This window comes from Rhinichthys klamathensis, unplaced genomic scaffold (assembly GCF_029890125.1).
Source record: "Rhinichthys klamathensis goyatoka isolate OS25496 unplaced genomic scaffold, OSU_Roscu_1.1 h1tg000477l_1, whole genome shotgun sequence".
NCBI classification, from domain to species: Eukaryota; Metazoa; Chordata; class Actinopteri; order Cypriniformes; family Leuciscidae; genus Rhinichthys; species Rhinichthys klamathensis.
The window spans coordinates 120332-406644 of NW_026606965.1; the positions used below are offsets into that span (position 1 = coordinate 120332).

At 37.8% G+C, this 286313-nt stretch overlaps 31 protein-coding genes and 1 pseudogene across 35 annotated transcripts; 13 read left to right on the top strand and 19 right to left on the bottom strand.

The window, feature by feature from the left end:
* Positions 1–672: 672 nt before the first annotated feature.
* On the bottom strand, positions 673–29329 carry st14b (ST14 transmembrane serine protease matriptase b). The gene is made up of 19 exons (XM_056237089.1): positions 28980–29329; positions 27858–28014; positions 27623–27753; positions 26480–26550; positions 15776–15960; positions 15582–15617; positions 15265–15499; positions 14989–15131; positions 14211–14308; positions 13998–14104; positions 13161–13294; positions 12963–13067; positions 12734–12841; positions 12529–12645; positions 11686–11808; positions 9737–9920; positions 9391–9662; positions 1467–1603; positions 673–1369 (listed from the first exon to the last, which is right to left on the bottom strand). The coding sequence occupies exons 1-19, from the start codon at positions 29073–29075 to the stop codon at positions 1208–1210; spliced, it is 2601 nt and encodes an 866-aa protein (XP_056093064.1). The 5' UTR covers positions 29076–29329; the 3' UTR covers positions 673–1207.
* A 6515-nt stretch (positions 29330–35844) lies between these two features.
* LOC130072142 (odorant receptor 131-2-like) lies at positions 35845–37026 on the top strand. Its single transcript, XM_056237097.1, has 2 exons — positions 35845–35880; positions 36019–37026. Exon 2 carries the CDS (start codon positions 36022–36024, stop codon positions 36991–36993), a length of 972 nt encoding a protein of 323 aa, XP_056093072.1. The 5' UTR covers positions 35845–35880; positions 36019–36021; the 3' UTR covers positions 36994–37026.
* A 5823-nt stretch (positions 37027–42849) lies between these two features.
* LOC130072148 (odorant receptor 131-2-like) lies at positions 42850–43877 on the top strand. The gene has a single exon (XM_056237105.1). It carries the CDS (start codon positions 42850–42852, stop codon positions 43816–43818), a length of 969 nt encoding a protein of 322 aa, XP_056093080.1. The 3' UTR covers positions 43819–43877.
* Positions 43878–44633: 756 nt separating this feature from the next.
* Positions 44634–51896, bottom strand: ppme1 (protein phosphatase methylesterase 1). 2 transcript variants are annotated; one of them, XM_056237101.1, is made up of 14 exons: positions 51626–51896; positions 49588–49682; positions 49379–49470; positions 48948–49005; positions 48725–48776; positions 48135–48289; positions 47786–47876; positions 47130–47195; positions 46726–46852; positions 45900–46029; positions 45443–45487; positions 45292–45356; positions 45125–45192; positions 44634–45023 (listed from the first exon to the last, which is right to left on the bottom strand). In XM_056237101.1, coding segments are annotated over exons 1-14 (1128 nt in total). In that variant the 5' UTR covers positions 51709–51896; the 3' UTR covers positions 44634–45022. The 2 variants fall into 2 exon arrangements, with proteins under 2 accessions (XP_056093076.1, XP_056093075.1); XM_056237100.1 differs by having other exon boundaries at positions 46726–46870.
* Positions 51897–52725: 829 nt separating this feature from the next.
* sms (spermine synthase) lies at positions 52726–65248 on the bottom strand. Its single transcript, XM_056237098.1, has 11 exons — positions 65088–65248; positions 63198–63318; positions 59688–59775; positions 57299–57363; positions 56991–57166; positions 56729–56885; positions 56535–56622; positions 55008–55122; positions 54842–54921; positions 54644–54759; positions 52726–53656 (listed from the first exon to the last, which is right to left on the bottom strand). The coding sequence occupies exons 1-11, from the start codon at positions 65131–65133 to the stop codon at positions 53626–53628; spliced, it is 1083 nt and encodes a 360-aa protein (XP_056093073.1). The 5' UTR covers positions 65134–65248; the 3' UTR covers positions 52726–53625.
* A 3000-nt stretch (positions 65249–68248) lies between these two features.
* cnksr2b (connector enhancer of kinase suppressor of Ras 2b) lies at positions 68249–109317 on the bottom strand. 2 transcript variants are annotated; one of them, XM_056237087.1, is made up of 22 exons: positions 108804–109317; positions 96810–96973; positions 93744–93946; positions 89921–90008; positions 86820–86861; positions 86098–86217; positions 84870–84929; positions 84664–84732; positions 83574–83720; positions 81331–81464; positions 80739–80929; positions 80340–80429; positions 79538–79728; positions 79393–79444; positions 78496–78671; positions 78311–78384; positions 77966–78037; positions 77673–77740; positions 75470–75573; positions 72571–73087; positions 70256–70455; positions 68249–69201 (listed from the first exon to the last, which is right to left on the bottom strand). In XM_056237087.1, the coding sequence occupies exons 1-22, from the start codon at positions 108865–108867 to the stop codon at positions 69151–69153; spliced, it is 2877 nt and encodes a 958-aa protein (XP_056093062.1). In that variant the 5' UTR covers positions 108868–109317; the 3' UTR covers positions 68249–69150. The 2 variants fall into 2 exon arrangements, with proteins under 2 accessions (XP_056093062.1, XP_056093061.1); XM_056237086.1 differs by having other exon boundaries at positions 89921–90026.
* A 2420-nt stretch (positions 109318–111737) lies between these two features.
* On the top strand, positions 111738–117103 carry nlrc3l1 (NLR family, CARD domain containing 3-like 1). 2 transcript variants are annotated; one of them, XM_056237084.1, is made up of 7 exons: positions 111738–111892; positions 112531–112740; positions 112994–113095; positions 113487–113579; positions 114555–114684; positions 114789–115029; positions 115118–117103. In XM_056237084.1, exons 2-7 carry the CDS (start codon positions 112589–112591, stop codon positions 116701–116703), a joined length of 2304 nt encoding a protein of 767 aa, XP_056093059.1. In that variant the 5' UTR covers positions 111738–111892; positions 112531–112588; the 3' UTR covers positions 116704–117103. The 2 variants fall into 2 exon arrangements, with proteins under 2 accessions (XP_056093059.1, XP_056093060.1); XM_056237085.1 differs by lacking the exon at positions 111738–111892 and having other exon boundaries at positions 112410–112740.
* Positions 117104–118928: 1825 nt separating this feature from the next.
* si:dkey-17e16.9 (hydroperoxide isomerase ALOXE3) lies at positions 118929–125371 on the bottom strand. Its single transcript, XM_056237061.1, is given in 12 exon segments — positions 118929–119105; positions 119616–119783; positions 119863–119963; positions 120042–120163; positions 120270–120439; positions 120514–120600; positions 120914–121120; positions 122073–122216; positions 122310–122482; positions 122595–122663; positions 124769–124973; positions 125099–125371. Coding segments are annotated over 12 exon segments (1773 nt in total). The 5' UTR covers positions 125249–125371.
* A 2045-nt stretch (positions 125372–127416) lies between these two features.
* On the bottom strand, positions 127417–128318 carry mrps12 (mitochondrial ribosomal protein S12). Its single transcript, XM_056237077.1, has 3 exons — positions 128160–128318; positions 127982–128053; positions 127417–127871 (listed from the first exon to the last, which is right to left on the bottom strand). The coding sequence occupies exons 2-3, from the start codon at positions 128028–128030 to the stop codon at positions 127489–127491; spliced, it is 432 nt and encodes a 143-aa protein (XP_056093052.1). The 5' UTR covers positions 128031–128053; positions 128160–128318; the 3' UTR covers positions 127417–127488.
* A 3365-nt stretch (positions 128319–131683) lies between these two features.
* Positions 131684–135887, bottom strand: npas4b (neuronal PAS domain protein 4b). The gene is made up of 8 exons (XM_056237116.1): positions 135665–135887; positions 135109–135263; positions 134914–135016; positions 134512–134803; positions 134313–134422; positions 134072–134207; positions 132244–133649; positions 131684–132152 (listed from the first exon to the last, which is right to left on the bottom strand). The coding sequence occupies exons 1-8, from the start codon at positions 135837–135839 to the stop codon at positions 132127–132129; spliced, it is 2403 nt and encodes an 800-aa protein (XP_056093091.1). The 5' UTR covers positions 135840–135887; the 3' UTR covers positions 131684–132126.
* An 8287-nt stretch (positions 135888–144174) lies between these two features.
* fibpb (fibroblast growth factor (acidic) intracellular binding protein b) lies at positions 144175–153093 on the bottom strand. Its single transcript, XM_056237115.1, has 11 exons — positions 152985–153093; positions 150972–151249; positions 150701–150749; positions 149351–149563; positions 149106–149228; positions 148789–148905; positions 147530–147649; positions 147326–147445; positions 145603–145729; positions 145133–145328; positions 144175–144375 (listed from the first exon to the last, which is right to left on the bottom strand). The coding sequence occupies exons 2-11, from the start codon at positions 151059–151061 to the stop codon at positions 144214–144216; spliced, it is 1317 nt and encodes a 438-aa protein (XP_056093090.1). The 5' UTR covers positions 151062–151249; positions 152985–153093; the 3' UTR covers positions 144175–144213.
* A 40-nt stretch (positions 153094–153133) lies between these two features.
* LOC130072113 (acidic fibroblast growth factor intracellular-binding protein B-like) lies at positions 153134–158330 on the bottom strand. Its single transcript, XM_056237062.1, is given in 8 exon segments — positions 153134–153250; positions 153379–153434; positions 156295–156371; positions 156373–156423; positions 156851–156931; positions 157703–157844; positions 157954–158142; positions 158222–158330. Coding segments are annotated over 8 exon segments (810 nt in total). The 5' UTR covers positions 158319–158330.
* A 1367-nt stretch (positions 158331–159697) lies between these two features.
* On the bottom strand, positions 159698–162352 carry fosl1b (FOS like 1, AP-1 transcription factor subunit b). Its single transcript, XM_056237094.1, has 4 exons — positions 161677–162352; positions 161263–161499; positions 160043–160150; positions 159698–159959 (listed from the first exon to the last, which is right to left on the bottom strand). Exons 1-4 carry the CDS (start codon positions 161779–161781, stop codon positions 159822–159824), a joined length of 588 nt encoding a protein of 195 aa, XP_056093069.1. The 5' UTR covers positions 161782–162352; the 3' UTR covers positions 159698–159821.
* A 1604-nt stretch (positions 162353–163956) lies between these two features.
* Positions 163957–165089, bottom strand: tmem223 (transmembrane protein 223). The gene is made up of 2 exons (XM_056237072.1): positions 164488–165089; positions 163957–164407 (listed from the first exon to the last, which is right to left on the bottom strand). Exons 1-2 carry the CDS (start codon positions 164948–164950, stop codon positions 164109–164111), a joined length of 762 nt encoding a protein of 253 aa, XP_056093047.1. The 5' UTR covers positions 164951–165089; the 3' UTR covers positions 163957–164108.
* A 987-nt stretch (positions 165090–166076) lies between these two features.
* ovol1b (ovo-like zinc finger 1b) lies at positions 166077–167968 on the top strand. The gene is given in 5 exon segments (XM_056237095.1): positions 166077–166380; positions 166826–167016; positions 167129–167197; positions 167200–167374; positions 167466–167968. Coding segments are annotated over 5 exon segments (840 nt in total). The 5' UTR covers positions 166077–166271; the 3' UTR covers positions 167762–167968.
* Positions 167969–168884: 916 nt separating this feature from the next.
* LOC130072141 (transmembrane protein 151B) lies at positions 168885–181925 on the top strand. Its single transcript, XM_056237096.1, has 2 exons — positions 168885–169502; positions 178608–181925. The coding sequence occupies exons 1-2, from the start codon at positions 169443–169445 to the stop codon at positions 180237–180239; spliced, it is 1692 nt and encodes a 563-aa protein (XP_056093071.1). The 5' UTR covers positions 168885–169442; the 3' UTR covers positions 180240–181925.
* Positions 181926–185409: 3484 nt separating this feature from the next.
* tmem179bb (transmembrane protein 179Bb) lies at positions 185410–187931 on the bottom strand. The gene is made up of 5 exons (XM_056237090.1): positions 187533–187931; positions 186700–186896; positions 186402–186539; positions 186139–186217; positions 185410–185790 (listed from the first exon to the last, which is right to left on the bottom strand). The coding sequence occupies exons 1-5, from the start codon at positions 187635–187637 to the stop codon at positions 185635–185637; spliced, it is 675 nt and encodes a 224-aa protein (XP_056093065.1). The 5' UTR covers positions 187638–187931; the 3' UTR covers positions 185410–185634.
* Positions 187932–188277: 346 nt separating this feature from the next.
* sumf2 (sulfatase modifying factor 2) lies at positions 188278–192161 on the top strand. 2 transcript variants are annotated; one of them, XM_056237079.1, is made up of 9 exons: positions 188278–188480; positions 189143–189290; positions 189475–189589; positions 189719–189763; positions 190688–190838; positions 190951–191006; positions 191122–191206; positions 191657–191798; positions 191948–192161. In XM_056237079.1, exons 1-9 carry the CDS (start codon positions 188420–188422, stop codon positions 192036–192038), a joined length of 894 nt encoding a protein of 297 aa, XP_056093054.1. In that variant the 5' UTR covers positions 188278–188419; the 3' UTR covers positions 192039–192161. The 2 variants fall into 2 exon arrangements, with proteins under 2 accessions (XP_056093054.1, XP_056093055.1); XM_056237080.1 differs by having other exon boundaries at positions 189146–189290.
* A 52-nt stretch (positions 192162–192213) lies between these two features.
* On the bottom strand, positions 192214–196026 carry phkg1b (phosphorylase kinase, gamma 1b (muscle)). Its single transcript, XM_056237078.1, has 9 exons — positions 195907–196026; positions 195597–195775; positions 195320–195374; positions 194672–194737; positions 193816–193979; positions 193637–193727; positions 193067–193220; positions 192823–192948; positions 192214–192743 (listed from the first exon to the last, which is right to left on the bottom strand). The coding sequence occupies exons 1-9, from the start codon at positions 195987–195989 to the stop codon at positions 192477–192479; spliced, it is 1185 nt and encodes a 394-aa protein (XP_056093053.1). The 5' UTR covers positions 195990–196026; the 3' UTR covers positions 192214–192476.
* A 1341-nt stretch (positions 196027–197367) lies between these two features.
* On the top strand, positions 197368–202567 carry bicdl2l (bicaudal-D-related protein 2-like). The gene is made up of 6 exons (XM_056237110.1): positions 197368–197898; positions 199247–199369; positions 199589–199747; positions 200421–200494; positions 201044–201164; positions 201780–202567. Exons 1-6 carry the CDS (start codon positions 197530–197532, stop codon positions 202068–202070), a joined length of 1137 nt encoding a protein of 378 aa, XP_056093085.1. The 5' UTR covers positions 197368–197529; the 3' UTR covers positions 202071–202567.
* Positions 202568–204975: 2408 nt separating this feature from the next.
* Positions 204976–209563, bottom strand: abhd11 (abhydrolase domain containing 11). The gene is made up of 6 exons (XM_056237109.1): positions 209307–209563; positions 208227–208362; positions 207962–208135; positions 206752–206922; positions 206470–206651; positions 204976–206020 (listed from the first exon to the last, which is right to left on the bottom strand). Exons 1-6 carry the CDS (start codon positions 209459–209461, stop codon positions 205885–205887), a joined length of 954 nt encoding a protein of 317 aa, XP_056093084.1. The 5' UTR covers positions 209462–209563; the 3' UTR covers positions 204976–205884.
* A 15132-nt stretch (positions 209564–224695) lies between these two features.
* LOC130072147 (claudin-3-like) lies at positions 224696–225657 on the bottom strand. Its single transcript, XM_056237104.1, has one exon. It carries the CDS (start codon positions 225605–225607, stop codon positions 224963–224965), a length of 645 nt encoding a protein of 214 aa, XP_056093079.1. The 5' UTR covers positions 225608–225657; the 3' UTR covers positions 224696–224962.
* A 2849-nt stretch (positions 225658–228506) lies between these two features.
* On the bottom strand, positions 228507–229301 carry LOC130072114 (claudin-4-like). The gene is made up of 2 exons (XM_056237063.1): positions 228613–229301; positions 228507–228531 (listed from the first exon to the last, which is right to left on the bottom strand). The coding sequence occupies exons 1-2, from the start codon at positions 229254–229256 to the stop codon at positions 228507–228509; spliced, it is 669 nt and encodes a 222-aa protein (XP_056093038.1). The 5' UTR covers positions 229257–229301.
* Positions 229302–232530: 3229 nt separating this feature from the next.
* Positions 232531–233743, bottom strand: cldn3d (claudin 3d). The gene has a single exon (XM_056237082.1). It carries the CDS (start codon positions 233400–233402, stop codon positions 232746–232748), a length of 657 nt encoding a protein of 218 aa, XP_056093057.1. The 5' UTR covers positions 233403–233743; the 3' UTR covers positions 232531–232745.
* A 4291-nt stretch (positions 233744–238034) lies between these two features.
* On the top strand, positions 238035–238898 carry cldnb (claudin b). Its single transcript, XM_056237074.1, has one exon. It carries the CDS (start codon positions 238097–238099, stop codon positions 238742–238744), a length of 648 nt encoding a protein of 215 aa, XP_056093049.1. The 5' UTR covers positions 238035–238096; the 3' UTR covers positions 238745–238898.
* Positions 238899–240814: 1916 nt separating this feature from the next.
* LOC130072123 (claudin-4) lies at positions 240815–241695 on the top strand. Its single transcript, XM_056237073.1, has one exon. The coding sequence runs from the start codon at positions 240884–240886 to the stop codon at positions 241538–241540; it is 657 nt and encodes a 218-aa protein (XP_056093048.1). The 5' UTR covers positions 240815–240883; the 3' UTR covers positions 241541–241695.
* Positions 241696–245269: 3574 nt separating this feature from the next.
* LOC130072116 (claudin-like protein ZF-A89) lies at positions 245270–246962 on the bottom strand (annotated as a pseudogene).
* A 1411-nt stretch (positions 246963–248373) lies between these two features.
* LOC130072125 (claudin-like protein ZF-A89) lies at positions 248374–249182 on the top strand. The gene has a single exon (XM_056237076.1). The coding sequence runs from the start codon at positions 248446–248448 to the stop codon at positions 249070–249072; it is 627 nt and encodes a 208-aa protein (XP_056093051.1). The 5' UTR covers positions 248374–248445; the 3' UTR covers positions 249073–249182.
* Positions 249183–251315: 2133 nt separating this feature from the next.
* LOC130072117 (uncharacterized) lies at positions 251316–262132 on the top strand. The gene is made up of 4 exons (XM_056237064.1): positions 251316–251807; positions 253851–254361; positions 256186–256220; positions 260754–262132. The coding sequence occupies exons 1-4, from the start codon at positions 251337–251339 to the stop codon at positions 261390–261392; spliced, it is 1656 nt and encodes a 551-aa protein (XP_056093039.1). The 5' UTR covers positions 251316–251336; the 3' UTR covers positions 261393–262132.
* A 1036-nt stretch (positions 262133–263168) lies between these two features.
* On the top strand, positions 263169–264592 carry cldn30 (claudin 30). Its single transcript, XM_056237108.1, has one exon. The coding sequence runs from the start codon at positions 263510–263512 to the stop codon at positions 264374–264376; it is 867 nt and encodes a 288-aa protein (XP_056093083.1). The 5' UTR covers positions 263169–263509; the 3' UTR covers positions 264377–264592.
* Positions 264593–266139: 1547 nt separating this feature from the next.
* On the bottom strand, positions 266140–270903 carry mettl27 (methyltransferase like 27). Its single transcript, XM_056237071.1, has 6 exons — positions 270841–270903; positions 269659–269780; positions 269448–269576; positions 269199–269334; positions 268685–268777; positions 266140–266389 (listed from the first exon to the last, which is right to left on the bottom strand). Exons 1-6 carry the CDS (start codon positions 270893–270895, stop codon positions 266184–266186), a joined length of 741 nt encoding a protein of 246 aa, XP_056093046.1. The 5' UTR covers positions 270896–270903; the 3' UTR covers positions 266140–266183.
* Positions 270241–281651, top strand: nf2b (NF2, moesin-ezrin-radixin like (MERLIN) tumor suppressor b). Its single transcript, XM_056237070.1, has 17 exons — positions 270241–270495; positions 271681–271787; positions 271886–272011; positions 272119–272241; positions 272383–272466; positions 272555–272623; positions 272714–272796; positions 272878–272953; positions 275080–275217; positions 275297–275371; positions 275443–275556; positions 276274–276396; positions 276654–276871; positions 277485–277587; positions 277672–277811; positions 277899–278049; positions 279852–281651. Exons 2-17 carry the CDS (start codon positions 271698–271700, stop codon positions 279897–279899), a joined length of 1761 nt encoding a protein of 586 aa, XP_056093045.1. The 5' UTR covers positions 270241–270495; positions 271681–271697; the 3' UTR covers positions 279900–281651.
* The last annotated feature ends 4662 nt before the right edge of the window (positions 281652–286313 follow it).

The following is a 286313-nucleotide window of genomic DNA, read 5'->3' on the forward strand; positions in this document are numbered from 1 at the left end:
ATATCCTTATTTTTTTCTTTATGTTGCACTGCACCTAGCGGCAAAGATGCAGCATCATGTAGGCTACTAGCACACATTTTCAGCCAAATTTCTTCCCATTTAAAATTTTATATATATAATAGATCTATAATATATTGGGTAAACAAGTGGACAAAGCTCAGCTTTTGACAGCTGTCTGAAGAAGATTAAACAAAAATTAAATGAAAAAACGTCATAGATTAAGCACTTGTTCAACCATCCACATTATTTGCATATGATTCATTCAGCTTTACATATAATTTCACAACATTTAACCGAAAAAATAAGATAAGGTATTCACTGATCATTATAACCTCTTCTTCTGTCTTTATTTTTTGTTAACCTTGTTACATTTGCTATATTTAAAACGTATTTGATGCAATTGTAATATTTTTCTAAACGTCTTTCTTTAAATGTAACACCAAGTCCTGAATTCACAACATGAAAAATAAGCAGATTAGAATTTCACTTTTAATTTTTATCAAAGAACCTACTAAAGCATCAAGGCACATTATGGGAACGCCAATCCCCCAAGGGGGGGCATTAACAAAAATAAAAATATGACATTATAACAAAATATTACAGATACACACAACAGTAAAACAAAGGTCATTATGTAAATAAAACTGCAAAAAAAAAAATGTAAAAAGAATAAATGAATACTCTAAAATTGTTTCCTATTATTTAGCCATAAAAAACATTTGGGCACAGATCTGATTATCAAGATTCTTTGGTATGAAAGGAGATTATAAAGCTATAATGTAATACAAACAAAAACAAAGCACAGCCCATTGACATGTTACGCCATCAATTACACAAAAATCCCTGAGAAGCACTCAAGTTTTAATGACTTAGCAAGGCAGCAAGAATACTTTTCCTCCACAGAAAGAGAAACGCAGTTCATTTGAGCTAAAAAACAGCATAGTCCATATAGACAAAACTCATTTAAGAGTGTAAACACATTCAGATACACAAAGATAGATTTGTGACTATGAGAGCTCCTTATTATGAAAAAACGAAACAAATCTTCATCAAAGAAAACTTTCCTGTGCACATCATGTGGGCTGATTATAAGAATCTTTATGGCTCCGGAAACATGACTTGACGAATATGAATGCCTTCAATTTTCCTCAATAACTTTCAATACAGGTTGTTAGGCTTTAGTCCATTTCGTGTCACCGTTGTGACACTAAACCCCTGTCATCTGCTTGATCCAGCTGCGGTATTCTGTGACCCGTGTATAGACACCAGGCCTGTTCTTGCGACCGCAGCCATCTCCCCAACTCACCACTCCAGCAAGGAACATGCGCCCATTGCTCTCAGTGGAAGTCATTGGCCCACCTGAGTCACCCTGGCAGGGAAAAGAGAAATATTTTGTACAATATTGAGAAACAAGTTTATGACATGCATCTGAATGTGAAAAAAACAATCAAAAATGTTAATTTTACCTGACAGGCATCTACACCTCCACTCAATACACCTGCACAGATCATGCGTGGTGTTGTCCCTTCATCCATCAGCTTGCTGCACACAGTGCTGTTAATAATGCGCACCTCTGCCTTCTGCAACACTGATGCAACATCATCTAGAGCAGGGAGAAGACATTTTCTTAGCTTACTAACTCATTTTTACATCATAATAACTCTTATTACATCATAATTTGTACTCAATGACATTCAGTATGTAAGTACGTTCTCTCATTATGTGGTTTGGACAAATACATAGCAACACTACCAGTTTGACCAGTTTTGTTTTAGAGTTTAGACACACTTGACTAAATTTGTGTTAGGCAATAGATAAATGTGCAAAAACAACAACAACAAAACGTCCAGTCTGGCAGTCGTGTCAGACTAATGATTTTGGTTCAAATGCACTTCTAAGATTCAGCTATGATTCACTTATTTGCTCTGTAAAATAAAACCATTTTATATGTTGATTTATTTATTGTTATTTTCAGACAACTGATATGACTGGATTTTCAGTTCCTAACAAGTGTATGATTTTTTTTTTTTTTTTGCCATTAATTTTTTAATAGAACTTCAATGAAAAAATTTTTTTTTAATGCTTGAAAATAATTCTGTAGTATAAAGTATTAAGTATAAATCTGTGTCTATATCTTTTTTTTGTAGTATAAAAATACTGTGAGGGATCTAAAATAAGAGATATAAGAAATAAGTGGGATCTAATACTCCCACACATCCATTTGTGTCATTCCATAGTTCTTTAGTTTAAAAATGGCATTCAAAAAGTTAATTTTAGAATAAAGCAGGACAGAATTAAGCATGACATTACTGTACCTGTCCTGGAAAAATGAATACTTTAAAATTGTTTCCGGTCACACTTTAGAATAATAGTTCGTCATAAATAGATAACTAAGTGCGAAGTAATGCAGGACAAATGAGTTGTACTACATTAACACCATCATGGAAGATTAACTAATCAGTAAGTAATAGCAAATTTAGGACTGAGAAAGTTTTAGATAATCAATAATTACTGAAGGAGTTTAGCTTCATTAAGAACCATTAACTATGACAGATTATAAAGAATTTCCAATTAATTACCAATCACAACATTAACATCTGAGTCCTTCAACTGTGATGCATCAATAATAACTCAAGTGTTCCATAGTCACTCTGCAGGAACTACTAGTGATAACATGTTTAATAATAGTCCAAATCACAAGTAGTTGTACAAGTAGCTACAATGTAATACAAATAACTATTAGACTAATAGTTTTCCATATTTCTGATGCCCTATTATTATTAAATTTAGCAAATATTAATAATAAACAACAGTCTAAACTTTTGGTTATGAACACTACCGTTTAAACGTTTGGTGTTGAAAGATTTTTTTTCTTCAATCAATACTTTTATTGATCGAGGAAGCATTAAACTAATCAAAAGTGTTGTTACAAAGGTTTCAATTCAAAGTAAATACTGTCCTTTTTTAACTTTCTATTCATAAAAGAATCCTGAAAAAAATCACTTTATCACAGTTTCCACAAAAATATTAAATATTAGTGTTTTCAACATTGATAATAATAAGATATGTTTGTTGAGCAACAAATCAGCATATTAGAATAATTTCTGAAGGATCATGTGACACTAAATCAAGCTTTGCCTTTACAGAAATATATATAAATAGAAAACGTCTTGGTTACATATGTAACCCTCGTTCCCTGAGTAGGGAACAGAGACGTTACGTCGAATGACGACGAAATGGGGGTTTCGCTTAGAAGCCTATCACCTTCGAGTATTAAAAATGAGCCAATGGCAAACAAATGCCATGGGTCTGCGGAATTTGCATAGCGTAGCTCCGCCTCACCTCGTGAGTATATAAGGAAGAACGCTGGCAGAATGCAGACATGTTTCCCTGCCGAGGAGCCAAGACTGAACTCGACGTTTCAGCGGAACAGCGAAGGTGGCAGGAAGACATAACGTCTCCGATCCCTACTCAGGGAACGAGGGTTACATACGTAACCGAGACGTTTCCTTTCGTAGTCACTTCGAGTTACGTCGAATGGCGACGAAATGGGGGTACCACCTCTCGGCTGTCTTCCAGTGCCCTGCGTAAGTGTGAGCTCCCTGTCGTGAGACTGGCACGGACTAAGGACTCCAACTTAACAAAGGAATACCAAGGTACACTGGGAAGCAAATCTCAGTAGAGATAAGCAACCATGCCCGCCCGAAGGGAGGTCTTAGGAATACACGTATGACCCGAGAGGGGGTAGCATACGGAAGAACACTGGAGTGTCCAGCCCGTAGGGTGGAATCTTTCAACTCCAGGAGTGGCAAGGTGGCTTGCCGAGGGAAAGACACATGCTCAAGGAGGCTTACAGTGGAAATACACGTGGGGGTCACCCAGCGGGGGAACCATGCACATGGAGGCACCTAGCCAACTGCGAAAGCTGCCGGGGGCATAACCTTGGCGTTGACGTCAACAGTGCGGGAGGAACTCAGGGCTTCTCTGGGAAACTCACCTGAGGAGAATATTACACGTATCCAGTCCGTGGAGTGGAATGGCGAGCAAGCAAAGACACCTGAGCGGATCCTAGTTACTGACTAGTTGAAGTGAGTACACGAAAGGACACTGGCTCCACTCAGAGATTATAGAATCTCGTGAATGTGTTAGGTGTCGCCCAGCCTGTAGCTCTGCAGATGTCTGTTAGCGATGCGCCATGCGCTAAAGCCCAAGAGGAAGCCACACTCCGGGTGGTCGCCCTTGCTGCTGATATGCCAAAGCAATGGTGTCCACTATCCAGTGAGACAACCTCTACTTGGTGAGAGCCTTCCGTCAGCTTCCCACCATGACAGACAAAGAGCTGGTCTGAGGATCTGAAACACTGCGTCCTGTCTACGTAGGCACGGAGAGCGCGTACTGGACAGAGCAGTGCCAAGGCTGGGTCTGGCTCCTCCGAGGGCAGCGCTTGCAGGTTCACCACCTGGTCCCGAAAGGAAGTGGTAGGAACCTTGGGCACATATCCAGCCCGGGGTCTCAGCATCAAGTGAGAGTTAGCCGGCCCGAATTCCAGGCACGCTTTGTCAAAGGAAAATGCCTGCAGGTCCCCTACTCTCTTGATGGAGGCCAATGCAACCAGGAGCGCTGACTTCATTGACAGGAACTTAAGCTCCACTGATTGCAAGGGCTCAAAGGGAACACTCCGCAAGGCAGTTAAAACCACTGAGAGGTCCCAAGAGGGTACGAGAGGAGGACGAGGAGGATTCAGTCTCCTCGCTCCTCTCAGGAACCTGATGACCAGGTCATGCTTCCCAATGGACTTACCCTCAACTGCAACATGAGGTGCGGCGATAGTGACTACAGAAACTTTCAGGGTGGAGGGAGACAGCCTTCGCTCCAACCCCTCTTGCAGGAAGGAAAGCACGACACTGATCGGGCATATCGTGGGGTCTTCTCGGTGAGAAGAGCACCAGTTGACGAAGAGGTTTCACTTCAACGCATAGGCATGTCTCGTGGACGATGCTCTAGTGGAAGTTATGGTAGCTACCATCGCTGGTGGTAGGGAAGTCAAACCTACCTCGTCCCATCCAGGAGCCACACGTGGACGTTCCAAAGATCAGGATGAGGGTGGTAAGCTCGTAAGCTGCGCGGACATGGCGACCGAGTTGATTTCCATACCGAGAAAAGAGATCCTCTGCACGGGGCAAAGTTTGCTCTTCTCCCAGTTGACCCCAAGGCCCAGACGAGCTAGCTGCAAGAGCACTAGGTCCCTGTGTTCGCAAACCTGGTCTCGAGAGTGAGCTAGGATTAGCCAGTCGTCAAGATGGTTCAGGACGCGAACCCCGTGTCGCCGAAGCGGCACAAGGGCTGCCTCGACGACCTTCGTGAAGACACAAGGAGACAGGGCTAGCCCGAAGGGGAGAACCACGTACTGATATGCCTTTCCCTCGAAAGCAAACCGAAGAAACGGTCTGTGTCGAGCAAGAATAGAGACATGAAAGTAGGCGTCCTTCAGGCTGTAAACCAATCCTGTAGCTGAACACATTCGAAAATGCGTTTGGCCGTGAGCATTTTGAACGGAAGCCTGTGAAGGGATCGGTTCAAAACACGCAGGTCCAGGATTGGCCGTAACCCACCGGATTTCTTCGGTACAATGAAGTAGGGGCTGTAGAACCTGAACTTCATTTCGGCTGGAGGGACAATCTCGACCGCACCTTTCGCCAACAAGGTTGCGACTTCCGCACGCATGACAGGGGCATTGCCACCGACCATAGTGTAGCGGACTCCCCGAAAGCGGGGAGGAGATCGTGCGAACTGAATCGCATGGCCGAGCCTGATGGTCCTGGCGACCCAGCGGGACAGGTTGGGAAGCTGAAGCCAGGTTCCCAAAAACTAGGGATGGCCCGATACCGATACTGGCATCGGGGATCGGGCCGATACTGTCCTAATATACTCGTACTCGTACTCATAAAAATTCGCCGATACCACGCACCGATACCACGTACATTTTGCAAAACGAAACTGGCCGCCGCGAGTGCTTTGTCGAGGTGAACTGAGGCATAGGAAAGTATAATGTCGGCGGTTTGGGCTCATTTCAAGATAAGGGATGATGACAACAGCAAGGCAGACTGTGAGTTATGTTCAGCTAAGGTGTCGAGAGGAGGGAAAGAAAGTACATCGTTTAACACCAGCAATCTAATTAAACATCTGAAGACGCATCATAGATCTGATGGCCGAGCGCACGCGCGGGCGGTAATGCACTCACTCTGTGTGTGCGGGTTACGGGAGAATAAAATGATTCGCGGGACTCCCGCAAACTAGAAATATCTATGAATAAAACATAAAAACTAAAAGATTTTTATTCATCTCTTGCAGAAAAGCAACAAGAACAACTACAACAAAATAGAAACGATTTACAGGACAGAGTTTCTATTCATAACATGGTTACAGCGTTGAGCGATGTAGCCAATCACAGAAATATGTGTTGATTTCTGGAACGCAATGGCCAATCAGAAGCATTTAAGATAGACTCCCCTCACCGCTCAAAACGGACTTTTTTGTTCAGTGCTGAATTCTGTATGCTGGCAAATCCTCTAATTATAACAAACAAAGTGTGGATATTATGAAAGATTGATTGTGCAGTCAGCTTCATTGATAATAACAGAGATGTGTGAGATCGCGATGAACTGTCAGCTTTTAGGATTTATTAAGGGATTTATATTCAGTCATGCCAGACCATGCACGCATAGCCTGCTTGCTTTTATGTTAAATTAACAGTGGTTTGTGTGTTAATACATTTATTATTTTACTAATTTTTATTTATTTTTAGACTTGTTAAAACAAGCAGAGAAGAAAATAAAAACAGTCTTCTAACCTGTGTTCTAAAATAGTCGTCTTCTTTTCTGGGAGCCTATTACTTTTGCGGTAGAAATATCGGTATCGGTACTCGGTATCGGCAAGTACACAAATGTAAATACTCGTACTCGTATCGGTTTGAAAAAAAATGGTATCGGGCCATCCCTACCAAAAACTGTACCAGCGGGGTCATGGGGACCACAAACGTACCCTCGGTGAGACAGCGAGGCGGTATGACTGGCTCAGACTGGGGAGGCATAGCGTCCCGGTGTGGGAGCACAGTCATAGACCGCGTCCTGACAGAGGAGACCAGGGAAGGACGTGCGTTCCACTGGGGTCTCATCTGACAGGGGTCTGGCGATAGAGGGGGACGCGAGTGGAGAGGCTTATAAGCGCTGTCATCAGAGAACTCTGTGATCAAGGGGAACGAGAGTGGTGAGGCCCGTAAGCGGCACACACTGTCATCCGCGCACTCTGGGGGCTCAGAGATGGGAGTGTTAGTTCTGTCCTTAGCCACATAGGGGTGCCGCTGACTGGCCGGCCAGCGGCAAGAACAAGAGTTTCTCCCTTCTCCCCCGGCCCTCCACCAGGGGAAGGAGTGGCCATGCTACCACCTCCTTGGCAGAACTGTAGGCTATCTCTGAGCTGTCCGCGTCAGGAAGGGGACTGGGGTGCCTTCCTGCGACCACCTCACCGGCGAGGCCCGGTAAAGGCTACTTCTGGGGCCGAACGGGAGGGATGGAAGTCGCAGGGGGGCGCCCTCGAACAGACTGAGTGAACTGTGCTGGCGGCTGGGTGGAGGCAGCAGCTGGCCGCCGGGACAGTATATGCTTAATAACCTCAGTCTGTCTCTGGGCAGCCAAAAACTTTTGGGGCGAAGTCCTCGACCGTGCCGTCGAAAAGGCCTGCCTGGGAAATAGGGGAGTCGAGGAAACGTGTCCGCTCAGCATCCCGCATATCGGCCAGGTTAAGCCACAGGTGTCTTTCCTGGACCGCAGCTGTGGACATCACCTGACCAAGGGAGCGTGCAGTCACCTTCGTCGCTCGGAGAGCAAGGTCGGTGGCGGCGCGCAGCTCATCAAAGAGCTCTTGGTCAGCTCTCCCCTCGTGCATGTCCTTGAGCATCCTGGCCTGGTAGACCTGGAGGATGGCCAAGGCATGCAGTGAGGCGGCGGCCTGCCCCACAGCTCTGTAGGAACTCGCCACCAAGGTAGACGAAAACCTACCGACTTTGGAGGGTACTTTGGGTCACCACGCCACATCGAAGCACTCTGTGGACACAGTTGCATTGCAACAGAGCGTTCGACAGGGGGAACCCCAGTGTACCCTTTCACCGCGGCCTCATCAAGGGCAGAGAAGGCGGAGGAGGTTGTGACCTCCTCATGCACTTCCGGGAAGAAAGGAACTGGGGGGTGCGCCGACGAGAGTCCCCCAAGAACCAATCATCCAACCGCGAGTGTTCAGGAGAGGGTGGAGAGTACCACGCAAACCCGACACTCGCAGCGGCCCGGGAAAGCATAGCTGCTAGTTCCGGGTCGGACTTGGACAATGCCGCGACCCCGGGGAGGCGGCAGCACATCCGAATCCTTATCCACAGAAAATACCAGCTCGCCTTGTGATGCGGCGATCGACATCGATTCATCATCTAGAGCACCAAATGAGACACAAGGCACATCCGAAGACGGCCCTGTGGCTGCACTCGAGGTGCTCGCGGGTTGCTGCACTGGTGAGGGGGGTGTGGCCCGAGGATGCATCGTCGGGGCAGTGTTCCACACCATAACCCTCAGATCACCTTGACCAACAGCCAAAGTGTCGCCTCTCGTGGAGGGGACAGATCGGGGTGTGGCAGAGGGGACTCTACCTTTAATAAGGTCACGGAGTCTCGATCTTAGCGCAGCGATGGTCATGTTACCGCAGTGAGAACATGACTCATCCATGAAAGCTGCCTTTGCGTGTTCTGAGCCCAAACACACAAGACAACAAAAAGGACGCTCAGTAGCCTGTGCTGAAGCGGCCAGGGAGAAACACACCCGCTGGATGCAGACCACTGCACAGATCAGCAGGCAGGAATGTGAAACTTGCTGGAAATCGCCTTTGGACCAACACAGACTGGAGAGCTGCTACTCTCAAAGGATACTCGATGACACTCAGAGAGAATTCAGACTGTAGGAGTGAAGAGGACCTCTTGGCTCCGAAGCAAAAACATGTCTGCATTCTGCCAGCGTTCTTCCGTATATACCCACGAGGTGGGGCGGAGCTACGCTATGCAATTTCCGCAGACCCATGGCATTTCTTTGCCATTGGCTCGTTTGTAATACTAGAAGGTGATAGACTTCTAAGCGAAACCCCCATTTCGTCGTCATTCGACATAACTCGAAGTGACTACGAAAGGGAACTGTTATTTTAAACTATAATAATATTAAATTGTAATACTGTATATTTGATCAAATAAGTCCAGCCTTGGTGAGCATAAGAGACTTCTTTCAAAAACATAAAAAAAATATGAATCAAATATGAACTCAAACTTTTGAACAGATTATAGGTTGTTACACGACTTACCAACTTCTTCTCTTGTCTTGCCCCAGCCAGTGATCCATACAGATTTGCCTGCTGGGAAGTCATGTGTGGCTTCAGGTAAGCAGACAGGCCAGATGTTCTGGCTTAGAGTCACAGGGCTGTCCAACTCCATTAGAGCGATGTCATTGTCGTAGCTCAGGGGATCATACTGAGGGTGAGAAATTATGCGCTTCAAACTTTTTAGGGTTGACTTATTAGTCTCACCCTGGTTAAGTAGGCCTAGATAGACTTCCCACTGGTCAGGCTGCGAATACCTAGCAAAAGAACAAACAATCAGTCAGGATCAGTGCAGGAGAGATGGAGAGGACCAAACAAGATTAGAACTCACTTGAACTTTTCACTGTCCTGCACGCAGTGAGCAGCAGTGACAAGCCAGCGGTTACTGATAACAGACGCCCCGCACACATGACCTTGTCTCTTCATGTGGAGGCTGACCTGCCAGGGCCATTCTCCATCATTCGAGTCCTTTCCACCCACAATACGACTGGACTTGTAGGGCTTTGTCCCGCATTCTACAGTGAATCAGCAAATTGAACAGATATAAATGCACATAATATTAATGGCAAGGTTATTTTTGTTGTAGGGAATATTAAAGGAGCATTTCACCCGTGGGAACATTCATCTTTATTGAAAGTGGATCATATATGTAGACGAAATATAATAACATTTTCGAATTTGGTGCCTTCTTGACCGAGTAAAGACAGAAAGTAACTTTAGGGCGCATTTGTACTGAAAACCACAACTCCCACAATGCACCACATTGCACAGCTCCGCAAGCCACTCCCACTAATCCAGAACAATGCTGAGGAGGTATCCGCCTATCAGATTCAGAGAAAGCACTCTACTGTCTACCGTCATCATTATTGAATTACTCCTCGTTTCTATTTATGTTGAATGTTCAGTCCGAACATTGTAATGCAATTTGGATTTGCAAAATAAGAATAAAAATATGTAGGCATGACCATTATTTTGTTATCTATTATCATGTAAGGTAACAGTAGGTTAGTAACATTAATTCCACTGATCGAATGTTGGTCGTCCAAATTTATCTAACATACACGTGGAATAAAACACTAATAAGGAAAACAACGTAAATGTGAACCATTTATTTCAATAATGATATCAACAAAAATAATTATGATAACAATAAAAGTTCAACAATACAATAGTATCAACAATAGTTCCTCCTGAGCTTCCTCAACTTACTGGTGCCCGCAGTAATGTTACTGGCAATCTGGAGCTGGATATTTCAGTCGGATTGCCGACACGAGCGGGTAGAACGCGAGACCGTGACCTGCCTGTCACGGACGAGGAGCCCGCACTGGCTCGAGTTGAGGCGGACTGGTCATGTCGTTCTACCCGCTCGCGTCGGCAATCCGACACTTCGCTGTATTGCGGCTCGTAAAGATAGCCACGAACATCGGATTTGAGCAGAAGACTTTTAAAATCATCTTTTCTTGCATATCATGTTTATTTCCTTCCATCATTGTCGTAACTTCCTATCTGGCTCCACAGCGCTTGTTAGCTTAGCTTCCAAACAAGATGGTGGATATTGCTATTAGGTTCGGCAAGTAAAGTCCCACCCACTGATCTGTAATAGGTCTGTAGCGTGAGTGGGCCCCTCCCCCTGAATAAATGATGAGCTACTGTTTGTAGTCTCTACACTTTTCAATGAAATGTGACTTCCTGCTTATTATGACGCAAAATTACGATTTTTACGTCATAATAAGCAGGAAGTAAAACACTTAAATCCTTATTTCTCCCATCTCAGGGAAAAATAAAGGAACAATCCACGAATATTATAATTTATGACTTGGTTTCTAACAATACAAAGCTTAATGCAAATGGGTGAAGTGTCCCTTTAAGAACTATTAACATTGTTACTATTATTATTCAAAACAATTATCTATCATAAATTTACCATCGCATGAAAAATGGTGGTGATGGTTTTAAACATACAGTATCAGAAATACATAAAAGAGGTCTTAACCTTCCAACAATTAAAATAGTCAATTTTGATATACTATAATCTTTTGAATTGATATTCAATTCATTTTATACAAAATATAGAAAATAATAAATATAATAAACATGTCAGAGTTGAAAACTGTTGTGCTGCTTCATACAGTATTTTTGTGGAAACGGAGATACTTTTTTTCAGGATTCTTTGATGAACAGAAATCTTTTGTAACATTATAAAAGTCTTCAATGTCACTTTTGTGAACAACAAATCCCTCATGATTTCTCAGAGGAAAGAAAGAATAATTTTGAACTTACTACACTCTGCTTCATCCGAACCGTCCGTACAGTCAGTTTCTCCATCACACATAGGGTTCAGCTTGCTAATGCATTGGTTATTCTTGCACTTATAAGAGTGATCAGAGCAGCGAATAGCTATGGCTAGATATAAAAGAGAAGTAATTAAATCCAATAGTGTGACTGCTTATGTTGACAGCATGTAGAGTCAACCTCCAAGGTAAATTGTGCTGCTAATAAGAAACTAATTGTGAAATCATACGTAAGCAATAGAGGTATACATACATAATAATATCATTAATATATGCACTTTTTAATATAGAAATAAACAGGTCAAATTGAGGCCAAAAACAGAAAAGATGACAGGGCAAGTGTGCCACAAACATCCTGAAAACTGAAGCCAAAGCATTTTAATCGCCCCCTAATGGCTGTCTGCAGTCTAGGTCATAAACCCCACCCTCTCCATGTAATCGAAAAAATCTTTTACAATTACATTTCAAATTTGTTTTTTCCCAAAGATGGTTTCTGTCATTTTAAGTAGTTCTTATCACGCTGAGGTATGCTCAAGTGTTCGCTTTACAAAAAAAAATTGGTTTTAGTTATAAAGTTATAATATTTTAGTTATAAGTCTAACGTCATGATTGACAGCTGTGCTGGGGCAGGACTATGGGCGGGACCTTGATACCTAGGTACTGCGCAGACTGACGAATGACATAATCAGCGCAACATGTCAACGACTATTTCTTCAACTACAGTGGCTTCATTTTTCTACAGTGCAAGGAAGTGGAGACACGTCATCCATCTTTTTTACAGTCTATGCGACAACAGGCAAAGACATTGGCATTATTGAATGAATGTTCTTACATTTCTCACACTGAGATTCATCTGAGCCATCTCCACAGTCGTTGTAGCCATTACACTCCTTATGAGTTGAAATGCAGAGGCCATTTCGACATCTGAACTCTTGAGCTTTACAATTCCCTGCAGATAAAATCGAAAAACAACCTGAAATCATCTCCATTACTCTTGCTCCGTAGTTCATGACTTTGAGAGCTGGTTTCATCCTTACCACAGTTTTCCTCATCAGTGTTATCTCCGCAATCATTCACCCCATCACAGAGCCAGAAACTGGGTTTGCAGAAGCCGTTCTTGCATTTGATTTGAGTCACATTACAGTCTGCATGCATGGGTAAAGAAAGTAGTGTAAAATCCCAAATGACACATTATTATAGTATTTCAAGAGCTTCTCTTTGTGAAAACAACTATAGAAAGACTGAGTACAAGTGGAATAAACTTACTGCAGCCCCTCTCATCACTCATATCTCCACAGTCATTGTAGCCATCACACTGTAGGTTAGTAGACACACACAGATCATTGTCACACTGGAACCTCCCAGGACAGGCTGTGGAAAGGTGATTGAGATATTTTTGTCATGATGGACTGGCTTAGAACATTGCGCTTTAAAATCAGCAGAAAACAATATGATTCTACTCACGATTAGTGGGTTCAAAGGCCTCAAACTCTGCAGAAAAGCCCTCGCTCACGTAGGACATGTCAGAATGAAATTTGACTGTTGCTTGGTTTGATTTGATAGTGTACACTGTTTTAGGTGGCTTCTCTCCACATATTCTTAAAAACAAAATGGAAAATAATAAAGTGTGCATTAACATTTAAAATTTTGGGGTCGGTAAGATTTGTTATTATTTTTGAAAGAAGGCTCTTATTATACCCAGCAAGACTTCATTTATTTGATCAAAAATACAGTAAAAACGTAATGTTGTGGAGTATCATTACAATTTAAAATAATTAAATATATTTTAAAATGTAATTCATTCCTGTGATGATAACGCTGAATTTTCAGCATCATTACTCTAGTCTTCAGTGTCACATGATCCTTCAGAAATCATTCTAATATGCTGATTTGCTGCTCAAGAAACATTTCTTATTATTAATGTTGAAAACAGTTGTGCTGCTTAGTAAATTTATGAAAACCATGATACTTTTTTTCAGAATTATTTGATGAATAAAAAAGTTCGAAATAACTGCATTTATATTATAGAAATATAATATAATATAATAGAAATAGAAATCTTCTGTTACATTATACATGTCCTTACTGTCACCTTGATCAATTTAATGTATCCTTGCTGAATGAAAGTATTCATTTATTTAAAAAGAAATTGTACTGAGCCCAAACTTTTGAGTAGTAGTGCATAAATGATCTACTTCTATATATGTTATAGTTAGTAACATCTAATCAGGTAAATGATGATTATTTTGAAGCAACAGATCTGTGTAAATAATGCCTTTACAATGAAGACTTTTGTCTTACCTGTAATTTAACTCCAAGTAGTCTGTGCGACAGCTGATGGTGTCCTTTTCAGTGCTATGTATAGATAACTTGTCAAACTTTATCTTGATATGCTTTCCTGGTGGAACCTGTGAGACAGAAGATCATTTAAGAACAATATTGTGAGGCACTAATGTAAGAAACAGACCAATGATGAAGGAAAATGTAAGTGACATTGAGAACAATCTATTTTACCTCAATGTTCCAGACACAGTCAATCTGAGGTGGGTAATGGGAGGGATAGCCAGGTGATGTGAAGGTACCCCGAAGCCCTGTTAGTCTCCCTCCGCAGTCTAAAGAATGTGACAAGTCATTTATTTCACACAAATATTGGCCTTAGATTTGCTTGATTTAACACACAAGCACAGGATCTGGGGATAATGCTGTCATTTACTCACCATCATGTCGTTCCAAACCTGTATGACTTTCTTTCTTCTGTGGAACACAAAAGAAGATATTTTGTGTGTGTGTGTTTTTTTTCTCACAGAAGTCATACAGGTTTGGAATGGCATGAGGGTGAGTAAATGATGACTAAATTTTCATTTTTGGGTGAACTATTCCTTTAACATTTTCCAAAACATCTGGCTTTGGCAGGCCACTCGCAAGCAGGGGAGCATTAACGCACAATAATGACTGGACAACTTTATATAACGTCATACAGGCCGAATTTAGTTTGAACAATAGTGTATGTAATGTTCCTCACATTAAACCACCAAAACTAATATATTAGGAACAAAATCAAAATCTGTTTACATTTTTGCGACAGAGTTTTACTGACAGCGCATATGGATGATGTTGCAAGTGACAATGATCTGAATTATACTATTCTCATAATGAAAAATGTATTTTTTTAAATAATGCAGTTTCATGGCAGACAAGAAATATTTATATCCAGTAAATTTGCCATTGGCAAATGTGTCAAAAAAGGGAATTCTGGACCCTACACAGGAGTTTATATATCATTAAACTCTACCTTGAATTTTGGCTGGAATCTGAGAGTAAAATGCCCTGAAACCTGGGAAGTTTTTCTCTTCATTTGTAACCAGTGTAACCAGCATGACATTCCCAGAGGAGATGAAAATGAGCTTCTCATTTGGTAAGCGATATCCACATTTCCTGCATGAACACGGTTGTTAGATTCCACATATCACAAAGACAATGAAAACAAACAGGCATGTGTTACGTGACACTGTTCACACATGCGGTACTGTGTCATGGAGAGAATGACTGAAAACTTACGAACACTTACTCCGTTATGACTTGCTTCTCTGATGGTGCTAATGAGTCATACACTTTGACGAAATCATTACGACAGTCTTTCTCCAGGTCTAGGACGTCAAACTCTAGTCTGATCCTGTGCTCTGGGTCGGCCCGAATCTGCCACTCGCTGTAAAGGTTGGGAGAGTAGGAGGAATCAGGAAAACCTGGAGACCGGATAATGTCTGTCTGGTTCTCATGGGCATGATGAGACCTCTTAGTGGACCCTGAAAGACAGGACAAGTTCAATACCAGTCTGAGATATGAACACATAAATAGATAAATGTAAGGAACGTATCTTTTACTCACGTTTGAGGTTTTTGCCAGCTAACCGAGCATCCACAGCTGTAATACACACCAAAATATATATGAATTTTGACTGTAAACAATTAAGACCCAATAGTGCTAGACTAAAATGAGACCCATATTTCTCTAAAGTGTCTGTAGAGAGGAGACAGACTGAAACTATGTGGGTAATATGATACCTCTTCCAGTAGATTTACCTCCTGATGTCATGCCATCAATGGTGAGGCTATTGTCAGTCCTGCGACCAAAACCACTCCGGCTTTTCCGTACATTTTCCACTCCATCCATGGATGCAATGGCCTCGTCCACAGCAGATAATTTGGACGCCCGCACATTAAACTCAGACAGGTAATATGCGATGATACCGTTATTACTGCCCTCACTATAGGGGAAGAAAAATGTATGAAACTTATGTAGTGGCAATTTTAATGATATTCATTGATCTTTAGTAAAATATAGATGATTCAAAGAATGTCACATGTGTGTCTCTCACTTGTAGTGAGAGAAGATTCTGTTTATGTACCTAGGGAGGCAGAAGGGGGAGACACTCCAGAGAACAGACGAACAAGGACCTCTGACCTAGATGTCAGAAGGCCATTTAGTGCAGGGGAGCTTAGTGGGCCAACTAGTGACGTCTATGGAAAACTACTGGGAGGAAGGCTCTTGGGGGGAAGAAAGCCTTGAAACTAAGATAAAAGCTAGTTCAGTCTGTCTGGGGGTGTGTCACTCTTCTGCACAGGGTAACAACTGTGTATTAGACTGCTCCTATTCTTGCAAGAATAAATACTTCTATTTTATATAATTTGACTATGAGTGTCTCTTACGCAGTGATGTTTGTTTGAGATGAATTTTTGCCACAACAGTTTTGGTGTCAGAAGTGATATTCCTTGGACGTGCCTCCTGGACCTGAGATCGGACAGTGTTTGGCCACCTGGACTAAGTAAGTTCCAGCTCTACCTCGTAAACTTGAGAGAGAGGGGCCGACCGATATCAGGGCCTGGAGAATCGACCACTGGAATCTAAAGAACCCTCAAGTGGCATGAAACAACGTCTCTGGTAAGGGTCATTTAAATTCGGTTTAATTGGGAGAAGAGTGAAATTGAACCATATTGGCTGAAGGCTGTTTCTGTGGTACGTAATCTGAGATTAATTGAGATCTATATAGATCAAGAAATTTCAAACAGATACGAGGGAAAAATCTGAGATTAATTGAGGTCTGTAACAGAACAAGAAATTTCAAGCAGATAAATAATCTGGGATTAAGTGAGAACTGTAACAGATCAAGAGATTTCAAACAGATAGGTACCCTGAAAATTAGTTGTTCCACGACGGAGCAAATTGTTTTTAGGTACTGAGGCTAATTAGGGGGAACCAGAATTTTTTTGGTAAACCATAATTAGGAGGGCACTAATAGTGCAACCCGACCGATTTGGGTTAAAAGAAAAGAGTCGGATTTGTTAGGGACGCCTAACAGATTAAAGAAAACGCGCGTTGAAGAGAAATCCACAGGGAACAGAAAACAGCCAGTATGGGAAAATCTCAGAGTAAGCATGCCAAATTTGATACACCGGTTTTCTGTAGAACTAGGAAAGTATGGGGGGAAATGTATGTTTTAGATATTGAAAAAACTGAGAAAATACCATGATTTTCCCAGGGAGGGAACACTGACCACAAATAGACTAAGAGTGTGCGAGAATCAGTGGAACAGGGCAGCGGGACAAAAGGTTGTTGTGGCTGCGTTCAACATGTGTGTAAAAAATGTGAACAGATAATGGATTATTGGCTTGAAGATAAAAATGTCGAACTGCCAGGAGAAATAATGTTTTTACTTCTTCATCCAGTAAATGGATGCATGACATTAGATGTCTATAGAACTTAAATTTATATGACAAGGATTGAAGTAGCAAGAAGCAATAAGGCTGTCTGTGTGAAATAGAGGGAACTGTAAGTGAGACTTGGTGGAAGAGGGAAGTGAAAAAAAAACAAAAGGTTGTTGTGGCTGCGTTCAACATGTGTGTGTGGGGATTGTGCAAATAATCATGTACTGGTTAGATAATGAAGGAACTGGCATGTTTAAGAAAAAAAATGAGAGGATAATGAAGGAACTGGCATGTAGGGAAAAGAAAGGAGAATATAGTAGAAAACTATATGTGATGAAAATAGACATGGTCTGACAGAATTTATGGAAGTCAAATTAACTGTTTAAATGATATGAAAAGTTTTAGAATAAAATAAGGCATTGTATGATTGACAGGGATTAACATGATATGAAGAATGTTTTAAGCAGAATGGGGAACAATTCTAGATTTTGATAAAATAATGATTGAAATGATGATATATCTGCTTTATTTTATTAATGTTAAGAAAATAAGGGTATTGAAGCAAGTAGCTATAATGGTTGTCTGTGTAATTTACGGACTGAGTAATATAATCTGTTTTGGAGAAACAGTAGAGATAAGACTGAGACAATAATGATAATATTAAGTTGAATCTGCAGACTAACCATGTGATGGAAGAAAAAAGGCTTCAAACCAGTTGTAATGAAAATGATGATGTACAAATTGTTACACTTTATGAAGAGTAACGGAACAGTCCGGGAAAATAAATAAATAAATAAATAGTGAGACAGAAGAGAGCAAATGCTGTAAACAGCTCTGCTCTGAAGATCTCACTTTGAAGAGATTTGCAGATGATGTTTTGTAAAAGATAAGCTGGGATAACAGCAACAGTGCTTGCTTATTCGCCCGGTTTCCGGATGTTAGACATGTACTTGTAATTAGTGTTGTTGATGATAATACCAAATTAGTAAGGTAAAGACAGAAAACAAATTCGAATATTTTGAGCATTTTCTGTGCTGCTCATGAAATTATGTTCTGCCAATAATAATGATGAAGAGTATGATTTGGCTATTGTGATTGAATCCGCCATTGGTGGATGGTCAAAGGAATACAGAGAACTGCTTATCAGTGGGTCTGTTTACATTCCTGAATGGGACACACACTGCTTCAAGGGTGTGCAGTTAGTTGGAGCCGTTTGGAAGCTCACAGTGATCAAACTGCAAGGTGTCTGATGCTGTAGTTGAGGCTGACACACGAACCAACCAGATGACAGAGAGTGTCTTGATTGTGGTCAGCAGGACCATTTAACACGTGACACATTTCTGATAATAATGTGGGTTTTGAAAGTAGATCAGTGTTTAAATGACGACATTAACATTTTTCGTCTGAGAAATAAGAGATAAAAACAAGGTCAAAAGATTGGAGTCTTAAAGTGAATCCTTTTGAAGAAAAAATCTATAATAGTAATTTTTATAAGTGAATTGAATACAGGTTGATGCAAAATGAATGACTGCAACAAATGTGAGTTGCAAAATACAGTAAAGGTAACTAGAAGGATGATTGTGTTTTAATTAAACATTTTTAAAAGGGTTCAGGTAATATAGAGAGACAGATCTCAAAGATGATTTACCATAACTGCAAAGGATGGAGACTGATAAACTCCTAGAAAAAAAACTTTTGAAGTCAGATATTAAGTTATGGTAATTGAGAACTTGACAATTAAAATTGAGATTGAGAAATGTGAAACGTTATTGAGAACTAGAATAATTATTTTTATGTAAGAACAAATAAGCAGAAGCAGTAGGCTACTGAATTAACAGTTGCTAAATGTAAAATGTGTTGAAAGGCATCTGATTTAACAAACAGCTTGAAAAGTTGACCATGAAAGAACTAGAAGCTGATGTTTTGCTTCCAAAAGATAAGTTTGTTATGGGCTGTAATGAAACAGTTCGCTTATCTAAAATCTGATGTGTGCTGTGCCTGAAACTGCCAGTGCGACAGAGACTCAATCTGAGAGGAAATTTGTAATGTCTAAATTCCCTGAGGTGGGCAAAAGACAAATATAAATAATATGTTTATTTGAAACCGTATGTAATTTCTGGCAAAGATGCCTTAAGCTGGGATAGAGTTAAAAGATGATAGATAAAAGTTTGATGTTAGAAGTATATGAGAGAGCAGTGTACCATCCAATAGAGTCTCAGAGTCTCTCTCATTCAATGAGTCAGCTAAAAGCTGGTATCTGTGATAATAAGTAAAGCACAGTGTTTCAGTTGAAGGATCAAAGACACAGAGATATTTTAAAAATAAAACTGAATGACTTTAAAGAAGTATTTAAAATAATAATACAGATAGAGATGACATTTTGATTAGCTTATTTTAGGACCAGTAACTTCTTTGTCTCATTTAGTCTCCACCATTCAGGACCGATGGCTCCGGCTACAGATGAAGTACACTGAATGTACGGTTGTGATCTAAATTCACTGAGTATAATCTAAGCAGCTAGGTTTCTGCTTTTAAGATGGTTAATGGATTTAAGTGATTAAATACTGTTGTTATTGACCTGTCTCCCTGTGTGAACACTCTTAGGCAGTCGGAATGGCTCTGGTTACTCTTGAACGTGCTTTTCCTAAGCTCCAGAAAACAGCTGAGTTCTGTTGAAGAGAACTGATTGTGTGATGGGAAAGAGCGGTCACCAGTGTGTACAGTGGCTACTCAATGACGGGATGATCTTCCTGGCCAGGGGACAGCCTAACGCAGGGGGTCACGAACATTGGGCACCTCCGGATGGAGGTGTTATATGTAAGAAAGGTATGAGAGTTGAGCGCTGATTACTGGAGGCCACCGGGGTCAGCAGAGCATTGAGAGGTGAGATGCGCTGTGAGGAACAGTTACGGCAGTCTAACCCAGAAAATGTGAGTTCCTCCATACCACTCGCCAGAAGAAACCGCATTCATTGTATGGCTTGTTTTTTATTGTGACAAGCGTCTGCAAATATGCCAGGGGAAAACACCCTGATGGAGATTATAGATAAAGGGCTAACAGGAGTGGGCGAGCAGGAGCCAGCTGAGGCCATTGAGTGATTCCCATTAGTTGTTGTGGAGACAGTAGCAAAACTTTTTTATGTACTGGTTGCCTTATGGGCAAGGAAAATCATAGTGTTGATTTTGAACTAATAGGTCTATGACATAGTTTTAACTCTTGAAGGTCGTTAGACATGGTGGTGGCTAAAGATGAAGACAGCTTTTGATTTAAGGAAAGTCTGGATGACAAAGGTGAATGGTCAAAGGTTATTGTAATGAATACAAATTTTGTCTAAGTTACAGCCTTAGGAGGCTGGTGGAAAATTATTTGTTTATAGTGAGAGAGACTGCTTGAGCGGAGGAAGGGATGGTAACTGTGTCTGTCTTTCTGTTATCGGCCTGCTAGAGCAAGCTGAAGAAAATAATGATAGGGAACCAAAACAACCCAGCTGACCTCGTTAAATTCTAATGAATAATGAACAGGCATGCTTTGAAACTGGTTAAGAGACCATGTAAAATTAGGTAGAAGCTACAGGAAAATGGGAAGTTTAAAATCTTATTTAAAATTTAAATCTTTAAGCAATAATATAAAGAAAAGTGAACATTGAGAATGAGCAGTTAACATATGTGTGTCTAGTATGAGTGTGTGTGATGGTGACAGCACTTTATGTCTTGTATGTATTAGTTTGGGGCACTAATATTCCGCCTGAATGGTGTGTATATTGCGTCATTAACCTCTGGAATGAGTTTATCATTACAGATGGGTTAAGGCAAATGACAAACTTTTAAAGAAGCTGATAATTGTGATGAAAAGACAATACAGAACATGGGACAAGCTTTAAGTTGATTGGCCATCAAGCTCTGTCTGGTAGTAATACTTTTGTCATACATAATGTAGATTTGAAGTTTAAGTAAATTGGAATTGTGTAGTTGTAGATCACCATCTGGCATGGGCTGAGATAAATGAAAATGTTGTAGATTTGAGGGAAACAACAAAGTGACATATTGGCTAAGTCAACATGAAATTATCAAGAGAGCCTCTCACATTTATGATTATTGTGAACAAAGGGGGAGAAATGATTGACTGACATTGACCAAGTCTGCACAGCACGACCTGACCTGATAGGGAAAATTGATGACTTTGGAAATGTTTGTAGATGACTGACTTGAGAGACCAAACAACAGGCCTGAAAAGCAAGATTCGCTGTGAGACTGAGGGCCGTTGCCTTTCAAATACTTCGAGAAGAAGATGAGATTGTGGCTTTAAGTGAAGAATGTAATATTTTTGTTTCAGAGGCAGAGAAATTTGTCTGAAGGACAACGTTTGGGTTAGTGTTGATGGCAAACTTTATAAAAACACTATGTTAAATGTTATGTTAAATTGATGCTCGAGGTGTGTCGTGCATCAAGAGGGAGATGGTATAACAATTGCCAAATATGGTTTATTAAGGGGTTCACATTTGCTGAATAAATGTTGGGAGAACACTAGGGGTAATTTGATAAAAGCCCTGAAAGAAGCCATTTTTTCTGCCTAACAAAATTGATGTCTGTGAGTGTGCCACACACACCAATAACAAAGATTGTTTCAACAGGAAACGCCAGGGCATCGAAGGCCACGGGAGAACAGTAGACAAAAGAAACTACGTACTTTACTATCTGACAATAACCTCGAAATTTGTTTCTCTTTACAGAGAGCATGCAGGATTGGGAGACAGGGCAAAATGTGCCCAATAAAATAATGGTTATGGATGAATTTGGCTAACTGTCCTGGCCTGGGTTATTAGTGTGGCAGAAAGGTGCTACACCTGCGCAGCGCATAACTTAAAATTTTCCTTTTACAGAATGTCAGGATGGATTGGATCAAACAGAACTAATTCTGTTCCAAATGTATAAATATTGTGCGGACATGAGCAAAGTGGGTTGAGTGTTTTTCAGGGTAAAAGGACCCCGAGTGCTATTAAGTGAGCAAAAAATTATCCGGTGATAATATGTTTCAGGTTGTTGATTCCACAGGTCACACCAAAGGGGACGAGCGGCTGTCAAGCGGTCACTAACAAAATACTTAAGGTCTCCATTCACAGGTGACAGTTCACTCCAGTGGGGGTGCGGTCGTGATATAAGGGAAAACCTTATAAGGATCAGAAAATGGTTGGAGAGTGTGACACCTGGGTCCAAGCCTCTCACCTACACCAACAGGCCACAACCATCCCATAGTCCATGGGGCGAACGAGATGATCAACACGCCTGGAGGAGGATGTGAACCAACTAATGGTTTAAGAATGTGGTTTTGTGATTATTTTGAGGATTTTATTTGATTAAATCAAAATAGGGCTTAGTATTGATATACAGTAGATCAAAAGATTTGATTGGTTACTTATTCATTAGCAGTGTTGGGCAGTAACGCGTTACTAGTAACGCGTTACTGTAACGCAGTTACTTTTGACAGTAACTAATACTGTAACGCATTACTTTTTAAATAAATTAACTCCGTTACCGTTACCATATGGCGCGTTGTCCGTTACTTTTTTAAATTAATTAGTTGCTGGAGGGGCTGAGAAGTGTGCGCTGTCATTACACAGTACGAGAGCACTGAAGAGACTGCTAGCATTATACAGAGCGAGAGGACACCTGAGGACACATAACAAACTCACTGGCTGAGTTGTTTACTACACGTGAGGCAGCGCGAGGCGCGAGCACGGAGATTACAAGCTGCACGGAGAGCGCTGAGCACTTGATGCGCATTTAAAACACAGACAGCGAAACGGTATGAATACAGAACACTTAAGTACACATTGCCATATCATTATAAAATAATACATTTTTTGACTAGATGCTGCATCAGCAGAGAAAGAACAGAAGCTTGCCGTCGAGTCTGAGAGGAATAACATTAGTAACGGCTAACTTACCTCAAGCGATTAAAGCAATGTGACAAAAACACACGCAGACCTGACCCACATGTTTTATGTCGCAATTGTTACCATCTATTTGCATTAGTTTATGTCCAGCTGGTCACTTTTATGTATTCATTAGCCGGCGAAGTTGTATTTTTAAAACTAGTGACGTGATTGATTGCTTACATTGATGTGTTCATGCAGCCGACATCAAGTCTAATCAAGTGTTCTAAAATTTAAGCAAATAAAGTGAAAGACTGTACATGTAATATAGGTCTACATTTATGTAATTTTAATGCTCTGGCCTTTGCAGATATTTAAATATGGCCATCTTCTTTAAGCTTGAATCATATAAATGGCAACACTTTACAATAAGATAACAATTTTAGCATTAAATATGGTTAATAAATGTTGCAGAAGTATCATTCATTGTTAGATGTATTTGTATCTCCTTAGTTAATGTAGGCCTACTATGAACTAACAAGAATGATCAAGGTACAATTGTATTGCTCAAATATTAATTCATGCAGTAAAAACCACAGTGGTAAAAACGTATACTGTCAGCTGCATGAACATATCAATGTTGAGAAAGCAAACAAGTCACTAGCTTTAAAAATGCTTGTTTTGTTATTTATTTCAGAAATCCTTGATATATTCAGTTTGTGCTGGTCTGACTTAAATAAAATAGTGTTTAAAAATTACTTTCTGTTTAAGTCAGTTTTGTGTTTGTATAGACCATAACGCATTAAAGGGCATTAAATGGGAACATTTAAGAACTTTCTTTAAAAAAGTAACTAAAAAGTTACTTTTAACAGTAACGCATTACTTTTTGGTGTAAGTAATCAACAAAGTAATTGAGTTACTTTTTGAACGAAGTAACTAGAAACTGTAACTAGTTACTATTTCTTAGTAACTAGCACAACACTGTTCATTAGGAAATATTTAAGGAAAATGTTTTTGGGAAGAGAAGATCTATTAATTAATGTAAATTGTAGGGATAATTGTTGAAGCTTATTTAGTAGAACCACAGCATGTTTGAATTAAAAGTTAAAGGTAAAAGAACACGGAACGTCCGTGGGGCGAACGAGATGATCAACACAACTGATGGTTTAAGTTTAACAGAAGAATCTGTTTTTGTGATGATTTTGTTTGATTGAATCAAACTAGGTATTGATTTGATTGTAAATGTAGAAAATATCTTGATTGTGTCTGTAATGGAAATATTAGAGTTAATATTGAACAACTGCATTGGTTAGAAGAATGGATAAAATTATAAGACTTCTCTGGTTAGATTTTGTTAAATATGGCATTAAATAGAGCTTACTAAATTGAATTAGAAGTGAACAAAATATGGTTAGGAAAACCGAGGTGAAATATGGAGATGGGCGTAGATTAATGGAAAAGGCTTAATGATAGGAGTTAGGATTGTTATTCTAATAATTTTGTTATTCATGGGTGAATATGATTACAGTGACAGGTGAAACATGCTGTCTGTTCAATTGGTGAAAATGACAGTCTATCCCAAGGATGAACAAAATTATGTGACGATACAGGTAGCGGGAGCTACAGTGAGATATGTGTTAAATGTATGTTCTGTTTGTTTTTCTTCTATTTGTTTATTTTCTGAGAAAGATTAAGGGCAAAAGATTTAAAGAAGGTTACAAGCAGCGGTCATCCGTGTTACGAGATGGCGTACAAGGACAGGGGTTGAAACTGAGGGATTTTTTATTATACTTTTATCTGTTTGTTTCCTTACTATGTTATAACTTTTTCCTTACTGGTGTGACTGAGGGTCTGTTTACAGGAGCGCAGGAACAGTGATTTCTCGCTTAGCCCGGCACCGTAAACATGTTTACTTGCTTGCTAAAATATTACGGGGCCTTTCCCCCACAAAAACAGCCTTATGCTTCTTCATTCTAAACTTTTCTTCACAGGTTCAAGGAGAGTGATCATTTATGGAAAAATCAGAGATGAAAAGTATAAGTGTGATGATATGACTTAAAATGTGTCTTATTGTTTATTATTGTGATTATGGGTAATCAGAATGATAAAAAGTGAGGAGTTGTAGTGGCAATTTTAATGATATTCATTGATCTTTAGTAAAATATAGATGATTCAAAGAATGTCACATGTGTGTCTCTCACTTGTAGTGAGAGAAGATTCTGTTTATGTACCTGGGGAGGCAGAAGGGGGAGACACTCCAGAGAACAGACGAACAAGGACCTCTGACCTAGATGTCAGAAGGCCATTTAGTGCAGGGGAGCTTAGTGGGCCAACTAGTGACGTCTATGGAAAACGAGGAAGGCTCTGGGGGGGAAGAAGGCCTTGAAACTAAGATAAAAGCTAGTTCAGTCTGTCTGGGGGTGTGTCACTCTTCTGCACAGGGTAACAACTGTGTATTAGACTGCTCCTATTCTTGCAAGAATAAATACTTCTATTTTATATAATTTGACTATGAGTGTCTCTTACGCAGTGATGTTTGTTTGAGATTAATTTTTGCCACAACACTTACAATACAAATCAATGCAAATAAACATGAATGAGATTCATAGTATGAAATGAGTCTGGCATATTCTGTGATACCCTAATACATTTATAGCTTTGTTTCAAAAGAGATTTTGGGGTGGACTATTCAAGGTTGGCTGACAAATAACTTCGTTCATTAACTTGTCCATTGTCAATTAGCTTGACTTGATTTTGAATATAAGGGGTGCTGTAAATAGTCCTGCAGTGTGACAAACTCATTAAGGCCAATTCACACCGCACAGACAAACACTAACAAATACGTTTGTGGGTTTTGTTGGATCAGTGTTACCCCTGTCGGCGTCTGTTGGCATTGGACAGGGTTTGTTTTCACCCGACTGAACGTTTTGAATCAGCGTTTGTCGTGTCTTTTGGGGCAGTGTGAATATGACAGTTATTTTTCATAAAATTCTAAATCCAATGGCAGACTTGTTTGTTGGTGTTTGTGTGTGCTGTGTGAGTTGGCCTTTAAAGAACAAATATTCCATGCTGTCTGTCAGTTAATATGAGGTCATATAATGTCATCTGCAAATATAATAACTATAGAAAAATGGAGTGAACTTTCTGATTGACCTTTCATGTCAACTACCCATCATTTTCTATCATGAGTGGAAGAATTATTTAATTACCTGAAACCTTGCACACTGGATACCACATGGTACCTGGACAGCAACTGTACTTGACCGTATATAGTTTTGAGCTGAAAGACAAGGTAGAATTATGCAAAGTATTAAGATGTTAAAATTACCCTTATGAACTCAATATACCACCTCCTGGAAATAGCCATTAAAGGTGCATTGCGCAAGTCTCTGAGTTTTTGCAGAACTATGCCCCCTCTGGCGACAAGCGAAACTGCAACCAGAGGTGTGCACGCTCATGGACCACACGCATACGCACGCTTGCACGAGCACGAGCTGTTCATAACCAAAGGAGCATCAGCCGCACAAATCTTTTGTTTGCAGTCATAATGTCTTCAGAGGTAATAAAGTTATAAATCTGCAAGTCATTTTAAATATATGAAAGGAAAGGCATTTGAGTAAATTACACACTTATGTGTGAGTGGAAAACGGGGGTAGTAGAAAACTTTTTGTTTCCATCTATCTCCATGTTGAACTGTTTTATGTGTTTACTGTATCCACTTATGATTGTATTATTATGGAAACACGTTCATGAACAATATAAGTTATTACTTTGTAAAAGCCAACTGAGGATCCCGTTTGAGCCCTAGAGCAGACCGGAGATCTCTCCATTTGTTTAAAGCCTTCCCGATGTTGACTCTCGTCTTATTCCGACGCCTGTCTGACTCCAATTTGGCCCTTTTGGTGGCACTAGACAAAAGTTTTCTTTTCTTTGTCTTACGTGGAGTTTGCGTTGGGGTTTGGAATGAACTACAAGCCGGTCTCTTAGAATCCATCTTCAACTTTTGTCGAAAGTTGACTAAAGTTTTGTCGCTCGAGTTGTCTTCGCTGATACGGAGAATGGCGGCGAATACACAAACCTGCCAGACATAGCCAGGTGAGCGTGAACGCGCATGACGTCACGCCCAGTCTCAAATTCCGTCCCGAATCCCTCTTATTTATTTTACTGTACAGGATTATAGAGGCAATCGCAGTGATCAGAGAAGGGCTCATTCAGCCCATCAGGCAATTGTTTAAGCATGTATGGGTTAGAAAAACGGGTATTTTTAACATGAAATGTTGCGCAATGCACATTTAATGAAGTAGGCAAATAAAAACATGAAAAAAGCTTCCAAAGAAACACGACCACCTCACCTGATTTGAGACCTTTGAAGCGAGTTCTTTATATTCAGTGCTGTTAGAGTTTTCATAAGCATCTGAGAACGTCTGACTGGAGATGGTCAAATAACCACTGAACAACTTCTTCACCTTTCCAATTGGCCTGACTATAACAATGAACATGCTGGAGTTATTGTTTTATCAAAATCATTCAGATTTGCTGTTTATGGTGATACTAGCAGTGTGTTACTTTACAGGTTAAATAACTCACAATGGAAATGCCACACTAGCAGTCCAGTTACTAATGCAATGATGGCGAATGCTGTGAGACCTATTGCCACAATCACCCTGCCCGATATCCTGTTCTTCTGTAACTTCTTTGTATCCGATGCAGGTAGAAACTCATCTGTCTGGTCCAAGCCACTGTCCTACAGAGAAATGTAAAATACAAGTAAAATACGCGTGTGCTTTTTGAGTTGGTTATGTGACTGTTACGTATAGAATGAGTTACTCTCTGTGACTACCCTGAGGACACAGACACACTGTACTGTACATGACTAAAATGCAATTTTGAACCACCCATGTGAAAACAGGCTATTCCTCTTAAGCAGTCCAATCTCACTGGTATGAGTAGGCACGTGGAATAATGTGGTTGCAACTGTTTTCTAAATCTTGAACCAACACCTTTCTCATCAGCGTCAACAATCCACCCCAACCAAGTATGCGTTGACACGAGTGTGTGTGTGTGTCACATGACTGAAGTGGCAGCTTTTCTTAATTGAGGAAAAACAGGTTCTTTAAATGGCAGTCTTTTGGTTAAACATCTTTAAATACATATTTACAGTAGATACTTATTTTTAAAATATTGGTGGAGGATACTAAAGATTTATTTGAAAAGTTCAAGCACAATGTAGCCTAAACTTGAGACTGAAACTGCAATGTCAATATATAACCATTGGTTTAAGCAATATAAAACAGTGAAGCAAATCAAATTAGACAGGCATATACATTGAATATATAATACAATTACAGCTATAATATAATTAATAATTATTTCAATTATTTTATCAAATATAACCATATATATAAGCTATATATATATATATATATATAGCTTATATATATATATATATATATATATATATATATATATATATATATATATATATATAACATAGTTATAGTATATGTATAGCCTATAGTTAATATACAAACTAAAATTGCCTATATCTTAATATAAATACCGAACAAATGAGGCTGTTAATTATGTAAATTGCCAAACACAAACAGCACTGTCCAAAGAGTCTCAGCAGTTGTTTCAGGCAAATAACGCCTGAAACAACTGACAACAAGAAAAACAAATAGTAATAAAGATACTCAGTTTAAAACATACCGGAAATTTTTTCCCAGATTTGAGCGGGTCCATGTCATTCGACGTATTTGTCAAATTGGCCGCTGTAGGTCCACTGTGTTGCCGTTCATGTGTCATGCAGGCGGCCCTTTGTCGTCACCTATAGCGAAACCCGCTGACACGCGCGCGCAGGTGTCTGCTCGATTAACCACAAGAAACTAGCCCTCCATCCAGCCCTTTTTTGCATGATCTTTTAGAATCGAGACGGAATAACCCTGTTGATTTTATTAATAATGTAGGTTTTGAATCTGAAAAACAAACATATTTATTGTAAATCGTAAAGTGTCACTTCCCACGCAGTTTCGAGCTGCAGGTAAGTCTCTCGCAACCACCCTGTACTTCCTGTAGACACGATAACATGTGTGACGTGGGAAAACCAGGATATAAATAAAGCAGTAAACATGATAAAAAACAAATCATTTGTGTCTTATTTGCTATCAATCTACTAACACATGTATTATAAACTCTTAAAAAATAAAGACGTTTTTTGGCAGGTCATTGAAGGTGTTTAACCTTCAGAAAATGTTATTAATTTTAGTAATACAATTAAATAAAATTAAAAAAATATGCCATAATGAATGTCAGGGTTGAAAATTTAGCCTGAATTATTATTATTATTATTATTATTAATACTACTATATTCATATTTTGTCTAATTTCGTGCAACAGTTGGTCTCCCATACATTTAAGTAGGCTATTTGTTTGTTCATCTTTATCTCATATTTATTTGGGTACTAGGGCTAACAAATGCAGTCAACACAACAATTGGTTTAAAAAGACAAAAATGGAATGAGATTTTCAAGTTCAATTGATACGTTTCAAGTTCAATAGATAGCCTACGACTGAAAAGTTAATCATCACAGTGACATGGTGATGGTGATGATGATGGACAGACTTTATACTTTATAAACATAGAAGTAAAGAGACACAAGACAGCAGCAAGAACACCCCAAAGATCAACATTAAAACCTTCTCATCAAAGCTAATTAATTATTTAAATCTTTGCCAGTCCTCAGACACTTGTCATCATTAAGGGGAAAAACAAGGATTCTCTTTCGGTCATGTCAGGAATCCCTTGATAATCAGTGTTAGATAAGTTGAGGATAAACTGGAACACTGAACAATGAACAATTGTATTTTTATGAACTAACGTGAACAAAGATGAATAAATATTGTTACAAGTCATATTTCTCATTATGCGTTGATGTTAAATGATGGGATCGTACTTTGCACTCTCTAAAAGTCTCATAATAAGGAACCTCTTTGTACCTTACCCCTGAAGGGTCCATATGAGGAATACATATAAAGTGCATTTTACCTAAATGGTATATGTTAGTATCTTTTGAAAGGGTAGTCCCTTACGGAACAAAAATATGTGGGAATATACTGCAAAATATAATGCAATATATTACATAATGCATTTCCAAATGGGAAACTAGTGCTTATATTTTTCAATATAGGCCTACTGCAATATGCATTGACCATGTATGGCTATAGGCCTATACATATAAAATATTTATAAATGAAGACAAAAATAGCATTACATGTAATATTCGCAAAGTTTGATCCTTTATTGTGTGCATATATTGCACATACATGTTCCCATATAAATGTGTACGCACCCACATTCACAGAATCAGTTACAACGGATTTCTAGTTCCCAGCATGCTTTGCTTCTGACTGTTAAAGGCAAATGTTAAAGTTAAGTGTTATTCAATGTTTTTTTGTTGTTTTTTTTGCTCAATATTAATATAGGGGGATATCTGTTAGTGTTTAATGTTCTATTATTTTGGAATTTAAAATGTTTTCTGTTATGTCTGAGTTTTTGGGGTTACCGTAGTGCTGAAGAGTAGAGCTTGTGGTTAGTTTGACAATTGGCATTAATACATTGGATTTAATATATTATAAAAGTGATGATTGTGCAATTCTCATCAGTTTCTCGACTAAATATATTAACACATGTAGGTGTGCTTGTGCCTTTAATAACTAGTTTGAAAAAAGTTTAATTTATAATATAAGGTAATGATTAATATATATATATATAAAATTACATATTTCTCTTTAAATGTGTTTATGCTGCATGAGTAAATATTATATATTTGTAATATATTACACATGCAGTACCATATCTGATCACATATTAATCTATCTATTATGAAGTGTATTACTAAATATAAAATTACATAGGCCCTACATTATGATCTATTAGTAAATATATTGTCACATATTTTTAAATATGTGAAAACCGGCAATTACTTATTATTCAATATATTAACACAATATATTATTCTGTATATTTTCAAGTATACTGTTAAACCATTTAATATATTGATCATTCATATATAGGGAAATATGTTTTCTTTTCATAAGAGGTCTACTGCCCCAGTGACGGATTTTGTAGTTTTTATTTTTCTGAGAGTGTAAAGTCTTGCCAAATATATTAAGTAAAACTGAAAGTATAAAAATTATATGAAATGTATACAGGTCTATATTTCAACAATGATTTTTAAAATGTAATATTCAATGTAAGAATCAGGGGAACATATTCCATCTCTCTATCATCCAGGGTTTCTTGGCCTGAAAAAGGTTGAAGACCCCTGAGCAACAGATTATGGGTAAATGTGTACAAACCACTGGCGACTGGTTGTTTATACATGGTTAATCTTTATTTGGTATGTCTTTGTTTTGATGCTCTCACACTCGAAGACTGTTCTTCCCCAAGGAAGCCATGTTTTCACAAATACAACACACTTGATAGACAGAAGAATCATAAATTATTAATACATGTCATAATGAGGAGTTCAGGGAGCAATTTAGGGCAGACTGGATTAACTGTGCCCATGCTGTTTTCTGTGCTTCTATCTTTATATATAAGTATATAATGTTATACTGTTATATAAATATACTATTTAGTATAGCTGCTGTAAAAGCAAAACAATGTTCCCCCTATTACTTTACCAAAAGCCCAGCCAATGTTCTCAATCATGCCATTTATTAATACAAAAAGATGTAGCATTTATTTTATATTTATTTATTTATAAATCCAAATATCAGTCTCCTAATATTAATATGGCAGCATTTATTCTCTGGAGCTCTAGTGTGTTGGACAACCTTCTAAATTAGATAATACTATTTTTAACTTTTCATTAAATGTATAAATAATAAATTGGCCTGCAACATGTGCTTTAAATTCTTAATTTCTTTTCTTATGGTTTTGTAAGGGGATTTACAGAACCAGATATGATGAATGAAGACCCGAGTCAGAATTATAATAAATTAAAGAAAGGTTTTACTGAAGATAGTTTGCAGTTTCATCAGCAAAGTCAGCTTCAAGACTCCCAGTCCCAAGGAATTTGTAGGCCGCCCCGCTTACAGTTACAAAAATTACAGCAGTTATAATGCCCTTCACCTAGGTCTAAGCTACATCCTCAGGTTGAATGATTCTGATTGGCTAAGAAAATAGACAAACATAGCAATCTTCCACACATAAAAAGATAGACTGGAGCATATCTCCATCGATTATGCAGCCGACACTTGGACCCTGAAGTTAGGCACGTCGTGACCTTCCAGGTCGCAGATTTGGGTTGCTGTTCGCCAGTCTGTCCAGAACAACAACTCAGAGTCAATCTCCAATAATGCCAGTGGTTCCTTAACCTGTAACCAAGCTGACTAACACAACTACGGTATATCAACGTTATTGGTTTCATAGACTTAACTTAAAATTTACAGTAATAAACCGTATTTCATTATCTGATATAAAGTTAATTTACCAACCTGTTGAAGTACTAATATTTGTTTTGTACCATTGTAATATCCTGACAATCACCAATCATCACAGCAGTGATGAGAGTCACATGATAAATGAAGGCTCATCACAAGTAGTCTTCCACAAGAGAGTTAATACTGTTATATAGAAGCTGCACAGTGATTCGCACAAACATTAAACACCATCATGGTAACACACATGAAATTTTAAAAATGCAATAAACATTAATTTAACAACATTAAAATGTAACACAAAACCCTAATGTACATAACTGATTAGAAAAGAACTAAGAAAACTAAGAAGAAACAGTTATTTCAACAAAAATAAATCAAATGTGAAGTGTCACGTAGGGAATTGTGGGAATGTCCATTTACAGTTTTTCACTGTAAATTATACAATGAGTTGTTCTTTTTCACTTTCAAAAACTGTAAATTTAATGGTTAAAATATACCGTTAGATCTATCACAGTTATTTACCGTAGGCCTATATAGTAAGGAAACTTTCTGTTAAAGGGACATTGTGTAGGAATTACTCCCATCTAGCGGTGAAATTGTATTTTGCATTCAAACGAATTGTGCTCTCCAGCGCCTCGCTTTTTCAAATGTGTATTGCATCTACGGTAGCCGTTATGTACCAAAAAGCTATTGACAGGACGTCTTCTAATAGCACTTCGTCGAGTTTTCCTTTGGGTGAACAGGTTTGTTATTTCAAACAAACTGCAACTTTACAGTATGAATTACTGACTGTGAAAAACATGAACCATTGTAATTAGTATTTATGCTTATTTATTCGTTATATTTTCTTAAGTACGTGCATTGTTAGATTAGATATCATCATCATCATCATCATCATCAGATGATTCAACAGTAGAGGGAGAGGACAGAGAGGCAGTGGATCAGAAGAACGTTTCCACTGTCAGGCCAGAAGCTCCGCGGTGCTTCAATAAAACACGCCCGTGTTATCAGAAAACTAATCAGAAAGAAATGGAAACAGCATTGCAAAACAAATATGATAAAAGCGACCGTTTGCTGGCATTTTTGTTGTTTACTTGACTATTTAAAACCCAAGCATCGATGTTTTACCAGGTCTACAATAAAAGGCGATACATTGATCATGAATTAATGTATGTCAAAATTGCACATTAGTCACACAGAAATAAATTACCGTTAGGTTTCACAAAAGAAATAGGACACACTTACTTCAATCGCGTCTGTTTCTGTTTATTTGGTAGTAACAGGACATATATCACATTTAAAAAGAATGATAATTTCTACAAATATATGCCACCAATAATACGACCTGAGGAGCTTTAGCACTCTCTCGACTCCCAGTAGGCTAACGTTACAGATATTTTCAGTCAGAGAAACAGAGGAAGCTCCCGGGAAAAAAAATGTGCTTTATTTTATGATAGTCCGGTATAAAGAGACGAGACGTAGGCTATCTGACAGATAAAATAAAAACATTATTGTGATAACCTTTATGATTGGTCTGATTTCTTCAAACGTTCACTATGTTTTTTTTACTATGCGTATCTTCAAGCGTTTATTTTGTTTACTATGGTAACGTTAATGGTTAGCGTGCAATATAGTCTTTTACTCGCGTATAAATATTTCTACCTTATATGGTGATCAGAATCCACATCGGATCACAAACAAAAGGCATTCAAACGTGAGTTACATTATTTTAAAAGTAGCCTATTTACTGCTGACAGAATCACCCGGCGCTGTCGTCTAGTAGAGGTGGACGACGAGGAAGAGGAGGAGAGCGAGAGTCAATACCACGACGACAAAGATGCCCGCGGCAGCTACAAGAGACGATCTTGATAGAATTGAAAGTTTCCAAGGCAGAGAAGAGAAGCAATGCAGCCTTTTAAACTTGCCGGGGCAGTGACCAGCGCCTCTCAGCTCTGCTCCTCCGGTTCTGCTGCTTTCAGTTACATGACGCTGGCTCTGAACGAAAACGCGTTGTGGAAACGCGTTTGGTTGGTACTTTTTGACCCTCTCTGCTATTATAGTTTTTCAAGATGGCGGAACGACATGGAAGCCTCCGTGAACCTACCCGTCCCATGTACATAAAGATAATAAATTCTTAATTTACGAGGATAAGTCAGATAATTTGCAGAGGTATTTGTACACCATTGAGGACATATTTAAGAATAAAAATATTGATTTCAGATAATAAAATACCTAAAAACCTACACAGTGTCCCTTTAACCAATTAACAGTTTTGCACTGTAGCATTTTTACCGTTAAAATCACGATCATTTTTTACAGTGTATAATTTTACAGTGATCCTAAAATAGTTCAGCATTAATTTGTTGAATATTTAATTTTCTGTCTGTAGAGTTGAGCTTGCTCACAATATATTCTCCAAACAAACCTGTATAATGTCCATTAGTTGCTCTTTTAATGTATTTTATTTCATCTAAGAGGGATGACAACATTATAGCAGCAGAGAGGGTCTTAAATTTATGTTGCATATGTTTGGTGGTTAGGGACTGTGAACATTGTATAGTAACAGACCCTGGATTCTTCAAATAGGCCCAGCTAGCCCACTCAATTAAATCTGAATGCATCAGAGATTTTCATCATTTCAACTACAAATAAGTCTATTAAATTTTTACCGCTTATTGCAAGAAAGCTAAGACAAGAAAGTGGCGCTCACATTTACATGGACTATGCTGGCCACGCAGTGCGGGCCTTTCTCCTCATCTCCTGTTACTTTAGTAATCCCATTCCCACCACACACACGTGCACTCTTTTAAAATGTGCAAGAATGTCGCTTAGCATTTAGCTGCATGATCACATGAAGCACTTTCTCAGATAAAAAAAAAAAGTGACCAGAAAAACAGGGTTTTGTAAAATGGAATAAGCCGGGTTCTATTTTTTTTCTATTAAACTTTTCACTCATTTTATTGGTTATACAAAATGACTAATTTAGTATTGAATAAAAATAGGGCCTCCCTCCCACCCAAGGCCATGTGGTTCTGTCTGCCTCTGTTTAACATCTATATAAGTTCAGGAGCAGTGTTTGTGTTTGTGGACTCTGCAGCTGGAGCAGATGGAAGGTTGATGTCTGTCTTATTCACAGTAGAAAGACAACACGTTTGTGTAAGAGGTCTGTTGTGTCCTATGCAAACTTTTGAAAATATTCATTTTTAATTCACATAATCAACAGATGGAAAAAGATTGCATCAAACTGCATTGATCATATATTGTTCAAATAAGTCTAGTTTGGCTGTTTCTTGTATTTCAGCTTATGGCGGGGTCCAATGGCACAGCTGGGGATGTGTCTTTCACTTATCAGCAAATCTTTAATCAAGACATGGATGCTGGGCTCAGTACTAAAACTGCAGTGGCTGTGTTAACATCTCTGTTCTTTGTTTTTGTAAACTGTGTGATGCTCTTTGCTCTAGGAAGCAAGCGCGTATTCCATGAGACGCCACGCTACATTCTTTTTGGCCACATGCTTGTGAATGACTCTGTGCTTTTGCTGGTCTCAATCTTAATGTATGCAGTGGCTCAGTGTTTCCTTCCAATCCCCAAATCCATATGCACTCTGTTAGTTTTTATCTCCTACTGCTCTTTCCGTAACGCTCCTCTGACTCTCGCACTGATGTCGCTGGAGCGGTATGTGGCAATCTGCTTCCCTCTGAGACACTGCAACATCGCCACACCAAAAAGGACTGGAATCGCCATAGGAATCATCTGGTTCCTTAGTTCTATAAATATTATAATAGACATTATTTTTGTTCTAACTGTCAACCCCAATTATTTAGCCGGTATTATATTTTGCACATTAGAAAAATTGTTTCTATACAAATGGCAGCTGGATAAATATCAAGCGTTTGATGTTCTTTATTTTGTGTCGGTTGCAGTGATCATCATTTTCACATACATTAGCATTATGATCACTGCTCGGTCTGTTTCCTCTGATAAAGAATCAGCTAAAAAAGCCCTCAGAACGGTGCTGTTGCACTTGATTCAGCTGGGACTGTGTCTCACCTCTTTCCTGTATACTACAATAGAAAGAACACTGTACATAATGACTGGAACCAACTCTTCTCTCTTCATAAATCTCAGATATCTAAATTTTATTATTATTCTCATTCTACCTCGTTGCCTGAGTTCTCTGATCTATGGTATGAGAGATGAAGCCGTGTGGCCATTGTTCAAATATTTTTTCTGCTATCGTTCAGGAAAAGTAAAGCCCTGTATTAATGTACATTAATTCTATGGTTTTTTGACAAATGGTTATATCCAAAAAGATATTGTGGCTCACAAGTTGCAAAAACCTTAGACATAATATAATAATAATTGCAATATTTAAACTTGTTCATCAAACTCTCAGATGAAATTATCTGCCAAAATATTTGGGTGAGTGATATATCTGTGCATATTTTAACATAATATTTATTCATTTATATATATGCATATGTATTCTTTTCATTTTTAATGCTTTCATTTTATTTATATTATAATATAGAAGCTATTATTTACAAGTTTCTACATGGGTGCTGAAATTACACTTGTATAAAAACAACTGATATTAAAAAATAAAAATAATTTTGGGAAAATAATAATGTCTCCTAACCAGGGACAAAAGTATAAACATAAAATAAAAACTGTTAACACCTCACCAAGAATTCTATGTACATTTCCAAATTATTATAATTAAATATCCAGACAGCCTGTTTTATGCATTTGTACACTTTTGGACTGTTAAAGAAAGTCTTTTCAAGGCTTTTTGCATCTACAAACAACATTTATGTATAGCTCATCATGCACGTAAATAAACCACCCTTACTGTATATGAGCTTGTGTAATAAATAGTTACAGATGCAGTGATCATAGAAATAGTTCAGCATTAATTTGTTTGCTTGCTCACAATATACTCTATGAACAAACCTGTATAATGTCCATTTGTTGCTCTTTATAATGTATTTTTTTTCTATTATATCTCACATTTATAATCTAATTATATGTACATACGACTAAGAGACAGATTGCTCCTACCGGACAAGAAGGGATGACGGCATTATCGCAGCAGAGAAGGTCTTGCATTGCTTTTGCATATGTTTGGTTGTAGGGACTGTCAACCTTGTACAGTGATGGACCCTGCATCCTTCAATGTAGCCTCACTCATTTTAAATCTGAATGCAGCTGAGATTTTCATGTAATTCTGGCATAATTGGGTGTTTAAATAAATAAAAACATTTTATAATGGTATAATAGCCTACATAGTAAGTACAATTTTTAAAGATACTTATAGATAAATAACTTTTTAGTACAACATTTTGTGCAATCATGGCCTCAAAATTAAAGTGAAAGGCTTCAGTGAGCTTTATTTCTATTTTTAAACGGGGAACGAAGTTCTGCTTCTTGATGTTGTTGCTATGGGAGACGCCAGCGTGACTGGTGTCTGGAGCATGTGTAAACACACAAGTGTACAAAACCTTACTCCGTCTCTGCGGGACAGGCCTCAGCCTAGAGCGCTAAGAGCAGAGGGGGATACACAACATAGAATGCTTGAGTAGAGGGATGCTTGCGGACTGTTTAGTGCTTACCATAATTTTGTTTACCCTCCATCAACCTTAAGGAAGTACCTGTCTAGAGGGAAGCATTTAGCCCTACTTAAAGGGATTGTTCACCCAAAAATAAAAATTACCCCATGATTTACTCACCCTCAAGCCATCCTATGTGTATGACATTCTTCTTTCAGACGAATACAATTGGAGTAATATTAAAACATGTCCTGGCTCTTCATAGCTTTATAATGGCAGTGAATGGCCATTTTATATTTTGAAGAGGTTAATAAAGGCCTTCTGAAGCGAAGAGATGAGTTAGTGTAAAAAAATATATCCATATTTAAAACTTTATCGACTAAAATAACTAGCTTCCAGCAGACGGCCGTAAGCATCAATTTAAGGCCAAAGATGGAAATACTGAGCCAGCCGGCGTTCTGACGTAGAGGCTATTTACAAAACATGCCTAGGAGAATGACATGGAAGAGAAGAGATTGTTGAATAAAGTCGTTATTTTTGTTTGTTTTTTGTGCACAAAAAAAGTATTCTTGTCGCTTCATGACATTAAGGTTGAACCACTGTAGTCACATGGACAATTTTAACGATGTCTTTAGTACCTTTCTGGACCTTGAAAGTAGCAATGACTTTGCAGCCTCTGTCTGGTTCAGAAACCACTCGGATTTCATTAAAAATATATTAATTTCTGACTGTTCTGAAGAAGAACGAAGGTCTTGCGGGTTTGGAATGTACTTACATATTTTTTCATTTTTGGGTGAACTAACACTTTAATTGGTTGAATATTTTATTTTTGGGTTTAGCTTACTACATGTTCAAAATATATACACTGTACCAACTTGTATAATGTTCATTTGTTGTTCGTTTTGATGTATTTGTCCTCGTGTTGTAAATCACAGTGGATGGCGTGGACAGACAGCAGCTCTCCTTTTATGAACTTTTTTCATGTTGCCTCACTGTTTCATGTTTAACTTTAAAAGTTGAAGCAGTAGTAGCCTACAGGTAAAATTACACTTTGTCTTTAGTGATTAAAGTCCTGTGAAAAACACTGAGTGGCAAGTGCAACCACAAATTGTATTACTGAAATAAGCAGAACATATGATATAGTGATGATGAATTATTACAAATATATACTGATATTCTCTATGGCTAATTTTCACATAGAGGCCTACATCACTAATCTCTTAATCATTTGTCACCTCACATTTGTCACCTCACATGAATAGCATAACCCACTCTAAAACAATAGGAAGTGCTTTATTGTTTACTTTTTTGCTGACCTATTTATCAAAAGAAATATGACACAATGGTCTATGAGTTTTATAAATAAAATGTAATGTGTTAGTGCCTTTTTTAATGTAATATAAATTTGAATTATGCCAGTTCTCTTCATTTGACTGGTACCATGAAACTCATTAAAGGATTAGTTCACTTTCAAACAATTTTTTGCTGATAATTTACTCACTCAGGAATGTTTTCCTCAAAAACCTTCATTTCTTTTTGACCGAAGAAAAAAAGACATGGATGTCTTGGATGACATGGGGGTCAGTAAATAATTAGCAAAAAAAAATTTGAAAGTGAACTAATCCTTTAACATATTCTCTTTACTTGTTATTGATCACATCATGTGCTTTCATTGTTGTCATCTGCTATCCGTTAGGAACAGATTAAAAAAAGGTCTATAAATTAAGTTTCATTATTGTAACGTGTCATTGTTGTTAGGCCATACTGCCACACCAAATTGATGCAATTAAAGTTAGCCAAATCAAAAACTTTGCAGGATAACCAATATCCTGATAGCTGCTCAAGGAAGTAACACTATTATATAAAGAGGAGATGTGAAAATTTCACAATGAAGGGTAATTGTGTGTTAAATTGGGCTTACTATAAAAAGGTAATACAACTGTGACATTTATTTTTATTTTTATTTTATAACATGACTGGACAATAGATAAGAAAAATGTATACATAGCAAAACAAGTAACTGTTCTTCATTAGCATGTAACTTATTCTATAGTTTGTTCTTCCTTCCTTAGATTGAATGTTCAGAATGTGGACTGTGTGGTCAGACCTTCACAGTTGGCAAATACAGCTGTCCTGCATGCATGCGCATTTGCCTATTTTTCTTCTTCTTTTGTTATTGTTACTTTCATACCTGTTAGCTAATGAATTTGTTTGGTGAACATTCCCCTATATAAATCCTGTGGGTAAATCACCGGATCCATAAGCTATGGCTTATCAATTTTCACCACTCTTTATGAACATTTATGGAGTGTACTGTATGCGTTATGCTTTAACTCATTCCTCAGCAACATTAAAATAAACAAATAATAAATAAATAAATGCTTGACATGTCCCTTTAACCACAGCAGTATTGCTACACAAATTGGCATCATAACAGTATTTTGTTCCAATCACCTGGATTTGCTAATTAGCAGATAATTAGCTAATTATTTTTCAGCCATGAGATATAACTAATTAGTGAAATCAGCTGGCTGAGTTCATGCATAAACATATGGCAGGACTTTTACTTTTTGACCTCTGGACTTTACACCTCTGCCTTTTGCCAAGATAGACTGGGGTTCTTGTTTTTAGAAATATCGTTGTTCTTGGTTCATCGTTGACTACGTTTACAAGCTGTCAATATTCGGGTTATGGTCGGGTTAAGGTCACTATTCGGGTTTCTGAAACATTCGGAATAACCCGTTTACATGCGTGAGCAGAGGAATATACATGTATACATGGAATTTGTAATCAATTGGCAATATCCTGATGTAAATGGCGACGCCGTAAACGGGTTATTCCGAATGTTTCAGAAACCCGAATAGTGACCTTAACCCGACCATAACCCCAATATTGACAGCTTGACTACGTTTACAAGCAGCCAATAACCCGTTCAAAACCGGAATTTAGCAACAACCCGGTCGCGCACGGCCATGTAAACACCGGCAAAACCCCGAATATGCTCATATTCCGGTTTTTAAAAACCCGAATATGATCCCTTTTCTAACCCGAATATTTGGTCATGTAAACGCGTATCGGCATATGCCCATCAAAAGGAACATTGATTTGTATTCTGCGCATGTTCTATTCCCAAGGAATCTTGGTCTTTTGAGTAGAGGAACTTCTTGTATGAAGTTCTTGTTTACTTCTTGTAAAAACCTGCGTGCAGTATACCGGAAGTAAACAAGAAGTAGAGGTAAACATGGCGAGACGCAGCACAGCACCATACTTTTGGAGCGAGGAGGAAACCAATTTCTTTATTAGTGTGGTGAAAACCATGAATGTTGCTGCTGCTGCTGCTGTTGTTGTCTTTGGATACAGGAAGAAGAATCGAATATGACGCATATTGCATCTTAAGGTTGTCCGTACGTCCAGACGCTAACCGTGCGTCGCCGTTTACATCGGGATATTGCCAATTGATTACAAATTCCATGTATACAGGAGTAACTCTCTCTGCTCACGCATGTAAAGGGGTTATTCCGAATGTTTCAGAAACCCGAATAGTGACCTTAACCCGACCATAACCCGAATATTGACAGCTTGTGAACACCCCATTGAAGTGAGGTGGACGGGAGGCAAGCAGAAACACCCCCTGAGGGCAACGCGGGAAGCCTGGTACACAATGTTGTGGTGTACCCCTCCACGAGACCTGGTTCCTGGTTCACACATCTCCTATGTTGAGTTCCTGTCATTACAGACTAACTCTTATTCCTAAATTCACAAACACACACTTTATAATTGTGTCCACATACACTCAACAGAGATGCGGCTCCTGAAGACAAAGAAGCCGATGACGTGCTTTTCAGTTGTCTGTTTATGGTCTCGGTGAACCACATACATTGAGTTAGTATGTTAAAACCTCGCCATGATTTTAACAACATAATAATATGTGACTTTTATACAGTCAATCAATTATGTAGGCTAAAATAAGCCAACATAATACATTTCGTCTAGACATTCCAATCATAGTTACTGCTCAAATACTACAAATAAAATAAATAATAAGTGTCTACTGTAAAATCATGAATCAAGAATTGTTCTATCATATTATTTATTTTTGTGTGTGTGTGGTAAATATAAAACCCCAATGTTAACTATACTTTTCACTCATATTCTTTCGATATTATAAAATTAGAAAGAGTTTGAAAAATTTTCAATAGTGGTCTCTGATTCTTGGGCCCCACTTTTAATTCTTAAAATGACACCCGCATGTCTTTCTATCTCTCTTTTGCTCTCCCTCCCTCCCCTCTCAAACACCCAGTGGCATGGACGGCATACCCATGTGGTTCAATCTGCGAAACTTCAACATCTATAAAATGAGGAGCAGAATTGTTTGTGGAATCTGCAGCTTTAGCAGATGAAAGGATGATGCCTCACTGAAAGGCAACACGTCTGTGTCTAAGGTAGCCTATATTGCAAACTTGTTAAAATTTCATTTTTAAAGATGCCACTTAAAATAAATAGCTATCAGTACAATTGCATGATTTACACTGTTGCTCTAATTAATCTAATTGTTCTTTTTTTTTTTTGTTGTCTTTCAGCTTATGGCGGCGTCCAATGGCACAACTGGGGATGTTTCATTCATTTATCAGCAAATCTTCAAGGTAGACATGGATGCTGGGCCCAGGACTAAAATTTCAGTGATTCTGTTAATATCCCTGTTCTTCTTTTTGGTAAACTGTGTGATGCTCTTTGCTCTAGGAAGCAAGCGCGTATTCCATGAGACGCCGCGCTACATTCTTTTTGGCCACATGCTTGTGAATGACTCTGTGCTTTTGCTGCTCACAACTACCATGTACACAATGGGAACATTTTACATTCAAGTAACCAGAACCGTCTGCACTCTGTTAGTTTTTATCTCCTACTGCTCTTTCCGTAACGCTCCTCTGACTCTCGCACTGATGTCGCTGGAGCGGTATGTGGCAATCTGCTTCCCTCTGAGACACTGCAACATCGCCACACCAAAAAGGACTGGAATCGCCATAGGAATCATCTGGTTCCTTAGTTCTATAAATATTATAATAGACATTATTTTTGTTTTAATTGTCAACCCCAGTTTGTTTGTAGATGTTTTATTTTGCACACAAGAGAAATTGTTTTTATTCAAATGGCAGCTGGATAAAACTCAAGGGTTTGATGTTCTTTATTTTGTGTCGGTTGCAGTGATCATCATTTTCACATACATTAGCATTATGATCACTGCTCGGTCTGTTTCCTCTGATAAAGATTCAGCTAAAAAAGCCCTCAGAACGGTGCTGTTGCACTTGATTCAGCTGGGACTGTGTCTCACCTCTTTCCTCTATGCCACGATAAACAAAGCACTATACATGGTGACTGACAGCTCTTCTCTCTTCATAAATCTCAGATATCTAAATTTTCTTATTGTTCTTATGCTGCCACGTTGCTTGAGTCCTCTGATCTATGGTATGAGAGATGAAGCCGTGTGGCCATTGTTCAAATATTATTTCTGCTATCGTTCAGGCAAAGTAAGGCCCTCTGTTAATGTACATTAACTGTATGTTACAAAAGATGATTGGAAAAAAGTTAACGTGCAATAATAATTTTAGTTTACAGCGTACAAGTAAATGTTTAATTATGATGAACGCCATATTTAAAAAAGTTTGTCTGAGAAGGTCAAGGGAACCATATACTTTTACATGAAATTACACTGTTCTGTTTAAAATATCTAAAAAATATATATTTTTTCTATTCTAATATAGAAGATGATTTTAAGTGGATTTTACGTCTTACTGCTTAAACAATGCCTCCTCTGTTGTTAACAAGCTCTTATAAGAATCTTTCATCATTTATGCAGACAGCTTGTATTATGCACATATACACTTTGGACTGTTCAATGTGTGTGAAATAAAGCAATGTATTGAATTATTAACAGTATAAAAAGGTTAACATTTGTCTTTAGAGTTTGTCTTACTGCAATATGAGTTTATCTTTAGTATAAGCTAAATGCAATAATTTCACAAATGATTGTGCTTCTTGATGTATTTTATTATGTTTATATATTGATTCTATCAATAAACTTATGAATTTGATTATGACTGATTTAGGTATATTTAATTTTGCTTACATATGAAAGAGGTGTTCTCTCTGCTAATACTGTAAATTATAAAGGGCAGAATTGGTAACTCGTCTACTCAATAAGCTAAACTACTCATTAAAAGAATTGTCCCATACCTTTTTTTCTGGGAATCAGGAACAGATTTGATTCACTACAAAGAATTACATTCAGTGACAATAGGCAATAAAAGGTAGATTTTTACACCCTGTGAAAATATATATTTATACCAAGCCCTAGAATGAATGAGCAGACTGCGGAAATCTCTCTTTTTATTTTTCCCTTGAAATCAGCAACCGACCAACACTTTGACCACAATATGATGCAATCATCCTAATAACAACAATAAACAAGCAAGGCATCAGAGGAAATGCAAAAGAAATCAGTTAAGGGGGAAATAAAAATGTAAATATACATAGCGATTTTAAATTAAAGTCTTATTGTATTATTATTTCCTGCCAACGTAGCCATGAGAATTTTAATGACTACAGCAAACATACATAAAGTCATACAAAACTGAATATAATTTAAGAATGAGTTCGCAGTAAATGAGTCATCATGATTTTGGTTGTATTTTAATCCCCGGTGAGAGCAGAGAGGGATGACAGCGCTGGATGAAGACTACGAGTGGAGGCTACACATCATCTGTTGAAGCAAACACCACACAGAAGACAAAAAAGGGCAAGATTAGAAAACAAATCAAATATATGTCTGTGATACGATTCACTCAACATTTGACTTCTTACCAGGGGAAATCCTCCTTGAATTCAGTGAACTTGTTACGGACCATGAATGTGGCTAGAGCATCAGCTACCTGCAAAACGGCATATTATAGTTCAGAAGAAACCAAATCAGTAAAAGACCACAGTAGAAGTTTTCAAGGACTGTGACCCTATGATACAAACAGACATACTTTTTCCGGGGCATCTTCATGAACAGCATGGCCACATTGTGGCAGAACCTGCATCTGAAACTTTCCTGTAATAATAATCAAAGAAGAGATGAAGGACCTTCTGGCCACAGCAACGTGACTTGCCTGAAGAACAGAAATATCAATGCCTTACCTTGCATTTGCCCAATGGTAAGATCTTTATCAAGCCTGTCAACACCTGTGGGAAACACATTATTATTACACATTAAAGTCACCATGTAATCAAGATTGACAATTCTTAATTTTGTATAGAATATTGCAGTATTTTTTAATAAAATGATTTATCCGTGTACATTATTATTATTATTTTTTTCATGTGCCCTCGTAATCTTTAATCAAAATAACTCCCCCTCCCTTCTCTGATGACGTGTTTATTGGAATAAGGGCATTGGGGCAACCTATCACTTACATGACATCACAGCAATAGCAAACGATCCGATCAATTCCCAATTAACAAAATCAAGTCCCGCCATACATTTTTTCTTGTTCAAGACGCCGTTGTACTAGGATATACGTCACAATAGAGAAGAAAAGACTACTTCTTTTTCATGCCGACTTTAAGAGTTCTAAAATTCATGTCTAAGCCTCACCAGCCAGCAGGAGGAGTTTTGGCACAGAGCAGCTGAGAAAGAGAGAAGACAATCCTTTAAACCAGCCTTCCCAGTACTTCTCTGTCTTTGAGAGTTCAATACGCCATGTGTACAGACATTCTTTCTTTATCTGCCAAATGGAAAAATCATCAATCAATCATTTGTACATAAAATAATGTGATATTTGATGTTAATGCAAGTGATTAAATGCACAATAAAGTAAGGGATAATGTACATTACCGTTCAAAAGTTTTGGGTCAGTAAGAGTTTTTGAAAGAAGTCTCTTATGCACACCAAAACTGCATTTATTTGATCATAAATACAGTAAAACAGTAATATTGTGAAATATTATTACAATTTAAAATAACTTTTTTCTATTTTAATAGATTTTGAATTGTAATTTATTCCTGTGAAGGCAAAGCAGAATTTTCAGCATCATTACTCCAGTCTTTAGCATCACATGATCCTTCAGAAATCAGCCTTATATGCTGACTTTGGTGCTCAGATTACATTTCTATTGTTATTATCAATATTAAAATCAGTTGTGCAGTTTGTGGAAACCGTGATATTTCCAGGATTATTTGATGAATAGCAAGTTCAAAAGAACAGCATCTATTTTGAAATGGAAAACTTTTGCAACATTATAAATGCCTTTATTGTCATTTTTTATCTATTTAATGCATGCTTGCTGAATAAAAGTATTAATTTCTTTTAAAAAAAACATCTACTGACCCCTAACTTTTGAACTGTAGTTGACAGTCAGCCAGTTATTGTTGCAAAATAAGCCCTGACAGGGTGATAAGATCAGAATTGAAACATGTATTACCTCTTGGTCATCCTCCTTCTTCCTTTTATGGTTGGATTCACCTTCTTCTTCATCTTCCTCTTCTTCTTCAATAATACCTTCACTGATGCTCTTGGAAACCCCTGGACTACTCAAGGGCTCCTCGCATCTAAACATCCAAACACATCTGATCACAACAATATATTCAATAGCTAAATATTTCTACAAATTTACAACAATTCCTGGAGCTAGTTAAAGGTATAATTCACCCAAAAATGTCAATTCTGTCATCATTTACTCACACTCAAGTTTTTCCAAACCTGTATGAGTTTCTTTCTTCTGCTGAACACAAAATAAGATATTTTGAAGAATGTTGGTAACTTGAGAGATAGAAAATGATGACAGAATTTTCATTTTTAAGGGAGCCCATACTAGGGAAAACTTACTTTTTCACCTGTCCAACCATGGACACTCGTGCAGACTCAATATTTCTGATCTGACCACTTTTCACACTGGTAAGAAAAAAAGAAAAAAACACAGTTACCAGTTGGGATACATGAGGCACTGACCTCTACCATGTTTAGCAAACTAAAATACCTGTATTCTAAATAAACTTGATAAACAATCTGGGCTGCATTTCTCAAAAGCATTGTGAGCCAAGTAGATCGTAGTAGAGACCATTGGTGGCAATGGTTCTAAGATCTACTCAGGCTTATGATGTTTTTGGGAAATGCAGATCAGATAATTTACACTTTAGGCCTGGCTTTCAATTATACTGTAATGTTGAATGGCTTAATGACTTATTTTATCCCCAGAAAATGAAAATAAAATCCATGTAATAGAGGCATCAATATCAGTGACCTTCAATCATCGTACTTATAAAAAAATGCCTTTAAACAAATAATTAAAATGTAAAAAATTCAAAACACTGTCTTTATGTTGTTTTCAAATTAATTTGGAGATTCCTTGTGAAAATTACACATTTTTATGTTTGGTGCGATTAATTACAGAAATCTGTGCAATTAATCGATCGACAGCCCTAGATTTCATATACATTCCAGCACTAGATATTATTTTCCACAATATACTCAAAACTGTGTACCTCCATTCGATTGCGTTCTCCACAGATTTAAACGTTTTTGGTCGACCTCTCAGAAAGTTTTGCATGCTGTTCAAGGCATCCATTGCTGTACCTGAAGAATGAACAAACTAGCATTAACGCATACATAAATATAACACACAGTCACAAACAATCAAACTGTATTGAAATCGATGACAAAACATACAGCGGTTTCATAATGATTTTTGTGAACACATCAATAACTGTGCAACTCTGATATGTCAAAAGAGTTTGCACTTGTAAATATTTGACTTTTTCTCTTGTCTTGAACTGTTTTTGCTTGTGTGGATTATGAAAAAAGGCACAATAGGGATGAGGGGTGAAAACTTACCTTCCACTACATCAATGACACAAAGGCCAAGCAGTGATGGGACATGATTGGATGCAGCCGTGTGAACTGCTATTGCTCCACCCATGCTGTGACCAATAATCATGATCGGAGGTGGGTTTTCACCATAAAGTGCCTCCACCACTTTTCCAATATCCCTGAGAGAAATTAACATTTCTAAATTGGAAGAAACATTTCTAAAGAGTATGTTTACACAACAACGATGTACTAAAAACAGATAAGTTTTTCCTTTGCCATACCAGGCCAGTAGTTGGCGATGGCACTTTGTAAAGAAACACTACGCGCCTAAAGACTGAACATGCAATACACATGCGCATGATGTCACCACTTTCACAAATTCGCATTTTTGTAGTTTACACAGATCCGATAGCGGTATCATTTTCAAAAACTTTTTCTTTGAAACCTGTTTTGTGTTTGCGTTTTCAGGCCCCCAAAACACCGTTGTCGTGTAAATGAACTGCCAAAAAACATACTATTTTTTTCCGGTTTTAAGGCCATGTAAGCGGCCCCTAAATGTCACAAAAACTTCCTTTGTACAGACATTGAAAGAAGAGAAATGAACACGTACTCACTTGGCCATTGTTTCAGCAGAGAGGTCGTCAGGGTTCTTTACTTTAGAATCACCTTAATTTTATGAGAAAAATGTGACATTTGAAAACAGGTCGATTAAATCATATATTTTGAGTTAATTGTATGTATGTTATTGACCTATGTGATTTTAAAATCAATGGTTTGTTATCAGCTAATTAACTAAAACAAGTATGTTTTCTAAAATAAGAGTTTAAAATCCCTTACCATGTCCTCTGAGGTCCATAGCTGCAACCCTGCAGTTAATCCTACTGCATATAACAGACTGTAAATACAAACATCAGATAATATCATTTATAATATTAGCAATTATTTAAATTAAATATTTTTGCTTCATATTTGTGTGTAATGTGCTAAAAAAAATATCCAGGATTCTAAAGATTAATAGAACATTCTGAATTTTGTTTTGTAACAATATAAAAGTATTTACAAGGTACCAACAGGCCATGTATGTATATTTATTTATAAGTAAATAAATATACATATCTATACACACACTACTGTTATACGTGCTGTATATTAGAGCACAGAACCTTTTTTCCACATCCGTCTCTTTATGATGTACATGATGTATCATAAAAACACAGACCTAAAAGTGACGCAGTGAGGTACGGCTTTGTGAGATGCAAGAAACTCACAGTGAACACAGCCCAGGACAGTGCAGAGTGACCTCCTCCATGAAGGAGCAACAGGACAGGACCATCAGAGCCACTGCAGTAAATTCTGAATGTGTACAGAGGAGTTAAGGAATGTTTTACGGAATAGAATGTATTATATCACATGAGGTACATAAAGGGCAATATTTTAACATTTTCCAAGAGTCTCCTCAACAATTAAGCAAAGGATATGTCTTTGCTGTTGTCATTTTCCACCTCCACATCCTCCATGGTTTCGAAGTACTGACTCCAGGGCAGAGGAGTAAAATCTCGTTTTCTTCCCGGTCTGCATAGAGAGAGGGGAGAACAAAAAGTCAGTGGCATCCATGTGTTCTTGTGGATATTTCTTATATCCTTGTGGGGTCAAAGAAACCTAGTGGACACAGGTTAAATGACTGACCAAATGGATATAGAGGTCAAGGTGTGAAGATGAACATGAATCAGAAGACACACCAGCTAGTGATGGGAATTCAGTCTCATTTAAGCAAATTGGTTCTTTCGAACTCTTTCGCACCATTACGTAATGATAAGCTGCCATTTAAAGCCAGCATGAAACAGAAGATTTCATTGATTTGATTGTATATCCATGTGAAATGGCTTCTCGAACAAGAAAAAATGTATGGCGGGACTTCATTTTGTCCATCGGGAATTGATTGGATCTTTGTGGTTTGCTATTGCTGTGATGTCATGTGAGTAACAGGTTGTCCCACCCTGACGCCAGTAAACACATCATCAAAGAAGAGAAGATATGACGTTGCAAGAGGGAGGGGAAGTTATTTTGATTATGAGGGCATTTGAATAAAAAAAAATCTGACGTGCACTGATAAATCATTTATAATAAATACTGCAATATTCCACACACACACACAAAAAAAGGAAATGTCACTTTTGATTTCATGGTGACCAACTCTGTTTTGTAAGTGGTTTGAAAAAGGATCATACACTCCTGGGCAGAAATATGGGCCACGCTCAAAGTGGCTTAATAAAAGCTTTTAATTGTTCTAACCACACATTGTTGGTCAGGAAATTAGCTCAATTTAACCAAAAGCACAAAAAAAAAACATTGCTGTGTAAGAAAAACATTAAAGACAGAATGAAGTTTTGGGAGAATATTTGAAGTTGTGTGTGGAGTGATGAATCACAATGTAACACGAGTTGCACGGTGATGCTCTTCTAAAATCTGCTGAGAAATATAATAATAAATGCATCTGTAGCACAGTGAAGCATGGAGGAAGAGTTGCATTGTGTGGGGAGCCTTTTTAGTTGTTGCTGGTATGTGTGAGCTACTTCACTGTGAAAAAGTCATTAAATGCTTTGGAGTTCAGGAGAATATTGCAGAAAGGTTTGCTTCCCACAACTGAAAAGATGTTATCTAAAGAGGAATGATCAGATGTTTTTTCTCAACAAGACAATGCTCCTGCCCAAACTGCAAAGACAACCAAGAAGTGGCTTGAGAACAAGTCCATCAGGCTCATGTTTTGGCCTGATCAGAGTCAGATTTGAAACCTACAGAGAATATTTGGTCTCACTTTAAACACGAATGAACTGGGAGACATTTTTCAACAACTCATGAACTGTTTGACGTCATTAAACACTATATATCTACAGTATTTGTGCAATTCTTGCTAATTTCCAGACCAGTGATTTGTGACTAAAAATGGTTAAGACCATTAAAAGTCCAATAGAGATTTTGACATTTTTGTCTGGGCCTGTTTTTTACCCAGGAGTGTACAATCAAGTAGTAAATTAATTTCTAATACATTTTATTTTGTATCATCTGTAGAAACTTTCTTATCGTCCTCTCATTTGACCCTAGTAATATAACTTACGTGTCAGAAACAGACGGTTGTTGCGTTGTTGTTGATTTGAGAACCGCTTGAGCCGATTAAATCTCGTTCAATAGCTTTATTGAAAGATTCAGTCATCGCTAACAATTGAGTCGTGATCGCGGTAGCTAACAGTTAGATGAGACACAGAACGCAAGAGGGACCGCAGACAGTTGACCAGAGAAGCAAAATCTAATCGTGGATGGATTTTAGACTTGCTTTTTATTACGTGCGACAAATATTGAAACAGTTAAACACAAATATAAGCAATAGATCCCGAGAACAGTTATGACTCGTCGTGACAGCTATTAGCTATCAACGATAGTGTTGTTAAAACACCTTGTATGTAACTTACCGATGTGCATATGATTGTAATGAATGATATGATGAAGTGTAAACTCACCCCATTCTTATTTTAGATCCAGACTGCAAACCTGCCATTGGGGGTTTGGAGGCTAGCAAATTCAATTGCAACTGTTTCTCCATGGTGCGAGGAAAACAAAACCCTTTGAGCACGTAAAGCGTCTAGCCCTCTTTGCACCATACGATCCTCTTCTATAAACAGTACAGTTGTACAATTTACACATTAACGATAAATCAGACTAGTTCAGCAGACAGGTACAGAAATCTATGTTCACACAAGTAGTCTCCGCCCACCAGTATTTTTGCCCAGAGTGCATTATGGGAAATGTAGTCACGCAATTGGTTCTAAACACTAACTCTGACGTCAAGGCGCATGGAAAGAACTACAACTAACAGAACACCAGTTTTGGTTCCTTTGCACGTAAACCACCCTGGAAAAATATGACGTAATGCAATACAAAGGATGATGGATTGGTCATCATCAGTCACCCCCCCCCCCCCCCCCCCAAAAAAAAGGGGGAAAAAGGTCATCATCATTGACTGTTTTCTAAATATATATATTTTTTAAACTTTTATGAAAGCCTTGACTACTTTAATGTAACATCTGCTTTCTGGTGTAGCCATTATTTTTACTCCAAATTTTCAGATTCCTGAACAGATAAAATGATTTTTTGTTAGCTATGTCTCTCTCTCTCTCTCTCTATATATATATATATGTTAGTATTTATATATTTTATAATAAAAATGGCTAAAATAAATAAAAAATCCTTTTTAATCATAAGTTTAATGTATTATTATGCATTATTTTGTCTATTTTTAAATGTTATCATTGTCTTTGTTAATCCTACACGTAAAGCACTGGATTGTACATGCATTTGTTGAATATTGCATACGTTCTGTAATTGTTGTTTTGTAATATATGGAAAGAAAATGCAAATTCAAATGCAATCTAAATGTAAAAAGTGATTTGGACCAAGCATTATGAAAACTGAAAGATTTGTGTTAAGGTTTTTGACTTTGAAATCAGCATTTATGATTGTGAAGAGCTATGAGTAACAGCAGCAGTCGCAATAATAATGATTAGGCTATGTTAAATATTTTCATTGGAGTGCATAAGAGAGAAGACACACAAAAAAGAGATTTGATATTTTTCTCCTTAATTGCTTTAATAGATGATTATCACTCTCATTAACAGAAGTTTCTTTTCAGGGCAGGATCACTGGTATATGGTGAAATAAAATAAATAATATCAACGAAGCACCATAATATGGATAAAAGGCATGAATCTAAGTGGCCTACATTCAGTAAAAACTTCTCTCTTAAGAAATGCAAAAACACTAAGCAGGGAAACCTACTTTGGACCTAGTTTGTGCTAATCATAAAACAATTAAACATTCACAGTTCAGAAAAAAGAAAATGAAAATTGCCACAGCAAGGACTTTTTTCCCTTTTAAGACATATTTAGGGGCTTCAATAGACTAGTATTTGGTGAAATCCCAGAATGTAACACTGCCAATAAACTCCCGGTGAGGAATCTTAAATCAAATCACACTCAAGCAAGCAGTTACAAAAGGATGCAAAAAATTCAAACACAGAGGTCAACAAAAAGAAAAAATATGGAGCTACAGTAAAACAGAAAGAGCATTGTCAAATCTGAATCATAAGAGTAAATCCTCAAAGGCAGGAGTCAGAAAAGTGTCTGAATGCTTCGCCACCCTCCAGGCTTCAGTATCATCAGCAGTGTCACTCACACACCTCGCACCACAGCGCACCCTGGAGGGCCCCACGCAAACAACATCAAACCAACGCTGGCAAACAAACAAAAACAACCATCCCAGTCAAATTTCAAACACAAAAATGCAAATAGCCATGTCAAAAAAAAAGAGGAAGGCTGTTAAGTTTTGGACGTGAAGGGAGAGTAGAAACAGAAACAGTGCTTGGAGAGATATGTGCACGTCTCTCCTCAGTGCATCAGAGGTGAGGGAGAAGTCTTCACATTCCGGCAGGACTTTCGAGGAGAGAGTGGAGGAGGAAGAGACATTACTTCTTCCAGATGGTGTAAAACACCCATCTGAGTTAGCATGTTAAGGAACTGACCATTCATGTGAGGGCAGCTATGAGTGTTTTCTTGTCAATAATGCCAAATTTCAATGGACAACAGAAAAGTATGGTCAAAAGGTAAAAAGTTAAAAAACATATTACTTAAATATAAAATAAATAAATAATTTAAAATAATATAAATAAAATAATAAACACACACACACACACACAAACAAACGTACGTTCTAAGGGTGTGAATCTTCACTGGTCACGATGCATCATTCAATATCGCGATGCATCATGATGCGTTGCTTCCTCAATTTTCAATATTACACATGGGTACATTTTCGTCAATGAATACAAGCAGTCAGATGTATGAACTCCCTGAATGTAGCAAACATCAAACAAAACTGAAGTCTGAACATAGCACACAACAGGAGCATTTAGAACTAATTAACACTAGTAAATACTAAAAGCGCATAAAACGGTCAAGCAGTGTACTTAAGTTAAAATAACTTTCTCACACACACACACACACACACACATGCTGTAAATGTGAAAATAGTGGGTTATTTTTTTTTTTACTCACTTTTGTTTGGGTCCGCATCGTGGAAACGATTAATTTCAACACCCCTAATACATACACACACACAGTTTACGTTCACTTAAGACATAACCACGTTTTCTAGGATATGCACCAAACTTGTTGACATATTTTTTGTGTGAATTTGTCCGTTAACCCATTTTAAAGGTAAAATACATTTAAATTGTTTGTGTGTGTGTGTATGTATATATATATATATATATATATATATATATATATATATATATATATATATATATATACACACACATACAATTTAAATGTCCTTAATTTTTGTATCATATTTTCAAAGAAATAAAAATTAAAAATTATTTAACATTTTAAATAATTAATACCTTATTCACAGACATATTTCCCACACATTATTAATGTATTTTAGCTCGAGGGACTGACCAGGTAATTAAAAAAGGATACAGCTCCATATATGAGGGAACACACACCACCTCTTTGGAAAAGTCCACTTTGCACGAAAGTCTCCCCAAAAGCTTTTCATATTCACTGAGTGCATCAGTCAGATTCGCACAATTACCCTGCAGGCAGAAAATAACATAACATTAAAGGATTGAAAAACAGCAAAAATTCACAGCAATTTTAACTACATGCCCCCCTCACCTGCGTGAAATATTTTCCACTAGGCCGCAAAACTCTAATAGAGAGGTCAAGGATGAGTCTCAGAAATTCCCATGTCGAATCTATAGAACAATACAATACAAATTGATTTAATATTTGTAAAAAAAACGTAAGACTCGGACAGAAGTGTAGCCGCATATAAACTAACCCTCCTCCGGTGCAGTGGAAATAGGTACAGCTGTCAAATCATTAATGACGTAATCAAACGTCCTCCCTTGCTCTGCAAACTTTTTAAGTACGGGAACACAGTCTTGAACCAAAATCTGAAACAAAAAATTAGAAAATAGAAAAAAGAAAAAAATCAAATAGTGGGATATATACATTCATTGTTATCCATTAAAAAAAACTGGCAGTTGCCCAGAGTTTGGGTAATTTCCTTCAACTGACTACATTGCACTTGTTTCAAAAGCAGGAAAGGGGCCTCAAAAATATGTTTAGCAACTGATAAACGGTTCAGAGAAAGAGACAAAACAGAACAAACGAACGAGAATGTGTAATACAGTCTAATACACACTACCATTCAAAAGTTTCAAAAAGAAATTAATACTTTTATTCAGCAGGGACAAAACAAGTGACAGTAGAGACATTTATAATGTGACAACAAAATATTTCTATTTTAAATAAATGCTGTTCTTTTAAACTTTGTATTCATCAGAAAATTCTGACATAAATGTATGATGGCTTCCATAAAAATTTCAAGCAGCACATCTGTTTTCAACATTAAAAAAAGCAGCAAATCAGCATGTTAGAATGATTTCTGAGGGGTCACGTGACACTGAAGACTGGAGTAATGATGCTGAAAATTCAACTTTGGAATAAATTACATTTAAAAATAAATTCAAATAGAAAACCGTTATTTACTGTATTTTAAATGTGAATGTTTTGATCAAATAAATGCATCCTTTGTGAGCGCAAGAGACTTTCAAAACATTTCAAACAATCTTAAGACACTACAAGATAATCGGGCCCATTTTGGGCCTTATTATCCCATTCCAACAATCCTAGGTAACGTCTGGATTATCTTGAAGGTTCTACAGATTATTTGGTCAGATTTTCCTGTGGTGTGAGGTGTGTTAAGAGTGATTGAATCTGCTTGGAAGAACGCCGGGGCCACAACAATGTCAAATCATAAATATCCAAAATGTTGAATATTATGATCAGGAATCCAGGCTGTTGTGTGGGGGGAACCCCGAGGACAAACGCGCACGTACTCTGTAGATTGTCACATGGAACGAAAAGATACCCAATCAGAAAGCGAGCTGACATAAGACGGAAGAATAATACGACTTCATCCAAACCTTTTTCTTTTCACCCCACAAATTTTCTGTAAAAAGCTATTATCGCCATTTCTTCTTGCCCGTCGTCCGCCATGTTTGTTTACTCTAAAGTCATGTTTGACCATGAGCGATTTTGAGAGATTTCCCACGTTTACAGTCGTGAATGAAATCTGTTAGTGTGTGGTGTGCTGTCTTGGTCACATCGCGGCACTACACACACTATAGGAACAAAACTCTTAAATCTATGTTTTTTTTTTTATCTTCATGTTTGTGGTCTAATCTGATCCAGCCATTACCAACTTACTTATAAACTGAAGTTTGACTAGTATGTTTAGCAATAGGGACAAGACATAAATAAGAGCTTTAAACTGATAAAATGTTACAAAGTCAATCCTTACCTCATAACAATCTCCCTTCAAGTTATCTAAAACATTCCCACACGTCTTCCTCATGTGTTTACGGCATCCATCAATCACCAGCTCATCAATGTAAATACTTAATTAAGGAAAGTACATATTTAAAATCAGTTAGAGAGCTACAAAGTACTGAGTAGTTTTCCATTTAACTGCAGTCAAGTGTTAGCATAAAGGATATCTCAACCATGGTGATCATCTTTGGTTTGAGCTTCACCGCCTCATGGAGAATTCCACCATCTCCTCCTCCCAGAATAAGTACCTCCTTTCCAGCATAGTGCTCTTTGCCGCTGCCCATAATGGCCTGAGTGTAGGGCAGATCACTTTCTGCCAGATCTGACATTTGATCACACTAAATTACCACACACTCACACAATACAATACCCCAAAAACTTCTCATGTATTTGAAACTAGCAAATAAACAATGCCCTTTTAACTTACTGACATCCCCGTTAAGAATAAGCATATTGCCAAACTGCCGCGAATGCAGGATTTTGATGTTCTGGTAGGCGGATTCCTTCTCGTACACAACTTCATCAATGTCGTACTCCATCAGCCTGCCGTCAGCCGTGGGCCAGTATCGGTCCACATCACTGCCTCGAATCAGCGCAGGGAGTCTGACAGGACACATTCAGTCAAACAGATCACAAAAACGCTCCACAATGCACATGTTTGGAATGACATGAGGGTTAGTAAAAAATGAGAAGTTTATGGCAATTGATTCTGGATGAAAATAATGCTAGTTTCACCTCTTGATCCTTTGGATATTTCCATCCAGGAGAGCCTTTAACTTCTTCTCCAGTGCATTCAGTAGCTACAGAGAAAACATTGTCTTAATTATGACCTTCTGAATCAGGGAAGTAAACACATTCTAGAATGGTTGAATCACTCTCGCCTACTGGTTGATCTGTGGTCAGCATGCCGTACTGTTCAGATGTTCTGTTTTGTTTTTTAAAGAAATTAATACTCAAGTTCAGCAGGGATGCATTAAAATTGATCAAAAGTGACAGTTAAGACATTTATAATGTTACAAAAGATTTTTTTTCTCTCAAATAAATTCTGTTCTCTTGAACATTTATCAAAAAATTCGGAAAAATGTAGTAGTTTCCACAAATGTTTCTTGAGCACCAAAACAGCATATCAGAATACCAAACAAACATTTGACCGGTAGTGTATAAATATAGACTTCAGAGTGTTGAGGAAAATGTGATTAAACGTTTTCAAGCAGTTATCAAGTGACAAAGAACGACTCCATCCTTATAATCAGATATCCCATTTTTAAAAGCAAAAGTATGGCAACTTTAAACATAAAGTTGCCATACTTGTCAGATATTTGTCAATCGTTTTACATGCCACAAGTGAATTTAGGCATAATGTCCAGTATGGAAAATGGATAATCATTTTGAGATTTGCTAAAGATTACATTTAACAGTGTTTTTAGATTCTACAAGTTTTAAAGATTAACTCTAATATCCATATGGTACTAGTTAGATTTCATATACCATATGGTTGTTAGTCAGAGGTCGACCGATGGTGGATTTTTACCAATAACGATAAGTAAAGTGAAGTGACGGTATCGTACCTTTAATTTTTTTAATCCATACTTGCAGTTAGTAGTGAACACACACACACACCCAGTGCAAAGGGCAGCCATTTTTGCTGTGTTGCCCGGGTATTGAGAATCGAATCCGCAACCTTCGGGTTACCAGTCTGACTCTAATCATTAGGCCATGACTGTCCCCTTCTAGATAACTAGGTTAATAACCAACCGATAGTTTTTAAAATGGATACTGAATGAAAACAAACACTAGTGCTCAGCTTTATTACAAAAGAAACAGCGCTGAACCATGAAAATGTACTTATTAAATGAAATAAATATATAAATAATATAAATATGTATATAAACGCAAATATGAAAATACTTTTAAAATTTACTCACCCACAAGTTGTTCCAGACCTGTATGAATTTCTGTCCTCAGTTAAACACAAAAGAAGACATTTTGAATAAGATTGGTAACTAAACAGTTTCTGGACCTCATTGACTTCCATAGTAGGAAAAAAAATACTATGGAAGTCAATGGGGTCCATCAACTGTTTGGTTACTGACATTCATCAGAATATCTTCTTTTGTGTTCAACAGAAGAAAGAAATTCATACAGGTCTGAAACAACTTGAGGGTGAGTAAATGATGACAGAATTTTCATTTTTGGGTGAACTATCCCTTTAATATAACAGATGGACTCTTATTGAAAAGTGTTACCATTTCATATAAATCCAAACAGTCATGCTTGCAGATGGCCGGCCATCATTAAATATCAACTTAAAGACCATAGCATTGAAAATCGATACATATGTATTTTGTACATATACCCTCACACATTATTTGCTTCTATTTTATAACAATTGATTATCTAATCAAAATACAAAATATGTGTTACAGTGACGATTCAAAAAAAGAACTGAAATTATTTGTTTGATTCTGATTTGTTTCTGTCGGCTGCATGAACCGATCAATTTGCTTTCTCACATCACTAGCTTTAAATATGCAACTTTTCTTTGCAAACAAATGCATAAAAATGACTAGCTGGATTTAAACTAATGCAAACAGATTGTAACAATCATGACAGTAAACATTTGGGTCAGACTTTTGTGTGTTTTTGTCAGATTGCTTTAACAGCTTGAGGTACTACTGTTAGCGTCCTCTCAGCTTCGATGACAAACATACTGCTGTTCTTTCTCTACTAATACAGCATCTAGTCAACAAATCAAATACTTCATAATGATATAAAAACATGTAGTGTACTGTATTCATACTGTTTTGTTGTCTATGTTTTAAATCTACATCTGAAGTGTCCTGCTCTGTGCAGCGCACAGCCTCATGTGTCAAAACAAACTCCACGAGGGATCAGAGATAGTTTTTATTTCGCCTTTAGAGGCCGCTCTTGTACTGTATAATGACAGCGGACCCTTCTCAGCCGCTCCAGCAACAGACACAACCTGGAAAAACTATCGGTATGGATTTTTGCGAATAACCGATTGTTCCAGCAATCAGTTATCTGTGGTGATTAATTGGCAAAACCGATCCATCGGTCGACCTCTGGTACTAGTATCTCTATCACCTACATTCTGTTAACTCACATTGTCCACTTGCACTACATCATCCCCTTCAAGACACTGCAGGTCAAAGGTCACCAGACCATGGGAGTGCATTCGTAAGATGGCAAACCTGATACAAAGAAAATACAGAAGCACAATTAAAACCTCAAAACTGCAGTCAAAAACTATATAAAAAAACGATGCGGCGCTCAGGCCAGATTCATCCCAGCTTAAGCCTAAACAAAGCCCCAACAGCTGTGTTTACAGCAAGCCACACACAAAACAGGAAGTGAGTGCCAAAGCCTTTAGATCAGACTCACAAAGCCACTAAAATGACCCTGCGCTCTACTAAACGCGGTCCTTTGTTGCACAGAGGATGCACTTAACTGACCAATCAATGGTCATCCTAAAGAGTGTCTGAACACTGGAGCACACCTGGTGTTTTCAGTGGGGCGTTTGTGTTTTCAGTCATCATTATTGTCAGTTAGGTTCAACATTATGCTTAGGTGTTACAGAGCAAAAATTAAAACACTCCATGGAAAGGAAACTCGTCTCTTTGTCCCTAAAATACAGCAGCAAATTCGCCATAATGAGAGGGTGATTACATCATCATCCATTCTTCAAAGTCCGGTCCGTCCCTTCAGCTTAACAAAACCTGTTGAAGAGTTTTTGCATTTGTAAATAGGGATGGGTATCGAAATCAGGTGTTAAACGGGCCCCGGAGCTGAATTACGAAATACCACAGTTTCGAAACCTAGAGCTCCAAACCTAGACAAGCAAGTTATACTTTAGGTCATATCTAAACAATAAAATACACAAAAATGACCAGCTTAAATGGGTGTAAATAATTGGGAGAAAATATGATGTGTATTACTAGATGTGCATTCGGTCTTAAAGTGGCAGCAGTCTAATAAACCTGCTGACCATTGCGGCATTAACGTGAAGCAAACAACAAAAGACAAAGAGAAAATAACTCACAGCTCTTGAATGAATAACTTTAGCTTTAATAAAGATGAATCTATCAATTTATACAGTGAAAACTATGCAGTGTTATTTTAGATTTGATTACTTTATTAGATCTATTTTGTAGGTCACATTACTTACCTGAACAGTAATGTTAGAACTTCCTGAAATTAAAGCACTGTTACTTTCTGTGTATCTTTGTTTTATTGTATATTTATTGTATTTAATTGACTATTTGTTTCTCTGTTCTTGTTCTTATTTTGTCTCATCCTATGTATATAAAACACAAAAAAATGCCTGCACACTGACCCATTTATTAGGGGTGCAACAGATCGCAGTTGATCCGTGATCCGACCAGGCCCAACGGTTTGGCATGCATGCGATTCGCAGATTAATTGCTAAGTTTAACCATAATAGAGTGAAAGTTTATCATTTGCTCATGTTTAATCTTGAAAATTTACACATTCAAGCGGTTTTAAACCATTCAAGCGCAAGAAGGGGCCAAAGAGAACTCGTTCGCGTCTTCTTGTGCTTGAACGGACACATGGACACATAAAATAGTTAAAATACCCATCTCGGCAAGTATTCTCATAAACACAGTCGGTTATGTCTTAAGAACAACATAAACAGTTGAGAGAGAAATCGGATGTGTATCATTATATTGGATCAGTTGATTAGGTCTTAAAGTGACAGCATCCTATAAATACCTGCTGCTGTCTATGTCATTAATGTTAATCAAACAGCAAAAAACACTTCTTTAACAAAAATGAATCTATATTTAATTTATTCAATGAACAGTGTTATATACAGTGCTATATCTATACAGATTTAAACAGTGTTATCTTACATTTAATGATTACATTTCTGTACCTGAATTCACTAGTTAGACCCTACGTTTTTGGAACTTTGTTGTATTGTATTTATCTATGCTTGTAATTTGTGTAGTTGTTCTAATTGTATTACTGACTCTATACTTGTCTTTAATGATGTTTAATTATTAAAAGCTAGATTTTTGTTGTGATATCGAAGTACTTAAAGCTGCTGTCTGTAACTTTTTTGGGTTAAAAATTATCCAAAATAATAATAATTAAAAAAAACATAACCAGCCAGTGGTCAAAACTATCTGCTTGCTTTTGCCCGATTCAAAACGGTTAGCTTGTAATAATTATTTTAATTCCAGTGGTACTGGTGGATTTCCGCGGGAAATTCGAGCATGTCTTTGCGTCATTACGTCACATCTGTACACATAAAGAAGGAGTTTCGGCTAGCCGGCTATACTGCGTGAGGATGTTGGAGGTGGACATTTTTAGCCTTTTCTCACAGCATTAAATAATTAAACTTATGGCGGATCCAGAAAGGTTCAAACGACAATCACCAGTGACAACTGGACATTCACCACTTGTAAAACCCCAAATAATTGGGACTTCGGAGTGGGTAACGTTAGAGAAAAAAGAGACTGCAACTGGCCCACGCGAAAACAAGGATAAACATCGGTTCAAAACGGACGCAGAGACGGCTTTTTTTCTTTTAGGACAGGTAAGACATTTCAATAGTTCAATCGTGTAACAGTAGCACACTTGTTCGCTTAATTCACACAGTTACGGAGTTTTCTGTCTTTATTCGTTTAGCTATTATGGTAAATATTTTGTGCTAGCTATGAGAGGGAGCAATTCACCTCTACTCCAAGCAAACCAAACCGGCCTCCTCCGAAATTATATATAGTTTTAAATATGCATCGGATTACAGATACGTGTTTTTTTTCTTTTCTTTTTTCTCAAAGAAAACCAGTAAAGAAACATTAATTTATTGGTATGACAATTAGAAATTAGACTGCACAGAAATAGAAACTGAACTACAGGGTAATCATAATACACATTAAATGTAGTCACAATGCTGATGTTGATAATTTGAGAACAAAGTATAATTTGAAAGGTTTGACGCGATCGTTATATTTAATCAGCACGATTTACTGCAAGGCTTTCCCCCCTTAGTTGATGTGGATGTTACTTACTTGTTCAGATGACATTTTCCGATGAAAATTCGTATGTTGTCATGGTCATACTGTAGGCCTACTTCCAAAAGTAGAATGTGTGATTCTGAATGCCAGTTTCCACATCGGCGCCGTGACTGACAGACTCGCAGTCTCAAAACATTGTGTTCATCCGCGCTGTTTCATGCCGATGTGCAACTCACGCAAAGTTAATAATTCCGCGAATAACTGCAATTACAGATTTCAAACAGAGATGGCGACAAAGAGGAAAAATGCCGGACTGCAGCTTTAAAGTGGGCTTTAAGTAATAAATGAAAAGCAAAGTTACAAGTTAAAAATTTGGCTGTTTTATTTTGCTATAGATATTTATTTCACCTTTCAGAATATGAAGCAATGTTAATTATGTTCTTAATTCGTTTTTGTTTTTTATATAAAAAATATAACAAAAAGAACTGATAACAATACAGTCAAAGTAAAGTACCAAATCGATAAGTAATCGGTAAGAGTAGTAATACCGTTAAAACCTTAACGATACCCATCCCTAGTTGTGAAAGACTGGTGTCCTACTAAAAACATTTGAGGCAACTTTAGGTGCTCACCTGCCATTCTTGCCGACGAAGGTTGCCAGATATCCTTGTCCCTCCGAGTCGTGGACATTCTCTGTCATTTCCTGCTCTTGAAATATAGACTGCAGGCCACGCACAGTCGCAGAGACATCAGCTAAACAGACAGAGGGAAAACCGACCGATTACTTTATCCTCCACCTCAAAAGCCCCTAAAGAAAATCTTCTTACTGAAGATGACTGACCTTAAAGCCAATTTTACTGCACACGGATCAACTCATTTGCACATTTACTAATGTTTCTAAAACTACTTAAAGGGATAGTTGACCCGAAAATAAAAATTGTGTCATAATTTACACACCCTCATAATTTAAACCTGCATGGCCCTTTTTTTTCATTGGTGGAACCAAAAATAAGATATTATTTAATAGATATAATATTTTTTAGAAATGTCTCAGTTTTTTGTTTGTTTGTTTTTTACATCCAATGGAAGTCAATAGTAACCAAAGTGGTTTGGTTACCAACATTCTTCACAATATCTTCTTTTGTGTGTCCACAGAAGAAAGAAATGAATACAGGTTTGGAACAACATGAGGGTGAATAAATGATGACAGAATTTTTATATTTTCTTTCTTTTTGAGTGAACTATCCCTTTAAGGACTGATAACTTTGGTCACTATTCACTTGCATCACATCTTTTCTCATACACTGAAATAAATGGTGACTGAGACTGTCATTCTGAACATCTCCCTTTGTTTTCCACAGAAGAAAGTCCGGTTAGTTTTGAACAGCATGAGAGCAAATACATACTTTAACATTTTTGTGTGCACTATCCCTTTCAAACCCACTAATCACAAATAAGTTGCAAGAATGTGGATATCTGCAGGTTGGAGTAATGGGCGTAAAGGTATGGGGCGTGGAGAAAGGTTATCATCATTGATCACGAAAGCTGTCTGACATGGTGTGGGGTAGGGTTAGGGGGTTCGTTTTTATTGTAGGCATTCACCTTTCAGCACACCCATTAATCTGACCTGCAGGTATTCCGGTCTCAGAGGGTCTGCATCTGTCCATTACACAGAATTCATTTAATTCAGGGATTCAAATTTCTCTTGAATAATTTTTAACCTAGTTATGCAAAATCTGCCCAAAACAAGCCAATCCATATTTATTCATATCCATTCTACAGTTTATAAAGTAGAATGATTTGCAACATATCTTTTATCTAATGTAAATAAATCTAAAATAATAATACATGATACTATGCACCTGTCACACTGCTCAAAAGAGATACGGCGTGTTTGTGTGTAATATCGAGGCTGTATGATCGCTGTAGTATGCAAGAATGGAAAACTCATCTTATCGGCTTGTGATATTATTAGCCAGTCAGATAGAGGAACTGCCATAGGAGGTGAAAGACTTTCAGAGCTTGTCAACATACACACAAAATGTAATCGTTCAAAAATATGTCAGATGCACGAGACTACGTATAGAGGATTTAAACGCTGTACATACATAATAATTGGTAATGTATAATTGGAAATATTTGTTTTAGTATGCACTGCGGCTAGCTCGCCTACTAGTGCATATATATGTGCACATATGAGCTCTATTCAAACGCAAACGCCAGCTTCGGAGGAAAACCGACATTAGCCTCTGCTAACGCTGCTATGCTACCCCTCTAGAAGGTCATTTATCCGAGCAAACGTCAGGAGGATATGCACAACAATAGAAGTTTTCCCTCGACAGCAATGACATGCATCCCGCGGTCGTCTCGGCAATGCAGAAGTGGGACTGCAGCCTCGCTGCGATTCTAAAGACACTAAATCGCTTACAGGGCAGTTGCGAAGAGGCCCGTTTGTCTGCAGTGCAACACGAGCCCCTTATTCTCTTCCACTCGCCCCCTCCATACATTTAACTGAAATTTACCTGGCGCACGGAGCTTGAAGTCAAGGGTGTAATGTAGCACTGCCATGATGGGGTAAAGCCGTCTGCCATGCCTGGATGAGGCAGCCGGTGGTGAATCGGTGGAGAGTCTGTGGTGACAGAAGGAGAGAACGAGCACGCCGGGGGAGGGAGGTGTGTTGTGTGCACCGCGCTCTGTCTGTCTATCTCTCTACTCTCTGCAGTCGAGCTCGGAAATGGGCGGTTGGTAGCGCTGTGGAGTTTGATTCATCTCAGCGAATCGAATCGTTTGAATCAGTTTCTCAGAGATTTGTTCACTAATTTTAACAGGGTTAAACCAAACGGTTACTACACAGCAAACGCAGTTGACTTAAAGTTCCCACTTGGTTGTATTTTGGGACCCGAATAAGAATGTTCTGGCCAACGTAACAACCTAACGGGAACCTGCACAGAATGTTTAATGGTTATTTTTTTGTTTAGTCTTTCTAGAAACCAAATTTGTTAGCTTATATTGTAAATTAAATTAAATTGTACATATCTATAGGCCTATGCATAATCGAATATATAAATAATAATGTTTTCAATTACCCAACCTTTTTCATTAATAGAGTCTTAACTTGACACTTTATGGAAATTAAATCACAATTAAACATCTTCAGTGGATAACAATCTAACAGAAGAACTAGAACAAAATATGCAATTAAGATACATTTTATTTAATGTAAGTGATATTTCCCAAATTCTTTAACTAATAATTCGTTCTGTGGCCCTTTCTGCAGATTATCTATCATTTTTCATTTATTTTGTCAACTGCTGGCAAAGAAATGACATCAATAACGCATTTTTTGTTTTTGTAGGCTACTGTTTTGTATTAAATTTATCTGCAAATAATTTGGGAACACAAATAGCCTACAATTATTTATCATGCCATAATAAATGAAAATGAAACAGACGGAACGAACATTTGAATCCGTGCATGGAAGGGAACGCAAATGATTCGTTTAATTAAAAGATTTGTTCAATAACATCGATTCGTGGAAGACTGGCCCCGAGGCATGATCAAACTCGATTTCACACGTGTTGGGCGTGGACTCACTGCTGCACAGAAAAGTGCATTATATTCTCCAGGGTGCAGCTTTTGACTGTAAGACTTATTTTTTTTAGTTTTGCTATAAGTGATGTAGGCTATATGACTTGTTAAGTGTCCTTCCCATACACTTTCAAGCAGTTAACACGTTCAGTATGAACTTGAAATGTTTAAGATAAACAGAAATACTTGCACAATCAGTGCATTTAACATTTAGGAACAACTAAGAGAATGACCATTTGTTGCACCTTACTGTGACAGTGGCATGGTACAGTATCAGATGGTAATACCATGATATTTTGATGCACCATGACTGAATGATTACAATATTAATGTACGGGTTTTTAAGGAACCTCAAGGTATTTCAGAGAATATCATTATTATGGTGCATGTGTAAAAACATGGTAGTCCCATGCAGTGTTGGGGGTAAAGTATTACAAGTTGCATAATCAATTACTTTTTTAGCCTAACTTGTAAAGTAACACATTACTTTTAAATTTGTTTTCCTATACACATTATCTGTCCCCATGTTGAGAGAAATCAGGAGTTTGTGCAGATGGTTAAACTAAACATGATGGTTATTGTAGTTTTAAACTAAAAGTGAGCAATTTACTTATCTCACTTGCACAAAAACAGATTCAGTATACCTGCAAACCTGCAATAATTAAATGTTAAATAACACAAACATACGTTATGTATTTATCACTTTAGTAAGCAATGTATCCGCTGCTGACCTTCGACGATCCAATTCAACGATAATAAGCAAAAATAACTTAAGATAAACATCACGTTTTTGTTTTTTAATTGCTGAAGTAAGAGTGTTGAACTTTCTTCTTCTGCATCCAATTCTTCTAAAATCCAGCACAGCTGAAAGGTGTGTTTGAGCTGCACCCTCTACTTTACAGGTGTGAATTTGCATTTCCTTCAGGCTACGGCTTATTCATTTCACTTTTGTTGTGAAAGGGCCATTACATTTATCAAAAATAGAACTTATGTGTTTTTTGTTATTAAAAAAACAAACAAAAAACAAGCAAGCCCAGGTGAATTAAGTAATGCAAACACATTAATTTTCATAAAAAAGTAACTAACGCAATTAGTTACTTTTTTAGGGAGTAACGCAATATTGTAACATGTGACCCTGGACCACAAAACAGTCACAAGGGTCAATTTTTTTAAATTAAGATTTATACATCACATGAAGGCTGAATAAATAAGCTTTCCATTGATGTATAGTTTGTTAGGATAGGACAATATTTGGCCGAGATATTTGAAAATAAATCTGGAATCTGAGGGTGCAAAAAAAAATCGAAACATTGAGAAAATCACCTTTGAGAAAGTTGTCCATTTATGTTTGCGATTTTGCTGCATCCACTCACAAATATATATTTTTATATGTTTACGGTAGGAAATTTACTAAATATCTTCATGGAACATGATCTTTACTTAATTTCCTAATGATTTTTGGCATAAAAGAAAAATCGATAATTTTGACCCATACAATGTATTATTGGCTATTGCCACAAATATACCCGTGCGACATGTGACTGGTTTTGTGGTCCAGGGTCACATATTACTTTTAAAAGTAACTTTCCCCAACACCTGGCACCATGGTAATTCTGCTAGAGCATGACACTGCACTCCTCTCACTACAGATATGTTTAGCTCTGGTTTTCTGTTTGTGTCATCCAAAGGCAGACAGTGCTCAGATTTTAATGAAAGCCTCTCTCACCAGTCACCACACATTCGATAAGGGTGCCCTAATTTGAGTCCTTACACCATTTCCCTCATAATGTTGGCTTTATTCCAAGCATTTAATTGCCAACTGAACTAAACCGAGTAGCACGTTTGTGAGCATGTGCATTGAATGCCTATAGGCAGTGCCTAAATATAGGTTAATGTAAGTACAGAACAGCTTTCATCATCAGGATATCAGCAGTGATATTACACAAATCCCAAATATCATAAAATATTTTAGAAATAAAATAACCGAATCCACTGAACTGTCCTGATGGCCCAACCCTCCAAATATATAACCATAAAAAATAAAATCAAAATGTTCACAAATGGGATGCCAAACAAGTCACATTAGAACTTAAACTAATGTCAAAACATCAAACAATTTATTGATAAAATTACTTTTTTGGAGATACTGGAACACTGGTGCTTTCACGTGAAAGTTTCATTTTGTTAAAGATATTTCAGGAACACATTAAAAGGGATTTACACTTGCCGTTATCTTCAGATAACACATAGTTCAGCATACAAAACAATGTACAAACATCTCAATAAATATCATGCTTACAAAAATAGACAGTGTCAAACTAATTAATCGTTTTAGCTCAACATTATTGCAAGAATCTTGCTGCTAGGGTGCAAACTGTCAGAATATTACAACATACATTATTTGAAACAAACCTTTCAACACACACCCGCACACAGACACGCAATCATTACATCCTGTCAATTCTTCTCTTACAGTCACAGTAACATTTACCATTGAAAAATGTTAGCTGGAATTAACACTCTCAGGTAAGACACATCACACACAGACATTAAATCTATTAACCAGACAATGGCCATGCAAATCAGATTTAGAACAAAATAATTTCTATATCAGTAGTTTTATTCATTCCCTGTGTTTTTTTCTTTCAGTCATGAGAGACTATAGGGTAGAGTTCATTGGAAGTGCAGTTATCTGGCCCCAAATGGAGGCCAAAGTCATTATTACAAACACAAATAATTCAAAAAGAAAAAGAACTGTACATACAAAATAATGCCAATATTAGCATGTGCAAGAGCAAAACAAAAGTGAGTGCAATGAGAGGAAATTCATGAACACTGTAACAGAGTAAAAGAATGAAAAATATTCCTTAAGAAAGATGTAGATGTTTGATAAAAGCGACTAAGATGAACCCTCCAGGGAAAGAGATGGAGAGAATGGATCTTTTTTTAGCAGATATGGCTGGAATGACTGGTGCTGTGCCCTGCTGCGTTCTCTGGCTACACATCCCGATGGATGATCTTAGTTTCTGCCTCTTGAAGAGGGATGTCCTGTCAAAACAAGACACAGCGATTAATTATGCAACACACTTCTATGATCACAAGACATAAAACAAAGATTTTTTTTTTCAAAGACATTTGATGTGCAAGTTGATGTGCAAATATCCAAACGTTTTGAAGTATAAATACCCCTGGTGAAAATAACAAGAAATTAAGTGCATTTAACTTTGCCAAGCAGAAGCATCATGGCATCTTCTACAAAAAAAAGTCTTTGATCAGTTCAATTGTGTTTTACCCACTGAAGATCACTTGCTTTAAACTGAATATTATATAATCATCTACCAATGCACATGCCACTCGAAAAATAAAAAGGTTTTTTTTTCCAGTGTGAAATTCTTTTTGTCCCCAAAAATTGTTTAGTCAAGTTCAGATTTACACTACTGTTCAAAAGTGTGGGGTCAGCAAGATTTCTGTTCAAAGAAACTGATATGTTTATTCAGCAAGGATGCATTAAATTGCTCAAAGTGATAGTAAAGACATGTATAGTGTTACAAAAAACTCAATAAATGCTTTTCTTTTGAACTTTCTATTCATCAAAGAATCCTGAAAAAAATGCATGGTTTTCACAAACATATTAAGCCGCACAGCTGCTTCAACATAATAGTAAGAAATGTTTCTTGAGCAGCAAATCAGCATAATTATTAGAATAATTTCTAAAGGATCACTGAAAACTGGAGTAATGATGCAGAAAAATCAGCTTTGCATCACATAAATAAATTACATTTTAAAATATATTAACACAGAAAACAGTCATTTTAAATTCTAATAATATTTCACAATATTACTGTTTTTACTGTATTTTTTAATCACGTAAATGCAGCTTTAGTGTGCATAGGAGAATTTGAAAAAAATAAAAATAAAATAACTGACCCGAAACTTTTGAATATGTTAGGTTGGAATTTGAATTCGGGATTTAAAACCGGTGTCCCCACATCTTACACTTATGCTATGAACTATGTTTTTAAAAAGTGCTTTTTTTTGTGGTCATGTTGCTCAGGGAAAGCAGTAAACCAGGACCGCAACCGGTGTCCCCTGAAAGCTGTACCTTGAATGAGTTTTGAAGGATCCGCAGGCGGTGCAGCTTCTCATTGAGTAACGGATCATTGCAGCGACGGACGAATGATCGCTTGTACTCTAATCGAGAAGAGGACCTGTGCTCATTGACAGGTGATAGACTAGTCCTCTCAAGAGCCCTGTACAAATCGCCCAATGAGTCAGCCTGGTGCCTGCGCTCCCGATCTGAACCTACAGAGGGCAGTGAAGAGTTACTCGCAATGACCATTATTATCCCCAAAACTGCAATGTATTCAAATTCAAATGTAATGCTAAGTATATAGTTTTGTATATCAGTAATGGTTATTTTAAAAATCATCATAAAGCATTTAAATACATGAATATGGTAGGCTACTAAATGAATGTTAATATAGGGCAGGATTAAAATCCAACACTCAATGTTACACAAGGGATTCTCAGCTCTATCTCTTCATCTAAGGCTGAAAACCTTTGTTATAGTACAAAACAATAGAATTAGATGTGGTGTGTTTATTGTAATGATCACATTAGCTGTTATACAATGACTATCAGGGATCTCAGGGTGGAAGAAAGAGAGAGCAAATGGCCCTGAGGCCATATTCCTCTGCTTCCATTCTGAGAAGACATTAACACGGACTGAAGGGACTCCTCCTCGTGTGCTGTGAGGCACAGTATAGTTCTGAGAAACCATGAATGTGTGGAACAGAAAGGAGGGATGAAAAAGGATAGACAGGGATGAGAGCTGTCACGTTGTATTAGTACGACTGCACCTAATATGAGGCTATTGGAGGTCTTAAGGGAGATGTGTATTCAGCTGAGATTTGCAGCTACAGTGCATCTGAATCAAGCAGCAATATGTTTATCATTACAGGCTACAATGCAAATAACTGGAGCGTTGAAGCAAAATGCAGCATCCCCTCAATGATATTTAGCAAAAAAATCAATTCAATCATGATACCCACCAAATAAAACAACAATGTAACGGTGAATACAGTTATTGTCAGCTTGCTATCAAGCCGTTCTCAAAACTACAGAAGTGCAAGATTGAGATTCTTATTGTGATTGTAATGCCTTCTAGTGAATTACAATCGAAATTATTAGTTCTAAATAAAATTCTAAAAAACTGTGAAGCTTAACAATAAGACAGCTCAAAACAGAGATGTAAATAATTTTTCACATACACACACACCCTTGCATAAATAAAATGCCAAAAATAACAATACTATGATATAAAAATAATAATATATATTATTTATATATAAACATATTATTAATAATAACATATTATTATTATTATTATTTATTCATAAAATATTTATAAAACAATTAAAATCAATTCTGCATATTTGTTAAACAAAAATAAGCAGTATTAGATCAATAATTAATAATTATTCATTATTTATAATCATTATAATAATATCATGATTGTCAAAATATTCATAATATTTATTCAAATATTCTTATTCTTAAATGTCAAGAAAAAAAACAACAATACCATGGTTGTTATTATCATTATTAATCTGAATAAATGTTATGAATATTTACATAATAATAATGAACAACAATGTATATAATATAATGAATAATAATTATGATTACTATTATTTTAATAATAATTTATTAAAAATTGTGCTCGCATTCTCCGTGTTCTTTAGTTTACCATCTGTCTAACAGTCCTGTCTATGTTATTAGATAGAACTATTATACATAGAAAGTAGACAGTAATGAAAAGTTAGTAGCGTATGCCGTGTGGTTGATGTACAGTGTTGCTAGCTGAGCAGAAATAATCATGTTTCGCTTGGTCCCCTCAAAGTTGCGTTGGATTTTCTCATCAGCGTAAAGGTTAAGAGGCCTATCTATCACTGTTTTCCATGTTCGTAGAGTTAGTTTGTGGAGTAAATATATAGGCTATAATCTGTGTGTTTACACAGCCTTTTTAAAAATGGTGGTTGCTGGTGTTTCGCTTGCGTTCAGCCAATCAGTGTACATTACCGTCACGGATAGTTCCTATAATGCTGGTTTAAACCCTACTCTGAAGTAGGAGCTAAATTAGTTCCTCCAAAAAGAGTTCCTAGAACTAAAATAGTTCCTAGTTCCTGCGGTGCGAACGCGCCAAAATCCGGGTACTTCCGCCAATAGTTCTAGGAACTATGAAAAGGTTCCTCCGGTGGGAAAGCCCCTAGTATGACACGGGAAAACCAGACCGCCAAATCCAGTAACAACTTACTTGCCTCTGCCTACACATGCTAACTCACCCATTAACTTCCCTCTGCATATATATGTAGGCAAAGGCAAGTTAGGAACACAACCGTCTCTCAGTTTCCTGACCTGAATCCCTGGCATGGGCCCGGCCCAGGTGGTATCGCTGTGCATCTGCGTGTTCAGCTGCACTGCTGGCAGCCAGGATAGCATGAAGACCACTGTCACGGGGCAAAGTAAAACTGCGGTGCTTGCTTCCTACTCCACCTCCTTCTTCTCCTCTTCCTACAGCTGTGAAGGACTTTTGGCTGGGTTGGGTGGGCGTAATGGGCGGGGCGTAGTGTTCTGGCGGCAGCCCGTGATGGGCGGGGAGCGTCGACTGGCGGCGGAGCTCGACGGGCACGATTCGGCTGGAATCGACGAACACAGAGTCGTCTAATGGCAGAGTCTGCAGGAAATGGAGGCCGGAGCTGGTGAGGGGAGTCTCGATGAGGTCTTGCCACGAACGCCGCTGGCTGGAAGACTTTCGGCCCGGAGAGCTAGCGCTGCTTACGCTGCCCCCATGTGTCTCGGATAGGGGTGAGCGGGACTGGATGGTCTCCGTGGAGGGTGGGCGGATGTGTTGGGACTCCTGGAACGGACTCGCCTGTAACACAGTGGGTTAGACAATATGCAAGCAAGCACCTTTTAGTTGGTATATTTTACAACAAGAAGCATAAATCCAAATTGAAGGACAACAAGAGGGGCATTTATATCCCTGTTTTCCATTTTCCCTGGTGTCGTCTTTTACAAGCTCACTGCTGTCACCCTTAGTTATGCTCTGCCTGGATGGAACGGTCTGAGACAGCAACACACACGCACACACAATTCTCCTGCTTAGGATTAAAGGACTGATTTGCGTCTCCTTCATTAAGATTACAGAGGGCTGGAGCCAGAGGACCTCCTTTAAAAAAAAGTGCCCTTTGACTATGAATTTACAGTGGCCACAATCGCCCCTGGGGTCTAAATAATTAATCTGTCCTTCATGTCCCTTCTGTCCACCCCTTCACACCTCATTCTTCCTCCTGCTCTCCCTTCCTCTCTGCCCTTCTCTTGTCCCACCATGTCTGTCTGCATTGCATCACCTCATTTGTTTCCTTCAGTCTAAGTTTTATGTATATGGAGTACACTACTGTTCAAAAGTTTGGGGACAGTACGATTTTTTTGTAAGAAATTAATACTTTTATTCAGCAAAGATAGGGTGACCATATTTTAGTTTTCAAAAAACAGGACAGGGGCGTGGTTTGGGGAGGCGTGGTTAAGGGGTGGAGGCGTGGTTGGGGTGGTGAATGCATCAAAAAATACTTGACAAATGGATTCACAACCTTGCATGTTATTGTACTTTAATACATAAAGTAATACATCCTTTCCATTCAACATTTGGCCCGCAACAATGGAATAATATATATATTTTTTAAATAGTTTAGCTTTTAACACCTTTTACATGACACTATTTCTTTACATGGCCATATGTTAAAATAAAATAAAAAATCTAGTACACTATTTCAGTAAAAAATTATTTCAATCCTCCTGATGTTCTCTTGTAGCCTATACTTTTCTTATTTGGGCTTCTAGGTCGCTAGCACCTTTATTTGACACTGACATGTACGTGCCAGCTTTGCAGGTCATGCATTCTGCTTTACATGGATCACGACCGAAATGAACATAAAGTCCGCCTACTTTGATTTGATTGGAATATTCTGACATTGACGAGCAGTGACAGACCAATGAGGCTGAGATGAACACACACACACACACACACACACACAGGCCTTTGTTTTCTGACGTGCTCTCTGCTTGGAGCCGCTGCGGATTGAGGAACGCACTGATTCTAACAAGACGGGGCGAACCTAAGCCGGTTTCATATGTTTTGTGTGCAAAGTCAAGCGCCAGTCAATTTAAAGTATACGCTTAATGGACCCATGAAACACAGTGAAAACCGGACATTTTCATGAATTTATAAATAAAAAAAAACGGACGCCCCGGACAGTATGTAAAAAGTGGACATGTCCGCGCAAAAGAGGACGTTTGGTCACCCTAAGCAAAGATGCATTGAATTGATCAAAACTAACAGTAAAGACATTTCAAATGTTCTTTTCCACTTTCTATTCATTAAAGAATCCTGGATTTTTTTTATCACAGTTTTCAATATTGATAATAAGAAGAAATGTTTCTTGAGCATCAAATTAGCATATTAGAATGATTGAATGAATGGAGAGGGAGAGAGGACTTTTTACGAGTGAAGATATTACAGCGCCGAGTCGAAGTGCTCCCAAAAGTGCTATTCCGCCATACATTATAGTTATTCATTTTACCCGCTTTATAAAAAGCGCCACATTTTATTTAGTGTCATCATACTTGGTCGTGTAACTACTCGTGTAACTATATTTAAATAGAGAAAACGTGGATGTGTTTGGTCGCTTCTAACTTCATCTCTGTTTGGCCCATATTCAATGAATGGGGCTAAGCTAACTGCTCTCAAAGCTCTCCGCCCGACAGAGCGATTCAGTGCACGCACTGAGACGAGAGAGGTATGTATCAACTCGTCTTAGATAAGAGAATAACATAGTTTAATATGAAAAAACGGTGGAGTATCCCTTTAAAACAGCATGTTTTTACTTCAACTAAAAAAAAATTGCATTTACAACTAATGCTATAATAAATGATCTGCAGGGTATTTTGAGCTGAAACTTCACACAAACATTCTGGGGACACCTGAGACTTAAATTACATCTTGTAAAAAGGGGCATAATAGGTCCCTTTTAAAAAAATCTTACTGACCCCAAGATTTTGAATGGTAGTGTATGTGAGGAGCTGCATTACATGATTTTGCCTGGAACGAGGAGCTTTCGGAGAGTTCAATAAGTAACATGAGTGACATGAGTAACATGGTATTGGCCCATAATGCAATTACATTTCAGCAAGAATTCACATGTTAAACACAGTGTAAACACAGAAACCCAGACAAAAAAAGAAAGACATGACTTACTGAGGTAGGGTGTGGATAAGTGTCATACGGAGGTGGAGGGCTGTCCTGTTTGGGTGTTGAGGGCATGTGATCAGCATCCTCGTGGTCACTCTCGCTCCAGTAGTCTGAGGAAATGATAGCAAATATCCATTAAACAAATGGGAAGTCCAATACTTAAATTTGATGGCTGCAGAAAGCAGACAATAAACTTCATTTAAAGACTCCCTGTGGTGAAAATCAAGTTTGTAATGTTGTTTATATGTCTATGTGGTGTTTTTAATATACTTAAGACAAGCCATGTATAAATTCATCAGTCAACACCATTGCTGAGTATTTTCTCCTTAAAACTGCAGTGTACCAAACAGAGTCTAAAAATGCGGTTTGAAACCGCCCCTGTTCTCCCCTGTCACAAACAAGTAGACTTGTAGTCGAGACCGCCTAAACCGAGACCAAGACACTACCAAGACCAGATGGTATCGAGACCAAGACAAGACCAAGACCAAGACCAAGACAGACCAAGTCGAGACCAAGACCAAGTCGAGACTAAGACCGAGACCAATTTGAGACCGGAGGGGAAAAAAACATTAGTGTTGAAGCTAAGCAATAACTTGTCAAATGTTGTTTTGCATTTGCCTGCCTATCTCTGCTGATTTCGAAGTCTCCAAATGAATCCATTCTGCAACTTTTAAATACATAATTATATTTTTTAAAACGAAATTATAGGCTTAAGTGCAGGATCCGAAAGTTGGTCGTTTTTGTCGCTATGGTTACACACACACACACACACACACCGTTGGCGGTGCGCTCAAAGTCATCTGTCAGTTGTGCAGTTACCCAAAATCTCCTGAATGAAGGTAAAACCCATCATGTCACTGATATGTGTTTTACTAAATATTAATATATCAAAAACTTTACATGATATGTGTTTTTTAAATCAAGTGATCAAAGTGCTCGTTGCCGCTGCGATCAGTGGCGCGGATACAGTGTTTTCTCGCGTGGCTCGCACGCACCGCACTGTCTTCACTCGGACGCGCGCTTCAATACGTTGCGGATATCGTCGTGGATATTGTAGTAACGTTATTGTATTGCTCAATCCCCTGACCACTATGTCGGTCTGAGACAGCGAGACCTAGACAAGACCGAGAGGTCCGAGACCAAGACAAGACCGAGACCAAAGACCGTCAAGGCCGTGACAAGACCGAGACCACGTAAAAGTGGTCTCGAGACCAAGACCGGTCTCGAGACATACATCACTACAAACAAGTAAACGATCCCGTCAACGTGCTATCATTCCTATCAAGCACTTTGGGCATTTTAACACAGTGAGCACAAAAACACCTTTAAATAAGGAACAGGAAAAATTTGGTACAAATAGCAATATAGTAGGTGAATTATGTATATGATGTTTATTACGATGTTATGATGAACTACATGCCTCCACTGACTTTCTATGATGTCCAAAGCATTTCTAAGGATGCTGATTTTGAAGGAAGCTGTCTGACTCTGAGATGGTTAACGTGAACTGAACATGGTTTGTGTAACATTAGCAACACATTAGCTGTTTGATAACGTAGTCAAGCCAAATGCTAATCATATCAATTACCATTATGTGTCCGACATTGTAGAGAGCATACATAAAACGCATTCTGATTTATTGACTTGTAGTCAACCCTGTAAATATGATCTTCTTCTGAATCAGTTACTGTTTCAAACATATATGTCTGGATTAAACCAATATTTCTACTTGCCCTTCTTGTGTAGCGTTTACTACAGTTACAACAGGTATTCTGAGCTGGTGTGACTAAGTGGAGGTGGGGACAAGTATGCATATTCATGGATCTGCGTATACTAAGTGAAGCAAGGGTGTAGAGTTACATTCAACCTATTTTAAGGCATGAAGAAATTATTTTCATTGGATTTTTTTATTTTAAATACCCCCCCTGACTGTAGGGGGACTTTAAAAGATGAGTGCATACATTTTCTAGTCATCGTCATTGTAGCATTTATTCATGAAATTATAGCGTTATGGTATAAAAACAAATTTATTCTGACGAATGATTAAAAATGACTTCCTGCATTTCAATTTAAATGCCCTATACATGCATCCAACATGTTGTACTTCATATGCAAATATTTATAGGACTTGCAGTCCAGACCACACAAAGTCAGAGTGGGAGAATAATTGATCTGACAGGCTTAGCGGAGCATGAAGGCATCTTCTCACCATGATCCTGTCGGATCCTTTTCTGCTCTGTGTGAGCTGTTGCCGCCATGTTCATCCGACTGAGCCACCTGTGAACAAACATAAAAAAAGTTACCTGGGGAGCTCTTTGCACTGCTGAAATGCAGAGCTGAAAGGGTCTTTTGGGATGTTACTAAAATTAGTATCTTTGATCAGCTAAGGGAACATTAAAATGAGATTCGGGAGACCGTGCAAGAGAATTCATGAGGAATTGACAATGTTTCAGATTACATTATGAGCCTTTTTTGTTTCTTATAGACATGTTTTCATCTTACCTATTCATATCATCCAAGTTTTCTGCAGCAAAGTAGAAGCTCTTGATTTTAGGATGGCAAGCCTTAAAAGCACTGGAAACAAGCAAGAAAAATAGACAATCAAAACATGCTGGCCTTTCCGAAAGGGTTGTTTCTCACTGCTTTCGATTTGGTTTGGTAAATACTTGATACACTGCTATTAGGGGTGCACAGATTAGTAAGACTGTTTCCATAGGGAATCAGTGTAGTGAATTTGATTTGTTTACCCTTTTTATGTTTTTTAAGTAACGTAAACCGCATTTAGAAAAACACTCAATGCCGCTATTGTATGATAAACTGTCATCTCTAGTTTATAATACCACTCACAACTTTTTGCGACATTCGTTGGCTTGATCAATGTTGAACTCAGGCAGACTGACAAAGCCCTCTGCCTTTTCATCCTGAGAAAGAACAGAGAACAGTGAAATGAAAAACTGTTTATCTAAACAGTCTAATGGGCCATTTTGTTCTGTGGTACTGCATTATGCAGATGAATGGCCTCGTGCCCTCACCTCTTCATTGGTGTACCAGTATAGGCAGGCTTCTTTCAGCACGACCCAGTACTTCTTCCATTTCTGAGAGAAGTAGCTCTTTGCATCCTTCTTCTTCCAGAGCCATCCCTCACAATCACCCTGACCCAAGTCTCGGCAGGAGATTCGCCGCTTACTAATGGAGGGCAGGGATCCAGCTGGGAAGGACAAAGAGAGAGTGAGAGAGATCAGAGATATCAACGTTGGCATTATGAATGAAAGGAATGGCAGGAATAGTATCAAAACAGTGACATTTTTGATGTACTGCCATATAATGGCAGAGAAACGTCTTGACAGAACAATTATACAGAGTGAGACTGTGTAATGAATGTGTGTAGAAAAAAATAACTGCCGTGCAAAAATCCTTTTCTCAATCAGTATTTTTTTCCCCCCGTTTCCGGTCAAATTATTCAAACATCCTTGAAAAAACAAATTACATTTAAAAATATTTTTTTAGACAACATATTATATTATTAAATAAAACAGAATAAAAAATATTAAATAATATTAAATAATATATTTAATAATAAACTGATAATAGTAACAAAATTAACAAATTTATTCAAACTATTAACATTCATATATATTATTAACATTCCATATACATTTTTATTGTATTAATAATTGTAAAATATTTTTATTATTATTATTTTAATTATATAAAAAATGTATGGTTTATTTTTCCCACCACAATTCTTTAAGATTTCTCGAGATTATCTGAAAGCTAAACCTACTGACAAAATTTGAACGATGATTAAATATTTTTCTGGGAAAACATGACACATTTTTTTTTGTCTGATTAAAATTATTAAAATACTTTTGCAATGTGTCAATAACTACATGACAGGGTTTTAGAGCTAGTAGAATTTAACATCTCACCTCTTAACTTAACTTTCTTTGACCGGGAGAGCATGGACGATCGATCAAATGTCTGAAAGATAGTAAATAAATAAAAGATTTAAATCATCTTATGCTGTGTCCCTTATAATCTTGAATGACATTAAGTTGTCTTCAGAACACTCACAAGATAGACAGAAGAGGTTTCAGATGTGGGTGTGGCCAACGAGTCCATCTGGAGGGTGGGGACTAGGGTGTAGTGGGCGGGGCTTCCACCTTTCTCACTCTTTCTTCTACTACGCCGACTGCTTCGACGTCCTGTGTGGTACTCCTCTGTCCCTGCCTTGTCCTCACTCACATATCGCAGCAGGGAGTTTTCTGTCAATACATGTATGGGATTATGAAACCACAGTATACTGATTATGAAAAGAAATGGGACAAAGCACGTTTTCAATGCACTGTCTGTTTTTTAAATTTAATAGACCATATTTGATTCTGCCTTTTAAATAATGTAATGCTTAGAGTTGAAATCAAATTATTCAGAGGTCTCATGATCAAAGAATAGGGCTGAAAGGTGCAGTGTTGAACATGTACAAATTTAATATAAATTCTGCTAGCATGACTAAAGAAAGCATTCTCTCTGCTCCTACTCCTTCAGCAACAAATCCTGGCCTCAACCAATGAGAAGCCAGCATCTTGGCAAGACCTCTATGTTGGAGTTACCATGGCAATGCAAAACCAAAAAATCCTAAAATCTCAAAGGAAGAGCCAGCGAGATACTGGCAGACAGATCCCAGAACAAAAAAATAGGTAAATATAGGGGACACAGGACAATCTGAATGGAATGGCTGAAGATTTTAAAATGTTCAAATGGAGAGGGCAGTGCTGCTAAAGTGATGAAATTCTTGGTTTAGTATAACCTAAGTAAAAGAGATAAAAAAACATCCCCCTCAACACTCACCCACACACACACACACACACACACACACCTCTTCTGATCTCTTTCTTCAGCTTGGCTGGATCTTCATAGTCTCCAACCCAGTTATATTCTACAGGCATCGAAATAGGCCTCAGCCGTCCTAGTACACAAGCACAGAGAAATCGAAAATAAAAAATTACTGCACAATACACATATTGGGCCAGGAGTACAAGTATAACTCAATTGTTATGTTTACTCCAATTATTTATGGCCATTTTAATGTAATATACTTCTGTGTTGCAGATATAAAAACATCCCTTCTGAGTTTTGACTGACTGATCCCTCGTCACCCTAGCAAGACCACAAACTTGAATCTGACTTAAAAAGAGACCAGCATGAAAAGACAACCTCTCCTGACACTGAAGCTAGCCTGTAAAGATCAAACATCATCATGTAAGAAAGCATGTACCATATGTGGGAGTGCTGTCCCTGCGTACGGGTGGAGGGCCCTGATTCTGATCATACTCGTAACAGTACAGGACCGCATCCTCATCCAACAGGGGGAATCGCCTCCGGCACTCCTGATCCAAGAAGGAATTGGGCGAATTAGAACCTTTAGCGGCCTGCTGGCAATTACTGGTCAGATTCCCCATTTCATCTCTGCAATGGTGAGAAAAAACTTCTATTACAGCTTTCTTAGAGAAAAATGATTTCCAGTGCAAATTATCTTTGAAAACTGTGTAATGATGCAAAAAAAATCAGCTTTGCCATCACAGGAATATATTACATTTTAAAATATATTAAAATAACAGTTATTTAAATGTGTAGTATTTCACAGTAATACGTTTTAACTGTATTTTTCTGCATCAGAGACGTCTTTCAAAAACATTAAAACCTTACCATCTCAAAACTTTTGTACTCTCTTTAAAAAAAGTGCATGGTTTGAGGTGTTTCACACATATTCATACATATTTACAGTCTGGATCAGTGTACTAGTCTGTTGTTCTCTTGTTATAGAGATTGTTATTTTTGTCTGTGTGTGTGTGCCTGTGATACTGTACCTGGGTGAATACGGCTCGTCAGGGGGAGGGGGGATGTAGAGGTCCTGTAGAGCGCAGCTGTCCCGTCTGGATGGGGTGCTGAGGGTGCTGGATGGTGTGGCCACACTGCTGCTGGGGCTCGGGGGGATGATGGGCTAAAAACAGTGGTACCGTTAGCTTTAGCGTTTACAACATCCCTTAGGAAAGTTGTTCAAATATACTTTAACGTTTTAATTAGGGCTGTCAAACGATTAATCGCGATTAATCGCATCCAAAATAAAAGTTTGTGTTTACATAATATATGTGTGTGTACTGTGTATAATTATTTTTAATACATAAATACCCACACATGCATGTGTATTTAAGAAATATTTGCATGTATATACTGTATATAGAATGAATGTAGCCTATATATAATGTATATTTTATATAAATATAAACATTGTATATATAAATAACATATTTTTCTTAAATATATACATGTGTGCATTTATATACAAAATAATTATACACAGTACACACACATATATTATGTAAACACAAACTTTTATTTTGGATGCGATTAATCGTGATTAATCGTTTGACAGCCCTAGTTTTAATACAAGTCATTTTCAGATTTTCACTTGTCGATAATGAGTGCTTGTTATTTTACTGCAGGTAAAGAAACACATCATAAATAAGTCTACAAATGTCCTCACCATTCACATGCACACTACCGTTCAAAAGTATGGGGTTGGTAAGATTATATAATGTTTTTGAAAGAAACGCTGCGTTTATGTTTGATCAAAAACAGCTATATTGTCAAATATTATTACAATTTAAAAAATAATTAGTTCCTATTGTATTAAGTTTTAAAATGCAATTTATTCAGAGTCACATGATCCATCAGAAATCATCTTTTAAGAAACTGTGATACACTTTTTTCAGGATACTTTGATGAATAAAAAGTTCAAAAGAACAACATTTATTTGGAATAGAAACTTTCTGTAACATTATAAATCACTTTTAATCATTTTAATGCATCCTTACTGGAAAAAAGTATTAATTTATTTTCTTTTTTTAATCTTAGTGACCCCAAACATTTAGTGTACATCATCACCAAGATGGCTTTTCAATGTTTTTGTGACAAATATTTAGAATGCATTTGAATCCAACCCTTTATCAGATTGCTGTATAGAAATATGATGCCCAAAATAGAATGTAAAGCTTTCCAGGTCATACATTTTGATACAGCTACATCTCTGCAACAGATAGGTCCTTAGATACAGTAGTTATTTAATGACAAAAAATGGTGATATTTTTATTATTTCATGAAAATTTCAAGGGTTATCATACATAGAAAAAATAGAAAAGAACCACCGCTCATCCGTCAAAAATGTCTTGTAGAGAGGTGCTGCTACATTAAATCATCAGGAATTGTAAAAATACAGCAGCCGCACACTCAAAACACTGTGCAAAATCAATTTAATAGCAAGCTTTCGGTCTTGCGACCTTCAGGCATCCTGGGTTATCATACAAAAACTACTGATTTAACAACATTTTCATCACTGAAATATAATTACCGCAAATTAAATGACAACTACTAAAGGAAATGAAGTCAAATTAAAAGTCAACAAAAATAATAAATAATTTTACCCTCATCCTAAAGGCAGAATAACCTGACCTGTGTGTCTTTGTGGAAGAAGACATGCGAAAAAAAAGCAATATCCATCTCATTTGATTTGAGTGTACAGTCATACTGAGTCTGTTTCCTCCTGCGTTTATGTATTTAAAACAGAAAACACTTTGCGCACGCTGAAGCGGCTGTGTAAATAAAATGCCGTCTCAATGTCTTCAACTGTTGTCATGACAATCAGCGTGTCTTGTTAACTGTCAGCTGTGCAATAGAAACGGCAAAGAAAAAATTAATACGTGCAATTTATACACTGCACAGTCAAGCGTCTAAAACGACATTCCACATTTTCCTCTCAGGCCACAGTAAAGCTTCCTGATGCACAGGGGCTCCGGTGAAGCTGGAGAGGAGATTGTGGAAAGAAGGATAAGCAGCAGATTAGAGGTAAAAAGATGAAAGTGAAAAAAAGGAAGGTTAGTGGGTGGGGGGAGAGTGGAGTGAAGATTTGCCATGCAATCTAGTTGGTCAAAGCCCTAAGGGAGGGGAAGAGTGCTCTTAATGCTGCTAAAAAAAGATTGGGGGACTATGCCACAGCATATCATCAATTCACACACACCACTTAATCCTCATACCGCACACATCCCGTCAGTACCTGCAGGGCGAGGGGCTTCCATCTCATGTTCTTGAGTAAGGCTGGGGCTGACGTGAGAGTGCTCTGAGGTCGTTTCTTCAGCGTGAGGGTCACCCCAGCGGGATTGCTGCGTAAAGAGTTTACCAGGTTCTTCAGCTGCCAGCCCACCTATGCAAGTCCAACACACGTGTTGACCTCACCACAAGAGAATCAGATAACATTCCAGAGCACACAAGCATTTTGTAGTCTTGTTAACAGGGGGTCATTCTTCATGTCATTTACGTCTTAACATTTTGGACAAATAATTAAAGATTTTTTAAAGATGGAAAACTATACACTACCATTCAAAAGTCTCTGATGCTCACCAAGGCTGCATTTATTTGATCAAAGATACAGTAAAAACAGTAATACTGTGAAATATTACAACAATTTAAAATAACAGTTTTCTATGTTAATGTATTTCTGTGATGCAAAGCTGAATTTTCAGCAGTCATTATTCCAGTCTTCAGTGTCACATGACCCTTTAGAAATCATTTAAATATGCGGATGTAGTGCTCAAGTAACATTTTCCAATTATTATGAAAGTTGGAAAAAATTTAGGATTCTGTGATGAATAGAAAGTTGAAAATAACAGCATTTATTTTAAATTGTATTTTTTTGCAACATAAATGTCTTTACTGTCACTTAATGTGCCATTGCTGAATAAACGTATTACTTTATATATGTAAAAAAAACCATACTGACCCTTGAACGGCAGTGTATTTCTTAACATGAAACAATAATAAAAAAAGGTTTTTCTTAATTTTTCTCAAAACATTTCAAACAAAGCATGCTTCATATAAATAATATATACATTTTTTTTGTTTTATGTGAGTTTTATGTGAGTAATGACTAATATCATTTATTCAATCATTTTCATCTTGTTGTGTAATAATAAGGCTACAGTTAAAGTTTAGGAGTATACTTTTGATATACTAAAGTATACCTTTTTAATAGAAACTAAAATGAAAACAGAAAAAAAATTCTTCATTACGAAGCGTAATGAAAAGGAGTGATCTAGTCATGTTAGCAGGTAAAAGGTAAAATTATTGTGTATAATAGAAACGCTCACCACTGTCTGATGATTGACCTGTATGACCTCATCACCAGCATGGATTTTCTTACAGCGGTCAGCTAGTGACTGGAAGAGGAAGAGGGACAGAGAGAAAGCCATTGGATTCCACACAATTGTTTAGAAGATTACATGTACAACCAATTGTCCATGCATGTCATACTGAGATGAAATATTGTACTGAAATATTGAAAATGACCACTCACTCCCTCTGTAGTGCCAGTGATGACATGTAGGCCATCATAGGTTGATTTGATGTACATGCCCTAGGGCAAGGAGAAAGACACTTTAGAGCCATTGCCTGAAAATATCGGACACACACTGAGAAAACACTGCAAGTAGCTTGCTGACATGATATGCAAGCACAAATCCACTCTGACACAGTCTCATAAAGGAGAGATATAGTGGGAGAGAGAGGGTGTGTGTGAATGTTTATTTTTATCTATCTCTATTCAGGCTTTATTGAGCGGATACTGAAAGTGTCAAGTGTGTCTATATGTATCTGTGAAATATTACTGCCTGAAGCTCACACAAACACAACTACCAGCATACCATCATTAATGAAGATGGGGTGAACGTGGCTTCAAATGCTGCTAAACACTCAATGGGCCCTATTTTAACGCAAGTATGAATAAATGATAAATGACTCTTGCGCCCGACGCAAATCTAAAATCGGTTGGTCTGAAGTAGCTACATTACTCATAGGTGTAGTTTGGGCGTAACATGCAATAAATCAATCAGAGCGTCATCTCACATTCCCTTTAAAAGCAGGCGCGCTTGTTTCATGGCGGATTGCTATTATAACGGCGGATTTGCCAGGCGCACACCAGGAGCGGTTCACAGCCGAGGAGATCGACTTTCTCATGACATTGTGACATTGTATGGCGATGGGAGAAACCCACCCAAATTAGCTTCGGTTAAACAGGCGTATAATAATTTGGGTAAATGTGTAAGCTAGATTTATGCCTATTTTTTCACATCTTCATGGACACTACAATGATTTCCCTCGTGTGGTGATATTTTTCCTTGTAATTATGTATGGGAACTGCTGCGTCTGTGTTGATGAGAGAAGCAAAGTGTATGCACGTTTTGCATATGCTACATTATGGCCAAGCATGCGCCCTTAAAATAGCATCTGAATAACGTGCCACTGACTTTAGACTACGTTTTTCCTGGTCAGTGGCGGAATTGTTTTCTGAAACTGCAAAATAGCACCAGGGAATGTTTGCGGCGGAACACGCCTCATCTTTTCGCTGAACAGTTGATAATAAACTGTTCTGAATTAATGCATTAAATTAGTAATATTTGTTTATTATTTATCATTTAAAGGGCTTTTGATTTAAAATGCTGTTATTAAAAAAACATCCTAGTTGGAAACCTCCTGAATTTTGTGCATAAGAAGAGAGATAAGAAATCAGGTATCCAGATACCCACCAGTCCCTCGGTGGACCTTATGTTGTCCAGCTGCACCACTTCCAGATGGGCGGCCTGGGACACCATGGGGTCCGAAGAGAGGGAGATGATGTGGTCACACACACCTGAAAGTGTCTTACACTGAGGACAGAGAGAATCATTTTGGATGTCCTGACCAAGAGAGGCTCAGAACTCAAGTATTCTAGCTGAAGCCGCTCCTGGGCTACAATATGCTGATCATTTCGTTGCATGTTCACTGCACAGCTTCGTAAACACCATCTGCGCTGAGATCGAGAGTCACCAAGATGCACTGTTTTATGAAGTAATCATGTGACCAGGATGCTCTCATAAGCATAATTCTCCATGATCATACTGCCTTCTTTAAATTGATCCATGCAATCACGATTCTCCCTCAATCTGCTGCTGGTGACTAATCAGTAAAGGTGTTCCTGGGGTTGTAAACGCAAACTCTCTCTTTCTCTCACTGTCACTCTCAGATGAAATGTGGCCAGGAATGGTATTTATAGCAGAGAGCCAGCTGTACCCTGACTGACACTGCAGCATGGGCTAGACTGCATGAATCAAATGTGAATGTATTTCTCTCTCACTCACCTCACACATACTCTCGCTCTCTTTTTTTTCTCACTTCGACACAGATTTCTATTTTTGAACAGAGGAGCTAGATAAGGAGCTTTATGTAAATTAATCAAGAGGATGTGTGAGAATATAAATGTCACTCTTACCACATGCAGTATCTTATTTTCTGTCTCATACACTGTGCCATCCTAAAACACAAGAAAAGAAAAATAAATTTTAACAAATTACATTCTAATATCATCACACTTACAACCTCATACCTGAAATACTACATGTGATTGAAACTGCATAATACATTTCATTTATAACACAAAAATTTTATAATCAGTATTTTAGTTTTCCAGTAAAAAATACTATGTTCTTATTTTGTCTTAGAATTTTATATTTTAAAATATTTAAAATAGTAAATTTTTATATTTACACTATTTAATATTAAGAATATATATTAATAATGGATTAAGTTTTGTTTTTCTTAGCCCACTGCAAAATGTTCTTGTTTTAAGCATAAATGTCACTAAATTTAGTTTGATTTATGCTTAAAAAAAAACAACAACTTAATTTGACATATATACTCTAAAAACAAGTCCTCGGATGCAATTCTGTTTCTTACGTATTTCTCCTTTTTATATATTATACTGGAAAACAAAGATACTAAAATATTTTTTTCTGTAGTGTTATATAATGCTAAATGGTTATATAAGGCTTTATAGTTCATGTGCATTCATGTCATGAAACTTTGATTAATATATATTCAATGGTGAATCATCAGAAGTATTATATAATATTTGCTAATGACATATCAACAAAAGTTATAAAATGCTTCCCAGTTATGTGATACGAACACATTTGATTTCTGCTCTAATGGGTAATAAACAGAGTTTTGGGATGTCTCATATGAGGAGCTGAGCTTTGCTTGTAAAACAAAATAAGAAAAGATGCTTGCTGGCACAGAGACCTGCACCTATCTGAAATAGCCAAAGGCAGCGTTCTCTGTCTTGAGCAGACAGCTGAGGAGAAGATGAGTCATCCTCCCACACCGAACCTGGTGCAACACTTTTCCTATTCCTCCTCTCATCTGCTCATTTCCTCCACTCTGCTTAATGGTAGTCTAATTTCCAGCCCGTGGGTGAAGGAGCTTGGGGATCTCGACTGGCCACACTCATGATTAATCTTAAACATATTGGGAATCTCCTTCAACACTCAACCTACACATCACAGCCTGATTCAAAGGAGAGTAAATAAAGATTGAGCTAATACACATTAGTGTTTAATGAAGGGAGAGGACAACTTTATATAAAGTTTGAATGCGTGAAAGGCCCTTCAGAGTGTGGTATTTTTCACTTCACAGGACATATCATAAAGAGCAAATTCTACAGGTCTTCATACATGTTCTGGGACACATCGCTTTTCTCCCACCTGGGACAGTCACTCTGTGCTCGCCCTCAATGGCCCATGCCAGAGCAGCACTATTTCAATCCAGGACAGAAAATTGAGAAGGAGAAAAAAATGTCCATGGCCTCCTTCTAAAGAACCTTCTGCCCTAGAAACTTCACCCTGCTTTCCATGCATCCTCGAAAAAGAGATTTAGTCCTAAAGTATGGCGTGACACTGGTGTGGGTGAAACAGAAGATAGACTCTAGGTCAAAAGAGACTTCTTAACTTTGCATTTAATTTGATGTATATGGGATTTGAAGGGACAGTTCACTCAAAAAAGAATATCCTGTCATCATTTAAATAAAATGCACAAATACATGCCAAAGTAAACTTGTTTATAAAAGAATATATATATATACACTCACCTAAAGGATTATTAGGAACGCCTGTTCAATTTCTCATTAATGCAATTATCTAATCAACCAATCACATGGCAGTTGCTTCAATGCATTTAGGGGTGTGGTCCTGGTCAAGACGATCTCCTGAACTCCAAACTGAATGTCAGAATGGGAAAGAAAGGTGATTTAAGCAATTTTGACCGTGGCATGGTTGTTGGTGCCAGACGGGCCGGTCTGAGTATTTCGGGATTTTCACGCACAACCATTTCTAGGGTTTACAAAGAATGGTGTGAAAAGGGAAAAACATCCAGTATGCGGCAGTCCTGTGGGCGAAAATGCCTTGTTGATGCTAGAGGTCAGAGGAGAATGGGCCGACTGATTCAAGCTGATAGAAGAGCAACTTTGACTAAAATAACCACTCGTTACAACCGAGGTATGCAGCAAAGCATTTGTGAAGCCACAACACGCACAACCTTGAGGCGGATGGGCTAAAACAGCAGAAGACCCCACCGGGTACCCCTCATCTCCACTACAAATAGGAAAAAGAGGCTACAATTTGCAAGAGCTCACCAAAATTGGACAGTTGAAGACTGGAAAAATGTTGCCTGGTCTGACGAGTCTCGATTTCTGTTGAGACATTCAGATGGTAGAGTCAGAATTTGGCGTAAACAGAATGAGAACATGGATCCATCATGCCTTGTTACCACTGTGCAGGCTGGTGGTGGTGGTGTAATGGTGTGGGGGATGTTTTCTTGGCACACTTTAGGCCCCTTAGTGCCAATTGGGCATCGTTTAAATGCCACGGCCTACCTGAGCATTGTTTCTGACCATGTCCATCCCTTTATGGCCACCATGTACCCATCCTCTGATGGCTACTTCCAGCAGGATAATGCACCATGTCACAAAGCTCGAATCATTTCAAATTGGTTTCTTGAACATAACAATGAGTTCACTGTACTAAAATGGCCCCCACAGTCACCAGATCTCAACCCAATAGAGCATCTTTGGGATGTGGTGGAACGGGAGCTTCGTGCCCTGGATGTGCATCCCACAAATCTCCATCAACTGCAAGATGCTATCCTATCAATATGGGCCAACATTTCTAAAGAATGCTTTCAGCACCTTGTTGAATCAATGCCACGTAGAATTAAGGCAGTTCTGAAGGCGAAAGGGGGTCAAACACAGTATTAGTATGGTGTTCCTAATAATCCTTTAGGTGAGTGTATATATATATATATATATATATATATATATATATATATATATATATATATATATATATATATATGTTAACAAGTTTACTTTGGCAGCCCTAAAATGCTTTTTGGATGCTTTTTGGAGCTTGAAAAATATTTTGGGTTTGGAATGAAGTGGGAGTTAATAAATTACAAAAATATTCATTTTGGAGTAAACTATCCCTGAAAAAAAGATGAAGGTGATATGTTAATGTTATAATTGAGTGTTTCAGTCCATACCTGCTGAACTATTGTGGTCAACTCCAGACACAGCTGAATCACATTATTCCTGGTCATGGAGTAGTCTGCTACGGCAGCGAACGGAGACCTGATGAAGAAATAACATCTGCCATTAACCATTAGATCACTTCTAATCACAACCATTTTTTATGTATAACCTTCCTCGCTGTTGCTGCACTGCCAAAGCCGAACTGAGTCAGGCAATGGAGGACATTCATGATGAGGAATGAGAGCTAAAAGGAGGTGAACCAAGTAGCATGTGGAGAGGGAGGGAGATGAAGAGTAACAAAAACAGAGAGAGACAGATAGACAGCGCTGAAAGCGAGAGGAGAGAGAGGATTTTTCGCTCCAATGCACTAATTCACAGAGGCTCAGGCAGCCCCATCACACAGACTGCAAAGATCACTGTATTTCTATCATTATGAGAGTCTTTAATTTAGACCATGCTGTTCCCTTCTGTGACTGTGGCCATAATAAAAAAATTTTGGTCTGATTTTGTTAATATGCTAGAAGCATATTATTATTATTACAGCATACATCTTTTTGCTAAATATGAAAAGTACAGTATGCATTTATATTACAGAATAGACTGGGCTCAACAGTAAGAAACAATAAGGCCTGGTCTGAGTATGTCAGATTTTTACTTGCCATGCCAACATTTTCATGGGCCCCAACAAATTTTAGTAATGTATTTTACACACTTCTGTTCAAAAGTTTGGGTCAGTTGTTTTCCATACTTTTCACTTCTTTTATTCAACAAAGACAATAAATTGAACTGAAGTTAAAGACATGTATAATGTTAAAAAGGATTTCTATTTCAAATAAATGCTGTTCTTTTGAACTTTCCATTCATCAAAGAATCCTGAAAAAAATGCATCACATTTCCCACAAAAATATTAAACAGCACTACTTTTTTCCACCATTAATAATAATAATAAATGTTTCTTGAGCATCAAATCAGCATATTAGAATGATTTTTGAAGGATCATGTGACACTGACGGCTGGCATAATGATGCTGAAAATATTTCACAATATTACAGTTTTTACTGATCAAATAAATTAAGCCTTGGTGAGCGCAAGAAAATCTTATCAAACCCAAACGTTTGAACAGTAGTGTATGTGCCCTCAAAATATTTTAGGAAATGTTTGGTTTTCTTTACCGTTATTTTCTTTGTATCATAAAAACACATATACATGATTATCTTTGTCATTTTCAGGCATGTCCTGCTTACAGCTTCAGTCAACAACTTTATTCGTTCCAGGTCGGTTCACAGAAAACGTGTACGTGAACACTTCATATAGCCTATCGGATACCAGCAATGCATTGCAGTGTGAAAGACCCAAGACATTGACTAGAAGAACCGATCAACTAGTCGACTAGATGGTATAAACCTTAACCCAGAAAATCCTCTCTATAGAAGAAAGTACAAGGGCATCATTTATCTTAATGAGTGCACTGACCAGCATATCTGACTCCAGGGTTCATATCTTACACTGAATAATTAGACTGTAACATACTAATATGATCACCCAGGACAACACTCCTGCTGTCATCCTGTCTGGGGAGAATAAATGAGGGAGACCTGGAGGCCAGGAATAATCTAGGGAGACGCAGCAGCAGATTAATTGCACTCACAAATTATGAGTGTGTGCGGTTAGGCAGGAGACTTGGCGTACTGCACTAACGAGGAGGCGTGGCCAACGAGAGCTTTAGCTGATGAAGGAATTAATGCAAACTCACAAAAACATGACCTTGTGCACACACACTTGAGAGACAAACAGAAGTGCTTAGCAGACACGCTGGCCGCTTTCAGGGCCAGCTCTTCCAAAACAGAAGAGACTTACGTAAGCTTTTTACTCATCTTTTGTTTGTCAGCTGATTGCTCATGGGTGTTACATAAGGAAATCGGCATGATCGTGTCATCTGTGGCCTCTCGCATGACCTCACTGATGGGTTCGAAACAATGAAGCCTTTTACCCGAGATGAGCGGTCATGTGACCGTACGCATGGTAGATAAAAGAGCAGGATTACTGAGGCTGCTTTCATTGAACTTTGAGTTTGCTTGTAAATAAATACAGCAGCCCTAAAAGTACTTGGACACATTTGAATACTTTAAATGTATTCATTTAATTGCCTTTACAAAATATCAATTCATGTGGCATCTGCAAACCAATTTATCCCAACTAACTTCATTTCAATATATCTATTGTTTTATCCTCAACAAGTATTTTTATGTGCACACAAATGTGCTTGTGCTACCTTTAAATGCAAAACAATCTATCTTTAAATAGCAAAAACATCCATACATTTTTAAGTCAACTAAAGTGTCCAACATATTAATATTTTAGTATTTTTTTATAATTAATAACATTTTGATTTAGCTTTTATTTCTAGATTTTCATTTTTCAATTTTAGTAGTTTAAGTAATTATGTTATGGCCTTTTTTTAATTTTTATTATTTTTTTTATATTTCTATTTAGCTTTATTTTTAGGTTAATTAGTAATTTTAGTACCACAACTTAAACAAAAAATAGAAATCTTGCATTGGCAACTAACTGAAATAGATGAAAGTTTAAGTTTTTATCTTTTTTATCTAATTTTAACATTTTATTTACATTTAACGAAAACAAATTTTAGTAGTTTTAGTTAACAATAACAACCCTAGTGAATTTATTTTATACTTAAGCACAATTTATTCATATGTACTTTAGTATAACTAAATGTATTTGTGGTCTGTTAAATTGGAACAACTAATGTTGTACTAAATGCATTTTAGTTGTCCAAAAGCAGTGCTGAAGTTAAACTAAAGTTGTATTAAATATACTTGTTTGTGCTAAAGTGAAACTATTCAAAGTATACCTAAGTACACTTTAATACAGTATCTACTCTTGTATTTAAATTTTGATGTGCAAAATTCACTCAGCATAAACTTTTGGTGACATTACATTTGCAATTAAATTACACTAAAAGAGTATGGAACATACATTAATAGTATACTGATAACAAGCTGAGGTCATACTATCCTTTACTTGTAGTGATTTTAAAACACATTGTAATGGCATTCGAAGTAAACTAGAAGTATGCTAGTGGCATCATTATTGTGTGCTTCAAATGTAATAAAGTAATCTTTATAATTTATGGCACAGCTTAATAATTTACCTTTTACTGACATTTTACAGACACCCCCCAGTATACCAGTAAACTCACTTATCAGGAGAACATCAGTTACAATGGGAACAGCATGTACATGAATGTAGGAAACACTACGGACTGGATTCGAACACTCGGTTTAGCAGTTGTGCGACCACACAGGTATGTATTATGCAAAACTGGGGTTACTTTGTGTTCTTTCTATACTGTTACAAGTACTGCTATAAGCAAACCGATTTCTCCATCAATTTATATGGATTTAAAGACTGCGAATTGCAGAGAAAAGTCTCAATATAGGCGGTAAGCGGTGCGTGAAAATAAACGTGAAACTGTATAGAATGCGTTGAACTTGAAGCTGTTGAAGAAATTGCATTTGTAAAAGGTATACTTTACTAATTAATTTGTAGTGCACTAAGTTTGTATGCTTGATGAAAGCATGAAATAACTAGTGTATTTTCAGTTAGTACATAGACATGTCAAACAATTTTTAGTATACCTATCATGAAATAAATCTATTTTAAATACAATTCAGTATATTTATTTTTCACTATAGGGAACAATACTTTTAGGGCCACTATATATGCAGCTGCACTGTTTAATGTTTGAAAATGTGTCTGTATGCATATCTGTGTTGAGTGTGGGCTGTGTTTGCGCCTCTTTGCAGGACTAACCTATCCAACCAAGCCAGGAGGCTCTTGGCGGCAGCGATGAGGTCCACTACAGAGGTCAGAAAGTCATTGGGAAGTTTTCGGGTGGCTCTGCCGTCATAGTGACCGCCCCTCCGCCGGCCCGTTATGAAGTTCTGCAGGTTCTTGGCTGATGCGTTCAACTTATGGGTCAGAGTCTTCAGGTTCTCTGTCTCTAGTCCATAGTTCTGAATAAGAAAGAGCAAGAAAGACCATCACAACCTCCAAGAAAGAGCTAAAGAAACTTTATGTGAGCATGGCTAAACTATGATGATAAAAAAGGCATGTCCTATAAATAAACTTTTTTAAATTTTCACTTATGCTCCAGCTTCTGTAATACTGTAGCTTACTCTATAAACTCTGCAATGTGGTACTGTATATATTATTGGCTCTTGTGTGACAAATTGCTTGTGATGTTCCACATTTGTAAGTTGCTTTGGATAAAAGCATCTGCTGAACGATTAAATATGGATGTAAATGTAAATGAAATGGGGGAAGGTAAAGGCAAGGTCATAGGCACTCTGTGATGCAGTCCAAGTTCACTGAGAAAAAAAGTAGTTTGAGTGGTTTTAAATAATGGAGGAAATAAAATGGAGAAGGAGAAAAGGGTCCCTTAAAGGTACACAACCCACGCAACATTAAGGTGAACTTAACATCATAGTTCAAGTGAAACTTAATAAATACCTTGCTATAAAAATATATGAATACATCAATATATATACCGTTCAAAAGTTTGGGGTCGCAATACGATTTTTATGTTTTTGAAAGAAGTCTCTTATGCTCACCAAAATTGAATGTATTCAACCTAAAATACAGTTGTTATATTGTGAAATATAATTACAATTTAAAATGACTGTTTTATATGTTAATATATATATAAAAAATACATTTTAGTAATTTATTCCTGTGACGGCAATGCTGAATTTTCAACATCTTTACTCCAGTCTTCAGTGTCACATGATCCCCCAGAAATCGTCCTAATATGCTGCTCAAGAAAAATTTCTTATTATTATCAATGTTATTATTAATAAAACGTTGTGCTGCCTAATTTTTTGGTGGAAACTGTGATGCATTTTTTCCTTTTTTTATAAATATAAAGTTCAAAAGAACAGCATTTATTTGAAATATAAATATTTTGTAACATTATAAATCGCTCTACCTGATACCCCCTTACGGCCTATACTCCACATGACACCACATAGTACGGATCTCCCAGAATGCCTTGCTGCACACAAAAGCCAGTGGGGATCTGTCATGCAATGGAACCAGCATGAGGGACAGATGAGTAATCATATTTAATGCAACAGGGCTCCATGTTGGACAAACCCAGAGAAGCATTACATAAGAAGCTTTCAGGGACTAGCTGGGCTTAAGCACATGACATAACAAATGGTGGGAACAAATAAGAGGAATACAGGGGGCCAGTTTGCAAAGGCAGTGGCTAATATACCCCCATTCACCCTCCTTTTTCTGCCCTCTTCCTTCATCCGCTCAGGACTGCTGTGTTCCTTCTCTCACACTTTTCTTCGCTCTCCCTCAGAGCCTTTCTCTCCTGTTTTAATTTGTTTTCCTTCTCTCACCCGACTGCTGCAGAGTTTTCTACCCACTCTGCCCACACAATCTTTCAGTCGCTCCACCTCTCTTTCCCTCCTTCTGCATAAGCGTCCTTATTTCTCTTGTACCCCATCAGAACAGCCTGGAAACTGTGTGCAGGATGACAGTGGGGAATGGAGGGATTTTCAAGGATTCAAAGTGTTTGTTTTGGCTATTATAAATTGCACAGGATGCAATTACCATAAACATAGAGGCAGCATGGGAAAAACAGGGTCAGGTGCTTCAGGAATAAAAATAACGTATAGTGGTTGAGTGATTTGGGTATTTTAATATCTACAATAGAGGTTTTTAACCTTTTTAATGACACGGACCCCCAAATATGATGATCCTCTTTGCTTAGATCTTAATTATGCTTATCCACATGCTATTTTTATTCATTTTGACATGTCAAAAAATATATAGTAAATTTTTTTTTATATATTATAAATCTTTAGAATTTATTTAGAAAAATATATTTACTTTTTCTATCCACCATCAGGATACTTTTAGAAGCATAAACCTGAAGAAAAACTTTAAACTATGGCTGCGAATAGAAAATAAAATTCCTCTCATGATTTCTGACCAGTCTTTAGAAAGCAGAATTAAAAAGTAATAATATGAAATTCTGTATATTTGAACCTTTTATTCATTTTTTGCTTTTTAATCTATTTTATTTAAAAGTTTTTCCTTTTTTCAAAACCCCTGATCTATTGAACAAGGTGGATGTAATAAATGTACATAATACAGCTTACATAACAGATTTACTAACAGCTTGAGCCAGCGCAAACCCTCTTTTGGCATTAAAAAAACTACTGTCAGGATTTACTAAAGACAAGCAGTGAAAAATTAGCGCTGAAAAGGCGTGGAATGGGTTATTTTTGCGGCTGACCTTATTGCATATGCATATACCATTGTGCATATACAAAATTTATGGGAGGAGAGTATTTAAATGAATCATGCAAGGTGATTTACTAAGGTTTGCGCGGGTCAATTTACTGGTATTTGCGCCATTATTTACAGCCGAAAAAAGCATTGTCTTAAACCAGACGCTAGTTTGCGCTGCCCTTGATAGATTGTGCTGGTCATTATGGAAATGATTTGACTGTGTTCTTGAATTTGCGTGTCGTCAGTAGATTGCACGCAGAACTTTTCACTCCCATCCGCACTTTTTGGGAATTACGCTCTCATACTAATTTGTCCTGTTTAGTAAATCTGGCCCTAAATCATGGAATATAACATAGCTGTAACACTGTATTCACCAATCTGCATCCAGAACCATAACTACGCATCTTGTAATTGCTATTATGCCGTTTCAGTTATGTTATTATAAAAACATAACACCAGCGAAATAAAGCGAAACATAATGCTATAAAACTCATTTACTCTGTAAAGCAGATACAATTTGTGTTTGTTGAGAACACAGTGCACCTGTGTTTGTGTGTTTGCGTATGTGCTCACCAGTGCACAAAGCAGGTCCACAGCCTCCAGAATAAGTTCCTGGTGGCCGATTCGAGAAACACCCAGATCTTCAAGCTCCTGATGTGTGATTCTCAACAGCTGTTCACCGCCCACCTTCTCCTGCTCAAAGTTCTTAATGTACTGCTGCAGACAGTCATCCAAGCCTTGAAAAGAGCAACAAACAGCAAGATGAAGACATCATTCGCATCCTGGAACCTATGTATTCATTTACAGCTTAATTTGCTTAATCTACTAAGAGTTATAATCTGATTAAATATGACTAAAACAGAGATTATAAGCAACTACAGTCTCAAATATATCTCCCAGCATGAGAGTGTGGGAGCCGATTGCGTGTTTACATGGTTACCATCAATGTGTACAGCACACATAAATATCCTCTCTATGACAGTAGTGAGGGATTGTGAAAATTTTGGCACACAGCTGTTTAAACAGACTTTATTTTGTGGACCGATCCAGGCACACAACTTTGAAATGCTTTGCTGTCATGAACAGACGTCAGTGGACTTCAAGCACTATTGTCACTAATAAGGGAAGACCTGTTTGGCGAGCGCTAGCTGTTGTCTAGGAAACACATGCCTCCCCCGTGCCCCCTACCCTTCAACTATACTGATCCTTCACTATTGTTTTCCTCTCCCACAGATTCACACAAAATACATCATATATTTATAGAAGAGAGACATAAATTATTTCACATGTTCAGCTGAACCAGAAGCATTGTGTTGCTTAAGTACAAGCAAGGAGGTAGTTGTGCTAATATATAGTACAATCTCTCTCTCTAAATAATTGTGAAAATAATATAAACTCTCATAAGGAAAACTTTGTGCCACAGCTTGCATTTGCAGTTTCTTTGCGTATCATCTTGTGAGGTGGCATTTGTTATCAGCGTGCATCGACATTTCAACAACAACAACAAACACGATGTCCGATTCACGGACAAAAGACAAGTTCTTTGAATCAGTTTTTTTTTTAATGACTCAGGCAAAAAGATTCACGAAAAAGCTTTAAATTTGCTCACGAGTTAGCGGTTTAAATCGGATTAGTTTAGTAAGTTGTACTGGGTTCACAACCAACTTCCACACTGAACTGTTATATAAAACTTATAATAAATTAATAAATGGCATTTTTAAAAATTAATACAATATTTTACAAAACCATTCTCAGAGCTCTGTTGGGACTGAAAATAAACAATTGTCTCAAATGCAAAAGAAAAAAAAGCATCCACATGCAGTTTCTTAATATATTAAATTTTAAACTGTAAATTAAATTAAATGCAAATTTTGATTTCATGTAAATTAAAGAAAAAACAGTGCGAGCCTTGATGTCCGATTCACAAAAAGACTCTCAATGAGTCAGTTAAAATATATTCACAATATATATTCAGATTCACTCAGTGAATACTTCAGAGCCGTACTGGATTCACAACTGACTTCCTTACTGAACCGAGAGTGTAATTTAAAATGCAAAACATATAATAAATAAATAAAATATTATTGTTAATTTGGCAACTAAAATGTAATTTGTCTCCTACGTTTAAAAAAAAATCTTTAATTTCTTATTTTTATTCTCACTGTGTAATTTTTACTTTTTGTAACTCTTTTATATGTATGTGTGTGATTATTTATATAGAAAATGCTCTGGAGGAGACACACACTGTATGTGTAAATAAAGTTTCACTAGTTTATGCAGAAGCCGGCCTCCAATTTTAAAAACATTTTTTTTAATGTTTTTATTTTTATTTTTAATTTTTATTCTCACTGTGTAGTTTTTACTTTTTGTAACTCTTTTATATGTATGTATGTGATTATTTATATAGAAAATGCTCTGCAGGAGACACACACTGTATGCGTAAATAAAGTTTCACTAGTTTATGCAGAAGCCGGCCTCCAATTTTTTTATATTTTTTTTTATGTTTTTTTTTTTTTTTATTCTCACTGTGTAGTTTTTACTTTTTGTTCTTTTATATGTATGTATGTGATTATTTATATAGAAAATGCTCTGCAGGAGATGTATGCGTAAATAAAGTTTCACTAGTTTATGCAGAAGCCGGCCTCCAACAAACAGCACCTTTACCTCAGCATTTTCCATGTTCACTTCCTCCCAGCTCCCTCCTTCTGTCCTCAGCACTATTCATTTCCTCTCCACCTCCCATAAATTCCCACACAGACTTGCATTTTCTCCTCCATGAGGTTTCATTATCTGTACGCTCATTTCACAACAAAAGACGAGGATGCAGAGCATGTAAAATGTCCCTTTCATCAAACCCCTGATATTCATCTCTCTGTTGCATACATCTAATGGACCGTGAGGAGAAAGTTCAGATACCGGCACGGTTCAAAACTGCTGAAAGCGAGCGTTTCACGGCTTTGCATGCAATTTGAGGGCTTAACAAATCCGCTTCTTTACCAGGCTGATCTAAACCCGTTCCAAATGAAGGAATCATCACGTTTGTCGCTGTAAGTTGCTATAGAGACGGCATAGGGACGGGAAGAGCGTTTGAGTAGGACCTCATTACCAAGACAAAACTGGAAGTGAGATGAGAAGCTTATATGCGAGACGTTTGAATAGACAAATAAATAAATAAAGAAACATCTTACATCGTTTTACTATTCAGAGATTTTAGCTTTTGTGTGGCGTTTGCATTGCAATGCTAATGAAATATTATAGAAATATTATTATTAAGACTCCAAATGGTTCTACTGCAGTACCAGTGGCATAGATATATTGTACCATGATGACAGATTCATAACAGAAACAAGTGGGGAAAGGCAAACCATTTTTTTCCATCATTAAAAATAGCAACATGAAACTAAGTGTCTTTTTTAAGTCTCTTTTTTTGCTTTGTTTTACTATTCCCAATAGTGAGTGTTGCTTTTCTGTGGCTGAGTGAGACAGGCCAGCTCACACAGCGCCAGTGTACACAAACAGTAAACTCATTGATTAGGAGGACATTAATCTGCTGTTAATTGCAGCCGTTGTGGCTAAACACTACAAAGAAGAGCGCCGCACGTTCATCTGGGACCATTAATCTCTGTCAAGCGAGGCGGGTGGTCGGCCAACAGCTAGAACCGAAGAAGATGAAGCAAGAGGGTGAGAGTGTAAGTAGGTTATGGAGTGAGTAAGTAATGAGAGAAAGTTGTACTGAAGAAGAAAATCTGATTGTAGCTTTACAGTATATTGACTAAGGTTGCTTAGAAGCTGGTCCAATTCAATCATGACCTGAAAACCTCTGAACTGTCCTGAATCCATGATTTGGCAAACAGTGTGGCCCAGAACTGAAAGAGGGATTGGGAGTTTCGTAACTCTCTAAGCAATGGATGATTAGAGTTAGATGGATAAAATGAACACTTTCTAAATATCCCTTTTTAGATTCATCGGAAAAAAAAAATGTAATCATTTACTCAACCAGTTTCTTTCTTCCTCTAATGGATAAACTGTGTTGGTCCCACTTTTCCATGCAATTGCAGTGAATTGAGATTGGAGCTTTCAAGCTTTAAAAAAACCCTGAATTTCCAATCAATTCCAATACAATTCACATATTTGTTTACTTGTACATTACATGTATTCCAAACAAAACTTCAGCGCATACACAGTGCCAGTCGCCACATTCGGAACCGGAGGAAGCCATCGCCATAATGTCACCGGAGCTATTGTGAGTATAATTGTCCTTTTATCCTTGATGACATCTAAAAAGACACCTGGCATATACAGTACCATGGCCCTGAGCATGTGCGCAAGGTATTTTTAAATCCGATTGAGAAAGTAGCCAATTCAAGCGTTTAAAGTTTAAAGGTATAGTTCACCCAAAAATTAAATTTCTGTCATTAATTACTCAACCTCATGTCGTTCTAAACCCATACGACTTTCGTTCATCTTCGGAACACATGAAGAACATTCTGAAAGCTCTTGGATTTCATTATAAATATCTTCATTTGTGTTCCGAAGATGAACGAAAGTCTTATGGGTTTGGAACGACATGAGGATGAGTAATTAATAACAGAATTTTCATTTTTGGGTGAACTAGCCCTTTAAATGATTAATTTTTTCGAATTGATCAGATTATTTCAGGTTTACACCACCCCTTCCAATCTGATTCAAATTTAATTGGGATCGAGCTCAATCAGATGGATTGAGGTGTAGAAGGATTTTAAGTCCGATTGAGCCATCAATCAGATTACTAACGGATTATTTGGCTGCATTTAAATGTAGATAGCTAACTCTGATTTTGAATGAATCATTCAGCCTGGTTTTGTGAACTAGATCAACCAAATCACTGATAAAGAATACATCTCAAAAGAACAAATCGTTCACAAGTTAGACATTGCTCTTTATTTCATGTTGACCATGACAACTGAAATATTGTCCAAAAGAAAGTCCATGAAGGTGCCATGATGATGCAAGAATTTTCTTTTTTGGGGAACTATCCCAATAATGTTATTTCTCAGTGCTATTATGCAGGGATCTGCTTGTTATTTGCACACTGCAGCACACAGTTATTTTACAGTGTCTGTCAACAAACAGCTCAACAGTCTGTGTCTGGTCAATACGTGTGAAATCCTGTTGCACTGCTCAGTTAAATAGATTAGTAAAACATTCATTTAATCAAGGCTATATTTAAGCTCCATTGTGTGCAGTTTTATTGGATTTACTGCCATTATTCTGCTAAGAATGACGCCAAGGGGGGGTTCAGAGTGAGTCACAGGAAGCACTGAGGGGGGCAGGAAAAAAAAGAGCATTGAGGGAAGGTCACAGGGCTCTTCTGCTGTCGGGCCCTCAGAGGCATCACCTGGGGTCATCACCACTGAACTGTATGCTAATGTTAGAGCTGCAACATGGTAATCGCAGTGTGCTAGGAAACAAGAAAAACACAGCATACACCATGAATTTACAAAGAAAATGTGACAAAATATTCAAAACAGAACAAATCTTTTGCTGGAGCCGTGGTGCAGTGGTAGCGCTCATTGCTCTTGACACATTAGGGACAAAGCACTCATAGTCACAAGGGTGGTGTGTGATTTGCATCCAAACCACAACATGACCTCATCCCACTAACCCCTCTCACTGGACTATCCAAAATATATAAATAAATCTTTCTGGTTGTTGTTTGCTCCCTGTGAATGTGCCATCATTTGCAATATATGTTAATGTGCTAAACATTAGCACATATAGTGAAAAATAATTCAAGATTGCAAAAGTTTGGGTCGGGTCAGTACGATTTTTTAAATCTCTTACGCTCAACAAGGCTGCTTATTTGATCAAAAATACAGTAAGAACAGCAATATTGTAAAATATTATTACAATTTAAAATAACTTTTTGTATTTGAATATATTTTAAAATGTAATTTATTCCTGTGATGGCAAAGATTAATTCTTAGGGGCCTTTACTCCAGTCTTTAGTGCTGCTCAATATTTTTGTGGAAACCATGATAGATTTTTTTCTTGAACAGCATTTATTTGAAATAGAAATCTTTTGCGACATTATATATGTCTTTACTGTCACATTTAACCAATTTAATGCATCCTTGCTGAATAAAAGTATTAATTTATTTCAACAACAACAACAACCAAACTTACTGACCTCAAACTTTTGGATGGTAGTGTAAGTAAAATATACAATTTATTAAATTACAGTGGGAAAAAGTAAAGGAAGCCTTGCAGAAGTCCCTGTGTGACATTTACATCACAATGCATTGTATTTGTTCAGATTTATGTTTCTATATTATGTGTATTAGGTGGCTTATGTTGTTGTGTTGATGTTTACTCATTTATTGTCATGGATGTTACTCTGACCACTGTAAACCATCTATACATGTTTATTTTAGCCACTGTCAGAAAGTCCAGTTTTTATGTACTTTGTCAACTCAAAATGTTTACTTTGACCTTAATTATAATGGTTGTTTTCAGTATATATTTTAAGGTACAAAGCAGTTTTAGTAGTTCAGGTAGGTTGGTAGAGAACTACTATACTGTACTACTGACCCCCAACTGTATATTAACATTATATCAGTTATTGATACATAAAATATACAGCTACCTCCAATCCAGTAATGCCTGAAACATTTGTGATTTGTATTTTTTTATCATGCATTTTTGGCAACCATAGCTTTCCACAAATTTCTAATCATACCACTAATTTCACTAATTGTTTAGACGTTACCATAATACAACTAGTTACAGCATGGCGCAGGGAAGGGTGCATCACACTAACAGTTTATGCTGGTCAGATCTTTCTCATACCTTTAATGGTATCCAAAAAAACTTAAATAAGCAAAATGATTGCAGTCCTAGTTGACAAATTTGTGCTATTGTGTGTGGCTCAGTGTGGGCAGCATAGCCATGCAGACTTACTTCGTGCTGCATAATGCTTTTAGCTTAATAAATGCTGCTAAAGGGATATTTATTCATTCATTTTGTCATCACCCTCATGTTGTTAAAAAATTCATCCGTAGAACACAAAAGGAGAACATTAGTAGAAAGTTCACGCTGCTCTTTTGCATATAATGAATGCAAATGGTGACCAAGTGCAGTCAAGCTCCAAAAAATGTAAATATAATATATGGAACATAGCAATGTGTCATATGATGACAGATTTTTTTGTGCAAGGATTGTGAGTGAAACTTTGAAGGCATTATTACATGCCGCTGATCATAAGGCTCTAATGATCACACAGATATTCACAGACACCATCAGCCCATAGGGGTTTAACACAGTCTTACACTGATACACATGCATATAAACACTTTATCTTCTGTCTAAGCAGCTGATACAGCAGCTTGCAGGTTTTTTCTGCACATAACAGACAGATGCCGATTAAATTCTTCAGCTTTTTAGAAGCAAACATCAAGAAAATGTCTGAAGCTTACATTTCTCTCTGACCCTCAGGAAGGGTTAACTTACAGAGCGACAATGTGTACTTGTGAGCATGCTTTTAGTGTGCAAACAGCATAAGAAACCCTTTCTGGCATTCCCTTAGGGAGGAACACCGCCTCGGTATAATTCTTTATGATTCCTACACTGCCTTTTCATCTCGCTAATCCTTCCTTAACAGTTTAGATTTGCTCAAAATATAAGGATGTTTGCACTTTAAAAAGTTTCCAACCTCTAGATATTTGCCTACATGTCTTCACCGCGCATATAGACTGTGATCTAAATCACAAAGCATGTACTAAATCAGCTATGTTCCGGCATAACACCAAAATAAAATGAATAACACATTAAATCACACAGCTTATTATCGTCCATTTGAGCCATCGCCATATTTACCCACTCTAACACATCACACGCCATCTGATTAACTAAGCTCAAGCCAAGACATCCACACGTGCAGGCATACAAGAGCACATTGTTGTACGTTTAACAAAGCTGGTTATTGCTGAAAAGCACACCTGCAGACATATTCTCACACAAGCATACACATTGAGTACCAAATTCCTATTTTGTGAATCCTCACGGGGAGGAATGAGATGGAGATGCTGATCAACCTTTTTCAAAAACATAATAACTTAAAGGCAAAACATTCAGCTAAGTGGAACACTTTCCTCATTTTAATTTCAAATTACTGTCTTCTTCTCTTTTCTCAGTTCATCCAGAACTCCTGAGCAAATGAACCAGTCATTTAGACTCAAATGTGTGTGTGTGTGTGTGTGTGTGTTAAACCTTCTGCCCGTCATCCCTGTACCTGTGTGAGTGATATTAGTATGTTTATATTGGAGCTTTTTGCATGTTCGCCTTTCTTCTACCTACACCACACCGTGACAGAAGAACGGACCATAACAACGGGACAAGATGGCCATCTCATCACCCCTTCCAACTCCACCAACCGGCTTCTGACCTGTTTCCAGGACGGCCGTCACATTGAGGAATATGTCGCCGAGTTCCTGGAGCTCTCTGATGGGGTAAGCTGGGCTGATGATGTCCAAAAAGTCTTTTGGTGTGGGTTGGACGATCATCTATACCAGCAAGCTCCAGCAGCAGCGATCCCAGGTACGCTCGCCCAGTACCTGGATCATGTGCTGTGGTTAAGTGGTTCAGCCTTCACCGTAGGTGAGGCTGATGATGACATCGCCACTCAACCACCAACACCAGCTATCTTCTTCGCCACGCTTCCTGTCCTCGTCCAGAGTCATGAAAATGACTTAATTGACTTTGACACCGAGCCTGAGCTGCCCGTCATGTCTTCCGAGCCTGAGAATCTTCACGTCATGCCTGACCAGACTGATCTTCACGTCAGTCCTGCCGAGCCTGCGCATCACGTAATGCCCGCCGAGCCCGAGCTGCACGTCAGTCCTGCCGAGCCTGAGATTCACGTCAATCCTGCCGAGCTTGAATCTTCTGTCCCCGAGTCTGTCTCCAAATTCCCACACAGCCTCCCTCTCCCACCTCCTTCCATCTGTCACCTCTCTACTCTTCCGCCACTGCCTGTCAACCCCTCAGCTCCTCTTCATACCACCTTCTGCAAGGGGGAGTCGCCGTGGGTCTGCCGGCCTGCAGTGGATCGGTGGATCCCCGGTCTCCACCTCCAACCTCCGCAACCAGGACTCTACCTCGGCCCTTCGTCCCATCTACTCCACCTTGGCTCTAACCTCCCTCAGCTCCACCGTGGCCCTTCAGTTCCCTAGTTCCGCCAGGCTCCCTCCTCCCCCCGGATCCACTTTGGTCATTCGTCGAACTTCCCTCACCTCTGGACTTCTCTCCTCTGGCTATGCCTCGTCCGTTCGTCCCCCTGGCTCTGTTGGACTCCTCACTCCCTTCAGTTCCCCTTTGGTCCTCACTCCCTCTGGCTTCACCGTGCCCTTCTGTGTCCCCGCCTGCACTTCAGTCACCAGAGCCTGCGGCGTCGCCATGTCCCACCGGACCCTCGGCATCGCCTAGGTCCGTGGAGTCGTCAGCCCCGCCTCCTCCATGGCTCCTCCCTCCGTCGTCTCCACCCTGGCCGCCTGCACCGTCTGCTCCACCCTTGTCCCTCCTGCCTTCTGTCTACCTTTCACCTGCTCTTCGTCCTCCTCCTGAACCCCCTCCATCCGCTGTTGGTCTATCTTCGGCGCGAGGTCGCGCCTTGCGGGAGGGGGAGGTACTGTCACACCTCAGCGGACTACACTTCCCAGCATCCCTCATGTTCACCACCTGCACACCATCGGCCATCACCTGATCACCTATCACCTGCATGTCATTATTCACCATGGACACTAATGTTCCTCACAGCTGTCTGTCATTGTCACGTCATCACCTTTTGTATTTAGTTCTCTTCTGTTTAGTCAGTCTTGGTCCGTTCTCGTTAATGTTTACTTTGTATCGTGTGTGTGTTAAACCTTCTGCCCGTCATCCCTGTACCTGTGTGAGCGATATTAGTAAAGGTTTATATTGGAGCTTTTTGCCTGTTCGCCTTTCTTCTACCTTCACCACACCGTGACAAGGGCTAATGTTCCATAATGACACACTGCCTGCATTCGAAATCGCATACTTCCCTACTATATAGTGGGCAAAAAACACTATGTGACAAAAGTAGTATGTCCGAATTCACTGTACTCATAAAAGAGTAGGCTAAAAGTACCCGGATGACCTTCTACTGCCGGCGAAATTCTGCAGTGAGCACACTTTACTATCCCACAAGGCAAGCAATAAGAAGCATTTGATTTTTAACACACATAAATCAACCAATTGCTCGAAACGGAGTGGGAAGAAGTCGGACTTATTTAGACCCACCCCGGTCTGTTACAGTTAAAGGAAAAACAAAGGTAGCTGCTTCCTTAATTGTTGACATTATCATTACTTTCAATTACAATTATGTTTGTACACATGAGAAAAAAAAAAAAAAAAAAAGAAAAAAAAACACAGCATATCTTAAATACACACCATATATTACCGCAGGTAACAATAATAGTAATATCAACAATGGTAATCCAAATACCTACTCAGCATATGAATACATGAATACATCTATAGGCTACAGTTATGGTAATACCAACCACGGTAATCCGAATACCTACACAGCCTATGAAAACATGAATACATCTATACAGTTATAGTGATACCAGGTAATCAGAATACCTACAAGGTAAGATAACACGGCCTATGAACACATAAACACAACACCTAGACGATTAAACCCCGCCCTCTTTGTACTGTGACAAGACCTTCTGTTTGTAGAGTGCTTTAAACGGGTGAATACTTTGACATTAAGTTCGAGCCCCAGACTATTCCATAATTTAACCCCGCATACAGACACGCAGAAACTCCTGGTGGTTTTGACCGTAAGTATAGAAAAATTCCCATAGCTCCTCAAACTGTACAACTGTGTGAATAACTTTTGTATATTAGCATGTAATAGGTTGTGAAATGCTTTAAATAAGAGTTGTGCCGTGTTGAATTTGACAAGGTCCTGTATTTTAAATAACTATGATTTGAAAAAAAGTGGATTTGTGTGTTCAAGATATTCAGCCTTACTTACAACATACTTTTTTTTACGGCCGTGAAGTAATTATACTTATTCAAAATAAGTACCTACTCAAGAGAGTATGTGATTTTGGACGCAGCCACTGTTACTGTTTAGGTATCACATCACATCACCTAAAAAAAATCAATGTCTGTAATGTGGCAAAGACAAATTATAGAAAAAGGGATTATTCGACTGCCTTTGTGGTATAACAGTAAACTGCACATAAAAATAAAACAACTGTGCGATTTGTCGATGTCGATAGTGATGTCGATCAAATGGTCTGCTATAAGGGCTTTTTTTGGGGCCAGCAAAGGCTGCAATATGTACCAGACATTTTGGAATTTAATCAAACATAAAAGCTTCACTGTAAAAAAATAAATAGGCCAATAATAATAATTGTAACAAAATTCTACAGTAAAACCCTTAAATGGTCAAATTTGTAAACTGAATTTTTTTTTTTTAGATAAACAGAACAGTGTAATTTTACCACAACATTTTGTAGGCTATATAAAAATACTCACATTATTTTACAGTGAAAGCAAAAAAAAAACAAAAAAACAATTTGGTTATATATATATTTTTTAATTTAAAAATTAATATTTTGTTATCATTAATAAACACTGGGATGTTTATGTTGAAATTTACTATGTTTCTTCCATTATTATAGTAACGTGTTTTGTTTGTGTGTGTGTTTGCGTGTGTGTGTGTTGTCCCCACAAAGATAGTACAACTTGAGATCACCTACATTGAGGGACCAGGCAGTGGTGGGAAATGGATTAATAAACATCCTTAATTATATTTTTTGGAAAATGCAGAAGGTTTTCTGTGATGGATAGATGTAGGTGTATGGGTGTAAGGGGATAGAAAATACTGTCTGTGCAGTGTAATGGGGATAGAAAATACTGTCTGTCTGTAAAATATAGAAATCATTACGCCTATGGAGAGTCGCCTACAAAGATCGCGAAAGAGTGTGTGAGTGTGTGCGTGTGTGTGTGCGCGCGCGTGCGCAACACTGTATTCTGTTCATTAGCCATTGTTGCTCATGAAAAAAACATTTTCATGAACTTCAGTGACCATGGAGGGGCCATTGAGCCTTTAACTGCCAGAGGGGTCCCAGCTGATCACTCAGCCTCCACGTGACCCGTCACTTTACATTCTGTTTGATGAGATGACGTGACAACTCTTCAGACAATTTCATTCATTAACACCATCTTTAAACACAATCTGATATCTTAATCCTTTTACGTATATTGCCGACATCAACATATGTTACTAACAGCCATCGCTATAACCTCAATATAAGATAGACTACATCTTAATCGTATGACAGCTAGAGCGCGCGCGCGCTGCGCGCGCCTTGATACAGCGACGTTTCTTTAAAACGAGTTAAATTAAATATTGAAAGCACGCAAAAAATGAACAAATAGGTAACATTTACATTTTCATAAAGCACAAACAATGAGCACAGCCTTATCCCTTATTGGATATACAGTATTTTCCTCTATAGCAAAATACATACGACTGTAAAATGCATAGCCTACCTTTCATCCAGTCGACCACCTGGCTTGTTGACCACCTGCTTACAGGTTCCATGACCAGAGCCATTGTGGAAGTTTTTGCAGACGGTGCCAAACAAAGGTGCGAAAGAGGCGCTTCAGCACACTCCAGATCCACTCACGCAGATTTCTGCCTGTTTTTCATCCGCTGCATGTTTACCCTGCAATTTCTGCCTTGGTTTTTGAAAAACGAAGCGTTGGTGGTCTTTCAAGTTCAAAGCATTGCTCTGCATTCCTTCGCACTAGTCTTTGTGAGAGAGCTGTCAGAATAGCCTTAGATTTCTCTTGGTCGCGCGGGAGGGTTTATCCTCATTTCTATCATATTCATTCACGATGCGAAGCCTTTAATGTTTCCATTCCTCATATCGAGCCGTAGAAAAAAAACAACGGTGAATTTGCGCGGCTGTTTGCCTCGTCTCAATCTGTTACCAGTAAACAGTAGTCTGCACGCGCACCCCTCGCGCACACTCGTATGACTCGCGCCTCGTCCATTCTTGCCAGTCGTTGGCTCTGGCAAATGAGCCGTCATGAGGGCCAAGCAGCGGAAACATCTCCATAATTGAGCTGTGTGCCAACCAGAGGATTAAACACGCTTACATAAAGATTGGGGCTATTGCTTAACTTTTATTGTTTGGAGATTCATATGAATCATTTACTTTTAAGCCATTAATGATATGTTTTTATATTTAAATGTTTAGATTAATAGTATGTCTTTTAAATGACAATCATCCTTTTTTTTCTTCTTTTTTTACTTCTTACTGTTTTATGAAGAAATTTTATGAAGGAAAAAAATAAGCAATAAAAATAAATGGTGACTGAGACGTCAGTTCCAAACATTCCGTCCCAACCCCCCTCTTTTGTGTTCCATGAGAAAGTCATAAGGGTCTGGAACAACACGAAGGTGAATAAATTATGGAAAATTTTCATTTTTGGATGAATTATCTATTTAATCCAACATGCATACAGAGGAAAGGTGCACACATGCGCACACACACACACACACACACACACACACACACACACACACACACACACACACACACACACACACACACACACACACACACACACACACACACACACACACACACACACACACACACACACACACACACACACACAATATATAAAGGAACATTAATATTTGAAGAGTTCAGATGCAAAAGCCTCTAAGTGCCATTTGAAATTTTCTTCTAGAATGATCATTTTTATCAAGCTTGTATATTTAAGTTCAGTAATTTCACTCAAATGACAATTAATAGGTAATCTTCATTGCCATTTAAGTGAAATTACTGAACTTAAATATACAAGCTTGATAAAAATGATCATTCTAGAAGAAAATTTCAAATGGCACTTAGAGGCTTTTGCATCTGAACTCTTCATTTAGGCTGTCGTAGAATATGCATTCAATTGAATGCATGATTAAAATGGCAAATTCAATAAAAAAATGAATTTTTCAATAAGGTGTTTTAAATGCCTGCTGTCCTCAAAACTGGAATGACCTATTGTCAGGGCTTTGTGCATGATCATTCAAGAGGAAACATGCAACGCCATGGGCTGACTTTCATGCCACCAGCCTGTCCGAATTAAGCCACTTTCTTTTTAAGAAATATGGTGCCAAACAAAGTAAAAAAAAATCATGCATGAGCCAGTTTGGTTAATGTGACTGTTAGTTACAGAGATATTTTTCCTAAAAATGAAAATTCTATCATCATTTACTTACCCCGTTGTTCCAAAAAAGTACTTTCTTTCTTCTGTGGAACATAAAATAATCATTTTGAGAAATGTCACAGTGTATTTTTGTACATAAAAGCTAAATGGTCACCAAAACGATTTGGTTACTAATATTCTTAAAAATATATTTTTGTGCTCTTCAAAATACAAAGTAACAGGGATGTATTTCAGAGTGCTTTATGTTGATTTGACATATCATGGGAACATAAGGGGAGTGTGCACTGCTGACAGATGTTGAGAATGCTTACTGCCGGCAGGGGTGTTGAGGAGAGGCTTTTAAGGGACAAGGGAAGGAGAAGAGATCAAGGTTCAAGAGCTGCTCCATTAAGACTCAGACTCACCCTCTGCAGTTGGATGCTTAAACAACTATAACAAATCTACAGCATATGAGATCAGTGCCTTTCACAGCGGGAATTTAGGCCTTTTAAATACAGAAACAACACAGGGATCAACACAGGATCCTTTACCACAATGGTGTCAAATAGGGTATAAGTCAAGGTTCTTCATCCTTTTTACTCAAATGAGTAGCTAGTGCATAGAAAGTGCACAGAAAGACAGAGCAGGGACTCCCTGTTAATTATAAAAAAAACTTTATAGCTTTTTAAATAAATAATATAAAATATCTATTGTTTAACTTTTTTAACACAAAAAAATTGATCAGAAAAATAATTGGCAGACCCCTGTTGAAGACATCTGGTATCGGTAGATTTAAAAAAAAGAAAAGAAAAAACATGGGGAAGCAAAATAGAAAGGTAAAATTGATTTTTTTTTTCCAAATAAAGGTATAAATACACTAGTACAAGCCAAGAAATAGCCTAACCATAATATTACTTAATGAAATAGGCCTACACATAGGCCTACTGAATAAAGAACACAAATAGCCTATAAACCTAAAGCAAATCCTGAAACACAATGCTCCTAAACACACAACCAGCTCAAAATAGCAGAAGAAAAGCTTGATCTGTTCCCGAGAAACGTAGCAGGTGACAGATGACTAACATTAGTCTACTGCCTCTACGAACACTTACAAAATCTACTTCACTAAATATTCTGTCTCTTTAAGAAAATAAGGAAGTAGGCCTATAACTTCAAACCGAAAGTGATATGGTCAGACACTAGGTGCGCGTTTGATAGATGTTTGTTCGCTGTCGCTGATAAAGTTTAATACGGGCTTGGTGTGTCATACGGGCCCAGAAATTAATTACAGATGGAAATAATTTATGAATGGATAATAATTTAAAGTGAACAAACCGGTTGTATTCGTTTCGTCTGCGGAATTATATGTGAACCAGAGGTGGATCGAGACGATTGCGGACCCAGAAACATTGAAATAAACAAAGGTAACTCATCTGAAGCTCTTATTTGACCACATGGTCATATAAAGTGAAGGTGGGCTACAAAACTTTCTTGTAGCTACCACAGGCTGATCAAATATTGGCTTCTTTTTACAACATTATTAACGTATTTTTTCACACTTTAGACATTGATAAACATAGTACTTATGAGGTCAACGGAAACACTGAGTGGACGAACTGCAACTTGTTTTATTAACTAACAGTTCCTTCTGTAGAAATAACGCCACGTAAAGATTTGGCTTGTGGCGAGTCTTCTAAAACGTACAAAAATAAGCCAAAAGTAAAACAGCGCATTTTAAAGTTCATGTGCGTGTACATTAGTCACATTATGATTATTTCATTGTAAGCACAGAGGCAGTTTATGATTGGCTGTCAGTTGCTAAACAAACAACTCGCTGGCATTCTAGCACCATTGTTTCACACTGCTGTCACTGGCGCCGCAAATTAGTGTTAAACGTTACTTGACCAGGTTTTATAAAGGGATAAACGTGTTACTACTGTAACAAAAAAGACTTTTGTTTTAGCAATGATAAGGCAATATTTGGGCCCTCCCACAGGAAGACACATGGGTCATTCACATGAAAGGCAAATGAATTTTGCAAAATGTGTATCGCTTTTAACAGGGTAAAAACACCTAGCTGCTTCTGACAAGCGGGGGAAACGCTGCAAGTAGGCTACGAGATGGATGACGACGGAGTAGACATGGCGTCAGACAACAGTCTGCCATTAGGAATTGGTGCTTCCGCATTCGGGAGTGAAAATGGGGATGAAGAGGACGACTTCATTCCTCAGAGGACACTTCCATTCACCCTCGGATACTCCGATCCTGTGGGGTAAAATGTTTTTTGGTAATCTGATAATGGTGTGATAGGGTTCAGAAATGAATATCCACGTTGACGTGCATTATTTTAAACGCACGCGCATGCTTGTCTGTTGTGTTAGTGCGACGCTTGCTGGTAAGACCAGGAACGCGCCAGTATTTGTGTAGCCTACTAAGTTTAGTGTTGCTTACCTTGGTTAATTAAATCTCATTTGCTTTCATTTTAATGACTTTTTCATGTTTATATTTACAATGATTCTCACCAGACAATACGTGGAGAGAGCAGAGTCCCCTGCACCCAGTTACGCCTCCATGCAAAGTGACAGCTGGTCAGAAACAAGAGAAGAGCATAAAGAAAGTTGCACACAGTAAGTTTGCTTCTTGAGATGATCTAAGTTCAGAGCTGGTGCCATCTTTTATATATTGTCATCTTTCCTTGCAGAGTTAATATGCATCATAAAGATACAAGCATTTTAAAGAGAGGATCCCAGACAGCAACATAGTGTCGGCCCAGATCCGGCCCACTTCTTGTACACGTGGATTCCACACACGGCCCAGATGTGGGCCGGATCTGGGTCGTCACTGTTGCTGTCTGGGATTTAGACTTTGAGAATAGTGAGATATGTAGCATAGTAGTGAAAATGATACCTAAAATGGGTTGTTTAAAAGGTCAGAGACTTTGCTCTCTTTGTGCTTGTGGCTTAGGTTGTTATTCTTGTAATTCTGGTTGCCCTGGTTAAGATTTTCAACTTTCCACAGGGTTCTGTTGTGCAGAAATGATTCGTCTGCTTCTAGCAATGAATCCTTTAGTAGTGATGAGGACATGAATCCAGAGGGTGATGCTGAAGAAAGGTGAGTGAAAGTCACATAATGCATCTGTATCATTCTGGTCATATATTGGTATACAATTCATAAGTCATATCAGTATAGAGAGATAAAATATTTAAAAAAAAGGAATTGAAATGAAATAAAAATGAATTAATTGAAATTTTAGCCTGGCCTATATAAATTTAACTGATTCATTTATTTACATAGTTATGATGCTTACATTTTCATTAAAACAGTCATTTTTGTTGTACAGATTTATACTTGTACACTTATTTTAATTTTAAAATACATTTTAATGTGGGAGGAAAAATTACACATTTAGCTGAACCTTAGCATTTTAACTTCATTTTTTATTAAAGTTAACAATATTGTATTTTTGTTCACTGCATAGTTTTATATGCATATACTTTATTTAAGTCATTTATAAAATACACTACCATTCAAAAGTTTGGGATCAGTAAATTACATATATATATATATATACTTTTATTCAGGAAATACATGAAATTTACCAAAAGTGACCGTAAAGATATTTACAATATTAAAAAAGATTTCGATTTCAAAGGAATACTGTTCTTTTTATCTTCATGTCTAAAGAAAAACCTGAAATTTTCTGTATATAAGAAAACTGTATAATGGGTTCCACAAAAACATTAAGCAGCACAACTGTTTTCAACATTGATAATAATAAGTAAATATAAATAAATGTTCTGTGAGCAACAAATGAACATAATATGATTTCTCAAGGATCATGTGACACTGAAGACTGGAGTAATGATGAAAATTCAGCTTTACCATCACATAGAATAAATTACATTTAAGATATTTTAAAATAGAAAATAGTTATTATAAATTGTATTTTTTACTGTATTCTTGTTCAAATAACTGTAGCCTTAATAAGCATAATATAATTCTTTCAAAATCATTAAAAAAATCTTACAGACCCCAAACCTTTGAACAGTAGTGTTAGTGTAAATAACTCTGTCTTTTTAAAATAAGCACACGGAAGAAGGTCAGGAAGGAAGGTGGCCTGAAACAACAAAAAGTCCCTGTTCCTGTAAAACCAGAATTGGTAGTAGATCCAAATGAGAAAAGGCATCCAGCGATGACAGTGAAATTTGCTTTTGAGGTAGGCCTACAACCAATCATCATCCATTAAATGCAATTACAATATTACCATTAATTCCCTTTTACAATGAGTTGAGAAAAATATCATTCTGTGCTGCATCTCAGGCCCTCACAATCTGCCTAAAGAAACTTGCACAGGACGAATTAAAGCACTTCAAAAAACTAATGTGGGAACGATATCCAGAGCGCTTCCGTGATCCCCTGGATGGACTTGATATTGTGGATCTGGTGGATAAGATGCTGGAGATCTGTGATATTGAGGTGTCTCTGAAGATCACTCTGGTGCTATTTAATGTCATGAACTTTAAGAAACTGACTGAATATATGCAAGGACTATGCAAAAGAAGTAAGTCATATTATTTGATCCTCGCTAAAGCATTACAGTGCATTTCAAACAGTTGTCTTTAAGTCTTTTTTATTTTGATGTTTCACAGACGAAGTGCGCTACCAGTTGAAATTGGCTCTTAAGAAGAAGTATGAGATGGTGTATGAGGGTTTTAGTCCACAAGGACAGCCAGTTCCCTTTGAATCTGTCTATACAGACCTTTACATTACAGATGGCATTAATGCATCAGTGAACAGCGAGCATGAGTTCAGATCAAAGATAGAAGAGCTCCAAGAGACTGGCAAAGTGAACAGGACACCAATAACCGGAAATGACTTATTTCCCCCTGAGAGTGCGAGGCCAAGGCATATAAGGTCGGTGTTATCCAGAGGAGTCCCAGGAAGTGGCAAATCATTTGCAGTGCAACGCTTCATTCTCGACTGGGCGGATGGAAAAGTCCACCAAGGTGTTTTCTTTCTCATTCCTCTGCAGTTCAAGGAATTGAACAAGATGCTGGAAGGAGAGCATACCCTCCTCTCTCTAATCAGCACCTTCTATCCAGAGATGAAGGAAATAGACACTCTCGAATTTGAGGGCTGCCCAGTAATGTTCATATGCGACGGCCTAGATGACACTCAAATCCGCTTTAACTTCCGGAGAACAGCATATTGGTGTGACGCGTGCAGGCCTACGAGTGTGCAAGTGCTGATTAGTAACCTCGTCAGGGGGAACCTGCTCTATAACGCCTTCGTGTGGGTCATTTCTAGGGCAGGAGCTCTGGATGTGATCCCACCAGAACACGTCCACCAACTTCTGGAGGTTCGTGGCTTTACTGATGACCAGAAAGAGGCCTATTTCAGGAAGACGATCGTAGACCAAGAACTTGCTGAGAGGGTGATCGCTCACATCAAGTCTTCTAAGACGCTGTTTATTATGTGCCACTTGCCGTTGTTCTGCTGGGTGGCATCTAAAGTGCTGCAGCGACAGCTTCAGTCTCTTCCACCATCAGTACAGGTGCCCAAAACTCTTACCAATCTGTACACCATTATGCTGCATCGTCACACTCAAATGTCCGTTCAGAAACTGCAGAATGACCCCACTGAAGAAACCAAAGGTCTTACTGCTGATCAGCTGCTCCTTAAGCTTGCAAAGCTGTCCTACATCATGCTTGAGAAGAACGAGTTTCAGATAGAGAAAGAGCATTGGGACGAGCTTGAATTGCCGGATTCATACCCAGCCATGGCCTGCACCGGTCTCTGCACCGAGTATTACAGAGAGAAGTACATGATTTACACAGAGAAGGTGAGCTGCTTTGCTCATCCGACCATTCAGGAATACCTCGCTGCTCTTCATGTTTTCTTCTGTTTCAAGAAACATGGGAAGAATATCCTTGAGCAGAACAAGCTGAAGGTCTTAAAGGTTTCCTTGACAGACTTACTCAAGAGTGCAGTTGACAAAGCATTGAGCTCTAAGAATAGCAACTTCGATATCTTTCTCCGCTTTCTGCTGGGTTTGTCTGTGGAGGCCAACCAGGAGCTTCTCAAGAACCTCCTTCAGATTTCTACCAGTTCCAGCCAGAATGCACGAGAGGAGACGACACGATACATAACTAAGAAAATCAAAGAAGGCCACTTCCCGGAAAAAACTGAAAACCTTAAGCGGTGCATTGATGAACTTAACCCACAACTGCACTGACGTGTTGGTTAAAAGATGACGAACTTCTGAGAGTGATGCTTTTGCATTGTCTCTTGCCAAAAGATTGAGGTGGTAGAAAAATAATCTGTGACGAATGTCTATCATCCAGGTCTACATTAAGTGTCTTGCTGTGGCATTTGGATGTGTTTTTTCATCATCAGTAAAAGACAAATTGTGTGTCAACTAAAAGAATTGTTCAATCACATTATTTGGAAACTTGTGTTATTGCATTTGGATATTGTTACTGCAGCTTTTGTATTCAATCAATACTGTTTATGGGAATGTTGGTGTTAAAGATTTAAAGTGTGGATAGTATTAAATGGTGTTATTAGGAATTATTCCATATCAAACCCAAACATGCATGAAATATTTGTGGCACTTGTGTCCATAAAATAAAAAAGAAAGACCTGCTCAAAAGTTTTGATGCTGCTTTTTTAAAAATAAATTCTTTATTATTCTCATCTTTAAAAAACTCTCTAGGATGATTTCAACAACATTTAAATCAAGTCAATATTGACAAATGAGAGTATATATATATATACACTCACCGGCCACTTTATTAGGTACACCTGTCCAACTGTTTGTTAACACTTAATTTCTAAGCAGCCAATCACATGGCGGCAGCTCAGTGCATTTAGGCATGTAAACATGGTCAAGACAATCTCCTGCAGTTCAAACCGAGCATCAGTATGGGGAAGAAAGTTGATTTGAGTGACTTTGAACGTGGCATGATTGTTGGTGCCAGAAGGGCTGGTCTGAGTATTTCAGAAACTGCTAATCTACTGGGATTTTCACGCACAACCATCTCTAGGGTTTACAGAGAATGGTCCGAAAAAGAAAAAACATCCAGTGAGCGGCAGTTCTGTGGGCGGAAATGCCTTGTTGATGCCAGAGGTCAGAGGAGAATGGCCAGACTGGTTCGAGCTGATAGAAGGGCAACAGTGACTGAAATAACCACTCGTTACAACCGAGGTATGCAGCAAAGCATTTGTGAAGCCACAACACGCACAACCTTGAGGCGGATGGGCTACAACAGCAGAAGACTCCACCGGGTACCACTCATCTCCACTACAAATAGGAAAAAGAGGCTACAATTTGCAAGAGCTCACCAAAATTGAACAGTTGAAGACTGGAAAAATGTTGCCTGGTTTGATGAGTCTCGATTTCTGTTGAGACATTCAGATGTTAGAGTCAGAATTTGGCGTAAACAGAATGAGAACATGGAACCATCATGCCTTGTTACCACTGTGCAGGCTGGTGGTGGTGGTGTAATGGGGGGGGATGTTTTCCTGGCACACTTTAGGCCCCTTAGTGCCAATTGGGCATCGTTTAAATGCCACGGCCTACCTGAGCATTGTTTCTGACCATGTCCATCCCTTTATGGCCACCATGTACCCATCCTCTGATGGCTACTTCCACCATGTCACAAAGCTCTAATCATTTCAAATTGGTTTCTTGAACATGACAATGAGTTCACTGTACTAAAATGGCCTCCACAGTCACCAGATCTCAACCCAATAGAGCATCTTTGGGATGTGGTGGAACGGGAGATTCGCATCATGGATGTGCAGCCGACAAATCTGCGGCAACTGTGTGATGCCATCATGTCAATATGGACCAAACTCCCTGAGGAATGCTTCCAGCACCTTGTTGAATCTATGCCACGAAGAATTGAGGCAGTTCTGAAGGCAAAAGGGGGTCCAACCCGTTACTAGCATGGGGTACCTAATAAAGTGGCCGGTGAGTGTATATATAAATACACAGTAATTTCAAAGAATTAAAAATGTATTCATCAGAATAGTTTTATAACTTAAATGTTGAATTTGAAATTTTAGATGTTTCAAAAAATCATCTTAATCAAATCAATAAAGACAAATGAGTAATTATTATTATATAGTAAGCAAATATTCATCCTAATTTAGGTTTAAAAAATTATTTTAAATTCACTTTTAAATGTTATAAATTAACATCCACATGTAAAAAAAAAAAAAAAAAAAAATACCTGGTTTCACAGACGGGGCTTAGATTAAGCCAGAATTAGGCCTTAGTTCAATTAGGATATTTAAGTAGCTTTTATAAATGTGTCCTAGAAAAAAAACTTCACAAATGTGCATCAAACATTGGTCTAGGAACTAGGCTTATACCCTTCTCTGTGAAACCAGGTGACTGTGTGTTAAAATAATACTAGAACATCATGTTTTAGTCCTGGGTTACACCGCTGTGTGTCAAATGCTGACACTGTTGCTGATCGTATCAGGGCACATGTACGTGTAAGGCACTTGCAGCCCTGTGTTTCTGTCTTTGATGGACTCACTCAAAAAGGACAGCGCTGCTTGATAATCTCTGATCATTTTCTGGGGAGCCTGGCAAAAGTAGTCCTCAGGGTATTGCCCAAGTGAAACCTGCATAAAAGATTAGAACGGATTTGTACACTGTAAAATAAATCTGTAGAAATTACAGTATTACTGGCAGCTGGTTGCCAGTAACTTACTGTAGTTTTAAATTGATGTTATTTACTGGCAACAGTTTGTTCAAAGTTAAATGAACATTAAACATTAACAAGTCTTTATCTTTACAGAATAAAACTAAAATAACAGCCTCATGCAAAGCATTATGGGAACCAAAATCTGAAGGAAAAAAACAGAAAAAGGTTGATGAAGATTTCTGGTTCCCAGAATGCTTTGCATTAGATTGTTATTTTATAATTTTATTCTGTAAAGACAAAGACTTGTTAATGTTTAATGTTCATTTAACTTTGAACAAACTGTTGCCAGTAAATATACATCAATTTAAATCTACAGTAAGTTACTGGCAAACAGCTGCATAATTACAGCAATTTTTTTACAGTGTAGGGATTTGTGATTATTAACAACAAATGAGATAATCCAATCAGTTGAGTAGGAAACTCTCACTAAATCTGATGAAGGTTTGCTCAACAGCCAAAAGACTGATACTAGATATGCAGAGGTCATGTCAGGCAGAGTGTCCAGTAGGGTGTTTTTGTCTGAGCTTCCCTTAGATGAAGGAGGAGGTCTTTTTAGAGAGCCAGGGGCGTTGGGAAACCAACTTCCATAGTCAAACTAAGTTAAAAAAAATGTTTTTAGATCATTACACACACAGACACAAAGTAGAATAATTTTCAGTTTATTTTAAACTTACTAGTCCTGCTCTGAGGGCAGAATGTTGAGCTGAAACTGTGAAGACCACCATGGTTACAAATGTAATTACCTCCTCCACTGTACTAAAACACTGAGGTATTCCTAAATTAGATGAAAAGGAAGATTGATGATGAATAATATAATGACATCACACAGCTATGGCAATATCACTTTACTTACCTGTGCTGCTCTTCTCAAGAAACCCACGAATGAAGATCTCCTTGATCCAGTCCTGGAGTTCAGTGTCCCGCTGTACATCACTGTCACTCTTGTAATAAAACTCCACCATGCTCCTTACAAAACTAGAGATCGATACCAAAATCACCACAAAGTCATCTGATTTGTATTTGGCACACTGAAGAATGCTTTCAATATGCCATGAAAGAAACGTAATTATGCAAAAATTACTCATTTATGATGCCCCAGATCTGAAGTCCATCATCTCTGTAGAAGAAGTTGGGAATAGATTCCAGACCACGGTCACTGATGTCTTCAAGCAGGCAGAGAGAGCTGTAGGTCAGGTCTGAGAGCGCCTTCTTCATGAGATCGGTCATCCCTTCATCTCCAATACTGGTATTCTGAAGTGATAATGATTTGCAAGTAATTGAGGTCATTAAAAATAAATGAAAATGAAAATATCCTAAGTCAATACCTGAGTGACAGCACCCTTAGGACCTATAAGTCTGTCCCGAATAAGGGTATTTATCTGGAGGGTTTAACGTGTGTGTGGCATCAGCAACTATGAGAGAATCACAAATATGAAAATGAGTCATGATGATTTTAAAGAGGACCAATTATGTTTTTTTACATTTTCAACTTTTTTTAGTGTGTAATGTTGCTGTTTGAGTGGTAATGGTAAGGGGCGTGAAATTTCCGAAACACGTTCAAAGTTGTTGACCAATCAGAATACACTGGCCGACCGTTTCGGAAGGAGTGGCTTCAGAGACACAGGAACGAAACAGAGATTTCTTTGGTCCAAGAGTGTTAATACTCAGAAGTATTAAAAAAGGTCCTATAAACAAATGAGCTGCACCTGACAGTATCTTGAGTACCTTATGAATTGGGTGAGCTGCCGAGAGGTTCCTTAGTAATGACACTGTAAAGGTATCAGTTAACAGATGGGTGCGCAGAATCAGATAGAAAGATGCCTGATGCTCAAGACAGTCTGCGTTCCTCACATAGAGTTTGGCAAGCTGCCAATCATACTCGCAGTCGCTAGGCAGGAAAACTGGATTGTTGTCTGACGCCTGTTGCTGCAACTGACACAGCAATGACAGACCAAATGGGAATCACAGTTAATCATTTGCTGTAAAATTAACAATACATACTCAGCAAGGTTAAGAAAGCATAAACAATGTTCAAGGTTGGTTTATTATTTTGTTTATCTTACTGCATGTCTGTCACACTAAAACAAAAAAATGTCTTGTTTCCAAGAGAAAATGTTTAAACATCCTTTGTGTAAAAAAAAAATCAGTGGGCTAAGAAAAATAAACTTTAGTCATATATACTTTTCAAATAAAATGTATCTTGTTTTAGGGAAGTTTAAAAATACTGATTAAAGGTAGGGTATGGGATTTGCAAAACGGCCGGCAGATTTTGAAAATACACAACTCCTCCAACGCTGGCCCTGACTCCACCCATTCAAAAAACATGGATGCGCAATCATGCATCTCCAAAACTCAGATGTGCGAGATTGCACTTACTCTCTCTCTCTGTACCGGGGCGACTTGCACTTACTGTGACTGGGTCACGAGGTTTGAGTATGCGCACGAAGGGCACACGCGCGCGAGGGGGGTGGGGGTATGGTACGACCGTTTGATTGATGCACTTACAGTCCAATGATTCTAGGTGGTCTTGGAAGTGATTGGCTGGAGTTTTTCGAGTCCTGCCCGTTCCGCAGATGATTAAATTGCTTAATTTTTTATTTCAGTGCTTCTATCTCAGTGGCTGTAAGTGGGTTAGGAATAGGATTTCAAGTGATTTTGAAAAAATGGTCAAAAAAGAAAATCACATACCCCACCTTTAAGAAAATCTTATTTTATTTCGTTAAGTTTTCTTCAGGGAATTCCTGTTTGTCGTCGTATGTTTTTTTTTTTAACCATATATATATATATATATATATATATATATATATATATATAAAAGGGTGATAAGATGCCAGAATGAATACACATATTTTAAGATTTGGTCCAGTCCATTCTGGTACATTACCTGAATAGCAATAGGCAGAAGTTTGCCCATTTGGTTCTTGTACAGCAGACACAGTGGAGCCGCAACATACTGCTGCTTCCCATTGATGACTTGAGCCGGTAAATCTGCCCGTCTTTTATAGTCACATAAGAATATGTTTCCTTGCTGTTGGGTAAAAAAATAAAAATAATGATAGCTTGTGTTGAGACATAACATTCATATTGAGAAAGCAAGAGAGCAAATTTGATATTGTTTTACCTTCATCTCTTGAGTAAGAGAAGTTCCACTCCCTAGAAAAAGCTGCATCATACCATCATTAACAGCAAAGTTCAGAGGAAGCTCAGTGCATCGACGGAGCATCATTGGATTTGGGCCATTTAGAAGCTGGTATCCAAAAAAATCATCATCCATCCAGTGCAGCAGCACATATTCTATTAAAAAAAGGATTGCAACGACAAAACTGACAGATTATTTCAGTTTTACTGCACTCGGCATCTGATGTCAACATATCTGTGTAACAGATCACTTTAGCAGCTATCATACCAGAGATAGTGGTTCTGGATGACCAAAAGGCACTCTTCATGTCTTCCATTTGAACCCACTGATCAGGTTTTTTTTACCAGTTTCTTTATTTTGATCTCACTAAGCCTGGAAGATAAATGCATCATTGATGTAAAGAAGTGACCAGGCAAGATATATACCTATAATAATAATAATAATAATAATAATACAAACCCATTTCCAGAAAAGTTGGGACATTTTGTAAAATGCAAGAAAATCAAGAATCTATTTTGTTGATTCACTTTCAACTTTATTTATCTGACAAAAGCACAAAGAGAAGATTTTCAATGTTTTCACTGACCAACTTAATTGTTTGTTTTTTGTAAATATATATCTTTTTTTAATTTTGATGGCTGAAACACTCCAAAAATGTTGGGACAAAAGGAAAATAAAAGTGAAAAGATTATAAAATATCCAAGTTTAACTGTTTTAAAACAGTCCACAGTGAGCAGGTGAATTGGTAATAGGTGAGGGTATCATATTTGTGTGTAAAAGTGGCATCCACCAAAGGCTCAGTCTTTGCAAGCAAAGATAGATCACGGCTTGCCACTTAGTGAGAAATGTCCAACAATTCAAAAATCACATTTCTCAGTTGAAGATGGCAAAGTATTTAGGTCTTTCACCAACTAATATTGTGAAAAGATTCAGGGAATCAAGAGAAATCTCAGTCTGTCAAGTCAAGGCAGGAGACCTCTGTTGAATGTGTGTGACCTTCGAGCCCTCCCATGGCATTGCATGAGAGACCATCATGATACAGTGTTAAATATAGCCACATGTGCTCTGGAGTACTTTAAAAATAAAATTGTAATTTCCTGCGAGTTCTCTGGGCCCAATCTAGTCTCAGATGGTCCAAAAGACAGTGGAAATGTGTGTGGTGGTCAGATGAGTCCACGTTTCAGATTGAATTTGGAAAAAATGGACATTGAGTTCTCAGTCCCAAAGACGTAAGGGACCATCCAGACTTTCATCAGTGACAGGTAAAAAAAAAAAAAAAAAGCAAACATCTGTCATGGTATGGGGGTGCATCAGTGCAAACGGCATGGTTGACTTGCATATGTGTGAAGGTATTGGTGTGGAGGTGTACATTGGGATTGTACAGACATACTGCCATCAAGATGACATCTTTCCTAGGTGGTTATTACCGCAAGACAATCCCAGGCATCATTCTGCACGTGCCACAACAGAGTAGACACTCTACACCTGCAGTCCAGACCTGTCTCCTACTGAAAATGTATGGCCCATCATGAAAAGGAGAATCAGACAATGATGACCAAGACTGTTGAGCAGCTGTCTTGTATCAAGTGAGATTAGGCAAAAATTCCACAACCAAAACTGCAACTACAATCCTCAATTCCCAAACGATTAAAAAGTGTAATTAAAAGGAAACGTGATGTGACACAGTGGTAGCATGCCTCTGCCCCAACTTTTTTGGAGTGTGATGCAGCCATTAAAATTTTAAGTTGGTCAGTAAAAACATTGGAAATCTTCTTCTTTGTACTTTTGTCACTTACGAGAAAAGAGAATTAACAAATCACAGATTCGTGATTTTTTTTGCATTTTACAAAATGTCCCAACTTTCCTCGAAAACAGGGTTGTAGGTTAGGAGGAACCTTACGCAGTTGAGCAGTTGAAAGCTGAATCCATGTCTTTAGTGAAAGAGAAGGGGACCACTGAGGGAAGAGACAGGGGCTCCTGAAAACACGTACACTGTGGGAGACCCGTTTTAAACTCAGTCCACCTTGAGGAAAAGCAAAGATACACAAACACATGTAACAATGAGGAGGGCACAAAATTATTGCTAAGACAAATCTTGGTCGTGCAAACTTACTGGTGCATTTGTTTGTTATGCTTCATCTCATTTATTCACAAATATTTTGTGAATAATTTTCGTCATAGATTTTTGTAGCTGTCAGACATTATAAAAGTAACAGAAAGTTACTGAAGTCAAGTTCGACAGAAAATCCCAGTCAGAATAGACATACATTACAGTTTAAAAGTTTGCGGTCAGGAAGATTTTTTAAATGTTTTTGAAGGAAGTCTCTAATGCTCACCAAGGCTGCATTTATTTGAACAAAAAAGCTCAAAAGAACAACATTTATTGCTGCTTACAACAATGATAACAATGACATTTATCAATAATAGATATATATGCAAACCTTTGGCCTCTCGCAGCTCAATCACTTCCCCCTCTGCCATCCAGCGAAAGCATGGGAAATGGATCACATCCTTCTCGGGGGTTCTTACTTTTACCAGAGAGCAGAACCAGTCATTCTCTGGCAAGAACATGAAATTATCTTTCTCAAGTCTGATAAGCAGCAGGTAGCCGACGGTGAACCTGGTTGTCACTTTGTACTTTACTTGCTAGGTAAAACAAACAAACAAAAACAATACTACAGTTAGAGAAGCTGATGGCTCATTTCAGTCAGATATTTCCTGTGCACATTTTAATTGCTTTAAATTGAAAATTTTAAATACATATATCTCACCATCCCAGTTTTAAAATCTCTTCCAAAGCTGTCAAGCTTGGTCCGCTGACTCTCTCCATGTGTGCCAATTAGAGTAATGAATATTTTGTCAAAAGTGCCCGCGTGGGTCATGGAGCCTGTGGTAACCTCTACTTCATATATGGCCTCCATGGCTCTGAAAAGGAATACAGAGGTGTTGTACTTGCTCTTGATTTTTAATCAAAATCATATTCTTATCCAGTAGGCACTATTTGTTTTACATTACAATATCTTAGTCTAAAATAGCCTAAAAATGTCCACAATGCTTATACATTTTACATTTAGGTAGTTCGCACAAAAAAAAAAAAAAAAAGTCATAGAATTTCCTACTCACCTTTATGTCGTCCAACCCATAGGTTCAAACCTGTCTTCAAAAATGACTTCCTTTTTCTGTGGTTAATGACATAAGGGTAAAAACATAAGGGTAAAAAAATTATAAAAATGTTCATTGTTGTTTGAACAAACCATTTAACAATAAAAATGTAAATGTAAAGAAAAAATCGAATTTGCTTTTATTCTGTTTTACACAGGACGAGAGCAGCAAACAGCGTCGCGTCGACTACAATAGACGATGCGTCGGCGTGGATTATAAGCATAAACTTCACTAAATGTAATTCAGTGTAAAATTACAGTATATAATATATATATATATATATATTAGCATACCTTTCAAAGAAAACATACCTGAGGTAAATGTGCAAGCAGAGGCTGAGAGACTGTTGAAAGTCATATGAGGAAAACCTAAAGCCCAGTAGCAGGACCCTGCCAAACTGGATTGTGGTTCTCCAACAGCGAAAAGCTCAGGCTCAGGCAAATCGAGCTGCAGGTGAAACTAAAATAATACCGGTTGTAGCCTACCATAAAAGGACATTCCTGCAGTGTTTATTTCCCAATCATTGACTTATGCCCAATTTAAAAAAAAAAAAACATTACATGTAGGCCTAGGTGTTTTAGTTGTGCCTGGTTTAAATGTTTTACAAATTCTTTACAACAGGAACTGTTTTCTGTTTTTGTTTCTTTGAACCCTACTTCTTGGAATTCAATTTGTGAATCATTGTTTGTATAGCATGTTAGGCTATACCAAACATGCAGACTGCAGTTTGTTTGTATGAGATTGTAAGGGGTATACAGTCAAAGACCCAGAACCAGATATGAAGAATGAAGACCCGGAGTCAGAATTATAAAAAATGTAAGAAAAGTTTTACTGAAGATAGTTTGCAGTTTCATCAGCAGAAGTCAGCTTCAAGACTCACACAGGAGTTCGTAGGCCGCCTGCCTTACAGTTACAAAGATCACAGCAGTTATACCATTTCCAAGGTCTAAGCTACGTCATTGCTTACAGGTTGAATGATTCTCATTGGCTAAGAAACATTAAGAGCCTAAACAATTTAACACATGTGAGGAGATAGGGGTGCCTATCGCCATTAGTCAAGATAGTTGTCGTCCACTCATTAGATTTAGGTCTGTGGTGGCCTCGCAGGTTAGAGAAGGGCGCCGGGGTGTCTGGTCCGAACGTCCAGAACCTACATAGAATGTCATACGCACACACACACAAATAACAGACACTAGCAAATAACAGCTCCCATCAAGGCTGAAGAGAGTCTGAGCTCCTTATTATCAGTTAAGTATACCAAAACATAATGCTAAAACATTCACTCATTTGGGAGAAAAACAGATCACTGGCATTTACTCCCAAGGAAGGAAATATACTGGAAAGAATACATTTTAATACAACAATTAAAGTTTGATTGTAACGCTCAATATAGCTTGACCATATGTCCAGCGAAGAATCATATGTGCCCACGCTGCCTTTAGGACCCTCTACTGATACCAGAGAAAGAGACAAACGGCCTTGTGGGTTACTTGGCCTTCGTGTCCTGCGTGTACTACGTGCAATCTCAAAGTAAGATTGGAATGCACCTAAAATAAACGGGTTACTTACATCACATGCATTTAAGAAAATATAATTTCACAAGCACAAAGAATATAAAAATTATTATGTGATAATGAATATATTTGATTATTGATTTTTATAAAGGATGTATATAACCATTCAAAAGGATATATGATTATAGATGTATTTGAAGAGGCAAGGGATTTTGACCAACCCTTCAAGATAAACCAACTCATAATCATCCTTGATCCTTCAATAATAGTTTCTTACATCAGGAAATAGTACCAGCAAAGACCAACAGCGACCAAAAACTCCTTTTATTTTTGTCAGAGTATTGAACGACATAATGTAGGATCAGCTCACAGTTGGGTGGAATATCTGTACGAATTAAGCTTGACCATCATGATTGACATTTCAAATCAAGTTTATTTGTTATTACAGTCATGAAGATATATCCAGTTATACGCAGTCATAGTAATTATTGTTTCTTCTTTACGACATGTGCACAGTCATATTTGCCCCTGACCACCTTGAGTTTGACCCCTGGTAAGTCCTGTGTCCTCCCTCCTTTCACAAGAACCACATTGTGCTCCTGGAGGTTGTGTCCTTCCCCTGGGATGTACACAACAGCTTCTTGACCATTGGACAGACGTACTCGTGCACACTTGCGGTTTGCTGAGTTGGGCTTCTTGGGTTTCCTGATCATGGTCTTCAGAACTACAGCTTTAAGCTGTGGATGTCCAAAAGTGGCACTGATCTTTGGACGAGGTGGGGGAGGTTTGCCCTTACGGTGCATCTGATTGAGAGTGGCCATGGTTCTGGTGAAGACTGGTCCAGACCAGAAAGGTACAGATTGCGATGCTGACAAAATAATATAGTAGAAGGTGGCATCATTCATTTTAATTACTTACTTTAAAACCATTTCAATTATTTACTTTAAAAGTTTATCAAATGATGCTGCAAAGACTCACCCTGCAAAACAGACGAGAGCATTGGTCTCAGACTTCCAAGAAAAGACATTCTTAATTCATCTGTATGAACAACTGCAAAATCGAATCATACGATGTGTATCATCATCTCAGTTTAACCGTGGAACATAGTGAAACACACTGTGACAGTGTAAAATTATTATTTTTATGTTTAATTTACCTGTATGTACGTTGCGTTCGAATAAAGTAGCGGACGTTTCTTAAGTGCTGACTTTAGTTTTCAGTCAGAAGAGGAAAGAGGACGAATTATTTCACCCTAACACAGTTATGTTAGCGACATGCACGTCGCCATGTTGAAAATACGTCATCGACCCGGAGGAATCTTCCTCGATCCCAGACCAGTTACGAGCTCTATACTGAACCGCCTAATACTGCCATCTAGTGGGTGGGTTTTCACGTTTCCATGTCGTAAATCGGCCAATAATCGCAATATACAGTAGCGATTGTTAAATATTTTTTTATTTAGAATTACATTAAGAAATGCAATTAATACAAAACGGCTTAATTAATACACGATTTATATCATGAACACGTCTAATATTATTAATTATAAGCTATTTGTACTATATTTGAGGGGTTCAAAGTTAAAAAAAAATGTCTGTGGTGTTTCAGGTTGATGTCAGGTTGGAAAATCAGGTTGATGTCAGAATCCAACGTCAATCGGGCTCTGACGTCAATCCGACTTTCATTTCCAACCAAAGTGCAACCCCTGCAACTAAAATCATCCCCTGACTGACGTTACTACTTTCTACTCAAGGACCTTGACAGATATGTAGGGGAGTTTTTGTCTTTCAAATCTAGTGAAGTTAAAGTAAAAGGTTTCCAGAAAAAATTATGCTCAAGTAAAGTACAGATAGGCTACTCAAAAAGTGTAGCCTACTTAAGTACAGTAGGCAATGTACCCTACTTTGATACTGTCCACCTCTGCAAACGAACTAACACCTTGTTGTTGACACTCGTCCATTCAGACTGCACAATTATGTGAAATATCACTGAGAATCACAATTTTAAATTGCCTATTTTGTTTGTTTTTGAAAAAGAAGCATTTTTAACTGTATTTAATGTGCACTTGTCAATAAAATCCTTGATTGAAAATGGCCTAATACTGCCTACTAATACAAACATAAAAAAGCCTAATACTGTTGATGAAATAAAAGGCCACTTTACTTAAAGAGGCCTAAACTTTCATGTTTCTTAACACACTTGAGGGCAAAATTTTAATATTCAGTGGTGTCCGTCAACATTACATTCATTTCACACTTAAACTGGTCTATAACATTTTAAAGTAGGCTATGTGAGCAATAAGCAGGCTACTCTTTTTCTTTTCTTTTCTTTTGCTAATGTGTAGGCTACTTCTTTTTCACACTGACAACCAAAACATAAAAAAAAAATGTGTGTATATTATTATGTAACTATTATTCTAACTATACTATTATGTAAGCTTATGTTTAATATAAATATATTTGTTTTATTCATCAAAATGAGCATTTTTCAGAAATGAAAAGAGAGAGTTTTAGAGAATAATTTGTTTTTTTGTCTGAGGTTAAATTTGCTGAAGAGAGAAACAGAGACATAATTAAAGCATTCTGTACTATTCCCAATAATGACCACTGAACGTCAGCATTGAGCAGTCTTTACAGCAGATAGTACTGACAATTCAAAAAAGAGAGACATTAAATAAAACTTGTTGATGCAATGCAGGCCATCGTGAAAGGTGGACAACGGAGAATAATAATAATAATTTGTTACATTTCTCGGCACTCAACGCGCTGTGGAAGGGAGGAATCTCCTCAACCTCCACCAATGTGCCGCATCCAATGATGTGACATCAGCCATATTGGTGGAGAGGAGACAGAGTCATGAAGCCAATCAGTGTATATAGGGATGATTAGAAGGCCATGATGATGGACAGAGGCCAATGGGCTTATTTAAGGACCTCGATTTAATCTCATCCAAAGGATGGTGCTTTTTGACAGTATAGTGTCCCCCGCGTTAGGACCCACACAGACCACAGGGATAGCACCCCTACTGGCCTCACTAGATCTCTTCCAGCAGCAACTTAGTTTTCCCAGGAGGTCTCCCATCCAGGTACTGTCCAGCTTCAGTGGGTGGGCTATAGGGTGATATGGCTGCTGCTGGCTATGAACATATGCCTGGGGATGAGGAAGCTGCTAAAGCTGCAATAACTTTTTATTCATTTTTTATTTATTTTTATTTTAAAGCTTTTTGTTTTGTTTACTTTGCTAAATTTCGGACAATATAGTTTATTAGTTGAGAAAATGGTTCTTTCTGACGTTGCACCATGGCATTAGAGCTTATGTTTTGTTCCTCTTTGAATAGTATACACAATGTAGGTGGTTGTTTTCATCGTATTTTCCAGAAAACAAGATGAGAGCATCTTAATTTTTGCATTTCCATTATGATTTAAGTGGGCACGGGCTGTTTGTGTGGACATATCTGGAGGACGGGTGAAGAGCGGGAGAGCAAAGAAGGGAGAGATGAGTTAAAGAGGGAAGGGTGAGTCATAAGGAGAGAGGGTCCTAATGAATGGGACGATATGAATGAGTAAGCACAGATGTGTGAAAGAGAGAGGATGAAAAGAAATCCAGCTGACTGATTGGAGGAGTGGGAGGAAAGCAGGATGAATAAGCACCTAGAAGTCCTTGTGCACCTTCCAAGCGCTCCCCATTCCCTCTTTTTCCTCCTCTTTTCAGTCCGGGGCTATTTTTATTCCTCTTCATTGCTGAAAGTATACATCATTCTCACAAGGACAGGAAGACAAGACATGAGAGAATTTTATTCAGATGAAACTCATGGGATTGAGGGTATTTCTGGACACGGGGGCGGTAAAGTTGGCCCATGGTCCCGTGTGGGAGGGTCAGCGCTGCACCGGACGTCGGACTCAATGAAAAAGGTGCATAACTGGATAATTGACAAGCAAACAATGGTTTAGGGGCACCGGAGGTGGAGATTGCGAAAGGAAGAAATCGCTTCCCCTGGCAACAAGAGATAAAATGGAAGCAGATATTGAGAGGCAGGAAAGGCCATATAGGGTATTATCGTGAGCTTCCAGGTATAATGGGAAAGTGTAGGCTGACTATTCACTGTACAGCTTGTGTTCGGTGGACATATATGTGTGTGTGTGGGAGGCTGTTGTCTCCACTGTGCCTCTGAGTCAAGAGCATACGTCAGGAAAAACAGATAGCACCTCATCATCTGCGTCAGTCGGTCCTAGGAAACCATGGCGACACACTAAAAAGGCAGTGAATGAAAGGGGTGAGAGAGGAGGGAACAATGGAGGGGGCAGCAACAATGATGAACACAGATGAACCTCGCTTTGATGCATTTAATTGACTCTCATATACATATTTTGAAAACAAGAGAGCATCGAATTCAAGGATGTTCTTTGTGGAAACAAGAAAAGATGAGACATCTAATACATTCTTAAAAGTAATAAAGCTTCCAAAAGGGGAGTTTCACAGCAATACCACAGCATAGAAGAACCATTTTGGGTTCGTCAAAGAACCTTTTCTTAGTGTGATGAACCTTTTTTACACTCTAAGAGTTTATTGTGGAATTTAAAGTTTCAATGTATATTTAAGGTTTTGCACTGAACCACCGATGCCAATAAAGAACCTTTATTTCTAAGAGTGTAAGCAAATCTTATAAAACATAACATCTGGAAATCTCATAAAGGACAAAACATAAAGGAATACTGTTTATTATGAAGCATTTCTATGGTTTTCATACATTGACATAATGAAAAGCAATTAGAAAGAGAGTACTGTAGGTAGGAATCAATCCACTTGACCGTAGAACTCTACGATGACTTAAAAGATACAATTGTGATTCATAAACAGATTCTTTCAGTAAAACACAGTCTTCACTATAAGTGAATACAAAGTGGCACTTGGTAAAATAGCCTTTGTTACTTTAAGTACTTTTCCCCAAAGTGACAGTCCAATATGAATAGGATGCATGTTCATGGGACTTCATGATATTGAAATATAAACATAAATAAATATTTTCAACACATTTTGATTTAACTCTAACACATTATCCCAGAAAAATAGCTTTGTAAAAGATGACAATATGCCATACTTCATCGAATAAGTCACAGACTTATGTTAACACATGTGATCACTGGTTCCATCTGTAAGAAAAGACAGAAAAAGAACAATTTAGAAACATTGAGGCACTTTGAACAGCATGCTGAAATCACAAAAAACGTCATCATTTCTCACCTTGGTAGAAGATCTGTTGTCCGCCTTGATGAGGGAGTTGATACAACTCATCTTGTTGCCTCTCGGCAGGAGTCATCAGGGCGGCTGCCCCAAACACAGGTTCCATGGCGACCAGCTCCTCTAAGAGGGACTGGGCACAAGGCAGAGCAGGGGTGAGGGCAGGAAGGCCTGGATCTGTGGTGGACCCTGGGGAGGACATCATCTCCACGTCCTCTTCGGGTCTCTCTGCTTCCTGCGGCCCACCCCCGGCCATGCAATTATGGTGCGTCGACTGGACGCTACAGAAGTGGTGTACACCGTTCAAAGTCGCAGCCTCCTCCTGCGCGTGGACAGGGGAGCGCTGAGCGTAGGACGGCGCCGATGAGTAAGGTGAGGGAGGTACGGGGGAGGTGGATGGCAGATTTGGAAGAGGGATGCCATCTACTGCTTTCTCCTCAAACATAAAGACATCAATGTGAGCCAGTGAGGAGTTTGGGCCCTCAAATGATGCGTGATGAGGGGGAGCCAAGGTGCTTTGTGAGTGGCTGTGACAGAAACCTTCAGCTAAAGTGCTAATATACTGAGCCAATAGCGAGATCTCCATTCTCTCTCTTTCCGTATCCTCTTCCCGAGGGAAGAAACTCAAACAGGGCTTTTTGGTGGGTGAGGCCTCTGGGGTTAAAAGGCCTTCGGGGAGGGCATTGAATGGGAAATGGGGGACGTCTACGTAAAGAGGTCCCCTAATCTCTGGCAGCGCCATGAGAATGCATTCATCACTGCCTGGGCTGTCTGGAGTAGGAGGCAGCGTTTCATAAAGACGTTTTCGGCAGGGTTGAGCGGGACCAATGCTGGCGGAGTGGGACGCTGAGGTTATAGACTGCCTCATTTGACCTGCTTTGTTCTGGTCTGATTTAAAAGTCTCATCACCAAACATGAAAGTTCCCCCTCCGAGTCTTGGGGTGTAAGGGGGCGTGCAAATAAACTCCTCTGAGCTTTGGCGCTTAGGAGGAGTTTTGAATGGAGGAAGGGGCGATGGGGCAACATGGGAATGGGGGACTGTAGAAAGACTTGGGATGTTGATGTTGCTGAGATGTTCAGGGGATACAGACACAGTCATGGCTGATCTCCACATCTGGTGACCGCCATGCAGTTGCAGGTGGCACTTTTCGTCCTGAGAAAAGCCCTGGAGGGGGTCGAGTGCGATGCTGGATGGGGCAGAGGTACTGGGGAGCTCTTCTGAGGAGCTCCGTCCAGACGTGGTGAAGCTGAAGTCGAAGGACTGGGAGGACAGGCCACTGCTGCTGGGTGTGAAGACCTGGTCTGGGCTGGACAGAGGGTCAGAGATGTGCCGTGCCTCCTGGTACAGGAGAGCCAGCTGGTTCTGCTCTGAGTACAACTGCTGACGCACTGACCAGGCTTCAGACTCACTGAGGGATGAGTAGAGAAAATGACAGATTGTTATGATTATTCATAGAATGCTGTTATTTTATGAATTTGGTTTATAGCATGTTTTTAGATAAATGTTAAATATTTATCAGAATTACTATTATAATAAATTATAGTTTTAACATATTTAATATAATATCAGTTATAATATCAGTTATATAACCTCTTAGATGTTTTAATAAAATTGTAAAATAATAATAATAATAGTATTAACAATAATATTTAATCATTAAAATGGATAAAAACAAAAAATAATATAATAATATATAAATATGAATTATTATTTTTATTGAGAATTATATTATAGGCCTATATATTAATAATAATTATATTAACTAAAATTATAAATATATATTTTCTTATTTTACTGTACATTACACTTAAACACTGGTAGCCTTGATACCTTATGACGTAGTTGTGGCTGTTGATGGGATATTCTCCAGTCTCCAGCTGAAGAACAATGTAAAGCCAGACCCAAGTGTGGTCTGCTGCCTCTACCTGGACCACCATCTCCACTTGCCTCTCTCCACCCTCGTGTACTGAAAAAGGACACAACGACCAATTAATAAACCACATTTACTAGACCAGCTTTTTGATATATGGTATCAACTTTTAAATATTGAGAGATAAAGTTAAGTACTCACACAGGGCGCAGTGTTGTGCAGAGGCATGAGAGAGATCACGAGGATGAATCAGACTGTACCATGAGCGAGAGCGCAGAGTCTCTATGTCATAACCAAGGTACACGCTTACACTGTCAGAGAGAGAAATACAATGCCATCATTCCCTCACTCTCAAATGCATCATATACCGACAGGGACATTCACTGGACTCTTACTGTACCTGTCCTGAGCAGCATGGATTCTCATGTCCTGGCTGTGCTGAGACTGGAAACAGGAAAGGAGGAAAGACTGCTCAGCAGGAGGGGTGGGGAGAGGATTCCTAGCTGAAGAAACCTGAGGGACACTGGACTCCAGTGGGGAGCAAAAACACACCCACACTGGATTGGATGTCCAGTAGGACGATGTGTGGTATGGAGGTGGCAGACAGCGTGCCCGAACCAACGCCAGTTTGTTCCCTGATCCTTGCCTCCTTACAAACTTCGAAGTGCTGAAACGGCAGCGAAAGAGCCGGTCTGGACAAAAAGAGTTATGAGAAGAGTGAACATTATAATTATTTTACAAATTACATTCATTTCAATTTCTTTATGTTGGAATGAGGTGTCAAACCAACAGTGTAAATTACCTGTGTCAGTTGTGGTGATCGGCACAAGGTTTCCCTTCATGATGAAGTGGTCGGCTGGGTCTATAATGTCATACACGCTGTCACTCTGAGCCACCAGATCCACCTGAAGAATGCAGAAATGATTATTTTTAAATGTTCAACATGGACCAAACAAATTGTTATAATGATTAAAAAATGTACATTGATATTCCTTACCATGGAATGGCCGAGGTGCTCTGCCACGTTGTCCGACAGATGCAGGAGTTTTCCTTCACTCGTCAGCACTAGGAGAAAGCCAGGTAGTGTGTGCAGAAGATCAGAGAGTTCCGGCAAAGACAGGGCGCTTCCGCTCATGTCGTGACCTGCTGCCACTGATAAAGACAAAACAAAGTTTAAAGATAAAACATAAAGATCTATACTATGTGTATTGTGAAAAAAATCTCAAGCAATTAGAAGCATTAGCATTCTAATGCAGCATTCACACAAATAGCTCAACATCAGCACCACAGACAGAGACCAGCTAATTTCAGAACTCTGGACAGGGGCAGAGATTCCTCAGATATCACCTAAACCTTAGATCTGCTCTAAACTCCTACAAATTAAGGTTTTAAAAAGGTTTTACAGCTTGGTGCCGTAGAATCAGCTTTTTATGGTACCTAGTTCTTTAGAAAACCATGTAACGATACTTTTAAGAGACTTAAAACTGTAACATCAAGAACTTTATCTAAACCCCCCGCAAAAACAAGAATTCTAAGTTTTAAGTTGACCCTACCTTGAGAGAAAAAGACGGACTTTCTTGTGTAAATGCATGCTAGAGACATGATGTGAAGATAGGAAAGACGAGCTTTGTCGGCATCGGAGATTGGCAGAAGATCTTTTAAGTTGCGAATTTCTGCGTTGATTTGATCCCTCCGAGCCTTTGATGCTCCTTTAGTGGACCGGTACATTTTCTCACGTCCAAAGAATCGTTGGATTGGACGAATATTTGGGGTGAAAACTGCATGCAGTTAGAGCTACTCAGCCATCATTCGGGGCAGACGCCACTTCTTCTAAGTTTTGGAGCATAAACCAACCTACTAAGTAAACATTTTTTCTTTGCTCATATATCCTCTATCGTCTCTTAAGTTTTACTGTTGGTGTGCTATGGATCTCTCTCTCTCGCTCGCTTTCGCGTGAAGCTTCTGATGGAAACATTGCCTCCAGATCCCTTATATAGAGCGCGCGCCTGAAGAAATGATGGGAGGGGGCGTGCATAAATGGATCTGAATCTGATCACCAAGTATCTCTGCATTTTGCTGCTGTAATGGTGACGTAGGATAAATATGGGATCCCTTTCAACGCGCAGAGCCAGATTTGGACAAATCTAAACGGAGGTAGTGGTCCAAACTCTCCACCCTGTTGCGCACTCAGAGCAGGTGCATCTGGCCGCGAGCTGCTGTAACAGAATCTTGCTGCTTAGGCTTGAGGAAAATGCTGTAGAAAGTAGTATATCTCGTGTAAATAAATTTTAGTGAATTAAAACTAGATGCGACTGTGACTGCTCCTTCGTGAAAGCAATTATCCTGGGAGGCAGATAACTCCATCAACAATTGCATCATGGCACCCATGCTATGAAAATAGAAAACAAACAATAACCATTAAGAAAATAAATGTTTTATCCACACGCAACATGACCATTCAAATTATTTTTTACAGCAATTACCACAGTTAAACGGATCACGATAATACTGAAGTCTATTTGTCAGTAAACTATTTATTGTAAGACATTAAACATTAGCTAGCCTATAGCTAATTTGTTAATACGATTTTGTTATCTGTTGGAATATATATATAGTTTATTTTTGTATTTTTGTAATGTTGATGTTTATAAAAAATATTATTTCTTTAACCATACAAAATCATGCAACAGGGGTTGACATGGTAAGATCGCCCCCCCCCCCCCCCCCCCCACCCCCCACTGACGAAAAAAGGTAATAAAAAACAAAGTTATATATTTTTTTAAAGACCAATAAAGTGGAGTAAGTAATAATAATAGAGCAAAACATTGTACTCCTGTGATAAGGATTTCCCATTTGAAAACTCAATACAACGTATGTTCAGTGTTTTCATTTCCTTTCTCCTTTTTCGTAGTAAACATGAATATGAGAGAGAGAGAGAGAGAGAGAGAGAGAGAGAGAGAGAGAGAGAGAGAGAGAGAGAGAGAGAGAGAGAGAGAGAGAGAGAGAGAGAGAGAGAGAGAGAGAGAGAGAGAGAGAGAATGAACGGTTTGAAGGACACTTGTCTGGTTTTATAGTTTCTCCTTTATGTTCATGTTTATTTTAAAACCAAAAGAATCAAGGTCCTCACTCTTGTACTTTAAAGAAAAGAGATAATCTGTTGCTGGGCAACTCTCCTTTTAAAATATCCGATCAGGACAAGATGTCTCTGAAGTTCAATCTCAACAAAGTAGTATCATAAGTAAAAAGTTGCTCGTGTGTCATGTTATGATTCGTACATGTAAACAATATATTGTGAATTTGTGATGAAGTGGGATCTTATCTGCTGAGCTCTCTGTGGTCAAATTTCATCCTGCTTTGATTATTCAGCAGTGACATCATGACCTACCGAATTGATTCATATTATATATTGTCTTTTGCATTTTGCTGTAATTAAGAGCCTTTATGTAGATTTTAGTTACATAGGAAATTGCATGCACGCATTGTGTGTAAAAGTTTGAAATACTGAACAGCTCATGTTCTCGCCTACACATCTCCCTCCTCCCTCTACCGTTGATGAAGCCTGTTCAAACTGCAACCTTGTAACTGTGCTGGCTTTTTTCTTTTCCCTTAGTCGCTCAGGCTATTTTTAACACCAGCAACAGTTTGAAACCGCTTTCAGTTTTCTAGTTCTAAATATATTGCTCAAGGACAGACAGATTCTTATATGTTCGGTGGATTTCTGGAACTTTTAAAGAACGCTATTGTATGTGTTGTTCTCATTAGGGCTTTTCAGTTTTCACACTTTAACAAATTAAAGTTAAATCCGTGGTTATCTTGCCTCACACTGCTCAAAATTTACCCGGGGTTAACAATTAGGCCTAATCCTGGATATCCATAAACTCACGTTTCACACTGTAGGCCTACAACCCTGGGTTAGGGTTCTTATTTGCATATTAGCGGTGTGTCAGTGTAATTGATTGGATGAACGCAGGATCATTGGATCATTAGCCTACCTAATGCCGAATAGGCTACTATTATACTAGCCTACTGAATGGATATTTCGAACCAAAAAGGTATGAAACGGTCTGGTCTACACTCAGATTGTCGCGGTTTTTGTAAGCATTTTGTGATAAAGTTAATTATTTTCCATAATGTAATGATAAAAATTAAACTTTCATATATTTTAGATTCATTGCACACCAACTGAAATATTTCAGGTCTTTTATTGTTTTAATACTGATGATTTTGGCATACAGCTCATGAAAACCCAAAATTCCTGTCTCAAAAAAATTAGCATATCATGAAAAGGGTCTCTAAACGATCTATTAACCTAATCATCTGAATCAACTAATTAACTCTAAACACCTGCAAAAGATTCCTGAGGCTTTTAAAAACTCCCAGCCTGTTTCATTACTCAAAACCGCAATCATGGGTAAGACTGCCGACCTGACTGCTGTCCAGAAGGCCATCATTGACACCCTCAAGCAAGAGGGTAAGACAGAAAGAAATTTCTGAACAAGGCTGTTCCCAGAGTGCTGTATCAAGGCACCTCAGTGGGAAGTCTGTGGGAAGGAAAAAGTGTGGCAAAAAACGCTGCACAACGAGAAGAGGTGACCGGACCCTGAGGAAGATTGTGGAGAAGGACCGATTCCAGACCTTGGGTGACCTGCGGAAGCAGTGGACTGAGTCTTGAGTAGAAACATCCAGAGCCACCGTGCACAGGCGTGTGCAGGAAATGGGCTACAGGTGCCGCATTCCCCAGGTCAAGTCACTTTTGAACCAGAAACAGCGGCAGAAGCGCCTGACCTGGGCTACAGACAAGCAGCACTGGACTGTTGCTCAGTTTTGCATGTCATTCGGAAATCAAGGTGCCAGAGTCTGGAGGAAGACTGGGGAGAAGGAAATGCCAAAATGCCTGAAGTCCAGTGTCAAGAACCCACAGTCAGTGATGGTCTGGGGTGCCATGTCAGCTGCTGGTGTTGGTGCACTGTGTTTTATCAAGGGCAGGGTCAATGCAGCTAGCTATCAGGAGATTTTGGAGCCCTTCATGCTTCCATCTGCTGAAAAGCTTTATGAAGATGATTTCATTTTTCAGCACGACCTGGCACCTGCTCACAGTGCCAAAACCACTGGTAAATGGTTTACTGACCATGGTATTACTGTGCTCAATTGGCCTGCCAACTCTCCTGACCTGAACCCCATAGAGAATCTGTGGGATATTGTGAAGAGAAAGTTGAGAGACGCAAGGCCCAACACTCTGGATGAGCTTAAGGCCGCTATCGAAGCATCCTGGGCCTCCATAACACCTCAGCAGTGCCACAGGCTGATTGCCTCCATGCCACGCCGCATTGAAGCAGTCATTTCTGCAAAAAGATTCCCGACCAAGTATTGACTATTGAGTGAGTGCATAACTGAACATAATTATTTGAAGGTTGACTTTTTTTTTTGTATTAAAAACACTTCTTTTATTGGTCGGATGAAATATGCTAATTTTTTGAGACAGGAATTTTGGGTTTTCATGAGCTGTATGCCAAAATCATCAGTATTAAAACAATAAAAGACCTGAAATATTTCAGTTGGTGTGCAATGAATCTAAAATATATGAAAGTTTAATTTTTATCATTACATTATGGAAAATAATTAACTTTATCACAATATGCTAATTTTTTGAGAAGGACCTCCAGGCTAATGCTCTGTGTTTCCGTGTCTGTCCAAAGCATGCAAATATTAGTACGCGATTGGTTGTCTGTTGCTAGCTGTAACATTCTAACACCACTGTTTCACACTGAACACGTTTGGCACCCTAATGCGGGTTGTGCAATGCAATGTTAACACTGCAAAAGGTTTTTACCCGGGGTAAAAAGCGGTGCTAACCCCACTTCTAACTCACAAGCGACAATAAGTCTGGGTTAATCGCAGTGTGAAAAGCCCTAAAAAGTGAGAATATTGTGATGCAATATTGGATGGATGCTTGTGTTTTGGTTCTAGCATATTTTCCATCCATCACCTCCAGAGGGGATTTATTTTTTATTTTTTTATTGTCCTGGGGTTAAATAAGCCTGAGTCACAGTTCCTGTTTGTAATATCTTACATCCTATGAGGTATATGGCTGCCATTATCTGCATCAATACTGTCTTTTTCATCTTTTTTATGTCCAACCTGTGCAATTATGGCTATTACTGATCCAATAACAAAATCTTTTAGCCTTTGAACTAATGGATGTAAATGGGAGGCTGGAAGACAAGAACAGAGGGGACAGACTGTTGGACAGCCACAGCATTTGACGTCAGAACATATGCTATCAATATTGATGAAAAGTTTTGCTGGATGATGTGGACCTGGCCCTTGGGAGAGAGAGATGGAGATGCCACCCTAACCTCTGAGCTCCCACTGGACTTTTTTGTTTATTACGTGGGTGGCATGGCCATCTGCTGAAATCCGAAAGATGGGGGATGGGATTTCTTGGAGAAAATGTGTAATGCTCATAATCTGTTCACTTGTACGGTACGTCTTTTAATTTACATTGAACTTTGGTCATTTTTTGAAGAACCGAAAGAACACTTGGATAATTATCTTGCTTTCCAGGACAATGCGAAATTCAGCTCAGGTGGTCAGTCTTCTTGACTCATGTTGCTTATGCCACCACTTTCGCAAAACTTTTATTATTCTAATTTGGACTCCACAGTCAGGACAATATGAATAATTTTGTGGCCACAGAATTGTTACCTTTGTGATCAAAATATAATTTTGACAAAGAAATGCCCAACGTGTTTCATTTGTAGTATCTCTGTCTTTTTCTACACATTCTTCTTTTTTCTTTCTTTTGTTTATGGGTTTTTATACAAGAAGCCGATACTTGACCATCTCTGTATCTCTGCACCCATGGCAACAGAGCTGCAGTATCTTAGTAACTAAATTTGCACATTGCAAGAGATAAAAAACTGTGGTTCTTCTCAAGCACCAATTTGATCCCAACATGAAAAAGTCATAACATTTAACCTATCCCAATGATTTGAAATAAAGTGAAATTTATTAATATAGCTATACTAAAACCAAAAGTAAAGGGAAATGGTCTTCCTATATGTTCAAAAGGTTGCAGTGTGTATTTCGATGACTTTATACATTTTGGGAATGCGACAAGCTTCTTTATCCACTATTTCACGAGTTCACACTTACAAATGATCAGAGAATAGATGGTTATGCGTATTTGGCGTGCTGTCCGGGGGGAGGGCTCCGAGCTCGGAAATTGGGCCCGAACCCAGAGTACTCCCCCCGTATCTCTGTTTAGGAAGATAACTAGGCAAGTGTGAGGAGATGGGGTGGTGGAGGGATGCTGAAAACTGTCGAGGAATATGGGTGAGTCGACTGAGTATATTTATAGGCTTTACTCGTGCTGATTGAGTGGACCTGTTGATTACTGATTGCTGACAGCTGGCTGGAATGACTTGATTGTTTGATCATTAGAACGTGTTCCTCCCGAACCTTGTTAATAAAACATCAATTTGTGAAGAAAACTAAGAATGGAAACTCACCTTACCATTGCTATCACGCTTTTAGAGCATGCTAAATCACTTGGAAGGTCAAGTTGCCTGATTCTTTCTGGTTTGAAGATACGTTTTTTTACCTTTTCATCTTCTTGAAAATTGAGGATGATTTGTGTGGGATGGAAATGTTAAAATTACCACACAAAAAAAAAGAGAGAGAAAGGTAATTCAAATTTCACAACACTTAAGAGTGCACATCTGTTGTTTCAGTCATTCATCGCTATCAGAGAACAATATGTTTTAATGGCCTGGTTGTTACGTGTATTTGAGGGGGTGGACGGGAAAATGACTCTCCTTATAACTCAGTGTAACATTACCCTTGTGAGCCACAAAAATAGCTCCAAAACGGGGCCCATTTTCCTCTGCATGTGAAAATAACCAACCTTGTTTATTTTTAGACACAATTCGGTTATTAATAGACAGGCACGAACGTTAACTATACTTTTAAACGGATGTAACATATATTCATTTAATTTCCGCTACAAGCGGATTAAAAAGGCTACGGGGATGGCTGTTGAATGCTTGAATTGGTTGAGGAACGTTGTAAGGTGTGCAATTATTTTCAGGGACACGCACGGCTAAAGTAGTTCCAGACAGGTCTTATGGCCGCATTGCGGTTCCATTCCACTTTGCCAAACGATTTCAGTTATTTCAAATGTCTTACAGATTACAACAGCAGAATAACCAAAACCCACAACGACACTGACCAAGGAAATAAATATAGTAAACAACTAGGCTAAAAAACGACAAATATTTTCCATGTTTTTGTTTTTACCACAACATTAAGTCGCTTCGCGTCGTGGCTGCATGCATTACCACCTCAGGTATGCACTATTTTTTTCTAATAATTCAACGGCCCGTCGTCAATTAGGCCTGTTCCACTTATACTCGGTTAATATCGTCCTGTTGCAGGCTTGTTGTACCTTCAAAGAGACCATTTAAGAAAAAGATGGAGAATGTAAAATATTACAGCATAATCTCGTTCTCACATGATTGTCAGTGTGCTGAGCTACTACTCCTATCACACCTACATCCATCTGCTGCACTGCCCACAAGCCCTCTGTGCCAACACTGACCATCAATGAGCTCATCATTTCCCTGCTGGAGCTACACTTGGCTAAATTCACACTTATCATTTGACAATTCACTACATGCCGTTATAATTAACACTCAGATTCTTACACACACACACCTGTAACAGTAATTAATCAGACGCTGACTCAAATAGAACTTCCTACTCGTTTTTCCATTGTTCCACAACCAGTGTGAGATGAGCAGTCCATTGATGAAATTATGTTAATGAATGGCCTGCAAAAACACAAGCCTTTTACACTCTAATTAGCATTTAAAGGTATCAGTTTTCATACAGTCATTGTTACTTTTTTGTCCATTAACTTCTTCAGCTGTTCTGTCTTTTTGTCTATGATGTAGGGCAGGCCTACAGTAAATTTGTTCCGAAACTACAGAACAACTTCAAATCTTGTAGTAAATACATAGTATTTTCAGAATGAAAATATTAGATACAGTAGTTTTGAAGTACAGTAGACCTATAACATGTGACATTTATTTTTGGCAACACATTTGTGAACTTTTCCCCTTAAAAGTGACTGTAATGATGGATTTTAATAATCAGCTAATAGCAAAAAGGTAAAACGCATTATGTGTTCACCAGTGTTACACTGTCACCATGTGGAGACACCTGAGTAATACATTTCATTTACTTACCTTCAACACTTCAAATCAGGAGAAATTAAACTGAAATTATTGTACAAAAAATGTGATATTTTCCGCCTATACAGACAAGAAAGGAAAAGATTATAAAACAACAAAGATATGAAGGGAGGATTAAGACTATTTTTTTTTTTACATTTATTTACTTTTTACTTTAACAAATTATGCAAAAAATATAATAAAACAAAACAAAAAAAGATTTTTGTATCATTAAGGAGTCTAATTGAGCAAACACAAGCAGAAGTGAATTCAATACGCATTAGACAAAATGGAGCAATATACTTAAGAATGGTTTCACAAATTATTTTACAAAGAAATGTGTTCTCATGTTTCATTCAAGGCCCAGAGAGACCTGTACTTGTCTTTAGTTTGTTAGTGTTTTCTGAGATAATACAGTATTACACTAGATATATGTAAATACAAAGGTACTTTGGAATATGTGTTGTATGTAGGTTAGATATAAATATACTGTAAATATGCTTTGAGGGATTTTATTAGCAAAACTTGGTACTAATAAGAATCTATCTTTCTGAAATATTTGGAGCTGATATGTGTGTGCAGTGTTTATGATGTGTGTGTTTATGGTGTGTGTGTGTACTTGTATGCTATGTATGTGTGAGAATGAGTCCACAGTGACAAAGTGAGAGGAATGAATGTTCAGATGCTTTAGCACTTCCCGGAATAGGCCCGCAGTCACAGGCCAAAGTCAGCCACAAAAAAAGACGACTTCACATTATTAGCTGGAGAATTCTGGAATTGTGTTCCCAATTCTTAACACATGAAAGCAAAAATAGACTGAATTAATCATTCAGTATTTTGTCTCTGTATATCCCTCCTTTTCTCTCTCCTCAGAAAGCATGAGGCCCAACATAAACGGAGAGACGAAGAACAGAGCTGGTCTGGTAGTTCATGAGAGGATTGACAGACACCATCTCCAAATCGAGGACGTACTCCTTCGGTCCAGTCACTGCTCGGGCCAAAACCAACATGGCACCGATGTTGTTGATTTGCTGGGGACAAGAGATGAAACAATAAGACAAAATATTTAAGATTCTACACTATTAGGTCACTAATCAGTATAAACAAATATGTGACAATGATCATGTATTAATAACATAATAAAATGTTATTATAATAAAATAAAAAAAATCTTTATTTTATATAATATAATTCAAAAGATTGGGGCCAGTGCGATTTTTTTTAAAGTAACATTTATTCGGCAAGAATGCATTAAATAAATGCTGTTCTACTAAGCTTTCTATTCATCAAAGAATAATAAAAAAAAAAAAAATATTGATAATCAACAAAATTGTCTTCACAGTTTCCACAGAAATATTAAGCAGCACAACTGTTTTAAATATTGATCATAATAAGTAATGTTTGTTAAGCAGCAAATAAGGATATTAGAGTGATTTCTGAAGGATCATGTGAAACAGAAGACTGGAGTAATGATGCTGAAAATTCAGCTTTGCCATCACAGGAATAAATTACATATTAAAATACAAATCTGTTATTTTAATTTGTAATGATATTTCAAAATATTACTGATTTTTATTATTTTTTATCAAATAAGTGCAGCCCTGGTGAACATAAGAGACTTCTTTCAAAAATATTCACATTTTACTAACCCCAAACTTTTGAACAGTAGCGTAATATAATAATTAAAAAAGCAAAATAGAGCTATTTTTATCAGTCTGTACTAAATCACACATTATGTAACTAAAGTTTTGAAACTGATCTATAAAAGGCATTGCGTCTCGTACTAACCCGTATGTAGAATTCTCCATTTTCGTCTCCAGAACGAATGCGGAAGGAGTTGTTGGCTCCAGGATAGACGCTGGTGGCCTGGATCTGGAAGATGTCTGAGGGAACCGAGCGTTCAGAGGTGATGCTCATGTATCGATGCACAATGGAGAAAGGCATGTCACGACACTCTGGCTTCACCACTGGACATATACAACGACTGGACAGAAAGAAAGTGACAAAAAATGAAAAGGAAAAAATGGAGAAAGGTGTTAAATCGGATGGTTCATCACGATACGATATGATATCGATTCTCATAGCCAACGATACGATATTTGCCGATACCTCAAAAAATTCAGCAATACGATTACGATTCGATTTGATTCAGTTGCATATCGATGATCATATCAATGTATTGTTACACCCCTATTAAATACTGAAAAGTGCCAAAACATGACTGATTCAGTTAAATGTTGTCTCTAAAAATGACTCACTTCTCTGAGACCTGGACGTAGGGGTCCTGGCAGTGGTTGGAGTCCAAACACTGATGCCCTCCATGGATGTTCACACAGACCTGTCTCTCCCCACACAGATGAGTGCCTGTCTCACACTCATTCACATCTACACACAGAATTATTATGACAAGCTGAAACCAAGGGGAATGTAAGAGTCATTTAGTGCTATAAGGGTATTTGGAGGAACATAAGTGTTAAAAAGAAATTTTGTTTAAAGAGGACCTATTATGCTTTTTTTTACATTTTCAACTTTCTTTAGTGTGTAATGTTGCTTTTTGAGCATGAAAAAGGTCTGCAAAGTTACAAAGCACAGTCATTCCAATGGGAGTTATTCTCTATATCAGTAAGCATATCAGGGGTGAGGCCTGGTTGAGTTAGTTAATAGTCTGTTGAAACTTGCGGTTATGGGTAAGGGGTGTGAGTCACGTGACATTTCCAAAATATGCTCAAATCACAACATACTGGTCCAGCAGACCAATCAGAGCTCATTGCACTTTTTGAAGGGCTTCACAGTAGGAACTAAACAGGGGTGCGTTTCCCAAAGCCAAATATGGTCGCAAGTTCCGTCGTTACCAATAGAGTTAATGGAAATTGCGATCATAGTTGGCCAACGATGCTTTTGGGAAACTCACCCCTGAGCGTTACAGACAGACTGTGAAGAGATGTGCTGCAACAACATAAAATATGTGAAAAATAATGTGTGTTTTTTTTTACATTCAAGCATGAAACCCTATTCTAGTAAACCACCCCAAAAATCAAGACTTTGTAAAAGCATAATATGGCCTCTTTAAAGCTGCAGTCCGCAGTTTTTCCTCTTTGTCGCCATCTCTGTTTGAAATCTGCAATTGCAGTTATTCGCGGAATTATCAACTTTACGTGAGTTGTACTTGGACACGGCACAGCGCGGATGAACACAATGTTTGAGGAGACTGTTAGGCTGTCAGTCACTGTGCCGGTGTGGATACTGGCATTCAGAATCACAGATTATTCTTTTTGGAAGTATGACCAACATAAGAATTTTCACCGGAAAATGTCATCTGAACAAGTAAGTAACATCCACTATTGTTCTGGTTCTGACATTGTAGTAAAACGCGCTGATTAAATCTAACAATCGCTTATCATATCACGTAAAACCGTGCAAATTATACTTTGTTCTCAAATTGTTAATGTAAACAACGTCAGCATTGCGTGACTGTACATGTGATGTCCTTCCGATATGTATCCTTGTTTTCGCACGAGTCCGGTTGCAGTCTGTTTTTTTCACTCTGAAGTCCGAACGAAGTCTTTTGCATTTTACACCGGGTGAGTCTCCAGTTGTCACTGGTGACTGTCGTTTAAACCTTTCTGGATCCGCCATCAAATTAATAAGTTTAATTATATCAAGTGCTGTGAGAAAAGGCTATAAATCTCCACCTCCAGCATCCTCACACGCAATATAGTATATATAATATACTAGCCGAGACTTCTTCTTTATGTGTACAGATGTGACGTAATGACGCAAAGACATGCACAAATCTCCCGCGGAAATCCACCAGGACCACTGGAATTAAAAACATTACAAGCTTACCGTTTTGCATCGAGCTAAGTCAAGCAGATAGTTTGGAACACTGGCTGGTTATGTATTTTTTCAAAAATGTATTTTGGATAATTTTTAACAAAAAAAAAAGCTACGGACTGCAGCTTTAAATATGGGGACTTTTACCTTGGCAGAGTCGTGTTCCAAGTAGCTCGTAACCGTCTGGACAAACACAGGAAAATCTTCCAGGCTCATTCATACACTGAAACTGGCAAAGGAAACTGGAATAGCTGCACTCATCAATATCTGGGAGTAGAGAAAGAAAACCAGTCACATTCAGTCCATGATCAATTGGTCAAAAACTATTAAGATAATGTTTTGTGCACTAACCATTGCACGAGTATCCATCAGGTCCCAGGTCATAGCCCTGATCACAGCGACACAGGAATGTGCCATAACTGTTGTAACACCTTTGCTGACAAGGTGCTCCCATCTCACACTCATTTACATCTGACAACAAAGAACAGAGATGTTAGAAGTTCTGTACTAAATAACGTTTCTGAATAGAAAGCATTAAAGGTATAGTTTGCACATAAAAAAGTAATAATTTATACTTATATAAATGTGTATTAGGTTTTCACACAAAAAGCATCTGCAATGTTCTGGGAAGGTTAGTTTAGGGTTATAAAAATAAAACATAAAAATAATTAGTAGAAAACATTTTGTGTAGGTTCTATTTAGGCTGTCACAACATTCACGCAACGCTCTTGAAAAGTTTTTGGTAAAAAAAAAAAAAAAGAACCTATAGAGAGAGAGAGAGAGAAAAAAACAACCCAGGACACATATGCTAATGTTAGGGGAACATTTTGAGTTTGCTAGTACCATAATGTCATTCCAAACCTGTATAACTTTCTTCCATGGAAGACAAAAGAAGTAATTCTGAAGTATGTTCATTCTGCAATTTTCCACACAACAAAAGTGAACAGGTGCTGCACTGTAAAAAACTAAGAACCAAGAGATACGTTGCTGCTTTACATTTTTTTAACAACTGTATACTCAACTAAAAGTCTTTCAACTCTTTTTTTGGCTCATAATAAATAATACTTACATTTATTTGAATCTTAAATGAAGTTGAAATTGGTTAAATAATTTTCATTTGAGTTAAAGTATTGGAAAAAACATATGTTGCCATGATCATTTCCATTTTTATTTTGGATCTCCAAAAAGGGCAAAAAAACATAATGAAAGTGCCAAAAAGCAGTAATATGTACATCTCATTAATGTTCATTAAAGTTAAATAATGGACATTAATGATTGATTCTCAAATAACAGATCTTCATTGACATCAAACATGGCATTTACCTCAAACAGGGCTATCATATAGTGTGAGTGCACATACACAAATCGTATGAATCACTTTATTTATTTTATGGTACTTTTCTGTCCTTTATGGAGCCCCCATGCCCATTAATTTGGAAAACATTTTGTTCCATGGAGGAAAGAAGTTGGAAACAGTGACAGAATTTTTTCTTTATTACACTATTCTGTTTAAAAAGGCATTTTGATTAACCTGTCAAACTAATAATGTGAGTGCGTAGAAAATGTTTTTTTTTTTTGGAATATGTACAGTATCTGGTTTAAGGACTTACCAACACAGGATCGGTTGTTTCCTGCCAGCTGGAATCCAGGCTCACATTCACAAGAGAAAGATCCTGGCACATTCACGCAGCGATGCTGACAGTACCTGTACCTGCACTCATCAATATCTAACAGAAGAGAGAAGAAGACACTGTAGACTGTAGAATAGAAGCCTAATCCTATACAAATTAAATTGGCCATGATGATTCTTGACTGCAGATTTACTATAAATCATGAATTTATTTCAGTTTCTCTCTGTGAAAATGGCCATTAAAGATACATCCATATTTTAAAGACAGACGTTAAGACAGATCATTTCTCCTCTCACCAACACACTCTATGCCAATCTTGCTGTAGCCGTCAGGGCACTGACAGGTGTAGGTGCCCACGGTGTTGATGCACTGCTGGCTGGGCTGGCAGTCATGCATGTCCAATTCACACTCATCAATGTCTGTCCAGTACACACACACAATCCTCTAAATGATGAAGAGCTTCTGTACACCACACTGATAGACATATTCAATCTAAAGCCATATGAATAGGATTTCCTACATCTGCCTTTAAATAACTCACCCTCACAGGTTTCTCCTTGGGCCCTGTAGCCTACGGGACAGGGGTTAAAGGCCTCGTTAGTCTCCACAGGCATACTGGGCTCTGATTGGCTGGAGGACTCAGGTGCGGTGACCACATGGGCAGAGCGAGGAAGGCACAGGTACCCACCATAGTGATTGAAGCATTTCATCTCTCCTTGACATGCCTTCTGAATAGTGTCACACTCGTTTATGTCTAAGCAAAATAGAGAAAATGATTTAGGTTTCTCACCTGAGAAGTCATTTGAATGTCCTTTAAAAAAAAAATCATTTATTTTTTATTCAATGCTAGACATGTAAAATAAATATCATATGTATATATACAGAGGTTTGAATTCCTTTTAAATCTTTAGCAACTGAAATATATTACTATATTAAGATTTTTTTTGTTTGTTTCTTACACGAATAGTTTACCCAAAAATGAACATTTTGCCATCATTTACATGTTCCAAACCAAAATTACTTTCTTTCTTCTCTGGAATTTCAAATAAGTATCTTCTTTTGTGTTCCGCAGAAGAGAGAAAGTCATACTGGTTATGGACGACATAAGGGAGAGTAAATAATGACATAATATTTGTTTTTGGGTGAAGTACCGTATCCCTTTTTAAGAGAGTCAAACATTAAAAAACCACCATAAAGACCTTAGAAATGTCTTTGTGCATATGAAATTTACCAAATAAAATCATAAAAATGTGAAGTTAACAACTTTATTTTGGTCATTTGTATCAAATGTTTTTTTGTATCAAAGTCTCTCCCTTGGAACATCTCTGATTTGTATGTCAGGATATTTAACGGTGAAGTGGGATTTGGACCAATAAGATTTCACAATGACTCACAGAAATAGGAACCTACTAAATGATGTTGATGTCGTAATCATGGCAAGTTGGGACAAAATCTCAGATGAAATGACTTTATTATTTGTTTCTTTTTTGAGGCAACCCTGTTAAGATATGTTGTATCTGGCATATTAGGGTAGGAAGGATAGAAAGTATTTTAACCTCAAAAAGCATTACATAATTTACATAAATGACATAATTTAGCTGTGCATTTATATGAAGCAGGATTTTGGACCAATGTGATTTTGAAGTGTGTGGGGTCACCCTGCACAGTTATGGGCCTACATCTGAGTACAGCTTGTTATGATCGCCTGCATTTTATCGCGTTGCGTCTGATCGGGACATAGTGTATTTTAACATTCAAATATGCAGCCAGACGCAGGGGCAGGACAGACGGATTGTGCATGTGACATTTAACCAACAAGATAATTAGAAGAGAAATGCATCACTTTCTCATCATCTCTCTCTCTTTCTCTGGCACATGACCTTCCACCCACCTCGACAGAGTTGAGTCTGCACGTCCCACTCATAGCCATCTGTACACTCCTGGCAGAGAAAACACACTTTATTATGTGTTATCTTTAATCATTAGCAGTCTCATTCAAACACTTTCATTGACAGGAACATGACTTCTAATGCAAACTGATGTCTGACAGCATACAATACCACACTAAATGGGGAGTTATGTAGGAAGGCAGATAGACATTTACATCTTCAAGCATGAGGAGGACGATAGAAGGAACATGGAGAAATTGTCAAATTACTTACAGTGTAAGAGTCACGTTCAGCAGGAGACTGACAGATTGTAGCAGGAAGAACAAGCAGACCCACACAAAGTAGCACATATGTGGCCTTCATAGTTACAGGGTACAGGACACTCACACCGCCACACTCACAGCTGGATGGATGAACAAATGTATAGATGTCGTAAAGGCACACTCTCACTCCAAAGAGGCCCGATAAGAGAGAGAACAGATGTGCAAGGAGGTCTGTTCGTCTCCTCTGGTAATATAAGGAGGGGGCAGACAGACAGGTGGGGGTGAACCCTTGTAAAAAAAGAAGAACAAAGGTAATTGCTAATAAATGTGTTAACAGGGAGAGGACAAACATACACATTTGGAAGCAGTGAAAGTGCCCTGTTGAAAAGGCCAGCATTGCTGATCACCTCCACATGTTTCGTTTTGGATACTGGTGTGTGTCATCATTAGGATTGTTAATTAGCTTGATTTACACTTACAGTACAATATCAACACTACTCTGTATAGACATTAAAAATGACAAACTTTAAAATTAAAATGAAAAAAAGCCATATACAAATTATAATAGTATCAAAAGGATGCTAAAATAACACTGATCTAGGTTCATGTTAATTTACATATGATCATATAATACTTTCATTCATATTCATCCAATGCATTACTATTGTTAATTTATACAAGGTGATATTTTAAAATGTATTAGCATGCGTAGAAATGAGCATTATTCTAGATTAATAAATGCTGTAAGAGTACTGTTCTTTGTGAGTTCATGATAGCTAACAAAATGAACCTTATTGCAAGTGTTTACAATATCATTGTCCAGCAGCTTGACCAGCATAACATTTTTTTTTTATCCAAGTGAGATTAGGTTTACATAAATATAACAAAGTCTTGAACAAATATTACTCCATGGCACATGTGATACTGCAGGTTACAAATGCAAGTTTATGATTTTGATGTTGATAACTAGGCTGTTCTTGGAAACAAGACAAGTCGGTGCATATAATCAGATATTGCATGACAGATTTCCATTCCTCACATTCAATGATCTGGAGACAGTTATTCATGCGTTCATCTCATCCTGACTATACTGTACACAAAAATAATGGTAACATTAACTGGTTTTAATCAAGTCAAATATAATATTTAATCACAGAATCAACCTAAACATATTTATTTATATCAGCAAAACTAATAAAAGGTTTAAAACGGGTAGATATAGCTTTTTGAGGAAACAATTACGTTACTACCTTTTTAACACTTAACACAGGACTTCATTGTCCAAAATGGACAGCCTCTCAACTGTTCTGGCCTCCCTAAACTTGTTACACTACAATAAAGAATTTATTATAAGGCTTTATTATTTGTTTTTATAGCTTCTCCATATTATATCTCTAACTTCAGCCTTCCTTATCCCTTTAAAACTCTCAAATCTGACAAACTACATCTGCCTACACTCCTGTTTCAGGATTAAAGATGATCTTTCTCTGTAGCTTTGAGTTTTTTTTTTAACCTTTGGGTACTTACTTATATTAACCATTAGAAACATTAAACCATCTTGTACATTACTTGTTTGTATTTGTGCTCTATAAATAAACTGACTTGACTTTCCTTTGATTTCTAGGGACTTGCTTTACTGTTTGTTCTGGAACAGTGGAGTTGGCCTGCCTATAAGAGGCAGTAACATGGCCAGTGTCTGAACTCTGCAGGATATGACTACATAGGCAATTCCATGCACTCAGATCCGTCCAAAAATAAGCCACCAGCCTGGTCTGCAATCCTCAACTATAATTCAAACTAAAGAATTCTGTCACATCTGGTAAAGCATTGAATAATTTCCTGTCACTCATTTCATTATTAAACATTTCATTGTAGTAGTTGCAAGGAAACAATGAGCTGTAAAGTCCTGGAATGATAAATGCATTTTCTCATGAATGCTTTCTCACTTAGATTACTTACTTCTATACTCAACTTTAAACATTGCAAATGCACAGGAGTCAAATACAGATGGTTTGAAACTCACTTTACTTGATCTGTCCGGCAGAAGTTGTGTTGTCTGTCTCTATGTCTATGGATTTCTCTGTCCCTCAGCATATAGCGGCATGTTTTTGACCACAGAGAGGACCCAGGCCGTGATAGCGGTGTATTTTGAATGTGAGGAAAGGTGCATTGCTATTGAAAGGAGCTAAGGACGGCCCACTTCTTCCCCTCCACCCACTCCAGTACGGCCCCTGCATCTCTGCCACCCTTCACCCTCCTGCCTTTTTTCCCCCCCAAGGATTCAAATTCCTGGTTTCCAGAACAAATCCCAAATCTATTATGTTTTGTCCGCTTGCAAAACAATCCACCTGGGTTTTATTAGGCAAATCCTGTGTATTTCATAGGCCTTAATTACTTCCCATTTTAATACACTTTACCTGGTTAACTTTCATCCTGGTCAAGCTCGCTTGTGTCTGACGCTGCTGGATATTTACTGGGGGATGTCAAAAAGGAATGCAGACACAAATTAACAGGGCAAAAAAGGAGGCAAGGCCTCCTGATTTGACTGTAACACACAACCCGGTGCCAGGAACATTGTGCGTCTTCATTACACAAAGAATTAAGAACCATAAGACAATGGCTTTGATGGAAACAACAGAGGTAGCCTACTTTCAGAAACAGCAGGAGTGCCAGGGAAAGTTCTGCAGATATCCAAAGGAAATTTCCATGACCATTTGTAAGGGGTGACAGCTGTCCCAGCTCTGGCCTTTTATAAGGTAGTAAAAGTGTCTCCTCATCCATCCACTCCAGAGCTGACCAGACCCCCTGCTGATGACCCACACCCGCTGGGCACACAAACAGGTAGCTACTATTACCCAAATAATAAGTAACAGGACTATCCTAATGACCACTTTTAAAACCAGCAATTAAGGCAGATTTATTTTACCCAAGTTAAATCTATTGTACAAGAATACTTTGATATACAGAGGGATCTGAGGTAGTAAAATTTAGCAAAGATTTGATCACGCTAACTGGAAGCAATGAAAAGTTATGGTACATTTTCAGGATACAGCTTTTGATGACACCCATGTATCTGTCCCATATGACTTGATGCCTGTGGAAAAAAACGTTGTATTTTTAACAAATGTTTGTATATGATAAAGTGATCACAAACACACATAAATGCACGTGTATACTAACCTGAAAGCCTGAAGCGTGTCTGAAGCAGGTCTCTGATTGTCCATTTATCTGACCGGCACGGTTCAATGAACTGCGAGGAGAAACGAAAATCATTCTGTCACATTCAACCTGGGACTATTCGGGGACAAATATCACCTCATGGCGTGCAGTTTATCTACAGTGTCAGTGCATTACCTTCTCCACAAGGTCAATGAACAGATCCCGGACATCTTTGGTGTGTGTGTCAGTTTTGAAGCAATGTTAACTAGAGCTCTTGACAAATTCTAATGTTCATCCACGTTATCCATCATAAAACAAATTAATAAATAAAACAAATTTTATATAAACATACAACTATATATATAGGGGTTGGACAATGAAACTGAAACACTGGCCAATATAGTGTTGGAGGTTTCGCGCATATATGCACGGACTAGTGGCCAATCTTCACTAATTTTACATTCCTGCATAAGTAATTAATTACTGTAATTGAATTACTTTTCCTTTGAAAAAGTAAAATAAAAGATTACTCTTAATTTTTCTGTAATTTAATTACAGGAAATAACAGTATATAACAATTCTATATGAAATAATAGTGGATTTAACATCAAAATTTAACATCTAATGTTACACTGTTGTTAATGTAGCTTTCTCCCTTTAAATACTTTGGCCAATTCAAGAATAATTTATGCAATTTTATATTATTTATTATTTGAAAGAATTAAAGGGCAGTTTCATGTCTATCCTTGTATTGTTCAACTGGTCGAGGTTGATATGGGATTTAGAAAGTAATTAGTAATAAGCAATCCAATACTTTTTAGAGAGTAATTAGTACAATAATCAAATTACACTGTTGAAGATGTCATTAGTAGCTAGTAATTAATTACTTTTTTAACTTATTCAACACTGGCCTAAAAGGGATGTCCGACTGCTAAATCGGATTGTATCCATCAAACCACAACTGCCCACCAAAGCTGTTTGTCGGGAGCTCCACAGAGACAATATTCAGCCTGACGCTGCTATAGCCAAACCTTTGGTCACTCGTGCAAATGCCAAATGTGTTTCATAAATGCCAAGAGTGCAAATCTTGGGCTGTGGACAATGTGAAACATGTATTGTTCTCTGATGAGTCCACCTTCACTGTCTTTCCCACATCAGTGGGAGTTACGGTGTGAAGAAGCCCAGAAGAGGCTTAACACCCGGACTGTTGTTGCCCAGAGTGAAGCACGGCGGTGGATCAGTGATGTTTGAGCTGTAATATCATGGCATTCTCTACTGTACTTTATGGCCAAGTACTACCAAACCATTCTGGAGGACCATGTGCACCTATATGGTTCAAACATTGTACCCTGAGGGAAATCAGCATGATAATGCACTGATACACACAGCAAGACTTGTGACAGAATGATTTGATGAACATAAAAGTGAAGTTGAACATCTCCCATGGCCTGCACAGTCACCAGATCTACATATTATTAAGCCACTTTGGGCTTTGGGCTCCACTTTTGGAGGAGCGAATCAGAGAATATTTTCCTCCACCAGCATCACATAGTAACCGGGCTGCGGTTCTGGAAGAGCAATGGCTCAAAATCCCTCTGGCCACTGTAAGAGACTTGTATTGCAGGCTATCTGTCATTCACAAGACGAAATGATGCGGTATTGGCCACAAAACGAAGCCCTAAACCATAATAAAACAATTATTGTGGTCTAAAACTAGGTGTTTCAGTATATACATAGGCCCTACATGAGAATGCATACACCTGTAATGCCTTTTCTTTCCAATTAATTTTGCTTCATTACTATAACATTTCTCATTATGGATTTTCCAAATAGTTACAATTAGTGGCCATAGGCTGAACAATTTTTGCACTGTCACCTCCCTGCTTGCTTACATTTTACTCTGCCTCTCACCATTGCGTGCTACACAAAGACACTCATCGCCAGTCACCAAAGATGATCTGATTGGTGGAATACCATGCAAATGGTAGAAGTTGCTGCTGTAGTGTTTCTGTAGTGCATATTTGTTGTTTTTATACAAGCTTGATTTCATAGTACCTACTTCTCTTTGAAATGCATTCTACTTGGTTTAGTGCAAAACAGTTTTGCAGTGCAAATTAGTAAGTACAGACAGTCTGAGCTGTCAGTGAACTGTCTCTTAAAGACAAACATCTTACCAACTGCCCCCACAGTCCAGTAGCTGATGAGGTGACCAGCGCAAAAGGTAAAGTCCTGGAAAGACCAGTACTGTAGTACCCTGTCTCAAACGACTTTTAGCAAAGAACACAATGGCGGTATAGTCCCTGCAGTGAGAGGACAGGGGAGAGTGTGAAAAGCAAGTATAGGGAACAGAAAAGAGCATATGAAGAGAACAATTAATGGAGCAGAAAAACCAAGCAAAACAGTAAGAGGATGAACAGAACAGAAACATCAGTTTTAAGATATGCCTGTGTGTATCCTAGGTTTGGCCAGGTTTACGATTGCTTTCAAATATAACTCCAAAAGCTTTCACTGGTGAAGCTGGTTGTATTAAATCACAGAAGCATCTTCATCTTTATAACAAGAACAGGTAAGAAATATGTTGTTTTGGCTCACATTTACATCCTTGGTATTGGAAAGTTTGAAATGGTAACAATTTCAATAGGTGGAACAGCTGCTCTTTAACACTTGTAAGGGAATGGTAGAGAATATACTGTAAATGCTTCATTTGGCCTCATGTGTGAAAGTCTCACTGCTAGAACATCAGACATGAGAAAGTCATGTTATATGTTCTCCACTAGAGGGCTTTTTAGCTCTTCCACCACTTTAAACACACTTGAAATTGTCAAAATGAGAAAAGGGTAACAACAAGGGGTTAAAATAGTAATAATTTACATTTAGGTCTCATTATTTAACATTAGTTAATGCATTGACTAACATTAACCTGCTACAGTAAGCAATATTTTTGTTACAGGATTTATTAATCTCTGTTAACATTAGTTAAAGGCAGGGGCGTAATTTGTGGGGGGGATGGGGGGGATATAACCCCCCCCAATATTTAAATCTATGCATTACAACCCCCACATTATTTATACCATGATCACAATATCAGGAGGCATACCCAAACTTCAACCCCCCCAATGTTCAAACCAAATCTACGCCCTTGGTTAAAGGTGCTGTATGTAATTTTTTTGACTGTTCTAAAGCATTAAAATACCATAATATATTTGCAGATATTTAAGAAAACATACAAAGTTCAAATGCAAAAACAATGCTACAGCCAGTTATTCTTCTTTGAAATGTGCGTCCCATGTCTGAATGTTTTTGTTTTGGTCTGTGTGATCCCGCCCACTGCCAATTTACCCAAAAGTATTTAAACCCCCGGTTTGCCAGAAAACACAGTGTATTGCAGCCATGGAAGCCAGCAAACTAACTGGGTCATAGATCCAGGATTCTACCTGACCTAAAAAGCCTCGGCATTCACATACAAAGCTCTGTGAACAGACACATATTATTGTACACTGACAAAATAATTTCTGTAAAATAGCATTGCAAATCATGCAATATTCATCCTTTCCTAGTGAGGCATTCAAAAATACAAGAAGCCAGAGTGTCTGCAGCACCTGTCGACAACAGCTCTTGTGTGCAATCCCAGTCTTTCAACTGATGTTGTCCAAGTCTTTTCTGGTCCCTTAGGAGAGTTTCTTATCGAGCACCTCCCTGGCAAACACACTATCAAACTCATAGTGTGTCAAGAAACAAAAACCTCAACAAAACACAGATGATGCCCTAGCTAACAATTAAAACTTCTTTGTTAATATTATAGAAAATGGATGCAAACTCTATTAGGACCACAGACCTCTCAATAAGCATGGTTTGACGGTGAGGAGGGATCTGGAAAAGAATGTGATTGGCCACTTTGGAAGGGGATTGTAGGAGCTGCTCACACATCTGGAATGTCCTGAACTGGTCCATGGTGTCGCTGTGCAAAACGTCTGCATTGGCTTCACACACCAGCAAGGCTCCTGCTTCCATCTGCATTTGTACTGCAGTGCATCTCTGACTATTTACCAAGATGAAGAGTATATCATCACCTGAAATGTTAAACGAAAAAATGCTTATGACAACTGTCTCATTCTGTGTGTCCATCCAACCACAGTTGGTACACATCTTCATCCAGGACAGTGGTATTCCCAACAAACACATCTAACTCCATAGACATTTTCTTAAAAAGCAAGATGAAATAAATAAAATATTTAAAATAATGTATTAAAATAATTGATATAGCGGTCATAACTGCTTTGACAAACATAACATTTTGACTGGTAACAACAATGTTGTTTGTTAGTTGGCATCTATAGTTGACAGTCCATGTGGATTTAAAAACAGATGGAAATAAGCTTAGTTTATTATTTGCTAAACAGTTTGTTGTATTAATTGTTGTATGCTTATATTTATACAAATATAAAATAATACATGACCACTGTAACCTGTTTATTCAAAGAAAATTGACGTCAAACTGATGATTTAAACTTATCGTGTTATTTTTGTTTTGTAATGAAAGGTCAGTCAATAAAGACGCTGTTAGCAGATGTTAAAATACTGCAAAAAGTGCATCGCTCTGTAGAACCAGGCCATCTGCGAGCTATGAACTTATTCCGCAGTTACAACTACAAACACGGACGTGCAGATCTATCTATGCGCTTTATGCAGGAATACAAACAAATAATAGCACATGAGCACTGACTAACTTCTGCTGTGGTACATGTAACTGGCAGGAGAACTCACAGTGACAGTCGTGTGAATCCTGTTCTGGTGGTTTGACTCCAGCTGAACTACATTCACCATAGACATTGCCCTCCGTCGTTCGGTCTGATGGGATAATATGTGTGACTGCCACCTGCTGCTAACGAATAAACAAAGCACATAATTGTAAAAACAGCTGAACAAAATGTCCTGGTATAACATTTTGCACTTGTGTAATGTTTCTGACTAATACTTTATTCAGCAATAGCTAAACTTGCAACAGCCTAGGGAAACATGCATTGAGGCATTTTTGTGTAATTAAATGATCTTTAATGTAAATAATTGACTAAATCTGCACATCTCCAAAGTAATTATGTGTGGCAAAACTAGTGGAGGTTCAGTTGCTTTTGGAAAAATTATATGATTTAGTCTTATTTTGACTGTTAATAACAATATCATTCAAAAAGTTTCGGGTTAGAAAATAAAGAAACAAGGACGGGCAGTAAAGACTTGTATTGTTACAAAAATTCAATGTCAAATAAAAGCTAGTCTTTTGAATTTTTTATTAATCAAAGAATCCCATCACAGGAATAAATGACATTTTAATATATATCAAAATAGAAAACAGTTATTTTAAATTGTGATATTTCACAAAATTACTGTTTTTACTGTACTTTTGAACAGTACATATTAGCTAAATAAATAAATAAATATACAATTTATGGAGCTTACGCTCAGCCAAATTCCACCCCTACACACATGGTAGAAAAAGATTTGACAGAAACACCATTTGAAGTTGTGGTTTATTACAAAAACAAGTAAAACAAATCTGCATGCAAGATAATGATTCTCAAGGTACCTGTATCACTGAAATATATTTAACATTTCGCTTTCTTTAACAAATAAGCCTATTACGTTATAAAATACACAGCTGATCTGAACCAGCAGACTCAGCACTAAACATGACCAGCATCAGTGTTTATTCTGGGTTTGGGTCATTTAACTTGCAGATGGGCATATGTGCCTCAAAAACCAACTCTAGTCTTTCTCTCTCCCTTTCAAGTGCAGCGATCTCTTCTTCCAGTTGTGTCTTCACGTGTTCCAAATGATCCGTCTCCTGAAAGAAAAAGCACAAGCTCAGGATATACAGCTAGGAGTCTGTGTAGGATAGTTTATACCACAAATAATAACCCATCTCACATTCTGTAATGTGTCTATAAGTATCCGACGGCGATCCCGACATCTGGCAGCTGCTACTCTGTTCCTTTCCCTGCGGATCCTTATCCTGTCAAGTTCCTCAGAGGACATCTATAAAAAAAGGCCGTCTTAAGACTAATTTCATTTAAGAACCATTAAGCTTCAAGGGATAGTTCACCCAAAAATGAAAATTATCCCATTATTTACTCCCCCTCAAGACATCCTAGGTGTATATGACGTTCTTCTTTCAGCCAAACACAATCGGGGTTATATCAAAAAATATCCTGGCTCTCCCAAGCTTTATAATGGGAGTGAATGGTAGCATTTTTTTTAAGTCCAGCATCCATCCATCATAAAAGTAATACAAAAGGCTCCAGGGGGTTAATAAATGCCTCCTGAAGTGAAGCGATGCGTTTGTGTAAGAAAAATATTCATATTTAAAACTTTAGAAACTATAATCACTGGCAACCGGTAACGGCCGTACATGAGTAGTTAGCAGAGTGACCTCTAACCCGACGTATGACGTATTGATGAAAGCAGAAGCACAGAGGATAGAGCTTAACAAAACAACGGTCACAAATTAGAAGTCGAAAACGAGTATTTTTAAAGAGAAATGCTGGAGCTTGAGTTTGTTGCCCAGCCCTGTTTGTTTGAACCGCGTCTAAGCTTATTTATTAACCCCCTGGAGCCGTATGGATTACTTTTATGATGGATGGATGCGCTGTTTTGGGCTTAAAAAATGGTACCATTCACTCCCATTATAAAGCTTGGAAGAGCCAGGATATTTTTTTATATAAATCTGATTGTGTTTGGATGAAAGAAGAAAGTCATATACACCTAGGATGGCTTGAGGGTGAGTAAATTATGGGAACATTTTCAGTTTTGGGTGAACTAGCCCTTTAAGTCTAAAAGAGTGATGGTGCTGCCATCTTATGGCTGATAACAAGAAAGCATAAACACAGCAATTCTACCCTATTCCAAATATGCTGTTCCTGTTACTCATCCATTGGCACCAATGTCAAAGTGATCCATCTGAGTCTGCGCTTTAAGATTCCCGCTCAAATACCACAGCACTGACTCACTCCTCATGCCCCTTTGTGATTCAGGTGTGAGTCATTTCTATCTTTTACCATAAATGAATGAGTTACCGGAACCTCTCAAGTTCACTTTCACTATTTTCTGCATTCCAAACTCTTAAAATATCAGAAATATTAGTAACTTACATGCTTATTAGTATGTCCTACAGCACTGTCCCCCACTGCTCCGTTATAGGACTGGTCAGGACTGGAGCACTGTGGCAAACAGGGGCAGTTAGGCATGGTGGTGCTGGGTATGAATGAACAAAATGTTCCCAATGTGGTCTCTGATTGGGAAAGTAGAGAGGACTGCAGAAGCCACTGAAGATCTGGATTAGATGTAATTACATCAAGACTTGGGCTAGATGTCTCCTCGGTGAGATTCTGCAAAATAAATAAAATAAACTGTTAATAAAAGAAGAAAAAAACATCTTCACCATATTAAACAACTATTGTCAGCTCTGAGGTAGGGTATTCCTTTTATTTAACTGAGTTGATTTGAAAATACATTCAAGTAGGCTAAATATCCTAAAATATATATATATAAAAAAAAAAGCCTACCGAACTTGTGTGAAAAGCCGTTGAGTTCTCCGGGTCCATCCATGCTGGAGGAATCTGGGAATCATGCATACGATAAAACGATTCTCTTCCTTCATTATGATTCATTATTATCAAAACAGACCAGTATCCTGCAAGTTCATATTATTTGTATTTGTTAAGTTCGTTTAAACCCATCTCCCGTTAATTGAAATGTAGCACAGATCCGATAGCAGAAAAATGACAAAATTATGATAAATCCATCAGGGCGAATGATGAAAAATAAACCAAAACACGTGCAACTTTTCTTAAAATGTTTCAACGCCTCCTCACACCCACTCTATCTCTCCTCCCCATCAGTGAAGCATCTATCGTTTCCAATCTACCGCCTTTTCTCCTCAGTGGCTACTAATGTGCCTCTAATGGCCATTACATTCTTGCCAAAAGCGCCAACTAACTGTCACTAAAATTATATTCACTGGGAAACCAAGTAAACGTCGCGAAGTTTAAAACATGTGGTCTGAGAGCTCCAGAAGCTTCCATATAGCTCACACCCTACACGTTGGATTTCAATTACAGCCATATTTTGCCAATAGGTGACGTGTAGGTTTGAAATGTATGAATAAGGGAACCGTTACAGAACTGGTAGGACATTCATGAATCACTGAACTGGGTATGAGCAAACAGATATGTGCCTCATTTTATGTGTCATGGCTGGTCGGTCGCTATACTGCATTCAACAACAAATTACCCAAGAAATTAAAGTGTTTAAAAGCCTATATGAATTTCATTTAATTTGGGTTTGTGCGTGTGTGCGTATGGGACATCGTCGGTCAGGTTAATTATAATATTTATGTTATCATTTTTTTTTTTTTTTTTACCAAAATCAGTGTGTTGTGACCAACGTGTAAAGTCATTTTGTTGTCTTCTGACCATGCCTGTCAGGTATTCTTCCACCATGCCTGTCAGGTAGTCTTGTCAATATAAATATTATTATTTCCAAAAAATGTTTTTGAAAAAAGTCATTATGCTTATCAAGGCTGCATTTTTTAAATCAAAAATACAGAAAAACAGTAATATTGTGAAATATTATTACAATTTAAAATAACGGTTTTCTATTTAAATAGGTTGTACTTTATAATTTAGTGATGCAAAGCTGAATTTTCAGCATCATTACTCCAGTCTTCAGTGTCACACGATCCTTCAGAAATCATTCTAATATGCTGATTTATTATCAATGTTGGAAAGAGTTGTGTTGCTTAATATTTTTTGTATAACCTGTGGTACTTTTTTTTAGGATTCTTTGATGAATATAAAGTTAAAAAAAAGAATGGCATTTATTTAAAATAAAAAAAAATTGTAACAATATACCGTTCAAAAGGTTGGGGTCAGTATTTTTTTCTTTCTTTTTTTGAAAGAAATTAATACTTTTATTCAACAAGGATGTGTTAAATTCATAAAAAGTGAAAGTAAAGTAAAGATTTATATTGTTAGAAAAAAAATCTATTTTGAATAAATTATGTTCTTTTTAACTTTATTCATCAAAGAATCCTAAAAAAAAGAACAACAGGTTAAAGAAAATTAGGCAGCAAACTCATGAGACACTGAAGACTGGAGTAATGATGCTAAAAATTCAGTTTTGCATCACAGAGATAATTTATAATTTAAAGTATATTAAAATAGAAAACCATTATTTTAAATTGTAATATTTCACAATATTGCGGGTTTTTTTCTGTATTTTTGACCAAATAAATAAAAAAACATTAAAAATAGTAATGTTTCCAAACTGTTGACCGGTACTGTGTGTGTGTGTGTGTATACAGTCAATATTTGAAGTGGATCAAAACCTTTCATCAAAGTTATACATGAATTTTGAACAATACCCATTCTTGTCTTTGGACAAGTTTGATCCACTTCAAATGTTGACTACTGATATATATATATATATATATATATATATATATATGTATGTATATATTTATATATTTAATTAACTGAAACACATATGCTGAAACACAGAGCTCCTAAATGGACATGGTGAAGATAAAAATATGAGATGGCAGGAAAAATTATTTATCAAATTGAAATCCTATCTCATATTTTTTCCATCACCATGTCCCTTTAGGGCTCCACAACACATGAATGCTGCTGAGAAAATAAATGCAAAGACAGAAGTATAATTTTGTCTAGTCAGAAACAGACTTGTAATAGGGATATGACTAAGCCTATGTGTCACACAACTCAGATGGTAGAGATAGAATATGCCTGTTTAAGCTTATTTTTTTAAATTAGAGTCAGCCCAAATCCCAGATAAAAAGTTTTATTATTGACAGTAAAGTTACACAATTTATTCCTCTTCTAATTTCAGTGCTCCAAGGCAACAAGAAACGAAATGAATAGCAGATTTGACACATCCACAGTGAACTATAGACGCACACAGGGGTATAAAGGACATATTATATAGGTCTGTAGGCCCCAACAGTAATATCAAATAGTTTAGGATTATTCAGTGTCCCGTCTTTGTCCAAAAGAAAGTAGAACTTGTACCCTTTGACTTTAAGAGGAATAAATGAAGGTGACTCCTGTCTGTGTGCATGACAGGTCACTTGAGTCAAAGGCACAGTTAGATGGTGAGCTCTGAGAGGTCCCAGCGGTGACTGTGTCGACACTGTCACATTTCCACCTCCCTTATGCAGAATCACACGACTGACAGAACGACGGCTGAACAATACTGCCACTCCGACAATTCCTCCACCTACGACAACAGAAAAAAAGACATTTTATACAGCTCGAATACATTAAAATGCAGATAAATTGCAGAGTTAACGCGCTTACCAATGAGTAGGCACCCAAGGGTGAATCCATACCTCCAGGCATTTGAACCAAGGTTCATATCAAAACTGAAAAGCCCCCCTAACTCAGTTCTAATCTTTGCAGGTTCACCGCTATTTCTTCTTGTGTCTCGAAGACTTGTGAAAGCAAAGTGAGCCAGATATGCCCAGAATACAAACTGACCACCACAAAAAATGGTCAAAATTCTGAAGAAACGGGTCCGGTCATGTTTAAAGAGAATCACGTCTTTTGCGACGGCAGTGGAGGTGAAAGTATATGCGTTCCTGACTGATTTCACGCGCACGTGAGAACGCAGTGGACTCAAAATGCTTGTGATATCATTGATTTGAACGAACTGAGTCGCTGTAGACACGGAAGCTCTTAAAGACTGAATCATTGTCAGTCGATACGGTGAAATAAATGTGCGACAACGCTTTACGCCAAATAACACGCACTGAATAGCCATGGTTTAACAAAACGATTATCTTCGAAATATTGACATTTCAAACACGACACATTTCTGAACAATTGGCAACAATATTATTATCTAACATGCTGAGAGATTTGAACTGCACTAGGGCAGCGCCATGCTTGCTGTATTTTAAACTACGGATCCCTCGTTGGTCCAATCGGTGCAGTTTACTAAAAGAGATCCTCATCTTATACAAACAAAAATATTTTTTTCTCAAAACTTTTTTGTTCATTGTTTATTACTATTTGTTCAAAACTATTCGTACATAAATAAAAATCATTTCAAAATGTTTGTCGAAATTGGCTGAAAAGCAAATGTGACATGCTCCGTTATTGGGCATTATTTATTCATTTATATTTTGTGTAGAAAGGACTGTACTGTTTTCTCTGTACTGACATTGGCTTTTTAAACATTCTCCGAGTAAAAAAATAATGACCTGGTCACCCACCCCTATACATTCAAAACTGCTTTCCTGCTGTGTATAAAAGTAAACTTTGTTAAAAAATAGGCTACCTAATATTCCCTTAATTTATCACCTGATGTTTCAACAAAGTGCACAGACACATTGTTGTGTAGCCTAAACATATAGCTCACGTGTAACGTTAGCCTATTCATTTTCACAGGGTAGGCTACTTAGGTTTGTTTGTGTTTTCATTGTGTGTGTGGGAGGGTCGTTTTACTGTGACTCTTATCTGATTTTTGAGACATTATTCTCCAAACTAATTTGCATACAAAGGTTTGATTTACACTTAACTGATGACAGCTTCTGTTAAACATATCTAACATAGCAAAGCGTCATAATCCTTTTTAGCCTATATGAAACCCATGTTTTCAAGAATTAGAAGTGTATTAAAACTTTAGTAGGCAAAATGTGACAGGGCACTTTCGCCCCCTGCTGATAGCCTACTGTTACAGCGATACACCTCCATTCAGAAAGACAAAACACCTCAACAAAGGAGTAGACCCACACGCCACGCCCAGACAGAAAACCTCAAGTCATGGTTTAAAAAGTTGATAAATGGACTAAAAGTACATTATCAGTGTTCTAAAACTAACACGAACATGTTACTATTTAAAACAATACATAGTAACCAGTTTACCTTTCTCGCTAAGGTTAGCATTAGTTTGAGAACCGGTTATACTTGTACCTGCACTGCGCCGTTATATTTCTGCGCATGCGCAACATCACCTGGCGGTTTCCTTGTTATAGGGAAAAGGATAGTTGAATTGTGGATAACTGTAGGTTGCCAGAGGATCCGCTTAAAAGCATTCTAGGAACTTAGAGGAACATAAACCATTCGCTAGGTTTTCGAAAATGCCTCGAGCATTCTTGGTCAAAAAAGTGAACATCGCTACTGGAAAAAGAAGCTGGAGTGAGATTCCGGATTCCGCGCGTGGGGAGTCTGGGGACGTATACATACCTGGTGAGTGTCTCGTTCATGTTCGTGTGTCACAGGCTGGGAAGTTAACAGAATTCAATAGGCCTACTTAATGCATAATTAAGGTATTATATAATTCATTTTATTTTGACAAATGGAGAGTTAGACTAAGCAATAAGAAAAAAAAAATTGTTTCTCATTATTATTATATCCGAGCCATATTGGCTATATTATTATTATTTTTTTTATTATATTTATTATGTCTTTTCCTTTTTTTTATTATTATCTATATATTTAAATGTCTTTTAAATGAATGTGAATTCTGACTCTGAATTCTATAGCCTATTGTTTTATATTTCATTGAATGCTTATGTTTATCACTGCTTTGTGTATACTTGCTGCATAAAAAAATGATTAATTAAGAGTACTTGAACTCAGTGGCCAGTCAAAATCTGTTGATCTCCCTCTCTCTGCTTTTGCTGCTCCCTAGAGTCCCTTTTTCCACCATATGTCCATGAAGTCTCTGAGGGAAGCATTGCAGAATACTCCTGCTTCACAACTGCACAAAACAAATTCTTGACTGCAAAGCTGCCATCCTCCGCTGCACAGGGTCAACTTAATCACAAGCCAGAATGCCGCATGAGGACCCAAAAAGTGCCTTACTTGCGCTCAAAGATAAAGGTGAGCTGACAATTCTTTTGGTTTAAAACGGCTGCTTTGGCACATGTTGTAATGTTAGTGTGAATTTTCTGTGCTGTAGCAGGATATGATATCATTGTTCTCCCATTTTCAGATAACTACAGGTAATATGCCATCTCTGCTGTCAGTCATCCCAGAAAATGCGAGCAAATTAGCAGACATTCTATACCTGCTGCATCAGTTTTATCCTGCCAGGTATGTCAGAAGACGTTTACTACAGCGCGTATGCTGAGACGCCATGTAAAGTGCCATAGTGAAACAAAGAAGTACACTTGTGAGCACTGTGGAAAAGGATTTAATGATACTTTTGATCTAAAGAGGCATGTACGTACTCATACTGGTAAGTTTATGTTAATAATAATGTATATTTACATGTGTAATATGTTTGTATATTTTCACCTCTAACTTTCCTCTCAACTTACAATATACAGGTGTGAGACCCTATAAATGCACTTTGTGTGCTAAAGCCTTCACCCAGCGCTGCTCCTTAGAATCTCATCTAAAGAAGATCCATGCCATTACTCAGCAGTATGCCTACAAAGAGCGTCGAGACAAACTGTATGTGTGTGAGGAGTGTGGCTTGACCGCACAGACACGGGACAGTCTGCAGAATCATCTTCAAGCTGAACATCCACAGAGACTTATAGCGAGAAAAAGCAACTATATACTGGCACATAGTGAGGAAGATAATGTGTCACTGTGTTCACCTGAAACCCCACAAATATAGTGCTGAGTAAAAAGAGAAAAATGAGAAATTATTGATAGATGTTCCATTCTACATGCACTTTTGTACAGTCAGGAATTCTAGGCAGAACCAAATGTCTTAGAATTATTGGAAATATGAAAATAATTCTGATGTAATGAATTGAATCAAATTACACTGAAGCAGTATATTGTTCAAGGCATATTTCAGCAAAAATAAAATTCTGGTGTGTTGTAAGAGATGACCCTATTTTTTTCTTGAACGTATAGTCTTGTAAAATATAATATTGGCTACTTTTGAAAAAGAGTATTTATTATGAAATAATATAAATCCCTTTAAGTGCAAACTGAATGTAATGTTTTAGTTGCAAACATGATATTTGCGACTAAATGAAAATGTATTACAATTTAAAATTCTGTTGAATGCAATTAGTCGAACGCAGAGTTCTTTTTGACATAGGCCTACTTAAGTAGGGCATAAGTAGCCTACATCTGTATATGTAATTTCATAATTATTTATATTGTCTATGAAATATGGTTAAAGTCTATTGTCGAATGTATTGACAAGCATTTATCGTAAGCTAAAATATTTCATTGTCATTTCTGTTGAAACTTACACATTTGTAATGATGAAATCTATTAACTTTATGTAGCCTATATTGAATAACACACATAGGCCTACAGTTAAAATTATAATCAAAGACTTTACATGTGCTTTAGTAAGTTAGTTAACACATCAACATAAGTGCAATTGTTTAAAGCATGATATAAGAAACTTTTTAAAAGTGCACTTAAGAAACAATCAGGAATGTGTAGGGCCTTTTATTTCATTATTACATTATCTGCAAGTAGGCTGTATACAGATTAAAAAAAATATAGCCTAAATTGGCTACTTTTATTACGATTTGGCACGCTATACGTGCATTCAATACAATTAAGCAAGCATTGTCCAAAGGTTTTTTTTTTTACATAGCAGCTTTAGCCATAACAACATAAACACGACCATTTGACTATTAAATAACGAAGATTAATAATAATAGTTATTATTAAAAAACACTAACAGGACCGAACCTCGCATGTGCACGCGCTGTCAGCGGGTTGGTCCAAACTGCCCAATTATTAGGATTTGAAGGCGCGTTTAAGGATGACGTCAGAGTGAAGTCCGCAAGGAGACAGTTCAGGTGAAAGGAGGTTGAGGTGGAAAATACGAGATGCTCGGGAAGAGGAAAGTCTGAGGATTCTGTAATTTCAACATTGCGGATTTTCTTTCACTAAAACGTAGAGAATAAAAGATTAATCTCGCCGCCACTGATTACGACACACCGTGTTCTTCGACAAAGACGGCTGAGCAGCGCGAGCCGCGAATATGATGCACGCGCTGTTATCCAGCCATCGCTCCGTGTCGAGCTTGCGACGCTTATGTCACACAATTGCTGAGGGGAAATCAAGCGCAACAGTTACCCGATATTCCTGATCCTTGACCGGACTAGAATCCAGAAGAGATTAGGGGATGTGATAATAACCTTTGTGAGACAGGAAAAGGAAAGGACGCATCTTTGGGGGGATGCTCGTGTGTAGTGTGGATATCGCCACCATAGAAACGTGGTGGCACTCGCCGCTGATGGGGTGAAGTAGGTTACGGAGAGGTCCTGACGGTGGACCGCATCCTGGACCGTGTGTGCCGTGGAAATACATGTTAGTGAAAAATGCAAGGGGTGACGGTGACGGGAGAAGCGCCCACATTGAATGGGGGCGGAAGGGAGGAGGTAAGGCGTCAAAATGTTGGTAAATAAAACCAGAGTTTCTTCTCGTTGTAGTGCAATTGTCGTATGAATATGTAGAAAGTGAAATATTATTTTGTAGAATTATATTGTACACGTTGTACTTCAAAGGTTCACTGTTCTTAACATTCAGTTGCAACTTGCACGCATTATGAAATATATATTTTGTTTAGCATGTAATTCATAATCATTAATACAATCAAAAACAAAATGAGAAAAAATATATTGTTTTTAGTTATCTTTCCTGTAAGCAACAATGTGCAAGAATGGAAAGAAATTAATTAAAGATTATATTGAAAAGGAGTGATTGCAATCCATTTTGCTGATGCCAGAAAGAATGCTAAAATATTTTATTAGCCTACATATTAACAGACTGCACACTAAATAGCCTACATGACAGAATATAATAAAATTGGCTCCTAGATTACTTAAAATCACTTTAACTGTGCATAAGATTAAAAAAAAAAAGAATTTATGTATATATATATTAATACAAATACAATACAAATCTAAATAAAAACCAAGACAGTTGCATTTTCTGTAGTGGCTGCATGTGTGATGATGTCACTGCACAGTTGAGCATCCACTCCACTATCAATGATCAATGATTCTGTTTGTTTAATGCTAAAATTAGTGTGTTTAAGCAAAAGTTTTTTTACTTCATATTTAACATTTTTATTGTCGTCTTATATGCATTTGCAAAGTGGAGAAAATTTTCCATATGTAAAATCATCCCCTGCCTGGACACTTCCTTGCTCAGTGCCTCAAAAAAAAGGTGTTATTTAAGTCAGTTAATTTTTGAGTATTTACTTTAGCTATTGAACATTTGACTATTTAATATAGGTTAAAATTGTTGGTTTATTAAGGGAAAGGGCCTGTCTATATGCTGTGAGCTATAGTTGATGAGAATGAGAATGCACATCAGTTATTTCCCTGTTTCTCTATTTTGCCAGATCTGCGACAGAATGAATGATATTATGCATCTAATACAGGGAGGATTGGCCAAATGGGCTCCTATAGCTTTCTGCATGTAGTAACTGTAAGAAGATTTTTCTGTTAGTGATAAAAAAAAACCACTTTCAGAGAAACCAACCTGCTAATGGCTTACATATTGTCTCAGCATATTCAGTTGGATAGGAGAAAATATTTGAACCTAAAAAAATTACACACTTTACCTTAAATATTTTCTTTACAAACTTACTTTTAGAAGAAAATGTTCTATATAGAGCCTTAAAGGGTTCTTATAGAAAACTTTAGGGGTTCCCTTCATCATGAATTAAGCTGCTTGTAAACATGATCACTAGTAAATTACCCTTTAAACATTAAAGTATTATCAAATCATATGAGACATTTCTCCTTATGTAGAACCTTTTTGGCATTAAGGATTCTTTAAAATTGAGTCAAGAACCCTTCTATAAAGAACCCTATTGAATCTTTTTTTCTAAGAGTTTAGACATTCTTTGCTCTCAGATTTTCTCACTTGAACCTTTTTTTCTGACTCGCTCTGCTTTCTCACTTTGACTTTTCCCACCTGACTGCAGCATTTATCTTAGATAACCGGAGGTCAGGTCTCAGTGGGGGCATTCATTATTTTCTGGACGGTTATTCATCCAGTGTGTAGTTCATTAAAGAAAATCCAATAATTAACACACACACTTTTCTGGCAGCACATACAGTGCCTTGAATTATTTTAAATGCATTCTTTGTGACAATACAAGCCTTCCCTTAATTCTTTCTCTCACTCACACCCTCAGTTGCTGAGTTTACCCCCATATACTGTTACAGGCCGATCAATAGACCGAGAGACAGAGTGGGGGATGGGACGTTTTTGTAATCATTATTGAGTTTTCATAATGTTTGTGCTACATTGTCACTTACAAATGAATCAGTACTTTTAGCTGCAGCTATTTCTGTATAGTGACAGCTCTTCTCAATTGACAATGTCTGACGTTCAACTGTTCTCTGAACAGTATATGAGTCTGGATGCTTCGTTCATGCTGCTTCGTGGATAAACGCATCTCTTCGAAAGTAATGAGTGCTCGCCTGGTCTGGTAGAAATAGATGTATATGCTGACAAGGCAATCAAGACTTTAAAAGGCCACTCAGACCATCCTGTTTTGATTTATGAATGTATCCTATTCTCTTCTGCTCTTTACCATCATTAGGTTATCCACACGCCTCTAACACATAACTAGTCTCTGTTGTGTATTAGTTATCCCCTGATTAGTCTTCTCTGCAGTCTAACGTTTGATGCATATCACTCTCAATATCATTTGTTCAGACTGAATATTTTATGTGCCCAATGTCCTTCATCTCAAAATGTTGCACTCACAATTAGAAATGAAAGGGTCTCCATTTTACCAAATGATAAGATCATTTCAGTAATAAATCTATTTAAAACAAATCATGCAAAAAGTGTTAACACAAGCTTTAATGACTTTACAGTCAAAAAAGGAGGTAGCATAAATGCAATAAAATAATGGCTGTAACTACACAACAATTAGGCTATTACACAAACAATATAATATAACATGTTACATACTGTATATTATATTGTAACAAGGTATTTTGTGGGAAGAAAGAGGCGGGAACCGGTGAACGTTTCACAAACTTTGATAATAAACGAAAGTAAAGGCGGCAGCCTCTCACGGACAACTGCCGCACACACATAAACAAAACCTAGCATAAAATCCAGGCCTGGTTCTCTCTCGTCCTTTACTGTCGTCCGTCCTCCTTTTATGCTTCCGAAGGTCCTGCGTGAGAGATACGAGACCGGTGCAGCATGCAGGTGACGCTCATTATCAGTTACGCCACAGGCCTCGTCCTGCTTGCCACATGTATGTACTGTATCAGTGGTGGGCCGTCAGGGCCAGCAAGGCCTTCTCTGCTGGCCTAAACACTATCAGAATCACTGACTTGCACTTTAATAAAAAAAAATTTGTGTAGATGTATAGTATAATATAGTATAGTATAAATATATGTATATTTATATTAGAGCTTTTATCCAATTATATTTCTGCCATCATGTGTTGCCATGGCCAAAGAAGTTTGCCTTGAGGCCTTCAGAATCAATAGTGCTGGCGCCTGTAGCTTAAAATGAATGGCAATGAAACTTTTGCTTTAACCAATCAGATAATCAGTCAGATTTAATCAGCCAATCAGATTTAGCTTTGATGGCATACAATAACGTTTGCATTTTCACGTCCTTTGATTGGATGGTCAGAGCGCGTATTACTGGTAGTCAGAGCTAGCTAACCGCATCTGTAGTGAACTGCATAAACTAAAATATATTCCTGTAGATTTAATAGTTTTTCAACCCACAAATTAATGTTTCTTTCCCTCCTCGACCCCCAGCAGGTTCAAACCTACCGGGGAAAAAAATCCCTTATTCAGCCTTATCCAGCTTAACGCAGAGTCACGGAACACTATTCGGTCTGTCCGGGTAATAACAGAACTGACTGTAATGTATGCCGGTTCTGATTTTGTAGGCAAAAGTCCCGCTGATCTCATTGATTTTGTTCAAAACTCTGTGTGAGAGCATGGGGCAGCTGTACACATCGTCATGTTTTGCGGTGACTGTCCCTGTGTCCACTGCTTCTGTCGAGCAAACACTCTCAGCCCTAAAGCGAAGTAAAACTTATCCCAGAAATACGACGGGACTGACTCGACTTTCAGCATTAGCTTCGATAGAAAAGACTTATTGCTGGAACTGAAACACACAGATAACCTATACAACAGAGTAAGTCTTAAAGTCTTTTTGAGGAAAGAAATTAGGATGGATTTTGTGTAAAAAAAATAATCAGTAGTTTTGATGAGTATAATGGTTTTTTTGCCCCCGTTTTTTCTGTGGTGAATATGATTTTCTTCTTCATTTTTTCTTGTAAATGTATGATCGAATATGTTTTTCAAACATTCATTCTATTGTAACGTCTGACAAGGGACTATTGTAACCCTTGAACGACAAGACAAGGGAGGCTCCGTTTCTGAACTTATAATCGGAACGCAAGAACAACTGTAAACAACTGAACAACCACAAGCCGAACTCACTCGCTCGTTTCTCTGTACCCGGCCTTTTCCCAACTCACCGGATTAACCCAATAACTGCCGGTGCAAAATAAAAACAGCAATTTCACAACAATTATAGAGAGTCTGTGCGCTGCTACACTATTAAAAATTATTAATTCAGGTAGGACACAGCCTAGGTGTGAAATGCACGGCCCGCCACTGATATATAGTATTTATATAGTACTGTGCAGAAGTCATAGGCGTAATTTGCGGGTGGGACATGTCCCCACCACTTTTTGCCAGGGTCGATATTGTCCCCACCACTTTTGAAACATCTCGCGGCACGGATGTAACTAATACAAATAAATAAAACATCTCTAGTTAACTAGCAGAGCATTCATTTCGTTCGTTTGTTAAAGGGATACTCCACTTTTTTTGGAAATAGTCTCATTTTACAACTCCCCCAGAGTTAAACTGTTGAGTTTTACCGTTTTTGAATCCATTCAGCCGATCTCCGGTTCTGGCGGTACCACTTTTAGCATAGCTTAGCATACATCATTGAAGTGGACAAGACCATTAGCATTTCTCAAAAAAAAAAATGACCAAAGTGTTTCGATATTTTTCCTATTTAAAACTTGACTCTTCTGTAGTTACATTGTGCACTAAGTAAAATGTACGGAAAATGTAAAGTTGCGATTTTCTAGGCTGATATGACTAGGAACTATACTCTCATTCCTGCGTAATAATCAAGAAACTTTACTGCCGTACCATGAGTGCAGCAGGCGTAATGATATGACGCAGCGCCTGAAAATAGGCTACGGAGCTGGGGACTTCAATGATGTATGCTAAGCTATGCTAAAAGTGGTACCGTCAGAACCGGAGATCGGCTGAATGGATTCAAAAACGGTAAAACTCAACAGTTTAACTCTGGGGGAGTTGTAAAATGAGACTATTTCCAAAAAAAGTGGAGTATCCCTTTAAATAAGAGGCGATCTAGCACGCTGAAATGTGTTGTTTTTGAAATCAAGTGATCAAAGTGCTCGTTGACTGCGATCAGTGGCACGGATACAAGTGTTCTCTTTGGCTCGCGCTGCGTCGCGCACAGTCTTCACACGGACGCGCGCTTTAATCCGTTGCGTAGACTCTCATTCGTTCCGGTGAAATCACAAAGTAAAATGCACACAAACGTGTCCCTGCTTGATATACAACCACTGATAAACATAATCGGTTTTAATGAAGAAGAAAAAAAAAGCTATACGAGTGCGGATTAGAACCCTGAACCTCTGACACGCTTGGCAAAAGTTCTGCCACTGGACCATTAACGTGCATGCGTATAGCAGTCGGATCTATGTATTTCTTCACGTGAAAATTCTTGGCACCAACACACATTAGATCTCATTAAACGACAAATTAAACACAATGTACTATTTAAATCGATTGCTGGTACATCTGATTTATGATTTAGCATTGTATTCCCCCCCACCCCCCCCCGGATGTTTTGTCCCCACCACTTTTCAACACAAACTGACGCCCCTGGCAGAAGTCGGCACGTTAGTATTTTCACCCCAAAAAATGGTTTTGAGCCAGTTATTTATATATTTTGCTGTAGTGTGTCAGTAGGAAATATCAGTTTACATTTCCAAAAACATTCCTTTTGCCATTCATTGTAATATGCAGAAGGAATTTGACAACAGCCGGTATGATCTGATCTCACCATCATCGAGTCTGTCTGGGATTACATGAAGAAACAGAAAAAACTGCAAAGCTACCTAAAAAATTATGTGCAAGTGTACTTAGGACAAAAGCTGTTTAAAAAGCAAGGGTTGTTCACACCAAATATTGATTTGATTTGGTTAACAAGTTAATTGATTAATAAAATCTATTTATGACATTATTTTGAAAGCATCCTCACTTTGCAGCATTTTTACACAAGTGCCAATAACTTTTTATAGTACTGTAGCTTTGCAGGCAGGTTTCTTCTGGATTTACTCTCTCAGTTTCTGTTGTTTCTTCATGTAATCACAGATGGACTCAATGATGGGAAGATCAGATCTTTGTGTGGAGCAGCCCAGCTGTTGTCTTGTGCATTCAAAAATCTCACTGGATTATTACAATTAATGGCAAATGGAATGCTTGGGAATGTAAACTGATATTTTCAACTGACACACTACAGCAAAAGATATAAAAACTTGGCTTAAACCCATTTTTTTCTTGTGAAAATGCTAACATGCCTATGACTTTTGCACAGTACTGTATATTATATTAAGTTACCATGTGAACAACCAGTCATTGAATTCATTGATTTAAGTCTCACAGTAGTCGTAAGCTGCATGTTTATCAGAACAAGAGCCGACTCTTTCAGGAATCAGACTACACTGATGGTGCTGTATGCTTTTGATTCACTAAAAAGAACTGAGTCATTCGTTTGAGAATATGATTGGTTGTGCTATGAGTTTTAGATTGACCACAGAAACCGAAAATTCTCGGGCCAGCAGCATGTGTCCAAATTTCAATCTTAACCGTTCTATTTCATCAGAAACGATCTTAAAACAGGGCTTTAAGTGTAAAATACCGAACTTGTCCTTTAAGTGTATCGTTGTCGTGTAAACGTACCCTTAGAAAAAAACAAAGCATGAAGGACCACCCCTAAACCTAACCTTCAGGGGGTAAGCAGAACATATGACAGATACAAATTCAAACAGACCAGCCACCAATTCGCCAAAACATAAAATGGTTACTAGAGTGTGTTGGTTGCGCTAAATGTTTTTGAGTCACTGAAAAGAACCGACTCAGAAGAGTCATTTGTCAATTGAACTACACTGATTACACTGTTTGTTATGCTGTCTGTTTGCACTGTATTTTCAGTAGCATGTTGCAGTCACCTTTGAACATTAGTGCAGGAAACTGTATTTTATTATGATATTCTGCCTGGATGAATTCACTTACGGGAACGTCATTCAGTTCTGGTATGTTTTATTTGTATTTTTTATGAATATTTTACTTTATTTTATTTTTATTTTATTTTATTTTATTTTACTAATTTTTTGGCCCCAACCTTTCTACACACCACAAGCAAGTAAACTGAACGAAAACAAACAGTCACTTGTTTTCCTCTCTTATCCCCTATCCCAAGAGGCCAAATAATCATTGACTCATACACATATGCAGGAAAACGCACGCATTTGGGCTTGATTTTATGATTCTGCCAAGCACTGATGCTTCTCATGTAAAAAGCATTGAAATGCACATGCTCATATGACTTCAGACATTCTTGGGGCATCTAAATAATTTAACATATTAAAGTGGCTCTGAAATAGCAGGCTAACTTTATCCACTATTTATACATCACTGCCATTTTGCTCTATGCAAGTTCCCCAATCACAGCCTCCAGAATTGAATCTCACTGAATATCATTCACATCTCCTAGGACACATTTTCTTGTGGTACCAACAGGATTCAACACTTGCTTCTCACCCTCCCACAACTGCACCTCTCTGCATCTACTAAATATATGAAACCTACAGACAAAACCTAGAGAATACATACAGATTAATATGTAAATGTATGTATGTGAATATTACTATATATATAAAATGCTATATTATCATGCTTTTTTTGCTTCAGGTCATCATTATTAAAAACATGTGTAGATATTAGCCTGTGCACTTGGTAAGTCACACTGTAGGCCCTAATTCTATCTCTCTCAGTTTGCTCTCGTCCTTGTAAAAGGAACAATTAAACTCCTGCCAAGAGGAGCACAGACTCCATGTCATGCTTGGGCTGCAGCCTGCTTTTAGTGCTGCAGTTTCTCACAGCAAGGGCATTGCTCGTACTATTAGCTGATTTATGTGTAAGTGTGTGTGTGAGAGAGAGTGATGTTGTTAGAGAAGAGACAGGAGAAAAGAAGGACAAAGAGGGGACGAAAAAATAAAATATTGCAGAGCCACCATAAAAAATATTTTTGTGCAATACCTTTGTTCACGTGTCAGAGGAACTGTATGGCTTGCTTTTTTTCTTTTCTACCTCCTCCTACTTTGGAATCAGTTCATCTTTGCCCATATGGCCACAATACCTCAAGCCACCACTGGGCTCAGACTAGGCAGTAGAGATCCATATGCATTTAGTCGAGATGATGCACTCAGTGATGTCTAAAAGCTTCTAGACTTCCCCTCCACAGTCATACAGAGCGTTTTAAAAGGAGACATGGTTTGGGTTACGAGCAGCCAGGAAATGTATTCAGCCCTCAGGAGAATGATCTATTACGGAGTTCTCTCTGCAGCATGTCAGAGTGGATATAACAGACTGTGCTTCACTCAGTTGTGCATGTTGTAACACAAATGAAATATACCTGTACCCTGAATCCTCTAAAACAAGGGTTCAAACTAGAGCCAGGAGGCCACAAAGGGGTCCTAGTGGGTCCGTAAAAATGGGTAGAATATAAGTGTCAAAAATGCATTAAGAAAGTAAAAGAATTGTACAATACTGCCTTTTTTTTTTTAGAATGCTCTGACTTCATGAGATTAACAGTGATTATTCTATTGGCTGGCCTACTTTTTTTTAAAGTATGAAATAAAAGCAAAACGGCATATCATTTTGTGGAAAAAAAACATCTCTCTCCTTTCTTGCAGCACTCAAACCTTCAAGGATTTGTGCTTGTGTTGTATCTTTCTAGGGAGGTTTCCCTCACCACTGTAGCTTAAAGCATAGCGAATTTGCTTTAGAACAATATTTATTGTGGAAAGTGGCAAAAAAATTACATTTGAAATACAAATTTTCTCATTATAATTTACATATAAGATTAACTCAAATGTATCATGTGCATTTTTATCAGCATGTGTAATGCTTTTCTGCCAACTAATTTTTACATTTTCTTTTTTTCTTTCCCTGTCCCTTCTGTTCTCTCCCCCCCAATGCTCCCCTCTGCTTTCTTTTGTCTCTGGCATCTTTTCATTTCCATTCTGTCCAACACCTTCCAACTCGACTCTTATTGAACCCTGCCCCAATCAATTTCCTATCCATCTGCACAACCCTCTGTCCCTTGGTCGTCCCATATTTTCATCCACATCCCCCCCTTCCTGCCTATAGCAGCGTCCCCTCAAGCAGTCCCTGAGTGGGTCGCTGTGCCGAGAGTCCCACTGGAAGTGCCTGCTGCTCACCTTGCTCATGTACGGATGCTTTGGCACGCTAGGCTGGTGCTCCCTGTACCGCATCACCGTAATGGCTTCTGATGACCAAGGCCCCGCCTACTTCTACGGAGACCGAGCCCGACTCTATCATGACAGCCCGTGTTCCAACGGCTACATCTATATACCCGTAGCCTTTCTGGCCATGCTGTACATTGTCTACTTGGTGGAGTGCTGGCACTGCTACTCAAAAACAGCTAACCTTGCTAAGGTGGAAATCAGTGAGGTGTATGACAGGATACAGCGGTTGCAACAAGCTACACCCTGCATCTGGTGGAAGGCCATCAGCTACCATTACGTACGACGTACCAGACAGGTGACGCGCTACCGAAACGGAGACGCGTACACTACTACACAGGTGTACCATGAACGGGTCAACACACATGCAGCGAGCTCAGAGTTCGATTACTCGCGCCTCGGGGTCAAAGACGTTTCGAAGGAGCTGCAGGGCCTTTTGGAGCATCCCGTCACCCGCTTGCGCTTCACAAAGTGCTTCAGCTTCGCCAGCGCCCGTGCTGAGACCGCCTACCTCACGCAGCGAGCGCGCTTCTTCGGGGACAACGAGGGTCTGGACGACTACATGGAAGCACGGGAGGGTATGCACCTTAAAAACGTTGACTTTCGGGAACACATGCTGGCATTCCCCAACCCATTGCGCCCACCTTGGTACACCCGACGCTGGGTGTACTGGCTGGCCTCGGCTTTCCTGCTATCGTGGCCTCTTCGTGTGATTGCCGAGTATCGCACAGCGTACGTCCACTACCACGTCGAGAAACTTTTCGGCGAGAACGAGGATGCAAATGACAATGATAATACGGAGACGGGGAACTACTGTACGGGCTTTGAGCATGGCACCGGGGGTCCCACTCTGCGCATCATATCACGGGTCAACACGGTGGATATGACCGAACTGGAATGGCACATACGCTGTAACCAGCAAATGGTGCCTAGCTACTCTGAGGCCTTGCTTATGGATTTGGATGTGAATACAAACACACCGTTATCGGTCGCGATGGCAGCACGTATGCGACGCAATTCTAGCTACTTTCTTCAGAGCTGCCCCAGGTGTCGGCCCTCAACGAGCAGCTCCTCGCTCCCTTCCTGGGTTAGAGGGAATGTGGCTGCAGGGACAAACTCATTCCCTATTAGGCCCGGCGGCAGGCTGTCCCTTAGTCGCAGTGGTTTCTCTCTCGGCCGGTTACAGACCGCAAGAAGCCGCCATCCCTGCCTGTTTCACTCGAGAAGCCTCGGAGGTGGGATGAGCAGCCGGCTGGAAGAGGGCGGTGGGGGTTTCCTTGGTCTTGGGTTTAGAGTGCCAGATGAGGAGAGGAGGGGTGTATTAGAGAATGAAGGGCTAGAAGACGACAACATGGAGGAGACAGGCCAGGAACAAGTGGAGGAGAGGGAGAACGGAGAGACCAGGGAGGATGAGAGAGACAGGCCACCAACTTACCAAGACGCTCTGTATTTTCCGGTGTTAATCATTCACGGAGAAGAGAGTTGCCATGGGGGGCATGGCATTGACACAGGTTAAAAGAACCGATATGGTGTAAAGAATGTATGAAGTGGCTTTTGAAAAGTAGAGGCAGATTGACATCTGAGGTGCAGATAAGAGACAGGGAGATCGAGAAATTTGAAGAAGAGATGAGAATTTTTACCAGAACCAGGGTAGAAAAGTTGAACCCAAAGAGACTGATTTGTGTCTCCGTGTAACACTGAAAAACAACTGTTCATGAATGTGTAGAATGTTGTAGGGATTGAAATGAAAATAATACACATTGGTCATGTCATATCAATGTCAATTGACTTGATACAGACTGACCCTAAATATATATGTAGTTCATACCTAGTAGAAAATACCGATAGGCATGGAACATCAGTGTCCTATATTGATCTTAATGTCCTATTATTGAAATCTCTGGCATATCATGTCCATAACAAACTCAAAGGTCAGTGTGTCCTCCTTTTGACTATGGGAGTAATGTACTTTACATGAAAAGCGGGGCGTCTGCAACCTGCATTTAACATTGCAAAGCAGTTTTTGCGACTCTGCATTAATGTGAAACAGCCCATGCTGGTGTAGTATTGTAAATCCATTCGTATACAACGTACCAGTAGCTTACGTAAAAAGGGACTGAGATGTGAACTGCATTTATTAAAGTTTTTTAATATACATTAGAAAGAAAGAAGAATCAAAAATCAGATGGACAACTAAGGTAGATCTGACAGAAGCAAAACCAACTGGTTCTCAGGGGGAAAAGTTTCAAAAAAATAAAAATAATAGACCTAATAAAAAGGGATGGTAAAAGATCAATGAGTGAATGTAGGCTGGTGAATTGTAATCCCTCACTGTTTGACACTGTGCTTTAATCCACTGTCCTGGCTAATGACTTCTTTTAATCTCGTTCTTTTTAATTGCCTGGTAGAAGCACGGTGCTTATGACTTCACTTATCTCTGCCTTAGAGGTTTCTTATGTCAGCCTCGTGTCTACTGCAGCCAGCTGACAGTAACAGCAATTCAATGTATTCCTCTTTATTACCCAGCATACACACATTTGCTTTTCTATCACGGTGGGGACCTTCCATTGACTTCTTTTGGGTTTATACTAAGCTAATGATCTTTTCTATTCTTACCCTTAAAACTAACACTCACAAAAAGTTTTTTGCATTTTTAGATTTTCATTAGTATGTTTATAAAACCATTGTCCTTTAGTATTCTTGTTGGTATATCTATCCAATACTCTTTTATTCCTCCCTAGACTGTTAGAATGTTTAACATATTGGATTAAGCTCGTTTCAGTGTAAAACAACTACTGATAATAGATAAAATAGACTACTCAAGATACAAAGTAGTGCAACAATCCTCCACCCCATGTAGTCACATTGTTGATATGCACATAGAAGAGCAAACAAGCATAAAAATATATGTGTAGCACAAGCACAAAGTGTCACCTACTATACAAGCAGTGCAGGGATCGAGTTAAAATAAGCTGTCCTTGGAAACGCTGAAGGAACGAATGTATAAACAGCCTTGCACACGGAGAGGAGATTATTACAAAAAAGGTAAAGTCCAAAGCACACACCAAGAGCATCCCTGTATTGTTTGTAGAATTTCTGCTAATACTTCAACAAGCACTAGCATATCTTTCAGCAATGAGGAAATGATTACAGTGGCCATGACCATGATGCTCTTATTAATAAAGTCAAACCATTAACAGTGTGTTTACTGACTGCTTTATTATCATTATTATTAATTATTGTTTGACTTGTTGCTAAACTTATTGCAGTTATTAAAGTAACTTGCAGGTACAGATGAACAACACAGGAGATAATATATTAAAAGAATAAAGACTGTCCTGTACTGATTTGCATGTGATGTCCTTACCATCACAACAAACAATTTATGCAATAATAACTCATAGTCATAGTGTTATGATGTTTTATAGTTTTGATAGAACCTGAAAGTCATAGATGCTTCATTTGACTTTGAATGATCCTTGGTATCAATTAATAATGCTGTGAAATTCTGGATTTAGTCTCAGTAACTCTAGGCTAATGACCAGAGTTGTTTTTAGGGTTGGATCGATGCAGACTTGGCAAACGCATACACTCTTGTTAGAGACATGCTTAACAGTGTTTTATACAGTGAAATTGTTATGTATATTATTTGACTACATTATGGCATCGATGCACAACCATTTTTCCAACGAGTTTTAAATTCTCTTGGGATTTTCATTGTGGGTGAGCAAATGTCATGCTTAATGTGTGGTGAGTGACCACGTGCTACACTACAGGCTTAAATCACATGTGTTTGGCCAATGGTTCCTCCTAGTGGTGGTGTTCGCAACGAACCCTATTGAGACTTGGAAGTTTTACTATGAGGAAAAGTACAAAACGTTTTAAAAACCGAATACAGTATTGGTCCAAAAAACATAATTGATTGAATTGCATGGAATGTCTGGAATCTTGCTTGTCGGGAATTATACTTGTTAGCATGTCGTCCTTCCATCCTCTCCCTCCCTCGGTTCATAATCTGGGTTTGAAGGACAGAGCAGCAGTGTCCCACAATGCAGCTGACAAATAATAGAGGAAGTAAGAGAGAGCCAAAGGAGAGTGTCTGTGGTGGATATAAAAGGACCCTATCCAGACCTGGTAAGTCAAACAAAAAATATTCAAACATTTCCTTCATTGAGGAGAATGACATTACTCAGTTAATTAGATTGACATTTTAACTTAGTATAGCCTACATAGCAGGAAGACCTTATAAATGCTTGATTCAGCAAAAAATAATTGCTACACACTGGAATTGAGTGTTAGGCATCCATTTCCAATCATCATGCCATTCCACTGCCTTTGCTAGCTATAAAAAAAAAATGTTTAATTGCATTGCTGAATATGTTCTTTTTTTATATTACTCTTAAGAGAAGTCAAGTAACAGTGCAGGCGCTCAGATAAGCTTTTCACTAAGCAGCTTGTTACCTCCCTTGAGCCTGATGATTCAGACTAGTTCTGCCATCAGAGATTTAGGTCACAGAGACACGGAGCATGTTGTTTTAGTGACAGTGATGAGAACCAACTTTTCAAATACCCTTTTACTTATAGATCATTAGGACTGCATGCATTTGAATCTGTCTAATAATTGTCAGAACCAAATCCATTTATTATTAAACTGCCACTTTTTACTTTAGCAGTAGGCCTATTTTTCAGTGTAGGTACGTCTTCAAATCTATGTAGTGAACAGCTCATTGAACATGTTAACCTTTTATGTGTGATCAAAAGGGCAGGTTGTCACAACACAACTCATCAATTAACTATTTTAAACTGTAAAACATTTATAAAACACAAAATAATTAATGACAAAGCCTCTTTTTTTTGCTGTGTAATGCTGTATAAATTTCTAACATCTAAACGTGTGACAACCTGCCCCAACCTGACATTTGTCTAATATGGCTAACTTATAGGTTACCGTCTCTTTAGCTTAAAGGGATAGTTCAAAACAGTTTAAAATCATTTACTCACCATCAAGTTGTTCCAAACCTGTACGAGTTTCTTTCTTCTGTTAAACACAAAAGAAGGTATTTTGAAGAATTTTGGAACCAGACAGTTGACGGTAGCCATTGAAAAATACTATGTAAGACAGTCATTGGCTACCGTCAACTGTCTGGTTAACAACAACTTGAGGATGAGTAAACGATGACAGATTTTTTTTTCTGTGAACTATTCCTTTAAAACTAGCTTCATTATTTTGTTGACCCTTTCCTGTATGTTTTGTGTTCACTTGTTTACCCAACGGCCACCATGGCAAAAAATATGATAGCCTATTCACAAAAATAATGTTATTCACAACAAATATAGCCTATGAATGTTATAATTAAACATGGTTTTGAAATACTAAAAATATTAATATTCTTGCTGGATAATTTTTTCTCACTTCACAATCCAACTGGACTTGGCGTGGAGTGAAGCAGCTGTGAGGTGAAGAACAACAGGATGTCGAAGGAGCAGCTGGACTCCCACGCGGAGGGTTTGCTCTCATTGGCTGTTGAGCTGCACGCGAAGTGTCAGGAGGAGAGCGCGCAGATGGCCGCCCTAGCCGAGCAGCTGAGAGAGGAGAGCCAGAGTCTCCTGGGCCAAAGCGAGGTGCTTCAACAGGACATGGCTGAGATCGGCAAAGCGCTGGAAACTCTGATGGACACTAAGGTGGCGTTTGAGGCCAAAGAGAGGCAGGCTCGCAAACTAAGCAAACAGCTCTGAAACACGGCGGGAAAATAGCCTGTCCAGCCATTCAAAGTGAATGAAATTTAAAATGACGTAGACTAATAGGCCTAAATAGTACAAATTTTTCTAGTAAAATCCCGACACGAAAACCATCGCTCGACAGATGTGTCAGTTTGCGGTGGAACTGTTTGCTCGACTAGTAGCTGATAGGGAAAATCTATCATAGCCTACCTTAGAAAATCGTAACGAAACGAGTTCTTCAATTTTGTGATGCTGGTGGGGTAGAAATGACACTCTTCGAATTTAAATGTCTACCATTTCTTTTAATCTTCTAAACACTCCACAGCAGACATTTGTAAAAAAAAAAAAAATCAGTATTATTAGCGAGAACACAAATTAATCATTCATTGCAATTTTCAACTTGGCAAGGCACTGCCATACATACGGATACAGATCCCCTTCACATCTTCACATTTTGCTCTTATTTTAACATGTCAAATGTTACCAGTCAGAATTGTACTGTCAGTGTTACATGACTGTATGATATATACAGTATAGGCTATAGCCTAGATAGTAGTCAACATTTGAAGTGGATCAAAACCTTTCATCAAAGTTATACATTAATTTTGATAACAAAAATGAATGTATATATACTAATAATTATATATATATATATATAATTATAATAATTATTGACTTGTTCAAGGCAAGCGATTTCATATAGCAAGCTGTGCTACTTTTATATCTCATAGCACTCAGTACTGCACTCAATTTCAACATAAATAATTTAAACTCAAATTAAAATTGTATTTCATTTATTTATTTATTTGCTAAATATGTAGTAAACAGGATAAACCCCTTCAGGGTATAGAGGAGACCCCTTGTTCATTTTGAGGATTACTTTCCTGATTATTTTGCAACAATGAGATTCCTGATTACTTTATTTTACAATAATGGATGACTGACTTGTTTTTTATCCATCATGACATGTTCTTATATCTATTGGCTCTCTGGACATATCTTTAAATTTAGTGTATTTTATTGTAGCTACCACATCAATGTACTATTTATGTGGATAATTAAATAAAAATTCAAGTGTTGCCACAAAAACATGAAGTATTTTGTTACTGCTTGTGTTCCCACATAACTGAATGTACCAAACTCTGCATGATACTTCATGATTAGCTCATGTGATGATGGTCTCTGGTGATTTATCTTGGTTGGGATGGGCGATGGAGGAAGGGCTCCGTCTCAGCACGGCTCCACTCATCATTACCCCAAACCTTCAACCTTGAGCTCTGGCGTCTCTGTATGACCACCACGGCCGTTATCAACACCCAGAAGAAGAAGCTTACCCACATAGACCTCTGTGGAGGAGAGAAACAAAGGCGGTGGTGCTCAATAAACAGAAGACATGTATTTCTATTGTATACAAATAAAAACAGATTTTGTGTAAATGAAGAAACACTAAGGTGCACGCTTACACTAACACCTATTGGTGTGGATGCAGCATCAAAGGTTTCGGTTACAGAGGCCAATGAGAAACACCCTATTCACAGGTGTATTTGTCACCCATAATTAAATTTTTTTGCAACTGAAAGTGTTTGATAATGGGGGTTAACAAGATGAAGCTCTTTTTGACAGGTCATGTGCTCTCAACATATAGCAACCACCATGAGAGATATAACCACGAGGGTGATAACCAAAGTACTAACCTCAGTACTGTACAGTCCTGCGTAGAACTGATTTCCAGTGTATGGATGAGCCCATGTCTTATTCTCTGCATCTTCACAACTAAAACAAAAACATTTCCAGCAGTGCACATCGAGATATAATTTTTCCATGATTGTCTCTTTAGGGGCTAAATACTATTGCTACCATATCATCTGAGAACTATGAAGCACTGTGGAGTATTTGGTTCTTAAAAGGTGTAACAAAAGTCACACACGTAATGTGGAAAGAAGAAAGTTGAAATCACCTGGTAATGGAAGGAACATTGTGAAGGACAGAGAAACACAGGCTGTCCCGACCGATCTTGAGAATACATCCTGACACCAAGAGAAAAAACAGAAGTAGGCCACAGACTCCCAGAGACGTGTTGAGAGAAACAGTCCCCCTGCGTATATATGCAAATATTTCCAGACACAAGAAGGTAAAAACAACAATGTTAATTTAACTGTTGAAACCTGCATGAATAAAAGAAAGTGGAATGTGAAAGAAACATCTAAAAGAAATAGGACAAATCTGAAGGTCAGCAGAAAAGGTGATACATTCACCTTCTCACATCCTCATCCACACAGCTGACATAGATCCAGTAAAGAATAAGGGAAAAGCAGTAAATAGCCATGCACACGGCGATGGCTGACACAAAATAGCAGAGAGAAGGAGAACTGGTGCCTTCCACGGTCAGAGCCTGGCCAGATGTGTTATAATGAACACTTCCATAGAGGATGCACCGCCCATCAAAGTGGCTCTATAAAGACAAACAATAAAAATCATCCACATTTGCACATGCTAAATATATGGAAACACAGTAGAAAGGGACATCTAGGGGTCTCTTTCACAAACTATGTACAAGATTTGTATCTCTGTGACACACACAGATGTATAAGGAAAGTGCTGTGATAACAGCTTTTGTCCCTTATCATATGACTCTAATAAGCCATAATATGGTGCGAGAGGTGTCTGATCACATGGTGAAAGCTCAGAGTCTGACCTGGGATCAGCAACATTGAATAGATATTATATATTTATATAAACATTGACATTTATTTAAAAATTAATTCATCTTCACACAAAAAAGCAAGAAAATAGTGTCCACTTCAATAAACATTCCAACATGCTGAATGATCATATGTTACAGTACATTTTAACATCAGCTGAATGTATAACAAAAGCATGCAAATAAATATGCAAAACTTTATCCATGATCATTTTAATACTTAAAACTCTGAACTCAGATCAGACACCAACTTATTGTAAATCACATTCCCCCAGAGAGCTGGTTGTAGTTTTCTATAAGCAATAATGATTCATTTTATACTTTCAGTGTCCACAACTTAGAAAATGATCAGACATTGTGTAGTTGATATTAATAAATTGGTGTTACCTGAGTGAGTGTCATCCAGGCGGCAGCTATCACCCCACAGATGAAACAACCAGCGTAAAGGACAAGCTCCAAAACTAGCAGCCAGGGTAGTCCCATCATGAACATCTCTCACGGTCACTGTCTCACGGAGTCCAGCAGCCGAATGCCTCATTCATGCGCTCTTCAAACTGCTGTGGCTAAAGCATGTCCTATGCTCACAACAATGTTGCTTTTCACAATGATTCTTGACAATTGGGTCTGAGAATTTCACAGCATTGCTATGAGGTATAACACAAGACTGCATTCAAGTCAAGCTCAGACAAAACATTCAGCCAGCCTGAAGCATGGTCATGATGAATCAACATTTACCCACAAAACACCTAATTTTAAGATATTATGAATATCAGATATATCAATATCTGTTTAGGATGACAAGTTTAAGCTAACAGTTTTTACTTCAATTGTCCTGTAGCCGAGGAGAAATGAGATATATTTCAAGCATGCATGAGAATTTGCATCTCCATTTCTGTGACCATCATTATACAGTAATGATAGTAATTTGTTGATTATTAGAGTAAAAAGAAGGTTACTTATTATATTAATAATAGCTGAGCAATAAGTGTGACAAGACTGTGACAAAAACTGAAATCAGTGAGAACAATGGAGAGGGGAATACAGTGCGACTATATACGTCTTTCTCCAAACCAATAGGTGGCGATAAACACTTTTCAACGAGATTCAGTGACAGTCAGGCGAGTTAAACCGAATGACTGAACCTCAGTGTCGTTGTTGACTTGGTGACCACATTTTTCATGCTTTAAGAAGAACTCTAATGTGCTTGTTGTGTTTTTAGTTTGATAAATCAGACACTGGGCTGAATCTGCCCATCACGTGCCTTTATATTTATCATGATGATCTTTTTGGAGACCTTATATCTCGTATTATTGTGCACCATGTCCAGTGCAGCAGGTAGGAGGAAGCCCCAAAATTATAGCTTTTTTATTACTTTGCTTAAATACTTTATAGAAACATAATTTGTTACTACGTTAAAACTGTGACGTGTTATTACCCATCACTGTCATAAAAAATAAGTAGTTTTAATAGCTGACATATGTATCCAATGACACAAAATTACAACTGATGCTCAATAAAGGTATTCTGTCATATTTTTTTTATCTTCACGCATCATGTCTCACATTTCATCTCCAGCTCTGCACAGACTGTCATTTTGATTAAAAAGTACAAACTTTATAATAAAATAAAAAACTGTTGGTTGTAATGACAACAACACCAATGAGGGGTGTAATTTATGTTCATAATACACACACACACACATAAATGTTTATACAATATCTATTTTTGCTAATATTTTTGTGTCTGGGGCAAGTGTACAATAAAACAAAATCAATACATAAAAGACATTTAAGTAGCAAAATAAAAATAAAAGTTTCCAATATGGTTTTCCTGTGACTTTCATATAACAAAAAAAGAAAGAAAAAGAAAACAGTTAAAATCTATTGGGACATAAAGGTTCTTATAGTTGAAACATTCATCTGTGATATTTCAGTGAAAATCGAGTGGACCAAGCATCTGCTGTAAGTAGACACTTGTTTAAGATTGAATTGTTTTAGCAGATGATGAGATGGTGTTTATTCCTGGTGGAACAATGATGATGGGAACCAGTGCCGCTGATGGGAGAGATGGGGAATCACCAACACGAGCTGTGACTCTCCTGCCGTTTCAGATGGACAAATATCCTGTCACTAACTCTGACTTCAGGTACTTGTAATTGAAGATATTGGCTCAAAACCTAGTGAGCAGCCTTTTTTAGGAATGCACCATATGATGCCCAAATATACTTTTTAAACGTAGAGGTTAATCTGGTCTATTTCATCACACTTTGTATTCCTACTGCGTGTGTGTCTTCTTACTGGCCTGATACAACTGCTTCCGTTTATTCCAGGGAATTCGCCAGATTGCAGAAATATAAAACAGAGGCTGAAACGTTTGGTTGGAGTTTTGTGTTCCAGGATTTTGTCTCAGATGAACTGAAAAGTAAGGTCACTCAGAAAATTGAGGTATGAACCCACAGCAGGAGCGGAACGTTTTTCAAAGTTTTTAAATGGGAATTTCCATTCTATTTCCAAAACACTGTCTTTTGTACTACCCTCTATTCTCTTGAAAATGACCCCATTCCTCTTTCCTAGTCTGCGCCTTGGTGGTTACCAGTCGAGAAAGTGTTCTGGAGACAGGTGACAGTTAACATTCTATATGCATGTAATTCACTAGACTTTTGAAATACTTTGATTAATTAAAAAAATTATAAACAACTTCAATTAGTGGTCGACCAGTATTTGTTAAAGCTGCCGTCGGCAAAATTTTTTTTATTATATTCAGTGAAATCGACACTATAATCTGACAGAACAACATAAATAAAGTGGTTTTAGGAAAAAACCCGAGCTTCTAACTCCACCTGGAGCGTGTTATTTGTTTTGCAAAAATCCACAGCTCCCGGTTCATCGGGTCCAATCAGCGCAGGGGGGTGTGAGATCTGACTGTCAATCATAGATCGGGCACACGCCACCCCTCGCGCACGTTACAATCACATGCACACGCCTGAAGTTCGCGGAAGTTCGCGCAGTAACGAAGAGTGATGGCGGAAAATCAAGTAAGCTCATTTAGAGTATAAATGACGTTAGCAATTGCAATCTATCAATAGATTAGCCAGGACAGCATACCTCCAAATAATCCATGGTGTTGATGGATGCTGATGAGACGGGCGCGTTCACTGAAAATCTGGTGCACACGCACTGACGAGCATGAACTCGTTGGGAGGGTATCCGTTGATAGTGGGGGAGGGGCATGAGAGTTGTAAACATTCAAAAATTTTCCTAAATCCACTCAATCTGCCAGACTTGCCGACTGCAGCTTTAATATATTATTTTTTTATTGTTATTGATTGATTGATAAATTGTAAATAAAAATGAATAAAAGGATAAAGAAATGAATATTCTATATATTAAATTGCATTTCTTTGAGATATTCAAGCGTAGTCTGATAATATCTTCACAGACATTTTCGTCAATGTCACATTTTATAAAGATAAATGTATTACATGATATAAAAATGTGTCGAACTTTATGAATGTCTGAAGTCTCTGGTTTAAATGTGTGCAGCCAGCAGGACCAGGCTCTGGTATCAAGGGCAGACTGGAATCCCCTGTGGTGCAGGTCAGCTGGAATGATGCCCAAGTTTACTGTCAGTGGAAGAAGAAAAGGCTGCCAACTGAGGAAGAGTGGGAAATGGCTGCACGTGGGGGTCTAGAAGGCAAGCCAAAAAAGCCTTGTGCCTCTCAGCACCAAAATAATGCAGTATTGTCCACCTGTTATGCATCATTTTATGTATTGCAACCTTCATCGCCAGCACTTGTGTATTTCAGGCAGGACATACCCATGGGGAAACAAGTTTTTGCTGAACCGGACTAACCTCTGGCAGGTCAGTTGAGGGATATTCTTGTCCATTTCCTAAATGAGAAGTGTATATTTGTGTATATTTGGTAAGTTCTGAAGTCATTAGCCTGTTGGTAAATTGCAAACTCTTTGTACAAAAGGGCCTGTTTCCAGATGGGGACACAAGAGAAGATGGCTATCATGGTGTAGCTCCTGTAACTGCCTATCCTCCACAGAATAACTATGGTAGGGTACGACACACGGCACATGAGCTGTTACAATTTCTGGTGCGTCACATATTATCAACAACAATATACGTTATTCATAGACGGAGACAAAGCTACCTAGGAAAAAATCGACCTAAATGTTCAAAGGTTTGGGGCTGGTAATTTTTTTTTTTTTTTTTTATGTACTGCTCACCAACAGTTGTGCTGCTTAAAATGTTTGTGGAAACTGTGATGCATTTTTTTTAGGATTCTTTGATGAATAAAACGTTCAGAAGAGCAGCATTTATTTGAAATAGACATCTTTTGTAACATTATAAATGTCTTTTGATCAGTTTAATGCATCCTGGCAGGAAAAAAAGTATTAATTTCTTTTAAAAACAAAATCCTACTTACCCCTAACTTTTGAACTGTATTGTAATTCTCTAACTATTGTTCTGAATTTTGAGAATAATATCCCACCTTTTGCCAGGACTATATGACATGCTGGGTAATGTCTGGGAGTGGACCTCGTCAAATTTTCCTGGTGCTCAGACCATGTACGTCCTGCGTGGAGCATCCTGGATTGACACTGCCGATGGCTCAGCCAATCACAGAGCTCGTGTCACCACTAGGTCAGTCATGCTATATGCATATTACTCAAAGTCAGCTTTTATTAGACTTTTATTAGTGCTTCTTGTTCCAATTCCAATTCTAGTTCCAATTGATCCCAAGCAGGTCCATTAACAATTGCTAAAGCTTATGTTTATGTTCTCACATGCAGGATGGGAAACACACCAGATTCAGCCTCTGATAACCTGGGCTTCCGCTGTGCAATGAGCTCAAATGCAAAACAGAAAAGCACTGAGCTTTAAGGGCCAAATGTTCAAGACAAGTTGATGCCATTGGTGCATTATGGGATTGATACTACATTTCTCCCGTGGAGACATAAACTTCTGTAATTCAGTGTTGTATCTGCTTTTTTTCCACAAAATACTGTGAAATTAAAATCTTAACCTATCTTATAGTTGTTCACTAATCATTAAAATCATTTTAGATATAAAATTGAAACCATGTAATGGAATTAAAATGCAATTGTATTAAATAATACCATACATTTTTATTGGTTTGACTTGTTTAGCATTTAAAAGGAAATAAAAGGCCCCGGAAGATAATTTACTTGTTTCCTTCTCACTGTGTAAATAATATGGTCTGATATGCTGTCATAGCAATAGAGGTCTATTTTTGGACCGTTATCAACATGGTCTTGAGGTAAATTGTGGTATCTAGTAGTAACTGGAGATGATGAACCCTCACCAAGTCCTGTGTGCTACATCCATCTCCTCAGCTGCAATAGAGAGCAGAATGACTTTTGGAGTGTTCTCAAATAAAGCTGCTCTGTTCTGAGTTTGCCCTTTCTTCACCCAGTGGCCGTAGATCTTAAAGGCACATGCGTCAATCATTTTGCGTAGAGGTTTGATGGCGTACGGGTCGCTGCAGATCACTTCCTTGGTCACAGGTTTGGCACGCCGGTAGTTGCAGTAGATGCGCATGGCGGCAAGTACGGTCATAGAAATAACCTGCAATGTGTAGGGTGACACTCAAAACCTCTAAGTCAATGCTTTCTAAGAACAATCATCTAGAACATCTGCTCTTTACCTTGAACTTCCTGTAAGGGCTGAAATGACGAACTTCTGCGGCCCTGTACTGTTGGAAGAAGGGGTGATTGAGGGCTTCTGTAGCTGTATAGCGAAGTTGCGGGTCCACAACTAATAATCTGGAAATCTACTGGGAAGAAAACAAGTTGACTTTTTTTCTCCATGCAATTTTGCATAAGTTCTTTCAAAACTGGTTGTCGGCAAGACGAACAGGACCACAACGAATTAAAACAACCAACACACACCAAGTCTTTGACAGTGTCTGAGCGGTCATCCCACTCCGGAGAACTGAATTCATATTTCCCTGCAAGAATCATTCGAAGCATCAGCATTTGTTTCCTGTGCCAGAACGGTGGAGATCCAGCCAGAAGAGTGTACAAGATCACGCCAGTGCTCCATCTACACAAGAGAAGACCGAAGAAGGTTATGTAAGAATCAATTCATGGTTCACTGTCACTGCCAGGAAGTTCATGTGTTTATGCGTGGCTTATGCACACCAGTGTTGTTAACTAAAACTAAGTGTTCTAAAGCATTTTTGTTCATTAAAAAAGCTGAAAAAATATGTAAATATTACATGAAAAACTTCAAACAAAAATAAAAAATGTGCCCCCCCCCCATTGTCTTGGTGGTAATAACGTTATTATTACGGGGGAAGGTCTTATGAAGGTCTTACGGGCTTGGAACGAGTGAGTAATTAATGAAAGAAATTTCATTTTTGGGTGAACTAATGCTTTAAAATTAACAATAAAGGCTAATTTAAAAGAATTAATACTATACTAAAATATCACTGATGCATACTTATTTTATGTGCTTACAGGTCAACAGCAGTCCCATAGCCAGCGTGGTTGAGATCCATGGAGCACTCAATGATTTCTGGAGCCAAGTAACCTGGTGTTCCACAAACTTCTATAGGGGTGAAACAGAGGCAGGTGCTTCTAAACTACAATATCTGCAATCCGAATGCTTACATTTAAAGGTGTTCATAAGAACTCACCATTCAGTCTTTGTCCATGCTCAATCTGGATCGAGAAACCGAAGTCAGTGAGTTTGATATTCACATCATCATCTAACAGAATGTTTTCTGGTTTCAGGTCACGATGGACGATATTGTGGGTATGAAGATACTCAACCACCTCCAGAAGAGCGCGCATGATCTTTCTATCAAAGAGTGAGAGAAGAGAAAACTGAGTGACAATAATCAAGATCTTACCTCTAAGGTTAATACAACAGTTACAGTGGATTAAAGTTGTAATGTACATTTCCGTTCAAAAGTCTGTGGTCAGCACGAAGTCTCTTGTGCTCAACAAGGCTGCATTTATTTGATCAAAAATACAGTTAATCATTATCACAATTTAAAATAACTGTTTTCTATTTTATTATATTTTAAAGTGCAATTTATTCATGTGATGGCAAAGCTACATTTTCAGCATTATTAATCCAGTCTTCAGTGTCACATGATGCTTCAGAAATTATTCTAATATGCTGATTTGCTGCTCAAGAAACATTTATTATTATTAAAATGTTGAAATATTTTTTTAAGAATGAACAGCATGTTTTTGTAACATTATAAATATCTTTACTGTCACTTTTGATCAAATGAATACATCTTTACTGAATAAAAGTATAATTTTTTTAAAAACATTAAACTTTTGAATGGTAGTGTATGAGGAAATTAATAGAAGTATAAAAACACTACATAAGTGTGGCATAACTAACTTTAAACCCATCAAGATGCACTGTTGTTGTTGGCAACAGCTTAAAGCATTTGATTTAGCATAGGATTTTTAGCATTTGTTTGTTTAAATACAATGATAGGAGATTCCACAATTGGATTATTCAAGGGAGCTGACCGTGTCTCTTTCTCACTTAGGGTGACTTTGTCTGTGAGGTAATCGAAGAGTTCTCCTCTCTTCATCCTGTTAAAACAACATCCATCTTTAAACATTAACAAAACAGTCTTGTCAAGGCCTATAAAATGATGAAAGATAAGAAAAACTAACTGCATCTGTTCAAAATATAAGTGTCTGGACAAAGGAAGGAATTATGGGTGATATTGTGCACTTGTTTTGAGAGTCGGGCGTTTGGCAGAAACAGCCTCGTCTTGGCAATGAGTTAGTTGTGGGCTCTTAGAATAGGCTGTGTCCTATCTGTATGCTGCAGTGTCAACCAACAGATAATCTCCACATGGGAACATTTAGAAATCTGAATAGGGAGCAAACTTGTAAATAACACAACCGTTAATATGAGCAATTGATTTTGAGCCATTTTCCGCTGTAAACTTGATTTTTTGTGGTTTGCCTGCAAAAATTGCAACCACAATTCTATAGTTTTGTGGGTGTTTGCTATGACATTTCAAAAAGTTTGCTAGGTTTGTTTCATACTGGCTCAAGTCTATAATATTTTGGTCTCTAGATATACCTTGGGTCTCTATATAAGGGTGTGTGACCACTAACAGTGAGACACCGACATGAGAGATGGTGTATGTGTGCCATACTTACAGATCAAATACCAAAAAGAAGAAGGCCTTTGATTCAAAGCAATCCTTCAGTTGAACTATGGGGGGAAAAAGACATCCTATTTTATTTTTGTTGTTCTTGTTGTTCTTGCAGAACCAAAATAGCCTTACAATTTTCAATTTTGTAACGAAAAAAAAAGTAATAAATTAAAAGATATTTGATTTTCTATTTTATAGCACCATTATATTATGTTATATTTGGTATATGTATTGTAAAAGTCTCTGAGGGATCAAGAGGAACTTCCACTGGACAGTCATACTTATGTTTTTTTGTCCAGACACTTTTCGAAGAATGTCGATCTCTTTCACAGTGGCCTGCTGGATTTCTAGTATTTCTTGAGGTGTCATTTTATCTGATGGTGTGATGTCTATGATCTTTACTGCATATTCCTGGGAAGTCCGTTTGTCCACACATCGGCGAACCACACTGCTCACACCTCTGGGAGAAAATACATTCAGATCAATTCAGGACTGATATGTAGGCTAATTATAATTTTAAGGTAAAAATGTCATTGTTATTTATTTTATATTCTTATGCCACACAAACTTCATCAATATTGGTGATAATACCTTCCTAAGATCTCCTTTGGTTCATATTTGTCATAAAATTCCTGACCACCAACCCATTCAGGGTTTTCCTCCTCTTTTGTCATTCTGACGATTCAGAAATCCAGTAGGCTACTTCAAATGCTTTGTCCTTTTAAAGTTGATCACAAACACATTAATCCATGTTTAACTTTGTCAAGGGTCAACTTGTTATGAAATATAAACGCGTGTATATTTTATAACAATTTGTAATTAAAAAACAATTCAATTTTGTAATCAATTTCAGTTTTTTTTTTCATAATTCGTAATGATTTTGTGTTGTTTTATAAAGCAAAACAGCACATTCTATTCTTGAATGGCTGAGTTCACTCACCTAATAGCGGTTCGCCCTTCAGTGTTTATGGCGCGAGTTGCAGCTCGCTCTTTTGCTCGTCCACAAGACTTCTCTCAGTTAGCCTACAGCACCACCAAGAACAAAATACTTTACACAACCTTGATAGTGCACCAGCTCTCTGTCCAGAAGCGTTGCCTATGAATTAGAGATGTCGGTTTCGTTAATGAATCGTTCTACTGAGTCAGATCATTTCAATGAATCAGTCGAATCGGTTGTCGGTCTGAACATTTCTTTCACCAATCGTAGCTCCCAACTGATTCAGTCAGTTCCAGATACATACATCCCTCCCTATCCTTTGTAATAAATGCATAGAAGTTGTTTAAAAGGTTCTGTTCAAAGGTTAGCGTATAGTTTTATTTGTATTCCTATTTTTTCCTAATTTTAAAGTGTTTTGAAATGTTACACAGAACTAGGATAGACTATTGGATTATTGCTCTCCCAGACTAATAACTACATAAAACGTGTTTAAAATTTCTGACATTTGTTCTGTTCAAAATTGTATTGAAATGTTATCAAAGTTCAAATCAAAGTTCTAATTTGTATTTGCTGAATCACGGAATACACATCGAATTACAACCTTTATTAATAAACTTTAATAAAAAAATAATGAAAAAGCGCTATATATTGAGGTAGGCTACTTTAAAGGGAATATTACGTAAAAGAATCACAGAATCGTTTATTTTTTGGTTCGATTAAAACTATTCAAAAGAACCGATTCGGGGAAACGAGTCGGAGTTCCCATCTAGGCTACTAGGCTTTATAAATAGACCAGCTGTTATTTGAGTAAGGGTGAGGGCATAGCCAAACGGAACAGCTTGTGCCCATTTGTTTACTTTAGACAGATCTGATAATGTTAACAGCATTACATTTAGCCTTTATAATATGCATGCAATTTCTTTCTCTCGCTCTCACATTTCTCTTAAGGAGACTTAATGATGATAGCCTAAGTGTGTTGTTCAAAGCCTAACATAATCAAAGGGCGTTATCATTTATTCTTCCACAGACGTGCCTGAACACGCACGAGCATCTCGTCATGTAGCCTATTAATCTGCGTAAAGGGTTACAAAAGCCACCGACCCATAGGTAAAACCCTCTGTGATGTCGAACCCGGTGAGCATTGTTGACGCACACATGACATTTCTGAGCGTCAAAAAGCAGGAAAAACTGGTTTGAAGACATTCTCTCTTCTCGGTTTCAGTCGTCTCTCCCATAATAAGAACATGCTGCTTAGCTTTTATCGCTATTAGAAGATAATGGAGACCTATAGGAGAGGTTCACAAGTAAGTTTACGCACACTCAATGACCTCATGGAATCTCCTCTCACCACTGAGGAAATGCACAAACGATTAAATGACGACAAGGATTCGATTTCAAGACGGGACAATAACATGGACAAAGAGTCTACCAGCTCACCTCTGTCCACACTGGATGAGTTACAAGAACAGCTGGTAGTGGACCATGAAGGCAACAGCAATGATACAGTTGAGACAGGTCAAACTGAGCATTCTGACCCGGACGGGGCCCCCAAGCCCCCTCGGTCATACATAGATGAAGGGTTACCGGATCTGCTCCGGAGTGGAAGCCCACTTCGCAGACGAGTGTCCAGCCCGGTGTCTGCCACGGTGAGGCATGCTTATTATGAGTAGACTACAGTGATTCACAATACGGAACAAAAGGACAAATAAAAAAGGAAACTAGCTGTACAATGGTGATTTCTGTCCCGTATATATTATTTTAAAGAAAGGGGGATTTCAATAGCTTTAAATATATTTGTATTGTATCTCTTTAATTATTTTTTCCTAAATTTAAAGCGTTTTAAAATGTTAAATTTGACAGAATTATATCGTAGCCAAAGTCTATAAATGCTTAAGAGGTTTTGATTTCTTCATTTTCTTTGTTCAATGATTTTAACAGCTTTACATTTTCATATCTCTTTTATTATTATTTTCCTCATTTTAAAGTGTTTTGAGATGTTCAGTTTGAAACAATTTGACAGTTTGGATTATCCTCACCCAGACTCTATATGAGAAATACAAAACTTACTTTCTTCATTTAGTGTAGCCTGTAATTCTTTCTTTTTTTCATAACAAATCACTGTTTTCAAACCAGCTTTCACTACACTGCAAAACTTATATGTTCAATAATTTACGACAACATGTTTTTACATTGCTTAAACTTTTTTTTATAAGTACTAGATTCAACTCAAGTTGATTGTACTTAAAATATTAAGGCAGGAACTTTTTTTTTTTACAGTATAGCTTAATGTAAAGCATTTAAATACTTGTTTTTATTTGGTTAGTATGATGTAAAAACAAAGTATGAGACATAGGAGCACATATATGCCAGGGCAGTAGAATAACAGATTGAAATCATCAGAAGTGTTATTCATTTTGAGATATTGTAAATGTTATAATTGAAGAAGCAAACAAACAACAAAAGGACGAGATCAATGAGAGGACCAGATGGCCAATCATTGTTTTACAAATGTTTATCCACTTTTTCTTCATTCAGCCAAATTCTTTTTAAAGCAACATGACTCTTCAGAGCTAATAATGTACAAGTGTCTTTATTTACAGGCAAACCCATGTCCAGACAAACTGTCAATGGAATATTGATTTCACTTGCTCCATTATTAATGTTTTCCTAATGATCCCTATTTAACTACAACTAAAACAACGAATACATTTTTGTCACACCAAAATTTAGACATTTAGTCAAAACATTTTTCGGAAATCAAATGGTCATCTCAGATTTGGTTCTGAATGTTTCCTGCTAGTTTCACCAGAATGGCAAGATTCCATCTGTCCTGAATAGCAAAGTTATAAAGGAGACAAGAACATATGTGTTTATGTTTGCAGATGTGTCAGTCTGATATCATTCTTTGAGTGGATTAACGCATGCACACAATTGTCTATATGAACAAAAGAGCATGAATGTTGTGCTCATTTAATGCTCTCTCTATGGCTACAGCTGAAACATGTGAAAAGGGAGGTGGCATTATCTCGGCAGCGCAGTCTGAGGCTCAAGGCTCAGGTGGATAGACTGGAACAACAAAACGAAAGCGGACCTGGCTGGAGTGAAAACAGACAGCGGGTGAGTCTGTCTTAAACCTGCATGCTTTTAAATGAACTTTCTGTCTCATAGGCCTAACCCTTAACTTTTTCTTTTCAACTTTGTCATGCCACAATTGTAAATATTCTTTGACAACACCCTCATATAAGTGATGGCAGCTTCTAACAGACTGGATTATGATTTAATTTATGCAATCGGGGTTTCTCATAATTGCATCTTCATCTTTTTGCGGTGTGTCAGGTGGCAGAGGAGGTTCAGTCTGTTGTAAAGCTGCTACTTCCTCTGACAGACTTGGAAGCAGCAGAAGTCAATCAGCCGTCCCAGGCCAACACTTTAGACACCGCATTGCTTCAGCTGAAGAAGGTGGCCCGCAGTCTCGCCCTTAAAAACAACTCTCAGGTGAGCTTTAGCCACGCCCATCAGCTCATATGTGCCACGCCTCTTTTTTGAATTTGCCTCACGTAACCATTCCATTCACATGCTTCTTAAATTTAAGAACAATTGCAGAAATCCTTTAAGTGCCCGTATTATTCTCGTTTACAAGTTTGTAATTTTATTTTTGGGGTCTGCTAGAATACATTTACATGATTTAAAGTTCAAAAAACATTATTTTTCTTATACTCTACATTGATGCAGCACCTCTTTTTACCTTCTACCTGAACGCTCTGTTCCTATCTCTTTAAAGCCTGCCTTTCCAAAAAGGCCCAGTCTTCTCTGATTGGTCAACTGCTACAGTCTGTTGTTGATTTGTCAGCCACATAGAGTGTGTGCCAGAAATGTAACGCAGCAATATAGCGAAATCACTTACCCAACTGTTTATTGAGGGTGGGCAAATGTAGCCATTAGGCGGGTCACAGAAATAATGGCAGGACAACAAACGCCAAAGAGAGTTGGAGAGATTAACTTCCTTTGGACTTTGGGCTTTGTAACTTTGTTCCGTGTGGACTTTGTGCTTTGTAACGTTGCAGATCGTTTTCATGCACAAAACAGCTATATTACACACTAATGGAAAGGTATAATAAAAAAAAAGCATAATATGTGCCTTTTAAAACCAATCTACTACCATTGACAGGGAAAGGAGAGGTCTGGGGAAGATGCTGCCATTTTACAGCAAGCTCTGTGGGACAGAGATGAAGCCGTTGCAAAGTGAGTTCAGTTGATCACTTGACTAATTTTTGACTTTTTTAATGAAATAAGACATTGAAATACTATCAGAAATACATCAGAAATATCTGATGACAATTATATATATATACAGTATATATAATCATGAAACTCTAGATGGCGCTGGCTAGGTCCTTAACTCAAACTGCTTGCAATCATCATTCTCTATAGGGCACAGCTGATTGGTTCCTGCTGTATCAGTAGCCAATGAATTCGCTGCTCAACTTTCATATACTTGGTCAGCACTTGCTGTAGCAATTAGAAATCCTCCACCTTCGCCAGCTAAACCTGTATAGATCTTTTATGGGTAATTGATGTATGCTGTATTGTACAGAAACAACATGTTTTGCTCACAGCAGTGTGTCGTGTATGTATTGGCTGTAGCAAGTTTCGTATTTGCTCTGCAGCAGCAGCAGCGTAGCAGTTTTATTCTTCCAAGACCAAATATCAATATTTTCATACCCATTCCCATGCCAAACACTGTCATTTCTGTCATGACAACTCTTGTGGTTTTTTCTTTTTTAAATGCAGAAAACATGCAATGGAGACTGAGCTATTGAGAAGCAAGAACGAAATGATGACACTAAACAACCAACTTCTGGAAGCTGTTCAGAGTCGACTAGAACTGTCCATTGAGCTGGAGGCCTGGAAAGTATGTTTAAACAGACTCAAGATGCCAATTAATTGCAGATTTTAATTACTGATACAAATTGTAATTGCTAAAAAGTTAGCTACTTTTGCTTTTTAATGAAAGCAAAAATAAGACAGATTAAAAAAGGAAGTAAAATCAATATTAATTTAAAATATATATATTATTTGATACAGACTTGTGATTTTATTCATAATTTATTTGTATCTGGTTTAGTTAACCTCAAAGTGGTAACAATCAAACCTGTTTACCTCAACAGACAAGGTGAATTTTAGTTGTTGAAACATTAGAGTCATTATAATTTTAATAGGCTTAACTGATTAAAAAACACAGAAAAATCCTAAAAAATTGTCCTAAAAAATACATATCAATATTAATATAATCTAAACCTGTATGTGATTGATATTATTTAATGTAATCAAGGGGTAAGTCGTGTAATCTGTTGGGAGAACAGCTGCTAGGGCTGCATCTCTGCAGGACTGTCGGATCTGACTCCTGTTTTGCCATCTGGACTCTGTCTGGTTTTCCTGCAAACCCCCGAAAACACTCATTGATGTGATTTGGCCATGTTGATTTTCCTCATGGATGTTCTTAAAACAGTTGTGTCGTGTCTTACAGGATGACGTACAGACCATTCTTCATCACCAGCTCCTCAAACAGCAGCAGGAAGAACAGGCCCAGAAGAAGCCTAAAGGGTTCTCTGTTTTGCGGCGCTCAAATAAGCCCCTCCCTCAAAAACCTGATTATTCCACCCTGGCGCACACACCTGTGTCGACCCCCCAGTCACCTGCAGCAACTCAGAGATGGAAAGACAAGTTCAGACGCGGAAAAATCGCTACACAGGGACCTGAGTCTCAGCCACAAATGAGCGACAAAGAGGACAATTTTCAAACGATTTCTTTGGACTGACGAGGCAGTTTCAGTGACACGTAACTTATGGATGATCTCACATCTCATTGATTGTTCGCTGATTTAGATCATATTGCCACACCACAGTGAGATGACAATCTTAAGGATGTAAATAATATTACGAATAATGTTATGACGCATTAAACTGGATGTGCTTTTCTCTGTAGAGGTGATGTTAACTGTGACTGAGAATATGAGGAGGTTTTGAATGACATGATATCTGGTCTATTGTTAAGAAAAGGGAATAAAGGTGACAGAGAAAACAATACAACATTATTCGAGGCTGATTTATAAGGCTCTTTGGAATAATTCTTTCAGGAACATACACCATTTTTCCTCTTTAAAAAAAAGACTTTATTAATTATTAATCCACATTGGGTTAAATTATGCTCCAAGGCCATTTTGTGGTGGTTTCTGAAAGTGATCACTGTGCATTACTATATTCATTCTATGATTTTTGAGTAATCATTCAAAGATACTGATTTGGGGCTCAATAAACATTTTTTATTATCAATGTTGAAAACATTTTGTTGTATAACTCAATTTTTTTTTTTTTTTTTGAGGAATAGAAAGTGCAACAGCATTTTCTAAAAATAAAAAAACTTTTGTAACAAATGTTTTTTACTGCCACTTTTGATCAATTTAATACTGAATATTAATTTCTTACTGACCCCAAACTTTTGAACAGTAGAGTATAGTGACTCTATCTGTTCTTGGTTTGGTTGGTGCAATGCATTATTGTAAGTGTTGTCTATTTATTTTTGTGTATAAACATCTTTATACTTTGTGCATACTACTAAGATCTGTTTTCACTGACCAAAAATAGAAAGCTTACCATCCTGCATGTAACCACCACACCTTACCTTACTTATATGCATGATGGTTACTGCTGTGCATATCCACTTCATTTTCCCTTAAAAATGCAAATGACCTCAATTATTATTTATTTAAAAAAAAAAAAAATCATTCTTATACTTCACCATTCAATAACAGTTTAGCTTCTAAGCAGATTTTTAAAGGCCCTGGCAGTACCTGTACAGGAACAAGCGATACTCACAATGCTCACTGCCCCTGATAGGTATAAAGCAGTTGCAATAGCATTTGTATATGTGGTAAAACTGTCTGTAAGGTAGTACAAATCAATCACATAAGCAGGTTGAAGACTTGTACATTTATTTAGTAGTAACAAATCTGCACACAGATACACTCTGGCATGCAAAGGCAATACACCCATACAAACTGCTCAACATTGACTCATACTGTTACTCCCACACACTCGTTCATGACCTGTCATTACGGACACATTAGATCAATAAAACAAAGAACCAGTATCACTATGTACTACTAAATAGAAACAATACATTTAGTTTTCTCCACTTTCAAACAAACAATATAGAGTACTGCATGAAGCATCAAGAATAGGTGTAACTCTAATTTAGTACAAGGATAATTACATACAATGAAAATATATCAAGCAATCTAAGTGCCAAGATAATAAACCCAATATATATATTAATTTCATTGTACTTTGTGAATAAGCTAAGCACAAACTATATTGTTAAAAAACCATCATAAATGTCTGTGCATTACGTTCTCAACTGATTCGTCTTTTAGAATTGCATACATGTACATTCTTTAAATCAACGGGCTGTTTCATAAGGAGTTAAAAAATGAAAATACACTGTATTCTCAATGTTACTTTTTCAATGACACCTGTTGATCTAGCTTTATGACACAGTCCATTGAAATGCTAAAAGTTCAGACATAATCTTAAAAAAAAAAGATTTTTTTTTTTTCACAGAGTCCATAAAGACCGACCAAGTCACTGTTTTTATCTAGCAGGAGATGCACTAGCACTGGCAGTAAACTTTAGTTGTGAAAAGCTATAATTCTGCAAGATACAGTTCCCTGTAGACACAGAAACACAACAAATTGTGTCTGAATAGACATAACAAGCAACGGCAGTGCTATGATTCTAGTGTTCCACCATAAACATTCAATACAATGATAATGTGACATCAGAGAATACACACTGACATTTAGGATATGTCAATTTGCAGCATAAATCTTGATTTATCGATCATTAAGATAAAGTCATAAATATAATATGTAATATAGTATACATTTATATAACAAGTACTGTATATGGATATACAAAATACTTGTCATTTACAAACATCGACACTTTCACAATGAACAAAAATATCCCCTTATAACAGCAGCTTTTATACTGAAGACTGCCAAAACAGTACCACATGTACATTTATTCTTAAATGTGTGCCACACACAATGTTAACACACCACTGGTCGGGGAAAATCTTCCCATAAACCCCTGCTTTGGTACTTTAATAACCATCCAACAGTGATAAACCTACTGATAAGTGATAAACCTACCAAGATTAGATGAAAAATGTGCAGAGGTAGGCACATTGTCTGTAATAAATCACACTAACATACCTGAAAATACTCCAAAAAGATAAACTGTGCAGTATCTAATGGCTGAACAAGCACCAAAACAGGTATTTTATCACACACTTGTGTACTTGTTCTATATTTAACGAATAATCAATAAATCGATCAAGGAGTTAAAAAAAAAAAAAAAAAAAAAAAAAAAGAGGACCCAGGGCCAAATAAAAAATGGTTTTCAGGTAAAACCCTTAATTTTTGTAGTTCTGTCAGCATAATTTCTGATGCTCTGAAAGATGCCTTATTAGTTACATTGCAGCATCTTCATTTGTTGTAAAGCCATACAAAACTGTTTTAATAAAACACCTATGGTCAAACTTTAGTTTGGGGAACACATATACACTATTTAACTATGACTTTTGCCTCAATAAACTCCTAATTTACTGCTTATTAATAGTAAGCAAGGTAGTTGTTAAGTTTGGGAATGATTAAGGGATGTAGAATATGCATTAATATCTGCTTTATAAGTACTAATAAACAGCCAATTTGCTAGTAATATGCCAACTAATAAGCCACTAGTTAATAGTGAGAATTGGTCCCTAAACTAAAGTGTTACCCACCTAACTTATAGCACATGCACAACCGTTTTGAAACAACAGAAACAAACCTATTCTGCCCTATAGCATTAATGATTTAAAACATTTCAGAAACAACTCAAATTTCTGTTTCCAGAAAAAAAGTAACAATTCTTGGCTGCACGTCAAAGTGTTGTGGTCTTATTCAATCTAAAACTGAGACTGTGAGATGCTTTCAGCTTGAGAACAGTTAAATAAGTCACACGCTGTTGCATAGACATCTTTGTATTTGTTATCAGAGCACAGAGAAAGGGTTTCCATGTCAACAATATGCTTACCAAAAAAATATATAATTTAAAGTATTAAAAAAAGAAAAAGAAAAATGTAAATCTAGTCCAATTGTCATTTAGCTATAAAGCTAAAATATTGTTTTAATTTTTTTAATCAAAATATATATATAACAAAAAATCTAAATCTAGTCCATTTATCATACAAGTTATGAAGGTAAAGTACATATTTTTTAAACCACTGGATCCACTGTTTTGTAACAGCTATGAACAAATGTCCTTGATTGAAAGTCATGGCCAGATTTCTATACATCCTTTTTTGATAACATTGAAATTAATGTACTATGTTACGCAACAGTGCAAATACCACATTGAAAAATGAATACACTAACTATCAGGAATTATATACCGGTGCTATTGTGCATTATAAGGTAAGAGACTAGATTGAACTAAATAACAGTCATCTTGGTCCACACACCCTTACAATTCATTCACCGTCCCTTAATCATTGGGCGCACCTGTACGTATCCTCACCTGAGACAAGGACTATGATTGTAAGAAAGTGATTATGGAGCTGATGAAATCCAAAGGCTTGTCAGCATGAATCCAGTGACTGGCATCTGGGATGTACTGGATATCAGCACTAGGAAAAAGTCGCTGGATTTCAGGGTAATCCTCCGAGCTAAGAGGATAACCAAGGGGTCCATGGCAGGAAAACAGACACAGACTTAAATAAACATGTATTTAAGACACTTCAAACATTCAAAAGTGAAAGAGAAAAGTGACGCTTAATATTCAACAGTATTGATCTGACTGTACTGACGCTGCTATATGAGAACTGAACTGAGCTGGACGATGACATCAGTTTTTGCAGAACTGCTTTATAGATGAAATGAACTATTTAATAATTGATGATCTTCACAACAGAACTGAATCAACACTGAACTGACTTCAGCTGAACAGCCGAAATGAATCATTTTCCTGTTATCACTGTAAAGCTGCTTTGAAACAATCAGTATTGTATAAAGCGCTATATAAATAATGGTGACTTAACTTGAGTTAACAGAGAGAGATTATATTAACCATAATGATGCACATGTGTACAAGTAGGGGTTTAAATAAAGTTATTACCTTATGTAGGCTGAGCTACTGCCACCCAAGAAAAGAGTTGGACCCTCATAGGTGGTTTTAAAATCAGGAAAAGCCATGATGTCCTCTAGGTGGTTTGAGATGGCTTCCAGGTTAATCCTCCAGCCATAGTCACCATTTTGCTCCTCCAGGTTAGTGAGAAGGAACTGACGAACTGAACGCTCCTGCAAACAACATAAACATGGGTGATTACATTGAAATGCCACTATAACAATGTTCCAGTTAACTATATACAGTATAAGGCGTGTGTGTGGACATGGTTACCTTAACTATCTTCCTGAGCTGGTCTTCAGCCTGTCTCCGTGCTGTGGAACGTGGGATATCACTGGCTATCTTCACCTCCTTCATTGCCTGGATGTAGGCATGGAAATTGGTGCGGGCTGAAGTCTGAGAGGGACTAATATCCACAACAACCAACCCTTCCACTAAATTAGGCTGAATTAGAGAGACAAAATAGAAATGTAATAACATATTTTGCTTACTACCTGGATACATTTAATTGTAAACATCTTAATCGCTTATTTACTTTTATTATAATAAAATAAATAGATTATATATATATATATATATATATATATATATATATATATATATATATATATATACTCTCTCTCACACACACACACACACACACAAAAGATTTGGGGGTCGGTAAGATTTTTGAAAATGTTTTCTAAACAAGTCTCTCCTGCTCGCCAAGGTAAATTATTTGATGAAAAATACAGTAGAAACTGTAATATTGTGAAATATTATTATATTTTCTAATTACAATTTTAATTGTATTCGTATTTTATGATTCCTGTGATTGCAAAGCTGAATTTTCAGCAGCCATTTCTGTGCTCAAGAAACATTTCTTATTCAAATCAATGTTGAAAACAGTTGTGCTGCTTAATATTTTTGAAAGAACTGGGATTTGTTTGTTTTTTCAGGATTCATGACATTTATGACATTTTATAACCCAAACTAATCTTGTCTTGTCATAAAAAGGTCGAATGATTAGATCTTTTAAGAGACTTATAGACCATGAGACCATATGGTTTTTTTTTCAGCATGTTGGTTGCACCACATGACTTTGATTTAGGAGACAAAAAAGTCAAATATTTATAACATTTTTACAAAACTGTTTTACTGTTTATTTTCTAAGACATATAAAAAAACGCCACACTGCTTTCTTGAAAATCTTCACTCTTATAATAAGCCTTTTTTTAATCTTCATTATAATATCAGGACAATTGTATCACACTGACATATTTAACTTCATGCCCCCTAAAAAATATCAAAATTATTAATATATGATTTTTAATTTATTCATCATATAAGTGGTCTATTCAAATGACTAAGTGTGAAATGCATTTTCTTATGTATTTTTGAATAAATTAATAGATCATCATGAGTGAGGTTCATGTCACTGAACCTTTGGCCTACTATTAGATGTTAAGTTGTGGTTGCATGAAAGAAATTATACAGGTGTTACCTGAGATAGAGCTGTCGTCATAGCAACCTTTCCCCCCATACTGTGTCCAATCAGGACACACTTCCCAATGTGCAGCTGTCCAAGCAGATGCGTCAGATCGTAGGTCATTGCTTCGTAGGTCAAGACAGGACTGTGTGGGCTTTTGCCATGGTTACGAGCATCTACTGTCAGCACCTAACTAGACAAAGTACAGTCAGGACACTCGCACAGACTCTTCTGAACAGCCCACAGCACCTCTTAACCACTGGAGAAACTGGAAGCATACCTTCCTGCCTGTCCGCTGCACCAGGGACTTGGCTATGGAGTGGAAGTTTGACTTGCTCCCAAATAAGCCATGAAGAAACACCAATGGCGTGCTGTCTACGGTCCCATCAAACACATCATAGGTCAAGTTTACAGCACTAAGAGAAAGCAAAGTAGACAAGGATGAAGACACTGTAAAAAAAAAAATGGTAGTAATTTTAACTGTAAAAATGCTACTGTAAAAATATTTAATTGGTTAACATACAGAGAAAACCTGTAATAGACCTACCCTTACATTTCATGTAATTTCACAGTAAAGTACTGTTAGATGTACCGTTTTCAAAAGTAAAAAAAGAACAAATCACATTATAATTTAGAGTGAAAAGCCATCAGCTGACATTCCCAGAATTTTGAATGACACTTCACATTTGATTGTTTCTTTTTTTTAATATAATTTATGTACACTAAGGGTTTTATGTTACATCGTAATGTTTATTGCATTGTTATATTGCTGTCCGTTATGGTGTTTAGTATGTGTGCATGACACTGTGTGTGCACCATCAATATATTAGTATTAGCCTACCTCAGCTAATGTAAAAGCTACTTGTGATTAACTCTAATTCATCATGTCTTTCTCTTTACCCCGTTATTATGGTGGATGTTAGTATATTTTCAAGGTACAAAACAGATTTTAGTAGCAGCGTGGCCTTGCTAATTCAACAGAAAAGAGCTGTTGGATTTGTATTATTGTTGTATGTTCTGTAAATATGTTTACATATTACTGTATTTTTACAGAATTTGTCTGGCAACCACAGCTGTCTGGCAACCATGGCCTTGTTTATAGAATCATAACGAAAGAGCTCTTTCTATGAAAGACAAAACAGAACATTACCTGTATAATTAGCCATTTTGCTCTGGTTTTACTAATGTTTTCTTAATAAAAATACCAACAACTGGCTAATTTGCAAATGCGATACAGAATGCGCAGCTAACAACTTTAAAATAAAGTAAATGGAACTTTATATCGCAACAGCACTCCCTCACACACATGCATTCCTGAGTAATTAACAGTATTTGAACCGGAAGATTTAAAATGAAGCACCTGGCGGCTCGTGCGCTGTCACTGCCAGCGCCATCCAGTCGTGAGACTCCACTGCAAAAATCCCGAAATCCCGTTACAGATAAACATGACGACGGGCCACAAAGCACTCCCCTGGTCAAATTACGGCACAGGGCACCCATGGCAAAATTTGACATGCTAAAACCTGTGTCCGGACTTCATTCATTCATTCGACCGGGATTGGAGTCTTCAAAGGTCGTGATGATGTTTAGCTAACACTAGGGAAACAGCACTACAGTGTTGCCAGATCTCGCTGGATATACAAAATAAACCCAGAATAAATGTTCTATCATTGAAACGTGCACAAAAAAAACAACATTATAATTCGGTTAAAATGTATTTATATGAATCTAAAATGTATTTAACAAAAGTAATTGAAATGTTTCACATTATAAATAACTGCTATCCAAATCAATACATGCTCTCTTGCAGACACATCAATAATATTACGCATTTATAGATCATTCGGGAGGTGAAAAAGCAATTGAAAGCCTAAAATCATGACTGTGTTTGATGATATTGTATGGTATATCTATTAAGTGACATTTATAAGCAACTTTATGAAAAACAACAACAACCCGAAAGTTGTACAAAATAAGCGGTCATGGCAACACTGCCGCACGAGAACCTAGACGTGATGCGTGATGTCACTACGTCGTGCGTCTATAATGCCTGCTGCAACGATATGAAAATTCCAGATACCACACCTTTAGAAATAATATTTAGTGTAATACATATGAACGTACACGAGAGGCAATCAATTAAAGTAGGAGAAAATAAAACAGAGAGAAAATATATATTCTGACAAGTAGGTTATTGCTTATGGTCACATATTACCAGATAGTGGCGCCACAGACCAAGACAACAGACTTCATGATGCGTTTGGGGAACCAAACGGTTTTAATGCTGAAAATTAAATCAGAAATGCTTTAAGCATTGAGATTAGCCACCCATATTAATTCCATAGACAGTAAAAGATTAAAATTCAGAATTTAAAATTAAAATAAGAATAAGATTCTTATTTCAGATGAATAGCATTAGCACTTAAAGGGATAGTTCACCAAAAAACACATCTGTCATTAATTATAATTACTCAACTTCATGTCGTTGCAAACTTTTGTTCATCTTCAGAACACAAACGAAGATCTTTTTGAAGAAATCTGAAAGCTTTAGCAACTACCAATTTTACTGACAGCTGACATCAATCCTGTAGATAAATGCTGAGATGGATGAGCTAAAGATTTTCATATCATGATCACAAACAAGCTCTCATCAGCGTTCTCAATTACAGTTTACTGGCACAAGCTTTTCAATATGATGACCTTAAATAAATAAATCTGACAATAAAATTTTACTTTTCCTAACCAAACAAAAGAGGACATGTTTTGATATGCAGAAAGTTACATTAAAGGGGAAGTCTTCACACAATGGAATGGCTAAATGGGCAAAATTTTCCACAGCAAAACAATAGGCACTATAGAAATGAAAAGAAGAAGCATGCAATCTCATTAAATTGCATTATGGGAAGTTTAAAGACCATGTATTTCCTTTAAGGGTTTGTAAGAATGAATTAAGTAAAATAGGCCTAATAAAATAAGTGGATTTTTCAATTATGCAATTATTTGCCTATTTATTCCTCCGCTTTCACAGACAAGGCTTAAACCGGTCCTGGACTAAAATGCATGTTTCAGCTGTTTTAACTGAAAGCAACTTGCACTGGCATACCGGTATCTTAAGATATAAGTGCCATTGTTTTGTCTCAAGATGCACACCATTAATGTTTTATTTCTAAGGTAGCCTACTTGAAATGTCCTAATTGAACTAAGGTCTAATTCTGGCTTAATAAGCTCTGTCTGTGAAACCCAAACCCATAAAAGTACCGTGTGTAGTCTTGAAAATTAATTTAATACATGGACTACACAACTAACTAACCTCTTCTAAACGACAGAAATCTGCATAAGTAACTTAAATATATAAACATGTTTTCACAATTCCTGGAAATACTAGTTACACCTTAGTTTGTCATTGAGGGTTATGTGAACATTCCTCTCTCTTATTTCAGACAGCTTAAGAGGGCCAACTGCTTTTTGTTTATGCATCTAAAGAGAGCGTGACAGAGTGAGAGCTTCATCCTCCATGTCTGCTGCTATAGGCAACACAGCAGTGGGGAGAAAGCAGCAAAACAACAGTAGCCATGGTGAGGAGGACACATGCTGGAGGGAAACTCACAAGATGAAAATGTATACTGAATAATACGTGGTTTAAGTGTTATGTCTGAAATTATTTGATAGGTTCACCTAACAGGCTAAACTATATGCAGTATAGTTATAGGCCTATATACAGTATATATATATATATATATATATATATATATGTGTGTGTGTGTGTGTGTGTGTGTGTGTGTGTGTGTGTGTGTGTGTGTGTGTGTGTGTGTGTGTATATATGTGTATATGTGTATATATATATATATATATATATATATATATATACACTGTATATATATATATATATATATATATATACACTGTATATATATAGGCCTGCCTGTAAGATGTCCAGTTATTTATTTTGTCATCACAAATAATGCATGTGATAGCCTTAATACATTTTAATAAAAGAAAACGCAATTGTAAGTAATTTGTGGGGTTGTTAGTGAAATTACAAGGTATGAGATGAGAGGTGTGATGGTATGAGACAGCAATCAATTCTGTATGGCTGCTATTCAGGCAATTATTTTTTTTAAGCAATTGTTTTCTAAAGCGGAATGCATAAATGAAAGCAGTTCCAGAAACCTAATCAGTTTGCTTATGCGCTGTTTTTAACGAAAGATAAGACGTTCACGGAAATCTAACATAGGAATGTCTGTGCACACTGCAGTGCACACAGAGACTAATTTGGCCGTGTATCACATGATCTTGGGTGACGCGTCATTGATACTAAAAACTATGTTTTTTTGTTTTGTTTTTTTTTGTTTTTTTTTTAGACCAGCTGGTTGAGAATGAGTTCTAAAGAGTATAGGACATCACAAAGTACAATGAATTAAAAGACACAAAGAGGCTAAAACGCAAAGATTTAATTTGCCTTAACAAACATCAAATGTTGCTGCTATCTCTTTGTAATGTGGTGTAAGAGAGAATGGCCTTCACTTTCGGAGTAGCCTAAAATGCTCGCGAAACACGAGGTGTGACATTTAAGCAGACTTCTGCCACGCAGTCTCAGTAAACATAAGCAAATCTCTTAACCCACTTTGGTTTCGGTCACGTGACGTCTCACAGGTTTCATTTTCAGCGCTTCAGGTGAACTAGAACAGCCAACAATAATGTGCTTTGCAATATAATTCCATATTCTCCCATTAGATATCCAAACGAAAAAATGCTTCGTTTAAGTCCAAGATGACTTTACTAAACTGTTATTTGAAATAGTCTACTTAAAAACATTATTGATCCCGTCATAAGTCAATTGGGATAGGCTGTTTACATAACTAAGCATATTGTCATATCACTATCGGAAAACATTTACCAGTAATAGCCCTAATACTGTAATACTGGTTATTTATGTAACAATATTATTATTATAACAACAACAACACCTATATGACCAACAACGATCAGGACCAGTACAGACCAAAAAGTAATGTTATGTAATTGCATTACTGGGCACGATAATGTTCATATTAAATTTACTACAACATTTTTGTTGGAACTCAGTAAAGAACAGACAGTAACTGCACATAATGAGAGAAAACTGTGAAACAATTTTTTTATTGCATTTTATACGCCTTTCATAACTTTATGAAAGAAGTCTCTTCTGCTCACCTAGGCTGCATTTATTCACCAAAAATACAGTAGAAACAGTAATATTGCAAAATCTTATTAAAAATGGAAATAACTGTTTTCTATTTTAATATATTTTAAAGTGTACTTTATTATTGTAATGGCTAAGCTGAAATTTCAGCATCATTACAGTCTTCAGTGTCACATGATCCTTCAGAAATCATATAGCCTGTTGATTTACTGCTCAAGAAGCATGTATTATAATTATTAATAATAATAATAATATTATCAATGTTAAAAACAGTTTTTGCTGCTTAACATTTTTGTGGAAACAAGGACACTATTCAAACATTTGTGGTAAAATAAAAAAAGAGAGAAATTAATACTTATTAATCAAAGATGCATTAAATTGATCAAAAGGGACAGTGAAGACATTTACAATGTCACAATTTTTATTTAATAAATGCTTTAATAAATTTAATAAATGCTGTTCAGTGAACTATATTTATTCATCAAAGAATCCTGAAAAAGTATCACTATTTACACAAAAATGTTAAGCAGCACAACTGTTTTCAACATTGATAATAATAATAATAAATATTACCTGAGCACCAAATCAGCAGAATGATTTCTGAAGGATCATGTGACACTGAAGACTGGAGTAAGGATGCTGATAATTCAGCATTGCCATCACAAGAATAAATTACATTTTAAATATATTAAAATAGAAAACAGTTCTTTTAATTTCCAATAATATTTCACAATAGTACTGTATTTATTGTATTTAAATAAATGCAGCCTGCACATAACTTCTTTCAAAAATATTAAAAAATTTCCTCCCACTTTCAACTGCTTTTTAAAGCAAATGTCTTATTATGTGTAAATATAAGACATAAACTGAACAAATTTCACAGACATTTGACGAACAGAAATGGAATAACAACCCTCCCTGCAGAGCGGGGGTCAATATCAAACGTAGCAGTCATCTTGTGTGGCTGTTCTTCTCAGCTGTCCTTTCTGTCTCCCGGTAGCACTGTAGGTGTCTTACATTACAGACATTGCAGTTTATTGCTCTGGCCACATCTGCAGTCCTCATGCCTCCTGCAGCAGGACTATGGCATGTTCACCCAGGTGATCAGGGACTCATGGGCATCTTTCTTCTGGTATTTTTCAGAGTCAACAAAGGTCTAAAGTTATTGGAACTGTGACATTAATTTTCCTCTGCCTGTAAACTGTTAGTGTATTAGGGACTGTTCCACAGGTGCATGTGCAAAAATTGTTTATGGTTCATTGAATGAGCAATTATTAGTTTAGCAGATTTTTCAACCTAGCCTACACTGTAAAATGTTTCTGTTAATTTACACCCAAATTTCAACATGATTAACCTGTTATTTTTAATAACTGCGCCTTACTGTTAATTTTAGGGAATATATGTTAAATAACACCTCATTTTTGTTATTTAACACCTCATTGTTAAATAACACCTCATTTTTGTTATTTAACCGCAAAATCGAAAATTCAAGCAAAGATGTCGGATAACGGTCTGGTATGTTTGTTGATAAATGCCGCTATGCAATTTTATGCTTATTATAAAAAAAGTTATTATATCAGTGGAGAAGTTATGCAATTTCATTTCGGTTTTTTTTGGTTGCTATTAAACGACTGATTCAATCAAGGTTCAAGGTTGGGTGGGGGTGGGTGTGTCTCCCCTGTTCTTTCTGAACACGGTGTAAATATCCGTATGACACGCAGCACGCTGGCAGGCGCCACCCTATTATGTCTATTGGCGCCACTATTTGAAATAACATGTTCATACAGTATTTTTTTTAATTCTGGGAAGGAGCGTATAAGGCATTTGAACCGGCCGGCAACGAACACGGAGATCCATGTCGGAGGATCGCGGTGGTTACATCGACCAAAATCACAATAATCCGGTGAGAGAGTTTCTTGAAAGTCATGCATAGTTTTAACATCTATCAGTGATGTTGATGTATACTAAACGCCACGGACTTACACCACATGAAATGAAGTAACGTAACTTAGCTAGCTAGCTGCTAATGAGCCTAGGTGATTTTGATAGTTTGTCCATTAATTTTTAGAAACAATGCGCTTATTTTAATGTCCATTTATGTGTACGATCTAAATCTATAAACAATAGGCTAACATTAGGCCTATAACTTTAAGTAGCATTCCCGTGGTCAAGTTTGTGTGGCATTCTTGGCATGTGCATGTCTGGTTAAAGCAGATTTATCCTGAAAATCAAACGGCTAACATAAATCTAATTTACTGATAGCTGTTTATGATGCTAGATAACGTTAACTTAGTTGGTCTAGTTGGTCCAAGTATTTAATGAATTCATGTCAGCTGCTCGTCTTTGATCGATTATAGCTGTTTGGGCTACCAGACATGCTGGTGTGACTATTTTATGTGCAGGTTTTAGCCTTACAATGAGGTAAATCCAGCAAAAACAGCTATTACTGATAGGGCTAGTGCAGTATCTAGCTATGTGAACAGCTATTCTCTTTTAATTGCCTTGGTATAGTGCACCCTATTTTGTGTGTTTTTTTGTTGCTGTTTTGATTATCATTGAGTTGTAGATCAATGTTTACATTTGTTTTCTTGTTTTTTTTTATTACAGATGCAGGATACCATCCCTGATCACTGCTGTTCAAGATGATATCCCAGGATTTATATCTCTATCTCTCTATCTATATCCCCTCTCTCTTTATCTATCTCTTCCTGTCTCTCCATCTCTCATTCTATCTATATATTTATCTATCTCAGTCAGTGGTAGTCTTATGTCGTTAATATTGTGTTTAATTTGTTCTATGTTCTAGGGATATGCCACTGAAGCTGACCTTGAGAGTTCACTATACCTGCAACTCCTCGTCTGATACTTCTTGGTAAGTTGGTTTTAGATAGGACAGTTGGGTTTAGTGTTGTAGTGAATTCAATGGTATCAAACTAAACTATTCAAAATGAAAACTAAAACAGAAATTTGACAGTTAAAACATTTCTGTTTCAGGAGAAACATGAAGCCGCTTCCAGCGCTGGATGCTCAGCCTTGATGGCCAAATAATTTGCAAAGGGATCCAGTCCACCTTTGTGATAGGGCTGGCGTCCCCCCCCCCCCCCCTGTTTTTACATCTTTAACCTACAGTACCAAGAGGAGGCAGCCTGCACGATTGAATTCATCCAGAGGTAAGATATTGTCTGTTAACACCTGCATATTTTTCTGGCCTAGCTGTGGCTCAAGCATGGTTTCAACAGGTCTGGTGATGGGATTTAGCAATTAACTTTGATTTAGAAAGTTTTAGTGCAACTTACAATATTCACAGAGGCAAGAAGATAGTGCATGTTGAGGATAGTTCATGTACATTTGTTGTCTTTGTTGTGCTGTTAGTCTGTGTGAATTACTAGATTTTTAACCAGTGTATAATTTTTCAGACGCTTTGTGGGTTTAAACCCAGAAAAAAGGGACAAAGGCTGCAAAGGGGGAAAAAAAAGAAGAACTTTGTCAATTCACACGTCGCCAGCCACGTCTTGCTCAAGCTCATGGGCTTTCAGTGGGATTTTCATTTGAAAATGGTGAGTAGATGTATACATTACACATATGTTCAAACAGCAACAACTCAGGAGCTGGGGAAATTCATTCTAATGTTCATTCTCAACTGCCTTTCAAAGTTAGAATTCTGAATTCCTCTTCCATGCTCTTGCCATTCTTTTTTTGTTCTTTCAATGAATTGTACTCATCACCCTTTCTATTATTTTTTTTATTCTGTCTGTTTTGTGCTCTGTTTCTAAAATTAGCTTTTGTTAGGTCAAGCCATGTGATATAATTTTGGATTAAACATTTGAAATTATGGAACTTCTCTCTCTCTCTCTCTCTCTCTCTCTCTCTCTCTCTCCTCTCTCTCTCTCTCTCTCTCTCTCTCTCTCTCTCTCTCTCTCTCTCTCTCTCTCTCTCTCTCTCTCTCTCTCTCTCTCTCTCTCTCTCCTCTCTCTCTCTCTCTCTCTCTCTCTCTCTCTCTCTCTCTCTCTCTCTCTCTCTCTCTCTCTCTCTCTCTCTCTCTCTCTCTCTCTCTCTCTCTCTCTCTCTCACAGACCCAAGACTTTGCAAAGGATCCTCATTGTGTGCTTTGAGAAAATGGTTAGTGGTCTAAGCAGTGACAGAGTTTTTATTGTTTATTGCTCTTTATTGATGAAGAGTTCCATTAAGTGTTGGTTTGAATGTATTCATACATGTTGAATTTTAGTGGTTTATGTAACACTAAGTGTTGAGGTTCAGTATTTTGTTATAATGAACAATGTATTTGAGTTTAAAAATGTATTTGCTACTTTTTAAGCCATGGACATGAGAAAATGAGATTTGTTTGTGATTAATCTGAGCCTATTTGTAAAAATTTTATGTGACCAGGAGTCAATGTGTATATCCTTGGTTTGAGTTTTTTAGCTGAATTTTAGCAGTTCAGGGAACATTAAATGTTGAGGTTTAGGGCCTTATCTTGCACCGACGCAGCGCAAAGCCAAACGTAAGTGTCTTTGCTAGTTTAAGACAGACTCAGTTGTTATTTTCCGTCCAGTGACCACAGATGTCAGCAATGAACATGATATACAGTATATTTCTGTAATTGGTCTGATCCATGTGTGCCTACATTTGTAAGTATTTACCTTTCAGTGTTTGTATTACAATAAAAAAAGTTAATTTCAACACAGAACTATTCGTTTTCTTTCACTTAAGTGTTATCTGATGGATTATGCCTATTCTTGTATTAACTCAAGCTAGAATATGTCTATAACAATCAGTGGTACACGTTACAATATGCTAAAAAAAATTAACAATATTTAATGGAAATAAAATAAATGGTGATTTAACAGGAAAATAATGGTAACACTGCTGCCAGTTGTTTCCTGTTTTTTCTGCGATTTACAGTAAATTCCTGTTGAAAAACATTACGGGGAGTGCACTGTAAAAAAACATTAACAGGAATAAACTGTTAAAATAACAGGAAAATAATGGTAACCCTGCTGCCAGTAATTTCCTGTTATTTAACAGGGAAATAATTAACAGTGTATAAGTGGGAAACAGGCAATTTGTCATATAGCCAGCAATATTCATGGGAAACAATGGTTTCATATGTGTGTAAAACTTCAACCGACGTGTTTGTATGAGGTAATTTCTTGAGGCCCAACATTAACCCACCTTATACACTATAGTTAGGTTATTTTAGGAATATCTCAAAGGGACAGAATTGCATGTTACATGATGGCAACACTTTTAAGGAACCTGTATCCAGATTTTGTACTGTTTATCTTAAAATATTCATGGAAATGTATCATGATAAAGGAATGGATTCATTGCATATCTGACTTTTACTTTAAAACACTAACTGAGTTAACCCTCTATGGGACATTGTCATGTATATGATGCAAAGAAAATTCCATTTAAAATACAATAATAATGTTCAACCAAAGTAAAATAATATATGACATTAGTACATGTTTGGTCATATGCTGTCAAGACACCATATTAATTTTAGACTAGAAAATGCATTTAAATAAAAAAAAATACATAATACAATCAAATGTGTATTCTAAAATGTTTGGTCATTTTTAATGCATGTTTTGTAAAAACCATAACTCAAAGACCAAAAATAAATAAATAAAACTGTGCTTCATGCATAAATGACAAAGTCCCTTTAGAGGATACATATTTTCCAGCCCGTTCTCATCCCAAGGCGTCATCTAACTGACGCTTTTGACCATGCGTCAACATCCGACGCACATGGCACCCTTTAGCGTCAATATGAGACGCTAACCCTACCCCAGACCTAAACCTACCCATAATGGAAGCCTCATGTAACTGACGCTAAAAACGGAAGCGTCATCTAAAGGCGTTAGATGACGCCCGAGGATGAGCGCCATACCTGACGCTAAAGGGTGCCATGTGCGTCGGATTTTGAAGCATGGTCAAAAGTGTGAATAAGATGACGCCTTGGGATGAGAATGCGTTGCATTTTCTGTGTAACTGGGACTATTGTTCAGTAGTGGCAGGCAGTATAATAGTCTTTTGTTTTAGTAGTAAATTTGATTGAAGACAGAGAAGGAAAGCTGTATCTTTTCCATAAAGTATTGATGATAGTGATGGCAGTGCATCAGAAATGAGGGCGTTGTAGTAAGAAAGGAAGAAGTTAAAGATCAAGGAGGATAGAAGCATTGAGTGAAGTGAGTGAAGGCATGCAAGTTTGGAAGACGTGATCCATACTACAACCAAAGATCAGATGCCATTGCCTATTGGCCGCATTACACTGACAAGCAGGGATGCTCCAAAAATGATGAACAGGTCAAAATCAAGTTATATGTGGAAAGTCTTGTTGAATTTCACTTGTGCTACAATCATTGATTTGGAATTCTAAGAAAGAAAGAATGTTTAAAATGTTTTTTTGAAACACTAAGACATGGTTTCACTACTTTCCAGGCAGCGAAGTTGCATCTATATTTGTGTCAAGTTTTGACATTTTCACATGCGAGTTCCAAATGAAACATAGCATATGATGAAATGGAATGTTAAAGCTTTTTAATGTTTTTTGAAAGACCTTTTCACTACTGTTCAGATAGTGAAAATGCATTTAAATGTGTGTGAAGTTTTAGACAATTTGCCAAAAATGATTTACCCTAATAGGACAAAGTCAGTTATAAATGACGGCACTTTAAAAAAAGGGGGAGGGGAAGGTGAAGAAAATGTCAGAAGTGAAATTTGCCCTCTGATTATCAGTTGGTTACTTTTTTTTATTTGGCAGTATAGATCCTTTTATGTCAAGAGTTACGTATCATTCCTACAAGAGTCTGTTGACTGAAAAGAATGAAAGAATATTGCTACACAGCCACTTCTCTGTGACCTTCTCCCAAGAGGGGAGGGAATCTTCAGTTCACATTCCTCAGAAAATCAACAAAGCAGGATGAGATAACGCTCCGGATACTAATGTAACCTCGGTTTCCTGAGATACAGGAACGAGCATCACGTCAGTCGCTGACGAGTATGTGGAAACTCTGAATACTGAATGCCTGATTGGTTCACGTCTGTGCACTTGCACAGACAAATGGCCTTTCAGTCCGCCAACTGCCTTTTTAAGTAGCACAAAACGGTAATTTAGTCAGATTTTCTTGACTTAACAGTAGTAGTGTCGACTCACGCATATGCAAAGTAGCACGGTAGAATACGCAATGCTCGTTCCTGTATCTCAGGGAAGCGAGGTTACATTAGTAACCAGAGCATTCCCTTTCAATACGGTTCACTTCATATTGCGTCACTTCACAGTGCACAATGGACAGGGCCTAGGAAGGGACCGTGTTGGGACAAGGCAACCCGGCCTCCTGGCCCCTCTGAGAAATCTGACAATCAGGTCATGTTTCCCAATCGATTGGCCACCTATATGGGCGCGGTACGCTGCAAAAGCTGGCGTTTATACTTTGAGCGTGGACGGAGTGTGTCCGCCCTCCAACAGCTCCTGAAGAAAGCCTCGATCTCTGAGACTAGGTCACCTTCTACCAGGCGCCTTTATATGCAGAAGTGGGCTGTTTTTTTTCGGGGATGTTGGGGATGCCAGATTGACCCTTTCGCTTGGGAAAGGAGGTCTCTTCTCAGAGGGATTGGCCAAGGTGCTGCAGACAGCAGCTGGACCATTTTTGGGAACCACGGCTGGTTCTGCCTGAGTGGTGCCACGAGTTGGAGCATCTGTCCTCCTTGATTCAGCTGATGACCTGAGCGAGTAGTGCTACCGGAGGGAAAGCATAAAGGCACAGAGGGGGCCACCTGTGGGCCAATACCTTTCCTCTGAAAAGAAAATCGGGCAGCGGGTGTTCTCTTCCGACGCGAAGAGATCCACTTCCGCCTGGCCGAAAATGCTACAAATCATGTGGACCGTCAAGAAGTGGAGTCTCCATTCCCCTGTGGCGGTCCGTTCTGGGACAGAATATCTGCTCCCATGTTCATGGAGCCCGGCACATATAAAGCTCGTACTGAGCGGAGATTGTCCTGTGCCCACAGGAGGAGCAGGCTGCTGCCATGTGGCCCAGTAGCTTCTGAAATGTCTTTAAAAGGAGGTTGCTCCCATTATGAATGTCATCACTAACTGCTGAATTTTCAGGGAGCGATCCGGCTAAGGTACAGGCCCGCATGTCAGACGAGTTGAGCACTGTCCCCAGGAACACAATACGTTGGCTGGGGGACAGCAGGCTTTTGCTCAAGTTGATTCTGATCCCCAGACTTTCTAGATGACTGCGGAGCATAGACCTGTGCGCACACGATTCCTGTTCCTCTTTCGATTGGGATAAGAGCAGACAATCGTCGAGGTAATTCAGGATGCAAACTCCAGTTAGTCTCAGTGGGGAGAGAGCAGCATCCACACATTTTGTGCGTGGAGCTAGAGACAGTCTGAATGGTAGGACTGTATATTGGTAAGCCACCCCCTCGAACACGAATCTCAAGAGCGATCTGTAATGGAGAGCTATCTGGATATGAAAGTATGCGTCCTTCAGATCCCCTGATAAAAAAACAATCAGCTGGGCAGATCAACGAGAGGATTTGTTTCAAAGTTATACTTCTGAATGGCCGTCTCAACAGAGTGCGGTTGAGAAATCTCAAGTCGAGGATGGGCCTCTGGGAGATGGAAGTTTTTTATTTGACTCGCTTTAAAAGCAGAAGGATGTCTGGGCGCGCATACCACTGGTGGGGAGGCGGACCCAGTACGGATAACAAACACAGCACCTCCAACACCTGGACTGGATAGGGGGTTGGGAGGTGAACACATGGTCGTTTGAGAGTGGTCAGGCCTTGGCGGGACTTGACCCCCTCCTCTTTGTGCCCAAAGATGAGGGGGTCTTGTCAGTCTCCTTGATCTCCAAGTTTAACCATAGGTGGCGCTTGAGCACCATTAAACAGCCCATTATACGGCTGATCGCCGAAGAAGAGAATACTGAAACACGAACACAAAACAGTGAAAACTTATGTACACAGAGATGATTGTTAACTAAACTAGGAACTAGAAACCATAGTAACAAACAAAAGAGAACATGACGTTGAAACTTAACTGTGAATACTTATTTAAAGCAGTGAATAATTAAAACAATAAGTACTTAAACAAAGGTTATTTTAATGTAGACAATTCTGTGCCACCAGAAGGTATTGAAAAGTTCAAGGTGAACTTGACAACTGTGACAAAAAATGTTCTCAGGGGAGTTGTTAGAAATTTGATCTCTTAAAGGAATAGTTCACCCAAAAATGAAAATTAGCCCTTGATTTGCGCACCCTGAAGCCATGACATTCTTCTTTCAGACGAATGTCCTGGCTCTTTCAAGTCTTATAATGGGTAAGAAAAAGATCCATATTTAAAACTTTATCGACTAAAATAACTAGCTTCCGGCAGACGGGCGTATACGCAAGTCGACTAACGTCAAAAGAGTAACACTTGACGATGTATCACATAGGAGGCCGTTTGCCGGAAGCTAGTTATTTTAGTCGATAAAGTTTTAAATATGGATCTTTTTCTTACACTAACTCTTTATTAACTCGCCCAGAGCCGTTTCAAACACTTTTATCATGGATGGATAGGGTTTAATGAACTTCCAAAAAAATATACCCATTGACTCCCATTATAAGGCTTGGAAGATCAAGGACATTTTTTAATATAACTCCGATTGTATTTGTCTGAAAGAAGAATGTCATATACACCTAGGATGGCTTCAGTGTGAGTACATCAATGGCTAATTTTCATTTTTGGGTGAACTATCCCTTTAATTTAACTAATAGGCCTATAATAGCAGAGCATACACCATATAGGCTAACTCTTTGTTCTAGTTAATCTCTTTGTTTGTCTTGTTTTCTTTGTCCTGAAATTGATCGTTAAAATGATCTCTCTAAATAATTTGTTCAGTAAAAAACACTTTTACCTAACTTTTAAACTCTTCCTCATTCTCTACACCAAAAAACAGCATTTATTTAATAGGCTACTTACTGTTGTTAACAATGGCTTTCTTAAATAAAAAAACGCACAATACTGTTTGCTGCACGTAAAAATGAATAATCATATATATGTTCTGTATATTTACACTAGATGAGAATTCAATTCAGGATTGAATTGCAAGGAAACTTTACAGCAAACACACCAGGTGAGTCATTTTCCTACGCGGAGTTCCCCTCCCCCCTCTAACAGGTGGAGAAGAAGGCGTATCCCTGAGAAGCATTGTCTCTATGGGAACAGCATTATAGAATGTTGGCTTGTGTTAATATCCCTTAGGGTTATGTGTTTGCAACTTACCATGGTTTCATGGCATGTTGCCTGACTTTGCAATATAATTCATAACCAAGAGTCTCTGTTTCAATCTATGTTTCAATCTAAGTCTCCCTTTTACCAAGAATAATGCAACTTGTGCTTAATGCGGTGTGTGGAATTTAATTTTTAATCCAAAGCTCCAAATCTAAAAGCTCAAACTTCCTTGATGTTTTGTTTGCTGCCCAATATGTATCAGCTAGATGGATCTAATCAACACTTAGAGCATTAACCCAGCAAACACAGAACGTTCCCCTAACGTTCCCGAATGGTCCCATGAGGTTATTTTTTTTGGGAACCAAACAAGAACGTTATAGGAACGTTCCATGTAGGTTATTTTTAGGTTCCATTTTTATAACGTAAGGAGAACGTTCCGGGAACGTTCCCCTAACCTTAAGGGAAAGTTCTAGGAACGTTCTGGGAACCAAAAACTGACGTTCCCAGAACGTTCCCAGAACCTAAATTGCTGGGAATTCTGTTTTTATTGCAGTTATGTTGAAATTACAATGGAATAAAAAAAACAGATGTACTGTACATATAGTAAACAAAACATTTTGTGCCTTATAAATGTACTTTTCAATCCCCATCCTACTTTCCCTTGCCATTTATTCAGACTGTTTTTTGTCGGATCTGTCAGCCACCACCAATGGCAAACAGTACAGCTTGCATAAGGTTTGTATGCTGAGTGGTCTCTCTCAGAACGTGTCTTCACATTACTGCCCCAATTGTAGAACAAAAGGCCAAACAGGTACAACCACTCCAACAGTCTTTTGTATGCTGTAACATTTGTTTTATTTACCAGCTGTTGTACTATTTCATATTTCCACAATCAATGTTGATAGTATAAAAGCAATACAACTGACAAATATTAGTCACAGTAATAAAATGGTTATGAAATGCATTCAATCTTTAATCTCTGTAGAAAATATAATAAAACAATTGTACATAATAAAACAATTGTACAAAAGAAAAACTTGATGTCCTCAAGAATAGACACAACTGAAGCCTAAAAGAAAAAAAAAATATATATATATATTCCGTTTCTGTGCCCAGTGGAATTTTCCTAAGCAAATACATGTAAAGAGCTAAAGTCTTCCTCTTCCTGTCTACATAGATTTGCGATAGACAAGCCATCAGATGAAAGAGCCGACCACTTTAATAAAAAATTTGCACAGCTCTACTTATTGAAGTTTCCTTACACAAAGCAAAGAATACATTTTGACACCAGTTATGCATTTAGGTATGACATGAAACAAAAAAGGACAACAGTTGAACAAAAAATGGGCACATTTAAACAACAGCAAATAAAATAATATCAAACAGGAAATGTATAAACACAAAAATCCCTAAAAAGTAAAGCTACAAAACCAGCCCTTAACACACACACACACACACACACCAGTCAGACGAAAAGCAAATATTGACAGCATCGTATGACCCTTCATTGCGGAGTCCTTTGAGAAGTATCTTCACCCTTTGTGTGAGATCTTCAAATCTTTCCTCTTTGTTTTTTTTTTCGCTACAAGAAACCAATGTTTTAAACATAGTCCTTCCTGTCATATCCACCATTAGTAGAGCGTGGAGCGGAGTAGCCCATTCTCGGTGGCTTGTAGTTCTTCTCCCGTGGAGGACAGGTGCAGCACAGCAATGCTCCTCCAATCAGTAACAGAACAGCAGCAGCAAACCCTATGTAGATGGATGCCCCGATCTCTCTTTGCTGAGCGGAGGGCAGTAACGGGTTGTAGAAATCACGAATGATTTGGTTTGCAACCCAAGCCGCTGGAATGAGCTCCAGGATGCCGGCAAGAATGAACAGGATGCCGGAGACGATCATGACTTTAGCCTTGACTGCTTCATCCTCGATACAATTGGTGCATTTGGCGCCCATGATGGAGATCATCACGCCCAGAATGGCCAAGATGATGGCGATGATCGACATGGCTCTGGACGCCTGCATGTCCTGCGACAGTGCTAGCATGGAGTCGTAGATCTTGCACTGCATCTGTCCGGTGCTCTGTACAACACAATTCATCCACAAACCTTCCCAGATGTTTTGTGCGGTGACGATGTTTGCGCCAACGAAGGCAGAGACACGCCACATAGGGAGAGCGCAAGCGACAATGCTAATGATCCAGCCGATAATGCCCAGGGCAATGCCCCCGATCTCCATTCCCATCGACATGATGCCTGTTAGGTGAACTTTTTTTTTACCTAGGAAAAGGAGAAATTGGTTAGTAATGAATTTCATACACACATAAAAGCAGTACTTTAGAAGTTTTAAAAAGGGTGGAAGATCATTTACCAAGTGCTGAGACGTCAATATAGATGTAAGCCTCCCAATGCTTCCTGTCTTTGTGTAGCCTGTGAAGGTGCTTTGAAGCCAAGCAGCCTTTATATTCCCAAAGAGACAGGTGCACTGGAGGAGGATCTTAGCTTGATGACATAGGTGGATGTAATACAGGTTTGTACACGTCACCTGCCTGCTATTGCCACTGCGGGGGAGATGAACAATGCGTTGTTTTTTTCTTTCGTTGGAAATCCAATTCCTACTTACTTTGTGCGAAGAGAAACAGGTTCAGTCAGGAAAAAGAACCTGGAAGCACAGGTCAATAATCAATGGGGTGGAAAAGAGGGATAATATTTCACACTGAATCCATTAGTGATGTCGCATTGGATCTCAAACTTTCTTAGGATTCACGATAGCATTGGTTAATGAATTTTATTGACTGACTTTATATTGGTCATTGGGATTTTAACAGAGAATAATCCATTGTAACTTGTTATTGTTGATTCTTTCTCCTCTTCTTAGTCTTCAGCATCATAAAACAGGGGGAAATGAGCTTTGGTGATGTAACTAAGCGGATATATTAGTGTCTGAATTATAAGATGTCTTTAAAGCTATTAGCATGCTGTGGAAACAACTCTCAAATGTTATTAGGAAATGATCTTTCATTTCAACTGAGGAGTGCTGTGATTAGCGGCAGTTGCATTAAAAAGCCTGCACGTTTGTCAGAAACATTGAAAATATGTCTTCCAAAAATTATAAACTATAAAAAGTTTAGGCCTCCCTTTCCCCCTTAGCCAAATTATGTCAACTAAGCGGTAATAGCAATAACACTGCTAAGTCTATGTATTTAATTATTTATTTATTGCAAATTATATGCTAAGTCATTCTGTAATTCTTAGAATGATTTGTATAATAAAAAAATATATATTTTAGTTAACATAACATTTTTGGTTACCTCATTCAAATGGTTTTTCGGACAAGAAAAAAATGTAGGGAGGACTTGATTTTGCCCATCGGGAATTAATTGGATCGTTGGACCATTGTGAGTGACAAGTGTTGGGGGTAATGCATTACAAGTAACATGAGTTACGTATATAACTAATAACGTAAATAACTAGTAAGTAACGCAATACCTTTAAATTTACAATAAAATATCTTTCCAAATAAGTAACGCAAGTTACTTGTTTTCCTATATATAGACTGACACCTTATCTGTTCCCATGTTGAGAGAAATTGGTAAGAGAGAGTGCAGAGGCGTTGTGCATAGTGTAAACATTGTAGTTTTAGACTAAATGTGAGCAATTTACTCGGCTCACTTGCACAAAAACAGATTTAGTATTTCTCAAAATAAAAATATTGAAATGCAAACTCAAATATTACGCAAACCTGCAATGATTAAATGTTAAATTATATGTATTTAATCTCACTTTATTAATCAATGTCTTTGCTGCTGACCTTCGATGATCCAATTCAGCCATAATAAGCAAAAATGACTTTATATAAACATCACGTGTGTTACATTTTTTGGTTTTTATATGCTGAAGTAAGTTTTAAACGTTCTTCTTCTGCATCCGATTCTTCTACAAGCAGAATGTAAAGGTTTGTTTGAGCTGCACCGTCTGTACAGGCGTGATTTTGCATTTCATTTCAGCTTTAGGCTTATTCATTTCACTTTTGATGTGAAAGGGCGTTTACATTTAAAAACAGAACTAAAAAAAAAACTTTTTTAATAAATTGTATTAAAAAACAAAGCAAGCCCAGCCCAGGTGAGAAAAAGTAACGTAACACATTACTTTCCATTAAAAGTAACTAAGTAACGTGATTACTTACTTTTTAGGGAGTAACACAATATTGTAACGCATAACTTTTTAAAGTAACTTTCCCCAACACTGGTGAGTGACAGGTTGTCCATCCCTTGTGCCAGTATACATAATAAATACTAAAAATGTTCCATAAAAAAGAATAAGAATTGTCCATTTTGATATCATGGTGACTTTAAAATTCTTATTTGTGTATTTATGAGGTCAATAATATTGACTGGACAAACACAGTATAGTGACTGGGGCGTGACGGTTTTAAAAACCTCTTGACTGAAAAATTTCTCCACATAAATACACTGTAACTGTTTAAATTGCTCAAAACCTACAATGGTTTAAACAAATGTAGTCTTTTCACCTCAGTTTACGTATATTCCATCGCTGCACGTCATTATTTTTTTAGACAAGTGAACATTTCTGTGACGTACAAGTACAAAGTGTAAGAAAATATAACGTTTATGAAGGGTTACTGAAACATTATAGCACCCCACTGTTTTACACTGTTACCATTCTAAACATCTTTCAACATTTCAATTAAAACGTTGCTTAAAAGATAGGGCCCTTACCCAGGGTTAAGCGCTCAGTGTGGAAATCTCTTAATAAATTATCAAACTCAACAAATGATAAAATATCTGAAATGAAGACATACAGGTTTAATATATTTGTGTTTTTAATAATAATCAGGAATTCAATTATAATTCAGTTATACTTATTCAAATATATAGTTATTCTAATTATTCAGTGATTAAACAGAACCGCAAACACGCAAATGTGCACAATATATTTAATCTGATGAAACTTTGGGAGGTGCCTGCACATAGTCTCATTGTTTCTCTGTTGTGTTGTCCAGTGGAACTTGAACTTAGGGCTTGAATCCAGTCTCGTGTTTGTGTCTCTCAAATCCACTTGTACTGTATTTTTTAACACGTACACATATAGAAAAAAAAGATGTGGCTGTTGTTCATTGCTAAAGAGTTTCAATGAATAAGAATGAGAACGCCACTGAAATAAACATTAAACACAACTAAACATTAACAGAGTAGATTACAATTTAAGCAAAGTATAAACATATTGGTACAACACAAGATTTTCCATTTAGTTTTCCTGTCATATCCACCATTAGTAGAGCGTGGAGCGGAGTGGACAATTCTCGGTGGGTTCTTCTCCCGTGGAGGACAGGTGCAGCACAGCAATGCTCCTCCAATCAGTAACAGAACAGCAGCAGCAAGCCCTATGTAGATGGATGCCCCGATCTCTCTTTGCTGATCGGCGGGCAGTAACGGGTTGTGGAAATCACGAATGATTAGGTTTGCAACCCAAGCCGCTGGAATGAGCTCCAGGATGCCGGCAAGAATGAACAGGATGCCGGAGACGATCATGACTGTAGCCTTGGCTGCTTCATCCTCGATACAATTGGTGCATTTGGCGCCCATGATGGAGATCATCACGCCCAGAATGGCCAAGATGATGGCGATGATCGACATGGCTCTGGACGCCTGCATGTCCTGCGACAGTGTTAGCATGGAGTCATAGATCTTGCACTGCATCTGTCCGGTGCTCTGTACAACACAATTCATCCACAAACCTTCCCAGATGTTTTGTGCGGTGACGATGTTTGCGCCAACGAAGGCAGAGACACGCCACATAGGGAGAGCGCAAGCGACAATGCTAATGATCCAGCCGATAATGCCCAGGGCAATGCCCCCGATCTCCATTCCCATCGACATGATGCCTGTTAGGTGAACTTTTTTTTTACCTAGGAAAAGGAGAAATTGGTTAGTAATGAATTTCATACACACATAAAAGCAGTACTTTAGAAGTTTTAAAAAGGGTGGAAGATCATTTACCAAGTGCTGAGACGTCAATATAGATGTAAGCCTCCCAATGCTTCCTGTCTTTGTGTAGCCTGTGAAGGTGCTTTGAAGCCAAGCAGCCTTTATATTCCCAAAGAGACAGGTGCACTGGAGGAGGATCTTAGCTTGATGACATAGGTGGATGTAATACAGGTTTGTACACGTCACCTGCCTGCTATTGCCACTGCGGGGGAGATGAACAATGCGTTGGTTTTTTCTTTCGTTGGAAATCCAATTCCTACTTACTTTGTGCGAAGAGAAACAGGCTCAGTCAGGAAAAAGAACCTGGAAGCACAGGTCAATAATCAATGGGGTGGAAAAGAGGGATAATATTTCACACTGAATCCATTAGTGATGTCGCATTGGATCTGAAACTTTCTTAGGATTCACGATAGCATTGGTTAATGAATTTTATTGACTGACTTTATATTGGTCATTGGGATTTTAACAGAGAATAATCCATTGTAACTTGTTATTGTTGATTCTTTCTCCTCTTCTTAGTCTCCAGCATCATAAAACAGGGGGAAATGAGCTTTGGTGATGTAACTAAGAGGCTATATTAGTGTCTGAATTATAAGATGTCTTTAAAGCTATTAGCATGCTGTGGAAACAACTCTCAAATGTTATTAGGAAATGATCTTTCATTTCAACTGAGGAGTGCTGTGATTAGCGGCAGTTGCATTAAAAAGCCTGCACGTTTGTCAGAAACATTGAAAATATGTCTTCCAAAAATGATAAACTATAAAAAGTTTAGGCCTCCCTTTCCCCCTTAGCCAGATTTTGTCAACTAAGCGGTAATAGCAATAACACTGCAAAGTATGTATTTAATTATTTATTTATTGCAAATTATATGCTAAGTCATTCTGTAATTCTTAGAATTGGCTTTTCTATGATTTGTATAATAAAAAAAATATTTTAGTTAACATAAAATTTTTGGTTACCTCATTCAAATGGTTTTTCGGACAAGAAAAAATGTAGGGAGGACTTGATTTTGCCCATCGGGAATTAATTGGATCGTTGGACCATTGTGAGTGACAAGTGTTGTGGGTAATGCATTACAAGTAACATGAGTTATGTAATCAGATTACTTTTTTCAAATAACTAGTAAGTAACGCAATACCTTTAAATTTACAATAAAATATCTTGCCAAATAAGTAACGCAATAAGTTACTTGTTTTCCTATATATAGACTGACACCTTATCTGTTCCTATGTTGAGAGAAATTGGGAGTAAGTGCAGAAGCGTTGTGCATAGTGTAAACATTGTAGTTTTAGACTAAATGTGATCAATTTACTCGGCTCACTTGCACAAAAACAGATTTAGTATTCCTCAAAATAAAAAATATTGAAATGCAAACTCAAATATTACGCAAACCTGCAATAATTAAATGCTAAATTACACAAATGTACTTTATGTATTTAATCTCACTTTATTAATCAATGTCTTTGCTGCTGACCTTCGATGATCCAATTCAGCCATAATAAGCAAAAATAACTTTATATAAACATCACGTGTGTTACATGTTTTGGTTTTTATATGCTGAAGTAAGTTTTAAACGTTCTTCTTCTGCATCCGATTCTTCTACAATCAGAATGTCAGCACAGCTGAAAGGTTTGTTTGAGCTGCACCGTCTGTACAGGCGTGATTTTGCATTTCATTTCAGCTTTAGGCTTATTCATTTCACTTTTGATGTGAAAGGGCGTTTACATTTAAAAACAGAACTAAAAAAAAAAACTTTTTTTAATAAATTGTATTAAAAAACAAAGCAAGCCCAGCCCAGGTGAGAAAAAGTAACGTAACACATTACTTTCCATTAAAAGTAACTAAGTAACGTGATTACTTACTTTTTAGGGAGTAACACAATATTGTAACGCATAACTTTTTAAAGTAACTTTCCCCAACACTGGTGAGTGACAGGTTGTCCATCCCTTGTGCCAGTATACATAATAAATACTAAAAATGTTCCATAAAAAAGAATAAGAATTGTCCATTTTGATATCATGGTGACTTTAAAATTCTTATTTGTGTATTTATGAGGTCAATTATATTGACTGGACAAATACAGTATAGTGACTGGGGCGTGACGGTTTTAAAAACCTCTTGACTGAAAAATTTCTCCACATAAATACACTGTAACTGTTTAAATTGCTCAAAACCAACAATGGTTTAAACAAATGTAGTCTTTTCACCTCAGTTTATGTATATTCCATCGCTGCACGTCATTATTTTTTTAGACAAGTGAACATTTCTGTGACGTACAAGTACAAAGTGTAAGAAAATATAACGTTTATGAAGGGTTACTGAAACATTATAGCACCCCACTGTTTTACACTGTTACCATTCTAACCATCTTTCAACATTTCAATTAAAACGTTGCTTAAAAGATAGGGCCCTTACCCAGGGTTAAGCGCTCAGTGTGGAAATCTCTTAATAAATGATCAAACTCAACAAATGATAAAATATCTGAAATGAAGACATACAGGTTTAATATATTTGTGTTTTTAATAATAATCAGGAATTCAATTATAATTCAGTTATACTTATTCAAATATATAGTTATTCTAATTATTCAGTGATTAAACAGAACCGCAAACACACAAATGTGCACAATATTTTTAATCTGATGAAACTTTGGGAGGTGCCTGCACATAGTCTCATTGTTTCTCTGTTGTGTTGTCCAGTGGAACTTGAACTTAGGGCTTGAATCCAGTCTCGTGTTTGTGTCTCTCAAATCCACTTTACTGTATTTTTTAACACGTACACATATAGAAACAAAAGATGTGGCTGTTGTTCATTGCTAAAGAGTTTCAATGAATAAGAATGAGAACGCCACTGAAATAAACATTAAACACAACTAAACATTAACAGAGTTGATTACAATTTAAGCAAAGTATAAACATATTGGTACAACACAAGATTTTCCATTTAGTTTTGAGTCATTAGTAGATAGTCCATTTTTATTATTTTAAGTGAAAGTATAAAAAATATTCATTCCCGAACAACTTTGTTAAAAGTGTAAAAACTGTCAAAGAAAATAAAGCAAAAATAGTAAATAAAAACACACAAGACTACAAAAATAAAACCACTGACTTTTTCCCTTTATGAAACAACTGACAATTTGATTTAAAACATACCAGATGATTTATACAACTTTGCTAAAATATGCTAAAATAGGCTAACAAATAAAATAAAATATGTTAACAAATTGTGGAGTGACAATGGACAATGAACAAAACAAAGGCATGTAGAAATGTTCACATGGGAGAAAAAGTAAACAAGATTTTGAGTTACCTCCAACCCATATGGTCACAATTATCTTTCTATGAAAGACTGACCGTAGAACTCAAAAGTCCTCAGAGGTCCTCAGACATAATCTCTCTTGTTGTAGGTGCTTGGAGCCACTGAGTGGTGGGCTGAGTACGCTATACGACTCTGTGGCGGGTACCTTGTCTCATCTTTAGGTGGGCAACTGCAGCACAGAATGGAGCCTCCGACCAGCAACAGAGCCGCCGCGGCCCAGCCAAGGTACAGCGAAGCCCCTATTTCCATCTTCTGTGCTTCTGGAACAACCGGGCTGTAGAACTCCAAAATAACGGTGTTTGCTGACCAGGACACGGGAATAAGCTGCATGACCGCAGCGGTTATGAAGGCGGCACCAGAGCTGATCATCACACGAGCTTTGGCCCCTTCATCCTCAATGCAGTTGGTGCACTTGGCCCCCACTATAGCGACAAAGAGCGCTAGGACACCCACGATGATGGCCACCACCACCAGAGCGCGGGCTGCCTGTAGGTCTGCAGGAAGAGCCAACATAGAGTCGTAGACTTTACACTGCATCTGTCCGGTACTCTGAACCACACAGCTCATCCAGATTCCCTCCCAGTACACCTGTGCTGTGACGATATTGGTGCCGATGAATGCCGTGACCCTCCACATGGGCAAAGCACAGCTCACAATGCTGAGAAGCCAGCCAAGAACCGAGAGCGTGACGCCTATTAACTCCAAACCAAAAGCTGCCATGTCTCCGCACTTTCTGCTTTCAAATTCGCTTGGATCTCTCTTGTGCTCTCTCTGTTCACTGAGGCTTTTACTTCGTCTGTAGAAGTCCTTGAGACAATTACATCAGGAATCTCCAAAATCACCAAAGGACCATTCAAGCATGGAGGTGGGTGTTGACACACTGAATCTCCTCTTCAAGGACGGCTGGAATGTTCTGTCCTGGTAGAAATTTCCCCCTTGTTCTGAGAAAAAGGGCTGAGTTACCTGGGTTCTGACATCAGATGATAAGGCGCGATCTTAGTATTGGTTAGCGCCCTCATAAAAAGGGGAGCTGCTCTCTGTGTAGCACTTAGACAATGTAGCCTCCGGTAAAAGTTTGTTTAAACCAAAGGTTGGGACTGTTTACCGATGTTAATAGATAACCCATCATAGATGTGTAAAAATTGCTCTTTAATGGACAATCATTGACAACACCAATGTAAACATCTTAGTTTAGGCCATTATGCATGCATACTGAAGTCTTAAAGAAGTAGTTCACTCAAAAATAGCCTATACATTATCTATAAAAATATAGATATATATCACAGTTTACACATCTCACAGTTGTTGTCCTAAAAGAGCCAAAATTCCATTTATATGTTTCTTAATATGTAAAGGCGTAAGAGCTACAAGGGATATGGAAAATGCCTGGAAACTTAAAATAAGCAGTATCTGTTCAATCTAATCAAATTAATATTTCTGTTATTGTTGATAAACTTACTCAATGAAATAAAATAGAGATTTATGCTGTCTCACTTCTTAAGCAGTAAGCAGTATACTTAAACATACTAACTACTGAATTCAAAGTCCTGGTATCAATCTAGGTCACCTGCGATTACAGGCCATAAAGTCTAGCCATAAAACATGTATGTATTTAGAGAATTTCAGATCTCCATTTCCTGGTTGAAAGTAAAGTATTACATTTAAGTGACATAACCCCCCCAAAAAAAGTAAGTGAAATTATAAGAAAATGATAGGCTACATTCATATGCGTAATTAAGTAAGTTAGACAATGCTGTTTTTAGGAGAAATTAAAGCGCAAGTTTCAGTTTAAAAAATGCAAAACTGCTGAGAGAGACCAGTAAAGTGATATTGTGGTAACCCATTATATTATGTCAGTATCTGTAGTAGCCTACAGTTCAAGCTTTGTTTACTTGGGAGAAAAAGACACGATTCTTCAGATGTGTACACACACTTATGAAAGCAGGAGTATGTGACAATGTTGGATATGAGAATACTCTTGTGAGTGACACTTGTGCTGCTAATTATCATTGTGTCATTTTTTCCACATCAAATTAATAATCAGAACTTTATTTACTCTACAGTACATAGCTATTAGTTTTATGTTGTATTAGTTTATACTCGTTTTTTTTATCTCTGATAAAGGATTTGTGTATTTACTAAACAACATTAACTAATTATGCATTCCTGATAAGACAGCAACATAAGAGAGAAGGGGTCGCCTGTTTAATACATCAGTAAAGCAGTTACACTGTTTACAGGGACAACACTTGCATTGCAGTGAATGTGCGTGGGAGATTTTGAGTGTAAATACATCACTGGCATCTGAGCCAGTAAGCGTTTGATTAATCCACCAAGTTGATAAATAATCTATTTGACACAAGTAACTTGATAAACATTTTACTGGACATTCAATAAAATGGCAATACGGTTCTCAAAGATAAAACCCAGAGAGCCTGAAGCTAAAGAAAGATATTGAAAAGTGTTGTAGCACAAAATCCCAAACCCATATAACATTTTATGTGAAGTAAAAAATAAAAGAGAAGAAGAAATAGTTATTGCCAAGTTTTTACAAGACAGACCGAAACCGGTCTGTGTTTGATAGGCGAGTATGACATCATCGGCAGTGTGTTGGCGTATACTTCCTCTCAGAGAACACTGATTAGGCTATATTTAAATGAGTTTCTGTGAGGCACGGCAGTGGTCATGATTAACGAGTTTCAGTGGGAAGATGTTGTTCTCTTAAATGGACAGAGGGGGAGTGGCCAGTGCTTCCTGTGGCACTCCATTGGCCACCACTTTTGACATTTTTGTATCCTAATTATTTCCTGAGTAGGCTATTATTTCTTTTTTTTTCTTTTTGGTTACAGGTTGAATTGCTTCTCTACATCCACGAACCAGCAAGTACTACAAAACATTTTCAACATTTCACAATGTTGCTTTTTAATTACTAACATTTAAGAAACATTCAAGAAAAACCTATTATTAAAATATAAACCAAAGTAAAACGTTACAGAGACTAACAGAAAAACTTTCTGAACACGAGTTGCCTCAGACATCACGTTATTTGTTTTATTGTAAGTTTTCCCCTTCCAGTTCCTGGTTGTTAAACAAGGACAGGTAAAAACCCGACCCTCATTGCGAGATTCGATTTGTGTAATAGAAAATGACTAGCCTAATAAATCAATAAACCGCGGAAAAGGTCCGTCAGATAGGCTGCGTCACTTCACTGTAGCTACTCGTCTGAAACTTCTTTCCAATGCAATATGTAGCCACTAGTCGGCATACATTTACCATACAAAACATCTGCCAAACACATGTAGCACATTAGGCATTCATTGTGACAATGAAATATTCAGTTGACTTATAAGTAGGCCTAGGCCTACAATTATTAAACTGTATAGGCTAAGTTTACTTTCTGAATTACTAACTTTTGAGTAGCCTAGTCTATCACAAGTGTTTTTAAATGTAATGTAGGCCTACATCGTTTTATGTTGCTTATATTTATGTTGCAAATATAATTAACACACATCAGTTGAAATGGTTGAGCATTCTATGGTGAGTGAGTCTATAAAAGAGTTCAAGGCTTATAGCTTTCTCAGAACCAATCCCATGTGAAACAGTCCCAACGAAGTTATTTTTTCTGAATGTGATATTTGAAACAGGGGAAGATTTAAACACTCAAGGAAAACAAACACAAACACACACACACACACACCCTTTGCCTGACATCACATTAACGTTAGGCTACTGTCAATTTTCCGTTAAGATATGTTTTTGTTCCTTTCAAATATTTGTTGTTCACAGTGCAACGCCATCTGTGATTCTTGCTATAGAGCCGCGTTTATAATCTTCAAGTGTAGCTAGCCTATAAATAGCCTATATAAATTTGATCTTTTATTATTCCTCTGTTATTGTCAGTTAAACCGACTTGTTGCTGCAACGATCTGAGCTGTTCAGTCTTGCCCAAGCAAATTGTCAACATTCACCTGTTCTCCGGCAGAAACCAGTTTGGCCAGTTCCAGGTGGGTAGCCTACAGGTGCATTTGGGCGGCTCCTCCCCTACAGCGTCAGCGAACTCTTGAGAAATACTTGCCATGGGAATTGCGTGCTGAGTAAGAAACTTTGTAAATATAGCATATTTGTTACATGTCATGTGTCATATCCAGAAGCAAAAAGTTTTACTTGAGATATCTTTGACCTGAACGGAGTGCGATGAGATAATGGTCAGTGATCCACAAGCTACGGAAAAAATTCCTAAAATCTCCACGTCTGCTCTATTGTGTCATATGAAACCAGCCGCCACTTTCTTGATATTTGTTGACCTAGGGAGAGCAAACTAACTTAAACAGAGAAATATTATCAAGGTCCTTACTGTGTTTTCCTAGAACAAAAACCCACACAAATAATATTTGTTGAAGTTGTAAATAATACAAAGATTGTTTAACTATGTTTTACAAGAAAATAGGCTATTTAGTATTTCTTCAAAATGTCATGTTTAATCCAATGTGTTGCTTGCCGTTTCTTTGTAATCAGTGAAAATAGTTGAAAAGTATAGGCTAAATCCTACACCAATTTTAATTCAGTATATTTATCTTAATTGTAAAATATTATATATATATATATATATATATATATATATATGCCTACATACACCCACTCAGTATATGTTTAAGAATAAAAATACAATAAAAACATAATAAAAATAATTTATTGTATTCACTATCTAAATATATTTCTATTTTATGTAATTCAATATTTTAATTTAAAAAAGAGATAAATGAAATAAATATGTAATAAATATAATATTTTTATAATTAAAATAATAAATAATAATATAATCATTGATGTAATTTTGAAATTTAATTTATTAATACGTTTTATATTAGTTTATATTAATTTACATTTATTTATATTAGTTTATTTAGTGACGAGTTTCGACTGCCAGCATTTTTATTATCATCACATAACATTTTCCAGTATATTGTTTATGTGTGTGTGTGTGTTTCTGGAAAAATGATAATCTTATCACTTCCTGTCAGGTGCACTTCCTGTCTTTTGGTCCCTTAATTCTATCCAAAAAGGCATTTTTTTTCTTACGTGTGCAGTACACATGTTCTTGATATATTTCACAGACCCCTCCATAGATTTTATTACATAGGCTATATATTTTTAAATTTTGAAGTGTAAACAAAAGAGTAAACCATATAAGGTGCTGTGTCCGCAATGAAAAAAATGTCAAGGGAATGACTCATTCAAGTCTAGGTTCAGTTGGATCCCATGCAGTAACCACAAAACCAGCAGAGCAGGTAATTCGTTAAAGTCCCGCCTCCAACACAGGCTCTTTAAAGCATCAGCACACACCCTCTGAGGCATACACCTGTAAGCAGTGCGAAGAGAGCCTCCTCAAAACAAAAAAAAGAGAGACAAAGGTCATGGTGTCTGCTGGGCTTCAGTTACTGGGCATCGCCCTGGCCATCATAGGATGGGTCGGTGTCATTTTGGTCTGCGCTCTTCCCATGTGGAAAGTTACAGCTTTCATTGGGAATAACATCGTCACGGCACAGATATCATGGGAGGGAATCTGGATGAGCTGCGTCGTGCAAAGCACCGGACAGATGCAGTGTAAAGTCTACGACTCCATGCTGGCCCTCAGCTCAGACCTTCAGGCCGCCCGCGCTCTCACCATCATTGCAGTCGTGATTGGGATCCTGGGCATCATGCTGGCGATGGCTGGTGGCAAATGCACCAATTGCATTGAGGACGAGAGCTCCAAAACCAAGGTCGGTATCACTGCCGGTGTGATTTTCATCATTGCTGGGGTGCTGTGTCTGGTCCCGGTGTGCTGGACGACCCACGTCATCATCCGGGACTTCTACAACCCCTTGATTTACGAAGCACAAAAGAGAGAGCTGGGAGCAGCGCTTTACATCGGCTGGGGGGCCGCCGCCCTGTTGATCATCGGGGGAGCTTTGCTCTGCTGCAACTGCCCACCAAAAGAGGAAACAGGAAAATACACCGCCAAATATAATGCTACCCCTCGCTCTGAAGCCTCTGCACCCTCTGGCAAAAACTTTGTGTAAATGATCTACTCTAAAATGGACTCTACAGTGCCTATAATGTTTACAATCTTGGTTTGTCCAGGATGTAGCGGCTCAAAAAGAGTTTGCAGCAGGTATCATGAGGACTTGAAAAGCAGTCAATGAAACGCTGATGCTACAAGTTTTCTAAATTTTTATATATTCAACACAAAGACAACGAGGACAATGAGGAACCACATCTTTAAAAAAAAAATCTGCAGTTAAAGGAGGCTAATCTGAAAATATGTCTCAAGTATGATCAAATTTTCCTCTCTAACTGTTACTGTGGTCATGTGTCATGTGTTCTTTTTTTTTTCTTTTTTTTTTTAAATGTATTTTCATTTTTGCAAGTATTTTTCAACATTTATGATTTTGTAAATATTACTGTTTTGTACTGCAAAAAGCATTTTTTTTTTCCTGATATAAACGTCTGGCCAAATGAAAAAAATAAAAAATGTTTGTATCACACTAGTCTTTTGGACTATTTGTCAGCTGTATTAAATGCATTTGCATGGGTGTTGACATAGGTGTCATATTACAGCCCTCCATTATGTGTCACCTACCCTGTGGAACTTAGATTTCAAAAGAGTCCCAGTGTACAAAACATTCTCAAAGGGAGTTGACAAAAGAAAAAGAAAAAAAACCAGAACAGGTGTGGTTTTTCAGGTCCACGAATTCGACAAGACTGAACAGGATCTAAGGTTTGGCTTGTGTTTACTCAGAGCATAGTAATTATAACCAATTTGTTTTTTGTTTTTCAACAAAACAAATTTAATTGTGAAAGTCTATATCAACCTGGGGTGTGCATTTAGAATTTGTGGGAGCAAACACTATCTATCTATCTATCTATCTATCTATCTATCTATCTATCTATCTATCTATCTATCTATCTATCTATCTATCTATCTATCTATCTATCTATCTATCTATCTATCTATCTATCTATCTATCTATCTATCTACAAATAATTGAACAAACTGAGGGCTATAAATACACAAGAGGCAAACGAGGGAACTAAATGAACAACGGATTAACTTAATTAGTGATTAATGGCACCCAAGAGGGTATTAAATAGGGCATTATTTGAGGGGAAAGCCATTTGTAGTGGTGTCCGAAACCATAGTGGACGTTATTGAGTGTACTCCTTCAATCCCACAATGCACCGCAATAACGAGTCTACAACCGATGTACGCTCAACGGCTAGAGAATACCCATGATGCACTGTGAGAGTCGCACGTCGAACGAATAATGCCACTGAATCATTTGTTGTGGCAAAAATTCATCTCAAACAAACATCACTGCGTAAGAGACACTCAGAGTCAAATTATATAAAATAGAAGTATTTATTCTTGCAAGAATAGGAGCAGTCTAATACACAGTTGTTACCCTGTGCAGAAGAGTGACACACCCCCAGACAGACTGAACTAGCTTTTATCTTAGTTTCAAGGCCTTCTTCCCCCCAGAGCCTTCCTCCCAGTAGTTTTCCATAGACGTCACTAGTTGGCCCACTAAGCTCCCCTGGACCAAAATGGCCTTCTGACATCTAGGTCAGAGGTCCTTGTTCGTCTGTTCTCTGGAGTGTCTCCCTCTTCTGCCTCCCCAGGTACATAAACAGAATCTTCTCTCAGTACAAGTGAGAGACACACATGTGACATTCTTTGAATCATCTATATTTTACTAAAGATCAATGAATATCATTAAAATTGCCACTACACATTCATCCATTAATTTTTTCAAACCACTGGTCCAATGTGGCTTATCATAAATTAAATTCCTATAAATTCCTTTTTACTTGATTATTAAAGTTCAAGATAAATCTTTTAATTTTCAACATACACATCTCTTTTTAATTTTGCCCAACCCTGATACAAACAACAAAAAAACAAAATAAGAATAAAATCTTATTTACCACACAAAACCCATAATAATGTGAAGCTATTTCACCAGTATACTTTTTTAGTGCTTTGTTTAATTCATCTGGACTGTCAAGGGGTTTCTCAAGTTGTCTAGCTCTTCATACAACTCACACAATAGTCAAAGAATATCAAATGTCCGGTTTTCTTTTTATGCAAGAACTCCGCCCAAAGTTTGCTGCTAAAACCCTGACAAATAAAACTTCTCAGACGCTTTGCGCAACCATCCATGACCAGTGACCTGTGTCCGGCAACAATGGCATCTCAAGGCATCCAGATCCTGGGCATCATGCTTGCCATGATAGGCTGGTTGGGGACCATCATCACCTGTGGCATGCCAATGTGGAGGGTCACAGCCTTTGTTGGAGCGAACATCGTCACGGCACAAATCATCTGGGAGGGTTTGTGGATGAGCTGTGTCGTGCAGAGCACCGGACAGATGCAGTGTAAGGTCTACGACTCCATGTTGGCTCTATCACAAGACCTGCAGGCTTCCAGAGTCATGGTTATCATCTCCATCATGGTGGGCGTCTTTGGATTCCTGATGGCTGTGGTTGGAGGAAAGTGCACCAACTGCTTGGAGGACGAAACAGCCAAAGCCAGAGCGTGCATCGTTTCAGGGGTGGTTTTAATTATCGCTGGCTTTCTCCTCCTGATACCTGTGTGCTGGTCTGCACACACTCTTATCAGGGACTTCTACAACCCTTTAGTAACAGCAGGCCAGCGGCGGGAGCTTGGAGCCGGTCTCTACATAGGCTGGGGATCTGGAGGCCTCTTGTTGCTGGGTGGTGGGCTTCTTTGTTGGAACTGCCCGTCCAATGACAGAAGGCCCTACACGGCATACACTCATGCAAGATCTGTGACCCCAGCAATGGATTACGTGTGAGAAAACAAGCATAACTTGAAGATATATGGCAAGTAGGCTACTGTGCAAAATGACTCATTGCACACGTCACGTAAATTGCAACTTTGTCACTTGTTAAATGCTTGAAAATAACTGAACGAAAGGTGATGAATATGAGTTTACAATGTTCATTTACAATAAAAATGTCATCAAAATAAAATTGTGTTTGTGTGTGATTGACCATGAAATATACACTCACCGGCCACTTTATTAGGTACACCTGTCCAACTGCTCGTTAACACTTAATTTCTAAGCAGCCAATCACATGGCGGCAACTCAGTGCATTTAGGCATGTAGACATGGTCAAGACAATCTCCTGCAGTTCAAACCGAGCATCAGTATGGGGAAGAAAGTTGATTTGAGTGACTTTGAACGTGGCATGATTGTTGGTGCCAGAAGGGCTGGTCTGAGTATTTCAGAAACTGCTAATCTACTGGGATTTTCACGCACAACCATCTCTAGGGTTTACAGAGAATGGTCCGAAAAAGAAAAAACATCCAGTGAGCGGCAGTTCTGTGGGCGGAAATGCCTTGTTGATGCCAGAGGTCAGAGGAGAATGGCCAGACTGGTTCGAGCTGATAGAAGGGCAACAGTGACTGAAATAACCACTCGTTACAACCGAGGTATGCAGCAAAGCATTTGTGAAGCCACAACACGCACAACCTTGAGGCGGATGGGCTACAACAGCAGAAGACTCCACCGGGTACCACTCATCTCCACTACAAATAGGAAAAAGAGGCTACAATTTGCAAGAGCTCACCAAAATTGAACAGTTGAAGACTGGAAAAATGTTGCCTGGTCTGATGAGTCTCGATTTCTGTTGAGACATTCAGATGTTAGAGTCAGAATTTGGCGTAAACAGAATGAGAACATGGAACCATCATGCCTTGTTACCACTGTGCAGGCTGGTGGTGGTGGTGTAATGGTGTGGGGGATGTTTTCCTGGCACACTTTAGGCCCCTTAGTGCCAATTGGGCATCGTTTAAATGCCACGGCCTACCTGAGCATTGTTTCTGACCATGTCCATCCCTTTATGGCCACCATGTACCCATCCTCTGATGGCTACTTCCACCATGTCACAAAGCTCTAATCATTTCAAATTGGTTTCTTGAACATGACAATGAGTTCACTGTACTAAAATGGCCTCCACAGTCACCAGATCTCAACCCAATAGAGCATCTTTGGGATGTGGTGGAACGGGAGATTCGCATCATGGATATGCAGCCGACAAATCTGCGGCAACTGTGTGATGCCATCATGTCAATATGGACCAAAGTCCCTGAGGAATGCTTCCAGCACCTTGTTGAATCTATGCCACGAAGAATTGAGGCAGTTCTGAAGGCAAAAGGGGGTCCAACCCGTTACTAGCATGGGGTACCTAATAAAGTGGCCGGTGAGTGTAGATGTTAGCCCTGACCATTTTTTTTTACACACATGCACGCAAACACTGAGTGAACACTCCTCTGTTGACCATTTCACAGCTGCTGATTTTTCCCCATGCATGCACACACAAAGTATAAGTTATTTTTGTTGTCAAGGAGAAACACTTTGCACTCCAACTACTGCACAATATTAAACAAGCTCAATCATTAATAACAGAGCCTTGCTACAAACGTTTTAAACAAGCATATCAGAACTCGGACCAGGAATTATACCACACAAGAAATATGACAAATAAGTGTTGTTTTTGTGGGTCAACGACAAGTAAGGATGTCTGAGATGATAAAAAAAGGATATTTAAAAAAAAAAAATCTCCATTTGGACATGACCGTATTCATGTTGGTTACATTTTTATTATTTAATGTTTGATAACACTTTTAGCCTAAGTGGTGTAACCATCAAGTAAAACATATTACTTTTCTTGCACATAAAATACATGCCTTTATGTAAGTTTTTATTATTAAGTTAATTGATTAATTTGACCGAAATATAAATGTCAAAATAGGCAATATATTTATAAAAAAATAAAATAAATGAATGACCTTTACACACATCCCGTCATGCAAGGTCTAAATAGGTTCCACTTTTTTAAATGCCACATACACCATTTTTAATATTGCTTATATATATACACTCACCGGCCACTTTATTAGGTACCCCATGCTAGTAACGGGTTGGACCCCCTTTTGCCTTCAGAACTGCCTCAATTCTTCGTGGCATAGATTCAACAAGGTGCTGGAAGCATTCCTCAGGGAGTTTGGTCCATATTGACATGATGGCATCACACAGTTGCCGCAGATTTGTCGGCTGCACATCCATGATGCGAATCTCCCGTTCCACCACATCCCAAAGATGCTCTATTGGGTTGAGATCTGGTGACTGTGGAGGCCATTTTAGTACAGTGAACTCATTGTCATGTTCAAGAAACCAATTTGAAATGATTAGAGCTTTGTGACATGGTGGAAGTAGCCATCAGAGGATGGGTACATGGTGGCCATAAAGGGATGGACATGGTCAGAAACAATGCTCAGGTAGGCCGTGGCATTTAAACGATGCCCAATTGGCACTAAGGGGCCTAAAGTGTGCCAGGAAAACATCCCCCACACCATTACACCACCACCACCAGCCTGCACAGTGGTAACAAGGCATGATGGTTCCATGTTCTCATTCTGTTTACGCCAAATTCTGACTCTAACATCTGAATGTCTCAACAGAAATCGAGACTCATCAGACCAGGCAACATTTTTCCAGTCTTCAACTGTTCAATTTTGGTGAGCTCTTGCAAATTGTAGCCTCTTTTTCCTATTTGTAGTGGAGATGAGTGGTACCCGGTGGAGTCTTCTGCTGTTGTAGCCCATCCGCCTCAAGGTTGTGCGTGTTGTGGCTTCACAAATGCTTTGCTGCATACCTCGGTTGTAACGAGTGGTTATTTCAGTCACTGTTGCCCTTCTATCAGCTCGAACCAGTCTGGCCATTCTCCTCTGACCTCTGGCATCAACAAGGCATTTCCGCCCACAGAACTGCCGCTCACTGGATGTTTTTTTCTTTTTCGGACCATTCTCTGTAAACCCTAGAGATGGTTGTGCGTGAAAATCCCAGTAGATTAGCAGTTTCTGAAATGCTCAGACCAGCCCTTCTGGCACCAACAATCATGCCACGTTCAAAGTCACTCAAATCAACTTTCTTCCCCATACTGATGCTCGGTTTGAACTGCAGGAGATTGTCTTGACCATGTCTACATGCCTAAATGCACTGAGTTGCCGCCATGTGATTGGCTGCTTAGAAATTAAGTGTTAACGAGCAGTTGGACAGCTGTACCTAATAAAGTGGCCGGTGAGTGTATATATATATATATAAAGAAGAAATAATGCCAAAATCTCTAGACAGTCAGTCACCAAGCTCTGCACCCCACACATAATTTATCAAAATGGCAGAAATTGAAAATGTGTTCATCAGAGAAGAAAATGTTAATATGTGTAAATTTATAATTTTTGTATGAATTGCATTTCTTAGGCCCAGAGACAAAAGAGAGCGTCACTTGACCATTTGAGTATAAAGCTTTTATTTTTGACGTCATTTTACTTTGTGCAATTAGACCTTTGTACATTTTTTATATAGCCTATATAGGTCTATTAAAACTAAACATCCATACAAACATAAAACATTGGATAATTAGTCCATACTGTCAAAAGTGTAACCTTATATGTTCATTATAGAAAACCTTGAGTAGGCTACACAATCAGACAAAAGTTCTGATCTTTTAAATATTCTTCATTCAATTTCTTTTTCCGAGTCGTTTGATTTCGGTGCGGGATTTTTGGCGACGAATGCTCGTTCGTGTTTCGGCGGATGTTGTGTTAGTTAATCAGCCGAGACAGCGATCACACAGCCTAGCAGGTACTGAACTTTATTGAACACTCTCAGAGTACAAACCCCAGGGGGCGTCGGGCGTGGCTCACTCAGTAGCGATCTCACCCATCTGATATCACTACATCTCCCCTTTCCCAAACAATGAACTTGGCGAACCCAAGAATATTACTGTTACTGTTTACTGTTCTGATTTTGTCTTGCTTTATTTTTTTCTTTACAATACTTTTCCTCAATTTTATTACAATAACATTGTGTTCACCTCTTTTTTTTCTTTTTCTTTTTTTTTGCAGGTACATAACTGAACTTTATTGAACACTCGCAGAGTACAAACCCCCTGCTTGAGGGCGTGGCTCACTCAGTAGCGATCTCACCCTGATATCACTACAGCGGACACTGACAGCAGAGTATCGCGCCCCCGGTGAGCAGCAGCCCTGCGGAACACCAGCCCGTGTAAAGCGACGCCCCGAACTCCCGTCTCTGCGTGCCCGAAAGATACAGATTGTAGAAATCCCGGATGAAGATGTTCGCCGACCAGCAGACAGCAGGTGTGAGACACAGCAGTCCAGGCGAATATGAAAAACACCCCCGCAGATATGACAAGGGCTGCTCTCGCGGTTTTGTTCTTGATACATTTCCCTCCTGCAACCGCCCAAGGGGGGTAATCCATCAGCCGGAAGTTGAAGCTGCCTCCGGGGGCCGCCATTGTAGCTGGCTATCACCTGCTGTTAGCATCCCATTGACTCCCATTCATTTTGGCGTCACTTTGACAGCGAATAACCTTACATTTGAGGCGTCCAAAGACTCCATTTGTCCATTATTTATTTCTAAAGAAACACGACAATGTATAAAAGGCTCCATTACTTTGTATCTTACGTTATGGCCCCATAAAAATAGGCTAACGATTGCGTCATAACCACGGGACGCTCTGTCGCACAGTAGAGAAATTACCGTAGGCTATAGACAGAAGTAGAAGCTCGTAGGCAATCGTTTACTGTCTATGAGGCAATCGGGTGGACATGGAGGCATAAAGTCAAGGGAGAAGCCCATAGATAGAGAGTTCATAAAAGCAACGGGACAAAATATTTCAACAACAGATTTGTTTCAGATTTCAATTCAGATTTGTCCCGGCACAGCTACTAGAAGGTCAGAACGGTTGCTCACGTGACATCTACGTCGTCAAGCTCAGTTTGAGCCTGCGCAGAACGCTTGGCTATCAGGAAGTGAGTGCCCATGTTGGGCTTCAACTCTCTCCGTTGAAATCAACGGGGTCGCTGTGTCCATTTCTTTTACTGTCTATGCAACCGCCAGGAGAAGGCCGACGACAAAGAGCAAGATAGAGATGACGAGTAAAGCGCACGCGGCTTTGATATGCACAGGCAGCGCGAACATTGAATCATACACTTTGCACTGCATGTGCCCCGAGCTCTGAATCACACAACTCACCCACAGTCCCCAAATGACCAGAGCCATAATGATGTTACTGCCAAAGAAGACTGTAGAATTCCACATCGGTAGGGTGCAGGTTATGATAGACCCCAGAAACCCAACAAAAGACAGGGCAAAATCCTAACATCTGCAGCCTAAAAGATGCCATGCTCCTCTTGTATAGTCACCCCTTTACTGACTTTACTGCATTTACATGCAGCTCCTTCCCACATGGGTGGGATTTGAACAAACGACATGGTCTTTGGAAGCAAAAAAGGGTGGTCTCAAGTTTTTTTTTCTGGCTGGCTTATTTAGTTTATTTATTTTACTTATTTGATTAACTATTTGGGTCACTTTTGGTCATATGGACTTTCTTGAAACACTTCACATCCTTTGATGTGTTTATGGTGCAATGGAAATTTTAAATTAAAGTGTCTTAAAGTATTATTTTCACACTCTAGCCTGACATGAATGAATGCGGTCTCTGCAAAATTGTAAAGAAACATTCAGCTTGGAGGAATGCTTTCACAGTATCAACTAACACTAAATTAAGGCAATGGGCATTGCAATGTACATAAAATGCCTGCTTTGCCACCTCCTTAATACGAGACTGAACGCCAGAGTGCTTGCCACTCATTACAGAGGCACCATCATAGGCTTGCCCAACCAGGTTACTCCTGTAATCCAAGCCATATCTTTCAAGGATATGGATTATTTTTTCTGTCAGTCCTGCAGCATCAAGGCGCTCTGCAGCTTCAAAATGTAAGAAGCTTTCCTTAACTGCTCCTCGGTAGTAGTGTCTTAGCACCAAAGAGATCTGTTCTTTTTTTTGGTATCTTCAGTTTCATCAGCCATAATGGCAAACACCTCACTTTCCTTGACTTCATTTATGATGGAGACATGTACCATTTCTGCCAATGTGTAAAAAAGCTTCCCTTGATGTCAGCATCAGCTGTCTCCCTGTGACCTCTCTGGGATATATTGTGGTTTGCAGTTAACAGCAAGACTTCTGCTACAGGTTTTATGCATGTACGATTTTCCTCCATTTGCTTTTTGTGCTCTTTATTTAAAATAGTCAATAAAGATGAATCAGTCTTTTTTCTTCTTTCAAATTCCAAGGACAAGAAAAATATTTTAATTTTATACTGTTTTCCCATCATTTACACCTAACGTTTGACTGAGGTTATTTAATAAACCTGAAAATAAGACTTTCACACTTATAATCAAGATATGTGTGATAGGTAGTTTACCTGGAGGTCCAATTAGGTCAGCGTAGTTAGTTGGTTCCTCTACATTCTCAAAGTCTGTCTCCTAAACTGTCTGAAAAAGAGCTAGAAAACAAAAATCAGTCTCAGTTTATTTTCATACCCTTCAAACAGTTTTTTATTAATGATTTCTATATCACTTGTTGTATTCAAACATATATCAATACAACAATGAGTGGAAGTATACCTTACATTTCTCTTAGCCTTGGCCAGCCCCCGGCGAGCCACCCCCAGCTCCGCCCCTGGTCTGAAAGCAATTAGGAAAGAGGAAAATCCTCACCAGCTGAATCAAATCACATTGTTTAGAAACCGCGCCTCTAAAAGCCACTATAAATAATTGTATCTTTCATTCGTGTGATAGACTCTGACTTTACACACAAGAACGTAATGGCATCTGCTGGGCTTCAGATTTTGGCCACTGCCCTCGCTGCTATCGGCTGGTTGGGAGAAATCATTATCTGCGCGCTTCCCATGTGGAAAGTGAGTGCGTTTATTGGCAACAACATCGTGACCGCACAGATCTTCTGGGAAGGCCTTTGGATGAACTGCGTGCAGCAGAGCACGGGTCAGATGCAGTGCAAAGTCTACGACTCCATGCTGGCGCTACCGCAAGATCTCCAGGCCGCTCGAGCTCTGGTTATCATCTCCATCCTCGTGACGTTCCTGGGAATTCTTCTGGCCGTCGCTGGAGGCAAGTGCACCAACTGCATTGAAGACCGGGACGCAAAGACCAAAGTTGGGATCGCGGCCGGGGTGTTCTTTCTGGTTGGTGGTGTTCTCTGCCTGATCCCGGTCTGCTGGTGCGCGCACACCGTCATCCGAGACTTCTACAACCCCATTGTGCCTGAGGCCCAGAAGCGGGAGCTGGGAGCGTCGCTGTTCATCGGATGGGGCGCGTCTGGTCTACTGCTCATTGGGGGCTCGCTTCTCTGTTGCCAGTGCCCAAAGAGTGAGGGTCGTGGATATTCCGTCAAGTACTCCGCTCCGAGTTCTGCTCCAGGGGCCTATGTGTAAAACTCAGACTTTATGGACTAATGACTCTCCTGTTTGTAAGGGAAGAGAGATGCACTTTTACTTTATTGTCTTGCATGCCAATTTTTAACTCAATAAATTATGTTTTTTTTTACACTGTCTAAATGACTCTATTTGTACAGCGCAACCTATGCGCATGCTCAATTGAGCTCGCGCAGGATTGCTCAGGATCACCAAAAAGAAACCCTTCTATCGCTGGTCTGCTGCTTTTATGCGTCGTTTATAATCGCGTACTTGCAAACTATTCTAAATCTTCAAGGAAAATATTTAATCTTTGTTCCTAAAAAAAGACTGAAAATATTCAGAAGTGTAATGGTGATGTTGAAATCATGCAACTTGAGTGGTTTATTTCTGCCGACTGTAATCAGTCTCAATTCATCATGTTTTTACATCTGAACTTTATCAAAGCGAGTAATCAAGTTGGTCACATTCATGGAAAGGTGGTCAGTGTGGTGTCAGCATATTGCGCTGAGTAGGCTATATCTTTTGTGGCAAACCACTGTTGCTGCCTTTGCACACAGCCTTTTACTTCTGCCAGTTGCATTTAGGCTTTAAAATTCATAAGTTGGTCATTTGTGAAGATTGTAGAATCCAGTATTCCTGTAATTGTTTATTTTATGAATTTAATAAAGAACTCTGTCTCGTATTCTGTCCAAACGGTCAGTGTAGGCCTAATTTTGTATCCATTCGATTTCCCTTTTTTTTAAACCTGTAATTGCAAAACGAAAAATGAACGTTTGTTGTATTTTTAAAACGCAAAGTTGAACACCAACATTTTAATTTGAACTGCACACACCAAATGCTGCGCAAAAAAAAAATATATATATATTGACGGATTTTCTGATTTTTGTTTGTCTTTAAACATTTTAAACTATTCACAAATTAATATGGAGAAAAAATGTCGATTTTACTGGTTTTATAAGGCCAAATTAGAACCTGGAAATGATATTTTTCCGGCAGTGCTAAATGTGAAGAGCCATGTCTCTGGAACCACAGCCTACAGAAAGGTGATTTATCGGTGAGTTAAAGCTAGGCTAATGATAATAAAGTGTCTGAAAAATAACGAGGCATTTTAATAGTTTATTAATAAACTATTGTTTTTTAAATCAGTGTCGGTTAAAAACATATCTCCATCTCCGCTGTAAGGCGGATGCACCTTTAGAGAGAAATGCACCTTTCATACGGATTACATAATCAGAAGGTAGCCTATTAGCTTTCGATTCGAATTTGTTCGTTTTAAAGTGGACATTTCAAGCTTAGCCTACAGTATGGCTACATAGGCAATTGTTTCAGTTCTCGCACCCCAGCGGCTTATTTTACAAAAGCACAACATTTTCTCGTTATTGTGAGTTAAGTTTACACAAATAAAAGTAGTTGCGAATAATGTATTATTATTTTCTGTATGACCAGAAATGATAAAGTAGCCTATTTTAAGTTGTTTCCACTGTTGATAGGAAAATGCAAGTGTTCGCGCCAGCGCCTCCCTGCCATGCGCGCTCCACACTCTGCACAAACACTTGGATATGCGTCAAAATCTTGTGGTTTTTTTTTGTGATAATCTTAGCCCTGAATTATTGTTGTCTAACCTGTATGAATACCATTTGACGAATTGCTTTGTTCCTTTTTTGGATAAAAGCGTCTTCTAAATATGTAGCCTATAAATGTTATAATAATGATGATTATTATTAGGCCTATTATTATTTGCGTACAAGGACCCAAACATACCACGTCTTCTAAGTCAGGTGACTGTAAATGGGTAAAAACTGTTTCCATTGCAGTTTTGCGAAATATTCCTTTTTCGAATTGCCTGAAAAACCACCTCACGTGAGCGTGAAAACTTTTTTGCGATAAACGAGAGTTTTTGCGAAATTGACGTGTTTCCATTGTGCATATTTTCAATGCGCAATTTCAATTTGCCAAATTTGAAGGGTAATGGAAACGCGGCTAGTGATGATAGTTTTGCAGTCCGAACGTAATCGTTTAGCGATCGAGGTCTAGAAATTATTATAAATAAAATAATAGGTCGCAATTACGATCGGGGTGGCCAGTGGGTGGCCGTGATTATTTCCATGGCAGCCACCCCCAGCTCCGCCCCTGGTCTGAAAGCAATTAGGAAAGACGGAAAATCCTCACCAGCTGAGTCAAATCACATTGTTTAGAAACCGCGCCTCTAAAAGCCACTATAAATAATTGTAGCTTTCTTTCGTGTGATAGACTTTCTCTGATACTTTACACACAAGAAAGTAATGGCATCTGCTGGGCTTCAGATTTTGGCCACTGCCCTCGCTGTTATCGGCTGGTTGGGAGAAATCATTATCTGCGCGCTCCCCATGTGGAAGGTGAGTGCGTTTATTGGCAACAACATCGTGACCGCACAGATCTTCTGGGAAGGCCTTTGGATGAACTGCGTGCAGCAGAGCACGGGTCAGATGCAGTGCAAAGTCTACGACTCCATGCTGGCGCTACCGCAAGATCTCCAGGCCGCTCGAGCTCTGGTTATCATCTCCATCCTCGTGACGTTCCTGGGAATTCTTCTGGCCGTCGCTGGAGGCAAGTGCACCAACTGCATTGAAGACCGGGACGCAAAGACCAAAGTTGGGATCGCGGCCGGGGTTTTCTTTCTGGTTGGTGGTGTTCTCTGCCTTATCCCGGTCTGCTGGTGCGCGCACACCGTCATCCGAGACTTCTACAACCCCATTGTGCCTGAGGCCCAGAAGCGGGAGCTGGGAGCGTCGCTGTTCATCGGATGGGGCGCGTCTGGTCTACTGCTCATTGGGGGCTCGCTTCTCTGTTCCCAGTGCCCAAAGAGTGAGGGTCGTGGATATTCCGTCAAGTACTCCGCTCCGAGTTCTGCTCCAGGGGCCTATGTGTAAAACTCAGACTTTATGGACTAATGACTCTCCTGTTTGTAAGGGAAGAGAGATGCACTTTTACTTTATTGTCTTGCGTGCCAATTTTTAACTCAATAAATTATGTTTTTTTTTACACTGTCTAAATGACTCAATTTGTACAGCGCAACCTATGCGCATGCTCAATTGAGCTCGCGCAGGATTGCTCAGGATCACCAAAAAGAAACCCTTCTATCGCTGGTCTGCTGCTTTTATGGCGTCGTTTATAATCGCGTACTTGCAAACTATTCTAAATTAATCTTTAAGGAAAATATGTAATCTTTGTTCCCAAATAAAGACTGAAAATATTCAGAAGTGTAATGATGTTGAAATCATGCAACTTGAGTGGTTTATTTGCTCTATTTCTGACGACTGTACTCAGTCTCAATTCATAATGTTTTTACATCTGTGAAGTTTATCAAAGCGAGGAATCAACTTTAGTTGGTCACATGCTACTGCATGGAAAGGTGGTCAGTGTGGTGTCAGCATATTGTGCTGAGTACATCTTTTGTGGCAAGACACTGTTGCTGCCTTTGCACACAGTTAGCCTTTTTCTGCTAGTTCCATGTAGGCTTTAAAATTCATAAAAGTTGTAATTTGTGAAGATTATCATGGTGAACAAAACGTGTAAGAATCATAAACGTTGGTCACAGAGCTTATTTTCTGCGATAATCCAAAAGCCAGTGAAAATTCTTCTGGGTTTTTGTCGAGAGATCCAGGGTGATGCTAACTTCCGGGTTGGCCTACAAAAAAAGTCATTGCAGCACTCTATAATGATTGTGGTCTGTTCATAAACCCACTGTAAAAAAATGATCAATAAGTTATGACAACATTTGTTTTTACACTGCTTTTACTCAAAAGAAGTTACGCAATTTTCAACTTTAAGAGGTTTTACCAGATTCAACTAATTTTTGAATCAATTTAAGTTGTACTTTTTAATTTGAGGCAGCAATTTTTTTTCACTTCAGAAAACTTAGAAAGTATAAGAGTTGTATATACTTACATGGAGCTTTTTTTGTTGTCATTTTTAGGCATAGTCTTGTTAAAGGGATAGTTCACCCAAAAATGAAAATTAGCCCATGATTTACTCACCCTCAACTCATCAGGTGTAGAAGACATTCTTCTTTCAGACGAATACAATCGGAGTGATGTTTAAAAAAAGTCCTGGCTCTTCCAAGCCTTATAATGGCAGTGAATGGCTGTATATTTTTTGAAGTCCATAAAGTGCATCCATCCATGATAAAAGTGCTCCACACGCCTCTGGGTAATAAAAGCCGTCTGAAGTGAAGCAATGCGTTCGTGTAAGAAAAATATCCATATTTAAAACTTTAACGACTACAATAACTAGCTTCCGGCAGACGGCCGTATGCAAGTCGACTTCTGCCAAAAGAGTAACCCACAACGACAACGACAACGAACTATCCCTTTAAGTGTTGTTTTATGGAAACAATACATAAAAAAATAAACAGCATCAGGTTTGGAATGATATTATAGGGTGAGAAAATAAAGACGGAATGTAAATTTTTGGTTGAAATATATCATTAATAAAAACAGTCAGTGATTGCAGTGTTTTGAGTTAAGGACAGCCACTGCTTAGTTTAATTGTGTACTTCTTCCATGAATGTGGACTGAGTAAAAGAATCAAGTCGAGCAGGAAACTCGATACAGGTTTCCTCCCCTTGCTTTGCTTTCTCTTTGTTCAAATATACCAATACCTACGGCACAAGGAAGAGCATTCATTTTGTCAATAGTCGCTTGCTCTCACAACTACGGCGCTTTCCTTCTTTTCATTGCACATGAATTGCCTGTGTTCCGTACAAGATGAGGAGTCGACAGATCTTGGCTGTATGTCTGGCTGTGTTAGGCCTATGTGGTACTATCCTAGTGTGTGCATTGCCTATGTGGAAAGTGACGGCCTTCGTGGGAGCAAACATCGTGACAGCACAGGTTTTCTGGGAAGGCTTGTGGATGGTCTGCGTCCTGCAGAGCACCGGTCACATGCAGTGCAAAGCGTTTGACTCCGTCCTGGCTCTGACTCAAGATCTCCAGGCAGCTCGAGCTTTGATTTGTGCCTCCATCGCTGTCAGTGTGGTTGCCATTGGACTGTCGGTTGTTGGGGCCAATTGCACAACCTTTTACAGAGAAGAGCGGCTTAAAAAGACCAACATTGGAATAGCAGCTGGTGCTGTCTATATAGTTGCAGGTGTAACCTGCCTTGTTGCTGTCAGCTGGTCGGCGTATGTCACTATTGTGGACTTCTATAATCCTCAAGCAATAGCAGGGAGAAAAGGAGAGCTGGGAGCTTCCATCTATGTCGGATGGGTGGCCGGTGTTCTGCTGATTGTAGGTGGAGGGCTGCTCATCAGCACATACTCCAACAGATGTTGACCAGATGTGCGTAATAAGCCTTAAGTTACTTATGTGACATGACTCTCTTTCCTGGAAGATGAAAAGTCTCACTGGCTCTATTCAGAGCTGCCAAGATATAAGGACTGTTATATGTTTGTTGGGGGGGGGGGGGTGTATCACCCTTAAAGAACATCTGACTGTCTGTACAAATGAATAATATAATAACTTTATTATATTTGTCATAATCCTAAAAAGTAAATTATAGCTATTCATTTGCAAATGTGAAAATGCAAATGAAAGAAGATTTCAAGATTTGTTTAACTGCCATTGTCTTAAATCTGTTTTATGTCTGTATATTTACAGTGTTCCGTTTTTTGTTCAGAGATGTTTATAGTTATAAAGCGACAATGTTTTCAGTTTTCTATATCTACCTTTTTTATTTCAAGATATTACCATAAGTAACCAACTAGTGTTATAATATTTGATCTTAATTCATATAAACGTGACCAGAAAAGTGAAAATGTTAAGTAAATAATTAAAATGAATGTGATTTTTGAGCTCTTTTCATGTGGCCTACAATATTTTAATTTGTGATCTACTTTGCTGATGCAGAGACCACAAAGAGAATACAAACTAATTAAAAAATATGTATTTTTGAAACAGGTTTAACTGAATAATTATTCCAAATAATATTTAGGAGATTATTGGATAGAATACTTAAAATAATATTTGGCTAAGTATAGAAAATCAAAAGATGACATCCTATGAAGGTGGGTAAAACTCACTGGCTGTAATACAATATTATCCAATAAACTGAGCTGATTATATATTTTGTGGTAAGACATATACCATAAGCTTGGCTTCACATAAGTTATTTGCATGAACACACACACACACACACACACACACACACACACACACACACACACACACACACACACACACACACACACAGGACAGAGATAGACACATGTCTTAATACCACCTATGTCTTACATCATATACACCAAATGTATCATATTTTAAACATAATAATAATAATAATAATAATAATAATAATTTAAAAAAGCTTTTACTGGGTCCTCAAAGCTCTTTACATGGAAGGGGGAATCTCCTCAACCACCACCAATGTGCAGCATCCACCTGGATGATGCAACGGCAGCCATTTTGCGCCAAAACGCACACCACACAGCTTACTGGTGGAGAGGAGACAGTGATGAAGCCAATCAGTATATGGGGATGATTATGAGGCCATGATGGACAGAGGACAAGGGGCAAATTTATATTGGGATATTTTATGACCACAGAGAGTCAGGACCTCGGTTTAACGTCTCATCCAAAGGACGGAAAGACTTCCAGTTAAATACATTTAATTTCAGCAAAGTTTAATGTTTGCAGTTTATTAACTTGTGTGCAAACCCCTTAATAATAATAATAATAATAATAATAATAAAAACGTTTGTTTGAGATTGAACAAAGAACCAAACAAATGCAAATTAAAAGTAAAAATTATTAATTCATACTCATTCATATTAAAAATGAAATCTTGTTAAAAAAAAAGGTGTATAAGAAAAATATAAAAATATGCGTATGATTATTATTTTATGGTTATTTCTATGACTAATCCTTTCAAACATTATTCTTGTATTGATCCATTTATGCTTTTTGCCTATTGTATATTTTAATATCAAATATAGGCCCTACTCATAGTTATACTCGTGTTCTATTCAGACCAGACATTTAGTTTACTTTTATATTTTATTATTTTGTGGTCTAGACATAGGCTATTTCTTTTTTTCCATTTTCTGCTCAGTGTGTTTAGTGGTATCCTGTCTAATATGTGTTGTATCTTGTTTAGTTTCACATGGAATGGTTATTTTACTTGGAATTAAGGTACAGCTGTAATTTGCATAAGCCTAAGATCTAGACATTATGAAAACGTATTTGGCCATTTCTGCTTCTAGGGCTGGTTAAATTAGACGGGGGCAGCTGAATGGGTAAAAAGCGCAAAGTCTCGAAACGCGTCTTTTAAAATCTGACCTTATTTTAACGTGAGTGCCGCATTTTCAGAACGTCATGTCATGCACGAGATGCTGCAAAAAACGCGAGACTCAAGCTCAACGGTCAAACATTGAAAAATAAAGTAGTGCAGTGGAATGGAAAAACGTGATTGTCCGGTACAGGATGAGAGCTTATTAATTACAAAACCATAATTTATTTTTGCTAATTATTACTTTCTTTCCGTTAGTTTTTCAGTAGCGTAACTGTTGTTAGTTTCGTTTAGTTGTGGTTGTTCATTTTTGTTGAGATTTCTATTTTATTTCAGTTTACAAAAATGTTTTTTTTTTTTTTTACATTTAGTCTTTCAGTTTTCGTTTACGAAAATAACCTTGGTGCTGAAACAGTAATCTTTCTCTGAGCTTAAACTCTTGAAGGTGGATGCAGAAACAGTATTCTTTTTGCAAACATAGTGTTAAAACAAACGGTCACATGTTGGTTTGAGGTGCTATAAAAATGCATAATCATGTAAAGTTTCACATTTCTGCTTTTAAAAATTGGTCTTGTTCACTTCCATCGCAAGTGCCTCAACATAACATAACTCTTTGCTTATTTTAGGCTTATGTCTTACATTAAAGGATGCCAAGACGAAATGAAATATTTCATTTGAAATATTATCAAAATTGTTTAGAATTGATCCATTTGTTTTAACTGAGGAAGTGATGTAATTTGGCCTATAAAAACCTTGCAATCCCATTATAAAACCTTATAACCCAGATAGCATGTAATCATTGAAACAATGTTGACTCAGTGTTGATGCGTCAACGCTAATTGCATTGAATTAACGTTACAAAGTAATGTTGCTTTAGCATCACTCTTGCACCCTCAGTTAATGTTGAAATAATGTTGGGAATTCAACCAAAAATCAATGGTAATAGTATTGATTCAACATTACAAAGTGATATTTTATCAACATCACTTTTGCACCCTCAGTTAATGTTGAAACTATGTTGAACAAAAAAAATCAATGGTAATATTGTTGAATCAACGTTATACTATGATTGATTCTATATCACTGATGCTGAATCAATATTGAAATTAACAAAAATAATCAATGGTAATATTGTTGAACCAACGTTATACTATGATTGATTCTATATCACTGATGCTGAATCAATATTGAAATTAACAAAAATAATCAATGGTAATATTGTTGAATCAACGTTATACTATGATTGATTCTATATCACTGATGCTGAATCAATATTGAAATTAACAAAAATAATCAATGGTAATATGGTTTGATCAATGTTACAATTTGATGTTGATTCTAAATACATTTTGTTGAAAGACTGAAAAGGAATGTCAAACAATGTTGCCATCTGATGTACCAATTAATGTTGAAACAACATTAATATTTCAATCACACTTCAAAGGTGCGTCAACAAATTCCTGACCATTTCAAAATTTGTCGAAAACCTTTTCAAATATAAATGACACCTTTCCAGCAGTTGAGTCAATTTATTTTATTCAATCAATCAATGACAACAAATATATTAAAATATCATTTGTTTTAAAGAAAGGGGGAGAAATAGGACAAATGCATTTCAACCTTTAAAAATAAAATTGGCTTCAGAAGTCTGATGTCATCATAAGGTCCAGCGGTTCAGGTTTTTAAAAATCTGTCTTGCATCATCAGATTCTGCCTCTTTTCCTTTGAGTTCTCTGGAATCTGAAAAAGAAAGCATGATGTTACTCAAGAACGAATCAATTCAGTTGTCATCCATACAGTCACATTCAATAATGTTAATATACTAAACACAATATGATTCACTTTTTTTTTTAAAGTCACTGAAAACAAAATATTCTAACTACGATTATAGTATCGTAGAAAATTTTGTTTATTTATTTCTATGCTTTAATATCAAAAGAAAACACTAGCAGGGGTGTCGGATTTTATCTCCAGCCCTAATTAAACACACCTGAGGCAGTTAATCAAGGTCATCAGATCAATGAACACTCCCAGGTGCTGGAGCTAAACTCTTCATGAAGAGGAACAAACACTTCTGAGCTATAGCCATTAAATATCTCAGTTCATTTTCTGTGAAACTACAGCATTCAAATAACACTCTTATCTTGTAGAATAAAAAAAATCTTAGTTTTTTTCAATGAAAATTTCTTTAAAGAGATAGTTCAGCCCGAAATGAAAATTCTGTAATCATTTACTCACCCTCAAGTTGTTCACCCTCAACCTGTATGAGTTTCTTTCTTCTTTTGAACACAAAATAAGATATTTTAAAGAATGTCGGTAACCAGAAAGTTGACGGTGGCCATTGATTTCCATAGTAGGAAATAATTACCATGGAAGTCAATGGCTAACATCAACTGTCTGGTTACCGACATTATTCACTCTATCTTCTTTTGTGTGCAGCAGAAGAAAGACATTCATACAGGTTTGGAACAACTTGAGGGTAAATAAATGACATAATTTTAATTTCAGGCTGAACTATCTCTTTAAAGCTGCAGATTCACCTTATGTAGACCCTAATCTCTTTAAATATCACAAAATAGCCATGTCAGTCAGTTTCTTAATAAGCACTAGATGTTTTTTTGTTATTGTGTTTCAGTGGAAACAAGCTAAACTGAATGGAAATCAGTTATTTCTCAAATTTAATACAGATTCAGAAATATGAATGATTACCTGATTAAGCAGTGATAAGATACAGGATATCATCAAGTCCCAGGTCAGGTGATTATGCTGTCGACAACAACTCAATGTATGATCAATGTCAGCATTATCAGGAGGGTGCTTTTTTAATTGTCCATCTTCATCTGCCTTCACTCCTACTAAAGGAGCAATGTGTTCTGCATGCAAGCACTGACCGATACAAGACATGGGCTATGTTAACATTCTTGCTCATGTTCATGTCTCTTGCACCTTAAGAAATCTGTTAAATGACAACTTTATTCAGGAAATTCCTAATAAACTTTACGAAAGCAAGATGCATTTTTTAAGAATGTAGAAAAATAGATGCTTTATTCAAACACTTTAATAACTTTGTAATCTAATTGCAGTGAGTAACAACACAAATCAAATGCAAATAAGCATGCAAAACAAAGGAACAGAGAAATAAGGTAGATGCACCATTGTTTGAAACTGTGCTAGAGAAGTCATGTAAGTATGTCAGGTGATTCAACAAACAAGACTTCTGTATAGGATGCACCTGTTTTCTCTCTAATGAGGAAGCATTAGACTATTGAAAAGTGCACATGCAAAGACAAAATGGGCGTTTACCAATCAGTGGCCAATTTCAAACTACAATACAGGTAAATGTTTTTCAACCATTTTTCAACAGACTTGCTAAAATCATGAAGGCCCACCCCTAAACCAAGCCCACAGTGGATTACAGCAAATCGGGTAAAGCGGTTGAAAATGCCCATTGTGGTTTGAAACCGCCCCACTGATCGAGAAACACCCACTAGTGTTCTGCAGAGATACGCCTGAATGATCATGTGCTCATCAATTACAAATCACTGTTAGTTCAATGTCACTGTCTCCACCCATGTGTGTTGTTGGCTTTCATCAAAATTTCAATGCTGATCCAGCACACTTTAAACATTGAAATGTCAATCTCAACCAAAATGATGGTTTAGATCAAAACTCAACATTGTATCAATGTCACCATGCTATCTGGGAAACGACCCTAAAGAATGGAATACAGTAAACTACAGATTTTCCCCTCGATTTGCAGTCTGGACTCAAGGCAAGTTGGCGAAAGTCAGAACCAGTCTGCAGATTATGTCCAGTTAGAGTTGACTGAATCCACAGAAAATCACATACAGTATATAAGAAAACACTTTTATAAACTTTTGAGTTGATTTTAGAAAACTTTTTTTTTCTTTTTTTTTCAAAGCTCATGTTTCAGTTTGTTGTTTATGAAATGACTAGGAAAGTCTAGTAGTGACACTAGGCCACTGTATGATACGCATTTTTTCTTTTATACCATTTTCAAAGTCAGTAAATGGTGCCTTGAGTTTTCAAATCTGTAGGCCTAATAGTTTTTTTTTGTAAACAACCTTTAGCCAACTATAATTTACACTTAAAGAGATGTTTCAGGTAATATGATAAAATATTCTCTTTTTATGTAGGCCAAACACAGGTTTCTAGACTTAAAAAAAAAAAAGGTAAAAAAATAAAATAAAAAAAAAATTCAGCATTTGATGTGGGTCCATTTGAACAAAACTGGTTTGACAGCTTTCTCTAAACAAATGCCATGACCAGTAGAAGGAAACCAGTCTAGCTGGAAAGACCTTAAGCCGTCCCCCAGACATAAGTGAGTGTTACATGCGACAATACAGAGACATATATCTAACGGCTGCTATAACACCAACTTCATCTTACATTCATTCCTTCAAAGCAAGAGGTAAAGAAACATGGTGTCCGCAGGACTTCAAATCTTGGGCATATGCCTGGCTATGATCGGCTTCTTGGGAAGCATCGTCATCTGTGGCTTGCCCAACTGGAAGGTGACAGCATTCATTGGAGCCAACATTGTGACCTCGCAGACCATCTGGGAAGGTTTATGGATGAACTGTGTGGTTCAGAGCACAGGACAGATGCAGTGTAAGGTCTATGATTCTCTGCTGGCACTTCCTCAAGATCTGCAGGGCGCCAGAGCCTTGGTGATCATCGCCATCATCGCTGGGGTGTTTGGAGTCCTCCTGTGCATCGTGGGAGGAAAGTGCACCAACTTCGTGGAAGACGAGGCGTCTAAAGCGAAGGTCGCCATTGCCAGCGGTGTTATTTTCATCATCGCTGGAATTCTTGTCCTCATTCCCGTCTGCTGGACTGCGAATACCATAATCAGGGACTTCTACAACCCTCTGTTGATGGACAGCCAGAGGAGGGAGCTCGGGGAATCGCTTTACATTGGCTGGGCTTCAGCCGGCTTGCTTTTCCTGGGTGGAGGTCTCCTCTGCAGCTCTTGCCCACCGAGTGAGGATGTTCCCAGTAATGTGAAGTATTCTCAAGCTAGGTCTGTGGACAGCAGCAAAGCTTATGTATAAAAAATGTGAGATCAACTAAACAAAAACTGTTGAAGAGGAACTCATTTACATACAAATTTCAAATGTAATTTCTTCAAATGAATGAAGCTTAATGAAGTATTGGAATGTCCATTGCCACAAAATATTAATGCATTATACGTGTTCATATTTTTTCATTGTATATTAATTCAAGAAATGCATGTGCAATGTTGCACAAAGTTTGGCTACTGAAACCATTAGGGTTATGCGCACAAAGGTAAAATTGATTTAAAAATGCAGTAAAACAGTAATATTGTGAAATATCATTACATTTTAAAATAACCGTTTTCTAAACTAAATCTATTTTATCAATTGAAAACCGATGATGTGTTCAATAGTTTTGTGGAAACCATGATACTTTTTTCAGCATTCTGTGATGAAAAGAATAGCATTTATTTCAAATGGATTTTTTTTTTTTGCAACAATGTGAAAGTCTTTACAGTCACTTTTGATCAATTTAATGCATCTTAATAAAAAAATTGTACTGATCCCAAACTTTTGAACAGTAGTGTAATAATATACTCAATATATTTTTTCATTTCATTATTCTATATTAAAATGTACATATCAAGCATGCTTTGTAGCTAATCTGTTCTTTATATGCAGTCATCAAACTACGTCATTATCCAGAAAGTTATTTTCATAGTTTTACATCATATTATAGTTGGTAACCATTATCCATATGACATGTAGCAATGTGTAATTAATAAAAAATATTACTGAATGCAAACATTGTGACTAAGTGTGTATTTCCCTAAACACAATATTAACTTTATAATATAAAGTTATTAAGTGTTATAGAATATCAAGCTAGTGATATAAAATATCACTTTATATATATTCAAAAATGATCAATAAATGTAAATAGTAAAGGTTTTGGTCAACATAAACATGTTCTGTTTATAAATGTATGCTTGAGTTTCTGATGTTTTTTGCAACAGGAAGAGACCGACCTCACATTTATTTCCATGTAATTTCCACAATATGCCACCGAGGTACAAGAAATGACTCAAAACTACTGTCAACTCTTAGGTATGATGACATCAAAATCTAAATGTAATGAGCGACCTTAGCATTCTCTTTGTTGTTGTTTTAAGACATCTAGGACAATTGTTTCCGAAAAACATATGTGACTCATCATGTCAAGTCATTTGACACTAAGCAAACAGGACTGAGCAGCAAGACTGTGAATATGGCAACAATCCTGTTTAGCATTCAAATAATATAACTTTATTTAACTTTTACAATTTATAAACTTACTTGTTAGTCCTTTAAATTAGTAACCACACTTGCCTTACATTTTATGTGCAATATAAATATGTAAATGGCAGTAAAGTAGTGAAATCATTCTTAAAGGTTATAGTTCAAAATTCTGTCATCATTTACTCATGTTGTTTCAAACTTATGTGACTGACATTCTTCTGAGGAACATATTTTGAGAAATGTATCAGTGTTTTTTTTTTTTGTCCATACAATGCAAGTGAATAGTCACAACATTCTTCAAAATATCTTCTATTTTCTATTATGTACCATGGAAGAAAGAAAGTCATTCAAGTTCAAAAGGACATGAGGGTAAATGATTGCAGAATTTTCATTTTTGGCTGAACTTTTAGTTTGACATGGTCTTTTTAACATAAAAAAATTATTATGGCATCAATTATGAACTTTTTATGGGATATAGGGGCGGCCTCGGTGGTCAGAAAAACCACAAAAAGCGTGAGATCGAAACTGCATCTGGATCCCTGTACACAAGTGACGCACGAACACCTGAGCCCTTTTCAGGAGTCCAATGCAAATTTCCATCTAAACAGTTGCCCATCTACCTCTTTTTACATGACCCGCCCATTGTCCAAGGAATCTGGTTAGTCTGGTAGCAAGCGGACTAATGGAGGCATGGTCTATTGGACTGCACACACCTCCTCAGTCATTCTCTTTCTTTTTAGCATACAAACTCCTCATCACTGTCACCAGAGTGAAAGCTGAGCTGCAGACAGGAATGAGTGAAGAAGGAAACAAGGCCTTCAAAAAGGCTTTAACCGGTGAGAGGAACGAAGAAGCCTCAGTATACCCGTGGACGTGTATCATTTAACCCCAGCGAGATGGCTTCCCTTGGCATGCACATGTTGGCGAGTGCCTTGGCCTTACTGGGATGGACGGGAGCCCTCCTGTCCTGCATCATGCCAATGTGGCGTGTGACAGCCTTCATTGGAACCACCATTGTCACTTCAGAGATCATGTGGGAGGGGATTTGGATGAGCTGCGTTATACAAAGCACGGGCCAAATGCAGTGCAAACCGTACGAGTCCACCCTCGCACTTGGCTCAGATCTGCAGGCCGCTCGGGCAATCACGGTGATGTCTGTCCTTTTAGGAGCAGTGGGCCTTGTTTTGGCCTTCATCGGAGGAAAGTGCACCATCTTCATGAACAGTTCCAAAAGATCCAAAGCCAGAGTTGCCACAGCGGCCGGCGTGACGTTGATCGTCGCCGGAATTCTCTGCATCATCCCTGTCTCCTGGTCGGCTGGCATTGTGGTTAAAGCGTTTTACGACCCGCTGTTGAACAATTCCCAGCGCAGGGAGATTGGCGCCGCCATTTATGTTGGTTGGGGTGCATCTGTTGTCCTCATGTTGAGTGGAGGAATGTTGTGCACCACTATCTGCAAAGACAAAACAGAGGATGACAGAGGTCCTTCAGTGAAGTACTTGATCGTGCGCTCTTCGCAGGCAGGGTCCAGCAGGGCAGGCTCGCACAGGATGCGGCCCATCTCCGTGAGGTCGCGGCAGAGTGCCACTCCATCTGTGAGGTCCCAATGGAGTCAGAAAGCTCCACTGAATCTGGACAGACCACTCTCCGCAGACTCCCACCAGAGCAGGCCATCAACTACAAAGTCCCAGCTTGCCAGAGCCGAATCAATGCCAGAGTCTGAGCAGGGCAGGGGCACCTGGACAGTCCCAGCTGATTGGTGATGGTATGGATCAAATGCTGCTGGGCCCCTCTGAACTTAGTTAGACATCTGAAAATGCTCCAAAGTCATACATTTGATTAAGGAGACACTGAAAGTGCAAGATCTGTGTTGACTGATGCACTTGCATGCACTTGGACAGTCATATACCTGCCGTAGCACTGTGAATTAGGGATTACTGGTCAAATGAAGAATTAAAATTATGAATTTAGTGGCTGAATATTGTTATGTAAAATTGATAATGATCACAGTTGCTTATTTAGATTTCTTTAAAGAATTTGAGGCACTTTAGGAAGTGCTGCTGATTGAGATGAAGATTTGCACTGTGGTTACACACAGACCTCAGCAGTCAAGATTATTATTGTTTTATAGTTCATTTTAATAGCTTTGATACATTTTGTCTTTAATGTGTATATTTGCACTAAATAATGTATAATCATGATTGTATGTGGTAAAATGTTTTCCCCTCATGTTATTTACATACATAATGTCATGAATAAAATGGCTGTCAGTAGTTAGTAGATTGTTCTCATTTGTAATGAAAAAAAAAAAAACACTGACGCAGCTTCAACGAACATATGGAAATTCTTCAGTTTCATTCAGCGTGTTTTAACCTACTAACTAAGAATCTAAAATGAACATATTTTTGGTTGAAACAAAGTCATATAAAAGCCCTGCTATGACCTTGGCCACACAGGTGGTCTTACGACGGACAATGGTTTGGTTCATATGTTACAAGAGAGGGAACACTCTCTTCATTGTTAGCTATTCTTGTGTCAGCTCAAGCCCTGAATGAAACGGCCAAACCGGTTCAACAGAAAGTGTCTGTTTTGAAAACGCTTTGCATGTTGTCAGGACACAGAGTGTTTAAAAAGACGGCGGAGTGTGCTATAGTGACGCTTACCATCTAAAAACAACAACCACAAATCTCAGTATTCTTCTGTTTAGCTTAAAACCTAAGTTGAATTAGCTGTTACAAGTTATAAAGTATAAAGTCAACACTTCCTGAATGCCTTCAAGTATGCCCTTAAAATATTTGTTTAGTCAAAACACTGTGATTTAAGACACTTCTACACTTTTCTAGAATGCAAGTTAACAAATAAACAGTGGAATTTTGTAATCTGTTTATTTGCTTACACATGTACATTTATTTCTGTCTGTGCTTGAACTATTGTCTTAATGACATAAAATCAAATGTATTTGAATGGTCTCTGTTAGGTATTGATATATGCACATATAGAATAATGCAATTTCAACATCATAACACCCAAAAATCATGACATTGGATTTCAACAACAACATTTTAAACTGGAATGTGTCTGGAAAATATTAGTATTACGCACTCAAAAATCTAAACCGAACATTGTTTGTGGGTTTTATTTATGTCACACGGCACCAACGGAAATGGCAGCTTCAAAAGTCTAGCGGTCAGAGTATCGAGGAGTGGCAAACTGAAAGGTTAGATGTAACTGGGGAATGGTAGATTTGTAACGATACACCTCAGACATTTTCTGACGAAATCCTTTAGGTTCATGGACTTTACTTGAACAAAAACCTTAAAGTGACTGCACTGTGTACAAGTTCCAGGTGAAATAATTTAGTGCCAAAACACATAGATGGATCATGTTTCGCCATTTCTCTTCGTTCCAGGTGCTTCTCTGGGGAACAAAAGCACTTTTCAAACAAGTGATACTATGATTTATAAAAAAATGCTGCCACCTGCTGGTGGAATAAGAATTCTGTACAATAGCTGTGTGTGACTGTGGATTACTGTGAGATTTGGTCTAGCACTGGGTTGCCCTTGTGTGATCCTAAAAACTTTTCTGATACAGATAAATGGAACCAGGAATGTACCCGCTGTCCTGTTCTGAAACAGCTCTCTCCCATTCCTCCACCTCAACAACAGTCACACGGCTCCATTTCTGCTCTTCCTCAAGTGCTTTGATCATTTTCTCCAGCTCAGCCTTGTACTGCCGGTTATCAGCGTTCCCTCTAGTAGTCATGCACACATAGCCGCCTGTTACACAGAATGATGGAGTTTAGGAAGAATCTCTGAAATTTATACATTCTATATGCATACAAAATCTACAACAATGACATCACATCAATTAAACCATTATATTGAATTAGACCAACTTAAAACACTTAATTAAAGTTCCTTAAAGGGATAGTTCACCAAAAATGAAAATTTGCTGTTAAATTACTCGCCCTCAGACCATGCAAGATATAGGTGACTTTTTTCTTCAGTAGAACAGTAAAGAAGATTTTTAGCTGAAACTGTGGTGGTCTAGCCTGGATGCCAGCCCGAACCCCGCCCACAACATTTTTTGATTGGGAAGTTCGGTCTGGACTCGCTCCATTGAGGGGTAATTATGATCGGTTCAGAAATCGTCGGGCCAATCAAATTGCCAGGGCGGGCTTTATACGATGATGGACAGATGATACAGGGACGTAATCCTCACGTTATCAAAGAGCGCTTGGGTTGAACTGGTTTCCCTCACAGATGACTGCCGCTGGAGAACTGAGATGTATAGATTCCGCTATTGCGTGTTGTAAAACAAATCGACAGGTCATTCATTTTAAAAGACGAACATAGAACTGCAATCAAGGCATTTGTCGATCGGAAAGATGTGTTTGCAGTCCTTCCTATGGGATTCGGCAAAAGTTTAATTTGTCAGCTGGCTCCGATGGTAACTAAGAAGATGGGACGCAATGAAAACCCTGTGGTCGTTGTGGTTTCTCCTTTGGTCGCACTCATAGAGGGCCAAGTAAAAGAAGCAACACTCGTTATTTTACTTCTTCCAGCGTGCGTGCATTTGAGTTCTGTAGTTGACAACTGTGCTATGCAAAGTAGTTGACTTACTGCGTTGCTCTCATTGGTTGTAGGTCTATCCAATTGAGTGCAGAGTTGTTGTTTTTCCTGGTTCGGTTAAGAAACGCCTCATAATCAAAGCCCTATGAAGCAGTATCAGACTCACATTCTGACTAGAATATGAGTATGACGAAGTCAGGCTAGTGGTGGTCCTCTGTGATTCATATTATTGAAAGTCAATGGGTGCCGTCAGAGTAAAAAAAACTAAATTAATACCCACGACTCCTGACAATACATTGAGATCTTAAGAAGTGAAACGATCAGTGTATGCAAGAAACTGAACAACAACATTTTTACATGTAAACCACAGCCTCGGCAAATGGTCCTGAGCGCAAACGGTCCTGGAGTGCGAGCTTCCTGTCGCATAATGACGGATGCGCAGTAGCTCAAAGGTTGGGAATCTGTGACAATTCAATCTTCCTGATTGAGATTGCACAAGCTAATGCAATCTTAAAGGCACGGTAGGTGAACAGAAACATTATTGTTAAGCTGGTTGAAAGTCTCTTCACATCCTGATACCAATCATTAAGTTAAGTGGTCTAAATGTATTTATTTATAGGCTATATATATATATATATATATATATATATATATCGTCTGTGGAAGGTGTAGGACCATAAAATGTTTGTCCAATCATTGCCCTCGTTCCGATGTCCTACCTGCCATTATTATTAGAATGCTTTGAGGTAATTTAACGCCGTCTCTCGTGACGTTTTTGTTTGCTCCCTGCTGTACAAGTTCATGCGTTTTGGAGGAGGTGTGGTTTTGGAGACGCTCTGAAGGGAGGGTGGGATCTTAAGATTTCAAAGGTAGCTCACTATTGCTGGCCTAACCGAAAATTGCCTACCCTACCTTTAATTTTTCATATAGGTTTCGGCATCCAGGAAAAGCACAAGTATACTGTATGTACCATTTTGATGAACAATACAACATACTTGTCTTATGTGCTTGTAAACAAACACAGCGTCAGCTCACGTGTGCGTTTGCTCCCACGCATATGTCATTATGCGACATGAAGCTCGCGATCCAGACGGCCATAAACACGCTCAGGACCGTTTGCCGAGGCTGTAGATTACATGTAAAAATGTTGTAGACAATGTTCAGTTTCTTGCATAGACCTGTTGTTTTGTTTCTTAAGAACTCAATGTATCTTCAGGAGCCACAGGTATTCATTTAGTTTTGTCTGCATATGTTTCTTTGAATTTTAAAGTGACGGCACCCATTGACTTCCATTATACGAATCACAAAGAACCACGGTTTCAGCTAAAAATCTTCTTTACTGTTCTACTGAAGAAAAAAAGTCACCTTCATCTTGGATGGCCTGAGAGTGAGTAAATTAACAGTAAATATTCATTTTTGGGTGAACGATCCCTTTAATAACAACAATAACACTAAACATGCATGTATTTCGTGTTATTAAATGTGAAATGCACAAGTTACCTGGTTTTGTAACATCCCAGAGCTCTCTGATGACTGTAAAAGGCACCTGCCCAACGCTTAGAGCTCCAACAATTATAATAATATCATATGTTTCTGAGACAAAGGAGAGAATCAAGTCAAAAATGCAACAGTGCTAATCAATTTAAATATCAATATCATTATCAACAAAAGACTCAAACATGTTTTATGATTCAGATGATTAGTTATAACAGCTAAAACTTGGGAAATCAAAATGTGGATTCTTTATGTGCAGATTGTCCTATAGATTAAACCAGCAGTATATTGAGCAGATTAATGTTAACAATTAAAGTTCTGGTTTTAATAACATTACAGTATACAACATTACATGAATATACATGTGTAAGGTTTTTATTTTTATTTTTTTTACAAAAGTCTGAAACTGAAAAATTACATTAAAACAGACATTACCAATGAGGAAATACAAATTAATCAGTAATATTTAGACAGTAAAAGCCCAAAACATTAAAGTTCATGGCGTGGTATGGTTCATTACCAGCTTCAACTGAAATTTCATCATGACCAAGCAGGCACTGCTTAAGTTCCTGATAAAGTCCAGTTTTCTTTGCCAACTCCAGCATCGTCAAACATCCATCTACTCCAACAAAGTGATGGAACCCCATTTTCTTTAACTTTTCTCAAACAAATGGGATTAAGAATATAAATGACATCACTCTTTGCATTAGCAAGCTTATCACATTCTCTTGTGTTGTGCCCACCAGTATTCGAATAAAGCAATGCTTACATGTGCAGAGACCAGGCCTGTTCCACAGGCCACATCCAGGACAGTGGCCTTCTCTCTGTCACCTGTGAAAAATGAGCTCACACACTCAGCCGCTAACAAAGGGGCACGGTAATCCAGTAGCGCTACATCCTGAGAAAGCAACATTATTACAGATGAAATTGTTTTTTAAAAAGTACTAAAAAAAATTAGTCTACTGCTGCCTTAAGTTTACCTGCTCATAGTTCTCAGCCCAGGTATCATAGAAGCCAACCTTATCCTGAGCTCCTGTGTTTTTATGAGCCGACAGGATCACATTCCTCACATCAGAAAAGGTCCGACTGGTGTTCGCCATTCCTTTAAGGAAAATGATACAGATTCAGGTACTCTTTAGGGCAATTTATAAGTAGAGAATATTTTTGACATTTTTACAAGGCAAGAGATAGGCTACTATAAACATTTCATCATGTGACATTTATATAAAGGTTGAATTTCTCTTTACATTTGGATAAAATCTTCTTCTAAAATGCATAATTGTAATGTAATTATAATATGTAATCTACATATTGGCCTGCCAATTTACATACGCAAACTGAGATTCTGACACAATATTTGATCATAATACATACAAAAGAATGATATTTCTTAATAAACCAACTTAATGAACTAAAAAAATAAAAAACCTCAGTTCCTCATTCAAATGCAGTTTATTTATTGAGAGAGTGGACAGAAATCAAATCACTGTATAATACAAACTCCTTAAACTGTTATTCTAGGTACCGGTAGAGGGCGGCAAAGAGAATAAACAACAAAGTGCTGCTAAGTGCTAACTCCCTGTCCAACACATTCTACTCAAGAAAACATCAGATTTATATTCCACAACCGCCCAACTTTTGGTTCAATAAGGAAATGGACGATTTTTAAGAGTTTTATACACTTTCCGACTCGTTTATAGCGATTTCCATGTATGTTAGGGGAACGAACCAAATACGTTTTGCATTGTTGTGGTTTAGCGGAGAGACTGGAAACTCCAAGACGTGGATTGGGCCTGTTTCAACACAACCTATTCAAGGTAACTGATTGTTATTTAGCTGGTTTCATTCCTAAATCTTTAAAAATGTTCGCTTTTTCTGTAATTCCTGTGTGTTAAATTCCTGTACCGTTTAAAGTACCATTGCGCGGCTGCACACGGAGAAGAGTAACGTTAACGTACTTTTTATGTCAGGATTTAAGAAAGAAACTCAAGCTCTGTGAAGTCGTATTCTTCATGCTAGCTCGCTATAACATGGCAGACTGTGTAAAATCTGACTCAAAAAGGGTGAAGACTAATAATATGTAGCGTGAAAATGAATAGAAGTAGTTAAGCTACGTTGTATTGTATGTAAACAAACAACTTCTTAGCGTGTTAGCGACTTACCTGCGGTCTCATACATCTGCCATGTGAAAGTAGCACTGCAGTCATGATAGTGCATGCAATAAGTTAATTAATAATAAGTATGTATGTATATATGTGTGTGTGTGTGTGTATATATATATATATATATATATATAGTTTTAACATATATATTAAGTGTTTTCCATGTATTTATTAAGTTTTAGATATTATCTCCTTTATATTTCCTCAGCTGTACATCTGTTGTTTTTAAATGTGCTTTATGAATAAATGTTAACTTTAAAATTTGCAAAATGTAAAATATTCTCCTGAGAACCATAAAAAAGGTTTTGTGATATTTTTATTTATGTTTCTTTTTTTACATTGTTTGGAGCATACGAAACAAATGGGGGAAATATATATATTTTATTAATGTTTTATGCTATGTCCAATTTTTTTATTTCATGCTTTTTTCTAACCAAAATTTTTCACAAAGATGATTCTCAACTATCTTACAAAAAATAACCGAATGATTTGATATACTGTTGTGCTTTACTGTATGCAATATATGTGTGTAAACATGGCCATAAATGGGTAGTCCCATTCTATTCAATGTATCTATGCATTGTATCTAATTTTGCATATTAATGTGTTCTTGGGGCTGCATGTAATGAAAAACGAAGTGTATTAATGGGGGTTAGGCTATAACTTGGCAACATTTTCATATTTCATAGGAACATGTTGATATAATTTATTTCTCTATTTACTTGTTGTGTCTCCCCAAAATGCCTGATCAACATGCTGTAAGGCCATGTCTATGACTGGGTCGCAGGGGATATATTTTACTTGACTAATTTACAGTAGCCTAGATCTTTATGTTTGCAGGTGCTTAAGAAGTCACAATGTCGATTTTGGGTCTAAAAAAGAAGCAACCAAAGACTTTTAAAGTCAAAGTCAGCACTATGGATGCTGAAATGGAGTTCAGTTGTGAGGTGAACATATGAACATGCATACCTATGTGTTTTTAATTCTGTGGCCTGTATTACCATTTTGTTACCATACCGGTTTTATGTTTATCTCCATCTTATAGGTCAAATGGAAAGGGAAAGATTTGTTTGACCTGGTGTGCCGGACCATCGGTCTGAGGGAAACGTGGTTTTTTGGCCTTCGATACACAGTGAAAGACACTTATGCCTGGCTGAAGCCTGATAAACGGGTGAGATGTGGTGGCAGAGCAGTGTGAACAAGTTCTGAGAATAATGTAGTTCTCAGAGTAATATAGGAATACCCTGATGAGTTTGTTGTTTTTTTAAATCCATCTAGGTTCTGGATCAAGAAGTTCCAAAGGACTCTCCGATAACATTTCATTTTCTTGCCAAATTCTTCCCTGAGAAAGTTGAGGATGAGCTTGTTCAGGAAATTACTCAGCACCTCTTCTTCTTACAAGTATGTGGGAGTTGTTCTTGTGAATTGAGCATGATTTCTCTCCTTTTCTGCTACAGAATCCTCTTTTGGTGTTTTGCAATAATTAATCTTGTTTTCTTTGAGCAGAGTTAAAATGAAGTATCTTTTTGTTTCTTTACAAAGGTCAAAAAGCAGATACTAGATGAGGAGATTTTTTGCTCTCCAGAAGCCTCTGTTCTTTTGGCGTCATATGCTGTGCAAGCCAAGGTAGGTCTCCATATCAGTGTTTAATGCAAAAATGCATATAATTATATAGTGTTTATTAAATATGTCCTGTTTTTCTTTTTTTCTGTAGTATGGGGACTACGATCCAAACTTTCACAAGCCAGGTTTCTTAGCTCAAGATGAACTCTTGCCTAAAAGAGTGAGTAAAGGCTGTACTACTTGAGAATTAACCAACGTTTGCATTCATTAAAATGACTTGTGTATTTGATTTATGTGTTTTATTTTCCAGGTGCTGATGCAGTATCAGATGACACCTGACATGTGGGAAGAGAAGATAACCGCTTGGTATGCTGAACACAGAAGCATCACAAGGTAAGACTGTGCATATCCTGTTGCGTCCATGTAAACTCTCTTCAACATGAAAGACACGCTACATTTATTTTGTTTTTGTAGGGACGAGGCTGAGATGGAATATCTAAAAATAGCGCAGGATCTAGAGATGTATGGAGTTAGCTACTTTTCTATTACAGTAAGTCTCTTTTTTCCCTTTATTAAAAGATTTCTCCATTTGTACACTGCTTGGAAGAAAGCTAACCTCTCACTAACTGAATGTTCAGTGGTGCACACTACATTTGGGATTTTGAAAATGAATGCTTCTCAAAACTGAGACTTTGAGATCACTTGGAAGTAGGGGTGTAACGGTACACAAAAATCACGGTTCGGTACGTACCTCGGTTTTAAAGTCACGGTTCGGTACATTTTCGATACAGCAAAAAGTAAGAAATGCCAGAGAAATTTCCTATTTGTTAAAAGAAAAAATATTTTTTAAATAAGTGTGAGTTTTCCTACATCTTGAAACTTTCAGGTTTATAAATGGGTGTCATCTTTGAAGGATGAACAAATAATGTTTTGGTCATCACATTAAAAATAACATTTAAATATATGAAGAGTTCAGATGCAAAAGCCATTTGAAATTTTCTTCTAGAATGATCATTTTTATCAAGCTTGTATATTTAAGTTCAGTAATTTCACTGGAAAAAGATGTGTGAAGTACTTGAAAGCATTTCACTATTCCAGCCAAACTGGTTACAGTTAGTGTTACTATATTAATCCATGGTGAGTGTTGCTGGTCTGTGGACGTAAAGTATTACTAGTTCATTCACGGCACAATATTTCTCCTGGTGTCCACGTCAGCGCTGTTTGATCTAATAGAGATCTACGGTTAATAACGGAGAAATGTGAATGCTTCTCACTAGATCTCGCAGCGATGTTATTACTTCAGTGGTGAATTCAAATGTTTTCTTTACTGGATCTTAGCGCTGTGTTGTAACAGTGTCGCTTGAACAAGATCGCCTCGCGCTGCACAGATGTTGCTGCTCCGAACTGATAAACGATCCGTGAAGCACATAATGAGTAGCGCAGTTTCGTTCCGCTTGCCATTTGATGTTGCGCAACGCTGTGGTGATCGCGCCAGCGTGAATTTTGTCGGCAGGAAAAATGGTCCAAGGAATCGTTCGGTTTGTATGCGTACCGAACCGGAAGCCTCGAACCGAAACGGTTCAATACGAATACATGTACCGTTACACCCCTACTTGGAAGGAACAATTTCCTCTTGGTATATTTCCGTAGATATTGTGTGTAGTTAGTTACCACTAAATTTTAGATGATGTACAGTTAAAGGAATAGTTCGCTCAAAAAAGAAAATTATCCCATGTTTACTCACCCTCAAGCCAATCCTAGGTGTATATGACTTTCTTTTTTCAGCCGAACACAATCAGAGTTATATTAAATACTATCTTCTCTCGTACATTGTTGGTGTGCAAAGCTGCCTCTCTCAGAATGCCTCCCACAAATTTGGGAGGTGCTAAGGTTAAAAGAGTTAAGCGCAATAAGCTGTGAAAAAGAACTCAATATGGTGCTCACACTGACGGACACACTGCTGAAGCGCGCACAGAAAGCAGCTTCTTTATTTACAAATATGGATACACGGAGACACACAAATTTATTAAAATGCCCATCTTGTGGAGTATTCATGTAAACAGTCGATTATGTCTTATGTAAAAGTAAACAGGTGTGGATGTGACAGTAGCCTAATAAACCTGCTGATCTCTGTGCCATTAATGTTAATCAAACAAAAGGGAAAATAACTTACTGCTCCTGAAGAAAATAATGTATATTTAATTCATAGAGTGAAGACTGTCCAGTATTTTATTGTTTACATTATGATTATTCAATTTCTGTACTATTTCTAACTACATGTTAAATAAACCTATTGTTCCTGAAAAATTTAAATAGTTTAATTCACATTTTCGCTATATTGTATTTGTCCTGTTGTTCTAAATAAAATATAATAACAAAAATAGCTATATCGTGATGTATATCGTTTTCGTGAAATAAAATTGATCATATCATGAAACAAAAGTTTGTCCACCCCATGGATGCGCTTTTTGGAACTTCAAAAACTCATTCACTATTCAATGCCATGACAAAGCTGGGAAGAGCCAGGATAGTATTTAATATAACTCCGATTGTGTTCTGCTGAAAGAAGAAAAGTCATATACACTTAGGATGGCTTGAGGGTGAGTAAAATATGGGATCATTTTCATTTTTGGGTGAACTATTCCTTTAAATCTCTGCTACTTTGGTGTTACACAGCAAAATAAGAGGGACACAGAGCTGCTTCTTGGAGTTGATGCTCAGGGTCTTCACATCTACTGTCCCAACAGCAAGCTCAGCCCCAACAAATCCTTCCCATGGAGTGGAATCCGAAACATTTCGTACAGCGAGAAGGAGGTTGGGAGAGCCAAAAACATAAATTAAAATCCAAAATTGGGACAAAATGATTGTTCAAACATAATATGTCTCTTTTCAGTTTACTATCAAACCATTGGACAAGAAAAAGGAAGTTTTTAAATTCTACTCGTCTCAGCTTAGAGTTAACAAACTGGTGAGTTGCTTTTATGAGTGTTTCTGTAATAGCCTATCAAAATAGTTGCTCATGTCATTTGTATATATTAGATATTACAGTTGTGTATTGGGAACCACGACCTGTTCATGAGGAGGAGGAAGGTGGATTCCATAGAGGTGCAACAGATGAAGGCTCAGGCTAAAGAGGAGAAGGCCAGGAAAAAGGTCTGTCATCTTAATTCCATTCATTAGTTTAATGTTTATTATCATTAACCTTTTTTATTAACAATAGAACTGTGTGGTATTGCATTGCTTATGAATCTTTATTCATTTAATTTATATTATGCTTATCGAAGATTCAGTAAATATAATGAACATTACAGCTATAACATTAAAACAACAGAGGCTTAATAAACTAACTTATGCAATACATGTTTAGCTTCAGTATGGGCAGGATAAAGTACATTACCGTTCAAAAGTGTGGGGTCAGTAAGATTTTTGTTTTTTTAAAGCAAATACATTTGTTCAGTAAGGGTGCATCTAATTGATCAAAACTTTGTTCATCAAAGAATCCTGATTTTTTTAAATGTTTTCTGCAAAAATATTAAGCAGCACAACGTTTTTCAACTAATTATAATAAGAGATGTTTCTTGAGTTCCAAACCAGCATATTATAATGATTTCTGAAGGGTCATGTGACACTGAAGACTGGAGTAATGATGCTGAAAATTAAGCTTTCACATGAATAAATTACATTTAAATTTTAATTAAAAAAAAAAAATCTTGCCGACACCAAACTTTTGAATGGTAGTGTACATAAATGAAACAGTTTAAAAAAAAATTTATTTGTATAATTTTTAATCTATATTAAAATGTTTGCCTCGTCTTGTATTAACTTGTGCCAGATCCCTGCCATTGGCTTATTATGTGTGTGTATATTTAGGTTGAGCGTCAGATTCTTGCGCGGGAGAAGCAGATGAGGGAGGAGGCGGAGCGGGCGAAAGAAGAGATGGAGCGTCGTCTGTTCCAGCTACAGGACGAGGCTCGAATGGCCAATGAAGCTCTAGTGAGGGTTTTGCTAAGCTAGAAATTGAGTGATGTCAAATAGTTTACTCTCTTTTCCCTGCCAGCTTGTAGTATATGTCCTCAGAGCCCCAGGAGTATAAAAGTTTGTGGTCCAAATGTAAATTTGTGATGAATTGCAGAGCTGTTAAGGTGTAAACCATTGTCCTGGACTCCCATTAAAATTCCATTCATGCTCTGACTGAGACTCCCTGAGCTTGAGTATCCGTAAGCCTCTCTTATTGGTCTCCCTCTCTGCAGCTGCGCTCCGAGGAGACGGCCGACCTTCTGGCGGAGAAAGCCCAGATTGCAGAGGAGGAGGCCAAACTACTGGCCCACAAAGCTGCTGAGGCAGAACAGGACAGGCAGAGGCTGGAGGTCACAGCCCTTAAAACCAAAGAAGAGAAGAGACTGATGGAGCAGAAGATGAGAGAAGCAGAACAACTGGCGGTTAAGCTTGTTGAGCAATCAGAGAGGAGGTGGGCCACTACAGTTGTCAGTCGTTGATACCAGTACCAGTGAAATTTCATCATTCTGGATACTTAGTTATTTCACAGCAAAAACTATGTTAATGAACACACTTTTTAATTCAAAAGTTGAATAAGTATAAATATTAACGGTAGCACTTTATTTTACAGTCCTTTTCCCCATGTACATACTATGTATTTATTATAGTAATTACAATAATTGGGTAATAACTAGGTACTAACCCTGAACCTACCCCTAAAGCTAACCTTAACCCATGTAGTTACCTTATATTACTCAGTACTTTCTTAGGTAAGTACACATAAGTGCAACCATATTAACAAAATAAATGAAAACAATGGTTTCAGTTATTCTCTCTTATTTAACATTGTTTCAAGTTTTCAATTAATTATTTAAGTAAATAAAGAAATTTTATATTTAAGTTGCTCTCAATTTTTCTTCTTTAAAAAAGTTTTACACAAAGAAATAATACATTTGAAAAATGCTCAGTTATTATACTAAAATATTTGACCTCTCTGTGCCACGATTGACCAATCAGAATCCAGTTTCACCGAGAGCCTTTTATTTAAAGAAGTTTAATTCTTGTCTTGTTTTTGTGGCGTTCAGACTGAAGGAGGCAGACCACCTGAAACAGGATCTGAATGAAGCTAAAGACGCGGAACGGAGGGCAAAGCAGAAACTCGTGGAAATCACCAAAACAACATATCCTGTAATGATGCTACGACGTGTATCAAAAGTATTCTACTGTTTATTGAATGCTTTTAAAACATGTCATTTGTTGTCATGTGCTCAGTTAATAGCAGCATACTCTAGCCCTCCTCCACCCACTGGGCCAGAGAATCCAGATTTGGCTCTAGACATGGGCGGCTCCATCCGAATGGACTTCAAAGACTCTGATATGAAGAGACTTTCGATGGAGATTGAGAGAGAAAGGTACACACTTTTATCATTTTATGTCTGAAAAACTATTGAAAAACGAAGGTGGATTCAAGCTGCTGTCTCCTTGTGTGTGTGTCTCAGGCTAGAGTACATGGAGAAGAGCAAACATCTTCAAGACCAGCTGAAGGAGCTCAAATCAGAGATTGAATCCCTTAAACTGGAAGAGCAGCAACAGGCTGGAATCTACAACCTCAGGAGTTACGCAGAACCTCCTTATATTCCTCACAGCAATGTAAGAAACACACGCATACTGGTATTCATTGGAAATCATTTGTTGGAAAATAGGCATTGTTATGTAGGCAAGGCAAGGCAAGGCAAGTTTATTTATATAGCACATTTCATACACAATGGCAATTCAAAGTGCTTTACATAGAAGAAATTAAAATAATCAAAACAAATAAGAATAATTAAAAAAAATTGTAAAAGTAGTTATGTAATACATCAAACATAAACTAGCTAAACAGTTCAAAAGTTTTTCAACAAACGAACAATTAAATTGAACAAAAGTGACAGTAAAGTCTTAAACAATGTTACAACATTTTACATTTCTATTTCCAGTAAATGCTGTACTTTTGAACTTCATTCTATTCCTCAAACAATCCTGAAAAGTAAATATTAAGCATCACAGCTGTTATCAACATTGATGATAATAAGAAATGTTACTTGACCACCAAATCAGCATATTATAATGAATTCTGAAGGATCATGTGACCTTCCATTAGTATGTAATGGTATTGATTTAATAATGTATGCAGATGATACTGTGCTGTACACTCATGGGAAAAATGCTACAGAGGTTGCTTTAAAATTAACGAATGTAATGCATAAGGTTGTTGAGTGGTTACATAACTCATGTCTTACTTTGAACACTGAAAAGACGGTAACCATGTTTTTTAAAAATAGATGCAAACTTAGGGAATGTCCTGAGGTCTTTGTGAATGGGCATACTATTAAAAATGTGGACGAATTCAAATATTTGGGCTTAACGCTGGACCCAACTCTAACCTTTAAAAAACATGTTAAAAAATTGAGAAATGCACTGAAATTTAATCTTATAAATTTCAGGCATATAAGAAACTCTCTTACCATTGAGGCATCAAATACCTACTTAAGTGCAATGATTGTCCCGCACTTTATGTATTGCATGACAAGTTGGGCTCAAGCAGGAAAGACAAGCTTGAGACCACTTGAATCATTATATAAAACAGCCCTTAAGATCCATGATAAAAAGACTCGTCAATATCACCACTGCAAAATAATGACTAAGTATAATATTTTAAATTTTGGAAATTTGATAATGCATTCGAATGTCTGTTTACTTTTTAAAATCATTCATAATGCTGTCGCTCCTCCTCTAAAAAAATTTATTGAGCTCAACTCTGAAAAAAAAAGAGCTACTCGGTCCGCCACTAGAGGAGAATGCAATATTCCAAATCGCAAAACCTCATTTGGAAAATCAGCCTTTTCTTTTGTGGCTATAACTCAGTGGAATACTCTCCCCACACACCTTATTACATGTACAAATCCTCAAATCTTCTCGAGTTTGACAAAAGCATGGTTATTGTCACAACAAAACTGTACACATCTATGAAATGTGCGTGTGTGTGTGTGTGTGTGTGTGTGTGTGTGTGTTTTGTACTGGGAGAGGTAGGGATCTTGATTGTTTAGTTTTGTCGGTGTGGGGTGGGGTGGGGGTGGTTTTAGGAATGGGGAAAAATTGAGCATATGTTAGTTTTAATTGTAAATTAATTTTATGGTTAGAAAATTGTATATTTTAATGTTTTGTATTATACTCTGCCAAGGGACTACGGGCGGAAAATAGCACTTGTGCTACAACCTGGCACAATGCATCTCTCTTTGTTTTTTAAACAAGGTTAATGTTAACTTGTGCATTGTCCCTATTTAAATAAAATGAATCTGATTGGAGTAATGACGGCTGAAAATTCAGTTTTCCCCAATTCTTTTCATGAAATGGTTCACATTCCCCAAAAGAATGTAACAATGTTCTTATTCTGTCGTGTCTGTCGGTTGCAGAGAAATTCGGCCTACATGGCTCAGATGGCCTTCTACGAGGAAGTGTGAAAGAACAATCCAGCCTCTGTTTCAGGAGCAGGAGGATCTGGAGGAACAGTTTGCAGCTCTCACTGAAGCATGCATGTACACCAAACCTCATATAGTGTGCTTCTAAAATTAATATATTTCTTGTTTTTGAGTCAGCCAGTTTGGCTTTGTGTACACCTCAAGTCGTGTTTTACTAATACCACACATTGTTTGGCTCTTTCAAGCACATGAAACTGTGTTTGTTTGTTCACATGCCAAAAATATGTGCCAGAAATGCAAGGTATTAAGGGATATTTCAGATACAGATAGTGCCTTCAGAATGATTAAATAATGAAATGATGGACAGAAGCATGTAATAAGGTTGTAATGCCACCTGAAATACAAGGACTTAAAAAGCATTACTATTACATTATCTTTTCTATTCCTTTCCTATGGGATGCTTCATCAGTTTAACACTAGGTGCCTTTTACACATGCCACAGATAGTGGCTTTAACTACAATATCAGTAAATTTCAATAGATTTTTAAGTAATTGCATGTTTGAACTTTGGATTGGCTCTTTTTTTGTGTGTGTTTTTGAATATTTGGATGATTTATATTTCCCAGTACACTCCAGTGCCTTTTGAAAAGGCTTGCACTACTCATTGGGCTGGATGATTCTCTACCCATGCACTCTTTCTCACGTTATGGGTTATACGGTCATATAACTTGCTTGGTGAGCGTGTCAGCTGTAACTACTCATATCATATTCAGGAACAGAGGTAGATGGATGGCCTCTCTGTTTAGAAATGTGCTGTGCTCATCCATTTTGGCAGGAGACTCACACTCTCAGTCTGAGTGTTTTTTTGAATCTGTGACAGTTTTTGATATAGTGATACACAGGCAGATTTATTGGTTTATCTACTGTTTTCTGTTCCTAAATCAACTGAAACTTGGATTTAGTGTTATGGTTGTGAGCCATGTTGACATTTCAGCACATATACATCTGAGTAACATTTCAGATCTGGTTTTTTTCCCCTTCAAATATTATGAGGATTTGTTTTGAGAATGTCAAAATGTCCTTTGTTTCAAAATTCCGTGTATGCAATTACACAGGACACATGCACTCATTTTTTGAATGTTTTGAATGCTCTTGAGTATAAAGACAGTGAATTTGTTGCAGAAATGTTGGTTTGAGACAAATTAACAAGTGCGCTCATATATAAAGGGATGAGTTGTTATGATAGTGGAGTTTTTAGGTTGAAATGCCTCATTATGTTACAGCTGATTGTATATTTATCAGCATGATATTTTTGCATCAATAAGAGACCAGCAAAATACATGCATTAAAATGGATTATGGAGCAATATCTTTTGTAAATACACTACATGCGTTGCTAAGTCGTAGTTAAATAATGGAAGACATTCCTGTTAACGTCAGCATGACTCTGCACACTAGGTTGAGATGTCTTAAGAGAGAGTGACTTCACAAGGCAATTGTTCATGTTTTAATGAATGCCACTAAGTGCCCGGTTTATCTTTTTGATTTTTATTTGTTTTGTTTGTCTTTATCCAGCTGCACCACATAAATAATTTGTTTTTGGCATGAATTTCACAATGTCACAATCAACATGGATGGCTTTGACTTCCTTTCAGAGCTCAAGCTGCCTTTAATGATGTGTGCCATGGATTCAGACACAGATTGTCCATATGAATTGGACGTACAGCAAGCTCATGTTCAGTGAATTGTAAACTGATGTACAAATAAACTGCAAAGATGCATTTAAGAGTTTTAAGGGGTGCTTGAACTCTGTGTTTGTACTGATTTTATTCTTTTTTTCTGACCTCCAAACTCGGCAGGATGATCCCAATTGTGCGCCGCCACTCAGTCGCAAAGAAAGACACGTCTGTGTGGCACTAGGTGGCGCTATAATTAGGTAATTTGCTATTTGGTTCTGAACCCTGGAATTCTACGGGCCGTTTTGAATTAACTGTAAACGTATATTTTCGATCTCCTCCTAGGCCGTTGGTCTGATCTTCACCAAGTTTTGCACACAGCAGCTAGGGGCAGTGGTGGCAAAAAGTTATCAAAAGAATTTGGATATGTTGAAGCGTTGTTATGATTTAAGCAAATTAATTTGTCTGGTGACATTCATTTTCTCACCTAATTGACCCACAAACATAATGTCCAAACTTAATGAAATTTGATTCACAGATGCCAAGTCGCATCAAAGTTGCACCAATAGGGGGCGCTACAAATGAAAATCCTTATAATGCCATAACCGTATTTTCTGTGATGTTGAAAATGCATCTTCTTTTATAAACATCCTAACATATCCTCTAATATGGCTTGGCTACATAAAAACATTTCCCCAGCAACCAATCAAATTTCAGGGACTAATAATGTCAAATCAAAATGACCTACGGTTATGAAACTTATTATATTCACACATCTTGTGAACATGAGTACTGTATGTGTATCAATTTTTGTAAAAAAAATTGGGGAAATAAGCAAATTGAGGTTTTCGCTAAGAACTCCACAACCGTGTGTGATAGAATAAAAATTATTGTCTTTTTCTGAATCCTTGTTTTAAGTGTATCTCATTATGTTTATCTATAAAATACACCACATACATTATGATCACGTCTTACGACAGTAAACATGTTTACATGTTTTTGTTGAATTTAACAGTAATATTTCTTTTGAAAGTTAGGGTACGTTTACATGACAACAGTGTAGGCTACTAAAAACTGAAAAGTTTTTCCTTTGTGTTTTTTGCATACAGCCGACATCATTCATTGTCAAAATAATACCCGTTCACACGGATCCACGAAAACGATTAAAAACACTGTATTATGCTTAACCCAGTAGTTAGCGATGTCACTTTGTAAAGAAAAACTAAGCGCCTATAGAATGAATGAATACGTAAAACGCATGCCCGTGAGGTCACCGTTTTCACAAATTAACATTTTTGTAGGTTACGCGGAGATGAAAATGGTATTATTTTCAAAAACTTGCACTTTGAATCCCGTTTAAAATGTTTGCATTTTCAGACACCCAAAACGCGATGTCGTGTAAATGAATGGCCAAAACGTTTTCCGTTTTTCGTTGAAAATGGTGTCATGTAAATGGCCCCTTAGTTGCCCCTTTTGTGATGCTCTGTCTAACCTGTTTCATCAAACCCTAACTATCAGTGAAGATTCAAGATGGACTTCGCTGTATAAACCCCATCATAAGATGCATTTCAATTTAATTGCTAATCATCACATGGTGCTTGGACCCCGATGATTTCTGGTTATATTTGTGCTTTTGTGTTTAAAAAAACAACAAGAGACCAAAACATAAAATCCAATTTGTATCTGAGACCATTTATCTCAAACTTATGTTTATCAGCAATATCCAATGCTTCAGCGGTTATCTCTTGAGCCTACAAATTGAAGAGTCTCAGAGACTTGACAATAAGAAAAAGTTCCAGTCACTGCCAAAAGAGGGCGTAATAAACTAGCCTACATTATGCAGCTAAATATCTCTTTTAATCCTGCCTACAGATAACATTTAAGAAGAATATTAGCCTGTTTCTTTGAGAAATGTTCTCTTTGTAGACCTACATGCTGTACATCTCAAGTCTTTGCCTCAGTGACCTCATGGATTTGACGCTTGCTTCTTACGCCATAGCCTACTGAGAGTTCAAGCCTCAGGCCCATAATAATCCTTTGATAATGTCTTCTGGGATAACGAAAACGTCGCGTAGCTAAACATCAGCAAGACAAAGGTTAGTAGTTGTCAAACAGTGGATGTGAGGCTCAAAAAGCGTTTAATTAGGCCTATTCATTCTTACACAAGTTATAAAGACTATCGAAAATGCCTGACACGTGATAAAGTTTTATGATAAGGTCACAATCAAGTAAATTTCACAAACGTCCTCCTACTTTTACAACGAGTTGTAGACAATTACCGTAACCAGTATTTCAACCTATGGAGAACATAGGCCCTATGTAGTTTTTATTAAATTTTATTGTTTAGCATATTTTTATTTCCTCAGGGACTGTTTTGTGATAAAGGACATCGCCTCTTCAGAGACAGAAGTTATGGGTAGTTAGCCTATAAGATATTTGTAATGATGCATCTGAGGCCTGTCTTTTTTTTTCTTCTGGTGGCTACAACAACAATCAAATCCACCCACAAATATTTAATGTACAGTGAAATATGGATGTGTCCAAGGCTGTATATTTTATCATGCATTATCATATATTACGCATACAAGGCCATCTGGCAAGTAGTTTGGAGAAGTCGGAAATCTTGTGGAAAATCCAACCTGGTGTTGAGGATTATAACTAATTATATTACTTTCTGAAATTCCATTATATGTGAGTTAATGATGCAAATTGCTTGAAGGACAGTTTTTGAACAGACACTCCAGAACAGCATATGATTAGGCCTACCTTATGTATGAAGTGATCCAGATATTATTATAAAACACACCAAATCAGTCCAATAAATGTATGTAGTGTTGTAAACGTGCTCATTTTTTAACAAGCATTATTTAACCACCGGTTATCTTTAGAGTTTGGTTTAATGGATAAAATCAGTGTCAATGTTATCAGTGTTCTGATATGTCAATGTCATCATCCATGGCAAAGACAGACAAGATTTTGAATATTTATGAAATAATAATAGTTTTTAGTTTTTAAAAATTTGATATAAAATCATTCATTTTTATAATATATATTATATATATATATATACACAATACAAATACACACACATTTTGTTTAGAAAATAATATAAAGAGATAGACCTACTATATGCATTAGTCTATGATATATTTTATAAATATTTGAGTTATTATTAAAAATATATTATACATTTTATATAATACATTTAAGTAAATAACTTTAAATATACATTTATATATTCATTACATTATTATGATTATATATAGGCTATATATTAGAATATGTGTAAATATATTAATTTAAATATATATTTATATTTTATTTCTAAGTTAATATAAAAAGAAATATAGACCCAGCATATGCAACGGATGTTTTCTTGAGTATAAATGTGCTTAATAAATGTTTTGAACACTGTAATTCATTTCATTAATATGGTAGCTTTTATTTATTATGCATTTTAACATAATTTTGGTCACTTTGTAATGATTATTTCCTAAATCACTGGTAACATTTTCCAAAGAAAAACTGATTGACATAGAATCACTATGTTGCATTGTTCACTGGACAAGGACTGAGTGCTTCTTTAGACACAAGCCAAGCATCAAACTGTGAAGGTCACATTTTGTGTGTTTGCGATGGGGGTTGGGTCTCTTCCTCTCCTCTTTTATTCCAGTATACTTCAGTGTTTAAGCGATGAGTCATGAGTGTTTTGTACCTCGTCCTGCAGGCACAGTGGCATTGTTTCCCATCCTTCATGGCGTGCCAGCTTAAAAAAATATATGCTGATTTTTACGGTCCCATCTCCACCACTGGTGTGCTTCACATCCAGTGTTGCCTCTGGCAGCGTTCTGCTCAAAAAGTTAGAAAAGATGTTTTAAATAGAACCTGCCATTCCAGGTATTTTTTGAATGTTTGTTTGTTTGTCTGCAGTGGTAGACATTATTGGCTTCAAGAAGCACTCTGGGAAAGTGGCGGCACATTGCTTTCCCCCGAGGCAGAACAGGAAATATTTTATATTCACGACACTCATATCTACTGTGTCATAGCACGTATCTTTCAGAATGAACACATTCATGTTTTTGAAAACACTTTTATTTGATACATTAGCCTAACCATTTCAAGTTGGAAATTTTATTTTAAATATGTTGTGCACTTTCTTCACATCAAGCTTCTACTCGACAGAGCCAAATGACTGGATGGCTTTACCCACAGCTCATTTAAACTAACTGTTATTTGCTCATCTGTGATTCCCCTCTTTTTGGTGCCTTGAACAAGACCTAATGGGCTCTGTGTGTAAAGCGAGACCTTGCATCTTCAGGCACGTCCCACATGACAACATTTCCTCTGTTTTTGTAACTAATTAAGACTATCAGTCAACTCAGACCAAAAATCATTAAATTAATGACGCCGTAAAAATGCACACATTTTTAAACCAGAGAGATTGTTTTGCTCCCCATCCCAAATGTATCACTCCAAAAAACAAGCACAACAATCGAGTTAATATTTGAATTTTAGAACTTTTTTCCATTGTATCTCGCTATTCTTTAGCGACAGTTGTTAATATGATAGCTCTGTACTCACATTTCCCTTAATGGGGTATTTAGAAGCAAGATTGCTGATTTAGCCCACTTACGCATGTAAACAAGACATTATCTTGGTGTCTTCATCTGCACACTCTCACTATTTTTCCCCTAGAGAGAAACATGATAATTATTTGCTAATAGTTTAATCTACTCTGTGAGACATCTCTGTTAAAAAATGAAGGTAGCCGATCACTCCAA

Bases quoted from the DNA above. Each gene is read 5' to 3' on its own strand.
- LOC130072117 (XM_056237064.1), top strand. From the start codon at position 251,337: ATGGCATCTGCTGGGCTTCAGATTTTGGCCACTGCCCTCGCTGTTATC. The intron at 254,362-256,185 runs GTTGACCAGATG...TATCTTGTTTAG, and splicing joins CAGCACATACTCCAACAGAT to TTTCACATGGAATGGTTATT. The intron at 256,221-260,753 runs GTACAGCTGTAA...AGCAAGAGGTAA, and splicing joins TTATTTTACTTGGAATTAAG to AGAAACATGGTGTCCGCAGG.
- abhd11 (XM_056237109.1), bottom strand. From the start codon at position 209,461: ATGTCAAATTTTGCCATGGGTGCCCTGTGCCGTAATTTGACCAGGGGA. The intron at 208,363-209,306 runs GTGCTTCATTTT...GCTTTCTCTTAG, and splicing joins GACAGCGCACGAGCCGCCAG to TGCTGTAAACTTGACCTATG. The intron at 206,021-206,469 runs GTAATAACTTTA...TTATCCTCTTAG, and splicing joins AGTAGCTCAGCCTACATAAG to CTCGGAGGATTACCCTGAAA.
- LOC130072123 (XM_056237073.1), top strand. From the start codon at position 240,884: ATGACCAGTGACCTGTGTCCGGCAACAATGGCATCTCAAGGCATCCAG.
- nf2b (XM_056237070.1), top strand. From the start codon at position 271,698: ATGTCGATTTTGGGTCTAAAAAAGAAGCAACCAAAGACTTTTAAAGTC. The intron at 272,467-272,554 runs GTAGGTCTCCAT...TTTTTTCTGTAG, and splicing joins CATATGCTGTGCAAGCCAAG to TATGGGGACTACGATCCAAA. The intron at 277,812-277,898 runs GTACACACTTTT...TGTGTGTCTCAG, and splicing joins ATGGAGATTGAGAGAGAAAG to GCTAGAGTACATGGAGAAGA.
- fibpb (XM_056237115.1), bottom strand. From the start codon at position 151,061: ATGAAGGCCACATATGTGCTACTTTGTGTGGGTCTGCTTGTTCTTCCT. The intron at 147,650-148,788 runs GTAAGTCCTTAA...CTTTGTTGTCAG, and splicing joins AAACAACCGATCCTGTGTTG to ATGTAAATGAGTGTGAGATG. The intron at 144,376-145,132 runs GTTAGTACGAGA...TCTTGTCCCCAG, and splicing joins ATGGAGAATTCTACATACGG to CAAATCAACAACATCGGTGC.
- LOC130072114 (XM_056237063.1), bottom strand. From the start codon at position 229,256: ATGTCGATGGGAATGGAGATCGGGGGCATTGCCCTGGGCATTATCGGC. The intron at 228,532-228,612 runs GTGTTGTACCAA...TGTTTATTTCAG, and splicing joins AAAACTAAATGGAAAATCTT to TGGCGTTCTCATTCTTATTC.
- nlrc3l1 (XM_056237084.1), top strand. From the start codon at position 112,589: ATGGATGACGACGGAGTAGACATGGCGTCAGACAACAGTCTGCCATTA. The intron at 112,741-112,993 runs GTAAAATGTTTT...GATTCTCACCAG, and splicing joins GGATACTCCGATCCTGTGGG to ACAATACGTGGAGAGAGCAG. The intron at 115,030-115,117 runs GTAAGTCATATT...GATGTTTCACAG, and splicing joins GCAAGGACTATGCAAAAGAA to ACGAAGTGCGCTACCAGTTG.
- LOC130072148 (XM_056237105.1), top strand. From the start codon at position 42,850: ATGGCGGCGTCCAATGGCACAACTGGGGATGTTTCATTCATTTATCAG.
- fosl1b (XM_056237094.1), bottom strand. From the start codon at position 161,781: ATGAATCATAATGAAGGAAGAGAATCGTTTTATCGTATGCATGATTCC. The intron at 161,500-161,676 runs GTAGGCTTTTTT...TTTATTTTGCAG, and splicing joins CGGCTTTTCACACAAGTTCG to AATCTCACCGAGGAGACATC. The intron at 159,960-160,042 runs GTGAGATGGGTT...TTTTTCTTTCAG, and splicing joins TTATAGACACATTACAGAAT to GAGACGGATCATTTGGAACA.
- mettl27 (XM_056237071.1), bottom strand. From the start codon at position 270,895: ATGCACTATCATGACTGCAGTGCTACTTTCACATGGCAGATGTATGAG. The intron at 269,781-270,840 runs GTAAGTCGCTAA...TTTTCCTTAAAG, and splicing joins GCAGATGTATGAGACCGCAG to GAATGGCGAACACCAGTCGG. The intron at 266,390-268,684 runs GTAACTTGTGCA...TCTGTGTAACAG, and splicing joins CTGGGATGTTACAAAACCAG to GCGGCTATGTGTGCATGACT.
- LOC130072147 (XM_056237104.1), bottom strand. From the start codon at position 225,607: ATGTCGATGGGAATGGAGATCGGGGGCATTGCCCTGGGCATTATCGGC.
- cnksr2b (XM_056237086.1), bottom strand. From the start codon at position 108,867: ATGGCTCTGGTCATGGAACCTGTAAGCAGGTGGTCAACAAGCCAGGTG. The intron at 83,721-84,663 runs GTGAGCGTTTCT...GGACTTGCATAG, and splicing joins AGGTCAATCATCAGACAGTG to GTGGGCTGGCAGCTGAAGAA. The intron at 79,445-79,537 runs GTGAGTGTTCTG...ACTATCTTTCAG, and splicing joins AAACCTCTTCTGTCTATCTT to ACATTTGATCGATCGTCCAT.
- tmem223 (XM_056237072.1), bottom strand. From the start codon at position 164,950: ATGGCTATTCAGTGCGTGTTATTTGGCGTAAAGCGTTGTCGCACATTT. The intron at 164,408-164,487 runs GTAAGCGCGTTA...CTGTTGTCGTAG, and splicing joins CCTTGGGTGCCTACTCATTG to GTGGAGGAATTGTCGGAGTG.
- tmem179bb (XM_056237090.1), bottom strand. From the start codon at position 187,637: ATGTTCATGATGGGACTACCCTGGCTGCTAGTTTTGGAGCTTGTCCTT. The intron at 186,540-186,699 runs GTGAATGTATCA...ATATATACGCAG, and splicing joins GTGGATGAGGATGTGAGAAG to GGGGACTGTTTCTCTCAACA. The intron at 186,218-186,401 runs GTGATTTCAACT...TTTTTGTTTTAG, and splicing joins AATGTTCCTTCCATTACCAG to TTGTGAAGATGCAGAGAATA.
- phkg1b (XM_056237078.1), bottom strand. From the start codon at position 195,989: ATGACAAAAGAGGAGGAAAACCCTGAATGGGTTGGTGGTCAGGAATTT. The intron at 195,375-195,596 runs GTATGACTGTCC...TTCCCCCCATAG, and splicing joins GTCTGGACAAAAAAACATAA to TTCAACTGAAGGATTGCTTT. The intron at 194,738-195,319 runs GTAAGTATGGCA...TTGTTTTAACAG, and splicing joins TTCTTTTTGGTATTTGATCT to GATGAAGAGAGGAGAACTCT.
- LOC130072142 (XM_056237097.1), top strand. From the start codon at position 36,022: ATGGCGGGGTCCAATGGCACAGCTGGGGATGTGTCTTTCACTTATCAG.
- ppme1 (XM_056237100.1), bottom strand. From the start codon at position 51,708: ATGGAGAAACAGTTGCAATTGAATTTGCTAGCCTCCAAACCCCCAATG. The intron at 48,777-48,947 runs GTAAGGGATTTT...CATAAAATTAAG, and splicing joins TATGGACCTCAGAGGACATG to GTGATTCTAAAGTAAAGAAC. The intron at 46,871-47,129 runs GTAAGTTTTCCC...TGTTGTGATCAG, and splicing joins ATGGTTGGACAGGTGAAAAA to ATGTGTTTGGATGTTTAGAT.
- sumf2 (XM_056237079.1), top strand. From the start codon at position 188,420: ATGATGATCTTTTTGGAGACCTTATATCTCGTATTATTGTGCACCATG. The intron at 189,764-190,687 runs GTGACAGTTAAC...AAATGTGTGCAG, and splicing joins AGAAAGTGTTCTGGAGACAG to CCAGCAGGACCAGGCTCTGG. The intron at 191,007-191,121 runs GTCAGTTGAGGG...TTTGTACAAAAG, and splicing joins ACCGGACTAACCTCTGGCAG to GGCCTGTTTCCAGATGGGGA.
- npas4b (XM_056237116.1), bottom strand. From the start codon at position 135,839: ATGTACCGGTCCACTAAAGGAGCATCAAAGGCTCGGAGGGATCAAATC. The intron at 134,804-134,913 runs GTAATTTACACT...CTTTTTGTCCAG, and splicing joins GATCACCACAACTGACACAG to ACCGGCTCTTTCGCTGCCGT. The intron at 133,650-134,071 runs GTATCAAGGCTA...CTCATCCCTCAG, and splicing joins AGCCACAACTACGTCATAAG to TGAGTCTGAAGCCTGGTCAG.
- bicdl2l (XM_056237110.1), top strand. From the start codon at position 197,530: ATGGAGACCTATAGGAGAGGTTCACAAGTAAGTTTACGCACACTCAAT. The intron at 199,370-199,588 runs GTGAGTCTGTCT...GCGGTGTGTCAG, and splicing joins GGAGTGAAAACAGACAGCGG to GTGGCAGAGGAGGTTCAGTC. The intron at 199,748-200,420 runs GTGAGCTTTAGC...TACCATTGACAG, and splicing joins CCCTTAAAAACAACTCTCAG to GGAAAGGAGAGGTCTGGGGA.
- st14b (XM_056237089.1), bottom strand. From the start codon at position 29,075: ATGACACATGAACGGCAACACAGTGGACCTACAGCGGCCAATTTGACA. The intron at 13,295-13,997 runs GTAAGACAAAAG...TTTGTTTTTAAG, and splicing joins TACTTGGAGTTAAATTACAG to AATATGTGGAGAGAAGCCAC. The intron at 9,663-9,736 runs GTGAGTTCTAAT...TTCTTTTGCTAG, and splicing joins CAGGACAGTGAAAAGTTCAA to GTATTCGCAGCCTGACCAGT.
- sms (XM_056237098.1), bottom strand. From the start codon at position 65,133: ATGGCAGTGCTACATTACACCCTTGACTTCAAGCTCCGTGCGCCAG. The intron at 57,167-57,298 runs GTGAAACTAGCA...GTGTCCTGTCAG, and splicing joins AATATCCAAAGGATCAAGAG to ACTCCCTGCGCTGATTCGAG. The intron at 54,760-54,841 runs GTGAGGGGGGCA...TTCTGCCTGCAG, and splicing joins GTGGAAAATATTTCACGCAG to GGTAATTGTGCGAATCTGAC.
- cldn3d (XM_056237082.1), bottom strand. From the start codon at position 233,402: ATGGCAGCTTTTGGTTTGGAGTTAATAGGCGTCACGCTCTCGGTTCTT.
- cldn30 (XM_056237108.1), top strand. From the start codon at position 263,510: ATGGCTTCCCTTGGCATGCACATGTTGGCGAGTGCCTTGGCCTTACTG.
- mrps12 (XM_056237077.1), bottom strand. From the start codon at position 128,030: ATGTCTTTTCTTGGAAGTCTGAGACCAATGCTCTCGTCTGTTTTGCAG. The intron at 127,872-127,981 runs GTGAGTCTTTGC...TTATTTTGTCAG, and splicing joins GCTCTCGTCTGTTTTGCAGG to CATCGCAATCTGTACCTTTC.
- LOC130072141 (XM_056237096.1), top strand. From the start codon at position 169,443: ATGCAAGGGGTGACGGTGACGGGAGAAGCGCCCACATTGAATGGGGGC. The intron at 169,503-178,607 runs GTAAGGCGTCAA...TCCTGCCTATAG, and splicing joins ATGGGGGCGGAAGGGAGGAG to CAGCGTCCCCTCAAGCAGTC.
- cldnb (XM_056237074.1), top strand. From the start codon at position 238,097: ATGGTGTCTGCTGGGCTTCAGTTACTGGGCATCGCCCTGGCCATCATA.
- LOC130072125 (XM_056237076.1), top strand. From the start codon at position 248,446: ATGGCATCTGCTGGGCTTCAGATTTTGGCCACTGCCCTCGCTGCTATC.